Source organism: Tinamus guttatus, unplaced genomic scaffold (assembly GCF_059628265.1).
Source record: "Tinamus guttatus ecotype Peru unplaced genomic scaffold, ASM5962826v1 Tinamus_guttatus_pri_ptg000705l, whole genome shotgun sequence".
Lineage (NCBI taxonomy): Eukaryota > Metazoa > Chordata > Aves > Tinamiformes > Tinamidae > Tinamus > Tinamus guttatus.
Genome location: NW_028289239.1, coordinates 1 through 255,177, shown reverse-complemented (window position 1 = coordinate 255,177; position 255,177 = coordinate 1). Strand labels below are relative to the sequence as shown.

Genomic DNA, 255,177 nt, shown 5'->3' with positions numbered 1-255,177 from the left:
CCTGAACAAATAACATAATCCCTGGCACACTGGAACACATGGTTTGCTTCAAACATGTTTCATTTTGTCATCGCATTGAGTGTACAGTATTTCTCTTTGGGTGCAAGAGTGATTGATATCTTTGGAAGAATTGTTTGTAAGAACATGAAAGTTGCCAAAGCAAACACGTTGGAGGAAAGTGTGCAGAAGGGGGAGCAGAAGTATTTGGAGTAGATCTGGGTTTGGGGAGTTCACGCAGAGGTGAGACAGCTAGATGTAGAACAAATAAAAACATTCTGCACACTTCATCTAAATAAATTATGCACAGAAATCGCCCTTTTGCAGGCGGCAGCAGGGCCATCACCGCGCTTGCCTCATGCCCCCATAGAATGCGGGCTGGAAGCCAACTTTCTCCAGCTAATGATTTGTAACTTTTGCTCCACTTGAATGAATCTATTAATATTTAGATCTCTCCAATTCTACGCCGTAAGAGCTGTCAGCATTGTCAAGCAAAATAATCTATTTACCTTGCGCTGTACGTGTCCGGCAGCGGCTTACATAGCTTGATGATGTACGCTAATGGGTTTCTCTCCACCACGGCAGCCAAGGACAAAACTTCGTGTATTTTGATATTTCTTTTTTTTTCTTTCTTCTTTTTTGTTTTTTTAATGTTTGACAAAACTCATTAGCTCATGCAAACTTTGGGTGTTAATTTAATAACTTCCATTCCTGGAGGACAAATATTTATTCTAATTTCCCTTTTATCTCTCTCTGCTATCAACATCTGGCGCAAGTCGGAGAGTCGGTCAGGAAAGTAGCCAGATCGCATGGGTACTTTCACCGCATTTTCACAGAAGACGGGATTTTCAGAAAAAAAAAAATACCTTTGCTTCTCCTCTCTCTCTCCTCAACCACCAGCCCTCCAAAACACAAAACCGAAATCGAACACATTAAAATGCCCACAGTACCCCCGGAAGCCCCGACCCGGGCACAGCAGGGACACAGGTCCCGACTCATCCTTCGCCCCTTCGACCTTATGTTCGCGATACTTACTGGAATTTTTCGACATTGGTTAAAAACTAAAGTAATAATGATCCCCTGTAGCAGCAAGGGAGCTCGCCCCATCGCCCACGAGGGAGGCCACGTGAAGCGGGCAAACTGCACACACCGGCTGACCGCGGGGGCAGGGAGCGCCTCGCCGCTCGGGGGTCCAGAAACTCGGGGCAGGGCCCTGGGGGCTGCCCAGCACGCACCGACATTGAGCAAACTCTTGGAAATTGAGGCAAGTTGAGCGAACTCTCAGGCCGGGCTCCGCGGGCACCTGCAGCGCAGCGCGCCGCGGGACGGGACGGGCCACACCGGGACCACCTCTGCAATAACATATATTTATGTGTGTATATATGTGTGTATATGTGTATATATATATCCCACGCAGTGTCGGGGCGCCCCGCTAGCGCGTGCCGCGCTGCAGGCACTGCGGAGCGGCTCCGCGCCCTCCCGCGCCCCTGCGGAGCCCCGCGGGAGCCGCGCCCGGCGGAGCCGCCGCCGTCGCCGCCCGAGCGCCGCGGCTCCGGGCCATTGTTCCGCGTGACAATGGGGCTCGGGCCCCGGCGTTCGGGGCCGCCGCCTGCCAAGGCGTGAGCGCCAGCTCCTTTCAGGCACTTCGCTCATATCTGGCCTGTGAATTAAAGCATGTGTGTGCAGCAGACTGGTGTTAATGAAGAGAACATTTTCCTCCTCCCTCCCCCCCGTCAGCACCAATCTTTTATTCCTGTTTACGATGACAAAGTCTTTATATCATATGGGGAAGAAGCAGTGCCGCAGATTTATGGGGTGCGCAGTCGCCGCGGCGCTCCGGGCACCGGCAGCCGCCGAGCCGGCGCTGCGGCTCCACGCGAGTGGGGCGCCCCGGGAGCCCCGCGTATCTCCCGCGGGCCGCGCAGCGAGAAGCGCAGGTCTGAACCGCACCGAGGGGGATCCGGGCAGGACGCAAGACGAGGAGGCTAAGCGGAAGGTTGCAGGGGCTGTGGAGGCAGCGGCGCAAACGCGAGTGGGTGAGCGGGGCCCCAGCGCGGGCACAACGGGGCGCTCTTAACGTTGCTTGCCCGCGCCCACGCGGGAACCGCCGGGATTCCTTGTGCCGAGCGCTCCGGGGCCGCCCCGCTCCCAGCGCTGCTCCGCACCTGCGCAGGGGGCTCCGCGCGGGCCCCGCTGCCCCCGGACCCTTCGCGGAGCTGCCCGGAGCCCGGCCCGGGGTTGCACAGCCGGAGCTGGACACGGCGCGACCCTTGGGAGCAAAGACTTCAGCCTAGCGCCATTTCCTCTCCCCCGTTTTAAAGGCTGCGTTATCTCCTTCTCTCCCTCTCCTTTTCTGCTTTATTTCTCTTTTATTTTCTAGGTGGGGGCGGGGTGGGGGCGGAGGGAAGTAATTCCACTGAACAGAAAAGGCAGACCCTGGAAGGAGTTTCTTTTGACTGATCAGGGCGATCTATCCAGGCCCTCTAATTAGAGGGGGATCCAGGGTGGCATTAGTTTCCAAACATTTTAATCGAGCTTTAAGCGGGGCCCTTTTCAATGGCAGGAGATAAATGTAGCAACTGTTACCGTGGCCCTGAATGGCCACCTCCCATGGCGGGCATTCAGCCGTCCTTTCACAAGCCCTAAGCAGTTTAGTCTATGGGCCCAGCAACACTCCACATATCTTCTAATTAGTCTAATTAGAAAGGTGGATTGATAGATGCAAGGAAGACGGAGTTAAGTTAGGAAGATGCTCAATGCTGCCAATCTACACTGGGGAGCTGCTTATTCTCTGTGAGGGGAAAAAGAAATAAAGGGGAAAATGAAGGAAAGAAAGAAAGAAAGGAGAAGAGAAAAGAAAGAAAATTCCGAGGCCGGACAGGAAGGAAAAGTCCTAAGGAACTGGGGTCCAGAAGCTGCTTTCTCTTAACTGGAAGGGGATGCAAAACTTGGAATGGGGATTGCCTTTTCCGCCCGGATTTACCCCTCGTCTCTGTCGGCCCGTGCGCCCGCCTGAGTTGTCGGGGCGCCTCGGGGCTCCGCAAAGCGCAGGCCAGCAGGGAAGGGCCAGGGGCGGCGGAGCCCGCTTTGCTCCCCAGGATTCCCGCCCGCTTCCCAAGACCGCCGCCCGCTTGCCGGGTCTCCACCTGCCGGGCCCGTGGCCGGAGCTCGGCGCCGAGGGCCGCCACGGAGCCCCGCGGGGCGGCCGCTCTCCGTCGCTGCCACTTGCCGACGCCCGGAGAGGACCACTCAGGATGCGGGGAGATTCCCCTTGCTCCCGGGCACGGCGCTGTGCAGTGAGAAGCCCCCGGGTCGGTGCGGGCCGGGAGGCCACATTCCTGCAGGCAGGAGAGTGCGCGGGGAGGCAGCGCGGGCTGCTCGGGAGCGCTGCAGCTTCAGACGGGCTATAAATCAAGGGCAGCAGCACGGGGCAGTGCGCACAGGTGTCAAAACAGAAGGAAGAGCCGCCGGACGGCACGACACGGCCACCCCAACCAACACCTCCCACCTCCTCCCCGGTGTCCTCTTTTCCCTCCTTGCCCACCTCGCGCTGGATTCGCAAAAAAAAAAAAAAAAAAAAAAATGTTGTTCGCGATTTCCAATTCAGTTCCTTAGTAAGGGGGTGCTATGGGACCCACCCTGTCAAAGTCCCTAATCCAGCTGCTGGCGAAAGGGGATCTTCAGACAAAAGGAAACAATGGAAGTCTAGTTAGATCATTTTTCTGGACATTGTTTATGGTCTGGAAGGGATCAATCGTTTCAAAATGTTACCAGTAAAAATGATCCCGTGTGGAATGCAGCTAATCCTTTTACGTTCCTGTCAACTGCTTCCACTCAAGGAATCCGATTTTTTTTTTCAAATCAAAGGTGCAAGAACTCAATTGGCGAGGGATTTTTAGCGCTGGGACTGGCCTAAGAGAGCGGCGGATCCCGTTAAGGTAAGGACTCCCTTGACAGCAGGATAGTCTGATGGTGCCCGCCACAGGCTGGAGTCTGTATTAGGAATAATCTTCCATGCTCCAAACTTTCCTATCCCTTCTGCTACGGGAGCAAGCCAGTCCCTGCCATTCCTGACCTCCCTTGCTGATCGATTGACTTTCTTTTCTTTTTTTTTAATTACTTTTTTTTTTTTTTGGCTTAGCATTCCAGCGCACACAGATGCGCACGTTCCTTCTACAAGAGGAGCAGCCCTCGGTGCAGGCGGCGGGGACAGCCCTGTCCCCGAGTCTCCTCAGATGATCACAGCTGCTCCTGCATTTCCACACGCGTTTCCAGGCACACACAAGCGTTCCTGGGGGTCGGGAGGAGAAATACCTTGGGATTAACCGCGTGTAAGGCTTTCCCAGCCCCAGACAACGAATTAATGCAACAAATTATATCTCTATTTATCCTTTCGCTTCCAAAGTAAATTGTATAAAATTGTATAATTTATGATCTAAATATAGGGCCCCGCAGACTTCTGCACGCCCTCAGTCTATCAGCGAAAGGGGAAGTTTGAATCTATTCAACAGGTGTCTTGTGTTGCAGCAAGAGCAAGTTTAATTATCCTCATAAAAAATAGTGCCTTTATGAATTCAGCCCAATGATATCATTTTCGAAAATAGCGAGATACTGCATTAAAATAATAATAACAAAAATAAAGTCTTCTATGAAGTCCGGTCCAGAATTACTTCTGCTTCCTCCGTCCTGACGGAAAAGTGCCCCGAGCCGCCCGGTCCCGCATGGCCCGGCCCGGCCAGGCCCGGGACGCCAGGTCGCCGAGCCCCGCGCTGAGGGAGCTCCGAGGGCCTCCCTGAGGACCCTGCCCGCTCCCAGCTCGCCCGGCGCCGCCGCCGAGGAAAAAGGCAGGGCGGGGGTCCTGACGCCCCCTCCTTGCACCCCTCGGCCTCCGCTGCTTCTTCCCTGGGTCAGCCTTTCCTATCACCGAGGCGAGCAGGACCGAGCCCGGAGGAGGGGGCGATCTGGCGCGATTTTGCGGGAGAGCAAGAGAAACAAGCGCTCTGCAGCGCGGGGGCTCGCGCAGCCCCCAGCCCTGGCACGCGCTCCCTGGGGCAGCGTGGGTCTGGAGAGATGGAGCATCGCGAGTGCCAGTTACGGGCACCAGCGCACATAAACATGTGCAGATAATGTTTTGGGCCATACCCGCATAACCTCTGCTGCGTCGCTCCGTGCAGCGGGCAAAGGTCTGAGGTGAAAGGCGCGAAGGGCCCGAATCGTCCGCGGCGAGGCCCGCACGGGCGGGCGCTGAGCGGCTCCGGGCCGCGGGCGGACACGCGCGGGCGGGCGCCTGGCCGTGGCGGCTGCAGTTCGGCCGAGATGTGGGGAAAGGAGCCGCAGATGGGATTTGCTTCGCGCGGTGAGCCGCAGCGCGGGAGCATTTGGCCACCATCACGATTTCCATTACTTCTGTCAGATGCAATATTCGCAGCGACTGCTGCAGTGCTCACTGTAACCTACGGAAGGAAAGTGCGACACGCGGAGCAGAGTCTTGGCCCGTGCCAAGGGGCCATTAAAGCAGGACCCGCTTTCCAAGGAATCCCTCCGCACAGGCCGCGGCTCCGAGCTGCGCGGCAGGTGAAGCCGCCTGGCCCCGTGGCTGCCCCCGGAGGACGCGATACCCCTTGCAGCCCCACAGAAACGCCCGGTACCGGAGCCGGGGCGGACGGCCTGGCGGGGCGGTGCTGCCGCGGTCCCGGAGCGGCGGACCCCGCAGCGGGGAGCGCGCAGCGTGCGGGCGTGCGGACCAAGCCGCTCTGAAATGGGGATGGGAAAGGGAAATGGCTGTTACAAGGGATGTGGGAAGGGACCTAACGCGGTTCCACTCGAGACCAATGTTCTACACGATGATTGAGAAGATGTAATTAAAAAAATGATTAAAATATATAAATAACCCATCAGAAACAAAGAAGTTATGTGGAAGGAAACGTTTCTGGATAGAGACACTGTGTGTGGCATTAAAAAAAAACGCGATTGAATACATAAGGGCTTCATTAAATTCCCAATAGATAACATTTGGCTAAATCTATCCGTAGATTAAAACGCTGCATAATAGCACCATAAACTAAAAAGTTTCTTTTTGTGTGGTCCTTCTGGAGGGACTGATGGAAGCATTAGCCCCCATATAGAGCAATCCCCTCCCAACCCAGCCCCAGTAATTCGTCTCTCAGCCCTACGAGGATATAATGAGAAAAGGCGACGGGTTAATGAAACCACACTTTGTAGCTGGGAGGAGGAGGAGGCGACACCGTCGTGTTTGTCCCACCAGTTTGTTTATTAGGGCCCAGCCTATTTTGAGGAATCACCCCCGCGACGACCGCGCATCCCTCTTGTCCCCCCCGCCCCAGAGCCAGAGGGGCACCGCGGGAATTTGCATGGGAAAGGAACGGGGGCCGCGGGGCCTGGGGGAGTCCCGGGGCCACCGCCTTTTGTGTCAGCACCTGCTCGGGGGGTGCCCGACCCACAGGAAAGCGGGATCGGTGACCCCCCCTGCCCCACGGCGCCACAGCTTCCTTCCCTGGTCTCTTCCCCTCGGCGCGATGCGAATAAAAATATGGGACATTTTCCAACGCCTGCTGCTGGGACTTGCCTGGTAGTGCCCAGAGGAAGGCCCTGTCCAGACCAGATGCAGCCTGCCACATGAAATACGGAAGGGACAAGTGCCCTAGCACTTTCCTCGCCACAGACCCTTAAACGAGGTTCACCATAAGAAACGCGTGGGGAAGCTCCCGGGGGGGGGACCGCCATCCGCCACCCTCTCGGGCACACGTCGCGAGCGGGACGTCGCTGCAGCCCCGAGAAAGCCAAGAGGGAGAAACCACGGGCTGTCTCAACCTGCTCTGCACGGGGACAGCACAAGGATCCACGCGGTCCCTCAGTCCAGCTCGGTGCGTGAGCAGGCAGAAATCACCGATCAGGGGCAGCATCCCGGGAGACCCGCGCCGCCTTTCCCTGCCCAGCCTTTCCCTAAAGCTGGGCCCGGGCCTGGGAAACGCAAGAGACGGCGAAAAGCAGCCAAAGGGCCTCTGGGTCGGGCTCCTCCGCTCTCAGCGCTGAGCGGGCTGGAGGTGCTTCCCAAGGAGCCTCCAGCCTCGAGCCGAACTCGGCCACCCCGCACACGGACGCCAGGATTTTCACTCTGCATCGCCGCAAAGACAACAGAAACCATCGCTTTTCCAGCCACGGGAATGCTTAAAATTAAAGAAGTAAAGCTCTTCGACATGGAAGAACATGTAGCCACTAAACCTGGCCCTCCCCCACCCAAAGAACAGTAGAAGACATTCCCCTTTTTCCAAAGAAATCCACATAATTTATCTCCTAAACTACGAAAATGTGTTTTAAATACAGTCCTATTTGTAAAGTACCCTCCTGATTCGAAATACGAGTGTTTCTACTTCACAACACGCAACCTTACACGCCTACTTTTAAAAGGTACGAATCGCTCTTTACATGAAAGCTCTGAATATTTGAGATTTTTTTTTCTCTTTTTGGTCAAAAAACGATCATTTTAACCTCTAAAATACATATCTGTCAATGGCCTGCGTGTTAAAATGTCAGTCTGAAATGAGGATAGTTGCTTACACAGTTTCCTAGTTATATATTCTTACTTCGATTGCTTGTGCGTTTAATCAGCTCATCACACAAGGATATTCCAACATACATTTTATACTATGTGTAATGAAAAGCAGAAACACATGTCCGTATTATCCTCACAGAGATATAAGAGGCTAGGACAGATCTCCCTGAAGAACTGTACGTGCCACTTATTATCATTTCCTTCGGGCCTCTTGGAAACCAAACTGTGATGCGGTTGTGAATTAGAACTCACCCAGAAGGATAAAAATAGTCTAAAACTGGCTTTTTAATCAATGCACTGATTGATGCTTCACACAGCTGGTTTTACTCCCTCGAGAGAGACCTATTTCTATTTACTCTCTCTTTTGTCCTTGGTCTTTTTTTTTCCCCACTCTTTGCTCTAACAACAGTTTGACTGCGAAGACCATATTCTGATCATCTTCTTCGCGTCAAATTCGGTCATAATATATTTCAAACTGCAAATACTTTGACTACTGTTCTATTCTTAATCCGCCCCCCCCACAAAAAGTATCCATGTCCCAAAGAAGGGAGAAGTACTATGGACGGAAGAGTTCCAAGCCAACAGTTTGACTACGCTTCCTGTTTTTTTTTCTTTTTTTTTTGAACTGATTTTTTTTGAAAATTAAAAATTTTATTTTTGAAAATGTGTAAAAATTTTACATTAAAATGGTACAATAATACTTGCCAGTAATTTTTAACAATATTCCTTGTAAAGAATACGCATAAAGTACAAAATAAAAACTCCGTAGGTCTAATATAATACAAAACACAGGTTAAAATAAGAAATGATAATCTTGACTTCCTTCTGTGTAAACATGTTAATCTTTTCTTTTCTTTTATAAAAGTACATGAGACAAGTGTACTAAAATGAAAAAGTATTGCTTCACTATCCTCCCTCAAGTCTTTTTTTTTCCTGTACATTACTGTGTAGAAGCTCCTAGACCTGAGAATCTCTGAACTTTATGGGTTTAGAGATGTTATTCACGCTTTTTGTTTTCCTTTTTTTTTTTTCTCTCTCTCTCTCTCTCTTTTCTTTCTGTCTTTTAGGAGACAGAGAGTGGCTCTCCGCTGTCAAGCCCGCCCGCCCCCGCCGCGCGCAGCCCCGGCTTCGCACAAGCCGCGGTGGCGACGGCCCGAGCGCGCGGCCCCGCCGCTCGCCGCCTCCGCGGCGCTCCGGAAGCCAAGGGGACAGCCCCGATCCTACCTTCGGCCTCACTCCGGAGCCCTTAACAGTTAGGGATGCGCGCAGGCAGGCCGGGCGCGGCGGGCAGCGCGGCCGCGGGGGGCAGGCGGCCGCCGCCGCTGCCCAGCGCTCGGGCCAGAGCCGGCGCCGCGACCGACTGCGCCGCGCAGCTGCCGCCCGCGCCGGGAGCGGCGCTGGCGCCGGGGCCGGCGGCAGCGCCGATGATGCTCTCGATGGAGAAAGGCGAGCGGGCGAGCGCCGCGCCGGGGCCGGGCTTGGCCGCGTGCAGCGAGGCCGCCAGCGCCGGGCCCAGCGGGTGCGCGTAGCCGAAGGGCGTCCGTGCCAGCTCGGCGGGCGGCAGCAAGGGGCCCGGCGCGGCGGCGGCGGCGGCGGGGGGCAGCGCGGCGCCCGGAGCGCTGCCGGTGGCGGCGGGGGGCTGCCGGCCCGGCGGGGAGTGGTGGTGGAAGGCGAAGAGGGCGGAGTGCGGGTGGTAGGGCTGGAGCTGGAGGCCGTAGCCGCAGCCGTAGGGTCCGTAGGCGAAGGGCGGCTGCTGCGGGGGCTGCGGCTGCGGCTGCGGCAGGAAGGCGGCGGGGTCCACGGCGCGCAGCAGCAGCTCGGGCGCCGGCAGCTGCTGCCGCTTGAAGCGCTTGCGGCGGCGCAGGAAGCTCCCGTTGTCGAACATGTCGGCGGACTCGGGGTCCAGCGTCCAGTAGTTGCCCTTGCCCGGGTTGCCCGGCTCGCGGGGGATCTTCACGAAGCAGTCGTTGAGCGAGAGGTTGTGGCGGATGCTGTTCTGCCAGGCGGGGAACTTCTCCCGGTAGTAGGGGAAACGGCCGCTGATGAACTCGCAGATCTCGCTCAGCGTCAGCCGCTTCTTGGGGCTCTGCAGGATGGCCATGGTGATGAGCGCGATATACGAGTAGGGCGGCTTCACGAGACTGTTTTTGCCGCCGCCGCCACCGCCGCCGCCCGCGCCGCCCGCCGCCGCCGCCGCTTTCTGCGGGCCGCCCCGCGAGGGGGGCCGCGAGCCGCCGGGCCCGTCCCCGCCGCCCGCCCCACCGCCGCTCACGGGGGACGGCGGCAGCAGCGGGTCGTCGTGCAGGTCGCCACCGTCCTCGTCGTCGTCTTCCTCCTCTTCCTCCTCGTCCTCGGCGTAGGAGCGGCGGCGGCGGCAGCGGCGCCGGGGCTGCGGCTCCTCGTCGTCCTCCTCATCGTCCTCCTCGCCCACCACGTCGATGTCGGTCTCCTCAGCAAGCGCCGACGCCTCGGACATCTCCGCGCTGAGGGTCATGGCGCGGCGGGGCAGCGCATGGGCGGCGGGCGGGCGGCCGGGCGGGCGCGCTGCCCTCCGCGCGGCTCCCGCGCCGCTCCACGCGCGGCCGCCCCGCTGCCGCCGCGGGCCCCAGCGCTGCCGCGAGCGCTCCCGCGGCGGCCGCCGCTTTGGATTTGTTTCGGGGTGGTTTTCCCTGCCTTTTTTTCTTTTCTTTCTTTTTTTTAATGGATTTCTCTCTCGTGCTAGCTCCTTTTCCCTGTCCTTCCCCCCCTCCTCTGCTTTTTGTTGTTGTTGTTTTTGTTGGTCTGTGGTTTTTGTTTGGGGTCTGGGTTTGGGGGGGAGGGGGCCGGGCGTTGCGCCGGAAAGCCGCTTTCCCCCCTTCTTTCTCCTCACCTCAGCCCCCAGACATTAATGGATGCGGGGCAGAGGGAGCGCGCCTAGTCCTGCAGGAGCAGAGGGCGGAGGGGGCGGGCGCTGGCGGGGCGGGCCCGGGGGCGGCTCGCGGAGAGCACGGAGCGGAGGCCGGCGCCGAGGCCCGCGGAGGGCAGCCCCCTCCCCGCCTTATAGCGGGAGGGCCTCACATGGCCCCGCGCCCCCCCGCGCAGCGCAGCCGCCACCAGGGGCTGTGCGGAACCGCCGCGTGCCCGGCGGGGTTTGCTGCGGAAAAGAGGGGAACCAGAGGTCCCTCCCCAGCCGAAACAACAACAAAAAAGTGCAAGTCAGCCTCAAAGTAGTGAAGCATCTTCCGCGGAGCGGCCAGGGGCGGGGGGGCTGGGAGATGCTGCGCGGCTTCCTGTGCTGGGGCGGCCGGGAAGCGGGCGCGGAGCTGGCGGCGGGTAGCGCGAGAGCGCCCGGCCTGGGCCCGAGCAGCGGCCTGGGCTCGGAGCCTCGCGAAAAGAAAGAACCTCCCCACACACACACTAAAAATCGTCCGGGGAAGGAGGGTGATGGGCTAACAAATTTCAGATGAAGGCTTCTCCGTGCAGGGTGGTTTAGACGGATTTCACCTCCCTCTCAGCCCCCGTCCAGTGTTTAATTCATTTAAGAATGGAATCATATATCTCTCTACATGTCAGCCCTCTCCAATAGCCGCCTCCAAAGCACACCGCTAATCCCAACGTCTGTTTGCGGGGCGATTGTGTTTTTAACGGGGAAGAAACAGCTCCTTCCATTAGGGGGAACACTAACAGAGGGTTAGTTTTATGTCTTTCTTATGCAAAAGGCAACTCTGCAGCGCCCTTTAAGATGCCCAATCTGCTCTGAGAGGGGCAGCGACCGCCTCGGGGACGCAGCACAACAGGCCGCTTCCTAATTAGGTGCCGTGGAGTCCCGGTTCAGGTGACACCCTCGGGGACAAGAGCAAAGCAGAGGTGTCCTTTATGCAAGGGCTCGCACGCCTGTGAGGAAAAATGTCTTGGACGTAACGGGAATCACCGTGTTACTAAAAAGAAGCGCCCTGAAAGTTCACAGTGGTCCTGATTCTGGTGAAATAGCCCCATCACTCGCATCCGTTTTGAACCGGAGCAGTAAAAAAAATGTGTCTTGCTCCTCTGAAAATCATCGTGACAAGAGTGCACTGCTGTTTAGCGTGCTCACTTCTCAAGCCACTGAAACACTTTATTGAAATGCATTTCCAATATACTGTACTAATCCAAAGCTTCAAGCCACCTCATTTCAAACCCAGTTCCATGGATTTACAACATAATCCTTTCCACTATTTCCAAATAATCCTATTTACATTTTGTTCACTACTAAGACGCCTGCAGGAGAATACCACAAAAAGTTACGAAAGCACGCGCACGCACACACAAAAGAAGAACAGAAACTTCAAACCCAGTAATTAAGAATCGAGGAATATTTTTCCTCATAGAAATATTGGTAAAGTTACTCGAGATTTACTAAATAACAGGAATTGAAGTGCCCTTAATTTCTGAATTACTTTTTAAGTCCTCTTTTAAAATCACAAAAAAAAAAGGAGAAAATGAGAGAAGGAGAGCAGGAGAGAAGAGAAGAGAAGAGAAGAGAAGAGAAGAGAAGAGAAGAGAAGAGAAGAGAAGAGAAGAGAAGAGAAGAGAAGAGAAGAGAAGAGAAGAGAAGAGAAGAGGAGAAAAGGAGGAAGGAAGGAAGGAAGGAAGGAAGGAAGGAAGGAAGGAAGGGAGGGAGGGAGGGAGGGAGGGAGGGAGAGAGGAGCCTCTCCTAGGACCCATGGTGGAGTTTAAAAACTTTGTGGACGAGCCGCTGGGCGAGGCCCAGGCCCTTGCGGAGCCGCAGCCCCAGTGCAGGGCTGCACATGGGGCCCCAGGGCCTCCCTGCACATGCCCGGGACGCTCGGGCCGCCCTGCAGATGAGGCCGATGTCCCGGCATATGGACGCGCCGCCCTCCCCGCAGAAGCGAGAGCGGGCTGCGGGACGGGGGCTGCGGAGCGTGGGCAGAGGAGCGTGTGTAGCGGATCACGGGTAGCGGAGCCGCGGGCTGCGCGCAACGGGGCGCGGGTAGCGGACCATGGGCAGCAGAGCGCGGCCCGGCCGCTCCGGGCGCAGCCTGCGCAGGTGCCGCCGCGGCGGGGAAGGCGCCGAGGGCCGCGGGCGGAGGCGCCGCTCGGCAGCGCCTCTGTGCGCGGCCGCGGGGCGCCCCCTGCGGGCGAGCGGCGCCCCCGGCCTCACGGGGCTGCGCGCGGGGCGGCAGAGACGGCCCTGCAGGAGGCCCGCGGCACGGGGTTCAGGACTGAGGCGCTTAGGGCCCGGGCACGGCCCGAGGAGCTTTGGTGCAGCCGCCCTGGGAGCCACCGAGCTCCGCTGCTCACCACCATAGCGACCGCTGCAGCGTGCACACGGTCCGGCGTGCACACTGTGGGGGCTTTGCGCTGCTCTTCCCTTGCTGGGTCACCGCGGTGGGGTTCTGGGGTAAGGCAGCGCTTCGCTTAAGCCTCCCGCGGAGGCTGAGGTTACTGGCACAGTTTGTGACCAGACCAAAAAGCGATGTGTTGGTGAGGGGCTGCAGCTGCCACCTGTCACCTCGTCCTCCAGAGCAGCATAAGATGACAACATTTTTTTTTCCTAATTTTAATTTCAAACTTTTGCTTCTGCTAAGACCATGTCTATCCCCAATACTAATAGGGGCGTCCTTATTTTCAAGCTGGAGCACTGACCAGCACAGCTGATACAGTAGCATACCAATCACGTGAATAAATCAGGTATGTCTAGGTTATATTTGACTGTGTATTTCTGCTGACCATTGAAATATTTTCAAGCATTCTCCACATAATCCCTGAATTCTTCCTTATAGGCAAGCACACCATTAAGCTATGGCAAATTACTAAGGAGATCCCGTATTTCATGGCTCAGATATTTCAGGTATTTGGTTGTGGAGGGATGCAAGTGAGCCCAGGAGTACAGAAGTGGCGAATATTAATGGGTGTGCTCTTCTTCTGCTCACAAGCCCTAGGGATCAGCAGTGCTCTGATCACAGATAAAGGACATTGAATTCCCATTTAAAGTTAAAGGGACAGCGGCTTCCTGTCAGGACTTGATCGGAATCAGCAGCTGGCTGCTGCTGAAGGAGGAGGGCCCTGGCCTCCTAGTCCCCATCCAGTCTCCTTCCTCTTGGCCACCTGCTCCCAGCGCCAAGCTGAAGCAGGAGACCCGTAAAGAGTGAGGTAAAACCCAGAATGAATCTCACCCTCACAGCTGCCAAGAGATTAGCAAGCCAAGCATGTGGAAGGCAGCATGTCGAGAACTACATATCCGAAAGGGATAAAAATGTAGTCCTGATTCATCCTGGGGTAAGGTTGCCATCGTTGGTTTGGACTATGCTGCTTTGGGGTTGCATGTGAACAGCTTGCCTGACATGTAGCAACCTGTCTTGCAAAGTGTTAAATCATTTATATGATAATGGTTTAAGTGACCAAGTGTTCTTGAGCTGTGGGGATAGGATATCTACAGGAATAATGTTTTTTTTTTTTGGTTGATTCTCAGAATTATACACATAAATACAAGCTAATATTTTATTTCACATGCAATCAGTAGGTAACATGGTGTTTTCTGACTTTCAGCTATCCTCTAGAAGAATCTTCAGCGTGACACGAGCCCATGAGAACAGTACAAAAGCTTTTCTGGGCAAGTCTTTGCCATTGACTAATGGCAATTTTTAAGTATTTGGAAAAGCCTGTTTGAACCACATTTGAACCTGAAGACAGGGCAATCTTCATGCAGCATTTCTCTGATTACCCTTGAGACTTCTTCTGCAGGGTGTTATAAACATAGAGAGACATCTCCATAGCTCATGAAAGGCTTCCGATTCCACTTGAAGCGCTGGCACTTTGGGTTCCCGAGTTTCAGAAATGCAAGTGTGCTGAAAAAAGGACATTGTTTCTTTGTAGAGGTGCTCTAAGTCTTTCCTAGACATTGAAGCCTATTATGAATTACTCCATTTTCTTATGACGCACCAGCATGTGTGAGTAAAATATTTTATAATATGAGATTAAAACAGCACTGTACTTAAGCTCCACCTTTCTAGGCTCCCATTCATTGCTTATATATTTAGTGTTTCCTCAATATTTAAGAATTCTTTAGTCATTCTTACACTACATTTTAGGAGATGGTCTCTTTTCTATTTATCTCTCTCAGCACTTTCACTTCTTGCTCTCAGAATGTTGTTACTTTCCACCATTAAAATACTAATGTTTATGCATTTTTTTTTCCAGATAACCCCACAACTTTTCCCAATGTCCCAGAGCATTGACATTAGGTGTGATAACTTTATTATTGTTGGTGTGACATATGCTTTTTTTCTCAAGTGCCAAACATGACATTCTTTTGAACAAGCATTTCCTGAAAAGGCTTTGAGTATCAGCTAGATCGCTTTCACTGCTTGAAAATACATTGAATATGTGCCCCTTTTGTTCACTGTCAAGCAGGACAGATATTACTCCACTTTAGCATGATCGTTTATGCGTATGACCTATGATTGTTTCCTGAATAGGTAACTAACTAAATACCCTTTGCTCCTTGTATTCTATTATCGCTTGTGTAGCCCTGACTGTATCCTTGAGGGGTTTTTACACTGGCACTTTGACAGCACCTTTGGCCATTCTTCAGTATTAATGTTTCACATAATTTAGGAGACACATTTTTTTTTGTTTCACAGGCAGCCAATCTAGCTGTAAGTTGTCAGATTGTTTTCTATCTCTATGCTTCTTTTGTGTAGCTAATGAGCTTTGCTGCAGGACTCTACATTCTTTGATGTCTTTGAGTTCCTCCTTTCCACTCCTTTTCTTTTCTTCTTTTTTTTTTTTTTTTTCAAAACAGATAAGATGCTCCCAGAGCTCATGCTAGCACAAGCACTGAAACAGAGGCATTAGATCCACTCCATTTCTCAACAGAAGTTCATCAGCTACAAGTAAGTCCAGGTTCAGGTTTATGTTTCTCATTATGCTACACCACAAAAAGGACTGAGGAAAAAGAGCCAATACTATTTTAGCATTCTAAAATACTTTTTCTCTGATGCAAAGTTTATTTCTTGAAGGTCTGCTGTTTGTTCCAGGAAATGTAACCTAATCTAACAGAATCTCTTGAACTGCAGTTCTTGAACTGCTTCAGTTGACTCTTGATACAACTCAGTGATGTGGTTTTCAGCATAATTTGTCTTTAAAATCTCACACGAGGGAATATGAGATCATACCTCCAGCCTAGTTAATCCTAGGCTGACAGCTGGGACTGCACTTTCTACAGCTTCTATCTTGGAATAATCTCTCTGTGATTCATTTTCACTTCAATATTCCAGCCTATTAAAACATTTTGCATGTTTGTAATCATCAATTGGCCTTGTAATTCTGAAGACTTTCTTATGTATTGATGGCAGATGTGATAAATCTGGAGCTGAAGTATTTATTGCTTTTACTTTCAATGACCTGCAGTGACTCAGTTTTTTTTTTTTTTTTTTTCTTCCATCTTGGCTCTGTTTCCTTTTGCTGCAGGTACACAGCCACTTCTATCTTTTAATAAATTAGCAAACTTTCTTTTCGGAATGAACTGTCTCTCCTCCTGAAGCCTTCCTCCCTGCCTCCGTATTTGGATTTAGTTTGTGCCTTCCCTCTGAAATGGATACTGCATTTGGTTATTCAGACAGAGGCATTTTTTTTTCCAAGAAAACGGTTTCACTGTCCATTTTTTCCCCAAATTTGCTGAACCAGATATCTGCAATTTTTCCCTCTTATAGTTGTTTCATTCCTCCCTGTAATTTTCAGCTGTCAGAAGTTTCAGTTCTGCTGAAACACATAGATTGCCCTTCAACAGCACCTTACCCTCCTGTGACCTTTTACAACCACTAGATGGAGATACTTTAGGCCTATCGTATATTCTCAGTAACTATAAAAGTCCATAGAAATGTCTATGACGAGCAACTCAATTACAAGTTAACATTTTTCTCTGAGGTAGTGAAGAGATCATAGCAAATCAAATATATAGGGGGAAAAAGAAAAGCCCTGGCCTTACTACCGTCTCCTTTATTAACACTGCAACCTTAGCTTATCCTCCTGTATTGATTAATATACTTAGTATGAAACTTTTATTTAATATGTTTTATAGCAACAAAACCAAGGGAACTCTCTGTTCGGGATATTCCAAGAGACAATTTCAAAGGCATGGAGAGCAGGACGAGTGAGGCAGGCCAGTAATGTTTCTGTTTCTGTTTCTGCAGGACTGCAGAGGCCCAGGGCTTCCCCTCGGCCAGTGCTGTTGAGCGTGGGCAGTGCTGTCCGGATCCGCAGGCTGCTGTTGGCTTCCGGAGCGGCTCCGCTGCGGAAGCTGCTGTCGAGCACTGCTGTCCCGGCCGGCACATGAGGAGGCTCCTCGTCCCCATGGTGAGATTGCCCCCCGCAGCCACCGTGTGCCACGTGTGCTCCCGGGGATCAGGGAATCAGTCTCCGCAGAGTGTGCAGCGTTAAATGCCCTAACGAACATTGGGAGGATTGAGCTTTTCAGCCATCTCTGCCCATCTGAGCACAGTATGAGCAAATGCCTTCAGAAATGCTCAGAATCGGGAATCAGTGTGAGCATGAGGAGAGTGCTGGAGCTGCGCGTTCAGTTCTCTCAGAACAAGATCCTGGTACTGCAAGAACAGATATATGTATATATGTGTATATATATATGTATATATGTATGTATAGGTATGAAATGTGCATGCTACAAGCTCAGTGGTGCAAGCTACTGCTGTAGGAAAGAAAAACCTTGAAGACAACCAACAACGGTGCAGAAGGCATGTGGTCAGCAACAGGCAGAAAGCACCTGATTGAGTGGAGCTGAACACAGAAGGGGATACAAAGCCAAAGCAAAGAAACTGAGGATGAGACCAAAAGGACAAATTTATAAATATGTATATATAATACAGATGAATATATATATGTAGTCAGGACTGGTTACACGCACACTTGAAAAGCAAAGCCTGAATTTTCACTGAGGTATCGAGAACCCTGCAAAGAGGCGTTTTAAGCCATGTCTTCGTGGTGCTGCCCGGCCGAATGACGGACAGGGCGAGGGCAGCACCAGGATCGAGGGGAGGAGACGCCGGGGAGCGGCGGGCGGGAAGGAGGGCGCCGCGGCAGGCGTTGTCCGCAGCGCGCGGCGCGGCCGTTGGGGATAACGGGAGGCGGCGGCAGGTGCCGAGGCCGGGGGGGGGGGAGGGCGCCCCCTGCCGGCGCGGCGGCCGCGGCACCCGGGGCCGTGCGCGCGCGCGTACGTGCTTGCGTCACGCGTCCGGCGCGCCGCTGCCCACCGCCCTCTCTTCCGGCCGCCATCTCGCTCGGCTACGCGTGCTGCGCTCTGCGCCGCGCCCCTGCCCGCGGCTCCTGCTCTCCTGCGCTCCAGCTGCGCCGCCGCCGCACGGGAAGGTGTGAGGGGGCGGCGGGAGGGCTCAGGTCGCGCCCGGGAACTGCGGGACCGCGAGCGGCGGCGGTTGGGGGGGGGGGCGGGCAGGAGGCCTGTTGCCTGAGGGAGCCGCGTCCCGGCGGAGCGAGCAGGGGCTGGCCCGTCCGCTTCCCTTCCGCCGCCACCCGCTCGGGTGCCCTTCTCGGGGGAGAGTGGCCGCGGCCCCCTCGCCGCAGCGGTGCGCCCGGCCGGGGCGCCGCGGCTTGCGCCGCCTCACGGCGCCTCTCGGTCTTTCCGCAGATGAAAGAAACAATCATGAACCAGGAAAAACTCGCCAAGCTGCAGGCCCAAGTGCGCATCGGCGGCAAGGTAGGAGACTACCGCGCTGCTCGCGGCCCTCCCTGCAGCCGTGCTCCGCGCCAGGCGGGTGGCTGCGGCCCTGAGGGCAGCCTGTGTGCGGAAGCCTGCCGGGATGTTCCCCTGCCACACTCTAGGACGGCCAGAGAGCCTGCCGGGACATTCCCTCACCACTTCAGGAGAAGCAGGAGCCATGACAGAACCTCCTGCCCTTTCTATGCACGTTTACTGCCTCTGTCCCTTTACATGCTATGTTAGCTGGTCTGTATACTCCTAAGTAGAGCTTACAGTGAGTTCATTTGAGTAGAGTTGTATTATAAAAGCATTGAGAGTTGTGTTCCAGACTCTAATCATTTATCCTTAAGGTACCTGTGGGTGTGTTTTGCTGTTCAGGGCAAGCTTGGAACTTCTCTTCTTGCTCCAATCTTACTTTTGTGGAATTGGAAGGCATGACATGTTTGGATGATCATTTTATTTTGTTGTGACACCCAGACTTATGTGTGTGATAATGCAGAAGTGGCAAGTATTGCAAATGTGGCTAGTCTTGTGCAGCTAAATGCTTAAATTTCAGTTTGAGGTTTTTACAGCAAGAACTTGCTTATAGGGATGAAATGAAGAGATACTTTTTAGAATGAAACTACTGAACATATTTTTTACTGATGGAGTTTCCAATAACTTTTGTCCATGAGTTGTGGGTTTTGCCTGTAGGTAAGAGACTTGGGCAGCCTTAAGTCAGGTGTTATGCCAATATGCAGGATATGGGGACTTGCTGAATAGAACACTGCAGCACCACATTATTGATTGCATGTGTGCTACCTGTGTTGCCTACAGAACTTTTTAACATTAGTCATTTGAAATTACATGAAACTCAGATTACCCCTTTTAAAAGCTGAAACTAAGCAAACTGCTCTCGTGAGCACTTACAGGTCTTCTAAAGACATTAAGTGAAGTTTAAAATATGCCGGCAATGCCATCATTCAGTTTTAAAAATAGTTCACAAAACTGTTTGAATGCTTGAGCTTGAGTTTTGTTGGGTTTGTAACTGGAAGTTGCTTCAAGGGTAGTGTTGCTCGGTCAGCTGAGGCAGGTGTTTTGCTTTGGGAATGGAGCAGGAGAAGGGAAAGATTCTCTTTATTGTGAGAAAAGACTAGTTTTCTTTTTGCTGAAAGATTTTCATGATGTTGCAGGGCTGTAGGCCTTGAGAATACACTATATACTTGTATAGAGTATTGTAATATTTTGTTATGTGAAACTTGAGGGTTTTTTTTGTAGGATATTGCTACAGCTAAATATCATGGTTTTCCTTCCAAATTTTTTAGAGGGAGCTTAGATGCCTCTGTGTGGATGGTGTTGAATTTGTAGCCTGTCTGTACCTGCTCTTCTTTAATACAGAGCTGTGTAAATAGCATGCCTCAGCATGATCAGCATAGGGTTTGCTTACTAGAGATGGAAACAGTAGCTATTAATTCCAATTAGATTCACATTATTTGAAGTATGATACTTGTTCTTAAACTAATGTAAAGTGGGTACATTGCAATTGACTTGCATTGTGATGAAATGGTATATTGCAGTTGACTTATGGAAAACACCTATGAAGTCCTCCTTTTTTTTTTTTTTTGTCCTGTAGTGTTTATCTGCCTCAGATCGTATGTAGCGCAGGCACTTAAGGGATTTTTCTAGTTTTAGTAGTATTGCTTGTGTGATCGCCTGATGGTAAAGGGAATGAACATCAAGCTCTCCTTTAGTCTTTTAATTAGGATTAAAGTCCTAATCTTGGAGTTGTGCTCATCCAAGTGCTAGTTTCACATAAATTTGTCTACTAACGTTTCTTCTTGTAATTGGACTGTGTTAGGGGTATTGAGGTCTGACTGGCTTTTTAATTTCTGTCAGTTCACTCAGGGTATTGTAGCCATTCAGAGTGTTGGGCATTAATGTTTGCTCGTTGCTAGCATGTAGCAGACCAGAAACTGAAGTACGTGAACTTAGATTAGCAGTGATAGTGTATCCGAAAGGAACTTAATAGTTCCTTAACTCGCTTCTGGTTGTTTTATGTCATGTTTTATGGAAGGCTTGTGATTGTGCAAGGAAATGGTGGTACTTTTTTGTAGATACAAATATCTTTTAATATAGGTCAACTATATCCTTGGAGAAATCTAGGGCTTTGTTTCTCCAGAGGAGCTTTCCCTTTGTGTATGTTTCTGTTTCTAAGCAGAGCTGGTCTAGAATACTACTTAGAAGTACCTTTAAAATATTGTTTTTGCAAAGCTTTTCAGAGGTATGTGTGTAAGTCCATTAGATGCAGGTTGTATTTGAAATAAAAATGCAGTGTTTAGATCTTACTTGTGTTTCTTGGTTTATGGTGTGTTGGTAACTTTGCAGTCTTTGCTCTCCTATATCAAAACTTGGCTAGAACAAGGAAGGACAAGCTTACATTTTCTTTCGAAGTGGAGTGCTGCAGGGTCCTGATGAGAATTCTGTGATGCATTTGTTCCTAAAATCTTCTGCTACTTCTAACAAAGAATCAGGCAAAGCTTTTCCAGTAGCAAGGGAAAGAGACTGCTGCCCTGCAATGGGAAGGGTGGAGTTGAATGTGCTGTGACACAGAAATGGAACTTTATTAACTTGATTTATAGATAACTATTGTTATGTGACCCTGTGAGTTAGAGTTTGTGAAGAACTAATTCATAGTTAATTTAAAACTTTTTTTCTCCCCTCCAAAGGGTACTGCTCGCAGAAAGAAGAAGGTTGTCCATAGAACTGCTACAGCAGATGACAAGAAGCTTCAGTTCTCTTTGAAGAAACTGGGAGTCAACAATATTTCTGGTATTGAAGAGGTAATTGCTTCTGAGGAGGGAAAAAAAGAAGATGCTTAATATAAAAACGTAAAATGTATCAAAATTTCCTGGCATTCAGGAAAATATTCCAACATCTTAAGCTTGTCTGTAAACTGCCAGTAAATCTTTGCGGGTTCAACTAGTTTATTGCTAAATTAAAATTTACATTTTTTTTTCTTGTAGGTGAATATGTTTACCAACCAAGGAACAGTCATTCACTTCAATAACCCTAAAGTTCAGGCTTCTCTGGCTGCTAATACTTTCACTATCACCGGCCATGCTGAGACAAAGCAGCTGACAGAAATGCTTCCTAGCATCTTAAATCAGCTCGGAGCTGACAGTCTGACCAGCCTGAGGAGATTGGCAGAAGCTCTACCCAAGCAACGTAAGTTGAACCTTAAATACATTTTATGATGGCAGCTGACATATGTAGCTTACTTGTATAGCTGCAGTTGGTCTAGGACTATGAAATTGTATCTGGACTTGTTTTCATGCCAATTAACATGTTGGTGTGGCTACCATAGTTTGATCTAATGTAGTTCTTTAATATTAGGTAGATCAGTTACTCTAGCGGAGCTAGATCTTTTAAAAAAAAAAAAAAAAGGAGCTTGTTTGTTTTGATAGCTTGAATGGAAGTAAGTGGAGTTGGGCTCTAGGTAGCAGCAAGGTAGTAGTGAGACTTAGCAGATGTGTAGATATTTCTTCCAGCACAGGGTTTTTTGATAGGCATGTGTGTTTTGATAGCCAACATGGAGTCTGTTAGGAAAGATGTGATAATAGCATTGTGTATAAAACTGTAGAGAACAAGCTTGCCATGAGCCTTAAGTGAGGTACACCAACTTCCGTGTCCTGGTCCCGTTCTCAATAAAAACTGCAGGAGGGAAAACTAGGGGAGGCCCTCGGGCATGGGATATTCGGAAAAGGTGCTGCTGCTACAAAGTGAGAATTGGGAGTGAAAATTGTACCGGCACTGAGTGCATTCTTCCTTCCCTACATGTAGTGTTTTCCTAATTTCTAGAGTCTATTCCCTGCAAGGCACTTAATATCCTAAACAGAACAAGTGGGAGAGGCTTATAAAGATGTTCACTTCGTGCTAGTAACTGGCTTGATGTTAGCACACCTTTTTGTGCTTTGTTGCCAGCAAAGATGTGCTTTTGTAGAAACTAGTTTTTATTCTTGATTTTCTCACTTTTTCTGAGAATACTTGGGGCCCGATTTTTCTTCTTATAATAGATTTGATCTCCGTTTCCATTCCTGAAATCTTATGATACTTGCTTCCAATCCATATCCCCCTCTTAAAAGAAATCCTGCCAGAATAGGACTCCTTTTAGGTAGGAGGTGGGTACAGGGCTTCTCTCCACATGGAATTCCCTTCTCTCTGTCCTGATGCTACCTGAATGACTTCCTTGTGGGCAGGAATAGGACAGAGAAAACTTGGGTTTAAAATGATTTCTTAAAATGGTAAGACTCCAGCTTTCTTTTAGTAACAAGGTAAGTATATCTAAGGCAAAATTGTATGGCTCGGTATTAAGGAAGCTTGCTTAAAGTGCTTGTCTGTTAAATAGCTGTCACTTTCCGCTTTGGATGGGTGGAGGTCAAACAGTTGCACAAAACTCCACAAAGCATTGTTTACTAAATTTGGAAGTCTGACATCAAAGAGTTAACTATGTGTGATGATAGCTTTTGCAAGTACTAAAATAGACCTAGTTTGGGCTGGTGGATGAGAGACAATACAGATGGTTTAGGATATTGGCTTCTAAGCCAATTAAAGCTTTTACTATTAAGTACATCCTGTGAATTTTATGGAGGAAATAACATTGTTCAGTTTTAAAGCTGTTACAGCTTTAATGTATCTAAGTGTGGAGTGCTACATTTTCTCCTCTTAAAAACCAGAGGAGAGGTTTTCAATGACCCTGCCCCAAGCTCTTTCAGGCTCAAGATTATGAACTAACGTATTTTAGTTCTTCAAAAGGCGGGGTACGCTGACTTGTAGAGATCTGGTGTGAATCCATTTCTAGCCTTGTGTTTTTGAAAATTGAGAAGGATTACTTTGGATAAACTGGGATAGTAGAGAGTTTGAGACAGCTCAGCCTAAGTAGTACAGCTAAAAATAGCAGTAAAAGTTGTGGCACTGGCACCTAAGACCCTGAGGTATCTCTTCTTAGCACTGTAGTGCAGCAGTTGCACAGATAATTCATTGATCTGCTAGAATGGGCATAATTGAGGCTAGTTAGTTCTAGCAAACATAATTGGGTTAGTTAAGTTACTGTGTCAGCAGAGCTGTGGACCAGGACATGTGATTGCCTCTTCCAGCTAAATGTAGAATTGCACATCCAGTTCCACGGACTTTGCCAGGGAAAACTATCCCCTTTAACTGCCTCTAGTTACCTGTATCTACCTGCAGCTTAACGATTACAGGTTGTTTTTTTCTTGAAAGTCTAGGCTTATAAGAAAAACTCATCTCTTGTTGATATTATAAAATAGACAGATGCTGAGAACCAGTGAGTAGTCAGTAAAACAAACTACTGTAAAAGGAAAGGATAAAACACAAGTCTTCACACTTGTAGCTAAAAATTTATTACCCTGCAAGTGACTCAACATGTAGTTGCAAGATGCTGACTACCATGCATAATCTCATTTCCCTGTTGGGCTGTCTTTGAGCATATACTTAGCAAGTTAACTTTTTTTTTTATGTTACTGATGACTCTAAATTGATACTAAGTGGAGAAATAATACAGAGCATTGTGATATAGCTCAGTCTGTTCCATCAAGTTTGCTTAAAAACAAAACCACCAAAAACCTTTGTAACCAAGATGTCTATGTTGAGCTTGAATGATACTTTGGAACTGCTTGCTGTTGCAGCTGTGGATGGAAAAGCACCACTTGCTACTGGTGAAGATGATGATGATGAAGTTCCAGGTAAGAACAGACATGAAACAGAGGAAAAAGTTGTGAATATTGCTGAAGGATGATGCTGTCGCAGATACAAGAATATTAAAACATTTCTATTGATAAATTATCCTGCCATTACTGATGTGGAAGTTTTACAGATTAGAGCATCTAGTACTGGCAGTTTTCAGATACCATGGAAGACTGGATGAATTATTCTGAGACAGCATTTTAGTCATAACTATTATTCCTATAAAGAGCTATTGCATAACAGTTACCTTAATGTTCAGCAAACAAGGATGTGAAGAAACTATTTTTTCCCTATACTAGCATTCTGTTGAGTGGTGAGAATAGTGAAACTAAAAATACGTAGAGTTGTGGTTTAAAATGAAGCACCTGCAGTTTCTTTCTTTAAGTAAAAATGAAACATGCAGTTCAGTCCGTATTTTATGAGATGAAAGCTTGCTTTTTTCTTTTGCTAACATCATAAGTGGTCTATACAAACAAACTTTGGAAGAAACAGTTGGCAAAGCAGAAGTTGATAAGGCTAATTTCACTTTTTTTTTTCTTTTTCTAGATCTTGTTGAAAACTTCGATGAGGCTTCAAAGAATGAGGCAAACTGAACTAAGTCTCACTTTCTGAATAAAGTTAAAACTTGAAAAAGCTACATGGAGCTGCTATTTTATATTGTGACTGCTTCTATTTGATTTTTTCTTACGTTCTGTTGTGATCACAAGATCTGTAATATTTGGAAACTCCTTGAACCTTGCAGCTCATTTTAGTTATTGCTTGTACACGATACTATTTTTGTGGCCTGGTTGAACTTAAACATACGCTTTCAAATAGGTCAGATTGCTAATAATCTCTGCCTAAATACATTTTTTTGAATACAAGCAAACCCCCATCTTCAGTGAACTTTGGCATACAATAAAAATATAAAACAAACTTTTCAGTGTGGCTTCTCAATAGAAAACTTTTTTTCAGTAAAGATTGACCTTAAATATTAAAAAATCTTAATCAGTCATCTCACTTTTCTGAAAAGTGTCTTTCTTTTGCTATATTAGGAAAAAAAATTATACATAATTGAGCTTTGTAGACTTAATGTGTAAACATCGGGAACTTACTGATTTACTAAGTCTCCTTGCGACTGAATTTGGGAAGTACACCTGCATCCTAGAATTAATTTATGGTGTTCTAATACATTGTAAAATATGCATATTGGAATAGAATTGTCTTTGACAGCAAGCTACTGTCATCTTGGAGGACTAGATATTAACATTAAATTTTGTGTTCAGGGAGAATTCAATAGGTATCAAAGATAAAACTAATGGGAGTAAAATAATGCTGTCTCATTACTTTATCTGAAAGAAAAATGATGGGATAGAAGTATAGGAAGAAAAAACGTTTAACAGAATTGATGATGCATCTAAGTCTATATTTAGCATCTTTAGGTGTATTAACTATTATATATGATTGATCAGGAATATTTTTTTTTTCTATTAAAGCTGTTCCTGAGAAGGAGGGATTTTTTATTTTTTATTTTTTTCTGGGAAAGAAGTCTCTAATTTTCATTCTGATCTTTGCATAGACGAAGTTCCTGTCTTGAGAACAAAACTTTAGATCTGGGAGTCTTTGCTGTTAATAATAGATCAGATTACTAACACAATCAAAACAGAGCATGCTAGGCTGGTAGTAGAGTCCTGTTCTAAGGTTTTCTTTTTGGAACAAAGACTTTAGAAAGTGGAAGTTCATTCTCTTCTAGATAGGATGAAATTCAGGGTGAAGCTTGGGAAACTCTTGTAACATAAAGCTTCTCATTACATCAGGAAAGGGTGGGTCTGTGTTTGACTGGCTCAACATGTCTGTCATGATGAAAATGTTTGTTGCTTTTGGGAAAGGCTAAAGACTGGAGGAACTTGTTTGAGCTGCTTAGCTCCTGCAGTTGAAGGCAAGGCAGTAGCCTGATCCGAGTGTGATGTGGCTGAGGTTGGGCGCAAGAACTTACAGGAGTGATTTTTGTTTACTTTCTGTTTCAGTGTACAAGCACTCTTGTCAATAAGCTACATTTCTTGTTCTTAATTCAAGGAGGAAAAAAGCATTTGTTGAATTGCTGTGACAATAAGGGAGAGAAAAACTATGCAAAGTTGAGCTTTGAAATAGATGTGGTGACCTTAAGTCAATTGCCCCATAAAAGCTGAAAACCAAATTCTAAACACTTGTCTCCTGCGCCTCCTATGCATTGTCAGCTAAACAATTGTGTGCTGACTTGGAGAAATCAATAACCATTACCCATTTTGTGAGTCAAATAGATAAGTTTTTGAGAATACTTGCTCTCTTGTCCAAGCCACTGTAGCATTGCTTATGAAATGCTTCATCTTGGTTTCTTTCTCATGAAATGATTTAATATCTTGTATGATGTATACTAGATAGTGGAGGTTAACACTGTCTAATTGCTTTAAAAATGCTGAAAAAATATATTTGAAATGCAGAGCTAATGCTAATTTAATAAGAAGGCAGATGACATCTGTGGAAGTCAGCTTGCAAAGTGCACTTGCAGTCAGGAATTGCTGACATATTTCAATATAAACAAGCTGTGACTGAGGATCAAGAAATAATCAAAGTGTTTGTGGTTATAGCAGGTTCTAAATGAAAGTAATTGTCCTGTTGAAGATAGTAATCTTCATGTCTAACAAAATACTCAGTCTTGGCTTCTGTGATATTTTTGCTTAAGAAATGTGGTTATCTTCCTGGTCTATCATTAAGTATTTTCTCTTTCTACCAGTTGTGTGTTGATGTTTCTCATTAGCTTGAACTTCTCTATAACCATACTACAATCATACCATTAGGAGCTCACATCTATAGTCTTGGTCAAAGAAAATGGTTTCATATATCCAACTGAAATATCTTGGACAACGGAGAACTAAAATGGATGACTGGATTTCAATTGAAACAAAGGTCTATCTGAGGCTTTATTTTAGAAAAGCTAAAGCAATGCTTTGGTTCTGTGCATAAAATGTCACAATATGCTTTGTAACAGCTTCGTTCTAATGCGGTAATAAGTACTAATGAAACTTCATCAATTTTGTAACAGATTTTTAGAAATATTTTCATAATTCTTAAGCTTCTCAGGCTTTAAGTACTTTGCTCTTGCTTAAAAATAGTGTCTTTAATAAAGCAGTTAAAACCCTTTCATAAAATTATGAAACTCTATGTTTTGTTGTAGTCCTGTCTGTATAAATATAAACATTCTGTGCAGTGATTTTTTTTTAAGCATTGTTTCTACATAAAGCTCTAGAAGAAGTCTTGAGTTACTATAGAAAAGAGAAACAAGTTGGATTCTTTTTACTTCTTAAGAGACACATCAAACTCTTAAGACTTTTCTTGACCATGGTGGGGTAAAAAAAACCACAATGTACTGCTTGAGAAGCCAGCTCATGCAACCTGGTTGATCATGCTGTTTGTGAGCACAGATGAGAACATATGTAAGTAGAGTTAATATTTAGCGTGGATGGGAGAGCCTGTGGGTTGGTCTGCAGAGAAGATGGTACCTAGATGACAGCTTTAAGTGACTGATGAGGTAGATGTACCACTATCTACAGTAGATGTCAAGAGGAGTGTGGAGTTCTTTTGTTTTTGTTTGTTTTTTTTTTTAAGCTAGGTAGTTTGAAACTCTGTCAAGTATTTCACATTTCTTTGACTTAAATACATGGATGTGGCTCCTGGTTTTATTAAGCCTTTTTTATTATTTCTCCTGTAGCTTCAGCCACATCCAGTAATTTGTTAGAATTGCTGAGTTTCCTTTCCATGTAGTAGTTAAAAGATTGGCATGAAGCCTTTGCAGAAAAGGAGCAGACAGTGCAGCTGAGGTGAAGTTAAGCTTACTTGACTGAATGGTTTATAGCATAATAAAATTCAAAAATTAGTTTGACCGTAGGTCAGGCAGGGTAACTTAAAGATATGCACGAATCTTGAAGCTTTGAGAATCATATGTATAACTGTCTCTGTGTATTTTAAGCTATGGTTTGGGATTGTGTGTGTATACATATGTATATATCTGTGTGTGCTTTCACCATGAACATCTTGTATTGTTCTGTTAACATTCCTGCCTTGTCACTTGCTGCCTGCATAACTTTTGGATGAATTATGTTATGTAAGAGAGGATAAGAGTCTGCAATCCTGTTATGTGCTTTTTTAGCTAGAATCTGTTTCTGTGGAAAATGGATTTTACAGGTGCAATTTATACATTGGCTTTACATAGCACTAAAACTAGATTGATGATGAAAAGAAAAAGCCATCTAGCGAGTTTCTATGTTGTGCAGGGATTCATGTTTTTACAGATGAGTTAACAGCCCAGCCTTTTGCATTTACTAGTGAATCTGAACAAATCTTGGTGTTACAAAGACACATACAATAATTGTTATTGCGTATATCTGTATTCTAACACAGGCCGTGCCAGCTATAAATTCTGAGACATCTTATTACTATTCCGATCTTGGGCCAGTATGACCGTGGTATAACCAATGCTTTTGCTTTTTTGCTTTCTATATCAAATAACCAATTTATGCAACACTTCTCTTGCTCTGATTCAGTCAGGGTTTTGGTGTGTTATGCAGGGTATTGGCAGCTATTGGTACCAATAGCTGTTCCACTTAAAATACTGATTCTCCATTCTACTTGAATGGAGCAGAAGTAGCCATTTATTCCAGGTGTTTGAAAAATGTTGATATGGATAGTGTCCTACTGTCCCAGTTTTCCGAAGATACCCAAAGGTGAGTTTAAGTCTTATTTTCTTCAGTTACAGACCAATATAACTGCTCCTGGGCTAATGATCTGTAATGGTCTTGAGCTGGATATTAAAGCTTTTAGCCTTGGAAGACTGAGCAGTCTTCTACCAAACAACCTCCATGTGTTGCTTGCTAATCCAAGGCTGTCATTCGTTCTGTTGTGCCAAACGCTTGTGACCATTACTCAATGGAATTGAAAAAAGGATTTTTTTTAAATAGACTTTTACAAATCCGCTATGAAGGTGTTTGAAGCATCTGTTGAAGCAGAAGGAACTCAGGTTTTAAGCCATAGCCTCCAGAACTGTGCCTAGTCCTGCTGTGCTGCTTTCTTCTTATTGCATTAGGTGACTGCAGAGATAACCACAGACAGCCTGAGGGTCAGAGCGCCTCTCAGCTGTAGCACTTTCTGCATTGCCGTTTTGCAATGAGGCTTTAACTCTGCTCTGCATAAGATTGCCACCCTTAGGGACCAAACTGATATCTGAGAGGGCTTCTTGCACTCCTAACAGCTTCTGAACGTGCGAGGTAAAGACAATGTGAGGGTGCTTTTGTGGGCCAAAGCAGGCCCCTGCAACGGCTGTGAAATTCATGTTTCATTGCCACATTCTGTGGAGATGCACACCTGTGTGGTGGTCACAGGAAGAGTGGTGTTGGTAGTATATGTTACAGTTAAAAATCTTCCTTGCTTTTCCAGTGGTGTTGAATCTGTGGGAGTTAAAAGCATTAATGCTTCATTAAAGCCACTTCCCTGAGCAGCATGTCTGTGATGTATAAAGGGAGCGATTTAAGTGAATAGGGACTGTTACTAAGTATTTATCAAGAACAACTGCATTTAAAATACTTCTGCTCTTGTGCTGATTTCTAATGTTGTTTGGCTTCATCTTTACGGATCAGTTAACTTGCATTTTGTTGAGTTGCTCTTGTGGGTTTGAGCTGCCCCCAGAAGCCTTGAGTCATGTAAACATATGGTGAAAGACAGTTACTGCCTCAAGGCTCTGATCCTGCAAAATTAATGTGAATACAATTGTTTGTAGGATTCATACCTAGAATAAAAATGAGATGAAGTGAAAAATTGCACGCTTGTGGCAGCTAAGTGGCAGGCACATTGTTTTGAGGTATTTGTTACAGATTTTTGTCCCTGAGGCAGGTTGCATCCAAAGCAGCAGAGAGGAAATAATGTGAAAATTCATTTACTCACCTTCTCGCTGCTTTGCACCACTTAGTGTTAGAAATCAGGAGATGCTGCATCTCTTCCTAGTGCTAGGAAGCTCCTAAACAGAGTGAAATCAGCATAGCCAGCTCAGGCAGCCAGAGTTTGCCCCTAGCAGAGCTAGAGTAGCACTTGGATAGACAATCCCTGTGCACATTTGCAGTATTTTATGCTCCAGTTAAGTACTACCTAGGGGTGATGTTCTTTAAGATTTTTATTTCTACTCTTAATAAAAGTTATATCAACCTAAAGGTTTCAGTTTCCTTTCAGGCATTTCTTTCTTACCAGCATAAGAAATGCAGACTTGCATGGATGTGACCTTGTGCCCACCTGTGCTGGTGTCTAGGCTGACCTGTGTGAGGAGATGTAGACTGGTATCTACAGGTGTGGCAGGTCTCAGTTGTAAAATTGCCCATATTGTTTCTCGTATTTTAGCTTTATCTTATTTTAATGATTCATACCTTGAAAATAAAGTACTGCTTGTTTCAAACTGTAAAACTGTTTTTATCTTTGCTTTTTGAAGTAAGTCCCTTCTGTGTTTCTCTAGTCTCACTAGGAAATGCAGTAGATTTGAGAGACAAATTATGCTGGCGGGCTGTTAGCTGAATTCTAAGGGGACTTGAGTCTTCAAACAATATTTATTAATGGAGATAAGTGTACCAGCATATGTTCTGGAGGCTGTGAGTCTTCATACCTACTCGCTTTATTTGAGCAGAGAAGCTTAGTGTTTCTGAACAAAACTCTCTTTGGAGACAATGGCAATGCCGTGTGCCTATGATCCCAAATATTTGCAATAGGGTTCATACCAGAGAACCAGAATAGCCAGAGAAAGCTGCTTTTGTCATACATGCTTGGAAGCAACTGGTTTTTGAGTGCTTCATATAAAGATGAGTGAGACCTAATGGCACTAAATACCAGGGATTTACAGGGTTTAGCCAGGACATGCCCATTTTTGTGCTGTGCCAGTTCTGGCATATCAGACTTGCCCATGGATTGCACATCATCCAGCATCCTCTAGCTGGCAATGATTTAGGAAGGGAGAGTGAAGCTGTCCTGTGGTATGATATGTGCTTCTGAGATGCTTCAAAGAAAATAAGTGTGGTTCCTGTGAAAATGTTGCAGGCCCTTGAGTCACTTTCTAGAAAAAGTTACGGGCTTTGAAAAGCCTACTATCTGGCTATATGTAGCATATTTTGGTTTTTCGTGCTAAAAATGAGTTTTGTACAGTTGATCTATATAATGAATCAAAGCAAATTTCTTCAGAACAAAAGTCAGAGACTCATCCAGGGATTACTTAGGTTGCTTCTTGTAGGAAAAGGCTGAGCTATACAGAGGCATAACCCACCCTGTTTCATGTAAACGTTTACATTTCCCTTTCTGCTGGGCTCTGCAACCTTCCCTGATCCCCTCATTCTTGCGTGCATGGCTGGCTTCATCAGCGTGCATCTGCTGAAGACTGACTGACGTGCCCTGCAGTCCTGTATGTGTAAAGAATTGCCAGCTTAATTTGGTAACAAATCAACCTCAACAGAAAGATCTATTCAGACGTCATTCCTAGGCATAAACCCTAACAATATCCTTGATCTTTAAAGTTCCAAGTGACTGGATTCCCAATTCAGCCAGCTCCACGTTGGCTGCTGGCGAGAGCTGCACGCATCCTGAGTGCGTACGTGCAGCGCAGCGGGAGGCTCCAGCAGCACTAATGATGAGCAGCCTAGTGATGGGCCCTGTCTGCACTCCACTGATTTACACCATTGTTGGGAAGAAAAAAACTGTGGTCCACAATGGTCAGGCAAATCTGTGCTGGAATGCCCGTAATAATCAGCTTCCCAGTGAAAAATGTCTGTCACAGTAAATATAGTCTCTCTTTTTCTTTTTTTTCTCTCTCTCTCTGTATCCCTTATCCTTCTCAGCATTATGAGAAAATTGAATTACATCTGGTTCATTCTAGGGATTATCCAGAGCAGTGAATGTGAGCTACCTAGGAAGGACAAGTTACTTAAAATCAGTATAACCTTTTTTGGTTTCTTCCACTTCTGACATTTTTGTTCCAAGAATTCATAAAACAGGAGAATAAAGTACTTCTGGTTCTAGTTTATAGCTGTCTGTTAAGGCTGTGCATTAAGTAGCCTCATTAGACCATGAAGGATTGTGCTTCAAAATTACTTAAAGGTTAAGGGAAGAAGGTAGGACTAAGGCACTATAAAACAGGTATCTTTGGAAATCCAAAAGCAGTAGAAGTTTCTGTTGTTTCTCAGCCAAATATGTATAAGGTTGAATGGCCGACCTCCATCTGTTTGGAGATGGCTAACTGTATTTGCTCCCCACAGGATACAGGCAACTAGAAAGCAACCCGTGAATTGAGAAACACGCGATCGGGGCAATCCTTCCACCGGCTCCAGGACTCAGGTTGGCCTCTGGTGCCACAGGGAGGAGCTGCCATTACCTATCATGGACCTTGGAAAATGTGGAGAGCAGAACCCCTATTCTGCGTCCTGCCCTACATTCCCTGGCTCCCCAGTGTGGGCACCTGCTCCCTATGTGGCCCGGAAAAGCAGTGCCGGGTGCAGTTAAACCAAGGGAAAAGCCCCAGGAGGCTGGAAGGAGATGAGGCTGTTCCCTGGGAAGGTCTAGCAGGAGGTTGCTGCTTTCTGTAGCTATCTCGGAAATTCAAGTGTTCATTCAAAGTACGAGACCAGATGAACAAAGAAGGCAACAGAGTGGAACAAGTAACAGGTCCCAGAGAAAACCAGAACAGACAGGGAAGAGCATTACAAAGACCTCATCCAACTTTACATGCAAATACTAATGCTAACACTGTCCATAATTAACCCTTTTCAATAGACTGACTCCTGCCTGGATGGAAATGTATAGATTTAAATGTATGTGCTCCTTAATTTCTTTAAACATAACATGTTAGCTTCTAATCAGTTATTAACAATCTATTTATGGCTGTTCTCTCTATCTTTGTTGGTTCAATCTCTCGGTCACTGCTTAGGTATGTGAAAGCAGGAATTATTTGAGCAATTAAAGCAGATGGGTGATGCTTCATTTTCTGTATGGTAGATGCAGTTCCCATCTATATTGCTGCCCTCTATGAATAGAGCTGCCTTTTTCTTCTTTTTTCTCTCACCTCCCTGGCAGCAGATAAAGGCTGCCTGTAAAGGCACTGTAAGGCTTCCAAGCTACTGCAGCCCCGGTAGCTATAAATGAATGTTACTTCTGATAAACATCCTACCTGCTGTACTGCAGACGGCTGTTTCCTTACTGCATGTTTGCTGCCAAATAGCCCAGAATGCTCCATAGCATCAAACAGGAATGGATGAGACAAAGACTTTGTGCAATTCAGAAGCATTTTCTATTATTAGTACATCAAACTGCTAGGCAATCTGTTTTGTGAGGCAGAGTTCATGACATCTATGATTACACGCTGCACACTGAAATTTGGCAAAAATAACTTAGTTAATGAGAAACCGCAACTTATGCTAAGCAATGCTCTGGAATACAGAATGCTGTCACTCAATGAAAGTGTAAACTATCCTTTTAATGATCCTTTAAGAAATTACAGCAGCAAGTGCTTTCATGAAAATGTGCAAGGAGGATAAACTTGGAGTTAGATTTAGGGCTCTCAGTTTTCAAATTCCTCTGGTCCTGGGGCACGCCAGCATGAGAAAACATTGACACTCTCAGAAGTTGCCCTTGATGCTGCATCCAGCTCCATGGACAAGACTCAAAGGTGACTTTCATTGTCCCTTCCGGTCCAGGGGGAGGCCACACAGCAGTTAACTCAAAATGCGTAAGCTGCTCTTTCAAAAGCTGTGCCAACCCTGGATCAGGGGCTTTTAAACTTTATCGCTGTAACAAATAAAGCTGTCATGGGGTTGGGGTTCCTCATGTCGTACTTCCATGCTGTTAATACTGTGGTAATCAGCAGTTGTCTGTGCTGTTTTTACGCTTTTTTTCAGTGAAGGTAACACTTTTTCTTCACATAAGAGTTTATTCTCCCAGTCTGCTGGCTCTGACTGAGTTTCCCTTGGGTTACCTGAGTTAAAGCCTATGGAAAACTGGCTGTTTGGCACCGTAGGGGCCTTGCTGTGGCCACTGACACCTCCTATTCAAGTGTGTTGCTTTAGCAGCTTAGGTGATGCAAGGGCTCTTGCTGCAGCAAACAGCTTCTGAAAGATGACTGCCTTTGCTTTCAGATTTATATTTCACATTTGTGGGCTGCACAGAGATTATTGTTAATAGCTTGAAGTTATAAAGCAAAAGAGGGACTAAGACACTAGAATGTAAAATTTCTTTCATGCCCTGCCCTTTTCATGTAATCAGAAACATGTAATGTAAGCTGTAAATATAAGCTGTATGTTAAAGAGATTTAGTTAAATGTACCAAGAATTTCACCAGTACCTGCAAGATCAGTTACCTTTCCTCATTTCTAAGTGCTTCTCTTAAGGTTCATTCTATGTAAGGTATCAGCTTCCTAAAAGGAAGGGACTGGTTCTCACAGCAACCGTATTTCAAAGACTTATTCTGCTCCAATTTGTGCTTTTTATATACCACCAAAGTTTTGATACAGAATCGGAGAGAAATTTGTCTATGAATTCAGGCTTAATGTACATAGGCTTCTTGCCCCGGCCCCTACATTTTCCCTGCTGAATAATCACTGACTCTGAAATAACAGAGCTAGCAGTTTGAATCCATTAGTGCTCTGGCCCAGGAAGCTCAGCTGGATTATCCCAGGCTTTCCCTAGCCCCTGTTCCGGGATTCCACTGCATGTGCTTTACACTTTACACTACAGCGTTTAACTTTGTACTGACTTCGACTGAGTGATTTGCTTTGGGTTTGGAACAATTTTCAGTGAGCAAAACTGAAGATAGGGGAGACACAGGCCTAGTAATGCAGTTAGTAATTTACTAGCTTGTTTGTCCTATATGTGTGTATTCCCCTCCTGCTGTTTCAGCTCTAGGGAAGAGAGCAAATTGAACAGGAGACTGGGATCATGTCCCATGGATGGGGTAAGAGGGAGCATTTGGGGTGCATACCTGTGAACACACAGGACCTCTAGTGGGCACAACAGCTAAACGCTTCTATAAATGCATATGGAAGGGCAGGGAAAAAGTTCTGAAAGGTCTTTTTTAAACCCTCATCTCTTTTTTTGTACACAAACATCACCTAGTTCATCAGTCACTGGAGTTGTGATGCAGTGCAGGTGTTCACGTCTTAATGTTCCCTGATTTTTCACTGTATTTCAAAGTCCTGTCCTAGCTGCTCAGACCTAAGAGCATTTACACAGGGACATCCAAAGGACCATGTTCTGGCTGAGAAAGCTGGAGGGCAGCACATTCTGCCTTCTCCTACCACACTGCTGTGTTCAGCCCGAGGAGGCCCTTTGGGAAGGAGGCACTCTGTGCTTACCCGTGATAGGGATTTCCTAATACCACCTCCCCTGTTCTAGAACCAGAATGGGAAGGCAGAAGGATGCAGAAAGACTTCCAAGAGAAATTAAACCACTAGTATGCAAGTCCTCCACTTTATTATCAACTTTTTAAAAATCAAAGACAACTGCTGACACAGTACTTTCAACTGAAGATATCAAAAGCAAATCACAGGTGATGCACGTTGGGTCTATTAACAGTAAAGACATTTACCACCTATGGTGATATACCTAAAACTAAATTTCTTCCTGTGAATCTATTATCAAGCACATGAACCTGGACTCTTGGCACAATGCTGCCTATTGCACTTGGTGTGAACATTTAAGACAATCAAAACTGCTTTTATTCACAAAGGTTCATGCATCACAACTGACACTTTTTAGTTAAAGGATGACATCACATATTTCTATAAATAGAAACAAAAGAATGGGAAGCACATTAAAAAGCTTACTAAAGTCAGTTAAATATTTAAACTGAGGTAAAGGTACAAAATCAACAACCCCTATCACTGGTTACAGGGCTAAAAAGCAGTCCACATCTTCGAGCCAAAAGCTGAAAGCCACAGAAGAGCCATATGTTATTCCTTGATATTTTGAAGTAACTTCAATAAATGAGACTCAATAACCTGTTGAACTAAAGCAAAGAAGTGATCTGGTTAATCAGTGTTCAATGTATTTTTAAGTCTTTAAGGTAACAGCATTTTCTGGCAGATGCTGGCTTGCTCTATGCAAACACTTTATAAAAACAGACAGGATTAAATTCACTGTGTTTGCTGCAGACCTACAGAAAGACTCACATAATATGCAAAGAATACACACTATTAAGGGAGATGGTTCTTTGAGGTTCTCTGATTGGAATAGGCAGAGAGCAAACCACAAGTGAATTTTTAAGGTTATAAATGGAGAGTAGACAAAAATGCTTAGTATAAACTACTACTGTTGAACTTCAAAGAGTCCTATAGTTAGATATCTACGAAGCTACCCAGCAACCCCAAAAGCACAGGGTTCTGCTTAGAGAAGCTACACACGCAATGACAGTCTTATGTTTGAATTCAGTTTGTTTCTATAACTGCAGAGATTTCACAGCTTTCAAAAAGGTAGCAGTGTGATGGAAAAAAAATGCAAAGACCCTTTGCCTCTTTCTTTTCTATTGGGAAGAACCAAGTTAGTAAGGTATCCCAGTTCACTGATCCTTGCACTATCATTGTCTGCATCCAAAATTAACCTTCCTCTGCCAGAGCTTGTCTAACAGGGGAATGAAGTTTTGCAAAATAAATCACCTCATGCCAGTCAAACAGAGCACAGGAGCGAGGGGTGAATGTCAATGGGGCTGCAGGCTGTGATCATGGCCTGCTGCAACATGCACTCCTCACATGCAGGAGCGGAGCAGCTCCGCTCGCTGTATGATGCAGCAAAGCTCATGGCAGTTGCATCGAGGTGACATCTTCCTATAAGGCACCTTGGTTTCTGAACCAGGGAGGAAAATCACCTTATCCATTCATCCTTAATACACTTAGCAGTATAAAGACTTTTAGGACAGGGATCTTCTTAAATTTGGAAAACCTCTACTGGCTCATTATAGCAGCTACATGAACAAGGAGCAATAAAGATAAAAATTGAAGAATTAAGTATTTGTAATACTCACCACTCCGATAGCCCAAGGCTACAGCCAAGTCCATGGAATTATAGCCAGCATCTGTTTCAATAGTTGGATCAGCACCGCTTTCTGTGTAAAACGAGAAAAGAATCAAACTCAGATTTCTGACAATAAGAACTGATAGCACCTCATTACTGATGGTTTAATTTGGATAGCTTGCTTACCAAGAAGAATTTTTACACATTTCACATGGTTCCCATGCACTGCGTAGAGTAGAGGTGTGCCTCCATTCTGCAAAAGCGTGGAAAAGCCTTAGACATTTAATGGTTGAGGTGTCTGCAACTGTAATTTCTTGACGTAGCGGTACGTACGTGTATCAGTAACAGAATTCATAGGCTTTATATAAATTTAAAAAACAACACAACAACAACAAAAAAAACAGGTTTTAAGTTCTGGTTCTTCAACATCTTCCATCTTTTTTTTTGGTGAATTCTTTAAGCTGTATGATCATCATCTACAAGGGTATCAATCTCATTGCTCTTTTCACCAAAAATATCACAACCAACACTCTTATTTTGAAGAACATTCTACATAAGTTTTGAAAGCCTCAGATATCTCAGAAGATTTACAGCAATTTTCAAACCGAAGCCAGGGCTGTGCCTTGTTTCCAGTTTCTGATCAAAGTACACTGATTTTGTAAATTCCAGACAGAGACTTACCCAGTCATATTCATTGACATCAACTCCACAGTCGAGCAGCATTTTCACAATATCTGTGTATCCTTTGCTGCAAGCCAGTGAGAGGGCACTTTCTCGCCCTTTCCCCAAGATTTGAGGATCTGCACCCTGAAATAACAATTGAAAAAAAACCCAGCATAGTAAAAGTGAGGTTTCCCAAGGAACTTAGCTTTAATACTTTAAATATATAGCAGTATTGACAAGCCTAGAAATGCAAAATGAGCTAAAAAGTCAACCAAGAAATTTAAAATGATTTGTTTTTTTTTCCTTACATTCTGGAGGAGAAATTCCACTACTGCTATCTGCCCATGAGCAGCAGCCCACATCAGAGGGGTAAATCCTTCTTCATCCTTATGGTTGATTACATTTTCTGTTTATAGAAGAAAATACATTTCAGCAATCCTTTTCACTGAAGCACTGTACGAGCTGGTAGAATAAATGTGTTGACATACCCATTGTCAATGGATCAATGCACAGATGTGCCGTAACAGTCATTCTCAAGTGAACTTACAAACAAAATTTTAATCCCAGTGGCGATGCAAATATCCCTATACTGGGGCGGGGGGAGGAATCCAACAAGCCATGTTAAAATTTATTTTTTAAATTCTATAAATGAAGCTCTATTTTCACTCAAGAATGTTTAAAGTTGTTTGTAATCTGAGCTATTTCTCTGGAGAGATGGTCTGCATCAGAAAGAAATACATTCTGTATTATACTGTATAAAGTACTTTTTTCAATACTGTGAAAGACACAAGATCTTTTAAATAATCAACTTGTAAAGCAATATAGGTATTATAACCCCATCCGCTTGAAAGATCAAGTTATCAGTAGGATGTTTTGTGGAAACAGGTAAGATCTACTTCTAGAAGAGTGGGAGGTAAGTGAAAACAAGTGACCGACTGAAGGGTTGATTTGAACCCATCTTTTATAGCTAAACGTAAACAGACAAACAAAACACCATGCCACTTCATGTATTTTGTATATAAATAATTAACAAGCTGTATATCCTCAATTGCTCATTACTACTTTCCATAAACATTGCAATAGATATTTACTGAAAGCAAGGCTGATTACTTATAGTTCAATCAGAATATCTTATTTTATCTGTTCATTAATTAGAGTTAAGACAGAATGAGTAGCATTGCTGCACTGCCAATGTGATCCATGTCTTGAATTACCACCATATAGCTCTATGATAACTGATTGAATACAACTGGAAAGCTACCATTAACAGGAATGTGTTTAAAATTATAAGCTAAACTGGGAGGAGGTGTAAAATTCCCCTGACATAACTGACAAATTATCCTCTCTTAGTTCTCATATTTTACCCCTAATACCTGGGGAGTAGAGGGAAGGGATTGACCCACAACTCCCACTAATGATAATGTTTCATTAAAAACAAACAAACAAAGGCAGCAAAGACACATAAAACAACAATCCACATTTGCAAAGAAGAGACACCTCAAATATCCTTCAATTTGTAGTACATCTGAAAATTTTCTACACAGGTTTGGGGGACAAGTTCAAGCATAATAGGGTATAAATTCCTCAAAGGAAAACAAAACATACAAAAAAATGTACTTAACCTCTCCTAGTCTTACCTTGTTCAATACGTGTAGCCAGGTGCAGCATTTCCCCCTGAGCAGCTAGCTGGTGAACTGATAAAGCTGCAAAAAAGGAAGCAAAAACATGTAGTATGCACACAATTTTTCATTCTGCTCCATTTGGAATTAGACCTAACATGTCCATTGGCTTGTGCAGTACAGAATTTAAGATTTGAGAGCAGATTTCACCTTATTTCACCTTACTTTAAGACAGTAATTGGAATTAACCACTTTAAGAATTAAAGTTTCTTTATCAAGCATGCAAAAATAAAGCTTTAGAAGAACTAGAAAAAAAAAATCAGGTTTTCAAATAAAGAATTGGATCCCCTTTGGAAAACATGCTTCCGTCATGAATTCAGTATGGCAGGCAGATAATCATTTTAAGGTTTGAACCACATGAAATTAGACAAGATTATCTCAGTATTTTCTTCCTACATTATAGTTCATTAAAAAGACCAAAGAAAAATGGAAAAAAAATCACGCAAGTAGCTAACTTGCAGAAAGATACTTACAATTTACAAGCAGAGGTGTTGTAGAGACTTCATTTCCCCTATGTTTGTTAGTTAGAGTAGTTGACTGTTTTATCGGAGAGAAATGCTTAGTTGTTGATGGAGTGTAAACATGTCTTACTTGGATGCCGGGGGAAGGAGAAGTATGGATGTTGCATTCAGCTACATTGATCAGAAAAAATAAATATGGTTTTAGTGCTATTAAAAGCATTAAAAAAAATGCACAGGATCCAAGTCAAATTAGAAAGCTCCAGTGTCACCAGATCTTTAAAGCCTGCATTAAGTAACCTTTGTAGGCTAAAGTAGTTACCTTTGTGGGTTCATCAGGTAGGACAGCAATACAGGGCATGCATTATCTTTATGAACACTTTCCATCTTAATGAACATAATGCAATTATGATCACATAACTGCTCAACTCATCCTTTTGCCTCCGGTCTAACTATTACACAGCATGATTGGACCCAACCTTCACAAAATTCCTCCATTAGGACTTTTCCCACTCCTGCTTGACAAACCTGTGACTGTATTATGAATGTCTTCTGAATATTTATCCAATAGGAATAAAGATTTTCCATACTACCTTGTAGAAAATGCAACAGCAAGATACTAATTAGAACTCAGAAAGTCACTCAGTGTTTCTGTGGGGGTTTTTTTTTTGTACTTTTTTAGTTATCAGTAACAGTATTTTATTACAGACTTTATGCATTGTTTTGACTCCTAATTCACAGAATAGTTTTTGGTTCTGAGAAGTAGCTGAGAAGCCAACAGTTTTTAAGAGATGAACAATTAAATACTAGAAACACAGTGAAAACTGAAACTCCATTACTGGCCAAGTTCATTTTATGCTACTGTGCACTAGTAATTAATGATTTGAAGTTAATTAACATGTGCACCAAATTCATGCTATAAAGAACTTCATGATTACAAAGCCAAGTGCAACTTTGGGAAGGGAACTGATTAAAAGAACTAAAAATGACCCTGGACAATAGCATGAAAACGCTAGTAATTAGATGCACAAGATGCGCTACTAACAGCCTGAAATATTAAAGCAACCCTGATCAACGCTATTGGTCAAAAGAAACAGATTTAAGTCATAATTCTTCTCTTTGTAGATAAGCCCAGCCATGATAAAACCCTGATAACTCTGATGTGGCTGCAGAGCAGCGAGTGGAGACTGGCTGCAGGGAAGAGCTTGCAGTACTGTAGCAATATTCACTTTCAAAGAGCGTGAAACCAAATCAGCAATCACTTCAATGACTGCAGGCTTTGTGCAGCCATATCGATAAAACAAGATCAACTGTATAAACTGTATTACCATGGACTAGTGAAAGGCTAAAGCACAACCCACAAAGCTACTGAAGTTAAGATATAACCCACAAAATTAATAGCCCATTATTGACTACATATAATAAGAATTCTAAGGGAACAAATTACAGGTAAAAAAAAATCAGATTAACACACACATAACAAAAGGGTTTTTTTTTTTAACGTCTCAGGACAACAGGATGGGACAACCCATACACAACAATTTGTACCATGAAGTTCAACCTTTAAATAAGACAGATGCCACTTCAAGGTCAGAGTTAACTTGGTCTTGAATGTTTTTACTGTCCTCTTCGTTCAAAGATTTCACAAACCGTGAGCAGACATTCATGTCAAATCTATTGGGCAGAATGAACTTCATTCCCATGGCGACGCTCTGCGCCGGCCCTTCGTCCGCGCCGGGCTCCAGCTGATGCTCCACCTTGATGTCGGCCATGGCTGGGAGGCCGTAGCCGCCGGCGCACTCCTCCACCATCAGCTGACCTCCAGCGTCAGCGTTCCCTGCGGACGCCATGGCTTCCATCGTGCAGCACGTCTACGTAAAACGGCTCTTCATGTCTTCTGGCCACCAGCAATCCCAGCCAGCCAAGCCGTCTCCAGTGCGTTAAAGTAATCTGTAATTAAACACAAATATTCTTCACTTAGGGTATTATATAATAACATTACACAATGCATAAGAACACATCAAATTTCCTTCATTTATGCTTATGGCATTTTAGGTAGCCCAAAACACAATGAAATAACTATGTAACTACTGACACAACCCATCAGCCAAATCTTCTGATTATTCCCCCCTCCTTTTTATTTTTCCCTCTCCTTCCCACGGGTCTGTTCAAGCCAATCTCCATAATGAAGCAAACTGGAGTTTCATTTAACTGTCTATCAGTCTGGTTTTAACAAAACTATACCTGTATGTACATACATACATACACATGTACACACACGTACATACACGCATATATTTATGCCAAATACTGAACAAGACATAAGACCTCAGCGCCCGGGAAACACCTGCCTCGGCGCGAGAGCCAGAGCTAGACTCCGCATCCCTCCATGACCCTAGTGCTGCCCAGGCAGGTGAGCCCGAGGGCCAGGCCTTGCCCTACCACAGGGGCGGGAGGACGACGCCCGCCCCAGGCCGCGATAACGGTGGCGGCCGGAGCGCGGCGGCGGCTCCCACAATGCGTGCGGCTGGCAGCCGCTTCCGGCGCGCCGCGGCCGCCATTGGGCAGCGGTGGCGCGCGGGGATGACGCGGCTCTCGCGAGCGCGCCGGCGTCCGTCTCGCGCGCGGGGCATGGCGGCGGCCGGGGCGCGCGGCGTGGCCATCGCGACCGTTGCCGCTCCCGCTCCCTGAGGCGGCACCGGCCTCCCCTGAGCACCCGGCTCAGCTCAGCTCAGCTCGGCTCGGCCGGCGCAGGCGCAGGCGGGCCCGTTCCGTGAGCGCGCGGCGGGGTCGGCAGAGGCGGCGCCATGGCGAGCTACAAGCCGGTGGCGGTCCTGGCGCACCCGCGGCTCGGCGAGAAGGTCACGCAGGACACACTCTACTGGCGCGGCTATAAGGTGCGAGGAGCGGCGCCGTCGGGCGGCTCTGCCGTCCCGGGGGGTGCCCCGGGCGCCGCCGGCCGGGCCGGGCCGGGGAGCAGTAACTTGTGGTTAGTTGATCGTTCATAGCGCATGAAAAAGAGACACTAAACGTGCTTCTGTAGGCTGCAAAACAGTAAAAAGTTAGCAAGAAAGAAACTCCATAGGATTGTATTTTAAGAGTAAATAGGTTCCGGCCTGAATTTGAAGTACTATGTAGGAAGAATAATAGATTTAGTTTTACTGCTTTCATTTTTGGTAGTGCTTTTGTATATTTGATAACTATTGCAATTTTTTTAGACACCAGTTCAGATAAAGGAGTTTGGTGCGATAAACAAGATTGATTTCTCTCCAGTTTCTCCATATAACTACGCTGTCACAGCCTCCTCACGGGTAAGTGTTTTTCTAGGAAGGTTTTTGCCTTCTTAGGTTCTATAAATGGTCTTATTTTGTTTGCCAGCTGGCGTTGTGTAACTAAACTTAATGCCTTCTTGTTTTGCTAGATCCACATTTACGGTCGTTACTCTCAGGAACCGATCAAAACTTTTTCTCGCTTCAAAGATGCTGCCTACTGTGCCACATACAGAGATGATGGCAAGCTGCTTATTGCTGGCAGTGAAGAAGGAAGCATCCGACTGTTTGATATCAGTGGAAGAGCACCGCTGAGGCAGTTTGATGGTCATACTAAGTAAGATGATATTGTTTTCTACCTTGTGTGTATATGCTTCCTCATGTGCTTTTATATGTCTATATTGCTGAAAATCTTTAAAATTTAATCTGTGTTATATCTAGCTGTCTCACATTTTTGTTGAAAATTAGGTTGTTAACATCAGAATATATTCGGTATATATTTTTCTAATTCAAAAAAAATTAAGTAGATGGAAGAATGAATACACTTTCTAATTCAAGCAGGTGTACTTAATATTTGTGTGTTTATAATTTTGTAGTTGCAATATATAGGGATATGATTTCTGTTTGATGCTCGGAGAAACTGAGCTCTAAAAATGAGTTTAAAATGGTGGAAAAAAATGCCAGGTAGAGCAAAAATCACTTTAAAAAAGGGGGCTGGGTGGGACAGGGAATGGGTGGGAGGGTTCATATGTTTCAGTGAGAAAAAGTGTTTGAAATTAGTTTTGCAGAGAACACACCCTAGGAATATTAAGATTGCATAGATTGCTGTGTTGTGGAAAACTATGTGTTTTATTTGTCAACAGCAAAACCCCCTTAATGCTCAAAAGGTGCACAGGCAGAACTCTGAAAGTGTGTGATGTAGCATTATCTTATGTCTTGACCACTGGTTTAACTATAAATAAATTTTAGAGTATACATGTTTTCTGTCAAAGTTAATCTTTGTTGGGATGTTGCAGTGGTAATGTAGATTTGAATAGTGATTTTTGAAGGGCAGGACGAGTTTCTAAATCAGTGTTAAAATGTAATACTTACAAATTTAGAGGAAAATACCTCAGTAAGAAATAAATAACTTATACTTTTCAAAAAGGCATCGAGTAGCCTTGTAAAATCCTTAAAGCAGATCTTGTTGGTGCTTAGATCAGTATCTGTCAGCATGAGCTTTTTTTCTGTCTGAAAACACAAAATCTAAAGTATTTTTAACTTCTAAAACAGATGGAATATTTTCCTTTAATAAATTCTACAGTCAAAAATAAATGCTCTGGAAACAAGTATGTATTTTAACTTTTGGATATTGTGGATTCTGTTTTCTAGAGCTGTTCATGTAGTGGGCTTCCTGTCTGATAAATACAGAATATTTTCTGGTGGTGATGATTATTCATCAAATTTGTGGGATATTCCAAGTGCTGCAGAAATTGTGTCATACAATGAACATTTGGATTATGTACGATGTGGTTGTGCCAGTAAATTGAATGCAGATGTCTTTGTAACAGGTTAGTGTTTTTTAAATGTGTCTTTGGATCCAACAGAAAAAAAATGCAGAAAGGTGGTTTCTGTTTGATAATTTATTTTAAATTTTGTGCATGGGTTAAATCTGATACTCGTGAGGAGACTGGAGCAACCTTGCTTTTAACATGCACTTTCATTGTGCTTTAGCCTGTTAAGGCTACTTGCCTTTGAAAGCTTAAGAAAGTTCTGTGAGTAGATCTTTTAGCTGGCATTGACAGAAATGTTTTGTCACATTTTGGAAGAAGGAATCATATTAAACTGTACTCTGTGCGCCAAGTTTGTGATCTCAAAACTGAGTCATGAGGTGCTGTGAGGTATTGTTTGAAAGCAGTTGCTTTTGGTTTTCTTACCAATTGCTATGAAAAGTCTAGTACGCTCTATTCTTTATTTTTAGATGCAGAAGATCCAGGTTTTATCAGATTTTCTGATTTCTGTTACTTTTACCCTGGAGTAATCTAAGGAAAATTAAGTTTGAAGCCTTTCATGTTGATAGGCCTGGAAATGAAAACTATATACTTTGTGAAGACTGTAAATTAGCTCAGGCAAAACATTAGGTTTTACGTGTATAGTTTAAAATTGTTTCTATTTGTCAAGAGCTCTTTTAGCTGGTAGCATGTGCCCATTTCAGGTTTTGAAATAATTTCACTTTTACAATTTTGGTGTTGATTACAGGTTCATACGACCACACTGTGAAAGTATTCGATGCGCGAATAAAAAAAAGCGTCATGACGATAGAACACGGGCAGCCCGTGGAGAGTGTGCTTCTCTTCCCCTCTGGGGGCCTTCTAGTGTCTGCAGGTATCTAGATAGGACCCTCATTTGAGAAACATTTCAGCTACTTAGTTTCTGTGTGAAGTTTTTATTTGGTAATGAAAGGGTGACTTACTGGGTGGATTTCTTCAAGGCCTTCTTGGGAATCTGTAGATGCAGAGGGCAAAAGTAGAGGGTTTTTTTTCTCCAATTTGTTCATTCTCGTAGTGGATCAAAAATGGACTTTTTAAATGTCTAAATAAAAATTTTAAGAGTACATAGACAGGGCTATATCTTTCTCTTAATGATGATATTTAGCAAGGCTTTTTAGTCTCTTCATTTTATTGCATCAGAAATCCTGTGACTCAGTACAGAGGCTCAATTTTTTTTGTAAGAAGAATATTGAGACATTCAGCAGTGCCTGCAGCTCCCTGAAAAAGGGAGCAGACTTGTCATCTGCCTTATCCTTTGTTTATAATGGGTGATGAGTAGGTACAGAAAGCTCCATGTTGAAAGAGGGAGGCAGGGTATGCTCTCACTCTGAAAACATCTTCAGAAAAGCAGAATTTTGTATGCATCAAAAACTGTTCTGTGTGCTTCTTTCTCATAGGAGGTCGATATGTCAAAGTTTGGGATATACTAAAAGGTGGACAATTACTAGTTTCACTTAAAAATCACCATAAAACTGTTACTTGTTTATGCTTGAACAGTTCTGGACAAAGGTTGCTGTCAGGATCTCTGGACAGGTTAGTAAATTTTATGACCTCAAAGTGACTTAAATTCCTCAGGGTTTCTTTTGTTGTCCTTAAAGATAAAATTTGAGGATGAAAATGTACAGGTGATTTGAGCTGAGCTGTTTTTAACAGGTAGGGATATAATTTATCTGGAAACATGTCTTGGGCCTGGGTCCATGTTGCAACATACACATACCTTTTCCCCTTATTAGCCTGAATATCAGTGGGGATTGCAGGTTTGTGGCACTTAGTCAGTATTTGTTTTCCTGCATCTACAAATAGACCCTTGCAGTCTCAGTAAAGTGAAAGACCTTATTTTTATATATCTGCTTAGTTGCTCCCTGTCACCCAAACTGACTCTAGTGGAAGGGATGTATCCAAGGTGCACAATTCAAAAATGGCCTTGTTACAGGATATTCCTCAGCTCCTCCACTCACCCCCTTTTGCTGACTACAGTTACTCAGCTTGTTTCCAGGACATAAGAAATACCTGAAATGACTGGTTTATTCTCTGCGTTCCTTCCTCCAGTACTTTCTAGGCTTGCTCAAACATTATGTTCAGAAAGTGTAAGCTGAGGATCACTAGCTTTGTACCTATTTATCATTCAATGCTTGTAATGCTAATAAGTTCATACTTTTTGTAAAGTGCTGTTTTATTTTTCTGTTTATTTCTCACCTTCAGCCAAATCATTAAAGAGCAACAGAAGGCAAGAATATTTTTGATTCCAGAAGTTGTAGCTAGTTCTTCCATTTAAAAAAAAAAAAAAAAAAAAAAGAAATCCCTCTAATCCTCCCCACACTGCCCAAATGTTTCCTAATAAATTTTGCTAAATTCAGATGGTCACTACATCATCATCCTTTTTTTTCTTATCCTTCCCCATTGGGAAGTGAGGGTATTCCTTTCTTTCCTTTGTGCTTTACTAGAATCTTTCTGTTGTCACAGAGACAGTAGTGAGTAGTAAGTTTAGTCATAGTCTGAAAAAAATGTTTAGCAGTTCAGTTTCATTAAATTGATCTAACAAAACTTTAGAAGGATGAAATTCTTCTAAATTGTCTTCAGTAAGGTATTCCTAACATTTTTAATAATGACTTTTCTGTACAGGCATGTGAAGATTTATAGTACAACTTCCTACAAAGTAGTTCACAGTTTTAACTATGCAACATCAATCCTCAGTCTTGCATTGTCGGTAAGTTCATTTGAAACCTCCCTAGGCAAGCTAATGATTGGTAACTTTTAAGTAACTTCAGTGATTCTTTTTGTTTTTCTTGTTTCAGAGGCAAATAGATAATTAGATGCTTCAGAAGAATGCATACAAAATAGGATCACTGAATGTATTTCTCCTTAGTAAATATATAGTAAATATTAATAAGGCACCAGTTATTACCTTGTTAGATCAATAAAAAGTTGTGTGTGTGTGTGTGTATTGATCACTATATTTATCTTGAGGAAAGTAGGGAGCTGACAAGGGAATAGCTATACCTTTGGACTTTAAGAAGGTTGTACTGGTCTTTTGCTTTTTAGGAACCTTATGAGTTTCCTTTTACAGCAGTTATAAAGAGATCAAGTAATTCATTTGTGATTGAAAAATCTGGAATGGGATGAAGCTTTTTTAGAAGCAGTTAGTGTTAGGTTGGTCTGAGGAAGAAAAGAGTACATAGGGAATCATCAGAGACAAACTTGTCTGCCAAGCAGGTGTCTCATTGCCTCGGAAACAGAAAGCAGGCACTCATTCCTCCAAGCCATTTGAGTTCCGGTGGATAAATGACCTTCTGGAAGGAAACTTGGAGGCCAGCCCCACTTCTTGTAAACACTGCTGTTGTGCTGTAGTTGCCCTCCTGTCTAGCCTCAGAAATGGAGAGCCAGGGATGGCAGCCCTCTTACACTACTATTGTCCTTGTCCTTAATGGAACCCTGGGGAAAGCAGGAGTTCTTTCTGAAGAGTTCTGCCTACTTTAGTTGTACCTCAAATCAAACTAATCTTGCATTCTATTATTGTTATTATATTCTGAGTCTGCTGCTGTCATCTGAGAATAGTATCCTCCTAGAATTTAGGAGGGCAAAACTGATTTATTCAGTGACATAATGAACTCTGTTTTATTTTTTCTGTAGTTACCTCTAATGGTTTATTTGCTTTTTCTTAACAGCTGTTGAGCATGAAGCTGATGATTTTTGTATAATTATCTACTAGTTGTAATAGGTCAGAAAATACTATTTTATACATGAAATTACTATTTTACCCCTGTGGATCACTTATTTATTAATGCTAAAGATTATAACGATATTAGCTTGCTATACAGATAGAACCTATACCAGTGGGTGATGTTTTGAACAATTTTCAGTTTGTTCTCAAAATTGCTATAAAAATGCTAGCTTTCTTATAAATGATGTTCGTATTTGCTGTATAGCATATAATAGCTGAAGGGAACTGAACACCGTTTAAAGAACTGTCATAAACTCTAGACATTTGCAACCTGAAACAGAATGATGATATTTGAACCTTAACATTAGAGATCTATTAGATCAGGTTGCTTAGGACCACATCTTTGAGGTTGGCTGTACTTTGAACAGGAAATTAGATGTAGGAACTCCAGAAGTGTGTTCTGACTTATATGGTTCTGTGATCCTGTGATTGGAGCTTTATTATGAAGCGAAAAATAATTGAAAAATAAAGCTTCATGGTATAGCATGTGTCAAATAACGACATTAGGTAACTAACTGTAATTTTAAAAAATTACTTATTTTCTATTTATTTATTTATTTATTTATTGCTCCATTTTAGCCTGAAGATGAAACCATTGTTGTAGGTATGACCAATGGGGTACTAAATGTTAAACACAGAAAACCTGAAGAAAGTAAAGCGAAGCCTCAAAATAAAAGGCCAGCATATAGAACTTATATAAAAGGAAGAAATTACATGCCAAAACAGGTATGGCAGGTTGAGAAAATGTATCCTGAAGCTCTTCTCAAGACTGGGTGTGCGTCTGCCTTGCTCTGAACTTCTCTCTTAATTCTAGGAGGATTTCTATGTCAGTAAACCCAGAAAATGTGTTTTGAGGAAGTATGACAAGCTGCTGAAGAGCTTTCAATCATCCAAGGCCCTCGATGCGGTACTAGAGGTAAGGTGCTGTTGTGTTTCTAACTGAAATTGAGTTCTGTCATCTTAAATGGAATTTTACTACCTCAGACAAACTTTATTCTAATGCAGAACTATAAAGGAATCAAACCTATTTGAGTTCCTTGTGCATTATTATGTATTTGCAAACTTGTATCAGTTCTGTTTTGTATGAAGATGGTGGTTGATACTAAACTTTTCTTTAATATGTCCAGCCCCAAATTAGGCTGTGTACTCCTGAAGTTACAGTTGCAGTCATGCAGGAACTAAATCGCAGAGGGACACTAAGGAGTGCACTTGCAGGCCGAGATGAGAAGCAAATTAGTCTCCTCCTTACCTTTGTGACAAGGTATTTTTTTTTTCCTAAAATATTTCTCTAAGTAGTTATTTTGGTTGTATTTCTTGTTAGTTTTTGCCGTGTAGCCTTAAGAGGTCATGGGTTGAAACACTTGGTGCTCTTGAAATCCCTGTGCCTTTTGCTTTTGGATACCAGCGTATCCGAAATAACTTATATGTTAGCACAAAGCACATTCGCTGATAATGAGAGCCACAAAAAATGTTCATCTTGTCATTTTGCTTTATATTTTACATTTATTACTGCAGTTTTCTTTATTTTGATGAAAGTCATTCCTGCATGTGCAGATACTTTTGCTTGTCCTCCAAACCTTGTTGCCCTCTCAACAGAAGGAGGGCAAATACTGCATGTAAATTTTAGACTTGCAGCACTGAGTCTCCTGCTTTGTGAGGCTTCTTTAACAAAACAAAACAAAAAAAATCTCTGTTTGTGTATGAGAAAGCTCCTTGCAGCTAGTTAGTGGAAGGAGGAGGGCAGTTGGCAAAAATAGTAAAACTAGGATGTGTTCTTGTTTCGCAGACGTGTGATTGAACCCAGATTTACTCCTATACTCGTAACTGTTGCAGATATGATCACTGGTAAGTACAATAAAAAGAAGGCTCTCAAAGCTGTAAGGCTTAGCTTGGAAATACAGTGCATGACTACTATCTTTTTAAGAAATCACACTTGTGTGGATTATAAGTACGAATTTATCCAGATCATTCTTTCACTGCTTACTCTGAGCACACTCGATATCTGAGTCTGACTTGTGATGACTGCAGAAAGCTTTTCATCAATACTAAACATATCTGATGCTTTGTATTATTGTACTTATGTGGTACAAGTGACTAGAGCTTCTCCATGGACATGGTAAGAAGATTATTTGACTATTTTATATTACTCTATTTTCTGTTTCTATTGGTTTAGCATTGTTACTGTGAGAATATACCAGTGATTAACACTTTTTAGAACACCATTAAAGTTGTCTTGTTTATCGACTGCATGTGACTATTGCCAGACTCCTTAAATGTATATCTAACTAACCAGTATAATATTCATGTCTTTATGGATATCTGGACTATTAAGTGCCTGTTTCTTTGCAGACATTTATCAGCCTGTGGTTGGCCAGTCAGCACTTGTTGATAAACAGTTCTTGAGACTCCAGGAAGCCATAGGAAAAGAGATTGACTATCAAGAGGAACTACTAGAAGTTTTGGGAATGATGGATGCGCTATTTGCTACTTTGACAAAGAAAAAGGCTTCTTCCCTAGAAGAGAACAAAAGTAATGGTCTTACAAAGACTCTAGAACAAGATATGAGTCACTGACTGACAACGATCACAACTAATTGTCACAAAATCTTTATGGATCTGAAATACATGACCTCATCTCCCAGTAACTTTTTATAATAGTGGCTTTCAAAATACCCCCTTTCTGCAGAAGTTCTCTTGCAAAGTGTGTTTTTGAATAGGCTGAATTATTGAAGACAGAGAAAAAAGGGGACTCTTTCAAGATTTTTCCATGTAATATTTTTTAAATAACTGAATTTTAAAGTTTTATTCCAAAGGTATTTAACTTTTAAAGTGTTTTGTGCATCCAGTACTAAGTCATTATTTGATTTAGAGAAACAGTCAAAAAGTTTCACTTTTTATTCATGAGGAAATAATTGAGGCTTGTCTGATTTTATTGTCATGGGCCTTTATGTAGGAACTGGTTAATATCCAAACTCAGGTACTTGGACACAGGAATAAAACCAAGTGCAAGTTTGATGTAACTTGACTGCATTGTGTTTTCTCCATGCTTAGTCTCCATTTCACTATCACGAGTTTATAGCAAACAACAAGATGATGCAAGATGATGAGTGCACGTGGATTTTTTTAATTTTATTTTTAGTGCTACAGAAGAAATATGTCCATGTTTATTGAAAAACTTACCAGTTTTATTTTTTTAAAAGATGCACATATCTTGATATGGACTTAGTTCTCTACGAAGTAGGTAATTATTTGAGGGAAATGAATTCAAATTCACTTAGTGAATAAACAAAATCCTCATCAGTTAGGAAATCATCAGTTAAGTAGAATTACTTTTTTATGGAGTCCTATCACTTTTGTTATATGGTAGATGTAATACAAGCCTGCCTTGTTTGCAGTATGTATTTGAATGCTGGGATGATTATGTACTAAATGTCAAGCGACACTGGAGTAAGATAGTCTACTTTGGAAAGGTAGGTTAGGTGGTCCGGGGTGTACCTGTGTGTGAAAACAGTAAGGTTAAAATTTGTTCTTAACCTGCTTCTGTGCTTTGTATTTCCCTAGGGCTGAAATATGGTTGACATAAAATATGATCTTCCTGCAAAAGGAACTTGCTTAGGTGTGGCAGTGAAAGATCGTAGAAATAACCTGAACAATTCCTGCAAGATCTGCATAAAATCTTAGCCATCTCTGACTAAAGGCTGTGGAGCAGTATCTGGTCAGCTCTTAAATTTATTAGTGATCTATAAATTCCTGATTACTGGGTTTTGTGGGCTATATTTTGATGTCTTAGAGGGTTTGTACATGACAGTAAGGAGCATATTCATAAAAAATTACCTCAGTATTTGTTTGATTATTCTGAATGCATTTCTGTTAATATACTTGAACTCTCTGATGTCTTTTAGCAAATCAGTATGTTACTTCTAAGTATGTAACTTAATCAGGCAAAGTATCTTAGAACTGACTTCAAAATGAAGCTTCAGGGATAGATCGTGCTGCCTTGCTGGATTCCTTGTATTTCACTACCTTTCAGTACTTTTTGCTACTGAAGGGGATATTTATGTTGGTAGCCTGGTGTTCCACTGCCTGACGACTGTTCTTCTTGACATCAAGTGTATGAATATCACTAGTAAAAATTCAGGCTATCTTTAGAAAGTCACACAGTATATATCCATTGTAGTGCCTTGGAATTTGATGTGTTATCAGTAGAACCAGAGAATGAAATTAAGATTAAAATAACAATTAGCTTATGATCTTAGACTGGCTTAATTGATTACAAGATTTTCATTCATGTTGTTATGCACACTGAGTTTGCCAAGGTAGAACTGGCAGCAGATGTGATTTTTATCATACAAATGCAAATTTGATGTAAAAGGTGGAAAACTAGAAGCTATTTAAGACCTCAGTTTCTGAGAAGACTGTTGAACCTGTATTCTGGAGATTCTTATCTAGAATATCTGATTTTCTGGTATTTGAGTTGAAGAAGTCAGGTATATCGTGAGTTCTACTGGTTCAGTGTCTCTGAGTTGAGTACTTGTATTTGTTCAAGTGACACCTAATCTGTTTGTCAGACTTGTCTGTCTTTTCTGTTGTGTTCCTGCTCTTGTCTCTTATGAAAATTATTTTTGATCCTCCCCCTTCCCCTTGTTTACTAAGATTTATTTTTATTATACTTTTTTCAATACTTATATAGCTAAGTTATAGAGAAGTAAGCATTTATTTAGAAGGGAAAAAAAATCCCTTTATTCCCTGTTTCAGGGTATCATTGTCCATTTAAAGCGTTGCTAGCATGGAGGCTCCTACAGTCTGATGCAATCAGAAATAGACTGTGTTTCTAAAAGAAAAGTAAATTTAGGACTTTTCTTTCCTGTTCTTCAGCAAGCTGAGTTCCATGAGAGGAAGACAGAGGAGTTGGTTGCTTTTGGCAAGCCTTTAAGTGAGCTTTCTCAGGAAAGCTGCCGATCTCTTTTTGTTCGATGACTTCTGATAATGACCTCTGATAACAAGCAAAACTTGTGTTGCTGAGTTACTTAGGCGTTTAAAATTCATGAAGGTTAATACCTTTGTATTGCAATAGATGTGTGCTTTGAAGACCATGCCACTAGAATTTCTTAAGTCTTATCAGCTGAGTTCAAAGCTGAGAGGCTAAATCATGAGAAAGCAGAACATACCAACAATATATATGCTGTAACATTATCACTTAGTGATATAAAGGACTTCAAAAATAACAGACAACCGAAACAAGCTTTAAAAAAATCTCATAAAAGAAAGTATTTTGAGAGGTACAGGGCTGTCTTAACTGATGTTATCCCTACCGCTTTGCTAGAGCTTGCCTTGCTATAATGCAGATTTCCATCATAAAATGGAACACTTCTCTGATTGTTTACCATCCAGTGGTGTGGGCTTGCAATTAGCATCTTAGAAATGAGTGTCATTTTAAACAAGCTGTTTAAGTCTGTAGCATATGAGTGCGAACACTCTCTGCTGGCAGTACTGTGAGAATCTAGGCTATAAACCGTGGTAGCTCACTACTGCTTTATGAGCCACCTATACAGAAGTGCTATAACATTTGAGTGATAGAATCATCTCCGCATGTTCCTCTAGGAGGAGGCTTCAGAACTCAGTTTTTATGTGGGCCTTGTAAAGCAAGAACTGCTGAACCACTTTACTAGTGCTGGAGGATAGCAATTTAAGACATTGTTTTAAATAATTGCAAACTTTGGTCTTGGATTTAAAGATCTTAAAATACTGCAATTCTTTTGTATGAAACTGCTTAGGCAGTTCTAATAAAATAGTTTCTGAAAGTGGCGTACTCCCTTTGCACTTATCAGTTTGAATATAGGTTATATTATCTGAACATTTTTTATAATGTAATGTCGTAAAGTACATTTATGTGCTATCAGATACTGCAAGAATCTCGAGTGACACAGCTCTGTCCTTCTCCTTTTTATAAAATACTAGATCTTTGCTATCCTGATGCAGTAAGTTTTGACACTTGAATGCTGAAAGATTAAAGGGATGGAGAATGGAGGGTTCTTTTGTCTAGTATTTGCCTGTTTTTTTTTGATAAGTCATTCAGAATTTTGGTGATGAAGTTGGAGGTAGCAACTCCTTGGTGACTTTTTGTTTATAGATAATGTACCTTTTATGACATAATTGTGTATGTTCATTTTCTTAGGCAATTGAAAGACTAACTTCCAGGTGATTGAGGACATAACTCATTGCAAATGGAGCTTTTCAGTCACTACCTAACTGAAGCCCATGGCATCAAGTGAAGCTTCTGGGTGCTAATAGCATATAAAATAAGTCAGTGCGGTTAGATTTTTTTTTTTAAGCTTAGTTGATACAACTTATTTTAAAATAAACTTGCTCCCCCAAATAAGATGAGACTAGGATGTTTGGATGCAACAGTTTGTACTTGTCTTTTTTTTTTTTTTTTTCTTGCAGGGAATGTTTACGTTCTGAAGCGGTTTTGTCATTGTGCAGAACCAACTTGTATACTGACCCCTTCTGCAAATAGAAGGCTATTGAGTGATACTCAAAGGCATGTTAGTCGTGAGGATACTTTGGCTATGATGGTAGTTAGAGGGTATTTTACAAAGCACAGCATTTGACATAGAAAACAGTAAAATATGAAGAGTAAAGCTGTGCAAGTGTAATACTGTAATATTGAAGTGGCTGATCAAGCAATTTCTGATTACTTAGTTTGGCAGGAAGCACTGGAGGGTGGATGGATGAAAGCCAAGATAGGACTTTGCATCTTCATACACACCGAGCAAACCTCTTGGCTGGAGTCTTACATGATTTAGTACATAGGCTTTTACAAGAAACTTGCTTTAATTCTGTTACTTTCTACTGTTTACTATCTACCACTCTTGAATGAAATATGTTACTGTTTACAGAGTTACAGTGTGACCACATTTATTTAATCATGGAGTTCTGGAATTGGGAGAAATCAAATCTGTTCTTGTAGTTGCAACAGTAGATAGAAAAAAACACACATCTCCAATCTTAAGTTTTGATGCAGAATACTTTTTTCCTACACTTTCTGATCATTTAACTTTCTGCCAAAGATCCTTTAGTTTAGGTTTGAAATCTCGTGAGTTCACTGACAGTGTGAAAGCCTGGGCTTGCGTTAGGAAAATCTCAAGTGCATTAGAACTGGCTCAAGACATCCCTTAAAATATAAGATTGCCCTTTCATAGACTCCGGAATCTCTTCTGATCCTGCTCAGAAGCATCAGAAATCTATATAGACGGGAGATTTGTGGTTGCTTTTGCCAGCAATCACAATTAGTCTTCAAAATCTGACATGTCTCTGCATTTAAAACAGGACTTTTTAATGACTCTTAACTTGTGCAACACAGGCCAAGCTCCCTCTGGCAGATCTTGCCAAATGCTTAACTTTGATCTGCATATGTTCCTGAGCTCTCAGTTTGTGTGAGGGTTCTGGCAGCAGTACTGAGCTGAGACAGTTCTGCACTGTACCAAGTAATCGTAGGCTGCGTTTCAGTGATGTATGGTAGGATGCTGTGTCCTAATATACTTAAATATTATATGATAAAGACTTCTTTAATGGAAAAAATGTATTTTTTATAGCATACTATAATTTGCGATATAGCAAAAAACAGGAAAAGACAGGTTTGTTTGCTGATCCCCTGTTGTGAAGTAGAGCATAGCTTCAAAACACTTGCTGTGAGAATTGTAGATAGTAATACCCTTTTATTTCCACCTTTGTCATTCAAGAAAAAAACATGCCATGCAGCACACCACAAATAAATTTAATTAATTATGTGTAACTCCTAGGCAGCTGCTGTTTGGCCAATGCTTGGATACTTTACACCACCTAAAGGCAGTTTCTGAAGTGCCAAATGTGGCAATACTTGAATGTGCTCTAGGAAGGCTTCTGTATATTGCATACATGTATGTAGTTCTTGTTTTCCTGATGGAAATCCTATAGAGGATTTTTCTCTGTAATAAAAGTCTAGAGTATCTTAACGTACTACTACTAACGTGGGGAATTACACATTTTGCAGCCATTAACTGCTACTTTTTGTAACTTTGCAGTGAAGGAAATTTGGTGTTGAAATCATGAGGATCTACAACTGCCTCAGATACATTTATGCTTTTGTAATGTAGTTGAGTAACATGCAATTGGATGCCTTGCAGGTAAGACATGGTGAAGAGAAGCAACTCTTGGGCATGATTGCAGTGAAGTGTGCTGGGGTTAGATGCAGAGAAAAGGTGCTGTGAACTGTGTTCTCGTTGTAAGCCGTCACTAGCCTGGCTAAGCCAAGGCAAACTTTGTTCCTTGTTCCTTCTCCTGGCAAAAATAGTCCTGATCCCATTGTAGCCAATGGGTGTCCTACCTCTGAGGCCTCACAGAGCTGTGGGCCACATCCTTAAGAGTAAAGCAGGCAAAGGCCCTGCTTTCTTGAAATCTGCACATGCTTGCCAGGTATACAGAGTGAACAAGTGAAGTGTCTCAAATTTAGAAGATAATCACACATCACATAAAAGCCATGAGGCTCTTTTAAATAAAATAAAAAAAAAAAAAGTGTGTGGGGGGAAGAGAGAAACGGGGAGGGTATTTTGTTTTTTACCTCTGCTGCAAGGAGGTGCTTTCATGACCTGTGCTCTGTGGCAGCAATCCAATATATTTACTTTTTTTTAAAAAAAGGCTATTACACATTCAGATGTGCAGAGGTAAGTGAATTACAGGGCTTTAATTGCCTTAAGGGCATCTGGTAAGAAGATCAATCGCTAATGAGTTTGAATTTTTCACTATGAAGCTTGAGCCTGGTGGTGAGACCACACCAGTGTTGTGCTCTTTAACTCCAGGAGATTTGAATGTATTGAAATGTAGCTTGGATGCAGCTTTTCTGTTGATTTGAGGAGCAACATACGGACCTTCTAATATCTGATATAAGGGAAATGTTGACCAGAACTTACTGGCTATTTCTTATTTTCTTATCCTATCTGTGGGATTTTTCGTTTGTTGGTTTTTCTTTGTATCAACACAGTCTATCAACAAAATACTAGCATTTAATGTGACCACTGTTTTTGTCATGCATGGTTGACAGCTTAAAGGGCAAACAAAAATCCTAGAATTAACAGAAATGCCAGTCGGAGAGAGACTCCTAAGGGAGTCCCTGCTTCATTCTCTGCACTCAGGTAGGGAGTAGGTCTGCATACAACTGATCTCGCGTTGTCCTCTTAAACCCCTAGCAAGGAGGACTTTTTGATCTCTTTATCTCCTGACTGTTAGGGAAGAGATAATCTTTTATTGTTGTTTTTTCCCACCTAACCTAATCTTTGAAATGTCAGCTGACTTTATTTGTTTCTCTCCGATATCTGTAGAACAACAGATCATGACTGTGTTTGTTGGGTTTCTAGCTGTTGGATTTTCTTTGCTTTTAATAGTGCTTATGTTGTCTTAGTGTCATAGTGCTCACTGACTAAGGATAGAGTTCAGAATTTGGGACCTGCGAGTATCCGACTGGGAAAGAGGAAAAGGCATAGGATGGAAGAGAGGAATGGCAGTAGATCATGATTTGATCTCAAAACTTACTTCCTGAGGACTTAATATTTTAACAGTTTGCTTATTTAATTTTAAAGTGGTGGTATATTTTCTCAATAAATCAGTAATTGTAGGATGGTTGGGCAGTAATTTTGGATTGAACAGCCCCGGCTCCTGCATGTTCCCTCTCCCTGCTTCTCCTCTTCCCCAGGCCCTCTGGGCTACGCGGGAACGCGCGGCCAGCAGCGCTGCTGCAGCTGCCGCCTCAGCTGCACCCCCGGCCGGCGGCAGCGGGCGAAGCCCCTCGTCCCGCCTCGGCGCTGCCCCGGGCGCAGGCCCGCAACGACCGGCGGCCGGGAGGGGGCAGCGCGACCCGCCGAAAGCCCCGCGGCCCTCGGCGCCCTCCAGCCCGCGGCGGGGCCGCCGACACGGGGCCCCGCGCACCCTCCCGCCCGTCCCGCCCCGCGCGGCCATCGCGGCGCTGCCTGGGGGTCCCCGCGGCGCGGCCTGGGGCCCCGGCGGGGCCGGGCGCCCCCGCGGCCTCCTCCGCCCCGGCCCCGCGCTCCGCCCCCGGCCGCGCGGGCGGCGCCGGCCCGGCCCCGCCGCAGGTAGCGCGGCCGCCGTGCGGGGCGGCACCTGCTGCCCGCGGCGCCGGTACGTGCGGGTGCGGGGACGGGGACGGGCGGGGGGCGCCTCGCGTGGGCCCGCTGCCGCGGGGGCTTCGTGGCTGTGCTGCTGGCCGCCTCTCACCGCGAGCCACGGCGGCTTCCTGCTCCCCCGCCTTTATCCTGCGCGTAAGTGGTGCGGGGTTGAATTTTAATCGCAGCGCTGGCGTCTCCGAGCCGTACGAAGCGGGACTTTAACTGTTCCACTGAAAGCAGCTGCAAAGGAAAGTGTCCGCGCGGTGCTGCTCTGAAAAGCAGAGCTGGCGCGCAGGGCTTCGCAGTCGTTCATTGCATTGACTCTGGGACTGGAAACTTAGAACTAGCTAACTTTTCAGCCAGGATTTTTTTTTCCTTTTTTCCTTTTTTCTTTTTTTTTTTTTTTTTTTGATTCTTACGCAAAAGGGTTTAAAACGCTTCTTATTTTTTATTGACTTATTCCCGGCTCTGTTTTTGATATTACACAAAAATGTAAGTGGCTGTTCTTGTAAGTCATTATGAAAATGTATGAATGTGTTAAAAAGCTTAACAGGGGACTTGAGTGTTTCGTTTTTCTTTTATTGGGATAATTCAGTCTCTCTTTGCAGAAATGGGATTTCGGGAATCATTTGAGCAAGCAGAATTTTTCCACATAGGTAAAAAAGGAACTCTGTTTTGACGATTCAGTATAAAAAACAACACATCATAATGTGATGATAAGACTGAACACTGAACTGTGTTTTTTTTTTTTTTTTCTCCTTCTAGGGCAGGTTTTAATATTAAAAATATTAAATACAGTAATTACAGTGTTCATGTAGACCTGTCGTAATAATCTATCTTGAAATTTATCTGGCCTTCTGAGCCAATTCAAAAATCAGACACTTGTGCCAGTGCTTTGTAAATGTCGTGTAACACATTAGTAGTCATCTGTTTTTCTCAATTCGAAATTGCTGCTGTTATTCAGGAGCAAGTTCCTATAGTCTCCCCTGGGCATATTTCCTTACGTTTCAGAAGGATATGGAGTGCAAAATGGCTCCATGTTCTTTTATTCTGAATAACGTGTTCAGCAAGAATTTGTACTAGGATATAAGAAGGATGGCTTATGACTAAGGTAGTGACTCATAAGATCCAGTTTTCAGCTTTGCTACCAGATCTCTGCATGACCTCGTGCCTGTCGGTCGACATCTGTGTGTCTTGGTTCCTGCTTTACAGAAGGTGGGACGCTGTCATCTTTGGGCAGGTAGATGTTTTTTCTGTGCCTACTACAAGTAAGTCTTTTAGGTGGTAACGTATTATTGGGCATATTGTTTGCACTCAAGAACTAAATCCACTAAAGTCTTCACTTGCACCAGCGGTTTTCATGCTCTTTTGACTGAAGTCTTCCTTTTTTTTTTTTTCTCTCCTGTTCTGTATTAGCCCAGATATTATTGCATCTGTGGTTTCTTGTCATCTTTAAGGAATGCTTTTCAGAATTTTTGTCAGTGTTGCTGGTTTAAAATCTTTAAAAATTATACACAGATTTTTTAGGAATAGCTTACCAAATGAGTTGACTCTGAATTATTCTACAGGTTCAACGTTGTTCAGTAGATACTGGAAACTGTCAATGCACAGTCCCAGTAATCTACCTTACTGAACAGAGGAGGGCTCTGAGTAGGAACAGTCTTCTTTAGTGAAAGCTCCTTCTGTGAATAACAGAATCATATCTAGTGACTTCGATATCAAAAGCTTATTCATTATTCTTAGTGGTAGTAGAGTTCCTTATGTCTTGCACCTTAACATATAATTATGTGACCAAATTTTATCACTTAATTTTATCACTTACATACTAGTTAACTACTAATCAACTAAAAAGGAAAACCTTTTCCCTTGTTTCTGGGATTTAAGACTGAATTAACAGACATGGCAACTCCAGTTGAACAAAATATATCTGTTATTTATATGCAGCATAAATTTGGTGTGAAAATGGTGACTGGTCAGTAAACACGTACCTGTGCTGGGACAGTTTGCTGCCACTTTTTAGTGTGCTGCTGTGTTCTGGGGTTGAATCTTGTAAGATTGAAACACTGAAATTGTGGGGTTGGTTTGAGGGCGGTTAATGTTGGGAGAGGAGTGGAGCTTATTCCATCTCCTTGTTTGGGCCTAAGTTCTTCACTTATACACTTGGCAGGAGGAAAGCCTTTTTTTTGGTACACAGGTGAATTTTATAGGAGAAAAAATATCCTGATAATTTGTGAATTTGAAAAATCTGGTAAATTTCCAGATGATAATCCCTTTCTCCTTTCTCTCTGTTGTGAAGAAAGTTAATTCTAGCTCTCTGTGAAGATGGACAGCAGTGTTTTACAGCAGTGTTGTTAGATGAACAGTGCATCCCTGAACTCTGTTAGTTACAGCACTTCCACTATGGGCAAGACTAAGTGATGACAAAGGGTCACTGATCATGTCAGAGCATGTATTTAAATGCATATATTAAATCAAAAATCTCTGGATCCACTTCTTTGCTATTCTTTCAGGTAAATGTTCAGGTATATGCTCCTTCTGGTGAATGAGAAGTATGTGGACGCTGTGAAGTGTTTGTGGGGAATGGAAAAGAAAGAGAAACTGGGATAAGGAGTGCATGAGTTTTACTCTGGCTTCACTGTATATGAAATATGAAGTAATAATTTCTAAAAACTGTTACAAAAATTCTTCATTAAAAATCAAAAAACCTCAAAACTGGCGTTGAAGGAATATTGGAGGCAAGACAGAGGTCTGATGATGGTATCAAACTTAAGCTTGTTTTAGGCATTTTAGACTAGTATTTTTTCTTTTTTGTCTTTCAGTAATATAACATTGACTGAGTTTTACATTTTGGAGTTTTCTAAATCTGGAGATTCATTTTATTTTTATTTGAAATGAAAATGCTTCTCCAGGAATGTTAATACTGGAATGCATGAAGAATCTATTTTGCCAACTTAGGAAACAGCCTTTTTTTCTAAGTCATTTTTTCTAGAGTTGTTTTAGTATGGTAAGCCTGAAATCTATTAAAAAAAAAAATTAAAATGTAATCATTTTTGGAGACTCTTTATTTTCTCTGCAAAGGAGCACAAAATGGCTGTGACTTCAACAGACTTGAGAAATATAGCCATGAGCGGAGTGATATTTTTTGGAAGAAGATTTAAGCTTCTTTATGTCTCAGATTGTTGAAATGGAGGCTATATTAAGAGGTGTTTGGCTACGTTTCTCCCCTTCACTTGTTACAAGAACAACTAACATGTGGTAAAGTAATCAAGACTAATGCAAGCTGCTTCATTATATATTTAATAGATAATGGTTTATTTACCTCTTGCTCTGAATACTGTTAGGAGGAAGTATATATATGTTCTTGCAAGTTGCTAAGTGAGAGTCTTTGTTTGCTCCGCATGCTATAGATTTTTATTATAACTAAGTATAAAAATATAAGATCTTGTCTAAAACTTAGCTGTGAAGTTGCAAGTCTTCGTAATTTGGAAAGTAGTAGTTCCATGCATATTTTCAGCCTGCTTCTTTTTTTTTTTTTTTAACCAAAATTAGACCTGATCTCTCTACAGCATGGCTTCTGTTGCTTTAGAAGCCATGACTGAACTTTTCATAACATAAGTAAGTTTGATGAATCTGTAAATTGCAAAATACAGTTTGGTTTTGTTGCCATGTTTGTTGAAGTGCAGCAGTCTGAACATTGTTGATGGAAACTTGTTGGAATAAGCTGATGAGTATTGTGCTGGAATCTTGTCTTTTGAAGGGTATTAAGAGAAGTATAAAATGGGTGCAATGTACTGTAGTTCATATCTATCTGAGGTGCTTTTATTTGGGCTGATAAAGCACTTCGCTATTGTGTGACAAACGAGAGAGCTGTGATAATAGTGGTGTGTAACCCAGTCATCGAGCAGAAGGGAGCTAGGTAGAGGCTATCTTAACATGCGTATGCTACTAGATTTTTGTAATGGACAACATGCAGCAAACAGAGCAGGGTGAAAGCACAAGTCCTGTTGTCATGTGCTGTGCTCTCTTCTCCTCCAGTTATATTCTTTATTTACATGAAACAAGAGAAAGTCAAATTCTGAGCAGGAAGCCAGGTTGCTCTAGTATCCAGCAATACCCTTTTCAGTGTCTATGGAAAATACTGATGATGCACAGTAGATTCCAGGCCAGCCAAATAGCAGTCACTGTGGACTTGGAGGGAGAGTATTTTGGTTGCTGAAAGGTCACCTTGTCAACCAGTAAAAATGCCTTTATGCTGAGACTTATGTAATGCTTTCCCTTATCTAATTTTTTCATTGTGTACAGAGTGGAAAAGTTTTATAGCTGACAAATTTTCCATTAAGATGCAGTTAGGTCATTCTCTAATGCTGTTATTTTCCAGTTGTTTCTTTCTTTTTTCTGATCTTTCTAACATTTACATGTCTTGATACTTGGGGAAGCCATTCTAAAAATGCTAAGAAAATGGTTACGTAAGATTCCCACAATTGACAGCCAATAAATAAAATACTGGGAGAAGGAGAGAGAGGTTTTGGAAGGATTATTCAGTTATGTTGCATCTCTTCATAAAATGCAGCTACACATGTGAATGTTTATGTTGATAAACTGGAGCTGGACAGGAGACCAGCAACAGCACTTGACCTAGGGTCAAATGGGAGACTAGAGATTTTAAAAGTTGCTAGATAAATTATATTGCTCTTAAGACTGTGTATTTTTTTGTTGTATATTTACCTCTGCTTGCCTGAAACCTATGCCACGAGCATCTCCAGTTTACTGCACATCAGAGCAAATGTTTCCATTATGTTTCCTGCTAAATTGAATCAAACTAGAAGCTGAACAGGATTTTTTTTTTTCCTGTATGTAGACGAATCGTGCTTCCGCTGAAATTGTGTGGGCAGTGCCTGAAATTGGACCTGTGTGTCTGTCAGATGCCAGGCCTGCCGGTTTCTGTGTCACAGGTGCAGCTGCTGGAGGAACAGATCAAGTTCTGCCCTGTGAAACGAGGTGTATCCACAATGTCTGGGACCCAACCTGGAGCCTGTGCCCACGGTGCAGGGAACTGCTCCTTAGTGGGTCAGAGCACTTGCCTGTGTTACATCCATCGGAACCTGGAAATGGGCTGCTCTGTAAATCCAGCAGTTCTCCTGTACGGAGGAAGTGAGTGGCGGGGTAGTAGGCCATGATACCTCTTTGAGTCCCTTAGTCTGAAACAGATTGCAGAGTAGCTGCTCAGTGGCCCCAGCCAAGTATTTCCTCTCGCTGTGCATCGTTTTCTTCCTCTTGCCCCTCCCAGTCACTGCCAGCAGCAAGTCCTGGATGGAGGGCAGAGGGAACTGCTTGTGTAAAACCTTTTCTAAACAACTGACACTCTAAGAGTGACAGAGGAACAGAAGAGTTTGCTTTGTGCGGTACATTGACGTTCGTACATCCTGCAGGAAGCAAAAGGAGGGATCAGCTGGTTACCCGTTTACATCCAGGAAATAACATTATAAAGGGATGGTCAGAGGAGCATGTTTTCATGAAGAAAATACATGAGCATATTTCAAAATGATGGTAGTTGAGATTCAGCATCTAATGTCTTCTGAGTGCTATGTGAAAAACATCAATCACTTCAGATAACCTAAATGCTCATTTCATTTGTCTGTTCAGCATCAACACTGAACTAAGTGCTTAATATTTCAGAATGGAGAGACAACTCCCTGGAAGAGCCACCGTGCAGCCTGAGTGAAGGGTGAGGGAACTGAAATTAGGATGGCATGATATCTCCAGGAATTTTGATTTGATTGTCTCATATAGAAGATTTTATTGGCCTACTCGTACAGTGATGACCCTCAGAGGAAGGGCTCTCTTTTGTTTTCTTACGTGCGCTTGCAGTAGAATAGGAAGGCTAGAGGGATGCCCAACTTCTTCATCCTTTCTTTGAGGGGGAGAAAGGATTTCTAAGAGCAAACTAAGAGCAATAGTGTAAAACATCTATTTGGCCTGTAGCAGTAAAAGAGCAGTTTTGCTGTGCATCTCCTTTCAACCTACCATCAAATGATGCCCATGCCTTTTGTGTATGTTATCTGTGTATGGCGGTAATTGTGAGCTGGTGACAGGTTGAGGGTGGAAGTTCATGTGCTTTATTCCTTCTGTAATGGTATGCCTCTGAAAAGGTCCACCTTGCAATCTTCCTTGTGGAATTAATGTTCCAGCTTTTTAGTTTCTCTTGTAGCCATGTTTCCTTCTGCACAAGCAGGAGGGAGCTGCAGATGCTGCTGCTGTCAAGGTTATCTGTGTGATTCTGTTGCTGAACAACTACAGAGCTTTTGTCTCTGCCTATCAAAGCGAGACACCTTGGGCTCGGCCGCAGGGTTCATCCTCCATGCGCTGAAAATAAGAAACTGCTCTGTCTGAGTCCAGCTGCTGGCTAGACTGACTGGATTAGTGCTCGCCTGATACCCTTTTCTTACAATGTGAAATATCATTTTTGGCCCTATTTTTGTGGCCAGTGATTTTGTAAAGGTTTTTTTTTTTTTTGTGTGTTAAAATTGTACTGAAGTCAAACCACAAGAATGTCGCTACTTGTGAATGCCGATGAGTTGACAGGCACCACGAGACACTTATTAACAAACTCTGTTCTTTAATAGGAGTGTGTGTTGGGGTCTTGATTTTTGTTTTTGATGGAAGCCGTGCATTTGATTTTTCCCAGGTCGTAGGAAGGGAATGTTTCAAATCCTCTCTGACTCATATGCTGTCCATACCTATGCATTAACAAGCTGTGTGCTGCACAGCCGTATTGTTCTTGGAAACTTTTCAACTGTAAAAACAAGGCTGCGTCTGAGCTGAGACGGCCTCTACTCTGCGGCCTGTTTCAGTAAGTGAAGGGGGATCTGTGCATAGATGTTGAACCCAGCTCACTGCCTTGCTAAAGATGTGTAGTTACTTCTGGTGTAAAGTTGCTTCTGGTGTGCTTTCTCTCGTTTGTCAGACATGTTTTACTCAGGGTATGAGTTCTGAGGATGTAACAAGCTTGAAATAGAGTATTAGAAACCAGTGTTGCTATGATAAATGTTATGGTTGTAATTCCACTGATTTCTTCTAGCACCAGTTTGCTGCTTAGATGTCTAAGGCAACTTGCCTTGAGGGTATCTTCTATGAAATTACTAAAATGCTGAAACAGATGCCTGGTGTGATGGTGTGGAGTACCAGGTTGCTACAACTACATTTGTAGGTCAAATCTAAAATTCTTTCATTTGCTTCAGAGATAAGAAGGGCTATATACAACTCACAGTACATTGATCTGCCACAACTGCAAATGTCTCTGTAGCTGGGGCTCAGCTGTCTGCTGACTTGTTTTGTTTACTGTGCCTATTGTGTGAAAAGCACACAGCATGTTAACTAAAACCATCCACCCCTCCTCCAGCATTATACAGGCATCATTATACCATCATTTCCGCATTCCGGGGAAATTTAGGCCAACTGGACATAAGATAAGTTGAGTATCCTTTATTTCCTTAATCCTGGAAGATGTTAGCTTAGTTTATAGACTTGAATGGAATATAATAATATTAATACCTCCTGATTCAGTGTGTAATAACTCCACTTGTTTGTTCTGTTTCTAGATGCCGTGACAATGGAGTTGAGCTGCACTGAAGTACCTCTTTATGTAAGTTCTACAACATCAGGCTTTTGCCCTGAGAGTCGCTTTCTTTTGGATAACAGCTCATTCAAAAGCAGAATGAATGAAACCAAAAACCATTCTCTGGTTGTCTGAGACCTTAGACTGTTGAATGTGGCAGTGTAATGCAGGCATGCGTGGGGATGATGTTTTCAGTACTGTGATTCACGTCTCCGAAGTAAGTTCAAAACTAGTTTCCCTTTATGATAATTATTTTCTCTTCCTCAATACTCTCATTTTCCGCTTTTCAAAAATACAGTCTGTGAAAAGGCAACATTTACTCCCTACTTTCTCACAGTTTACAGTTGTGCTTTTTTCCCTATAAGTTTCAAGATTACCATACTTTCTGCTTTCTTAAAGCAGAGGGTTGTTTCTAATACCAAAACTGAGTAGGTTAAAATTTCTTAATCAAATGGATTTTTTTTTCTGTGAAACTTGCAGTGATTGGATAAAATGGGTAAACATAGAAGACTTCAGAAGCTGTTGTTAATACAAGTCAAAATGTGCATTGGTAAAATTTAATTTACTGGGCCCTCTAATTGGGATGTGGGTATGAGGATTGAAGCTTTGGCACTCCAATTATTATTGTTATTAAAGCATGGTTGTCTTTCCTGCCCTGGTTTTCAGTTAGAATGGTAATAGCAGGCGTGTGTGAATGTTCCTGTCTATGAGGGTAGAGGGAGGCTATTGAATGGGGACCAAAAGGGTAGTGAAAGGTGAAAGGCAACAAACAAAGCTATTAACTGCTTATTGTGATTAAATGGGGATGGAGAGGGAGGAGTGCAAATCATCTGTACCCTGGAGAGTTGAAAGAACATAGAATTAGTAACCCATCAGCACGTACTTTTTATTGTGTTTGCCATTTTGGCAGCAAGAACCTCGAACTGCAGAAAGTATCTCTGTTTATATTAGGTGCAGTATCTTTAATGACAAAACAGACAAAGGGGGATTAGTGAGGCCTGGTCATGTGATGTCAGTCACATGTGAGGTCTTAAAAGCAAGTTTTGAAGGAAAGAATAATCAAGGACATGGTAGTAATGGATAAAATACAGCATGTTTTTATCATAGGTGGTTTTATTCATCTAACCCAATACTTTGCCATGAGAGTTAACTGACCAGTTAGACAAGGGCAATGCAGTGGGAATAATCTAACTAGGTACAAGTGAAACATTTGATCCTGTGTCTCACAGGAAATGCATATGTAACACGAAGAAGGTGGAGATTAATATTGTAACTGTAAGACAGATAAGGAGCTAGATAAGTGGATAACACTATGGGTTATATTGCAAAAAAAAGTTATTAAGAGTAGAGAGGGAGATTACAAGTGATACTCCTGAAGGATAAGACTTGAGGCCAGTTCTGTTTAGTATTTTGATTATAATCCTGATGTGAGAGCCAGATGTACTGTCATGAAGTATGTGTGAATTTGGGGATATCATAATATTGGGAAATGCTGGTTAGTACTGAGCAGAATTCAGTTACCACATGGGCAGACTGAATTTTCCTACATTTTATTTATTCCAATTAATAAGATCACAATACAAAGCTGTGCATTTGGGGACTAATAGTGATAATAAACATTCTATAAACTAGGCACTCATTGATGGAAAAGTGCACTCGGAGTGTGTCAGACAGCGGACTGAGATAAACATGAGATTTTAGCTGGGAACATGGACCCTAAGTTTTGCACCAGTGCAAGTGTGTATCAGAACTGAGCTGTGTTAAGTTGATGGTTGTTGTCCATAGCTTCACACCAGCCACAGCGGGCAGGTCTCTTAGCTTGACAGAAAGAGTTTTGAATTGCAGTTTCACAGTTGTCAACTTGTTTCCTTGCGAGGGAATGTGGTGAGGACGTGGCTCTTTGGGAGGCCTGCAGAGATTCTCCCAAGCCTGAGGGTAATGGTGAAATATAAACTTTCAAACATGCAGCAGGAACATCTGCTGTGGCTGGCACTCTGGGTAAGCCCAGAAACTGAAACTCAAGTGATTTCTGAACAGTCTTGTACTGCTCACATAGGAAAATGTGAGGGAAATGTGCGCCTGTGGGAAGGAAGATTTGTCTTTCAGGACTTCAGCAGTGCTTGAGAAAGGGCTAATAATAACACTTTCAAGTGACTGAGGAAGATCAAAAGTTCCTTCCAGCAGCTTCTCCTTTATTTACATGACTTCGCTAGAGAACACAATGAAGTTGATATTTAAATTAGAGGGGAAGGACCATTCTGATTGTAAACTACCCAAAGAATTTCACATTAGGCAATTCTTTAGCAAGTTGCCTCATCTAAAATTTAATGAATGTTCATTGCTAAGAAAGGATAGAGAAAACATCTCTTGGAAGGCTATGAAAGAATATGGCAAATATTTGCATTTGAATACGGTCAGGTATTTCTCTGTATTCCAGTCCCTTTAAAAGTGGATAGTGGAGCTGCAGAACACGATCTAATGACAATTGTATACTGCTCACATGCAGCTTGACAAATGTCAGCATCAAACTGTAACATGCTAATTTCCACAGCAATAACATGGGCATTAGTCCTAAGTCTTTTATATTCAGTCTGTCAGAATAATCTTTCAGTGAAAATGGTCAAAAGATAGAAAATAGTCCTTCCTTCCAGACTCTGCCAAAGCATAGGTTTATGTGCATTCAAGAGAAAGATCTACCACATTTAATCCAAAAATAGGATGCTTTTCATACTGTTTTCAAGCATTCTTTTCACCTCTATCAATTGGATTTCTGACCCCTCATTATTCCAAGAATATCTATATGACAGTTGAATATTTTGTGTAAGTTATTTGACGATATCTGCAGCTCTGTGTTTTTGTAATGCACTTGCTAATATTTTTAAAGATGATAAGCCAGATATATTTTTAACGTGGTATTTGTGAGCAACTATTACAAAGTTTTGAAGCATTCATACAGCACTGTTCTTTCAAACTGTTCTATTGTGAATTTCTGTAGAGAATTCTGTAGAATTTCTGTGTAGTGAATTTCTTTGCAAATCAGTCTGGTGAACTGACTGATGACTGTTTATTTTTTGTTCCATAAAAGCAAATATATTCAGAAAGGTTAAGGTCTTTGTCCAGATAATATGATTTTTGTGAAATGTAATTAAAAATACTTATGAAATTACTTAATTTCAAAAATGCATGATTTTGATACACTTTTCCTCATATGTAAATTTAGTGGCAGCAATACGATTAAAATTTAGTTACAACACATATAAATGTCATGCTTTAAAAAAAATGGTAACGAATCAGAAAATTAAATATTTCAAGCATATGTTTTTCAGTTAATTTGAGGAGCCTGTTTCCGGCCCCTAGACAGGAAAATACTGGTAATCACATTGAAAATTACTCTTTACAAGACAGTCTAATTAACAGGACTGACTAGCCATGGAGAAACTGATAAATAAATACACAAATATCACTTGTTCTTTCAGTACTAATGATATGTTGCTTAAGTGAGTAGAACTTGAATTTAAACAGCTGTCTGCCTCTTCAATTATATTTAGGTTCTTAAGCCATAAAAGTGAATTTATATTTGTCATCTTTTTTTCCTGAAAGGAAAGCAGCAAGCTGAGTCTTCTAATCTTGCAGTGTAATAACAGAGCGTTTGGAATGGACCACACGGTCTTTAGGCAGCTGCCAGTATCAATGTAGATAGAGAGAAAGAAAAGAAAAGTTATGAGAAAAAGGCTTTGTGAAAGATAAAAAGCAAAGTATTTCACAAAGCACTTTGAGGATACGAAAAAGTTGAAGTATGGCAGTTTTTCCTCCTGTTGAAAAAACTGCTGGTGTGGAAAAGCAAATATCTCTCATAGAAAAGTCCCTCCTTATTTAATGATAGGTGACATTTTTAGAAATGTTAGTGATCATCAACGTTGATCTTTGACACTGGCAAATAAATATCCTGCTGCCATGGGGCAAGCAGACCGTGGGAGCAGGCAGCTTTCAGGAGGAGGAGATGAGAGACCTTGGAGGAGTCTGCAGAGGATTCTTTGCTGAGAGCCTGCTAAATGTTTCCCTGGGGAAGAGTGAGAGAAATAGAGATGCTGAATCGAAGAGGATATCCACAACATTTCCCTGTGGGCATGGGAAGGCCCATTCTTCCAAGGACGAGTGGGAGGTTACTTGTCTCTTCTGTCTCTCCAAAGGAATATTTAGATGTTGGTTCCCCGAGAGGATGCAGGGACGTGGACTCTAATTTTGGAGAATCAAGATGTGCTGGAAAAGAAAACTTCCACTTGGCTTTTCCCTCCTTATGATGTAAATAACCCTTTCCTGTACATTGCTTGCTAGTTTTCAAAATGCCTTTTGCCAAGATATCAAATTGTTCTTCCTGCAGCCATCTCTTTCATTGGAGTCAGCTAAAAATGCTTGATAGCAAAACTCTTAATTTCTCTTCTGTTCTGGTATACCCAATCTTTCTCCTTAAAACCAACTCTCTGAGGTGTTCATGTGCGTTTGCTCTTGTTTGGGGTTGGGGTTGTTTTCTCACGCCACTACAGCTGCTTTAGTGAAGCGTAGGCCCCAAGGAGGTCAGAGTGCTGCTGTATTCACTGTTTAGTACTCATGTATGGAGGTATTCCTGTGAGCTGTGGCAGTGCCATGAGATTCCCTCTTGCTGGATCGCTGAGGGCTGAACTTAGCTCTCACCTCAGGGGGGCAGAACGCAGCACCAAGGTGTCTGCATCTGGAGAAGGTCTGTGGGCCTTGAAACTCTCCCACCTTGCAGTGAATCAGTGCTCCTCTTTGGCAGGAGCAGCCTACAGTTCCAGCTTAGCTTGAGCAAAATGAATTTTCCTTACTCGCATCAACTCCTGTTAGGACAACAGCCACTGAACTATAATTTAAAAAATGGACTTAGCAGTTTCAGGAGTCACCTTTACCCCTTAATTCTCTTGTGAATTTTCATGAATTTACATCAGTCCATTTTAAGTCTTCCCTATTGCCTTTTGCTGAGTAATAGTTCCTCATTACCAATTGAACAGTCTTGGCAAATAATGTTTTATTGAAAAACAAAGAAACAACTCCTTGCAGAGGAGCCAAAATTTTCATGACCCAAATTTTCTTGTAGAAAAGTTGATTTAGTTGTGAAAAAGGATCATGTACCAAAAAGAATGATACTAATGGGAAAATTGTAAATGCAAAAGTATGAATTACCATTTCAGAAGTAGACTAGTATTTCTGTGATTTAACTTCATTTGGACCTTTCTGGAGACAAACTAATAATTTGGTTATTCATCTTTGTCTCTTTCCTTTTTGTTTTAACTTCAGATTGTTTTGTTCGTTGGATATGTGTGTTAGAAGGAGGCAAGCATATTTACTCTGGTTTGTAAAAACAGAATGTATTTTACAATGATATTCTAAATTATAGCAAAGGCATATGTACTGTGCCAAAAGTGTTAAGTTTCTAAGGAATTCTTTTTTCCCACTTTTTTTTTCTTTTCAGTACCTCTGCTCCTCGGTCTTTGCAGAGTTCAGGTGCCCGTGCTGTTCTTGGCTTGTCCTGCTGTTTGTTTGAGTCTGTGATTTGTTTGTGACAATGACATATAGGCTGTGTCCTCTTTATTTTATGAACCCCTGCTTTCCATTCCTGTAGTAATTTCATTTGCTAATGATCTTTCCAATGCAGTGTTCCTCGTAGTGCTCTTTTGTAGTCATGAAATGCTAACTTCATTTACCAAGGTCTTGGGTGTTCCAAGAGCAGCAGCAAGTCTAAAATGTAACAAACATATGATGAAGCAGGACCTTCAAGTTACTCAAATCCTAATCTGCTTTAAATGGCAGAGCATCCCTCTTCCGAAGCTCGTTTGGGTGTTAAGAATGTTTGAAGAATGTCTTTGCGTGTGGCAGTTTGTTTTGCTTGAGGATACATGAAAACCGCTGCTGCTGTGTGACGTGTGTGTGGCTCGGGTGCAGCCCATCCCCGTCCCGCCGCCGCCGCCGTGCAGGGAGAGCGTGTCCGGGGGCCATGCGGGCGCTGGGCAGGCAGAGCGCGCGCTCAGCGCCCTGAGGGAGCCGTGGGGTCTGGGCCTCGCTCAGCCCTGCGGGGCAGCGGCGGAATCGAGTCCGGAGGCTTCTCCTGTGAGCACTGGAGCACCTGGAGCAGTAGGCCCTGAATTCAGCCATCAGTTGCCTGCACGTGCATATGCCTTGTCTATGCTAGCAAATTTCCTTTGCTGTTGCCCTTGGAAGCCTGGCCATGATAGCAGTGACGGAGGAGTAGTGTGTGCCCTGGCTGCCTTAGCTGACCCTCTGGAGGAACTTGCTCTTGGCACATGAGATGATAACGTGGTTTCCCTGCTGCTGGTCATTGGCAGCCCCTCTGTGCTATTTTAAACATCACTGCTAGTCCAAAAGCTTGATATTCTTTGAGAGGAGTGCAAAATTAAAAATTATGCTAGTGTAAGCAAGATGGAATCTGGTTGCTTTTTTCTTTTTTTCTCTTGCATGCAGTATGCATGCAGCCTATCCCTATGCAGGCATGTCTGTGTTGCAGGCTGTCTCAGATAATTATCCATTGGACCCATGTCTTATTTCCTTCTGTCATTAAGAAACAGTTTCAAAGTTCTTTTGATCCTTTGTTACCTTTCAAAGGATATACCCTCGCTCCAAGGGTGTTCGCACAAACAGCTGGGCCACAGCCAGGTTCATTAGCATCTTCATTGTTTTCTTATTCTGAGATATTTTGGTTCCTCAGAGATGGGCTGGCATAATTCTCTGGGACACAGATGAAAACACTGTGACTGCATATGCAGCAATAGCTTGACAATAGAAGGTATTTGAGGGAGATTCACATAAGATTAGTCATTTGTTATATCTTTTTTCCTAAAAACAACAGGAGAAGGGAGGAGAAGGTGAAATAAGGGACAAACTTCAAACCCACAGGACACAGAGAAGAGCAATTCAGAGCCGTGAATTTCTGGGCTCAATTTTAAGGTTCTTAAAAGCTAAGGCTGATATAAGTGTGAAGAGTTTAGCCACCTGGGTTTCTATGTGTCCATTTCTGGACCATACTGGAAATGTAGCAAAACAAAAATTACTCTAAAAGGCTTTAGTTTGCAGCGAAACTCATTTCATTATCGAGTAAGTGAGGATACAAATCAGCAGGCACTGCCCAAGGAAAGCAGCAGGGGAGCTCCATGCAGCTCCCCATGATCATCCTGCCGTCCCCACTGCTGGGCTTCATCCATCCCTGCTACTGTCGCCCCAGCTGCACACAGCAACTGCAGCAACACTGTGGGGAAAAAGTAATTACATGGTTTCATAGTGTATATTTGCACCAACTGCTTCCAGACCAGTTTTTGAATATTAATGGCTGTTCTATAGCTGAGTAAATTAAAGGCATTTAGACTTTTAATTTCATACTAAAGTATAATTGGGTATAGATTAGGTATTCTTGGAAAAGTCTCAGAAAGCAAAGGATGGTAAAGTGTTCTTTTTGAAAGCGGATTTCAGTGTATATCCAGTAAGAGGATTAATTTAGTACTTTGTCAGCAACTCCTGTTTGTGCTGTTTTCACCTTTGTGGTGAGATTTTCCAGAGTGTTCAGGGTTGATTAAAGTTTTACCAAGTGAAGGCAGTGGTAACTTGCATTAGGATGTTCATGCAAGCCTGAACTCTTCTGATAAATTTCAATTTTGCACTGACATCTATGCAAACAGCGATTAAATAAACAGGGTTTTATTTGTGCTTGAGCAATATAGCCAGGAGTAATTTGAGCATATCTTTCCTTCTGCTGGAAAATGTTTAGAGGCCTGTAGGCAAAGGGACATTGAAAAACACTCTGTGAGACAGTTAAAAAGTTATGAGTCATCCTGTTTGGCAGATAGAAATTCCAAATGACTTTCTGAAGTACATTGGTTGTGTATGTAGTTAGAGCTAGAGGGAAAAATGAGATTTAATTCTTAGCCTTCTTTACAAATGCTTAGGCTTCAAGTACCTGAGAACTGGAAAACAGAATTAATAGAAATAATTCAATGTATACTACTTATGAATGTGATTGTTGTTCAAGTGTGCCACTCTCAAAGTGAGTAGCTGGTCATCTGCTTGGCAAAGTTGTGGTCCTTGCTAGTTTTTCCATGCTGCACTAAGGGATGAAAAAATGGGTAGATTTGCACAGGATTTGCCACTTCTTTTTTTTTTTTTTTTTTTTTGGTCACTGGCACCAGCACTTTTGGGAACAAAACTTGCTTCTATCCTGTCTTGCCCATCCCTTACTTTTATGCTCTTTATTACGGGAACTGGAGAGGCCTTCTGTTGCATTACCACTGGCCACATCGTGGGCCAAAGTCTGTGCTCTTACTATCTTAACAGATCAGGATTTTGAAACAGGAAAAAAAAGCAAAATGTGACTGAAACCTGAAAATGTGTGAGGCTTCCAACACAGATTTGCTGCTGCACATAGCTCTGTTTGCAGTGGTCGCTGTGTTTGGACACACATCTGCTGGTGGAGTGAGACGCTGACGAAATGCATCTCAAAACAATGAGGTCTATTTTAAAAGATGCAAAGGAAAAGAGTACGTTCTGCGGGTCATGTCCTTTAGCAACCGTATCATTCTTGTTCTAGTGTATTTTTCCCCTCTCCTTTTTTATTTTCCTGCTTAATTCTCTAGATTATCATATTTCTGGGCAGAGACTATGCACTTGCATTTGTACAGTGTCTGCAACTGTGGAGCCCTGCTGTCACCCAGGACTCTTAGCAGTGTTCTGGGAAGAGTAAGTAACCCAATTTATCGATTTTTAGTCAAATTGTTTGAAAAAGGTAACTGTTCTTTTGTTTCAGTTAATAATGTCAGAATAGATGTACATTTTCTATTAATATGCTTTTTGGTGGAGGCTTTCTGACCTACGTTTGTAAAAAGCATACTCCCAAGTTGCTTAATTCTTCTGTATGCTTATGTGAGTTTATACACCAGGATAAATTGTGTGTTACTGTTGGCAGCAAAATACTGAACAATGTTTTAATGGCAAACCAACAAAAATGTTAATACATGTCTTGGTACATATTTTGCTTGATTTTTGTTGTTACTGTTCTGATAGATGTATTCAGACTATTATTTCTATCAAGCAGTTCCAGAATTAGAAAGTACTTAATTCTCTGTAAGTATTGATTGCTTTGCCCCTTGTGAGACTGAAAAATTTTTCTGACTTCCTTGTTGTCATAGTATGATGCTGCGCTAAACTCAGCTTTAGGACTTGTAGTGACAGATTTAAAAAAAAGAAGTTATGGCTGTGTGATGCGAAGTGCGGATTTGTTATGAACTCGCTCTTCAGGTTCAGACTGTTTAAGAGCACTGGTAGCTTAAGGCTGTTCTAGCAGCCAGACCAGGTAATGCCCCTCTTCCTGCTGCAGACATACAGCAGGCATAAAAAGCGTAAAGCCGGCATAAGCTCTTGGTATCGTGTGTGGGAGGTTGTGCCCTGAGTCAGATTAATATGACCGGCTGCAGCTCATGTAAATTTCTATCTGCCAGCTGTACCTTTAAAGGAGAGATTAGTGTCACTTCAGGCTTGTTTTTAAATAGATTAAAAGGAGCATCTTAGTATTTATCAGCTTATGTTGAGGAAGAAATTAATGGATGCACTGGCTGCTTTGTTTGTTTGTTTGTTTTTGTTTTGTTTTTTGTTTTTTTCAATTATTCTGTTAATCTCTAAAGTTTGCAGAATCTTTTGGAGATTTTGTCCCTTTGGCTGAAATTTGAGTTTGTGCAGTCAGGTCCTAGTAGGGGAAACAGCAACTCGTGATCATATGAAGTGTGTAAGTTGCCGAATTTGACACTGAAATATGTTCCTGAAATGTGTGATAGTTCATACTATACTTTCTGTGGCTTTTGATCTTCCATTCTGAATTAATCCCTTCAGTGGGCTGGTAATGTTTGTTCCCGTGCTCTGAGTTCACCCCAGGTAGCAGCACAGCCATGCAGGTGAGAGACAGGCGATACCCACGCCACAGCGTGTGGTTATGCTTTTTTGTTTAATGCTTTTTTATTTATGCTTTTCGTTTAGGTCCTTACAGCAAGGCATCATGTGTGCTTGTAGCCTCTAATTGTGCCAACCTGATGTATTTTTCCTATTAGTGTGGGTAATGCCAAATGCAATTTAGTTGTACAGTGTCATAGTGACCCGCAGACATATTTGCTGTTACCTGTTACTGGATTTCCCCTTTTTAGAGGAACTTGCTGTAAATTAGCAGTATTTTTGACTTCTGTTGATTTTTATTCTGACGAATTCTAGATCCTTTTCTCAGAGGCCAAACCTTGCAGTCCTCACAAGAAACTTACTTCTGTCTCTATGAAAAGAGTGAACCTCTGTCTCCTTCTCTAGCCTAGTGAGGAAACTAAGTTTATTTTGAAGCATCAACCATGCAGTGTGTTAGATTGTAGATTAGATGTACTACATCTTGTCACTGAGGGCATTATTAAAAAAGCTTGACTAAAAACTCAGGGAATTTACGGCTTGTTCTTTTATTAAAATAAAAAAGCCATATTCTTCTCTTCCTATAAAAAATAATGGAAGGATTAGTCTCCAGAATTGTCAGCAGGCTGGAGTTGAACTTGTGCATGAAAGCAGTCGTATAGAAACTTAGGCCACTCTGAATTATTTAGTGCAACCTCCTGGCGTATCGCCGGCCATTACATTTCCCCCAGTTATCATGTGTCAGGGTCACAGACTTGTTAGGCCAAATGTTTTGTCTCTTAAGAAAAGTTAAAACATGTGCCTGTTGCACAAGGCAGGGAGGCCAAAGGGAGTTGTTGAAGTGAGAGAAGTTCCCAGCCATGCGTGCTGGGTGACTGCGTAGACCTGAACAGATTAGATGAAGACTATCTTGAAGGAATGACTTACACAGAGCTGATCCTGCCTTGGGGCAGAGGAGTCATTTAGTTGACCTTTCAGGATCCCTTCCAGCCATCTTTTTGCTTGAACAAGCATATTTTGGTCATCTGTTTACACATACATGAATGCTTTATATTTTTTTTTCCAGCAAGTATTTATTTGGGCACATAATCCCTGGCTATTAAATATCAGTAAAAATGGCAACAGCTACTGCAAAGACTTATTTTCCCTTTTAAAGGGCATTGAATTTAACCTGAAATGGTGACCTTGATGAAATTTCATATCAAAATAAGACAGTTTATAAGTCCTCACTAAACTATTTCTGTTGAGTTTTTCTCCTCAAGGTCATACTGAGACCTTGTTAGAAGCTTCCTTCAGTTTATATCCAGAGACGCAAGTGGCTACTGAACTTCTTTTTCTCACTGTTTGACCAGAACCCCAAGCTGCCTCGGTTGCTGGTCACTGGGTTTCCCCAGACTGTCTCACCCTGAGCAAAGGTAGAGGAAGCGTTTCTTACTCGTGCCAAGAGGTTTCTGTACGAATGCTTTCTGTTTGCATTCATATGGAAAAAAGCACCTAAAAACACTTGGTGTGTAAAGCTCTTGTGGTTTGGAGTCACACACTAGGTATTGCCTGTGAACTGGAAGAGCAACTCATGCATACACACAGACACAGAGGACCCAGTTTTATCCGCTATGAATGTGTGAGGTTCCCTTGATATTGGTATTTTGACAGTGTAAGTCAGCAGAGGATTTGGCTTTTCCCAAACCCACCATTATGTCCAGATCTGTTTTTTATAAAAAATGATGTGTAGACTTTGAGCAGTGGGTAATACTGTTTTGAATATACCTTATCTGTATGTGGAATTATGCTTGTTCTGTTATTGCAGATATAAAAGGACTGTTGTTATGCTCTGTCGCCGCTTCGTTTGACTAGTTGAACTGAGGGGGAAAAAGCCAGCTGCTTTCATATGAGATGTTTTGACCTTTACAGTTCATAAGTTAATGCCTATGCTAAATATTTAGCTCTGATCTCTTGTTCTGTCTATTTGCTATTCCTTTTTCCCTTCCTTGTGTGTAATTGCTGTTTCACTGCTTGTTCAGCCTTGAATCCAGTTGCATTCCTTTCAAATAGGTAGGCATATGCTTTATTAAGCAGTTTGTGACAATGTTTACTACAGTCTGGTTGCAAGAATTGTTATTTGCAACTCACCTGCTGCTTCTCTTGCAGATTATTTGTCATCTTTTGTGCAAGACTGTAGATGGTTGGAACTAAGTTTGATTACAAAGGATATGAAAACTATATGGCTTCTCAGGAAAAATATCTTGCCGCTGTTCTTATTTAAAATCTATCTAAAATATCTTCCAACAATTCACCTTGAAATATCAAGTTTTATTCTGAAATGAGTCTTTTGATCATTAAAGAAATGTTTTAATGCACTTGTCTTGTTCTGAGGGAAAAGCCAGTCTTTGCACCGTAGCACGGACTACATAAAGATGAGGAAATTAGTAATTAAAATTATCCTGCCTCTTTCATGTTGTAGTGTCATGAATTAAATAATCATGATGCTATCTTTTGTCCTTAAATTTTGGGCATCTGTGCATAGCAGTTTTTGAGGACTTGTCTTAGACAGAATTGTTAAGAGAAAGTTGTAATGCAAATATTTTAATTATTTAAGGTAAATACAATTCTGAAATTAAGCTGCCTACGTGCCTACTGTATACTGGAATGTACTGTTTAACTTGCATATCTGTGTTAAATTGCAATGGAAGATGACAGCTTACATGGAGGATAAAAGCCTTATTATTGCCAGCAATACTTGGAGATTCTCATTTACTCTCATTTCAAATTCTAAGATTTGCATTTTTGTAAGAAAGAAGCCATGATTTACCCTTGCAGATATAATTTCTGTAGAGCATGTGATTATAGATATATTATCTGTTCATACCATTGCATGTATAGATTATATCCTTGCAAACCCTGAGTTCATACATTATTTCTTAAGATATTATATTGCTTGTATAGTTTGGTAAAGAGGTTTTTAGAGTATGTTAGGATGCATACTAACAATATCTAAAATTGTGAGTAATTATTTTCATGGTAAAAGGTTGCTGGGAAAATGCATTTATTTAAGACTAGAATAGGAACAAAACGTTAAGTTTTCCGCAATAGGCAGTGTGGTGGACTGAAATTTGTCAATCTGCTAGTGGTCTTTTTCTGCAGGTTGTTGGTGAGGAAGATATTGTGTAATGAATTAAAAACACAAGAATTTCAGTTCAAGAAAAGGTGGAAATTCACAGACGTTTATTTATGTGGACAAAATATGACTTGTGACAAAATAGGGATCAGATATTTTAGAAGTTTGATGTTTGCTGCCTAGGCCCATCCTGCCTGCCTTGTAGTCCCTGCGCCTTGTCCATGAGGGCTCTCTTGCCCTCCTGCTTCTTCCCTCCATGCAGGGAGCAAGCCCGTGGTCTCTCTCTGGCGTGGCCAAGCTGTCCCTTGGCACAGCCTTCACGGAAGGAAGCGGGTGTGCAGTTTGGAGGTAGAAGCTGTTTCCCAAGGCTGTCAGCGCAGGTCTTGAGACATGGAGACTCCTCCTGGCTCGGGGCTTGGGACGTGGTGCCCTGGGGACCCTGCTTTCTGCTGCTGCTTGCCTGTCCCTGTCATCTACTGAGCTCTCTACAGAAACCAAATGAAAATACGTATCTGAGAAACCTGTTCGGTTACACTGAAAGAGTGCTTGACCTATAATACATCCCGTTCAAAGCACAAGCCTTCCTAATCTCCTTGGCTCCTGTGCCAGGGCAGCATTTTCACTGGTAATGAATGATACGCTTTTCTTTCTAAATCCCAGAGAGCTGCCAAACAGTTGCTCAGGCAGAGATTTAATGTGATTAGAATCCGATCAGCATCTTTCTCAATGCCCCTTGGCACAGCACCTGCACCCCTCTGATCCTGCCCTGTGCTGGGGTTGGCGTTCTTGGACACAAATTCCCACAGGGATGGGGCTGTCTGGTGCACAAGCACCTGCCTGGACTGGGCTGCTCCTCTTAGGGTAATGGTTTGAAAGAGCAGACTTTGTTCCCCTGATGGAATTTATTCTCCTAGACACTGTTATTACTTCTGTAATGGGGGCCTTGAAACTTGAGTGCCTCCACATATATAGTTTTTTAAAAAACAAAGCCCCTGAAATAAGACATTCTGCTATATTGCATCATGACGGTGTTTGTCATCAGGGCAAGTGAGGAAGCCACCTTGAATTTTTGGTGCTTTTGGTTTATTTCTCTTTAAGGTAGGGGTGTGTGTGTGTGTATGTGTGTGTATATATAATATAAAATAAAAAAATATATACTTTGAACAACAACAACAAATATATTTTTTAAAAACAAAAAATAAAAGTCCATGCAGCAATTGCTGTGATTGACAAAAAAATTGTCTGGTCTTTAGCATATTCCTTAGTGCCTTTATTTATTTATTTATTTTTCCAATCAAAAGTGCTAGTGACTGTCTGAAATTCTCTTCAGCTACAGTCTAGTTGCTTGCTCCAGTTCCCATGTGTTCCTGAGATGACTGGTCGGAGTGGAGGTACTTGTTCTGAGCCACCCAGATGTAAATCTAGGGAAGGTGATGACAGGCAGGTCTCAGTAAATAGCCCTTGTCTAACTGTCGTCTTCTCCATGCCTGCCAGAACCAACATTGTTAGAACCTCAGGGCACGGCACCTTTCCTAGTGTTTATCTGAGGAGCTAACTGTAGTTAGGGATGGTGTTTTGAAGTGGGGCATCCTTTCTTTTGCTGTAATTAAAAGGAGATTAAATTATCTTGTGTCCGTGTGGACCCTGAGAAGCATGCTTAATCATAATTAGGTAGGAAAATAAACCTCTAACAATCTGGTGTTTTCTTCCAAGTTCTCCTGGGAATAAACACGCTTCTTAGAGTGAGAAAAGAGTGGGAGAAAGGTTAAACTGTCACAATGAACTTGTTAAACGGTACCAAAGGCAAGGCTTACCTAACAACTGATGGTAAATTCATAGGAATATGGCTCAAAAATCCTGTGCTGTCCACGCTACTACAGCTTCCATGTTGAGGGAGCCGGTGCAGCTTGCCTGAGTTGAATTTCAGTGCCCAAAGAGCTGCTAGGTCTAGATCAGTTCTGTATTTAGAAATGAACACTGTTTTGTAGCTCCAGTGTCTGGAACAGGCACAGAGAAATGTCACTTTTTAGGAGTACAACATCTTAATTTCATGTAATATATGTATTGTCTTTTTGTTTTCCTGTTTTCGCTCTTTTATAATTATATGTGAATCAAGAGTTAACTACCTGCTTTAAAATGTTGCTAATCCTAACTTTAATCTCTTTATATTTTGGGGAGAGGTTAGTGTCAGAGGTTTCTGTGGATTTGAGAAAGGGCGATGTTCATGCCTCACGGTATAGGCTGGGAAGCAATGGAGCAAGTGGTTTGACCTGAATGCAAGGTCGGTGCATAATCAAGTGCAACTTTTTATATATATATATATATATATACATGTGAATTTCTGTGGAACTCCTGGTGTTGTATTTCACCATTGTTTACTCACTCTCTTTAATTGGTATAATAGTCTAGTGGATCTATGTTTTGATTGAGAGCCTAGGATTAGGCATTTGGGCCCTGCCAAGAGGAAGTGTGTTACAAAGAGGTAGAAAAGCTGTGGGAAAGGCTTGTGAAGCAGACACACATGGCTTTGGTGGAGGGATAGGGTACTGAATCTCATTTTGAGATCCACCCTACTTCCCTCCTTCCTGTGTACCTCGTTAGGACAGAGGCAGGAAGATGGAGCTGGAATTGTTGCTGTGTCTGTTGCTCCAAAATCTGTAGGAAAGAAATAGTGCAAGTAGCTCATGCTCTTTCATGGCAGCTGGTTCCTTTAGCTGAGCTGTCCATGCTCAGGCTGGTGAGGAAGTAGGGGAGGGAGGCGAGGAAGTAAATGCCTCTGCAGGGATAGGTGTAATGGAAAGATACAAACATCTCTTAAGTTTACTCCAATAAAATAAGCCTTTTTCTTAAAGGCCTAAAGTAAGGGTTTCTGCCTAGCTGATCACTTCATGTGTGCAGAAGTTAATGGAAATCTAGTTTCCATCTGTCTCTGAAGATGTTTGCATCTTTCTAATACCAACCTTTAATAATCACTTCAATAAATAAGATTTCAAAGTCGTTGTGGCATTGAAAATGTGTATTTTCTGGCCCAGGGCTATTCTGTGACCAAAATTCTGTAAGAAACTTATGGTTGTTGCTAGTAAGGTTGGCAGCTCATAAAAATGGCAGGCTGGCTGTGTGCAGAACTGATTGCGCTGTAAAGTCAACTCCTTTGAATGATCTACACTTAAATACAGCTGGTAGAAAGGTTGTACATCCAGAAACTATAAAGAACTAAATTAGCTGACAGATTTTTCTCGCAGTTCACCCCCTCTGTTTCCATCCCTGAAAGACTATAGCCTGCTCTGTCTTAAGAGCTGGATGAATCCTTTCAGCCTTTCCAGTTGCAGCGTCTGGAAGAGGCTCAAAGATCACTTTGTTAAAGTAGATCTACCTGGATATTTTGTAGAGTTGACTGCAGGGGACCTTTGCTTGAAGTTTGAGGCAAGAAATCGTAGTAACAGACGTGATTTGTTGTTCAAAGTATATATTTTTTTTATTTTATATTATATATACACACACATACATACACACACCCCTACCTTAAAGAGAAAGAAACCAAAAGCACCAAAAATTCAAGGTGTCAGGGTAATGAGCTGCATGGTAACTGTGGCATCATCTTGCTGCAGCTTGTTTTCCAGTTGCGGAAGGGATGGGGAAGGACACACTTGATGTGTGTGTATATGCACTGGGACAGCTCTCCTAGCAGCAGTAAAAGCATCCTCAGTGTTCCATGCTATTTGTGTTTTTGTGTGTGTAATAAAGAAACCTCTGTCAGCAATGTTTGGAAGAAACTGCAAGTGGTCATAAGAGTGGGAAAGACTGGTCTGCCAAATAAACGCATTTTTGCCAGGCGTGCAGATGGATCATGGGTACAATCTGTCTCCCTTAGTCACATCTGTTTGTAATATTGCCTGGCTGCATTGCAGCATTTTTTTTTCAATCTATATTTATTTATTTGAGTGTAGAATATGTGCATGCTGTATGTGCAAAATACTATCTAATTATTACATTAAGTGTATAATAAAATGTAAAAAGGATTTTGCTAGTGTAGGAAAGGAATTGATCTAATGCAATGAGAGGTTCTTCCTGGTAGTTCCCCTCACCTGTAAACTCCATTCTGTTTCCAGCACATCATTATAGATCTCTGATCTTTTAATGGAAATACATTGAAAACAGGTGTTAAATAACTACAACTCTGCAACAAATGAAGGTTGTGTTAAATGGAGACCTACCTAAATTCTCAGGTTACACTGTGGTGTTATGAAATAACAGCTTTTCATCCCATACCCATTAGCTGCCCTCTCCCTGTATTTTATCCTCTTATTTTTCCCTCCCCTACTTTATAAGCCAAGAACTTTGGAAATTCCCTCTCTTACCTGCACATCAAGCAGTGTGTTTGGTGTTTCTTAACAGCGGTCCTACGTCTTCACTGCAAATACATTATTTTAGAAAAAGGAGAGATACAAGCCAATGGCTACAATTTTTATTTATTTATTAAGCGTAGGCTTATAAAAACAGAAATGCTGCTGCAAAATGTCGTCTTTGTTTCATGCAGCTGGTGCAAAGTGTAAAAACTGGCTGGCTCGGCACTCGTGCAGCATTAGGAATCCAACAGGTTCAGCGCTAGTTTGTGAGCTGTAGCCAGAAGTGCAAGTGGGGACAAAATTTTGCTTTGCTTTCCTGCACTCAACTGCTCTCAACTAAGTGCAAATCAGAGCAGCCCATGGATTGGTTTGAATTATTTTAGGGACTGACCATATTTCTGTCTCTCCTCAAATGGCATTTGCAGTTGTCACTTAACTGATAGAATGGCATATCCACGTCTAACATAAAAAAGAGCACAAAAGCAAATAATAGTAGAAACAATAGCAATTCTGTTCTATATGTAAATAATAATGTACAAACCAAGGAGAAGCTGGAGAAAATTCTTAGCAGTTAGAACAGTTCAGGCTGATAAACGGAGATACCTGTTTATTTCTGTGGTGGTGACAGGCATGTTTGCTCTAAATGCTCGCCTCCTCATGTTACATCTATCCTTGCAAGAGCAGTCCTGTTTGAGGTAGACGCTGTGTGTCTCAAGCTAGCTTTAACCGCTTTAGTCTTAGATCAGTAGACCTGCTTGTACTTAAAAGGCAGGATTCATAGGCAGGATTCACGTGTTTGAGCGATGGAGCAGGCTGTTGAAGGCATGAGACTGTGAGGGGCCTGCAAGACCCTCAGTGCTGTTGAGAGGACATGTGGCCTAGGAACATGGGTGCCGGTGGGGACTGGGGTGCTGGTGCTCCGGGCTGGGGAAGCTCTGAAGCGGGTTTTGTTTTTTCAAGTACAGTGACAAATTCTGCAGCATCTTTGCACAAAGACTCGTGGTGTTTAATGGATGCAGGGAGGAGCTGGACGCTTGTCAGAGCAGTCGTGGCTTAACTGCATTTTTTCAGTCGTGGAAATTTCTGTGATACCGTCTTGTGCTTTGATGACCGTTTAATTTTTAGTTCTTTATTTATTTTAACCAAACTTATTTTTGGATCCAGCAGGGTCAGGGCTCTGAGAGCTGTTTTAAAGCTTCCAGAGGCAGGCTAGGCATCCTTTCGAAGTGTGGCAATCTGAAGTGTTTTCCAGAAAACACCTATTCGGTCACATGTTGGGAGACAATTTAGGATAACCATGGTAACCAGGAGCCCCGGTGGAGCAAGCTGTCCTTCTCCTGGAGGAAATGCAACTTCATCTAAATTTCCTTCTGCAGACATGTCAGACGATTGTTATTGTTTGCTACTTCTCAGATCCCTTTCCTGTTCTTTTTTGAAGCTATTGTACAATAGATTTTTCTTGGCCTGTTGCTTTCTATTTATTTTAAAAAGCATGGACAGATATTTGGGAACTACTGTTTTTTGAAATGAGCACAGTCAATTTTAGAATGATATCTGTGTTTTAGTTTGGTAAACCAAACCTAAGATCATTTCAAGGACTTTTAATTTTTTTTTCCACACAAACAAAATTCTCATGTTTTTAAAGCAAGAAGTGCTTTTGTGGAAAAATAAAATTCTCATATTCATTCATTTATTCATTTTGATACGCTTTTAATTAGAGCTCAGATGTTTTTACATGATTGGGATGGAAGAAATAGGTAAAAGCCGTGCTATTTAAAGTAAATATTTTAAATGATCCTTACTTGTGCAGTCAATAAAAAGTGTTGTTTTCTGAACGGAAGTAGAAAATAGCAGGTATGTTGTTAAGTCTCTGGTTCTGCTTAATATGGAGTTGGAAAGGTTATAATAAACTTACATTTGAAATATATGTTAATAGGCTTGTTGGAGATGAGAAGATTACTCAATGTTTATGAAGGTACATTCGTTTTTCAGGGGCAAGTGGCTATAAATGCAACATTCGGCAAAGACATTTACCTCCCCGAAGACGCTGAGTTTTACTTTGTTTACAATGGATCTGTGCAGAGACACGTAACGTTTGCTGAGCGAGTTACTGATAATGCTCTTCAGTCCTTTGTTCCAGGTGAGACTTGTTTTTGTTTACACTTTCCATCTCTTTGCTATACGCTGCCCTGGTTTTGAAGCTGGGCAAAACTGGGTAATTTGATATAACGCTGCTTTGTGGATTGATCATAGAAGAAATAAAGGAACGGAAAGATGACCTTTGGTATCAGTTTTACTGACCAGAGTTGACCCTGCCTCTTGCAGCAAACTACATCATTTACCAGAGCGGTTTAGGCCTCTGCAGTGCAGGCAGGGCTGTCCTGCGCTTGCATAGCTGGGTGTGCACTAACACGCAATCTTTAGGCATGGCATCATTTTTAATCTGAATGAATACTATTCAGCCAAGCCAGCCTTTGCCACCCCGTCTTGCCTCCAGGCATCCTCACACCTGCAAAACTCATGTCTTTGGCTGGACCACCCCTGCATGCGCCAATGAGCTGGGTTTGCAGGGAGGGCATGAGGTGCTTGGAGCTCTGCCGAAGCTATCCATGCTGAGGAGGCCTGGGGGAAGAGCTGTATTGGGGTGCCTTTCTCTGTGGAGAATTTGTGTTGTCTAATGGCCCTCTCTCTGCCTTGACAATTTTCTGTTTCTTGAGGAAATACAAGACCTGGTTGTCTTCTCTATCATGTGCCTTGTGACCTTTTTATTTGTGTGAGTAGCTGGTATAAATATGATGTACCTATGCAGTAGGTTCTGCTTGTTATTTGTTCTTGTTTTCTAAAGGAGGCTGAGTCTGAAAATAACTGCTGAACATGCAAAGGGAAAATTCTGTGCCGTTCTGTGGTTGTTCCTTTAATTCTTTACATAGTAAAAGATTTTTATAGAATACAATTACAGAAAATGTAATGTGAGGTTTATTCCAGGATAGCAAGGTCATTTCTTTGAAAAGTCCTGCAATGACACTGTTGAACAATTATATATGGACTAGGAATAAAAACAGTAGGCTACAGGCAACATGCAACCAGTGTAAGCCAGTGCTCAACAGAACCATTAAGAGATGAAAATAGAGATTGAAGTTAAAATATGTCCTTGTGGGGTTACTGTTGTTTTGTAGTGGCCAAATGAAACATAAAGGTATGCAGAGCACTTTAAAAACCACTGTAGATCTGGCAAGTGAATACTTGCTTCTGTAATGATTAAATTGCATATATATACTTGTAATTATTTGAAGCTTTTGAGGGAATTTAGATTTGTACTCTTAAGACTTCATGTTTAGCTCTCCAGTGAGATTTGTGAGCACAGCTTGCACCTCTTTAGATGTATCATATCCATCCTTATTTAGATGGTGGAGGAGGAGAAGGGATGCTACAGCAGCTTTGAGAGATTTTGTTGGCAAACTGCCTTGAACTTTTTTGAAGATCCTAGCCGAAAGTTAGACAGTTGATACGATATATAATCCAGTCTGCCAAAAGCATGAAATTTTCTGAATTCTGGCCCACAAGGAGACATTGGAAAATAAAACATGGGTTTCAATAAAGAAATGCATTCCTTTGAGTTCCTTCCCAGGCCACTCTGCCAGTTCTTTCTTGGATGTCTCATTTTTCTTGATTCTTACCCAAGAACCTCTTGTGATGGAGAATGTCAGAAACTGTGTACTGATCCCACTAAAGTGGAGGAGGGGGCTGGACTATTCGCTGTGTGTGCTTTACACTCACTAATTTGTTTTCAAATGACACAAAACATGGCACTGGCATACCATGAATATCCTGGTTCCGACACCCACTAATGTGTAGGGAGATGCACAGTGGTTGTGCATGGCTCTGAACATCATGGGCTGGAATCATTTCAGTGTTGGTTGGTCAGAGGTGGTTGCTCAGTGAGCAGCTTAGTCCTTTTCTCTCCTCGGTCCAACAGTAGGTTTGTAGTGCTTGAAAGGGATGGGGGAGGTTTCCATCTCTTTAGATAGAAATTACTGTGGATGCTAAAATACTCTGATGTGCTTTGTGTTTTTGTTTTGTGGCATTTCATCCTGATGTGGTTAAAGAACCTTGATCTAGGAAGGCTGGTTTTAAAATCAGTTATGTTAGTATAATTGAGAGGTCTGGCAGTTCAGAGTCTAGTCAAATCCAAGTTCATTACCGGAAATACCTGGTGCATACCCTACAAGCGGTAGCTTTTATTAGAGGAGAGAATAAATAATTATGTGTGCGTATTCCTTTCTTAAAAGGGGAATAATGAGGAAAAATGAACACAGTTTCTGAACATAGCTAATTTTACTGATTAACTTGCATTATTGTTTCAGGCCATGGATGCCAAGAAGCGGTTTCTGTCTCTGTGTTAATGTACACAAAGGGATACTCACCTGTGGTCCTCGGCACCTGTCCTGTCACCTACAGAGAGAATCTGTCTTGCAAGTTATCTAGGTTTCTGGTTAATCACAGAGGATGTGTCACTGCTGCTAGTCACAAGATGTTACTCGATAAGTTTCAACTAGGGATCAAAGATCTGCAGTCCCTGGATAATGACGTGATGATGGCCATTGCTCATGAAGAATTGCCATCAACGTGGAACATCCTTGGAAACTACTCAGAAAGTGGTAAGATTTTATTTTAAATTGGAGAAATTTTAGTGGTGATTTGCTCTACAGAGCAGAAGAGAGTATCTCACTGTTATTGAAGTTTCTGAATCCTTATGCTTTGTGCTGAGATTACGATGAAAAATCGTTGAAGAATGAAGGGAAATCAGAGATTCATTTTGTGCCCAGAGGTTGAGCAAGGATTAATAACTGTTATTGTAATTCAATCCCTTCAGAAGCTTTTTGTGCTTTGACTCACTGTGAATTTGCTTTCTTTTTATAGATAGGCCCCGCCTTTAAAGGATTGAAGGACTATCTGTTTTTACAAAAAAAAAAAAAAGAAAAAAAAAGGCAGGATTTTAGTAGTGAAGTGTCTCCACCGTGATTTCAGTCAAGTGAAATATTTAAAAAGTTAAGCAAACAAAAAAGAGACAAAATATGCTGTCGTAAAATACAAAGATATATCACTGTAGGCCTTCTAATGTACAGAATAAATATATTGCTTATCACACTGTTTATACTTTATTTAGTTTTTTTAAATCATCTTTAGGCAAAAGTATTATTAAACAAGCTTTGTAGCTTTTTTTTAAGAGGAATTGGAATGAAAAAATATATATGATACTTTACGTTACAATTTGTTATTAAAGCATTTATAATAAAATCAGGTGAAACTTGCCTGGTTTCAGATTTCATTGCAAACACAAAACTATAGTTAGGTTTTGCTGAAGAGTAGAATATTTTTGCAGACCCAGCTGATTTATAGCTGAGGTTGGAAACACTGTTAAATTTGATGGCTTCACATGTTTTTCATTGAAAATTTGGTACTTTTGGCTGTTTTCCTTTCAGTACTTTAAATTGCTAAAAATGAGAGGGTGGGCAGTTGCTGTATGAACCAAACTAGAAGAGAGAGCAAATGGTAGGGAACTAAAAAAATAACACTTAGCCCATTTCTTTGAGTGAGTTTTTTTCTCCTCTTCTTAAATCTTTCTAATTCTTAATGATAGATAGTTTGGAGAAGCTATCAGGAGGATTTTCCTTTTTTTTTTTTTTTTTAAGTTCTTCTTGTAAACAGCTCTTTCAAGAGCTGGAAAAAAAACCCTCACCAAGTTGCGCTCAAATATTGGTTGGGTACTGAAAAAAAATAGAGTCTTGTTTCATTTTGGTGCATAGTAAATATTTGTTGGCATTACTCAACTGCTGGAACAACTGTTGGATTTTAGCAGTGAGGAGTTTGTTTCAAAGGCCAAAGAAATCGGTAGTATTTTTTTCACAGACTTTGCTAAGCTTTTCATCAAAACCCGCGGTAGCCTAACTCAGAAATATCTGCTGAATATCAGAGGTACTGAGAGGTGCTTGGGCAAAGCTGGCTACCTGGTTGCATGAAACCTGGAAGTTCTTGCTGGGTGTATTCTGGCTCCAGAGCAGCAGGAGAGTGGCCTGCCATATCAGGCAGAGCTCTGCTGGGGCAGCTACTACCCACATAAAAAGATTCTCTAATTTTTAATTATGCTACTAGTTAATTTTGAAACATACTGTAGTGCTCCTGATGAAAAAGAGTATGTTTTCCTCATGAGACATGTAGAGTGCAGCAGAGAAGCAGGGGTCTGTGCTCCAGTGAGTGCAAGGGAAGTGTGACTCCAGCATGCTGCATTCCCAGTTGCTTGTAGGAGCACAGTTACCTTGTGGATTTCCTATGTAATTCCCTGATGCTGTTTTAGTCAGTTGTTGATAGCTTTTTGATCATCCTGAAAGGTTAAGTGGGAATGCTATCATGTGCAGATGAGCTCCCTCATCGGGAAGGAAGACCTCCTATGTGATACAGCAGCGTGCAGTGCTCGTGTGCCTCCCTGCTTGCAGCTCAGGTGTCCGGCAGTCTTCAGCAGGGCACTTGTCCACACATGAGGTCACGTCTTGGTTTATATATCAGTGGTTGCTCTTAGTTTAAGTTGGCATAATTTCTCTTATTTCTAGATAAAGCAAAACAACCCAAAACCTAAAATAAATTCCTTGAGCCTGGTAGCAATGCTTTTGCTTAACGAAGAGCTTTTGGTGGTCAGGCGGCCAATTAGGCCTGCCCATGTTGCCTGTGTTATGGACAGGGTGCTCGACTCCATCCTTTCCCTGGTGCGGGTAGGCCTGTTAATAGCATGACGATGTACTTGGTAAGTCGGGTGTCCCCATCAGGCAGGAAACCAGTTTGTTGAGTCGGTGGTCCCTGAAGCTTTGTGGGCAGCTTCTTCTGTGGCACAAGAAGCTGTGCCCTCTCTCCAAGGCTCAGCACAGTGCTGGGAGGTTTGAAGTTGCAGGCTTTGCCTCTGAGTCTGCTTATATGCAGCACAGTAAGAGCTTCAGTGCACAGTGCTGCACTGTGCTGCAGAGGAGACTGAGATTGAACCAGGACAAAACAGATCCTGGCCTTGAGGGGAGTTTGCTCTATCTCTATTAATGTAACTCTGCCAGTATAAACCTTCCAGATCCAGAGAAGTCTTAAATCTTGGCCTTTTGGGGCATTTGTCTGTACTTTTAGTGTTATCTGCTGCGAAAGAGCCTGGATAGTTCTAACACAGGGTCGTAGTCTTACGTATCCATTCAGAAATAAGGAAAGGCTTCTGTCTCAAAGAGCATACAGTTGGATTGGCAGGAGAGCTGCCTCAGCAACTGAATATTTGGTGTTTGAGTTCACAAATCCCCAAATGGTTCTTTTTTCCCGCGCCACCCCTGCAGCCCCTGATCTGTTTCGGTCACCTCTACCTTGTTTGTATAGCTTCTCTTTACCTCCTGTATCCTGCTCACTTGGAGAGCTGTAGTCTGAAACTACAACTTCTGATCTCTTTTATAGCCATTTCGTCCTTTTACCTGAGCCTGCAAAACATTGACTCATCCTCTTCCCTTCTCCATCCTCACCAGTGTTTTTTATTCCCTGAGCAAAGCTACAAGTTGCATGTGGTTGAGGAAGCTCTGATCATGATAGGAATGAAAGGGAACAAGACTGGGACAACTGCGGTAGGAGGGCTATAGGTCCCAGAACAAAAGAGAAGAGGAGGAGGCTCTTTATCTTTCATCCCTGAGGTGATCTAGGGCTGTCCCAGCACCACGGCTCCTCCTCATGAAAGATTAAACTGAATGAGAAGTAGATTTGCGAGGAGCTAGGAAGGCAGGGGGAACCCTCTTTCCCTGCTTGCTGTCCCTGTAACTCCTTGCCCAAAAGGTCTGATAGTGTCTTGGTGCTCAGGAAGATCAGGATGTTCTTTTATCAGTATTGCAAAAGATTTGGGTGCTAACAGCCCTCCCTAGCTAGGACCTCAAACTTGTGAGACTGAAGAGCTGTTAATTCTGTCAGCTTTCAGAGCTCTTGGGCTATTTTTATGAGAAAAAAAAATCTTACTTTTGAATGACATTGCTGAAGAAAATTATTAGACCATCTGGTGTATTTGGACTTAATTCATTTTTATGAGGATTTAGAGACACATGGCTAGATGGAAAGATAGAAGAATAATTTATTCATAGGAGTTGTGGTATTTGGAAAAAGTGTTTGTGCTCCCTTTATGAGGTATAAAAAGGATTGGGTAAAGAGAGAGGCTGGATTGTCTAGAGAACATTGCAAATAATTCAAGAATTTAGTGGAGTTGCACAGGTTGGGACTTGCTAGACACATTATTTAAGTTCAACAAAGGAAGCAAGAAAGCACGAACCTTTCGGTAATCCTCAGTTATGCTAAGTTTGACAAGCATGTCGTAAGCTGCCCACTCACAAGAACTGACTGGATGTTCTGCTCACCTGGCCTGCGACCAATTTCCTGCCAGAGCGAAAGGTAGCTGCGTAGGGACCTGACAGATATGTTATGCTCAGGGATTTAGTTGGTGGTGGATTTGAGGACAGAAAAAGTGTAGAAAGGAGCCAGATGGAGAAGCTGCTTGTTTGCTAATTGTATCTTTATAAAGGATATTTTTATTCTGTAAATGAGATCATTCAATTTAGGAGGCTAATCATAAGCAAATATTATATTGTATAGCTTGCTAGAGCTGGTTGGAAAAAAAAAGAATTTTCCCACACTTTTCTGCTTACCAAAAATAAAATAAAATAAAATAAAAAAATTACTTCCTGTGGTAGGATTCTTTTAACCCCTTCTTTTTCCTGAACACAATGTAGACTAAATTTCTTTGTAGAAACAAATGTAGTAATCTCTCCAGCTGTGATACCTTATCCTACTTGTGAAATGAAAGATGGCGTGATCTAATTTGGATGAGAAAAATGCCTAAAGGTAACTTTAAAAAATGTATCCTTTCCTCTTTCAACAGGATCAGTCTAGGGCGATCTTTCAACATGGGCAATTTTCAAGGCTGCTGTGCCAACGTGGGCTTTTCTTGTCCAAGTTAGTGGTGAACATGGGAGTAGGAGCTCAGCATGTGCTGGGAAGTGCCTGCCTTTGACAGAGGCCATGAGGGAAGCCACTTCCTGGGGCTCCTGCTACTCCTCAAGACCTGGGGCGGCTGCTCCTCTTTGCAGGTGCTTTTCCCAAGGCGCCCTGAAGCGCCTCCCTCCTTCCTGAAGGCGCTCCCAGCACCTTCACCATCTGATATCTGTTTGTGCTTTTGACCATAAGCTCTGGTGCTTTAGAAACAGGGCTTTGGGAGAACGTCGTGAGATCTACCTGTATATTTTTGTTGTCCAAAAAGATAGATTAATCATCTTCACTGGAACTTACGTTTGTGACATGCGCTGAAGCTTAACTCCCCTGGCTGCTGGAGGAGGAGAGCAGTCTCAGTGAGGACCCTGTGCTACGTACACACAACTGAGGTTGCCTCAGTTCCTGGTTGTTATAAGGGCATTGCTGTGAGGCAGAGTTCAGGTTGTCTGAGTGACTTAACTGTGCTGTTAATTAAACAAGAACATTTGCTGCTGGCTTTGTCAGCATGTACAGTTATTTTCCAGAGGAAGAGAGCTCTTTCAGATTTAGTGCTATTAGTAGCAATAAAATTACGTCCTGGATTATGAGAATTGATTGTGGATCATAGAAAAGGGAGCAGTGTCCACACTTAATTCTCTTTCATGAAGACTTCTTTTTTTTCCCCGTAAAATGCTTCATAATTATTTTCTAGGAATGGCTCTTGCAAAATGAACTGAAGAATTCCAACTCATTGGCTTCTGATCTGCTTTTTTTTGGAATATTCTTCCATTTTCTGTGACATTTTAGATTTGATTTCCCTTGCCCTGCCTTTTTCAATGTAAATCTTGTTATTGTTCCTGCTTATTGCTAAACAAATTACTGATAAGCTTCATCCACTCAAACATGACCGAGGCACATCATATTTTTGGTCTAAATTAAATTATGTCTCGGTTGTGTTTTCAACTTTTTGAAGGAAAAGAAGAGAAGACCAAAGTGCCTTTGTTTTCCTTCTGGAAACAGCAGATAAATATTTATAGGTATGGTGAGGACTGTGAGGAGAGGTAGACATTTTCCTTCAGGAAACAGGTTACAAGATTAGAGAACCAGACTGCTCCTATAGGAGCTTCAGAAACTGCATGGGGTAGATGAGGAAAGATGCAAGCACAAGCATCAGAGGTTAAAGGAGTATCTTTCAGTGCCTTTTGGTAACCAAGAGAACTGTGACATGAAGCAAGATATTAGCAAGCATGCTTGAACCTCGACTTCGCCAGGGAACACACTGCCTTCATCTTCTGGTATGTAGTAGAAACAGCAATGAAGAGATGTTTGAGACCCCGTGTGTTGGGACCTTTTGGGAAAAAAGATTGAGGGCTTGGAGGTGGTCATTGTAAACCACGTTATGGTAGTGAGTAGAGGAAGTGTTGTAAGTGACACTAGAGACAAATATTTAAGCCTGTATCTAGACAATGACTTAGGAGAATTTTCGTACCTTTCTTTTGTATTGGGTACTGTTAAACATGTGGTACTGAAGGTGGTTGTGGCTTTCTCTGCACCTGGCTTTGATATAACTGTTGCCTTGTGTTAAGCGCACCAGTAGCGCTTGAGAAACAAACATAAAATAAACAGTCTGAGGGAGAGCTGCCGCACAAATGGAAGAGAAGTATCCCTCTGCTAATTGCAATGATTTTGTGTGTAGTTTCATGTCTTTGCTGTGTTCGCCCAAGTAGTAAGCGCAGCTGAAATGTCATTAGTTGAGTAGTTGAGATGTGCGGCTGTTACCATGATCGATGGTGTTGCTGGTAAAACTGCAGTGACAAGACTTCTTAAGGCTTCTTAAGACTACCTTTAAAATGGACGTTTTAGCTTCCCCCCTTGCCTCCTTCACGTCTGCCTTGGTGCTTTATTCACTTTTTCACCTCAGTTTACATCAGTCCCATGGCAACTCATGGTCCAGGATGATCAAGCGAATGGCTGATTTGAGAGTGGCAACCCATCTTCTCTGAGCCTGGAAATGATCTTCTCCTGGAAGTCATCTGCCTGTGCTTGGCTCTGTATCCATCTCCTCCATTTCCAGGCTCAGCAGGCTCGGAGCTGGGCGTGTACACATGTGAGACTGTCTCCCACTTCACAACCTTTGTGTTGGGGTTCACAAAACCACTTGCGCTGCAAATTAAGCACGTATGTATGTTTTTGTAGTGGTGGGTTGCACTGAAGTCCACTTTATAAACAACCTCTTTCTTAATGGCAAATAAAAAAATGGTAATACATAAAATAAAGAAGCTAGAAAAAAGTGGAATTTGTCAGCCTGTTGTAATGGCTCCCTCCTCTCTTCAAGCTGCAAGTCTTGAGGTTTTTAGTCTCCTTCCAGGAAATGAATAAGATCCATAGCCCAGAAGCTTAGTCATTTCTGTCAGAAAGAAATATTTGTTTTTGTTTTATTGTTTTGGATATAGGAAGGAGTTCAGGTGCAAGGAAGAACAAAAGGATTTATTTAATGTTTAAAACAGACTCTATTTGGCTTAGCATGTTGTAACTCAGAGTGTTTTGGCTGTGTAATCAGGATACAATGCAAAATAACGTTCCAATAGTGCATCTCTTTCATAGCACCACCTGCCTTGCAATATCCAACCCTGTGTTAATCAGCCAGCTGAGCATCTGTCAAATCTTAGGAATTTTTATTGTTGTGTCTGGATGGAAAATTGTGTTTTATCCATTTAAATATGAAAATGTTGCGGGAGTTTTATATTCTTATTATTTTTTCTGATTTTCCTCCTTTTTGAACTACTATTGAACTACTACTACTACTACTATTGAACTACTGCTATTGAACAAATTATGTTCCTTATTTTTTATCAATATCTTTTTGTCTTTCTTGATTTAAGTCCCCTTCCCCCCCTTTTTTTTTGCATTTGAAATTCTTTTTCACAGGAAGGGAAAATAGAGATTAAAAAGGTGAAAAATGCCATTTGTTATGTCACATTGATGAGCTAGAAGGGGAGGAAGGGAAAGTAAGAAGAACTGAAACAGAAGGCATCTCTTAAAATTGTTTAGAAAATTGTTCAAGTTGTTTCAGAATTTCACTACTTTAGTGCAAACCTTTTCTGTTTAGGCAGGCCTACTTAAAAGACTGGTTAGCTATCTTCATGTTGTGGTACTTTTTGCTTTGATATTGTTAATCATAGGATAGAGTCATAAAATAACGGTGGGACAGCAGCAAGGTTGGAAGAAAGGATCCCTGAGGTGACTGGCCCTGCTCACTGTGCAGAACAGGGACTACATCAAAATTGGGTTAGGTTGCTCAGGATCTGGTTTTGAGTATCTCCAAGGAGGGAGACTCTGCAACCTCCCTGTCCTTGTATGCAACCATCCTTGTGGTGAAAAATGTTTTTCTTGGGTTGAAGAGTAAATTGATCTGTCCAGAGATCTTTTAAATTTCTGAATTTGTTTTTCAGTTTTTAATGCAAAACAAGGTACTAGAGGTGGTGGCTTTCTACATCATCAGCTTCTGATCCTCTTCTGAGAAGACGACCGTCACCCCGCAAATACTTAGTTTGGAGAAATCAAGGCTGAGAGGGGATCTGAACACTCTTTCTAACTTAAGTACATGAAGAGAGCTGGTTGAGCTGCCAGCATAGCCCTGTTGACATATATGCTTAAACTGGCCATCAGCAAATTCAGGCTGGAGTGAGAGGAAGATTGCTAGGTTGGAATGCTGTGATTCTGCTGTAACCTTTCCATTCCAGTCCCAGCAGTGAAAATATCTGGGTAATTTTCAACTTGATAATCTCATAAAGGAGTTTCCCTCCTCTGATACCTATAGAAGCCACGATTTTGACAGCACCCAGAAAATTGCTTTTCAGTTTTGTGTCCACAGTGCAGGCTTTAAAGGCAATGGTATATGTATATGTCTTATTAAGAGGAAAAAAAATAGTTGACAGAATTTTGTGGAGAGTTAGCAGAAGATATTACTGTATCTTGTGTTTTAAGACAATAGAGTATTAATCTAGTGTTCTTTTGAGTTATTTTTAAAACCAGATTCTTTTGTGGAAAACTCATTTGTGCTGTATTATGTTTAAGGTTTGGACCAGAAAATATCTTCAGATTAATTTATTTGTTTAAGGAAAAATGGCAGTATTTGTTATCCTGAAAACTCATTGGCAAAACTTTCATAACAATAAGTACAATTATTTTAATCAACATTTATAGTTTGGGCTACGAGACAGCAAAATATTGAATATTAACTTAACCATAAATATAGGAACAGTTGTATCGCTATTTAGTAAAGCAGTTCTGCATATGTTTGAGTTGGTTGCAGTAGACTTGGAGGTAGCATGCACTTGAAAACTGCAGTTACAGTATTCCCCTCTTATGTATTAGGTGAGATGCGTCATGTACATATGAGAGTACTGTAGTTTCTACTTTTAATGATTAGTGTTAGCAGCTAAAATACAGCAATTTTCAGTATTTCCAAAGACTGAATTTGGAATACTTTGTAGACTTTTGACAGAAAAATAGTAAGTACTTCCTCCCGTGGCCTCAGATCCTGCAGCAGATCCAGTGCTCAGCTGGACACACTCTTTTGGCTAGAGTTTGAAATGGGGAGACCAAGAACTAGTTTTATTTCCCACAGCCTGTGGAGCAAGAAGCATTGCATAGGCAAGCAAATGCACCAGCTTACATGCTAGCTAGCCACAAACAAGAGGCAAGGTTAGAGATTTTTTTTTTTCTTTCACTATAGTGAAATAGAAGTTTTGGACTACATACTTTTGTGTGTTTCAGCTGTTACAGTACTTGGTTCTGTGCCCTGACTCTCCCTTTTATGTATCTAATCCCTGGAATTTGTTTTATTATTTGAAAAAAAAAAAAAAAAAACTTAAGGTTCAAGAAATTTTATCCATATGTTATCCAGGAGGCCTGACCTTGCTTTCTGTGAATTGACTGTATCTGCAAGTTTTGATTGTACTTAGAGGTAAAAAATCGATGTGTCACCATCCAACAGTCAGGGCAAAAGCTGGTCCTCAACAGAGATCGCTCAATAACTTTCTCCATGGAGAGGTAAAGCAAGTTTCTTGGGTTTGTTGTGGCATTCCTTGCCATTTTGGCATCTTACGAGATACAGAAATACAGAGTTTTTTATTATAATACTTCAAATCCAACATTAGCAAAAGATGCTAATGATTTTGGACCTGAGAAGATACTCTAGAAGTCCAGCTTTTCTGAAAGTGACTCTCCCATGTAGATGGGAGAAGCAGCAGGCTCATATTGAGAAAAGGTGACCTAGGTTACACTTTTCAAATCTTCATGTGAGTAAATTCACATTACAGATTGTCTGTAGACAGTATGAAAACCTTTTGTAATTGAAAAGTTTTATAGAACAGGTTGGACAAACTTTTGTTGGGAATAATTTAAGTTGAGCTGATCCTGCCTTAAGACCTCTTGAGGCCTCTTCAAAATATTTTTGAAGTATATTTTTGCCACAGACTGAGTGGCACTTGAGCTTAGTTTCCTCTGTTGCCATTAAACTACAGGGGCTTTGTGTCTGAAAAAAAATAGGTAGGCAAGCCTTTCTTTGAATAAAGCGTGGAGAAGACCTTCATCAGTATCACTGTCTCATGCCTTAGTCTATGGTACCAGCAGCTTTTTTTTTTTTAAGTTTCAGCCCTGTTGAGCTTGATGATAATGTGTTAAAAAGCAGAGAGGATAAGTTGGTAGGTGAGAACACCTTTCTGAAAAGAGAAACATACGAATCATCCTGTGCATTTTACACTTGTTAGATTGTAGCTTATCACTAAGGATTTTGTGCTGTTAAGCAGCCTTCCTTGGTAAATCACACATCTTAAACAAACAAAACCCCACAAATACCTCAACCTGATGACAGATGTGCAGCGCAAAGCAGCTGGATGACTATTTCTTGCTGATCTTTTGTCGCATATTGGGACATCCCTTATGGTGGTGCTGTACAGAGAAATATACATACATACAGAAAAACACTGAAATTATCTATTTCAAAGTGTTTAACTCACGAAATTAGATAGTATTTGGATCCCAGTTTAGCTGCGCATATGCCATTAAGGGTGTAATTCATTCAGTGAAAGAAGAATTCTGCCTACTGTCTTTGTCAAATGGAGCCTGAGTTGTGGTATTTCTGCAGAGACGTTTCATTTGATGCTTCCTAGCAAACCAGTGGGAAGGTGCTGGGTTTTGTTTCTGTGTTTTTGTTTGTTATATTTTTCAGAACCTGAACACAAAGAAACTCTTCTTCACCTTGCAATGAAATTGGGATTGGTTAAACTTTCCCAGTTCTTAGTAGCCCAGCCTGGTGGGTCATTGGCATTAGCATTACCTAATGAAGATGGAGCAACACCGTTAGATCTGGCTTTACAAAATGGGTACTCCGAGCTCGTTGAGAACTTCACAAAGTGAGTATATTGCTCTTCTCCCTCTGAAAAACTGTTGCCTGTTAAGGAATATGCGGCTTTTCTTTGAGAAAGCCGATTTTCTCTTGGTTTCTGTTGCTTCTTATTATCATTTAATTATTGTATTTTTCCCTTCAAAATGAATAATAAATGGTGTCTAAAATTATTTTGTAATTTAAGATACTGTATTTTAATATTTCATAATTTTAGATTTGTGAGTCTGCTAAAAGGGAATTATTAAATAACAATAGTCATATTCCTGGAATTGTTAATGAACACACTTGTCTAAAGAGACTGCCATCTGTCTTTGAGTAACACCCTTTGCGTGTTTAGAGTTATTAATGACAGTGCAAAATCAATAAAATGGGGCAAGATGCATGACATTATTCTTAAAAATGTGCTTTTTATTAAATCTGAATTATAAGAAGTGTATCCTAAAATAGCATTTTTTTTTTAGTGTAGCTGGCCTTCTCAAATCACTTTAAATGTCATCCCTTATGCATGTCTTAGTGCTGTGACATTGCCTAAGCTTGTACAAGGAGATGAGAAAACAAAGCACCCATCTTTCAAAAGGGAAATCAAGTAATCTCTCTATATTTATTGCCCTAGCGTTGAAAATGTAAATAAAAACTTACAAATAATGCAAAGTTTAATAAATGGTTTGAGTGATGAAAAGCTGAAGGGTTTATGGTAGTGCTCTAAGCTGTTAATAACCAGAGATCACTTAGTGGCAGGAGAGGGCCCCAGAGCCTCTGTTACCCAACACAACTTGCTCTGCATTGAGGAGTTTAGGGATCAGCCGTGCCATCGGGTACCTCTCACAAAGGCACTATTGCAGCTAGACCCAGACCTATTGCTAACAAGTACATACATCCCTTAAAATATATCTCCCTCTGTGTATAAGTATAAACAGAAAGATGGGACTTGGGTTTCACAAAGATCTCAGGTGGCTCTGTGACCTCTGTAAAAGGTTTGAATGAGTAAGTTAAAGTCGGTAGCAAACCCAGCCCTGGTGCTCTGACCTGTTTTTGCCAGAGCTGCCACAAATGCCTGAAAGGCCCACTGCCTTCTGGCACGTGCCAGCTGTCTGAAGTCTCATCCTCACGGACCTGAGGGGCTGCATCGCCCGTGTGTGTCTTGTGGTACCACGTGCCACGTGTTCAGCATCAGAAGCCTCTCCTCACTGTTGGCTTTTCCTTGCAAAGAGAGAAAAATATGTAACAATTCTGTTACATTTTTTATTTTGGAATGTGACTCCTTGAGTTTTGGCTTTGCATGGCTTATCGCTTATGCGGGAATTACTAGAACTTTGGTTTGTCTGAGAAAATTACTGGGAGTGCTGGTACAGTACATTATGTTATGAATGTCTCATTTGTTTGTAACATCCAAACAATGCCCTATTCCCTTGAGATAGTTTCTGCTTTTCACTGAAGTGGGATAATAAACCTGCTCACTTGCTGCTGGTTGCGTCTCACTGCTATATATGGCAACATTAACAGGAAAAGGTACTATTGCTAATTTACAGCAATACAGAGAAATAGGTATTGTTATGCCTTGTTGTTACTGGCATATTTTACTAGCCAGTAACCATCGTTTCTAGTGCAGTTATTGTTTCTTTGCTGCTGACACGTACAAGTAGCTGAATTTTCTTAGGCCTGAATGGAGCCATTGGTGAGTATTTGTTTGCCCAGCTGTGCCCTGGGTGGATGTTTCAGATTTTCTGCCCCTGGTTTGTGTAGCGAGTGTGTTATCCTGCTGCTGGTCTGCACCGACGGCGAGCAGGAAGCGTGCTGTATTTATATTTTCATTCTACCTGTGAGCTGAGCATCTGTTTTGGCTTAAAGAGCGTGTTGTTTCAGTTCCCAGGGCAGTCGTTCAGTTGACGTTTCTAGAGCTGAGCTCAGTGAGGGTGCGTGTGCACGGTTCGTTCATTCATCAGGAACTCTGACACTGACGTTTAACCACACCGCGGAGCACTTCTTGGAGTCGGACATTAAACTCTTCAGAAAATACTTCTGGGACAGACCTCTCCTTCACAAGGTAGGTGCCCGTCTAGCTCAGCACACTGTCACGGGGCTTTTTTTTTTTGCTAGTTTTCAGCTAGGAACTCTTCAAGTTGGATATGTTTTTCTTAAACAGTCTTTTAGTTTAAACTGCGCCCGTTTCAGTAGTGGTTACTGTCATGAAGGATTATCATTGTGGGCTTCATCTTTGGCTTAATGTAGCTGATTGTATGCCTGAAGCTGGAGGATAAAATATGTTGAGCACTTAACCAAATTCTCCTTCACCTCCCAATTTGCTTGTGAATCGCTGTGGACTACACTAAATATTTTCCCCTGGTTATCTCTGCATCTATGATTCAGTGGTCAGTTGTAGTCATGTTCATTGTTTCAAATATTTAATTCAGTTCAATTCCGCTTTGTGTTAGTGCAATTCTTGAGAGCTTCTGTCATGAACCTGAGCTACCCAGTGTATTACATGTAGCAGAAATGGAGGCTTGAAAGACTTTTTACCGTAGAGGAATTTAGTTGTGGTGTATTAGGTTCTATTGTGCTGTAAGGTATCTGGAAAACTGCTTTGATATCCTTCAGGACATGCCTAAACTTAAGTAAAGAGGATAATAATAGAAAACTAAAGATTTTCTAAAAGCTATACGGATACTCAGTTTTGTTTCTGGATTGAGACTAGTGGATTACATAAAACTAGTGAGGTAAAAATATAGAAAAAATGCTTTGGCTTTTCTCTTTTCTAGTCTTAAATTCTAGCTTTCATTTTTCATGATTTATTTCAGGATTCCTTATTTGCTTATTAATATTCATTGAGTTATCTTAAATCCATGATTTTAAAACTTAAAATATAATCTATGCGTTATGCTGTGTTTAATAGAAAAAGAAGTGTGATTTCTCATGTAAGTGCATATAATCATGTACAGTCATCCACAAGATTTTTAGTTCTTCCAACATAAAAAAGTTATTTATTTGTAGCTTGTAGAATACCTCCAATTTGTGTGCAGCTTTTCCATGAATGTGATAGTAAATCCAATAGAAAATCAAGACTAAAATGAAGAATGCATTTTATTTATATAATTTGCTTTTTTTTTGTACTCATCCAATCCTTGTTCTTCTTCCAGCCTTTGAAATTGGGGGGGGAAAAAAGGTGGTATGTTAGATGTTTGTATGGTTTAAGGGGACAAGTATTTTTAAAGGTTGCAAAACCAGCCTTTAGTTGTGAGTTTCTCTTCTTCTCGATGATAGGTTTCTCTTCTGCTCAACTGTAAGTTTCTCTTCTGCTCATTCCTGTAGTTGCTGCAGTCTAGATCCTCCTTTGTGTGCACCCTTCTCAGTTATCAGTGTTGCACTACTTTTGAGTATTAGCACTTAGTAGAAATAAGTCGGAGTAATAAAGATCACATGGTTTACATAATTTTCTATTAAGTAACCAGAAGTCATCCTGGGGCAGAGGATGACCAAACTGCTATATTTAGATGGTGTGTTATAAGGAAATGGTAAGGTAAAATTCCTTTTCTTCCTGTTGCAAACAAGGACTTGCAGCCCTTAGTTGGATCTAAAGCATAAGGTGGGCATTACAGATTTCAAAATATGTAGTCTGTTAAAAATAGAATTTGTTGCTATGCAGGAATATTCAACTTATCTACAGCAAATTAAGATTGTACATCTACTGTATTATATTTTGATACCACATAAATGACCACATTGCTATTTTAGGATGGGTCAGAAGATGACATGGACTAAAAAGAAAGAACTTGCTTCAGGTATGATAGGAGGCGGTGGATTTTTGTCTATGAATAGCTTAGGCAACAGCACAAACTATTCACTTGGGAAAATGCTAGTCTTTCTAATGCACATTTTTCAGGGTCTGGTCCATGGATTCGTATCAGTCCCTGAACTATTCCTTAAAAGCCTAAAAAGGTAACCAAAAAGTTATAACAAGGAATGGTGTCAGGAAGCTTGAGTTAGACCCCCTTTAGGGGACCCTGCAAGTCCAAAAAGTTGAAACCCATAGGTTTTGATGAGCTTGCTAGGCAGTATGTAGAAGAGATTTCTGAAGACAGAGAAAGAACTTGGAATTATTCCATCCTAATGACCTGCCAGCATCAGCTTGCGAAGGGGACTCGTTTGACCGTGGTGTTTGCTGGAGGTAGCACAGCCAGTGCAGGGGAAAGGTACTCTGTGAAAGAAGAAATACAGAGACCAAAGGCCAAATGTGAAATGTTGGCAGCGAAAAAACAAACCTAGACCAAACAATGGGGCAAACTGTTCATGAGGCAATCATCTAAAATGATTACAACCATGGTTGTGTTTAGTGTGTTTTTTTAGTGTGTTTTTTTCCCCTGATATAGACAAATTTGATAATTTCCTAAGGAGGTGAATTCAGCTTGATGACTGTGAAGCTTTCCAAATAGTTTCAAACAGTTTGTCCACAGAATTCGAACCATTTTTTTTCCCTAGCTTTGTTCTTTCATATTCATATTAACTCTTCTCTGTTTGCTGCTTTGTTAGATAAACAGGAAAACTAGCTGTAGAAGGAAAATAATAATAATAAAATATCAATTAGCTGGAGGCATTCTGTCTGCCGTCTTGTTTTCTTTTGTCTTTTGAGTGTAGTTGCTAAGGACCAGCTTTGTCCTTCGCATCATGTTGTTATTGGGTGCAATGTCATGGAGAGGCAGCAGAGCAGGAGGTGGAGGAGCCAGCCCAGCCTGGGTGCAGGCGCTGTGGTGGCCGTGCTCCTGCCTTCCAGCCAGCCCTGACCATCGAGTCAGGGCTCAGTCCTTGTGGAGGCTCCTTTCCATTTCCTTGTCTCTAAAACATACTAACTTCAGAGGGATGCTTTCAAGGTTAATTAGAAGAGTTTTGAACAACCTGTTCTTCATAACTCCCATGTTTCTTTTCTCACGGAGAAGAAAGTTATAAACAGTGCTAAACAGTACAAGTACTAAATCTGATTATTTAGATGCCCTTATGTATTGTAAGCAGAGGGTAATTTCTGTCTGTACTTGGAAATATTTTATTGTTTTTTCCTCTCAGGGTAAATTGATACTCTGAGGAATCCCTTTCAGTCCTTTTAATATTACTTATAACATATTTGTGTCCTAGTCTTTATGTGATAACTCAAAAATGAAGTTAAATGTCATGGGTATCCAATACAGTTACTGTTGTTTTGATTTTTTTATAGAGTATTAATTCAAACCAAGTTGAGACAGTGGAAAGTCCAAAAATGCCCTGCAGTACAACATGCTCTATAGAAGGTACAGTTTTTTATTCCATAATGTTACAGTCTTTAAAAGGTCTGGAAAGTTGGCACAAATTCTTAAACCATTTATTTATTCAGGAAGATCACATAGTTCATATGACACTAGAGACCTGACAGTGGAATACTCAAGTCAAATGCTGTAAGAGTTGTGTAAATCATGATGTTTCCCGCAGAGCATCAGTTTTCCGATGTCAAATTGGAATTGCTCAGAAAACATTAAGGCATTTACAGTGACTGGAAAAAAAGAAAGTACTAATTTTATTGTAGGAACTAGAAGAATGTCAGTAAGTTCCAGGAGAGGGCAGTGTTTAGCTGACCTGACACTCCAACCAGCAAATTCCAGTAAAACCAAGCAAATCAACTTAATAAAGATAAGAGCAGATTAAATAGAATAACGTCTTGTATGAACAGGTTTGTGATCTAGCCCAGCCTACTTTATTGTGGTGAAATTCTCATGTATTTCAAGTAGACATTGACTATTTTGGTGAGTAGTTTGTAAGGACTGGGGGACTGTGCTTTCTGATGGGACTATCATGCTTTTTCTCTATCAAGATACAGCCTTATGAACTGTAGAACAACGATCTCTTCTAATTGAAAGAAAATCACAAAAAGAGAAACCCCTAAGCATCAAAAGTGTGGTGCTTTGGGCATGCTCTATGGTGCCTGTAAAAGTACTGTGTCCTTTGAGTTGATTTTTTGGTGGGTGACCATGTCGCTACAGAGTGTGTGTGTGCCTCTTGGAAGCAAATGTTCAGCCTCACTGCTGGCAGGACCAGGGAAAAGAGAACTGAAATAGTCTCCTATCTGGCAGACCAGGAAAGAGTGGTGAAACATTGGAACAGGCTGCCCCGGGAAGTGGTGGAGTCACCGTCCCTGGCAGTGTCCAAGAAACGTGTAGACGAGGCACTTAGGGACAGGATATAACTGGCATGGTGGTCATGGGTTTGCAGTTGGACTTGATGATGTTAAAGGTGTTTTCCAACCATGGTGATTCTATGATCTACATATGTTTGTCAGGAATTAATTATTATTATTATTTTTAATCAGTCTGTCATTTGTTTATATGGCTAGTGCTGTATATTTGGATGAAGTGACTAGGTGAAAATAATTAATTCATTTTCAAAGTGCGAGGACGCCAATCCTGTAAAGTTGTTGTTCCTGTGCTGGAAGCAGTTCTATCAAAAGCAACATAAATGTGAGCACCCGCATAAGCTTTTTTTACAGAATTAAAACTAGAGAGAGAAAAAAAAGTATTGTACTACAATTCCAAGTGGCAGCAGCTAGTAACCTTAAGTGAGTGAATATACTTGGAAAACAGTGATTATGTTTAGTGTTAGATATTATCCAGCAGTGTACAGACAGCAAGTGTAATGCCAACAGAATGTAAATTTTCAGAGAGATGATGAAGAACTATTAGCAGTTGTAAACTATGAACCTATTATTGTAAGTTTACAAGCTATCTGATTGACATAATGTGTACATGTTGGTTCTGGATATTCCTCCGAGTGTTATACTCTGGCCAACATCATCTTCATGTGGCTCTTCACTGATGGTATGGTACAGGCTGGGAATACCATGTATGGACTGGTAACAATATGTGTGGCAGTAGCTTGGGCACTGAAAGTTCTAGGTGATAATTAGTCTGATGCCCTAGCCAGTTTTCATTTGGCCTGACTTGGGACAAGCAAATAATGGACATCAATGGATATTGATCCCCCAGGATTTGCAAGTTCAGTTTATCTCATCTCATTCTGAATTCTGAGTTTTGATGGTAAAGCTTTTGATCCACCTTTTCTTTTTTTTTTTTTTTTTTTTTCTCCAAGCTGAGATTCGCAAAGATGTTTGGGCACCTACCTCATAGTGTTGTCAGTGGAAAAATGCTGAACCTCACTGTTTTTGGTGTCTTGATGGAATAGAGTTGTTTTGTGCCTGATTTAAAGAAAAACGCATTCTCACTTCAAGTCAATGGCAAGAAGAGTATGCAACATTTTGGCAGGATCCAATATTTGAATGAGCAAGTTGCAATAATTAGACTTGCGTATGTTTCATTCTGTTATCTACCTGTGATCATGAGGAACACTGTTGTTTTTACAGTGATTAGCAGTAAATCTTTTTTTGATCTTTCCATGTTTTCATATTGCCTTTGGTGTCTCTATTGCTTCCATGTCCACTGAACATTTATTTTGCCTTTTTTAGTAACTGCCACCAAATCCAGATATTGAGAAATCATGAATATCACTGATGACCATTGATCTGTCTTATGCTCTCGTTAGTAATCATTCAATAGATTTAGTTGAAACTCCTGTTACTACAAGTAGAAATCATTTGAAATGATTAACAGAATACTTCATGTTCTTAGGTGCATTCAGTGAAACTCCATTACAAATGAGGTCCTAAGCTTGGGGCATTACTGTCATAACTGGATGCCTCTCAAATTTTAAAACAGCTGCTGATCTAATAAATAATACTTAGTTCTGGGTGGGCCTGAAGTCAAGGTCAACAGATCTTCAAAGCACACTGCTATCAGAAACTCTGAGGTATTACCTGGCACAGGTTGCTATAGCAGTGAGTTGCATGTTGTGAAATGCAATCGCACCAGAGCAGTGAGTCAGTGTAAGGTGATACTACAGCCTAGCTGTGGGTCTCCCCTAGGAACTTAATTAAATTCAAATACATGGAACGATGCTTTATCCAGTGAGGATATAGAACAAAGGTGAAAAAGAGCTCGGTTAATTTAGTAGTTTCTGCTCTTTTCTGTTATTCTGATCTTGAAATTCTATGTCTGTAATTTGGCTGAATACAGTTATCTGGAGCTATAAGCCTTTTGCTTCTATAAAATAACTGTTAGTTATAGATAAAACAGCTTTTAAGAATTATAAACGTGAGTAGCCATATTGTCAGCTGCATGTCAATACCACAAAAGAGGAATCTCGAAATTCATTTTCTTGAAATGAGCTGTCGGAAGTTCAGAAATCTCCCTCTGAGGTTCTGAACATCCTTTTCTTGGATAACAGTCACAGAGGAAGTCGGCTCTTCCCCCTCACTGAAGAGTGGTGCCTGGCGTGATTTATTTGATGGCAGCCGTGATGAGTATAAGTAATTTGGGCTTTGTGATTGTGCTTACTGTGTTTGAAAACAAAACAAAAAAGACAGCTTGATTTGCAGACTTACTGCCTGTCCAGGGCACCTTTTGGTCCTTAAGGCTGTTAGGCCCTGGAAGCCCCTTTGCAGCCATCCTGTAGGCCCCAGCTTTACGAACAGGTGTTATTTTCCCCGTGACACCTGCGTGTCTCCTGGCAGGCCTGGTCGCCTCGGCAGCGTGCTGGGCAGAGGGGGGCCCGCACATACCCGCGGGCCTGGTGGCCCGTGCGTGCCGCTTGCCCTCAGGCAACCCGCCTCAGGTACGAGGCGCAGTGGCTGCGTGAGGTGCCCACCGTTGGTCTGGCTCAGTGCTAGTGCGGGAGGTAGGGCTGCAGTGGTACCTTGTAGTTAGTTAAAGAAGGTGAATTAATTGAAAATGAACCAGATGTTCAGATATTGATTAGCATGGACCTATTCCTTTGCAGTCCTGTCTCTAGCCAGCACCCAGAGGTACTGTTGATGTCATGGTTGCTGGAACTTGTGTGATTTAGGGAAAAGACAGCTGTCTTTGAATTATTCCTCCAAAGATGTGTTGTTAAAGCATTTTCTTAGACTTCGTGTAATTTTAATAAAGGAGGGGCCCTCGAAGAGCTGCTGTTCCTCCAGGTAGATCCCCAAACGCGCGCCAACAGCTGCTGAGTCATGCTTGCTCCAGCTGAAGCGAGGAGAGGCATCTCTGTACCTGAGAATGGACCTTGAACTAAAATATTCAGTATAAAAAGGAACGTATTTACCAGCATAACTGTGGTTACATAATTATTATTATTTAAAATATATTTACTAAATAATAATGCCTCAGGAGCCCTGGGGACACTGGTGTTGATTTTCATTCCAGTAGCAGATTAGTCCCCTTTGCTGCTTTACAATAGTGCTAGAGGCTGGGTTTGGGTTAAACTTGCCAAGTGTGGTTGTTTTTGTGTCTACTCTGACCTTTCACATAGTCTGGAGAATAAGCCATAAAAGGGTGACATATATGTATATATATGTGTGTGTTTGTATATGCATTTTTTTTGGTATGAAATTCTTTGTGTGAAAATCCAAAGTCTAGATTAACAAAATGCACACAAACCTTTCAGGAAAAAACTGCCTAGTGGTGGGAGGCACAGATTCAGAACTGGGCGGGAAGGATCTTTTGATCACTTTGGGGTTAATCACTTGCTAGCTCACGACTCCCCACATTTTCCTAGCCTGTCTCTTTAATTTCAATAGCCTGTTCATAACTGGCCCGTGACAATACCATAGCACTCGTTGTGCATCCTGCGCGCGCTGTGCCCACGGGAATGCTGCTCCGGGGCGATGCAGGGGCTGCAAAGGGCCATTGTTCTGCCCTGGCTGCATGTTTGTTTGCGCACTGGAAAAGCAGAGACATTGGCGGCACAAACTGCATTTGTTTGTTATTTAAAGAAGGACTCTCTGCTTTTACAGGTCCTGTGAACTTGGCATCTGATGAATTGTCCCAGGATGATGTGAAGGTACAGATTTCTCCTAATACAAATAGTTTAAGTTTTGAAACGGCAACCTCTACTAGGCTATCCGAGCACCTCCTAGGGCTAACAAATAAATAAGGCGACAGATGCCTGCCAAAAGGCATTTTCTGCTCGTTCTTATCCTGCAGGGATAGTTAAGTGTGTAGGTTATTAATTGAAAGTACCTGTTATGTGGTTGTGGGCCGGAAAGCTAGGTCAAAAAGAAATCTGCTTTTAGCCAAGAAAGCTCCTGCATTTGTGGTCATCCTTAGTTCCTTCAGGGAGCACACACAGCTCAGCTTCAGGCATGGCAGGAGCAAAACCCATCTCCTGTATGTGCAGCTTTCATCCTTAAGATGACACAAGTTGGTCTTTGAGAGGGACCTTTTGGGTAATTGTGACTCCTTACCTGGCTCATTTCTCAGATCAGATGCAGGCCTGTCAAAAACTGCTTGGGACTGACTGGGAAAAATGCTGTGTGTAAAAAGTAGGCAGTTCCTGTTATCTTTCAGATACCCTTTGACATGGAGTTACCTAACAGCTTTTTGAGAGGAACAGTATTTGTGAAAATCCCGTTGTGGTTAGTCAGCTGTATATGTTTCCTACTTTTATATTCTGCTATTTATTTTTATTTATCTGGTTGTGTAATCAGAAAATCATTGCCTTAGTCTTATTTTTATTAAACTTTAAAAAAGGAGCTTCGTTATTAGTTCAACTGGTATGAAGTCAAAATAGTGATTTAGTTTCAGAGAAACAGCAGGCAAATCTGGTAAGGTAGTATCTTCTTCATAGGATATGCCTATCAATTTTCAGCAGCATTTGAATTTTGGAGAATTTTACTGTATTGACACTTGTTATGAAAGAATAACCTCTTAGTTTTTTTTTTTTTTTAATTGACAGCTATATGTAAGATCGATCAATTCTTTGAAATTCAGATGTTATAATCTGTGTCATCTCAAATTTTATTACAGCGTTGTGTGTTTCTATATGCTTTGTGGAGTCTGTGTTGAAAAATTATGTTGGAGCAGAGTGTGACAGCTCATAAATCCTGCTGGAGGGAAGAGGTGTAGTACCATATTGGCTGTCTCTATGTTAAGGAGGCAATAAAGGCCATATTTCTCTCCTTGAAAGGACAAACTGACATATGGTAATTCTATAGGTGTGAACAACTCGGTAACAGAGAAAAGCTCCCTTAAAAGTTCATTGCTTTATTTTGTCCAAAACACCGTGTAAACTGGTCAGAGCAGAGCTAAGCTTGTATGGGAAGAACAAATTGAGGGCTGAACTTCGCATGGAAAGTGGGATATAGTTTGGGTTGGACTTCTGTTCATTGGTTATGACTAGCATTCGAGCCTGTAGTGTCAGCATTATAATTCATATTTGTATCTTTCGTAGAGGCTGGGAGTGGTGCTATCTATTGTGTTTATTAAGATGACTTTTATTTTGTCATTTGTCTTCAAAGAGCTAACTCAACTGTTCTTTTTCTAGCCTTTCAGAGATTCTGTGGTTCCTTCCAAGGAGAACGAAGATCATGTGCTGTCGGGCATAGGTAAGAAATCATTAATCATTTTGACTTCCAAAAAGCTATTGATCTCTGCTGTAATACCAAATACACACAAGGCAGTTCCTTTAGCGGGGAGAAAAAAAAAAAAGAAGTGAAAGTCATTGATTTTTATGTCATAGTTTGGCAAAAGATCATGCCAGTTATAGTTAGGTCCAAGATGAGCCTCTTTTGATACACCTGTGGGTAGGTTGTGTGTCCAGTGCATTAACTGATGCTGGAATTTAACTCTTTAAGTTAATGATATAAGTAATGTATGTTACTAAAGATTAAAGCACAGAAAAATGCTTATATGCTGTAGCATTAAGTGCTATAGAAGTATAGCCAGTTACACTGGACACTACGTTTACAGAATGAAACCCTTAAGAAACAGACATAATTTCAAGTTTGGGAAAACCTCCAACAACAAAGTGCAAAATATCAGCTTTGCAAAGCTGAGCAAAGAGGAAAAAGACAACAAGTAGCTGAGTTCTGCCATGAGCAGATGCTGTACCAGAGCGTGCCAGGTTGGCTTAGTTTGCCTATGGTCCGATGTCATCTTTAGAGTGGAGGAGCTGAGATGGTGGCATTCAGAGAGCCCACATGCAAACTTTGGTGGCTGCAGAACTAAGAATTGCTCTGTGTGTGTGTGTGTGTGTGTGTGTGTGTGTGTGTGTGAAAAGGAAGGTGATATATATGTATGAATGTAGGTATTATCTGCTAAAGGTAAGAGGTGAAGTAAATTTAGAGACAAAGGTGTAAAATAAGAACCTGGCAAAGTATTCAAGTTCTCTCTCATTGTAATCATTGTCCTTCTAATCACTGTTGTGTCAGATGCTTCTACTTTGAAAATGTTTTCTTACTTGTTTTATCTTTCCATTTAAGAAATATGGGGTCTACACAAGGAAATCAGAAGTAGTAGCAAAAATAGATTGTTATCCTAGTAGGAGGAGTTACTCTAATAGTAATATTCTAGTAGCAGTAAGGTTATTTTGAGGTGTTTTGTGCATAGCGCAGAGAAGCAGTCCGATGTCTTGCACAAAAATACAGGACATGTACATGAGAATAAGTGTCCATATGATCAAATGTGTTTTGTAAAGAAAAAGCAAATTATTGGACTGCATCTCACCATAGGAGGATGTGAAGCCACTGGGGAGAGATTATGATTGCCTAATCTGAAGCCTCATGCTCCAGTCTTGTCTCCAGTTACATCAGCTGGAGGGAACATAAGGCACTTTAAGAAGTGTTAAGTTCTCCACTCTGAAATTATAGATGATATTTCTCTTTCTTACCCCTGAAATGCCTTTTCCTTCTAAGGCATCCTTTACACATTGCAGCTTGTGACAGCTGGAAGAGGAGCCAGGCTCTCTTGGCTTCAAACCAGCTCTGTCTCGTCTTTGATGTTTGAATGGGCAGCTGCAGGCAGATCCTGGGTCCTCCGCAGGGGCATGCGGGCGACTTCAGCTCTGATTCATACCCCAAGTTAGAAGTGGCAGAATGTAGGTTCTCGAAGGGAGAATGTAGATTCAAATGGAGTTTTAGGTTAAATATAGTGTATTTACATTCAATGCAGAACAAGATTTTAGTAGTTAGAAATTGATGTAGGTGAATTTTATTAGGCTTTTTATTTTTTTATACATGCATATATGTGTGTGTACATATAAAATTGCAAGTACCTATATGGGTGTGTGTTTACAGCCATATATGTCAAAATACGTTTGCACAGGTGTGAATATATATGTGTGCGTGTGTGTATGTGTGTATAGGTTTTGTCCTGAGTACAAGCTCAGCTTATCTTGTAACTAAGAAAGATTACCTGCTTTACCTTCTGTCTGAAAAACGCACTAATCTACCCTTTATCTCTTCATTAATTTAATTACATTGTAGTATGTTTAAAAGGTTGGCCTGTCTGTGAAGAAATTATAGTGAGGTCAGTTCTGCTTGTGTTGGCTGTTAAGTCTCTGTAACTGAAAAGGTGCTAACCCCTTGGTGTAAGCATGGGAGCATGGACTTGGTGCCCGCTGCACCTCAGACTTTCCTCATCCATCTCTTGAGCACTGAACTTTACTGAAATGCTCGTAATACAGACACATCCGATAGGATTTTGCCACTGACTTCAGCCGAGCCTGGAGGGCCTTGGGGCAGCCTTGTGTGGGAGGTGTCAGATGGAGTTAATGTGCAGGCTGGGGAATGGTTGGGCTGTTGGATGTGGTCTAAAAGGTGCAAGTGGGAAAGGCCTTAGAAGGATGGAAATGCAGTTTGGTGAATAGCTTACCAGTTGACTTTGGCTTGTTTTAATAGTTTAGTTGAATGTAAAAATCAGTATATGTTCTAACCTGATCCAAATAACCATACTGCTAAATGTCATGGTTTTATTATCCTGGATTGCTTTAAACTTTTTTAAAAAATGTTTGCTTGGCATTGTTAAATGGCAACATTTTTGGCAGGAAGAGCCCGCGGTGGGGAATAAGGAGAGAAATGGAAATGGTTGTTAGTGGTGGAGAGGAAGAGGGAGAACAGCTAAGGAGGGGGGTGAGTGAAGAAGAATGAATAGAAATGAGCAGAGTTTGGGATCTCACTAGGAAGTTGGATGCGTAAATCAAAGAGCACTTCTAAGAGGAGGAATATTAGTGCTTTTAAATGGGTGTCTTTGAATGGATATAAATTCTCCTGCTTCTCCTTTCTTTCCCATATGGTTCTAGCTTTTAGAAACCTCTACCGAAAGACAGTCTACGTAGGACAACTGAAAGACCTCCCCTATTCATGCCATTTCCTTCTCTACCCTACACTTAGAAGCATGTGCACAGTCCTAGCTCTCTCCCTGGCCTGACAGCCCTTGAGAGCTGGAGCTTTGGGACTATCTTTGCAGCGGCTGTTGGCAACGCACAGTAGGAAGCCCAAAGGATGCTCTCTCCTTGGCTTGTTATCTTCATTTTTGATTGAGACCTGGCTGTCTCAAGCACCCCTTGAGTCTTCTAGTTTAAATTTTAGGAATGTTGCCCTTAGCTGGAGAGCCCCTGTCACAGCTGAGGTCGGAGGCAGGCACCTACAGGAACCACTGTGAAACTGTACGAACTACCCAGGACATTTTCTGCAGCGAGCAGGGTCTGCCATATTCAAGAACTGATGGAATAAGAGTAAACTGATTGGTACAGTAGGAGTATGTGGAGACTTCTGAGGTGAATGCTGGTCACACCTGCCAGTCTTCTTTCCTGTCTCTCTCCGTCATATACATATATATGTCTGTGTTGAAAATTGTTAGAGATCTGTTTCATGTTTTTTTTAAAAAAAAAGACTTTTTTTTTTTGCAGTGAAAGAAACAGACTGGAAGGATTGAAAGAGGAAAATAATATCCAGTTGGGCAGAATGAATGAAAGAAACAAAAAGGGAAGCACCAAAAAAACAAAGATTTTTTTCTTTCAGTATTAAACATATGTATTATTGCCAAGCATTGTCATCCTCAGAGTCAGCAGCCCTGCTCGTTTTGGGTGGGTGACTGGGAGTGACAGCTGAATGCTGTTACTGTTGGGCATGTGATGGTGTTAGTGGGGCATATGTTTTTAAAGTTATAATTCCTTCCTGTTTTGCATAGCTGGTTTGGAAAGAGGATGTTCACAAGGCCATTTATAAAGCTGCAAAAGTTTCTTTTTTTCCAGTAAGAAAAATCTAACCTTGTTTTTCTTCCAAGGAAATATAGCTTTTTTTCCCCCTCACCTTCAGGAAGGCAGGATGCTCATAACTTTTAAAAATATTTTCCTTGCTTGTCCTAGTTACAGTGCCAGTGACCTAGTGGTGGATTTTGTGTCTGTCTCCTCTATTCTGTTTGCTCTGCTGGCAGCAAAAAAATCATCGAGCCACATTTTGCACTTAGATTAAAAAAAAATTACAAAAACATTGATGCCAATTTTTGGCAGTTCTCTGTAAATGACCAGGCAGCTACAAAACATTTTAGTTGAATCTGTCCTTTGATTTTCATGGTTCTCCAGAAATTGCAGTTTAACCACAGATCAGTTTAAAGAACAGAACATAATGATCTTTTTCTCTGTGCAAACGAGTAGGGCTGAACTGTAATCTGCAGAAAATCTGTTTTCAATGTTGCTGTTTTGTTCTTTTTTAATTAGATTTCCTTACCGTGGTTGGTAAGACTTAAAACATGCTTTTTTTTTTTTTCCCTTTTTTTTTGTTGTTGAAAAAAAGCATTGTCCCGCTGTCTGGATTCCCACCTTTACATGGCTTTGGTAGGTCTGTAAAATGCTTAGAATTAGTGTGCCTACTGAGTTTGGTTGGATTTTTCTCTTGGCTTGTTTGTTTGTTTGTTTTTGTTGTTGTTATTGATGGGCAGAATATTTGCATTTGAATCTGTTTTGAGTCAAGTATGCCTGTTTTTACATTAGGACTATAGGAAATAATATTATGGCTATTGAGGGATAGTAGTGAGAGTTGTGTATTAAACGGTGCCTATTGAGACAGTTATGAGGAGTTCTGGGATAGAAGTGGGGCAGATCTTCTGTGTTTGTGGTTGTCTTTGTTTTTTCCTAGAAGGTTTCAATCCTGTGTTTCCCTTATGCCTGCTGAGAGAGAGGTCGGGTGATCCAGCTGTTTTATATCTAGTGCAGGAGCTGCAGACCCTTCAGTTTCTCTCTGTTACAGTTTTACTGTAGACCTTGGGTCTGTCACTTGTCTCTCCCTTGTGTCTCAGTTATTTTTCTGTGAAGTGAGAAACACCATAGCGAGTGAGATGAGGAAGGGGCACTGCAACCCTTAAACATTTGGAGGGATGCAAAGACGCCAACTGCTTATACTGAAGTACTTCTGGAAGATCAGTTTGCTATAGAGAGAAGCTTTCTGAAAACCCATTTTTATTTGTAGGGGTGGATGATTTGAAAGTCGCTGAGGAACATAATAGCTGGAGAAAACTGTGGAGCTATTACTGCAGCTATGTAACTGGCTGTGGCAGTTACAGTTGCTGTTTTTCGCTGTGCTTCTCGGAGATCTTTCACGCTGCTTTTTCTTCTTTTGTAAAGCCATTGTGCAGTTTTATACTCCTTGCAGAGAAGAGGCTTAACCTGTGGCTTATCAGTCAGAGTCCTGCCAGAAACAACCTCTGAACAACAGATGGTTGGTTCTAATTTATTTCAGCAAGTAAAACATTCTAATTTGTTTGGATGGTCTATAGTCAAATGAGTATTGAAGACTGCTGAATAGCTGAAAGCTACAGAAGATGTGGGAAGTAAAATCTTCCAGGGATGTGAGCCTGCACTGAGCTTAATTAAAAAGCTGTGGAGTAATCTGGAAGAAGAAGCATTAAGCACTAAAACAAGCTTGTTCTTGTTTCTTGGAGTTTCCTCCACTCATGATTTTCTGCGACGTTATAATTCAAGTTAACCTCAAAAGGAAGACAGAAAGAAAAATGAGCAAGTTAGCAAACATGTGCTGTCTAGCTTCCCAGAACTTGTCCTCCTCTGCTTAGAATCCAAAACAAATTTGCTCAACAAAATAATCGTTCAAAAAGAGTCTCCTTTTTTTCCTGATGTTTAAATAGACTCATTTGCCTGTCTTTTGTCCGGTCTCATTTCACACTAATGTAAATATATAACTAGGATATGTCTTACGTCAAGTTATTCTTGAAATGTGAACTATAGTTCAAAAATAAATTGTAAAGAGTAGTTGTAGTCTCAGAAGTGTGCATATGAATGCTTTTCTCAACTTTCTTCCTTCTTGAGAGGCTTCCCTTCCCTTGAAATCTTCTCTGAAACTTGGAAACTTGGATTTTTAACGAAATCAGCCTTTGGTGAGCTTTCTGGCAGCGCAGACTGCCAGAATACGGGTAGACTCAACAACCAAGTCATTGGCGAAACTTCAGAAAGAACCAGGTCCAATTCAAACTTCAGTTTGCTTTCATGTAAGGCCATGTGAATCCTCGGTGTTACTAGGGCTTGCACAGGCCACAGGCCTCTGTGGAGCAGAAACTAGGAAGAGATTTTTGTTGACTTTCACCCTTATTTCTCAAGCTTTTGCAAATAAACTCAAGGGACCTTTTCATTAGGGTAGGAGACAAACAGCAATGGGCTTTCCATCCACAGTTGTACTGCGTATCCCAGCTACTCTTTTGATGTGAAGAGATACTGGACAAGGAGAGTATTTAGGCAAATTATCTCTCTATGCACTTTGTTGGAACTGTTTTGTAGTTGTTTCCAGAGTCAGGGCATACTGACCGCAATCACATGAAAGTAATATTAATGAGTTTGCTGTCCTAACCCGCATCAGGTGAATGGTGTTGTTAAAAAAAAAAAAAAGAAAAAAAAAATCACCAGTCAATCGTAAATTGGACTTCAGAGAAGATCTGGATCTTCTTCACAGGAATCCCAGTCCTGGGACAATAAACTGGATGACCTGTGAAATCTGGGACAAAGCTTCAGTTAATGCATACAGTTGCACAGCTTCTATGTAGCTAAACTGTCTCAGGACTGAGCAGAGATGGTGGAGATGTGCTTATTGCCTCAGCTTTGTAAACTCTGAGGCCATCCATCTTCATCCCAGCCTCTCACTTGGTCTCCAAGGATTTTGCATTACTAATATCATTACTTTATGCAAAGCTATTTGTGAAGAATTCTTAAAGGCAAAGTGCTCTTTTAATTACCAGAAAAATAAGGCTTTAGTACCAGCACTTGCAAATAATTGCCTTTCAAAGGAAGGATGCCTGTTGCTAATAGGTCTTTGCAGGGTAATGCATCATTCATCAAGTATGACAAATACAATATTTTTAAAATGAAAATGTTGTTCTCATTATTCTGACTGTAGTTGTCATCCTAGTTACAAAGGAAACTAAGAAACCCGTTTCCTAATTTCAAATGAAACATGAAAAGTACAGTTTTAATAATTTCACATTCACATTGTAATTAGAAATATACCTGCAAGGGAATAATTAGTATTTGATATAAATGTAAATTATATGGTTTGTCAATCTTGATAGTTTACAGCAGTGTAATTCCATGTGCAGGTTGTAGGATATATCCATAGAAGTAAATGGAGTGGAGTATAAAAATACTTGGTCTGACTTTTAATAGGCCTTCTCATTTAAAGCAGTCCAGAACACAGTTCATATAAATTGACACTGCTTCCTCTGCATCCTGCCTTGACTTTGGAGTGTTTCCATAAATTTGGATGTCTGCATAGAACAGTTTTTACAGGAAGAGGCAGGGTAGCTTGCTGCTGTCACGGAGGTGTCTGCGATGACAACAGCCATTCTGTATTCCTTTTCAGGATAATGTCCAAGAAAATGCACAAATTAGTCAATGAAAAAATGACTCAAATTTATAATATTGTATATTGTTCATTGTTATTCCTAGTGCCTGTCTATGCATCCTCAGGAGATGCTTATTACACAAAAGGCATCTCTAATGTGAGTGTATTTTGTTTTCAGCTCTTCAAATGGAAAGACTGGAAAAGATCTTCAAGAAGGGAAGTCTTAAGTAGGTGACTAGGGGTCGGAGGGCTCAAGGCTATTTATTCTTACATCAGAATGAGCCGAGATTTGAGATCTTCATTTACCGAGGTCTGTGCAGAACCATGCTGCATGAAGCGTGACACTTGCTGACAGCTGTCTGCACAATCCATATGTGATTGCTATGGGCAGTTGGGACAAGCATTGGAGTTGGAATGTGTTCAGTGTGTGAACCTGGATTCTGGCACTTCAGTTTTGGTCACCTTTGATTCACATTTGCTGATTTTTTTTTTTTAAACAATTCTTAAATCTAATGCAAAGCAACGCAGATGTTTCACCTGAAGAGTGAAGACAGAAGGAAAGCCTCATACACCTCTAGGTTGCAGAGGTCAGTGGAGAAGGGCACCAAGCCTTTTCTACACCTTCTTTTCATGTCAGAGTGATATTTCCCTTTGAAAGTGAACAATTTTGGGGAAGATTGCAGGCTATCACGTTCTCAGGCTGAATCATGCTAGGAGGAAGCATGACTAATGCTCATCCCTAATGCTGCGGGAGACACTGCCCAGAGCAAACTGCGTAGGACATCTGGGCCATCATTCTCATCACCCATCCAGTAGTGTCCTGTTTCTAGCCCTGCTCTTCAGGTTGTCAGCTCTAGCTCCTTTTTCTGTTTTGTGTGCATCTATTCCCTGTTTGGAGAGATCCCAAAAATCCAAAAACACAAAATCCCTTGACTCAAAGGGATTTTGACTTTCTGGTCTTCCAGGGAGAGTCATGAGCTAGAATTTTCTTTTACAGGGTTTCAGGAAAGAGAATCCCCCTTCTTGCCCAGTGCCCCACCATGGGGCTGTCCTCTGTCTGCTTCTAGGGGATAGAAGTGCCATTCCAGGGAAACCGAAAATACTGGTTGCATTCCTGTACTTCCTCCCGTCTTACCACAAGCTGAGGGAACAGTCAGACAATAGACAATAGACTGTAATATCGCAGAAAAACATTTATATCAAGCGGATGTGTTTTGGCAAGTGCTGGGTGAAAGAATTTAAAACATTACATTAGCATTTATTAAAAGCGTTAGCCTAAGGTAATGCACACAAAAAAACATTTGTTCTTTATCTTCACATCTATACCTTGGTATGTATAATTGAAAACATTTTTAGTGGAAATTAAGGTTAATATTTTCCAGCTAGAAAGCACCTTTTATCTTGTAAGATGCCAGATCTCTGTGCCAGCTGCATACAAATGTCACCGGTGAAATACTGTCACTTTGGAAATGAAGGCTGGCAGGTCAGAAGTGGATTGGATCATGTCACAAAGTGCAAGAATGGGAAGAAAAATATTTTTAGCCAAAGACTGTAAGACAAAGTCCCTCTTCATGGCAAAAAGCATCACGAACCCTTTCATGGCTGCATAAAGGACTTTCACAAACAAGAAAAAAATAATTTTTCACGAGTCTCAAACTGAGCAAATAAAGTGAGTGATACTGAATTAACCCTTCAGAAATAGGGTATTGATAATTTATCTGTAGTTTCAGAATGTCATTGACAAATCCCTGTACAAGTTTTTATTCAGAGGAGATTGCAGCAAGTGGCTGAAAGCCTAAGACTTGTCCAGGAAATAGAGGATAAACACCAGGAACAAATAGTCAGGTTTTTATCATAGCAGAGGTTTAATAGATGGATTCTTTACATGTTGTGTAATAGGATTGCAATTAAAAAAAATAATAATCTTAACTTACTTGTTTGTATTAGAAAGTTCTAAAATAACTCTAGTAGCTTCAGAGAAAGAGCAGACAAAAACTGAACAGTCAGTGAAAATATTCAGTGTACAGAGGTAATTCAGAAAAGCAAATGTCTCAGCATGTAAAATACTTTAATGCTGTGGCATCCATCAGCGTTATGCCTCGTTACGAGTTCTTTGCTCAGTGTCATCCTATTGTGGACTAAATAGAAGTCCAGGAAGAACACAGAAGGGACAAAATTTCTGGATTGAAGGACAGGTGGAAAAAGTCCCAAATGGTTAATTTAGAGAAGGGATGTGCAAATGGAGATATCACAGAAGTAAGCAAAGCTTATGATTTTGCATAGAAAAGGGGGAGAGAGAAAAAGCAGTAAGGAGTGAAATAGAAAGGCGAGAGATTTTAAAGCCAGCGTAGGAAATACTGTGTTCTTTAGATGTAACCTCCACTTCACCCGTGGAGCTTTGCCTTCTCGTGTGCCTGTGACTAGGACTGGGAGTAGGAGTTGGTAGCGAGAGCACACTTGATTACAGGAGGGAATACTGCTGCGTTCAGGGGAAGTCTTTTGTGTCTGGACAGTTGGGAAGACATTTCCGAAGTGAGCAAATTCTCCAACAAATATGCACTGTCTTTTCCTTTTCTCTTCAACTGTGACCGCAGTTGGAGGTAAGCAAATGCTCTGAATGGAATGCAGGTGTGAAAGGACACGTCAGCTCCTGCATTCCAGTATATTCAGGGGATTTATCAGTGCAATTTGAATGTGACATTCCAGGGAGTGGAGGTATTTTGAAGTGGATGCTTAAACCATGGTTTTATATCCTCTCTGTATTTTCAGTCGTCCATTGTCTGTTGTAATTCCCTGGGGTTGTTAATTATATATATAAATCAAACAAAGTCTGTGGGAGTGTCTAATATTTAAAGTGAAAGTCTGAAGCTTCTAGCGTCTGGGGCAAATTATTGTTTTCAGGCCTAACAAAGCTGGCAGGACTTCAGTTAAGGCAGAGGCAGAACAATGATCTGTTTCAACTGTGTTTTATGTAATGTGTGCACTTTGTGAAGTACTTGTATAATAATTATTTTATCCCTAAAAAACTGATAGATATCTGTATAATGGGCTTTGAATTAAATTTGCATTTGAATTGTCTTATTTTCTTTCAACAAGTACATTGTTATCTCTCACTGAAAGGCGGACTGAGGAATCACTTGAAACATAATACAAAAGTAGCACTGCAGACCTCAGCAGCCTGAAAAATAATTGAAGTGAAGTAAGGAATGTTAACAAGCTCAAATATCATCATCTTCCAAAACCTGACATTTAAGCTGATCCATGTTCCCTCTTCTCCTTATGTGGAAAACAGAGGCGCATATATTTTGGGGTAACTAAAACCAAGCTTTGCTGCAGCTGGTTAAGACACCCTGGACATGTTATTTTTGCATTAGCTCTTGTATAGCCACATTTGAGCCTATTTAAAAAATTGTAGTTTGTGCAGCGTGGGGGGAAGGGATAATGAGTTTCTACTGAATACTAATTGCCTACGAGTTGTTCAGGGAGACTGTATAAGAATGGAGGATTTGTTGTAAATTAGTCACTAGCTGTATTGTGCATTGCTATGAGGTTAGACCAGTGCTGTAAAGGTGCCAACTCTACAAAATTCGTATGATTCACTGTCTAACTTGGTGACTGTGTGAGGGGGAAAGTACTATTCAGACTAAATATTATTGGAAAGAGAGCTCTTCTAGTGACAGCATAATCTGTCCTTATAATGCTTAAGCTTTAAGCTCATTTGAGCTAGAAAGACCTGAGCTGCAGACTTTTCAGTGGGTTATCACTGCATTTACAGCTACAACATCCCAGAGTGTGCCAAAGTTACAAACACGGAGAGGGAAAGTGTTGCTTTGCAGTAATACCGGATCCAGCTGATTGATGAGTGTTCCTTGCTTACTGTTTGTTAATCTTTGACTTCTCTAACTTCAGCGTTTTGCCTAGCTTCGATTTGAGAGCCGTAGTATATCACAGTTCTAACGTGTAAACAAAGCCTTGAAAAAGCCTGCAATAACTTGTTTACCTTTGAGACATATTTTCTCATTCCCCGCTCAGTTCCTATTGTTTTCATTTACATCAAAATGGAAAGGTGAGTTAATGATTCATTGGCACACAGTGACCTTTCAAATAGCTCTGGACCACGATGCAACAGCTACGCTTGAAGCTCTCAGACTTCAGCTGCCTTGCTTTGCCTTAATATTTGCAGCCTGATCTGTCCACATGCCTGGACGCCTGAAGAGAGCAAACATTTGGAGCTTCTCCCTCCCCTGTGTTTAGTGGGCAATTCGATCCTTCTTTGTCCATTCCTTTATTTTACATCACTCTTAGACTTGCTGTTTAGAACAGCCAAGTGCAACTTTGAGAATCTGCTCTCTTAGCGAAAAAAAATGGACTCAGACTCTGATTCACCTTTTAATTACTCTTGGCCTTCCTTACCTAAAATGAGGATTCGAAGAAGGGTACCCAGACAAGGTAGAGAAAGTTGTCTTCTTTTAAATCACTCTTGCTTAATAGCTCTGCCTCCTTTTCAGTGTCTGGTTGTGTGCAGGTGGCTATACACAACTCTAAACTAGAGGTAGATTTTCTTCCTTTCTATCAAAAGTCTACCTCACTGTTAGTTATTCTCTTGTAAATAATGGGTTTGGGACTCATAAAGTATGAAGAAAGTATTTTCTCTAAATATATGTAATTCTTTACCACTGCTTTTATATCTTTATTCTCTCAGGGATTTTTTCTTTTGGTTGTGTGTGTTACTTTCACTGTAGTGAAAGCAGTTTGGACACCTGAGGAGCTTACAGAACAGTACTGCAGCTGCTACAGGAACTTTTGCTAGTTAGTTGTTTTCATTCTAGGGCAAAATTGTAACTTAATTATGGCTCAATAGCAATAATTAAGAAAATTTTTAGTTACCCACAAAAATCTTAGCAGAATGAAGAGGAAGATCTTTCTCTTTCTTTAAAAGATAGCAATGAGATGTCAGTTGCTCTCTTTGCATAGATCCTTGTGCAAAGATATAGTCCTCCTTTGTGGAGAAGCCTTTGGGAAGTTATAAATATTGTCAGTATGATAAAGTGTGTTTTAAGGAGGTTTAAAAGCACTGACCAACAAGTTTATGTTAGGAAGAGTTATCATTGAAAGCTTTAATGGGGACATAATTTTTACTGCATTCAGACAGAAGCAAAGAAATGAATACATAGAATGGAAAAGTGTGATTCTTTATTCCTTTCCTAAAATTGCTTTTGTGTTTTAGAAGAAGATAATTAAACAAGAGAAATAAGATGCATCAGTGTCATTGAATTCAGTGAGCCAGGGAGATTTTGCTGATTACACAGACTGAGATTTTGACCTTATATTTTAAAATGAAAATGTGTACAAAATGCACATCTTAACCCGCAAGAGTGTCTTCTGAGGTTTTATTCATGGGATTTAGTCGTTTATCCATTATTTCCCAAGAGCATAGCAATTTCTACAATGTGTGTGGTTGCATATACAATATGTAAAGAAGATGAAATGTGTTGCAAGTTGTGTGTGTTGTTTGTGTATTTCACAATAATTTGTTTTATTTGTAAATGGCTTAACGGTGCACCCATTCTCCATGGCACTTTTGTTGTTTTTTATTTTACCTTAAGACAGTATTGCCTTTTTTTTTTTTTTTTTAAATATTTCACCTACGCTGTAGCAAAGTATACACATCTGGTGTTTTATATGTTACTATTGCATCTTATTTCCCACAACTGTTAATTGTATACCAACATCTGCTGCTTTTATGCACAGATGACCATTTATATGGGGCTGTTGGAGCAAGAACATGCTGGGTGCATGTGCACCCAGAATTTATCAGTGGATAAATGCCAAGGGTTCACTTGTGCTTGGAACACTGAAATCCTGGCTGCTTGTAGGGTGGAGAAGTGGCTCTGCAAGAGACCCACAGAGCTGCAAGGTGCTCCCTGCCTCGCTCGGGGAGCGCTGCCCTGTGCCTTCCTCCCCAAGCAGAAGACGTCCTGTGTTTTTGCAGTCGTTGCTGGTGCATGATGCACACCTCAGGAGAGCAGTCCAAAGCAGAAATTCTCAGATCCTGTCTTGGGCCGCGTGTGCCTGCGTTTTCAAATTTTAAATTTCCTTGTGCCCGAAGTTGGGCTTGGTCCAGGCTCAGGGACCTCTGAGTCTTCAGTGAACGGGGCGATTGAGCACTGCCTTGCTAGGGAAGCGCTGTGGGGCGAGGGCAGCGAAAGCAGGCGCGGGCCGCGTGCTCCAGCATCAGCCTCCACGCGCTGTGAGCAGCAAGCCCCCTTCCTCCTCCTCCCCTTGAAGCAAGCGTGCGTGCTCACAGCATAATTAAAGATTAATTGGGCTTAACAGTATGTGAGCATGACTCTCAGTGACTGGACCGGAGAGAACTGTAAGTGTTAATCTGTACTGCAGAAGCCCTAAGGGTATGCATTTTGTTTCTAATGCAAAATGGCCAGAAGACATCGTTCTTCTCCTCTCCCCTCAGAGGTATTCGTAGTCCTTGGCTCAAAGTCTTTCTTTCTCAAAACCAACAACTCTTAGAGACTTTTCTGGAGGCCATAACAACCTCATGGCTTCTGAAAGCCTCTTTCTGGCAAGTCTGTTGTGCTCTCCTGGTAGGTGAGACTTGTGCTCTGAGGCCTCTCAGGCAGAGGTGGAAATTGAAATCAAGCCTCCCATATCCTGGGAAAGTGTTTTTTCTCTTGTGTTTAGTGTAAAAAGAGACACTGACTTATTTTTGTTTGTATATTCGCTTATTTTTTTGGAAACTGCTAAGCCATCTGCTTCAGGGATTGAGCTAAGAGTTACAAATCCCATGTTGGAAGGGGACACTTCTTTGCAGAGTAGGTTTAAGTGACAAAGACCAAAGGTGATGTTTAAGAACTGCTCTTCTCCTTAGTGTTTCTTAATGGCTGCTTTAGGAGCACATTTTGAACACTGTGGATATGATTTCCAGCATCTAAATGCCTGATTCTCTCTCTAGTAGGAAAGTTGGTGATTTGGTTTCCACTCCAGAGACTGGGGACGGTGAAGTGTTGGACTTTATAACAACAGCCCTTTAAGGCTTCCCTCACAGCGTAGCAATGTTCTTATGTATTTGCGTACATAAATTTGCACAAAATAAATTTATAATTTTAATCTTATGAGTAGTTGCAGTGAATGATTGGAGGGCAAGGCTCATGAAATGGCAGCACAGATGTGCAGTTGAAACTGGTCATGCTGTCACATCTACAGAAGTGTATGACACTTTGGTCAGTGCCTTGCCAGGAAATTGTGGAATTCTTCCCCAAATAGAGATGACCATCTGTGGGTTTAGGAGAGCATTTCAGTGCTGCTGTGTGACCCATGTGTTTAGCTGTCTGCATTTCTTCTCTCACTTCATAGCTTGATGCTTACTTCCAGTTATACATTAACCCCTGTTCAGATTGCTGGGAATAATTGTGATGAGCTGTCTGAAAACTATTCATTGTAGCTAGACAAAGGAATTTATAATTTATTTCTGGGCTCTCAGTTGGTCACACTGATGTATTTTTCACTTCCTTTTTACTCTGTGCCCTCTCATAAAATGATACAAGTTTTGATTTTTGTGGAAAAAAAAATCAGTTCTTATGCTCTTGTTGTTTTCCAGAATGGGTCATTCAAGGCTGTACATTTTCTTATGCCAACATAAAGCATGTTTTAAATTACTGTTAAGATCATCTTGTGTTTTTTAAAGTATTATTATAAGCTTTTGTGTTTGGTAAGATGAGCAACTTTTGCTGTGTAGCTTTCATGACAGAAGATGAAGAGAGTTTGTGCCTAGTATTCAGCGGTCAAGGTCTTTTATCCATGTTTGGAGATTCTTCTTCCCAGCACTGTGGCTTTTTTTTTTCCATATACATCTTTTCTGCCTGTTTATCAGGCAGAGGCCAGAGATTCACACACTCTACTAAAGGCAACATGCCTTTATTTTGCTTTTTCTGTAGCCCTGGCACAGCGTAGAGGCTGAAAGCCTTCAGCTTGGGCAGTTGGGAGCAGGTGGGTGAGCTGTGTTTGCTGTGTATTTCAGCACCAGAAAGCCGAGCGGACAGTTCTGTGTTGTATCTACATCAATATTTTTCCCAGTAAACACTGTACAGTTTGGTACCAACACCTTTCAGGCAGGTGAAATGGTTCAGGATGTTTTCACTGTCACAGGAGATGCCAGTTTGCCTTGCTGGGTGTTGATGGGGAGGAAGAGGCTGCCCAGGCTCTGCCTGGGTGCCCTGGGCCCAAAAGAAGATGGTGTGACCTATAAGTAGAAAAGTCTTGTTGAATATTAGTAGTGGCACCTGATGCAGAGAGCCACTCTCTGCTTCCATTTTAGACTGGGAGAAGTGCAGTCCTGGCTGGATCCGCTTGCCCGGGAGGCATGGATTGGGCCGCAGGCGTTTAGGGCATAACGTGTACGTCTGTTCCAGTTTTGTCACTTTTTAAACTCTGCTGGCCTTTGCAGTAGAAATAAGTTACTAGCACAGTCAATGTGTAATTAATAATGCTCTCCCCTACATTCAGCAAAGTCTTGAAATACTTTTTTTATTACAAAATTCAATGCAGCTTGGCCCTTCACGCATGTGTGAAACCTGTGACAGGGAGGGAAGCAGCCCTGTATCTGGGGGCGGCCCATGGCATCGCTCAGCCCTGAGGAACCTCCTGGCTTTTCTCTTCTTGTACAAAGCCCTCACAAAAATCTAGTCATTTTGGTTGTAACAACAAACTGACCAGAACACTGCAAAAAGAGGGTACTTACCAGTAATAGAGATTATGAATAAATATCCTGCTTCAGTCAGGAAACTGGATCAACAGGAATCAGCTCCGATTTGCACTGTTATTCACAGGCCCTGTTTCTCAGGGGTACATGTTAAACCTTGCTCAGCCCAGCTGTGGAGGAGAATATTGTCCGTGCTGGTTATACCCAGCATGTTTGTGTACTGAAAGGAGAGCATGCTAGTAAGGTAGTAAGTATATGAGGAGCAATGTAGAGCCGGTATTTATTTTCTTCCTGGCTGTTGGTGGAAGACCAGCATTCATAAAACTTTGCTTTCTGCAAAAAGCACCGCCTGTTTTGCCAGATCACTTTTCCTATATGATTTTAGTTGCCAGTGACTAATGAACTGCTGTAGAAAACAATGGCTTATACTATTTTTATAAATAAAGACTTCAAGATCTTGGCAAGCATAAAGAAATGGTTTGTAGCTTTAGCATTGCGCAAGATGGCCCACTCACTGAAATCATGTTAAAAGCCATGCAGGAGGGAAAGACAAAATAGGATGTGTTAGGAAGTTTTTAAAGGTTTGGGAGCCCACAAGGCATGTCAGGATTAGAAATGGAATAATTCATCGTGTATCATTTCTAAATGGAAATTTCCACTTTGCTCTGGTTATATAGCTTTCTTTTCTTGGGCTTTATAAGATAGCATCATAAAATTAAATCAAAACTATAGTATAACATTGAAATTTTGGCAGTGATCCAGGAGTTTTTTAGAGAAATGAATTCACCAGATCTTGGCAGGTGTAATTGCTATTCAGCACAGTTTCTTCGCTGTATCATTTCTTGCAATCTGATGGCCATGGGCACCTTCCAACTGCACTTCTCTTGTCTTATGAATATGGCCTGGGGAGTGAAAGTCTTTAGTGGTATCTTTTGCTTTCCAACATTGCAGAAAATAAATTGTGTGTGGTATAAACAAAGAAAGAATTATTGCATATTTTTTAATAACAGACTAGCTGGAATTCAGGTTACTGAACATTTTGAACTGGCTGTTTTACTGGATCTGGTATTCTTCTGTTCTTCTGTATTGCTGTTTTTTTTTTTTTTTTTTTTTTTTTTACACTAGTGTATCTCAGTTCACTTCCAGTGGAAATACTTGACTTAGAGCACTTGAAAATCAAGAAAAATACACTCATTACTTTTTTTTTTTTTAATATATACAGCTGCCTATTTTCACATAGTCTAGAACTGGATTGGTTTCCAATTTATGAAATTTTGCTCCTTCACAGCTTTTTAGTTCTACCCACCTTAACTACCTTGGGCCTTAACTACCAACCCAACTGATGGATTGGGGCGCACGCTTCGTGCTCATAAGCAACTTTGAGCAATGTGCCTACAGGACAGACCAACAGTGTTTCACTTGGCTGGGTTTTCTGCCATTCAAAGCCATCAAGTGCAGTCAGCCCCTGGGATTCTTCATGATACCTGGAGTCAGGAACACACTATTGAAAAATAACTCTGAAACTTTTGTAGTGGTTATTGTTCAAACATGTAATTTATCATTTCAGAAGAAAAAGCAGGTCAGATGTAGCCTTCATCCATAGCAATCTGGTCACAGGTCAAATCTTAACGGATTTTTGCAACCCTGCCATGGCACTATCTGACATTATTTATATGGCAGTAGCATTTTATTTCTCTACCTTCCAGTTTTTGCTGTTTCTTGTTTTGTTTTAGAAGAATTTTCTACTTTGCTAGTAGCAGTGTAGTAAAAAAGTAATATAGAAAAGTGTTTTTAAAACAAAAAACAGCAACAAATAATGATGAAATTAATATTTTATTGTATTTCTGCCAGGTGACGTAATGTCTTAGGAAGCTGATTGCTTGACTGCAGTTGAATTGTAATCTGTTCACAAAATGTATTATAAATTAAATATTTATGGCTTACAGATCATAATCATAATTAGTTCATCCCAGGCTCTAAGTCTTAATCCTGTTTAGTACAGCTGTGCTTCAGCAACTACAGATCTTTACAAAGTTCTAGCACAGAGAGGAAATGGAAGATATTCCTAGCCAAGCTAAAGGAACACTTTTTACGTTGTTCACATTGTGATGTACCTTTTGGAGGCTTGTCACCTCCAGATAGGGAATATTAGGCAATTAGGAAATTTCTAGGTTTCTGAGTGGCCAGATATCACCCAATTGTAATCTTAAATTTTGATACTTAATGGTTAAACTTTATTATTTTTATTATGCTATGTGTGTGTGTTTTTATATAGGTGTGTATGTATATTTTATGTATGTGTGTCTGTCTATCTCTAGATCATATACCTATGTATAAATAAGAATACTTTGAAAAATAATTGCATGTTTTCCACTTTTTTTTTTCCCCTAGAACAACGTCATTCTACCCTTGATGTTCTCAAGAAATTCAAAACTCCACCTACATTCTTTTCAGCAGCCAGACTTTCTACCATGCTGAACGGAAGTGATGAAGTATATGCAAACTGCATGGTCGTAGACCAAGTAAATTTATGTTTGAATATTTGAAATATATTTTTTCATCGTCTTTTGTTAAAATAACTTAAATGATAGTAGAATCATCTGGCTCTGTCAGCAATGGTGTATAGGCCATTATTAAAGTTCTGAAGCAAAAACAGCCATACCTTATGCTTTCTGCTGTGCTTTGTAACTGGTCTGTGAAATCCCATTCAATAGATTCAAAAAATGATATAGGTTACTCTCCCTAGCCTGTAGGAAGAACTCCAAGGAACCTACAGTCTTTTTTTTGTTTTTCTCTTCTGTGAACTAATGGTATTTTCTTCTCTAAGAAATATTAACCCAATGTAGCTTTGGTCATATGCACTTCAGCGTTTCTAAATTTGGCATACATTTACAAAAGAGCCAAGTTTCCTGATACTGGATAATTAGGAAGTTAATTATTATTTACTTTTTTTAAGCTTAACAAAAATGAGAATTTGGGCAAAAAGGTACAACCAGTGTTGTTTTGTTGTTGCTTTGTTGTCCTACAATTGGTAGAGAGCTCTCTGACAAGAGATCCTTAGTATTCATGTTCCCAATTTATTTGCCACCAGCACTGGAGATTAGACAAACCATCCAAATTATGCTGAAGCACTCGTGCTATATCTGAAATCCCATCCCTTTCCAGATTTTTGCACTCTGTGCAAATGTGGACTGTGGTAAAAATATCAGCAGTTCTTTGTGTCTTTTATTACAAGGAACATCTTTACAATGAAGATGCAAACGCATCCTGACGGGGCTGCAGAGGGGGAAGGCAGCAGTGTGAAATAGCAGGGTGTTGGAAACACTTGCAGTGTTGCCCTTTTTCTTACAGAGGTGCTTTCTTGAGGTTGAGTGTTTCTAGACTTTCCCCGTGCTATTTACCTAATATTATTAGTATCTAATTAGATAACAGTAGCTTCTAACTAGAAGACTGACAATACACTATACATTCATATATTTTTTTGCAGAGCTGACAGGATAGTTTAACCTCATTTTAACAAAGAATTACCAACCAGGATCCCCATGCCAAATATGGGTAAACATAATTGCTAATGCCATGCCCTTATTTGTGTAAAAGACTTGCTTAAAGGCAAAAAAGAATTCCTTTCCCTTCCTCCCCTAGAGACCTTCTGTTATATACAGCAAAAATATGCATGATGTGTAGACTGTCTCTTCGAAATTAAATTATGCAACATTTTAACTTCCCCCTATTTATGCTCTCACTAATGTATTGTGCGCATTGTTTGCTTTATTCAAAGGGGGGATTTTTTTAATATGAGCTATAAATGTACGAGTTGATGTATTTAATGAAAAGGCACAAACATGAGAGAGAACCCATTAAGTCTATATACCAACCAATTACTACTGTAATTCTGGAGAAAAAAGAGAGCAAGAATGTCTTAGCTGTATAACTTGTCTCCAGTTTACAATCTGTAAAAAGTAGTAGGATTAAAAAAATGTTGAAAAAGTATGACTATAAAAGGTGGCAAATTACAGTCTTTGAAAGGGTCCTTGTTCTCTGACACTACATGTTTTTACTATCATATACCACTGTTCACTTTTTTACTTTCCCCCTGCAGGCTGAAGATTTAAAGACCAGCTATGTTCATGGAGATAGTGTCTGCAGTGAAAAGTGTCTGAATGCCACCAGCTCAACGTCGATGGCTAAGAGCTCTTCATCTCCCTCCCTTGAGGAAAATGACCAATGTATATGTGATGCAAATGAAGGAAGTCCAGTGTCAGTGAAAAATGGAGATAATGCAGGTCTGAAACACACAGCAGATTCATACCTTCCAATCAAAACTCATGGATTTATTAAGGAACGGGGCCAACTTCATGCTGATGTGAAGATAAGAAGGTATGCAATTTATTTGATCATGTGACCAGGATTAAGATTATTTATAATGATCTTTTGTTTCAAAAAATAAGGCAGAATCTGAATAATGATTTTTACAGAGGTAAAATCAGTGGTTTCAATCACTGACATTAAAATTTTGTCAATCTAATGATTTATTTTTATAAAGTGCTTGTAAAGACCTTTCTTCACATATGTCCTTCAAATAACAGTGCATTTTTAAACCAAATTTATGTATATTTTTTTTTTACCTCTTTTCTTCTATGTATTTTTGGAAAATAAGACTCAGACAGCTTTTCGATGTGCTCTTCCTTATGGCATTTTTGTCAGAAACCACAATTTTTCTTCTAGCTGGTTTCTCAGTTGTATTTCCCATTAAAGGAGTGGTCCAGAATTTGATGAAGTCAATGGGAATCTTTCCATCCTTGGCACTGGCTGTGGAAGGAGGAACCTATTCCTGATTGCTTATGGTTTTATTGTTATTTTTTTTCTTTTAACTTCAAAAGACAGCAGTATACAGTACAGTTCACATTTCTGATAGACTAGGTGGTTTATACATGGGCAGTTGTCTGGGGATTCTCCTTCAGATAGCTTTAGGTTATGCTAGGAACTAGGTGGATTCACTGATGTAGATAGGATTTGAAGTGGAAACTTTGTTTTTAACTAACACCTGAAAAAATGGAGTTTTATTGCTTCTCTGGACAAGAGAGACCTGAAATCATGGGTGTCTCATCTACACAAGAAAATTTGAATCTGAGGAAATTGAATCTCCTACGTCTCAGGAGCATCTGGACTAGCTGGAGCTAGGGCACTGTTTGTAAAAACACATAGCAAGGGAGCATTAGTGGCTGCTGTCATTGTCAATTACTATGGTTAGTATTTTTTTTTTATAATTTTCTAGACAAATGTATAATCCTCATAGGAGGAATGTCTTACCACAGATAGGACAACAACTGCCACATTGGCAATGAGTTATTCTTTTCTACACCTTATTGTTTTTGCTAGTTACGTTGCTATTGTATGTGAGCTATTATAAATAATGCTCTTCTCTTTATAAATATTTTTATCCTGTGTATGTTTGGATATTCCCACAATTTTTAAGACGTAGGTTAAGTACTTGTAGCTTATGTGAGTTTTCAGTTAACTGATTGGCCTAAATATTTCAACTATAAATGATTCAAATATTACATATTATACATCAAATAAGACTATACTGTGGCACTTTCCCTCAAGGATCTGAGGGTATGAAGCAAGTTAATTAGCAAGTCTTTATACCATTTTTATACATGAAGGAAATTCCAATGCTTACCCACAGTAAATAATGATGGAGATTTTCTGTGCATATGACATTGTTTATACTTACTTTCTATTAAAGAAAAAGACACATACTACTTTTCCAGTTTTAAAATATGATATTAACTGGTATTTTTGAGAAGTCATATGGGATATTAGTAGAAAACATTGCAAAACTGTAATAAGGAAGTCATTTTGGACAGTGCTGATTTTATTCTTTAACAAAGTGAGTTTTAGTGCTGTGTAAAGGAGTTATTGTGCTAATATTCCTGGTGGACTCTTTGGCTATTTAGAAATACCACACATAATTTGAAGTTTTATGGTCCAAGGTTGGATACTACTGTAGGCAGTCAGCTGTTCATTCCAGTTAGGCTAATAAAAAGACCATGAACTTGCACACAGAGCTAACCGGATGTGTTGTGGAAAACCCCCTATAGTGTGGTAATGCTGGGAAACTTGATTGCACTTTTCTGCTCAAGAACCCATGAATGTCAGTAGTCTCTAAACGTTTGAAGTACTGGTTTAGCCAGAGATTTTTCAATCCTGTTATATTCCCATATGTTTTAAAATTCAGATGTTTTGAAATTAATATCATAAGCTGGCTCAGGCAGTCCCCCATCTCACTGTGTTAATGTTTTTTCTTCCATCTTCCATCAGTTCACAGATGTTGAAAAAAGCTATCAGTGAATTGCCACATTATATCCTTAAAATACGCATGCACATACACATCTCTGCATATATTCTATATTCTGTTTATCAAAATATGAGCTCGTTATCTCACTTCTCCTTACAGTCCATGTAGAGAGTACTTATGCAAGTACTTGTGTGAAACAAAATATCTCATTTTAAGGTAGATATCTAACATCAGTCTTATCATCATCGTTCCAAGTGGCTCTTTACTGGGAATCTGCATGATTATGGAGAGCGCAAACATCTGCACTGTAGATACTTGGTGGATTTCATTGTCGTATTTCGAAGCATATATAATTATCTTTGTTTGTTGCATTAAGATTGATAGCAATTCTATGGGAAATAAATAATTTGTTATCTGCTTCAGTTCAAGTCTGGATGACCTTGAAGTAGAGAGCGGAACAAAAAATGTTTCAGACAGATCCCTCGTTCACTACCTTCCCCTCAGCTCTTCAGAGGCGACGGCTTCTAACAGAGATGAAACAGTTTCTTCTGAGACAAGCCCTGATTTTAACATCAGCCAGGCAGAATCCCTTTCCTTATCCACAAGTCTGCAGCCCAAGGTATTTAATATTATTTTGGATTGAGTTGTTTTCTTCTTAAGTAAATTACTAGAAATGTATGAGACATTGCATTTGGATCTGAAGAGTTAAAATCAGTTCGCAACTGGGAGTCCTAGATGTTAGTCAGTTCTGAGATGAGGATATACAGGAGCTCCCTGGATGTAGCTGCTTGGCAGTAGAACAGGAAGTCTCCTTCAGAATTTCACTTTGTCTTTGAAAAAAACATAACTAGTCAGAAGCATTTCAAAGTTCAGAACAGGTTTGGTGAATAAGCTTTTTTCCAGCCAAAATGTATTTAGTTAGGAAATGTTTAACCAGCTGCAGTTATGTGAAAGAACAACAGTTTTGTAAGAATAAAACTGATCTGTTGTCTTTTGAAAAAAAAAATGGCCAGATGCAGGAAGACTCGCTTGGATTTGCGGAATGACTGGTGCAAATCTCTGCTCCTAAAGTATCCTGGCTGTATTCATTTTTATCAAATCATGGTGCTGTTTCTGGGAAATTTGAACATATGCACACATCTGTTTTTTATTGATAGGGATTGTTTCTATTTTATTAAGCAGACTTCTTGGTTCTGTAGGGTTTCATCTGACTTTCAGCATATGGGAGGGAGAAAGAGAGTCCAGCAGAAACAGTGATCCTGTTAGGCTGTTTTTACAAATAATATTGTAAACAGTTTAGAACTTTACATTTCACTCTGTGCAAATGTAAAAGATCTATCAAAAACAAGGTTTCTTTTCCAGCCATATCTGTAACATATTTGGAAAGCTGATAAGCTTTTCAAACATAATCCGAAATATGCAGAAGGAAAAGAAAAAAAATTACTTTGTATGGTAAATATTACTGTAAAGTAAAAGTTACTTGTACAAAGTAAAAGTTTGTAAACCTTTTAAAAAAGATTTATAAAGTAAGGAGTTTACAAAACTTGCTTTGTAAACTCTGGTATCTGTAATTAGTGAGATAAGGTGTTAGTCTACACAAAATGTTCATCTCAAGTACTGAAGCACTAAGATTAATGGCTTCTATTGTAAAAGCAGGGCAGATAGCCTGGCCATCAGATAAAATGGCAAACAACACTGCTTGGATGGTTCCTACCAGCAAACTGGCGAAATCTTTCTAACCCCCAAGCCCCAGGTTCTTTTCTTTAACATACAAAGATTTCTCATGCTGGAAATATCACAGGTTTTCTAAGAATTCAAAGTGAAATGAAGTGTTTAAATACCTTAATTAATTTTAAAACCTTTATGGAGCCAAGAAAAACGTGTGGTTAGTGCTTTGTCATTCAGTAATTCTGTCACTGATTAGTTTTGGTGCTCTTACTGCTGGATTTCAAGAAGGGTCAAGTTTTTGTTTGCCACATTTTTTTCTAGGAATGCTTACTGTCTGGAATTCGGTCACGCTCCTATTCCTGCTCCTCACCCAAAGGCTTGCTGGGAAGACCTTGCATTCCCCGAGACTTTGCTGTTGGCGATTCAAACGAAGGTCAGTGCCTCTGGTGCTCTGGCTGGCATCTGCATTGTTTCATCCCCTGTTTGCCTGCTTGAGATGTAATGATAATGTCGTTACTCAGGCCTGTTCTGTGCACCGAGATGTGGGCACACAAGGTCCCTGTGTGCATAGGCCCTGCCAAGCCACATGGAAGAAGCATTTGCTTGCCTTCAGTTATCCTTCCCTTTTTTCCCTATGTACTGCCTCCATCATGGCTTCCACTGACACTGTGTTTGACCCATGCCAGCATGTGGGAATTGCATCAGGGAGAGCTTTAGTTAGAAAAAGTAATGTGGTCCAGGGCAGTGATCTTTTTCTTGCAGAGAGCCCTGCTTCACCTCCAGTTGGAAGAGCTGCTGGAGGCTAAAGATGACACAAAAGCGAAGGCCTCATGGGCTGAAGGGTCTAGCTTCCCTTGGATCCTGGGGAATATGAGGAACTGGTGTTGGGGAGATTGGGCTCATCTTGCAGTCTGGGGAGCATAACCTACCCTTAGCACTAAGCCAGTCGCAGGTTTCTCTGCAGGGATTCTGGCGCACAGTGTCCACGTGCTATTCTCTAGCAGAGTTGATCTAAGCCCATTCTGGATCACTGCAAGATGTTACATTTATAACAAGTAAACAGGTGTTTGTCCAAAGAAAATTCCATAAGAACCTCACGTTTTATTACTGGATTGTATAAAATTACTGTCCTCCTTAACAGGAAGCCTGTGATTTTCTACAGATTGCTTCTAACATCCTTTATTTGTAAACATGTGGCTTCCTATTTAACAGACAACCAAAACTTTCTTCAGTGAAGGTATGGGTTATATTTGAAAACTGTGCTAAATTGTAAAATATGCACACGTTCTTTCATGTGGATCACATCACTTAAAAACAGGCTTTTCAGTAAATGAAATGGTTCACTGTGCTCTCAAAAAGTTTGCTATGTGTTGAGAAAGCATCTGACAACTTCAGCAAAAGAATATTTTTTGAATTCTAAATAACAAAAAATATGGGTTTGAAAGACAGATAAATGGCTTGACTCACTGTAATTGGCTTTTGGCTTGCTGCCGTTGCCCTCATGCAATGTGCAGTTAAAATCCAAGAGACTATCTAGTTATAAGGATGAAAAAGCTGTAGCAGGCCAATACAACCCCCAAATACAAACCTCACAACACACAGATTCTTTAGCAGAAGTCACTGAAAATGTATTTTCCCTAAAACGACTGACATCATTTAATAACTTTTCTTTATTCACCAAAGTGTTTGTATAAAACTGCTAGCAGTAACTCAACAAGTACTCTCCTGATGACCAAACATCTTTAATGTTGATGTGGCTTGATTTTTTGAGTTATTACTGAGTCCAAATTAATACATGTAAAGTCTTTGCAGAGTTGTGGAATGGTCTGGTAATGCACAATTACAGAGCTCAAAAAGTTGTTCCATGAGCAGTGCAATTAATGAAGCCTGGTTTTCTTTAAGCTAGTGTTTTCTGTCATGATAACCCTGTCTGTTGTAATTGCAGCCTGTCTCTGTGTGCTGTATTGTCAGTTTCCTCCCTTGTTCAGTGCAAGACAGGCCCTGTGATGGCTGGTTGTAAATTACAGTGAACCAGGTGGAAGGGAGAACTGCTGAGTGGGCACTGCAGCTTTTCTGTCAGTTGAAGCATTAGTTAGGGTGTCTCTCAGCTATCCAGCAGCCTGTTATCACAAAAGTTGTAAAAATGTGGTATTAACTTTGAAGAGAGGAACATTCAAAAGTTGTTGTGAAGGTAAGATGGTGACAGTTAATGGAAGACAGATACAGTGATGGCAGAAATCTTTTTTTTCCTTAGGAAACTGTATTAAAAACTGCAACAAGCAGGTTGGTGGTTGTTGCTCAAAATTCACTGTAAGATTTTAGGACCCTTTGTAAGATTTTAGCATGCAGCATGTAGTTATGTTATATTTTTCCATGTTACTTAATTTGTTTGTAACCATTTGTATCCTACAGATTTGGTGAAAATCTTTAAAAACAGGGCAGAAAAAAAATTGCACAGCAGGTTACAGAAGCAGAGAATGACAGATAAGCAAACCCTTTTAGTATGTGCTTAAAGCTGAAAAAGAATTCCTTTAAATTCCTAACTAAAGAGACCATTGGTGTCATAGACTATTAAGTTTCATCCAGATACCATTACCTGCTTTGACCTGATCCATTCTCTCTTCCCTTCTCCCCAGATATAAGTAATATTTGGCATCTAGCTCTGTTATGCAAAAAGTGAAATCCTCACCCTTCCCAAGCTGTGCAAATTGGTCATCCTGCTGGCCACGCTGCAAATCCAGTGTGTGCTGCATCTACCCACTGCCAGGAAAAAGGCCAGGGTCTGCTCAAGGTCTGCTGGCATTTCCTTGCTCCCTGCCCCATCTCTCCCTTGCCAGCATTCTGCATGAACAGAACTGCTAACAGCAGCGTTTGGCAGCTGGTGCTGGGAGTTACTGTCTAACCCAGGCACCTGTGCTAGATCTTAGCCACCTCCTCTGCTTACTGGAAGCAGCCTGGGCCCACGGCCTGGTCCAAGAAGCAAAGTCAGATAGTTCGCCCTGATGTCTGCGGCCCCAGCTGCACTGTGTCTAGGTCCGTTCAGATGTCTGCGCGCTGAAAAACCTGCTGTTTTCCTTGTGCCCAGATGGTGAGCTCCACCACTTTGGACATCTTGCTGAAGTTTAGCTGTGTAGGAGAGAAGAGCAGCTGAACTAGTAGGCTGTGGTGAGATGTATGCTTGCTGATGCTAGCCAAAGCAGGCAAGTACATGATAGCAAGAGTAACATGAAGTGCAAGAAGAAAGTGAGAAATCATCATCTGTGATTTTTCAATATGCTCGACACTAAAACAACCGCCTGTTTTTATTCAAGAAGGCATTACCAGTCTGTAACAGTAAAGGATTTGTCCCTGCTCTGTAGATGGTGTGTTCATGAACAGTGGTCGACCCCTTCTTCAGGCTCTTTCACTCTCTAAGTCAGTGTCTCTGCTGCACCCCTGTAGTAAGTACCACAGTGAAAACACAGCAGCGCTGTTTTGCATGAGACTGTCTCCATCTCCCACGGGTACATGGTCCTTTTTCCTGGGAAAGCATCCTCTTGCGCCGTTTTTGTCTGGCAACTAACTGAAATGCCATTCTAGTCTCGCTACTTCTGTGATAAATGTACTAGCTCTTGCTAACCCGAAAGATATATTTGCCTGAGGGCACACTTGCTCAGTAAGTGTGCTTAAATTTGTATCTAGCTTTAAGTATGGCATATCTGATGCTCACAAGTTAGGCAGGTGCCTAAGTACCTTTCTGAACCAATGGTCATGGTAGCTTTGCAAATAAACTGCAAAACTAAATGACTTCTAATTTGGAAATAGTAGGTGGTATTCTCTTTTTTATTTTTCTAGACAACTCAGATTCTTCTTTTAATCTGCTTTTTATACAGTTTATTGAAAACTGTCTCTTTGAGTTCTCCCTACTGTTTCTAGGGCATGAATGTAACATGTTACATGTTCTGTACAGTGCATAGACTTTTTATGGAGGGGTATTTAAAATTTTCTAATACTGTAGCCAAAGCCAAATAAAGCAGATAATTGCAAATATTAGATAAGCATCCTTAAGATATTTTACAACAAATTATATAAGAAGGAAAAAGAAAGATGAATCATTTAGGTCTGTGTTGTTCAGAAAAATAAAACAAGCTATTTTGTCATGCCCTTAAACACCGACTCTCTGCTTGCAGAGACTGGCATTCGCTGATAATAGTCTTGGTTCTGGCAGACTCTGTCAACTTTACAATGTTTAGTAGGCAATGGTATTGTCCTGGGAGAACCTGCTTCTAATATAGATATTTTTTGCTTTTCTAATTTTCAAACGACTTTGCAAGTGCTTAATGATGAGCTTATGGCCTGGTGGAGGTCGTGTACTTCCAGTGCATTTGCCAGCGTAACGCCCTGAGGGTTCCCTAACTGCTTTGTGTCTTGCAGAACGAGCGTACAGTTTGCCTGAGCAGTCACGAGAGAAAAGGTATCAGTACTGGTCACCCAGGAGCTTTCGGGCCGGCATGCTTCTCCGGGGCCCTGGAGCAGGTCTGGGCAAGAATGCCATCTAGGGAGCGGAGCGGGAAGAGGCGGCCCGCACGGCCTTGCCTGGCTGCGCTCGGAGCGGCCGCACGGCCTGCACGCTGCGGGGGTGCAGGAGGTGCTCCCTGACCGGCGAGCTCGGAGCGAGCGCCACTGTGGCTCAGAGAGCAGCTTGTACCGTGGTGCATCTCCAAGTGGGGTTTGCTGCGCAGCAGGGGCATCCTAAGCACTGGGATAAACACAGGGAGGCATTTGGGAATGGCTGCAATCACAGCAAAACTGTCGCACGCTGCACATTCTGTGTGCTCCCTAGGCTGCTGAGTTTCCTTTCTAGAGAGAGAGATTTCAGCATTTTTAATAACTGTGGTTAAAACCAGAATAAAACAGGGAATTGTGACTGTTAGATGGAACACATGTCGTCCAGATTCTGTTTCCTTTTAAGACACTATTCCCACTGGAGTGAGTGGGAATGGTCACAGCAATTTTCATGGATCTGTGTTTTAGGATTCAGGAAGAGGAATGGGATAAATATATGGTACCCTCAAAAACTGAGTCTGAAAAATGTAAAGTGAGTCGAACTTTCAGCTTCCTGATGAACAGGATGACTAGTACACGGAATAAGTGCAAGGTAATTTTAGATTTATGTCTATATTATTATTTGTAATTACATCACTGAAATTAAATGAATTATAGATCAGAATAAATTTTGATGTAAAGATAAACTTGTTTATTGCAAATACATGTAAGTACTAGGAAGAAGCTTTTATCTTCATTTTTTAATTTTAAAACAATTGCAGTATACTCTCATATGGTCCTTCATATTAATTAAAAGAAAATCCTTTTAAAGAGTAGCCTTAGCCTAACTAATCATATATTTCTTTGGACATTTTTAATGCTAGCAATAATCTCACTTGACTATTTAGGTAAAGTAAGAGTTTCTGAATTGCCTTTAAATCCCTGCCTTTTACATTTGCACACTATCCACTGAATTTGCCTTATTTGAAGTTAGTGGGATTCCTTGAATAAGTACTTCTTACTGTAAAAGTGTTGCAGATTCATGGCTTACGTACTCAAGCAGATTTAGAACATTTATGGTTTGTTTTTGAGCCAGCTGACGTTTAGAGTAAGGCCATCGATTAGCAGCTTGAGGAATGCGTTTGGCCTTTCGGGAGCTTTCTAGGCTCTTTAATGCACCCTGCTATATACCCCATAAAATTCCCAAATAAACCTGCATCAAAATGGTTAGCAAAGTGCTGCCGAGGTGATTCTGCAGTAGAACAGGCTGTATATTGAATCATGCAGCCAAACATATGTGAGTATCTGTGCGGTATCCTAAAACATATCTACTTGAACTGCTTGGGGGAATGTGTACTCATGCCAACAGAAGTACTGTAAAAATAATTAAAAATTTTAAAATTCATTAACATTCATTAAAACTAGATTTTTTTTTCTGTGTATTTTAAGATCTAAAGGCAAGTTGTATACATTTATGTGAGTGTACTCTGAATTGCGTAAGCATGAGATTGCATGTGTGCCTCAGGGAGAAGTAGACATTGACACCTGTGCATGCAGCAGTCAGTTATCTCCTTCATTTTTTTTTTTCTCCTGCTCCTTTCCTTTTTGCATGTTTATAAAGTTATTTCTGCCAGTATTCCTTGATTAAAGATCGCTGGCTTAGCTGACAATAAAAGCAAAACCTTCATCACTTTATAACTTAAAAAACGTTGGATTTAATAATACAGTATTCTGTTATGAGTCTTCTAGGACAGACAGGACAGAGGTTAAATATTTTTGAATCATTTACTCTTAAAAGAAGATGCTTTAGTTTTCTTAAAGATTGAATCAGTTTATCGTCTTTTATAATGTCCTTTTTTTCTTTCTTTCTATTTTTTTTTCCTGCCTCTGCTGTTGGGGATAAAGACAAAAAATAAAGATGCCAAAGATAAAGAGAAACTGAACAGACACAGTTTTATAAATGGAACCTTCTCAGGAGTTATCCCATGCACAGCCTGTGAAAAGGCCCTCCTAGGAAAGGAGTCACTGCAATGCTCTTGTAAGTAGCTACTGACTTATGTGTGAGTTTACAGTCTTCTGAAGCCTGCCATAAGATGATTATTCAGTGCTTTTTTTTCAGAAAGAAACCTTGCCTAGGCTTGGAAATACCTGCTGTGTGTACAGTGCTGAGGCTGGTAAGGGGCAGGGGGGAAAAGGGACATCTTCAGAAGGAACCAGGGCCATTGCCTCACTCAAACACATTAGGCAGAAGCTGCTTCTTAGCTAAGGAGTATAGCATCAGAGCAGCCCAGAGACTACTTAGTAAGTGGATCTGAAGCAGATATGATGGTGAAGCCAAAGAGTACAATTTTTTGCAGGTTGAGGACTGTGCTCAACTTCAGGCTTTGACATGTGCCTTCTGTTTCAGATTGCAATGTGATTGTGCATAAGAACTGTAAGGAGTGTGCTCCTGTGTGCACCAAGGTAACCTCCTCTACCTCACTGTTCTTACTAGAGAATATTTGCTTTTCAAAAGGCATTGAAATGAGATGAAGAAATAAAGCACACACAGGCCATCCAGACCTAGTGTCTGTGCAGAGAGTGCTACAGTAGTGTGTCAAACTTCTAATGTGAGCAATAGAGAAAGCAGTGGAGTTGAACAAGTATTTTTAGAAAAGAGATATATTCCCAAACAGTTATAAGGTCTAATTATGAAATAATTGTTTGCAAGAAATGATCCTCAAAATCACCGATGTCTCCCTGTGGAAAGGAACATTCTCTGTATTGGGAGAAATTGGAGACAGTGGTAAAAGGGTCTTTGGGAGGTTACCTGGTCCAACTCCTTGCCCTTGCCCAGGTTCACTTCTCTAATGTTTTTGGCAGATATTTGTCTAGTTTGCTCTGAAAAATCTCTGGAGAAAGAGCATCCCTAGGCAATCTTTCCCTGTGCTGAACTGCCACTGCAGACAGGGCAAAATTAGTGCTGGGCTGATGGAAAACGTGTTCCTTTAGGTAGGAATGCAGACATGGTGCGGTTATCATGACAAAGGTTGCGGATTTCAAAAGCCAACATGTAGGGCTTTTGCTTTCATGGGATGGAAAGGGGCTTGCAAAGGAGTAGCCACAGACATACAAGTCATTTTTCACATGAGTACAGTGTGCCTTTATGGTGTGTTTGGGTTTTGCATCGTGGTGGTTAGCAGGGAGAGCATTCATATGGCATCTTCAGCGTAAAGAAATCTTTACTTGCTCCTGAAACAGGCAGTGTTTATTTTGTCTGGAGCTGCCATGTGGTAGTTCTGCACAAATTTCTGAGCAATTTTAGGACATTAGGACTGCAACTAGTGGATATATTTTAAGAGAAGACAAGACTGACTCATTTCAATAAGAATGAATGACTACAAGATGATCACTGACTTACCTCAAGTGAAATACATGTCCAAGTGCAACAGACTTCTGTAAAGTCCTTCTTGCCACAGATCCTTCAAATTTATTTGAAAATGAAGCCTTGGATATGAACGCCTTTTCTTGCAGCCCCCACAAGCAATATTCTGTATAAAAAATATAATTGCAACTGTAGTGACTCAGATTGAAATAAATAGATTTAGTTTCCTGTCGTAGTAAAAGTATGATTCTACTTTGGCTTTGGTGTTTTAGTTATTATTAGAAATTAGAACCATGATTTAGGACAGTTTTCTAGAAGCACCTTTATGTGATATATGAAAGTTAATTACTGTTCAATATGTTGTCATTTATTATTTATTTCGTTGTAATTTCATAAAATTATTCTCTTTCAGAAATCACAGGAGAGGTACCATAATAAAAACAAACCACAAGCTGGTTTAACAAGTGAGTACTGTAGTAAGTGAGCTAGAAGGTATAAACCTAGCACTTTAAAGTTGAGTCTACGTTGAAAAGCAATAGAAATGGCAAAACAAGTATTTCCTTCATTATTTGTGTGTTTCTTTTGGTAATATCAACATGTGCAGGGAAGTAGGTGTTTCTCTAATACTTGATATAGATGATTTTAATTTTCCGAGGAAATTACCATTTAACTAACTCTTCTACTAAAATGACTGGGAGTTTTCTGATGATTGATTTTCAGTGAAAATTGAAATAATCAGGAGCAAGTTCTGTGTTGTGTTTTTGTATATGTCATTATTCATCATGTGCATGAATATTTGGGTGACCTGCATTTAAACTGCAATTTAAGAGCATAAATGATTTGAAATTGTTTTTGTTTGACCTCCATGTTAGAGCTTCTCAGCTTTGCCTACAAGTTTATTTTTCTATTCTGGGAGAGTGTATCAGGGTCTTACGCCATGAGGGGGCATTCCCGATAACCTTCTATGGGTCTGTGTGAACACAAGATAGCATTTCATAGTATAACTGTGCAATTGTTTTGCCTCACAGACTCCTCGCTTGGAGACGTTTCCCAGCCTGTGTTCTCCTTAGTGCATCCTTCTTCCTCTCTGCCTATTGGACTGTCTGCTGCAAGGAGGGAAGCCTCACAGCAATCCCAGTCCTTATCCAAAAGCGTCCCCAGTGCCAGTTTTGAAAGGTAGAGTGCAGTTGCTAGAGCAGTATCCTAAATATGTCATTCAGCATTTCCTGAAGAACTGTGATTGTTAAATCAATGCTTCTCTTCCACTGTAGAAGATCTATGCCCTTTCCTGAACCAGACTCTGAGACTAGTGCCTGGAGATCCAAGTCACGGTCTGAAGAGATGTTACAGGCCTTAGGGACCTTTTCATCAATGGATTCTTTTGTGATCGAAGGTGAGAAATACTGCACAAATCTTAAATTTCATAGACTACCTTGTACATACAGAATAAAGCAAAATTGTGTTTAATAAGGAAGATGCTTCATTTACTAAAAAGCAACAGCTGTCTTCTGTTAATTATAATGGTGTATTTCACTGAAATGACATAATCAGACATGTTAATTTTAAAATACCACTATTTATTTCTTTCCCATAATTAACTTCTTGATGACATTCAGAACTTTCTTTTATTTGGTGTTACTATTGGAAAAGAATGGGTAAAACTTACTGGCATATTTTCAAAACCATAACAACAGCATATTTTTTTCCAGTGCTCCCATAATCACTTGAATTGACAGCATACGTTGCAGTAAATAAAGCTATATCAGTGGTGGCCCGAAAACTTTACTTTCCACTGGCAAACTGCTCTCCTAAAACAGTCGTCGATGACCGTGAAGTGAATAGGAATAGCCGTTTTCTGTAGTTAGGTATGAGGTGAGATTTCAAAGCTGAAGGGCATTCATTCGCAAAGGACCATGCAGATATCTCACGTTGGACAGCTGCAAAACTGCAAATGCCCTTCCAATTTCACAAGATACTTCTGAAAATGTTACATTTTATTTTCAAACTGTAAAAAAAAAAAATCTTCAAGCAAAGAAAGATGGGAAGGATTTGATCTGAGACAAGATGGGCTGCTAACTGTATTCCTCTCCACTGTTGAATTTGCATTTCAAGCCTTGGCTTTCAAGCCTCACATTTGACAGACTTTTCTTGTGTAAAACCATTGTTGGCCTGGGCAGAAGTCTTGTCTGATAGTCATTCCTGTGATATGTTCCTGTTATTTTATTGAAGAGGTGTGCATGTACAAAGAAACTTCCCTTATTGTTAATATGGCTGGTGACTTTGAAGCTTATGCTTTATTACAGATGATGTGGATTCCTCTCAGTGGACAGACCTCAGCACAGAGGCCCAAGAATTTGAAGCAGAGTCCTGGAGCCTTGTTGTGGATCCAGCATTCTGCAGCAAGCAAGAAAAGGATGTTATCAAAAGACAGGATGTGATTTTTGGTCAGTATACCAAAGTTTTATGCAAGTTTGAAAACAATTTGGCATAGAAACTCGAAAGAGAACCGGCATATTTTGTAACTGGGAGAACGTAAGGATAGACTTCTGTAAGCACAATAAGATTCAAGGAACATTTTTCACAGTTTATTATGTTTTCTGGAGATAAGGAGGTGTTGGACATATTGGACTACCAAAGACATGTCTACCCTGTTCGGGGGGTACAGTTCAGATAACTATGCCAGAGGAGGATAAATCATGTCTGTTACTGATGTAATTTATTAAAACTAACATAGAATTTATGACCATATATTTGAGTATTACTAATATATATCATAGAATGTGTGCAAAATGTTCAAGTGGTTACTATATTATGCTCTCTTTTTTCGTATTGCAGAGCTGATGCAAACAGAAGTGCATCACATCTATACCCTGTTCATTATGTCTGAAATATTCAGGAAAGGGATGAAGGAAGAACTGCAGCTGGACCACAGCACAGTCGATAAAATATTTCCCTGCTTAGATGAACTACTGGAGATTCACAGGCAATTCTTCTGCAGAATGAAGGAGAGACGTCAGGAATCATGTGAGGAGGGGAGTGAACGTAATTTTGTGATCAGCAGAATTGGAGACATCCTTGTGCAGCAGGTAGAGACTTCAGATCTGTTAAATCATTATGTATTTGGAGTTCTCAATTCAAGCAGTTTACTGAGTTTAAAAGTTTTGTGGGCAGAAAGAAAGCTAAGGTTGCCTCATAAAATTTAATGATCAACTCTTCCAAGTTATTACAGAGTGAAATAGTAATGAGAGAAAATCACTGCTGACAGAGAACTGTGAATACTGGTGAACTTGACCATGTTTATAGCTGCTCCCATCATTAAATTAATTGCATACCTCAAGCTGTTGCTCGGTAGAGGAGGGACATTTGTACAGAGCTGTTAGCTATAGAGCAGCTTGCTACCTTTGCTTGCTGGCAACAGCTCAGTTTCTGCGGTCAACTGCAGTTTTTCACCTTTATCTCATTTGTTTTTGCTCTACTCATCTAAAGAAACCAAATTGTTGTTATCCTATCTAGAAGTGAGATAGAGGTCAGATAAAGCTTATTTTGGGGCAAATAAGCCTCAAAAGGGATTGTGTTTCCAAGGAGGAGAGGAAATACTGTTATAACACAATTGTTCCAGGCATTATTGGAAAGTCTGTGATGGAAGTAGCTTGTGTTTGTCCAGCCTACATTCCTGTTTTTTCTCTTAAGGATGAATAGCCTGTGTTTATTCAGTTGTGATAGACCCTACCAGTGAAATTCAAAAAATCTGAGGAACAAGTAACTTAAATGTTACAAGAATGTTACAAGTTCTGTACCTCCGCATGTGTGCAGAATATAATAATCCTCAGGCACATGCCTTCCTGTGACATGCAATGCTGAGCACAATTCGGTTATTTATTTCTTCAGTTTTCAGAGGAAAATGCAAGTAAAATGAAGAAAATATATGGAGAGTTTTGCAGCCATCAAAAAGAAGCTGTTAATCTCTTCAAAGAATTGCAACAAAACAAGAAGTTTCAGAATTTTATTAAAGTAAGTTTTTCGCAGAAGTATATTACTATTGACAAAATGCGCAGAAAATAGATATCGAGCTTGTAGTTTTTGTTCAAATTTAGGTTCAAATTGCTTTCAGTAACTCTCTTTTCATAGCTACTAAGAATATCCAATCACTTCCTTTTAATCAGTGATCTGATAAATTACATTTTAATTTCAAATTTGCAAAAGTTTTTGCTGCCATTGTACATCACATACATGTTCCTCTTAAAGGACCTCATCGCTCAGGATGGCAACTGTTCCTTGGGGGTGTTTCACATTAACCCAGTGTTTTGTTTTAATTCATTCTGACACATGTAGATCACATTTCCCATTAATGACTTGTCATTTTAATGCGTATGGAGTAACTAAGGTACATATATTTGTCTCTGCAGTTGAGAAATAGTAACCTGCTGGCTCGACGACGAGGAATCCCTGAATGCATTCTGCTTGTCACCCAGCGAATCACCAAATACCCTGTTCTGGTTGAAAGGATATTGCAGTATTCAAAAGGTGAGGAAAAGCTTAAGTAATGCTTCATATGTGAAATCTAAAGGCATTTTTAGGTAAGAATGTGCACAATTACAGAATAACAAAGGAAGAATTCCATTACTCTGCAGAGAATCAAAGCAGTATGATTATCTACTGTGAAGCAATTATTGCCTGGAAAGTGTGTGAGGTATATATTTTTGACAAAGTTAGATTGTGAAAATTTCCAAGGTTTGAGCCAGGTGAGTCATGGAAGTCCAGAAGAGCCTAGTTGTTTTAGCAAAAGATCTTGAATACAGGATGCGGACTAAATGCACATTCTCTTAAACAAATTCCATTCTCTTAAATGAATTCCAGTGGAGTGCCTAATAAATTAGTGTTCTTACTTTCAAAGCAAGTTTGAATGACCACTAAGTTTTCCTGCAGCATTTAAAAAAATGTTAATAGCTCTACAGGTATATTGCAAAAAAAAAGTAAGCAATAAACAAGTATTGCCAAATACTGCGTGTCCAGAAGCAAACCCTTCATGTTTAAAATTACATTTCAAGTTTTTTTTATTTAATCAAAATTATAATGCACAACATGATTTATATAGCCAGTAAAATATTTTTAAATGCTAAGAGCTCATAAATATATCAGAAGCTATTTGACATGTAGTTTTGACTACTGAATAAATCTGACATACATGTCTTCTTTTAATACTCGAGACAAACTCTGGCAAAAGCGGATGTCTTGAGTATTTCCATAATATTGATTGCCAGGTTCTACTTAAAATGATGGGCGTATTGATTTAAGCCTTGCATCATAGCGACTGGTTCACATAAAGTACAGAATGTCTTTTATGATGACTTTACTTATTTTTATTTTTATTTTTATTTTATTTTATTTTATTTTATTTTATTTTATTTTATTTTATTTTATTTTATTTTATTTTATTTTATTTTATTTTATTTTATTTTATTTTATTTTATTTTATTTTATTTTTGCTACAGAAGGAACAGAAGAACACAAAGACTTATGCAGAGCCCTTCGACTAATTAAGGATATGATTGCAGCAGTAGATTTGAAAGTTAATGAATATGAGAAAAGGCAAAAGTTCCTGGAAATTCTTAATAGAACTGAAAACAAAACATATACAAAGTTGAAAAATGGCCATGTTTTCAGGAAGCAGGACTTGATGAGGAAAGAGAGGATACTTCTTCATGAAGGTTTAGTGTACTGGAAAACAGCTACTGGACGTTTCAAAGGTATTCCATCCTAGCTGTAAAGTATTTTAATTTTTTACTTGCAAATAACATATAAAAATTAAGTAGTCTGAGAGATAAGTTTGAAAGAAAATACTTTGTTACAGTATGCTACAAACACAAATTTGTGAGGTAATGGTAATGAGAATGTGTCACGAATTGCTGGACCTGTGATGCTAGAAGCTGCCACTGCTATACTGTGGCTGGTATTCTGTATGTCTAGGTAAGAAAGGCCCTCATCCAAAGCCTGGGATGAGATGAGCTTTTAGCGTTCAACGCTTGTATTTTCCACCCAGCTCCTTCCTTTTAGTTCCTGCAGTTTGCAGGTTCATTCCATAACGTAGATTCTTGACTTGTATGTTTGCAGTACTGCAACTATCAGTAACGTAGATTCTTGACTACTGTTTGCAGTACTGGCTATTAACATTATTATATAAAAAATCATGTACTGTTCTTTAGTACTACTGTGATGTCTTCAGAGGAAAACAAAATCTGAAGGCAAATATGACTGTAGCCTGGTTCATGGCCAGAATTTGATTTTCAGTGTATAATCACATGTTGCTGTTGAGTTAATTGTTTGTTTGTTTGCTTAAGCTTGTTTGTTTGTTTGTTTGCTTGAGCTTATTTGTATTTGCTGTACAGCTTTATGATACGTATCTTCACTCCTGTGAGGGTGACAGAGCCCTGTAACAGGCTGCCCAGACAGGATGTGGAGTCTCCTCTGGAGATCTTCCAAACCCACCTGGATGCCACCCTGTGCCATGTGTTCTGGGTGTCCCTGCTGGAGCAGGAGAGTTGAACTAGGTGATCTCTAGAGGTCCCTTCCAACCTCAAGTGGTCTGTGATTCTGTGATTTATCTGCTCATTCCAGAAGTGTTGCATTGTGCTATATGTTACACAAGCACAGGCAAAATAAAATTTATTTGGGGTAGTTTTTGACAAACTGCCTGCATGCAGCTTGTGGAAGTTGTGCTGACATTTGAGGGTGTGTTTCTTCTTTCTCTGGGCCAGTGTGGATTGAAAACTCCAGTCCTGCTGCTGGAGGGTGGGTAGCAGGAAGTGTTGTCTTTCCCAGGAAATACAAAGTGAGGGCTTGCAGTTGCTTTGTGCAGGCCATCGTGTCATGCAGATATTTCCTGTTTAGTTTACTGTAGAATTCTATGGGATATTTACAGATCAGTCCTTCTCCCTCTTCAAATATAAAAGACTACATATATACTACCAAAACTACAACTGTAATACCTTTTGTTAAAAAACACTCTCTTCTTTCTCTCCTTTGAAGACATCTTAGCTCTGCTTCTAACTGATGTGCTGCTGTTTTTACAAGAAAAAGACCAAAAATATGTCTTTGCAGCTGTTGTAAGTATATTATCAGCCTTTTAAATATATACATTAGATATTTATTTGTGTATTTCTCAAAAAATAGATAATTTTTCAGGTTATTTTCACACAGTGTTTATTCTCTTAATTTTGGTAATGCGTTCAAAACAGGAATATGCCAGTCTATGGAAAATAAAGTTTATTTTCAAAATTAAATAACATTTTGAAGCAGAGGGATGAAAATAGCAGAATGATTAGGGTTTTTTTTTTTAGGCTCATGTCTCATCTAATTATGAAGATAGGAAGCAGAGCCAATTCTTTCAATTATATAAAATAAATTTTAACTTCCAGTTCTGTAAAACAAAACTGAAGTTTTATTTTAACTGAAAATGTAGTGATAAACATGTATAAAATACATGAAAGGTCTTGGATGGAAATTTCCAAACCAGTTTTATAAATACAGAAGTTCAGCGCCATTGAGCCTCAGGAATTCATTATTTAGCATGTAGTGCATGCTTTACTCATTTTGAACACCGTAAAGTATCATTCAAAATATATTTTTAAAAAAGCCCGAATTCTCAAATTTGTAGCTTTACGCTTGGTGAGAACACGCATAGGCTCACTATAAGTCGCAAGAGTACAATTACTTCAATTAATTGACAAATGATGCTCTTCTAAGATTATGGTCCTTTCAAAGAGATTTTATGAAGTCTTTTTTAATTCTTTTTCTGTATATGCTGTGACTGTTTCCACTAGGACCAGAAGCCTTCAGTTATCTCCCTTCAGAAGCTCATAGTAAGAGAAGTAGCCAACGAAGAAAGGGGAATGTTTCTGATTAGCGCTTCATCTGCAGGGCCTGAGATGTATGAGGTTCACACCAACTCCAAAGAGGAACGCAACAGCTGGATGAGGCATATTCAAGATGCAGTGGAAAGGTAGAGGAAAAGCCTTCTGGTTTTCATTCTGCTAGTCGAAAGCAAGCGCAAGGTCTGATAGCTTCAAGGTAGGATTTGGATATTCCTGGCAGTGTGCTCTGTGCAGTGGATCCATTCTGTGAGGCTGGACTTTTCTCTGAGCTCAGGATTCTCAAACCCCAAAACCTTAGAATCAGTTCTGTCAAATTTTCAGTGTTAGCACTGTTTTCCCACTGGATCAATAGACCTGTCTCTCTCCCTATTAGATGTCTTTATCAGCCATTTTTAAGTTTCCTTCACCCTTGCTTTTGCACTGGAGGCTTTTTTCTGAGTTCTGCAGATCTCCATGAGCCCCTTTTGGGGAAATTCCCTGTCACTTCAGAAAATGGCCTGTTACTTTGGCATCAATTCCAGGAATGACGGGAAGAGCTTTGGTCAACACAGTACGCTTGTAGGAGAGCCAGCCATCAATTCCCTGCATAATGCAATCTTAGTGTAATTAAAAGGAATCCTTCAGTCTGATATTTATGTCCTGTTACTGTTTTTAAAGAAGCAGACGAATGGCTTGTTTTTTATTTACTATGAATGCAGTACTTAAGATTAATATATGATGTGCAGATTTTGCCTTGTCAATCTTTGTCTGTCTTTTATCTCTAAAGTTGTCCCCAAGAAGAAGAAGGAAAAATGAGTGAATCTGATGAGGACCGACGTATTGCTGAGGCCAAAGCATCCAAAATTCAGAAGTGTCAAGGTAAGTACCTTTGCTTCTGCTCTGAGAGCTCTCATGTCCAGAGAGTTCAGAAGGAACGAATAACACCACACATACTGGCTGGTGAGTTCAGAATCATAAGCAGAATTCACAGGGTAGATGATGCATGATTTGAGTTTCCTTGAAGAGAATATTTGTCCAAGTGCTGTATGTTTTTCCTAAGTAACAGAGAGTGTAAAAGGAAAAAATGGATACCTTTAAAACAAAATCTGGATTTGCAAGATTAACATTAAGCAGGTGTCATTTCCTGTTTGCAGAAATAACTCAGATCATTGCTAACTGAATAACTTAGTGATAGTTTTGACACTGGCATCTTGCGCTACTTGATTTTAATCGGAAAATGAAACTAATGGGGATAACTGTAGCTTCCTTGGCTCCCCTACACTCAGTTTGCAAATCTTTCTACTGCCTAGAGGAGAGAAATGCAAGTGTTGTCCTTCCTACAAGCAGCCACAGGAGGGACATCCTCAACTGTGAGCTGGTGTTTTTTCCCCCCCCGCCCCCAATGCTGGTGCACTGAATCAGCATTTCTTCCTGCTGCCTGAGCCAGGTTCTTTTCTAGCACGGCTGATTCTCAGTGCAACAGGAGGTGGCCCCAGAGTGCAGCCAAGGCTCCCTCATCAGGGTAGGGCACTGTCCTGGCTCTCTGCCAGGGTCTGTGCCAGCTTTCCGCAGGTCTAACTGTGGGATGAATTTGGTTCTTGGCTACTTGTAAAAGGCATTGTGCAACTCAGTTACTCTGTTGCCTAACTTGAGTTAGCAGTGTCTATGTGGCGTAAGGATTAGAAAGATGAGTGGGAAATGTGCTTTGCCTGCAGGATGGGAAATGTTAACAGTGTTCCGTTTCTGTTTACAGAATCATTGAGTAACCAGGACCAACAGATCTGCAGTTACTTGGAAGACAAGTTGCATATCTATGCAGAACTGGGAAGTATGAGTGGCTTTGAGGATGTTCGTGTTGAACCTCACCTCCTTATCAAACCTGATTCTGGAGAAACTCCACAGGCTGCTTCACTGCTGGCAGCAGCACTCAGGGAAGGTAAGTTTGCGTAGGAAAACTGAAATGGTCGCTCCCTGAGTGGGTAGATAATTCAAGATATCAAGTACAGCTATATATTATGATTCTGTCAAGTCTCAAGAGCTTGGCACTGTCAAAATGTGCCACCAAGACATTCAAGGGAAGTTTCTCAAGTTTATACTTCTCAGATGCATGAGATGAGGCCTATCAGGTTATAAGATAAGGAGAATGTTTGATGTATAATGTAATGTGTAAACAGGGCTGGCTGCGGTGTCAGATTGGATCTCAGGAGCATTTCATTAGCTAGCCTCCTTGCAGTACAGCCTTGTGAAGTACGTTAAAGGATGTAATACATTATTGTATCTGGTTCCTGACCCCACCTACTTTGGTTGGTTGGTGGCATGTCAGAATGATGTAGGGTCACATACAGACCAAAACTGCAGGTGAACCTGCCACATCTGCCATAAAGACCTGCCACAGTTGCTGCAGGAGTTGTGTATTTTTGGAATACCTTCTATCAAGAAGCATTGTCCTGTCTGCAGTGCAGGAGGAATGAGGGAAATTACATTTGCAGCATCCCTGAGAGTGAAAACAGGAATGGAAATCCTGAGATGAAGTAACACCATATATTAGTACAGATTGGACACTTACTGGATAGAAAACAGCTTTGCAGAAGTGGACTTAGAAGTCTTGGTGGACAGATAGTTGAACACGAGCCAGCAATATACCCTAGTGGCAAAGAAATCGAAACAGCATCATGGGCTACATTAAGAGGAGCATCAACAGCCGGTGAAGGGAGGTGATCCTTCCCCTCTGTCAGCCCTTGAAACCACCTTGGGAGTGCTGAAACTGGTCGCAGTGCTGGACTCCACAGTGCTAGAAACAGGAATATACTGGAGTGAGTCTAGCTATTCCATTTGGAATGAATCAAAATGATTAGGGGGCTGGAGCACACGATGCATTGAGAGTGGCCGAGAGAGATGGCTCTGTCCAGCCTTTAGAGGAGCTGGCTTGGTGGGATCTTTTTTCTGTCCTCAACTGCCTAATACAGAGAAGACTAAGTCAGACCTTTCACGGAGGTACGTGGTGGTAGGAAAAGAGGCACAAGGTAGAATATGGGGAATTCCAATTAAATAAAAAGAAAAATTATTTACCACGAGGGTGATCAAATACTGGAACAGGTTGCCAGAGGGGCTGTGGAGTCTCTCTCCTTTAGTGCTTTAGTGGAGATACTATAAATCTGTCTGGACAAAGCCCTGAATGACAATCTTGTTGGACAAGCTTTGGACAGGGGGTTGGGCTAGACAATTTCCGAAAGTCCCTTCCAACATAAATTAATCTGTTATTTTATGTCATTCGTCAGCTACTTAAAGCTTCTCTAATTCTTCATGTTTTCCTCTCTAGTTGAAAGTCTCCAAGCTGCTGTAATATTGTCATCACAAGTGAGTGAAACAGAAAGATTATCAGAGGAAAGTACTGAAGAATCAAGCTTGGAACATAGACTTAGTGCAAATGAAATCTTGGAAACTTTTCCTGATGGTAATACTTAATTCTTTTATGTATTCATATTGTCAAACTAATTCATACAGGAATTCTTTTTCACTTTGTGGTAGAATCAGTACGAAACAATATAAAAAAAAATGTCTTTCGCCAAATGTTGAAATAGTGTCAGCTGTAGGTGTCCCTGCTGGAGCAGGGGGGTTGGACTGGATGATCTCTAGAGGTCCCTTCTAACCTTACCCATTCTGTGAGTCTGTGAGTCATGTGGCTTCACTGAAATAAATAGATAACTGAATAGATACTTGAAATAAATAGATATTTGCATCCACTACAGCTTTTTTGTAGCACATGTCTGCAGTCAGCAATACTGACTCCATACACAATACTCAGATGCTCTCTAGTCACTTTTGCTCAATTCCATAGCAAATTTGTGCTGCAATGTAGGCAGTTTCCTGAGTCAGACAGTTTTAATCAGAAGCCTGAAAATCTGTTGATTACTAGGATTGACATTCCAATCGCTTCAGCTATAAAAAAAAATATATATATAGATTGCAGTGAATATGCAAATAAAGTCCTGTAGAAAGCATTGCTGCAGTACATTTTCAGTGATTTGGCTGCATTATCACTTACATTTTTTAAGACAGGAAAAACAGTCCTGTCTGTGCCATTCTTTATTCCATATGGATATGTTTCATTTCTAGAATATATTAACTAGCTCCAAATTATATCACCCTCTAACTTCAGGTTCCTGTTGGTAGCTATAAGAAAGTGTGTCATTTGTTTCTGTGGTCAGAACATGTTTTAATAGCTTCTTCATGCATTCCACTGGGTTTTTATTTGCTAGATGCAGAAATGAAAGGAGATGAAGAATCATCTGAAGTCTGTCTCAGTGCTAGTCCTGTTGAAAAGGAAATGGCGGTTGCCAGCCTTGAAGATAAGGTATCGTAAATACTTTCTCTTGCTATGGGCCACTCTGGGCACTGGGAGGATAACTGCTGTTCAGGTTCCTACAGGGTATCTAAAGACAGTTCCAAAACCCGAAGCACGGAATAGACACATTTCATCTAAGTCCAAATACTACAGTTTAATAAATGTCACTGTAATTAATCATTTTAGAAAAAGTAAACATAGAACCAGAACAATTTTCCTGCCAGGCTTATGGATCCAGTACCACTTGTTTGAGCTGCCGAAGGGCCTGGTTCTCTGCTGTCATTCCATATGTCCATCTTTGTGGGGCTGATAATCCCTCTGCTACCTCTCCCTTCTCTCAGTATGATGAAAGCACAGTGACCTCAGCTAATGCAGATATAGGTGCTGGAAAATTTCCTGCTGAGAACAAGCATATATAAAATGGGATAGACTCTTAAAAATACGTTTTATTCTTAAACAAATCTGTGTAAAGAAAAAAAAAGGCAGAGGCAGAATTATGAATGACAAATTTCAGGTAAGAGCAGAAAGTATTAGTGCAAGAGCAGTATGAACTGTTGTGTGGAAATAAACTGCATTATAGTATTGGAGTCCTTAGATGGAGAAGCAGGACCATGGAAAGGAATAAAGCGGAGAAAGAAATTAAAAATAGAAAATACATGACTGGAAATAGAAAGCAAAGTTTGCTTGAAAACGTTTGCTAGATATTTTAGCATCAGGGGTACGTAGTCTGAATCAAATATGACCAAGTGCCTGGTTTGGCCTAGCTATTTCTGTAAGACTCCTACTAATAATGTAAGCTTGCCTCATGTTTAGCTCTGGGATGTCACCTGCCAGACTGCTATGCTAGTGGAGGGTGGGAAGAAGAAAAGAAAAGAAACAAAGAAGGTCCACGTGAGGGAGTGCAGAAGCTGAAATGGAGTAACCTGGCGGATCATGGAGGGGCTCAGATCTACCCCATTAAATGTTTTCAGTGGCTCCACACCAAAACATGGCCATTAGGGTTATAGAAAAGGTAGAACTGGGCCTTTCTCGGAGATACACAGTGAAAAGACTGAAATCAGTGGTTACGAGTTGCACGTGGGGAAATTCTGACTGTATGCAAGTGAAAAAATTCACCATGAAGGATGCTTCAGTACTGGAATAGGTTGCTGAGGGGTGTTGTAGGACCTCCATCTGTAAAGGTTACCAGAGAAATTGCATCTTACCTTGAAGCTAGTCCCACTTTGAGCAGTGGGCTGGAACAAGTGACCTCCAGAAAACACTTCCAAACTTCCTTGTTACCCTGCTCTAGCATATCGTTAGGGCAGCCCTGGTGTCACACGGTGCTCTGTAATGCTGCGGCGTACCAGGAGATGGCAGAAGGAAGACGCGGACATGGCGCGGGAGCTGCCTGGGCTGAGGTGCTCTGCAGCCTCTCTGGGCTGCTGAGGAGGCTGCTGGGGGCTGAGAGCCGGCCCTGCAGGGCCAGGCTCAGCCTAGCTGGCGTGCAAAGCAGTAGTCAGGACACCAAATGGAAAGCCACGGCTCCTGGGGTGGGATGCGGACCACACAGCAGATAGAAGAAAGTTGCCTGTGTACCACAGCGGATCTGAAGTGGGCAGTTCTGGGACATGGTCCTTGTTTTGGCCTTCCCCCTCTTCCGTCCCTGCTTTTGTACCAGATGCTGGTGGAGAGAGAGGAGGATGTGATGGTGGCTGCAATGCCCTTGTCACCCCTGCTAGCTGGGCTCAAGATGCCTCAGTTGCACCTACAGCCCCGAAGTCCCACTGCCTGGCTGCTGTGAGGAGCCTTGGCTGCTTGGTGTGTAGGTGCTTGGGGTGGCTGCTTGTTAGCCTTTGCAACATCAAAACCTGCCAAGCTTTTAATCTCACTGTACATCTCCTCTTTGAAATTAAATAGGGTTTCAAAGAATAAAAGAAATGGAATAGATGACCCTGCCACGTTGTTGAGTGTGTGGGCTCTCTTTTGTACCCTAGCTACTCCTCATGCGGCCTGCGTGTTCTTCCTGTCTCCCTCCCTCCCTTCATTTTCCTGCTCTTCCTCCTTGCACACAACTCGCGCGAGGAAGGCAGAGGTCCCTTGACTCAGTCCTCATGCTGTGCAGGGCCAAACATAGGAAATCTGCTTCTTGCGGCAGAGTGGAGCAGGCTGGATCATGGTGCAGTGGGAAGAGGGGGTGCAGGTAGGGGAAATGAAAGAAAATATCAAAAGGAGATAATAAGAGAAAAGGAGAGGGGGTGAAGGAAGTGCAGACAGATTAAGGGGAAAGTGAGCACCAGCTGCTGCATTTTGAGGTGTATTTGGGGACTTGCCTTTTTTGATCCTCATTTTCAATTATTATAGCTAACTAAAGCAGCTGCTTTGTTCTCTGTAACGGAAAATGAGACTTGGTAGAGAACTCAGGAGAATTTGAGAAACAGCAAATATTCCCACAACCCTCCTCCACTCCTCTGTAAAAAAGCTAACAGAAATCATACAGGAAGTCTTTTCAATGTAGCCTCAGAAGGGATTGTGTTTTATTTCTCCACTTTTTCACCTTATCTCTCTCAGAGGAGCTGTTTTTCAAGCTGAAAGGATTATGGGTGGCTTCACCCCATAAATTCAAAAAGGTCCTTAGGAAAGGGGAATTTGGGTGGAAAATATAAAATGTCTGAGTCTGCTGGGAGAGCAGCGAGCGTGGCTGTGATGTGCAGTGGTAAGCATACTGGTTTCAGAGACAACAGTCTTGGCTTAATGTCTCACAGCACATTTGAGGTATTCACTATAACCTACTAACATGCTTCTGTTAGCTTCTTGGTATGTTAGTACCTTGATTTTGAAGAATCTTGAGCTGATTCATCTGACTATAAGTAATCTAAACTCACTCTGCTGTATATACAGAAGTCTGGTTACTGTATTTCGAAACTGTCAAATAAACAAGCCATGAATAGAAATATCTTTTCTGTGTAGCAGTAGTCACAAGAGGATTAAAATTGTGGATGAAATATTTTTGTTTTTACAGTTGTGCTTAGATTCTCTAGTGATTTGCACGGAAACTCTGGTGTTGAAGAATTACTAGTCTTCGTAGGTTGCTGCTTCTGTCTTTTTTCACATACACAGAAAAAGGTTTGACTCAGCATTGCATATATTAGCAATATGAATGTCTCCAGTACTGAAAAAAATTACCTAGAAGATACAAATGTAAAGTTAACAACTACTTTTTAAAGCAACATGTGTTTATTTTAGGGTGGAAGTATGATTTTCCCAGGATATACAGGGACAGAGGTGAGTTTATTTAAACCTCAGACAGAATGTACTAACATTTATTAGTATTTAGTTAACAGTGGTTAAAGCTTTGAAAATCTTTGTCTTTTGTTTTCTAGATTGTACAAGCAATCCAGAATTTAACCCGTCTCTTGTACAGCATACAGGTGACTACTCCACTGTTAACTTTGCAGAGTAATAGTTTAGCTATTTTTTTTTTTATCTTGCCCTACTTTTAGACATTGTCAGCGATACTCAGCTCTTCTGAATATTATGTAATTTGTCATATAATATATTATTATTGTACATCAGAGGTGTGTTTCATTTAAGGACTCAATAATGCTTACTTGAAGCAAACACTTTGCCCCCAGAAGAATGTGTGTACAGCCCAAGAATCTAGGGAGAAAGTTAAATTTAGAGTTGATGCTATTTCATGTAGAGATTTTTGAAATCAGAATTCAAAATGTTCAAAACTAAATATTGCTGGCTATTTTGAACACTACCTGCTGCATAGTAGCAAATCAATCCGCTGTTGGTATTTCAATTTAATTTATTACTATGTGTGTTCTCTAGGACCTTAGTCTGAAGTTTTTGTCTCTTTCATGGCAAGTTGGAACAGTCTTATTTATTTGTCGTATTCAAGTGCAATTTTAAGAGTTTATTTCAAAATTTTTCATTTCAATATGTTCGATTTTAAAAAAAATCTTCTTGACATTAGAATATGTCATAATAATCCTGAAAGTCTTGGGTTTAGAAGTTATGTGGATTGAAACAATGCAAAAACTTGTAGTTTAGTCGAAATTTTCAAAAAACAGACAAATAATGCCAAAGGCATTATTTGGACCATGAAAATTTGCATAAGCTGGCAGTGTAGGTGCAGAGAAATAGTCTTTCCCTGTTTACAAATCACTGGAGCTGACCCAATACTGGGGGAAGAGCCAAGAAATGTGGGAACTGCACATTGCATAAAGCCAGAGAGTCTTTCTGGAGTGGAAGGCATCGGGTAACTGGGTTGTGGGAATTTTCTGGGAATGCCTACTGAAGTGGATTCCCATACCAGCTTTCAATAATAGGCTGTGAATTAAATGCCTCAGTAGATCTAGGGCTTTCTTTTTTTTTTTCCCCCTCTTAATCACAGCCATCTTTTTTTTTTCGGTATTATTGGACGGTGTTACAATCTTTATTGCAAACAACATCCCAACGTCCTTGTGAAGGATGGAACATACCTATCTCTGTTGTAAAATAAGCCATTGAAACAGCAAAACTAAAATTGTGATTACACTCCAGGTTTCTGCAGGCATAGATACCTCGGATATGTGTAGGAGTCCTGATGACATGGCTATGTGGGCAGGTAGTACTGATATTAGTAAGACTACAGTGGTGTAGGTGAGCAAGGAAAATCCTAGGGTTGGAGCAAGCTTGAAAACTGTACTTGAAACTGTGCAGTTGTCCCTATAGTTTTCCTCATTCTTGGCATAGATCTGACCTCTGCCACTCATCTAATGTCATGCAGGAAAGCCGTAGCAGAGAAAGGTTTAAGCCCAGAATTCCCATCTACTAGACCATTGCCTTAATGTTCTCTTTAACTATAAAAGGTGCTGTATTCTTGCATGACTGAACAGCATCTGATAGAATAGGAGCCCAACTGTAACTGAAGTGTGTAGGCACTGCTGTAGCATGAGCATTACATAAAGTACTAAGTGCAAACCAGAAGCACTGTTAAAAGTGCTTGAAATGGTTGAGTGCTTTTAGAAGCATCTCTTAATATAGGCGTGAACACAGAAATCTCTACTTGCGTGATGGAGGAACTCCAAAAAAAGTATCAAGCATGGATATTAGGGGAGAATAAAATGTTTTTATTTGGTGTTTGTATGGAAAAATGCAAAACCAGATAAAGGCTAGTATTAAACGTTTACAATTGGTTTTATTGTAACTAGGCAGCATTAACTATCCAGGACAGCCACAGAGAGCTCCATAAGTTACTCCTGCAGGAGAGCGAGAAGACCGGTCGGGGTCACAGTTCCCGGGCAAACCTCCTCCAGGAACAAGAAAAATACCGGAATATGGAAAAACAAAGGGAGGAGCTGGCAAACATACACAAGCTTAAGCAGCAGTTTCAGCAAGAGCAGCAGCGCTGGTCCCGGGAATGCGAGCAGCGGCAGCGGGAGCAGGAGGCCAGGGAGAGCCGACTGGGGCAGCGGGAGAGGGAGTGCGGCTGTCAAGAGGAGCTGCTCGAGCGGAGCCGCGAGGGACTGGAGCTGCAGCTGCAGGAGTACCAGCAGAGCCTGGAAAGGCTCCAGGAGGGCCAGCAAATGGTGGAGAAAGAAAAAAACAGTGTGAAAATGCAGCAGAAGCTCCTCTGGCACTGGAAGCACAGTCGTCAAAGCGGCCTATTTTCATCCTCAGGGAACCATGAGGTATATATGCCCCCACCATAACTGTATCCTGAAATCCAGAGCTGTAGAAGCTTACGCTGAAGAAGAGACTAGTGTGTCTGGGTGTTTGAGAGCAATCTTCTTTGTTGGTAACTTAATGAGCTAGTGTGTAGGAAGTTGAGGTTCAGCTATATCCATGGGAAGAAATCATACTCAGACCTATGGTATTAAATTTAGGACATGGAAATTGTAACTGTGTTTTATCTGCTTTACCACCAAGTAATAGGGGTAAACATTTGCTTCCCTCTGGCAAGAGACACCCTACTCTCACTTTTTAGAGGAAAGCTTTGTTATTAAAACACTGTGATATTTTTGCTGCTTATGTCTTTATGAAGAGTCTTCTGCCACTGTCCTTATTTCTGGATGATAGCGCTCTTTCTAGTGAGGGACAGAGGTTTCTCCAGGAGTGGGAAATTCCTGGCTGCTGTAAAGCTTACGGATCAGCCCCTTTGCCTGCTGTCTTCTTACCCTGCAACAGCCAGCCTCTTGGAGGAAGAGGGTGGAGTGTGGCTGTCCAACACCCTTAGGAATAGAATTGCCAAAGCATGATCATTAGTAGCTGATGTAATTTAGATCAGCTGTGAGGCTGCTTAAAGATTTAATAGTAAAAATGATCAAGTTTTTATTGGAGCTGAGGCTGAAGAAGAGAGGCTGACTGAACTCACTGGTTGGGCTGGTAGGGTGTTTACCTGCCCAGGTGAGCCCTGGGCTCCAGTCGCTGCACTGGCAAATACTGTCTTGATTTCCATTACTGTTCTTCAAAATACCTGATAATCAAAATATTTTTGCTTGGATTTTCCATGTGTTGAGAGATCTGTGATCCAAACTTGTGAAATTTTGGGGGGAGAGTTGTTCGGAAGCATGGTAGCCTCGTTCAGGGATGCCCAGTATTTTACAGATCAAGAACCAAAATAATGAATTGTTTAAAAAGCCACAAACATTAAGTGATTCTCAATCTGGTATTCCATTTGTAAGACTACTTAGATTTTTATTTCAAGTAAATGTTATGGCATTTAATGCATGCCAGCTCTTGGGATCTTCTTTGTCTTGCATTTTCCACTGTGATAGTCTTTGCAGCAGCAGAGAGCTGGCAGTCCAGTCATAGCTCAGTGTAACTGCAAACATATAGGCCTGGGAGTACTGACTAAGTTCACTAGCTAGTACTGGCTGGCCAGGTATTACAGCCACTGATGGCTTCTGCTCCTGCTTTTTCATGATAAATGTCTGTATGTGGGGAGTCTTTGCGGGGGTTGCATTTTCAGCCCCCAGGGGCTACGTGCAAGTTGCAGAATGATGTTTACCATCCCTCATTTGACTGATGAAGTCCTATTGCTTATATTCTCATATCTGTATGAGGTGCAGTATTATCATTGAATGGCAGTATGCACAAACTTACATATGTGAAATGGTCCCTAAGGCAAAACATCAACCCTCTAAAAGGAATAAGAGCATTACCATGCCAGTATCAGCCCTTTGTTTTTTGCTATCTGGCCGTTTTTACTGTGTTTTCCTGTGTTTTGAGAGAGGCTAAGGCAAAATATTCTAGATTATGGCTGTTTTATTCCTGAACATACAACCAATTTAACATATTTCAGTCTTAATGCCTTGGAATGTAGGTGGCAATCTATTATGAATCCTCATTCTTTTTGGCATTTTAACTTACAGTATCCTGGTAGGAGGATTCTTCTGGACCTGGACAAAGTTGAAAATGCTGTTTTCTTGCATTTTTTTCTTCTGCAGATAATGGGACGTAATTCTTCAGACAGCTTACATGGTGAAAATTCATTCTACTTAAATGAAGCTGTAGTACATATGTCTCTAAGCAGTCTCAACAGATCAGATTCTTCTCTAGTTTATGAGGATGGTGTGTATGGGCTGAACATCTCAAATTCTGATACAGCAAGGACTAGTGAAAATCAGGTGCACCTCAAAATGGACACTTCCTGTCAGCCAGCACTGACCAATGAACTCTGGAAATCCTCTGGTCCTTACCAGCAGGTGTCTATCTCCTGCAAAAGCAACAAGGATGCATTTAATAATGGTAATTAATGCTTTATTATTTAACAGGTAGTATGGGCAGTGTGCCACCTCTCAGAATAATTAGTTCTAGGAACCAAGGCAACCTGGCAGCAATGGAAGCAGGAGATTTTTCTGAAACAATTGTATGCCCCTTTTCTTGTGCTTGTCAAGGATAGAAGAGAACAAAAATACAGTAAGCTTTTGCCAACAATACATCACATCTCTGTCTGCCTAAAGATTTTCAGAATGTCACTTTCTTCAGATGCTTTCCCAGTGGCTCATGGATTTGGGTGTGTGTGTGTGTGTTGTTGTTGTTGTTGTTGTGGTTTTGCATTAACACTTGCATTTTACTGACTGCTCTAAAACAAGTTTGTTACTTCACAGTTCAAAGTTAGAAGAACTTCTCATTTACTACTTACATGGATATTCTGTGCTTCTCTTCTTTCCTTCATTGAGAATGAACTGAGAGTACCTTTAAAGCGTCTGTTGTTGTGAAAATTACATCACTTCTAAAGGATAGTATTTTTAACAATAAGTAGCCATTTGCCAAGAATAGCTTTTACTACCTTACCCTTTTTTGTTTGTTTGTTTTTATATCTTGCCAGAATCTCAAACGCTTTGTGGATTCTATTGTAGTTTTTGATTGTGGCTACCAAACAGAGTAGAAGGCAGCTTGTGTCTCCCTGCACAGTGCACTGGAAAATCCCTCACAAACATGCTAAGAAAAGAATTTACAAAAATGCTAACACTAAACTCTGAAGGATCTAGCTTTTGTTTCTCGTGTTGCATAATGCTAGTTTTGATCTTACTTGGTATCTTCATTCTTGTATTGTGGTCAGAGCTATAGAGCAGCATGTAAATACACAACATCAGAAAGCCATCGGGGACTATCATGCATTTTTGGTCTAATACACTAAGTGATCTGGCCAGGTTGTCCCATGCTTTGGGACTCTTGTGACACAAGGAAAGTCAGCACTCCAGGGCCTAAGCTCCTGTCTTTTTAGTAGCTATTGAAGTTGTAGTTCGAAAAAAAAATATCCTTGATTAAAGAACTAGTTTCTTAATACTCTTTGTAATATGCTAAATAGGCATTCACTACAGTCTTACTAGAGCAACATAATTCCCAGCATACAGATTGCCAAAATAGCATTTTATAATCAAAGGCAGGGCAGGCTAGTCTCATCCACAATCAGCAAACCAAGCTGATTAGTAAAAGAGATTAATATTTCTAAAAATGCCTAAATAATCAGCCTGGTGAAACCTGTTCAGGTTTGACTGAAGCTGCCACTTTAGTAATAGGTTAGCTAAGCTAGTGCAAATTTGAAAAGGAAACACATACGTGGGTTTCAACCTCTCCAAAGTGGATTAGCTTGCACTGGCAATGGTTCAGATACAAGCTAACCAGGATACTGTGTACTGAGCCCACATGAGAGAGCCTGGTTTAATTAAACTGGCTTGCATGGTTTAATTGTGCTGATTCTGAGATAAGGTGCTAGAGCTTGTGAACGTAGAGATGCCCCTCACCTACACTGGGCTGACAGGAGGCCAGTGCTGCGTTCAGCAGCTGTCGTGGCCTCTGGTACGGCCTTGCACTGGCACCAGGGCAGCAAGTCCCGGAGCAGCACTGGCTGCAAAACCTGCCCGGGGGTAGAGCAGCAGGCTGGTCGAAATCTCTCTGGTTAGGTTAATCTGTAAAAGCTGTAGCTGCTGCCTTGCCTGAGCCCTAAGACATCTTTGGCAACAGGTACTTGCTGCGTGCTGATGGTGCAGGTGGTGGTGTGAAGCCCCCAGCACCGCTAGAGCGGGCAGGGCTGTGAACCTGCCCTGGGATGGGTGTGCCATCACATTCCATAATTGTGTTTGTGACTTGGAGGATGACAAGTATTTAATGTTGTGATCGTTCTGTGCGTGAGTCTGCATGATTCATGCTTGCTGCTGTTGTGTCCTGTGAGGTGCTGTAAGGGAAGCAGGGAATGAGAACTCCAAACTTCCCCCAAAAGACAGATGGCATCTGAAGTGTCCCCTTTCCAGCAAATTGCTCCACATGTGGAAATGAAGCCCATCAGTTGTTCTTAAGCAGTGTGAATCAGGCAGGACAGTATGAACATTTCAGACAAAGAAGCAGATTCTCTTTGGGGGTGTTTTTATGGACATGCTTTTCCGCTAGAGACTAGCAGAAGCAAAGAAGATATCTGACTTTGTGCCTATATTTCCTGATTCCTCTGCAGAATAAAGACAGTTGTGGAGACTAAAGGAAAGCCATTAGGGATACAATGAAAGAAATACCAGGAGGAAGTTGAAAGCTATCTGAAGCTTTTCATATTTTTGCGCTAACAGAAGTTTCATGACATCTTTCTGTGTGTGAAGTTCCATAATGCAGTTTGTAAAATTACTCCTAAATAAGTCAAAATAGAATTACAAAACACGCAATGGAAATGGGCATATCTTGCACGTGACCAAATCTTGTATATACTAAATGTTGTATGGTATGCATACAGGAAATTTCTTGTCTTTTATTAATTTTCATTGAATTATTAGGCATGCTATAAGAAGTCAAATCTGTCTAACAACAACAACAACAAAAAAGCAAAAAAAAAAATTATTTAGCTAAAAACACTACCTGTTCTTGTTGGCAAGGAGTTCATCATGCTGCATTCTATTGTCTATTAAGTAGTATGCAATTTAAGTTCATAAATATACCCAAATGGAAATAGCTACATTCTTCCAGTGCTTAATTTTCCATTCATATTTTCTAAGTAAGACATATGTCTCTTCACACAGCTAGCATCATGATTATATATCATTGTTTTATGTGTATGGGAGGGAGCTTTCCTAAAGACCTTGGGGCGATTTCCCACAAAGCAGAAACTGGCACAAGTACACTCACTAGAGAAGGTGTGTCAGTCAACAGGAGGAAAATATGATTGAAAGAAAAACGTGTTAATGCTTTACACTAATGGTTATGAAATTATCTGCATGAAAGAAGACAACTACTTTAGCTAATTAGGAATCAGGGGAAATATAGGTTTTGTGTCAGACTAGACTGAGAATTGAATAAATTACATCTTGCATTTAATTGACATGTCAGGTTAACTAGCCAGAGTGATGCCTAAGGATTTACCTATGGATTCACCTCTTTGGTTTTAGGAATCCATGCAATTTTAATTCTTTTAAGCTTTGAAGTGAACAGAGTTGCAATGCCTGCTGCCTTTTGTTTTTGTTATTCAGACGTTGTAGCTATAGAAATAGTGATAGATCTGCAAAAACTTCACTGAAATGTCATTGAGTTGTAGTGTTAACATGAAGGATCTTTACATGTGGTTTAATGAAAAATGTAGTTTAAATTTGAATGGGGAACATATAAAAAAATCTGATCTCCATAGACAACTAAATGTGAAAGCAGAGAAAAAATAGGGCTCTATTTGATTTAGTCTTTTAAGAATGGAAATTTGTAAATATATGCATATTACCAAGCAAGATGGTTTGATTTTGGCAAAAGAATCCCTTTTGATAACATTTTCTGTTCCTGAAGGCAGATAAATGGTACTTGTTCTATTAACTTGTTCTTAAACCTGTAGGTCAGGTTTATTTGGTTTAGTTTCCTATTGATAATGTTTAATTGAAGGTCTAGAACAGTATATTATTTCTGAGCAGCCTTAACACTGGTTATGACCTAATGATACGATACGAAACTATCTGCATATGTTTGCATCAGGGAAGTTGAGAAGAGCAGTGTATGAGCCTGACTGTTTTCATGTTGCATTTGTGTAAGACAGTCTCTTGTAATCAGAAGAGCTATATAATATAAAGCGGAATATGCTTTGGACTATGGAATGTTAAAAGCCATCTGAAAATGCACAAGCTGGTTCCCCATGGTTCCAAGTCTGCAACGGGTTTTGGCAAGTGCTTAAGTCTCAGTAACTTAGAGCCTTATTCAAATAAGCACAGTTATTGCTGCCAGCGCTAGAGGTGGTTAATGGGATCCCAGGTTGAGGGCTTTGTTGAATAAAGTGTCTTTCATCACTTGGAACCTGTTATATAATGAGTAACAGGTACAAAAAGGTCATTGCAGCTCAGGATATTTGACCATTGTCAGTTTTTTTTTTTTTTAATATCAATGCTGTGTAAACTCCTTTTGAATACATCATTTGCTCGTCTCTGAGCAAAAGCAGTTATACTCAATACATGATACACTTAACCTGTGCCCTGTTTGAAACGGCATCCTTACATCCTTGTAGCCAGCTGCAGACCCCTTATCGCCTGCAGAACAGCGTGCAAAGATGCTTTTCCACATATTTTGAGTTTGTTTACCCAGTGTGTTTCACGGCACTTTCTAAAATAATGCCAGTATTACCATTTTTTACTGTTCATCTGCCACAGTAAGTGAATTCTCTCTGTTGCTCTTTAACTCGAGAAAGGAGAGAAATCGCTTAAAACCAGAGGATAACATAATGAAGATCCAGATTTGTAAGGGAGCCTCCTGAGCAGATGGGAAATTTTGAGCTGCCTTCACCTTGGTCTTTTTAATTGATTAGATGTCAAATTGAGAGCATCCATTTAATTCCAGCTTGGGGGGCTGTCCATTCTGTAACTAGTATCTTCTTTCTACTCTTAGTATGGGTGACTGTATAGGCATGTACACAGCTCATGCAGTGCTCAACACAGGTTGTAGTAAAAATAAAATGAGATGGAAACGTATTAGGCAGTGTAGTTCACTATAACCTGCACTCCTATCTTAAAGGTTCAAAATAACCTTGATTTAGTAGAACGAGTAGGATCTTACTTAGCCCTTCAACTGATAACAGCAAATTTGCCTGCCCTTCTTACCGCAGAATACGGAGTTTCATGCTCTGCCATAAGACATCAGTGTCTGTGGGACATTTGGTGGAAGTGAATCATAGGGGAGGTATTTTTTCCTCTTGGAAATAACACTGACATTTGTTTAAAGCAGATGGCAAAAGGGATTAAATCACATGGCAGAATGATAGCAAAGTGAAAAATATGTCGTTACGTGTCATCTGCAATTAGTATATTTCAAGTAACACTTGCTTTTCAGCTCTGTGGAGTGATAGGAGCTTATACTTCTACTACTCATTTTCGCATCTCCAGATACTTTTTCTCAGTTCTGAACATAACCACAGTGATGAAGTGGTATGATACAACTTCTTCATTAAGGCTGTTAATGATATTCTATTTTTATTTTGTGTACTAATATAAGTACAGAACTTCCTGTGGATTGTCTGCCTGATTTTATTCGCTCTGATACATTCGCATTTAGAATTCACTCAGTAGGAAGGAGTTTTTAAATAGGGTCATGTCTTAATGGTAATTAGTGGAGTGTAGAGGCTGTTCATCCCCTTTCTTTTGAGGTGCTGCTGGCCCTGGAGTAACGGCGCACGTTGTCTCTATTTACTCGTATATATGGTTCCAGTAACTTTGATGACTTCTGCAGTCAGGAGGATTACTAACATCAATGAGATCGCAGTGGTTTGGACTATCATCTCTTAGAATTATTCTTTAGGTAAGGTTACTTAAGTAAGGTTGTTCCAATAGGTCTGGGTTCCAGGGAGCAGAAGAAGGGAAAGGAGCACATTTCCAAGCAGAAGACCCTGCACAGGGAGTGCTTTGCCAGAGAGCTGCTCCTTCTGGTTTATGGTTGAGCAGCTGCTGCTCAGGAGTTGTGCTGAGTTGAGACTTTGGCAGCGTGTCCACAGGGAGAGAGGTGATCTCCCAGGGAAATAAGTCACAAAACAATAGCGTTTTGCTAATTGTTTGATGTCAGGAAGGTAGACTGGGAGGTCCGTGTTTTTCTTATGCAATATGATCTCTGGGTGGAGGCCTGCTTGGGAGTCCCACTTTGGTATTAAACATTAAAAATGTTTTGTATATATTTTTGTAATGCACTAAAGCCTGAAATAGATGCACAAGTATGAATAAATAATGCACCCTAATGGAAGGGAGAAGCTGTTTATGAGTGATCAAATTTTGCAAGATACTGAGTATGCAAACACACCCAGTAAAATCATGGAGCTGAATCACCAAGTGTATCTGTCTGGCTTATTTTGAAAAGTACAATCTCATTTTAATTATTTAGTTTTATACTTTACATATTCCAGGAAATGGCCTGTAGCATGTTGTATAAAAGTAATGAAGTCCTAGTAATATGAAACCTCCTCAGCAGCATCTGCTGTTAAATATTTATTGAGAAACCGGGGAAGATTGTCTGTCTGTTTTTTATTGGCATTCATCACTAGCACCCGATTGCCTTCCACATAAATTATACTGTCAGTAGCCAAATTGCTAGAGGAGATTACATGGAGTATCTTGCTCTGTCTCCTCAGATGCTCTGAAAGACTTTCCTTTGGGTGTGATTTTTTGGTGGGGTAACAGAAGGGAGGAGTCTTGGTGCTGTTATGGATGTTTGTAGTTTAACCAAGTTGGAAAGATTTCCAACAGGAACATGCCTAGGTTCATCTCGTGTCCCCTGTAGAGTTTAGGCATAAAATGCTATGAAATAAATTCAGTCTGACTATATTGGTTTAGTATGTGTCACATCAAAATTCCCCAAAAGCATGTGCCCTTAAAAGCTGTTGAATATAGTGTGCTTTAAAGAACACCGGACAGACACAGTAACAGTGTATTTGGCGAGGATGAAAAGAGATTTCACTTTTTAATTGAGGTTTGCAAATGGCTGGGGAGTCACTGGTGACTGCAAGTGCTGCTGAGGAGCCTTGTCCACGTGCCGGAACCCACAGCTACAGCAGACAGGCAAGGGAAGGGGCAAAGGTCCTATAAAAGGCTTTTGCACTGAACACTGGCAATTTCGAAAAGGAAACTTGGAAATAAGTGGAGGAAGATATCTAAAGTATGGAGAGGTAGCCTCACATCACATTTTCCTGCTCATGGGCTGGGACTGTAGCAGAGCTACAGTGTTCAGTCAAGGGGTGAGATGAATAAAACTTGTAGCAAAGGTGCGATGGAAGGAAGCGGTGATGAATTCATGCTTATGAGTGGATAGGTGGTACCCATAGCAGAGAGAAAGGGGAGCAAAAGGAAGGAAAGCGAATCCTAGGGCCATCCCCCTCACTGCAGAAAAGCACTTGGCTGAAGGGATAAAGACGCCTGCTTTTCTTCTGCCTTTGATGTGCAGCCTTCCCTTCAGCTTTTATGCAGAGTGTTTTCACAGCAGTTATTTGTTCACAGAGCGTTTAGCAAACAATTAAGACCAGCACCCATTTCAAAATATTGGATCACACCCTAAAGCTTCCTATGCTTACAGTGCAAAGCTTGTGGAATGTGCAACTGGCCCTTATTTATTTATTTATTTATTTATTTATTTATTTATATGACTGCAAGAAACAAACATTTTTGTATGTGTGTGTGCATGCGCTTCCTGCCAACATGATTAAAAACATGGGGAGACAAAAAATTGGCTATATTAATACACAAATTGTAGTAAAAAAATAGTGAATCTTTCTCTCTTTTGAGTTCAGTAGGGAAGTGTCTCTGTGACTATCAGAAAAGAGGCTTTTCTCAGGTGCAAGCTTATAGGTGCACCCTCCCCCCCATATTAATCAATAAGAAAACCTTGTATTAAAGGGTAAAAATAGCATGTAATGGATGTGAGGCAGGTGTTAGCATTATTTTTGCTGCTGCAGCAACTCTTCATATTGGCTCAGTTTTCCTCTGCTCTTTGGTTTTGATTTTGTCAGCATTTATGAGTGAAAAGGCCTGGATCTGGCCTACTGTTGGGAAACCACCATTTAAAACTTAGGAGGTACTTAGGAGTGTTTTTATAGGTGGCCTCCCCCTTGTGAAAGCTGTGCCCTTGTGTTATGTTAAGAAAATATTTGCCAAAGTGCCGAACATTTTACTTTGTGTTGCATCTGAAAGACTGCCCGAAAGCTGGGGACAAAACGGATGATTTTCCAAGATCTTTGGTTTAATTATCTTTTCTAAACAAAGTTTTGCAGTTGAGAAAAGAAAAAAGCCATAAAACATGAAGCAAGGTTAATAAGCACCGTAACGTCCATCTGTGGTAAGGGAGAGCTCAAAACAGAAGTTTTGATGTGTAAATGTGCCACTGTGTTTCAAAGGCAACAAATTTGTGGCCAGGGCTACTGTTTTTTTGGACTTAACGCTGGCTGCTCTGCTCTGTGAGGGAAGGGAGGAAGCTGTGCACAGTGTTTTACCTGTGGTGGGCCCAGGGGGTGAGCAAGGAACACGTGGGGATGTGCCGGCCCTTAGCAGCAGGCCGAGCTGGTTTCATCAGCTGCCAAAAATTCGGAAACACTGGTGAGGCTGGAACTTCATGGTTTTTTGTTTCTCCAGCAAGCATTAAACCTGGAGCTTTACCTTTGGACTGCAGTTTGCTTTAACTTGAGCCCTTGTCCAAATGTGGCCTGCGGATGGCACGGCAGGCCTGGGGGGGAACTGCACTTGCCTCAGGCGTCTGAGGCTCCAGGCACTTGCCCCTGTCCTCAGCGGTGTGGGCAGCTCTATAAGATGGATGCTCTTCCCTCCCTTGGAGCGCTGTGGTTTGCGGGATCCGCTGGTGTGAGAGGTCAGCACGCTGTGTGGAGCAGGGGCCGCTGGTAACACTCACCGTGGTCCTTTGTAGGAAGGGTGTTCTTGGGGTTTTATGATTTATTTTCTCTTGATCATTTGAGTGCAGCTGTGTTTAATGAGCTGTGAGAGAAGTAGGTCAATAAAACATGTGTTCATGGTTAGCAGAATACCTGTTAGACCATGTGTAGGTCTGTAATTGACCCTCTAAAGCTTCAAAGCTTAATGCAAAGACAACTTAATAGGGAATTCATACCTAAATAAATTAATATTAAGCAGTAGCAGACGGCTGGCAGGCAGTTTGCCCTGCCAATGTGAAGCTGTGGGTACTTAATTCACAGACAGTTTATGATTTTGAGTGAGGTCTCTTTTTAAGCCTCTCTTATAGATATGCATTAAAAAACAACATGCCAGAACTCTTTTAGAAGCTGTGTGCTTTAAAGGTAACACAACTGATAACAAAGCCATGTATGTAGGTTAAAATTTTAAACTATTTTAACCTAGGGGCATGTTATGAACTTGATGTTAAGGCACTGTCATTGACAGTGTCTGAACTTGAGATGTTTTTGAAATCATGTCTTTGATACCACCAGTGTTGGAAATAGGGTGTGTTTTCGCTTGATTTTAATAAAAGAAGAAAGGACTACAGCATCACACGATTCCAGAACAGGAGGCTTTAAGACAAGTGTCAAATAAATGAATTGGGCCTACTCTGAAGGTCCATGAAAAGGTAGCTTCAGTGGAATAAATGTATATTTCTCACTATCCAAGAACTTGGTGCAAATTTTCTGGACCAAGTCCCTCAAAGTATGAGGTGAAGCCAGAAAACAGCATCACGTGTTTTTCTATAAGCCAACAATTAAGCAAAGAACAGAAACATACAGAATAATGGCATTTCCAGTAATTTTACCATATTCGAAAATATTTTACCATGTTCAAAGCACAGACATGAAGAAGAGTTATGATGTAGACATTTATGATCATAGATTTTGAATTCTATCTGCTCCCTGTCTTGTAGCAAAAACATGCATGAAAATCTGAGAGGTCTAATTAACCTAGGATCTATTCTGATGTAATTGCTCATCTGCTTTTTGTGAAAAGACTTCTTATTCATGAAGATACTTGTTTGCTGAAGAAATGGAGCAGCTGCTTTCTCTTCTTTTGGGCTGGTTAAAAGTAAATAGCAGCATTAAAATTCTCAGATTCATTTCCTGTCTTAGTTGAGAAATGGTCAGGCTTTTTCCTTGATAGCTTCAGTAACAAATTCAGTTCAGTCCCTGCTGTAAAATCAGATCTTCTGATGTGCCGAGTCCCAGTTTCTTAAAGGTATTTGAGAACTCATGTCCCAGTGACTTTTTCCTCAGATCCTCAAATCTTAGAGAAGGCATTGCTATACAAAATGATCCTGATCCCTTCTTGGCAGCAGAAATGGCAGGTTCATGAACAACCGAACCTGTAGTATGGAAAATCTATTGCAAAGTAGGAGAGTTTCTAGTAGGCACTAAAAAAAATCACAAAAGCTCTCTCGGAGCCTTTTTCTGCAAGGAAAGGGAGGGAGACCAGGGTACCCAGAGCTCCCCAAGGGACTGACTCAAACTGTAGAAACCGTGAGGAGCATCATTAGAGACAAGGAGTCATGGCAGGATTGCTGGTGGGGACTTTTCAGGGGAGCTTGCAGAAGTTGGGCTGCCATTTGTTATTGAATTGCAGTGGCAAATGAGAGCTTGTTTCTGCTGATTTCCTCTGAATGTCCCAGACCCAGTGCTATTAAACTTAGCACTGTTTTTAGGTGTCTGCTTGTGCTTTGCATTATGCATGAGTGCCACTGGGGGGATTAAATGCAGCAGCTCTGCCATTTCAGATAGCTTTGGGCTGAAGTTGATGTGTCAGCTGTCAGTCCAGATGAACTTGATATAAAAACTGGCGAACGACTCCATGTATGTATATTTTTTTCGAATGGAATAATGGTTTTAAGAATCTTTAGCATATTCGATACTAGAAGTGGCATAAATCTCACTTCATTTAATGAAATTTTATTTTGTAAAGAAAGTTAAAGCATGATATAGAGCTGTGAAAGCCGCAGCAGCCTCATTCAGTGTATACTATGTTTCTGCAAAATCCATGTCATGACTTCACTTTCTTCCTGAAATAGCTGGGGGAAAAAAAAGCCCCTGGTACCCAGGCTGCGCTGACCTTGCAGCTGACCCAGCTCAGAGCAGGAGCTTGGACTAGATGCCTGCTGAAATCACTTCCAACCTGCCCACAGTACTGTCAAATTAGGGTCAGAGCTGGAGGAAAAAAAGCTGAGGGCTTTATATTCAATACATAGACACTTGAATGTGTTTTATTGCCCAGAGTATTTCCTATCCTTGCTGTAATCATCTCCAGGCTTACCTGAAGAGCTCAGATTCTTGAGGGAAGGGGATGAAGGAGAAAAGCTGTGGCATTTATTTGATGTGGAAATGCTTACATCCTCTGACAACAGACACAAGGAGGGAACCAGTGTGACTAATTAGTTGTTTACTCAACTTTTGGGCCCCACTTCCCCCTCCAGAAGCAAGGTTGTGTTTGCTTTGGGTGAGTATTGATCTTAGTTTTGTGCAAATTGCATTGCTTTGTTGACAGAGCCCTCTAACAGGCTGCCCAGAGAGGTTGTGGAGTCTCCTTCTCTGGAGATCTTCCAAACCCGCCTGGATGCCACCCGGTGCCAGGTGCTCTAGGTGACCCTGCTGGAGCAGGGGGGTTGGACTAGATGATCTCTAGAGGTCCCTTCCAACCTGAGCCATTCTGTGATTCTGTGATTCTCCCTTCTGCCGAGTTTATACTGTGCCACAAATCCTATCTCTTGGTACTGTGGAAAGGGGAGGGTAGGGTAGGAGGATGCATAATGCTACTTTTTGTTTCATTTACCAGCACTATATTAGCATGTTTTTAGTCAATAGCTAATAGATCTCTGAATCTGGACCAAGACACCACTTCGAGAGCTGAGGTTCTCTTAGAAACTCTTGTCTGCCTGCTTCAGGTGTACAGCTCACCTCTTACTATTACATATCCGTTGCTTAGAAATGCCATTTTTGGGATTAAAATGTTTCTGTGTCATTGTTTGTTAGCTATTCTTACAATGCTAGTTCTATGCTTATGGAAAACAAGGCAAAATTTTGATTCATTTTTAATGCTGGATTTGGCAGTATGTGTCCGTGTGCATGAAACAATTTGTGGGTTTTTTTGTTTTGTTTTTTCCAGAATTCTGTTGAAACGGCCTCTAATTCCTTTTGAGGTAATTGGGGGGGGGAACCCCAAACATCACAGATTTTTTATATAACCACTTATGACATGGCCTGAGCTGAGGAAATAAGGGAAAGCTGGAATTAAGTGACATTTGCCATGGTGTGGCACTGCTGGGCTGTACTGGCTACGTGTCCCCAGAACCTTCAGGTGCTATTCCGTGTCACCTCATACCTGGTCTCTGGCCTCAAGCACATCCTGCTGATGCGGACTTCGACCAGTCCAACAGCAAAAAAGCACACGTGTCTGCTATCCACTTTTGGCTAGTATATACTAGGAATGGAGCTTTTTTTAAGAAAGTCACCTGAGTGGCTAGGGGAGAATTAAATTTTGCATAATTGAGAAGCAGTTTGAATGTGTGCAAGCCCCAGGGTTACACTTTTATCGAGGGAAGCCTCCAGATTCCTCTTTAGAGCATCTAAACAGTGCATGTCACTGCTAGGCTTAGGTTCATGCCCCAGACACATGCAGGCTTACCTTTACCAGAGCTCCTTGAACAGTGATGCCGAGGAGCCTTGCTAGGGTCACTGCCTTGGCTTCTGCTGGCGCTGAGAAGAGCTGAGAGCCTGTGGAGGCTCCCAGAAGGCCTGGGCTTTACCTTAGCTTCCTTAAACCTTCAGTCAGACAGCAGTGCTGTCTGCACTTGTATGAACATGAATTAAAATCTGTGTAGCTTGGTTGTAAGGGTGGAATGGTGTGGGCAGGCCTGGTCACCCCCACTTGTCCTTGCTGTGTGTGAGCGCCGGAGGAGAGCGGGGCGGAGGGGCTGCGCGCGCCGCAGGCCGCGAGGGCCCAGGCGGCTCGGCGGGGCGTCCCGCGGGTTCGCGGCGCTGGGGCTGCCGCGCTGCTGGGCGCCCTGCGGAGCTGAGCGCGCGGGCGACCACGCGGCACAACCGGGGCAGCCACACAGGCAGCAGAGGGAAGGGAGAACTATGTGGCAAATGGGAAGGCTAGGAAAGAGAAGATTGCAAAACTCACTTGGTGGCCGGCGTTGGCAGCTGAGGGATGGTAAGAAAGGAGGCTCATAAATGGATTACAGGCCGTGTAAATAAGGATGAAGTTCTTGCTGTCTGTCAGTCATAATATTGCAGAAATCAGGCTTGCAAAGGAGCCTGCAGCTGAAGAGTTGCCCGTGTATTCCCTGTACCGCCCTCAGGCCACACTAGTTTCTGATGAATATTAGGCGCTTCCAGGCAGTCTCCTTTAGTAGAAGGCCCATCCACCAACTGTCCTCTGCCCTGCTAGTTGCATGGACTACTAAATAATTCTTTTCTGATGGGGGGGAGTTTGAGCATAGTCAGTTGTTGTTGCTTAGTAGGCAGCAGCTGATACTTTCCAGCCTGATGCTGAAGGTTTCCTCCCTGTTTTGGAAGAGTGTTTAACGAGGAGGGGTTCTCTCACCATCACGGAGGCCGTTGAGTTCCAAGGGCAGCCCGTGCCCCGTGCCGTGGGCAGCAACGTGCCAGCAAGCTCGGGGCGGCCTTCTTGGCAGCTGTCCCTGCTCTGCATTACAAGAGCCTGCACCGGTGTACCACTAACCGTACAGCAAGTTCCCTCTTCTCCTCTCTCCCTTCACCTGAGGATCTGATTACCAATTCCGGGCACTTTTCCATCCCTCTCAGAGCAGCTGCTCCCATCATGGCATTGCTGCCTGCTGCGATACCAGCTGCCCCCAGCGTGGCGTGCAGCATGAGGGAGCAGGCACCCTGCCCACCTCCAGGCAGCCTGTGGTGGCTGGGGGACACACTGGGCTTTTATTAGGCACAGCCTGGCTCCCGTACCACCCGGACGCGGCCAAAACCGGCACGTGCCCTCGTCTGTTGCGTGCAGCAGAATATTTCCAGCCCCAGAAGCCGTTTTCGCTTCAGTAGTAACAGGCTGTCACCTCGCAAGTGCTCTTCCACTGTTCAGGTTCTCTTAATGCAACAAAAAGGGAAGATAGAAAAGCAGCTAAGCTAGGTATAAATCATTCATTTCAATACTGACAGAATCTGATTCTTTTTCTCCAGATCTGTTGGTTTCCATTGCTTTGCTTCTCCAGCTGGTAAGAGTTGATGAAAAATGGTTTGGAAACAGCTACTGTTTTAATTGGTAGAGCAATTACTGTTTGGTTTTGGTGATAGAAAATAACTGCATGTGAGGTGTTTCTTTTCTGTTTTTCATTTTCTTTTTTTTTCCAAAATCATAAGGCTTCTCCAATTATGTACTTCATAAACTTTGGAAACAGATCTTTCAAGTAAGTGCTTACTGCCTGGTGTTCCTATGCACTTAACTTTGTTAAGGTGAATAGATTCATAGGACTTTAAAGGAATATTAATGTGGATAAAATTACCCTGAAATTTAAGTGCTTGGAGGATGAAGACCTTTTGCTGGTAAAGCTCTTTTTAATAAATAAATGAAAAACAACACATACATTGCCCATAAAGAAGAGCAGACATAGGATATTTCTGGTTTCTCAAGCCCATGTCTCCAAATTGTAATCTCCTTTCTAGTGTAACTGCCAAAAAGAAATAAATGCAAATGTCAGCTTTAACAAAGAAGGACTATTCAAGTATGTTCAGGAGTCAAAACCTGCAACTCCAGAGTAACTCACCTGCAGTTAAGACTTAGCTGGATTTTCAGTGAGAGCAAAACACGATTCTTTCATTGTAAAAGAAAGAAAGGGAATTTGTTTTTTTTTGTTTGTGGGTTTTTTTTTTTTTTTTGGATCCTGTATCACTCCATGATGATCAAGCACTACATATATATTTCTGCCATGCCACTGGCACAGATCCTGCAACCTCAGTGGCAGTCACAGCAAATATTCTTTTTATACTGGAAGCTAAACCCCCAAAGCCTGTTTTCTCCCCTCGGCTGTGTAGACGTCAGAGAGGAGAGTGCACTGGAAGCGGAGGCTGTGATATGATATGTTCTCATGCGCCCATCGTTCACTCATCTGCCACCACTCTGTGTGCCCAGTAGCAGGGAGGCTCTGGAGGGTGCCAGCAAACTAGTTTTCCTTAAACTGTTCCCTCAGTGAAAAAGACTTGGGAAAGATGCATGTGTCTGGGAAATGCTAAATGTGGATAGGTGTCATTTTAAATTGCTATTGTTTAGAGTGACACGATGCGTAAAAACAAGCGTCACCTTTATACTAGATTTTGCTTGTACGTACATCTGCGAGAAGGATTAGGAAGCAAGGCAGGCGCAGAATGCCTTTCTACCTCTCTGCATGAATGACAACGGACTCCAAGAGCCCCGCTGCTGTGTTTGGTGGTTTCTGACATTACCCCTGCTGACTGTGGGAGAGGTGCCCAGCTCTGCTTCTTCCTAGTTGGTCGTTTTTACAGAGTTAAGAGTGAAAATTTGACCCTCCTGAAGTAAGAGCAGAGGTAGGTCAGGCAGGGATTGTAGTCAGAAGAAAGGAGTAAGCACTGCAGCCCTGTGCTTTGCAGGCAGTCGTTATTCCCTGAGGAGGATGATACATGCTTCCTTCTTATGCAGCTTGTTATTCTGGTGAATGTTGCTTTGCAGAAATAAAGATGCAGAAATGCCAACTACAGAATAGTTCCTGAGGGCCTGAAGTGGTACAGAAAGCTGAGTAATAAAAGAACCCAACCACAGTTATTGTTCTTGAGCAACCCACAGATGATAGCCAAAACTTTCAAAGTAGTACTCTGAAAAAAGAAGTATGTGATTCTGCTTTCCCCATTTGAAGGAGAAAAATCAGAATATAACAGATGAAAATCCTTGTGAAATAATTTATTAGTGTTTGGGAGCAGATATTCACACATAAAGAACTGAAACAAGAAATAAAGTAGGTGATTTGCCTGAGCACAGATAGTCTTGGCAGAGAAAGCTGAATGATTATACAGCTATTACAGACTGTGAGTGCAAGTCAGGTAGACTTAACAGAGACTTACTCCCTTGATTCTTTTTCATCCATACATGCACACACACAAAAAAAGGTCTTGCAAGTAAAATTTAGGTACTGCTGGACACTGTATTAATTTTACAAATGAGTTATCTTACTAATAAAGGTTAATGATGTACTCTGTGTTGCCCTCCAGCATAACTTTCAGAGTATTTATGCCTTTCCATTAGTGTGTGTCTGTTTAATAAAGTATGATCATAAAACTCCTTTATAGATCATTTTACATATGCTTTTAGTACTATTGCAAATACGATGCTGATCCAGACAGTTAGATAACAGCAAAAAGACTGGAACAGGTTTTGCTAAATTTAGATAAGACACCCTTCCGTAGGCTTTAGTGTAATTCCTTATAACTGTTTTCCTTTCTATGTAGATGCTGTAAGCTAGGAAGTAATGCTTTAACACACTGGCAGTCAGTATTTGCTCTTTATGAGTGCAGAGGCATTGAACAAGGTGAATTTTGACATGGCTTTCTCTTGTGCATTGCAGATCTAAATGCATCACAAGCTCAAAAAGACAGTGCAGACCATGGATCCATCCAGCCCCTGCGGGTAGACGCGCTGTTGAACCACCAGCCGGAGAGCCAGCAGGATGCAGAAAGTGGAGACAGAGTAGAAGAAAATATTGTTTACCTTTGATGATTTATTTTCTAATTTCAGTAGCACTTCGAAATATAACTGTGTTTGCTTTTCTAAATGTATGTAGTTGCTCTCTGTATGATCAAATGGCTTTAAGGATAATATTTAATATTCAATGCAAAATTTGCCCCATGATAAATATAACAATTAAGTTATTTTGAAGCCTATTTTAATAATCTTTAATTTATGACATGATTTCAAATGCTTCTCAAGAAGCAATGGGAAGCAGGGGAAACATAACATTTTGGAATTGTAAAGATACCACCAAAAGCTGTGGCTGCTGGTGTTGATTTTCTCTTCAGTCCTCTTTTTCAAAGGGCAAACTTGGGGATATGCATTTGCTCTCAGATTTCAGAGTATGGATCACTAACCTTGTAACAATTGTGGTATTACACAAAAAGACAGCAAAAAAAGAATGATGGATATAATCTTTGTTAAAATGCACTATCTACCCTTAACCAGAGGGCTATAACAGGTTGTTTTCCTTGTCACTTTGCTCAGACACTGATTAGCAGGGGATTCTTTTTATGGTGTCAACATTAATTGCTAGCAAGTGTTTGTTCATGTCCCAGAGCTTATCATCCTTTTGATGCTATTACCAGTTTCTGTGCTGAGATGCTGTAAGTCGGTTCGTTATTGTATTATAGCTGCACCTTATTTGAGTAAGTGGCTGTACTTACATTTGCATTAAAATAGATGAAACCTTCTCACTGCTCAAAAGAAAAAAGAGGGGTAAAACTGCATTGTTTTAGTTTAACTGAAAACCATTGAAAGTCTGCTCTTTTTCCACATCTACTTTTTTGCTTTCAGGTTCATAAGATCATCAGTGTGGTAGGTAGTAAGAAACCAGGCTTTGTGCTTCTTGTCTTTCAGAAATCTTTGTATACTTATTTTGAACTGAATAAATATTCTGTGCCTCTCACTGGAACTTTGATGCAATGTCAGGTCCTCCAAAGAAGTTTGAAAGCAGGAGGAACAAGTTTCCTTCCCTCTTTCCACACCCAAGGCTGTGCTTGCTCTTTTCAAGGAGCAGAGGTTTAGATGGTTGGTGTTTGTCAGTGGGGATTTCCTCTGCGGAGCATTTGCTTCCGGGGACTGGTGTGACCAGCTACCAATGTGGACAGCTTTTTGGCAAGGTTCTGAATAGCAGAACGAGGTCCTGTAGTGTAACATGTCTCATGCAATGTGTGTTACCCACTGACCAGTGGCAAACTGGAAAAAAAAAATGGGCAGTTTGCTTCATACTTGTTCATTCTGCACTTTATTATGCCTGCCCTGAAACATTTGGTACTGTTTACTGTCAAAACCAAACTGCTGGATGGATGGCTGCTGTCCCAACCTGATATGGGAATTGTCATGTAAGTACCTTGCAACTAGGAGGGGAAAAGAGGATGCTGTGCTCTCATTAGTTTTAATTAAGGGGTTGGGAGTCAAAGGCTTCTGGGCTGTACTTCAGCTGTTGTGCAAATTCCTCTGTGATCAGACAGTATCTTATTTTGCTCACCTGTGTTTACAGTAAGACTTTAGGCACCAAATGAGGGCAAAGACAGGAAACAGGTGGCCTCTAGATTTAGGTATTTTAACTGTAGAAAATGTTTAAACTATGGGTCAGTATGGTTTCTACAGGTGCTCTTTATAACAAGATGTATTATGCACCCCTGAACTCTGTGCATTATTTAAGCATTTGTTAATACTAGCAGAATTTAAGTACAGCCCCAGTGAGACTTGGCTATGTCAGCAGGCTGCATTTCCAGTCACTGTCAAACATGTAGTAATGATTCCTGCTCTTATTTTTAAGTAGAAAAATACAGGCAAAATGCTTTGCCACCCTTTATTATAAGTGAAGTGGACATATTTTGCAAGGCCTGTTATATTTATTTATTTTTAATTTTAGTCCCATGCATTGTGTTTTCTTTTTTGACATGCTTCTCAAGGCATACGGTCTCTGAAAGCTCAGAACAGAATTTAGTTACTCATTTCAGCATTAGAATTAAAAAAAAAAAAAAAGCAGTTACCTTATGGCAAACTTCACCTGCACTGGAGTGGATGCTCTCATTGTTTTTCATTTTTCAACATTCTTCCATGATTTAAGAAAAGGGTTTTTTCACTGCAAAACTTAGAATTTGCCCAGCCAATCCTGTTAAATGTCCTTGCATAATAGTAAAGCCATCATATCTTACAGCTTTCATCGATTTTTAAGGGAAACTCTAATAATTTTTTGTTTTTCAGAAAATCTCCAAAAATAGTGAAGAAGGGCTAAGGCTTATAAGGGCTGAATCCAGAACTCTAGCACTGTGCATTCAACCATTTACAGGATGAGGCCAGAATAACAAAGTTTCTTCCCTTTGCTGTTTTTATAGTGCAAGATAAACAAAATATTTAGCTGTATTTTCTAGAGATTTTTCACAAAGCTTGTCCATGCATAGATGTAATTTTCAAACAACTAAAACACAGGTTAAGCCTCTAGTAAAACTCCTTGAAGATTATTTAGTAAGGTGATTTAAAAAAAATCTGTTAAGATTTGCCATGGGACGAACATGAGTCATTTAATTTATGGTGCCCCGCTGGCTGTATTAATTTATATGCCATGCATTTAGGTGGAAAAAGCAAGTAAGACTCTTTACTGCATCTCGCTCAATTCTGTAACAATGTGCTGTGACACCGGTAAGACTATGTTCATAGAGCTGTTCATTCAGGGAAGAACAAGTAGGCTCTGTGATAGTAAATAACATAATGTGCACTGGTTGCATTTTGCATGCATTGGAAGCTGCAGATGGGGCAGTTTTACATGCACTTTCATGAGAGATGGGGAAATACTAGGAGTTCCCAGATACCTGTTAAGGAATCTGCTTTTTGAAAAGAATTCAACACCTTCTCTGTGTCCTGTTTCTAGGCTATATGTAGAACAGCACAGGTTGTGGGGCATCAGCATACTATAGGAGTTTGGAGGTCTACTCTGTTATTGAATCATACCCCCTCATAGGACTTGTTTCCTGAGGTAAAGGGATGCATTTGTTGTTTGTCTCTTGCAGATATCTACATGTAAAAGCATTGCAAGAGTATCTGTTAAGATTCTCTGTAGTCTTAGTTGCATGGACATGGGCATGTTAACTGAATCTCCAAAAAGGTTTTCCTGTCTCACCTACTACCAGCTTCTGAGATGAGGCTGTGAGAATGGCTTGAAGGTCATTTTGCACAAAAACTTCCTTTGACAGCTCAATGTGAAAACCGAATTTTGCCTTCTTCCCTGCTAAAGGAACAAACCCCAGAGTTCTTGCTGGCAGTTATCTCAGGTGTTCTCTTTAACACAACTCTTTGCTCTGGAGAAGTTCATGGGGCAATTAGGTTTATACATATTTGGAGATCACCAAGGATTAACAGAATCATGTAAGAATGTGCAGATAACTTTTGGCCATGATGGTAAATTCTCCAGGCAATGTCATCTGGGAACTTCAACATGTTTTAAAGATGTTAAAGATATTAAAGCATAGTGTTCCTGAGAGTTCTGTCCAGGTCAGGCTCACAAATTCGTGGGGAGCTATGTTGCCCACCTTGGTCATGAACTGTGTGGGAGTTTCTTCCTCTTTTCACTGCTTGCTCAGACTCAGATCAGTTCATCAAGAAGCCTCGGGGAGATCTGAGGCCTCGATCCTTCTTCCTAAACCAGTTACTGAGCCATATGTCCTAGTGATGGCAGAGCAGACTAAGGTACACAACTCCTCATTCACTTCTATTGGAATCCGAGGGTTCATCTTGGAACTAGAGCTCTTTTTTCAAGCATTACCTCAGTTTTCTCATGGGTTTTAGGTGCTGTTTCACACTCCTACATACAAGCTGCTTACTGACCTTGACTCCCTGCCAGCCTCAGTGCACCTTCAAAGTTCTGAGGTTGAGACTCAAAATAGCCTTGGTGGAAATAGGAAGAGGAGAAAAGAAACATGAAAAAGGTATGCCATAGAGAATTCAAGAATACCCTGTGGGATGTTTCATAAGCACTGCATTGATCAAGCCGTTCTACTCAGACAAAATACCAGTTAATTATTGCATTTCTTATGGTTTGTGAGACTGTTAATCAGAGACCTGGCTAAATGCCATATTTGTGAAACCCACTTACAGATGCAGAGAGGATGAGATGTTTACAAAGATCACAGTGATGACAGCTAAAGCATACAAGTTCAAACAAAGAATTTCTCCTGAGTGTCTGTTTAACAGACCCAAGAAAGCTTTCCCATCCGCTTTCGGTTAAAACTGTCAAATCATGCCTAAAGGAGCTGTGCAGAGGCGTGAATCATTTGCTAACTCCAGCTACCACAGCTCACTGCAGAATCTGCATGGATAAACTATCCTATGAGTGAAGAGAGTTTGTCAAACAGGACATGTCCTCTGCCCTCATACATGAATGAAATGACAGTGCGCCTGGATTCCCAGGGTGTAGCCCTTCAAGGAGGTTCAGGTCAGCTTGTATGTTGACTTATACTGGTCTGAGTAGTACAAGACACATGAGACCTTGATGTTAATCCTGGCTGAAATAATTAATGTGTCCCTGGAAATAAACATTTTATTCCGTTCTGCAGGCAGACCATAGTTCAGGTGCTCAAGAACCAGTAGGATGGAAATAGCCTTAGTGGCAATGATTGAGCAGCTGGTAGTCATTCTCATCCTTTGAGACGTTTCTGCAAGTTTTGATGCTGTTGACTGATATCTCATATGGGTGAGGAACAAAGTTTCCGAGTGATGTGCTCAAATCATCCGTTCCAGGACATTAGTGGAAGTAACATTGCCCTTCCCCTGTTGTTGCTCTCCCTTACCACAGAGTCTCATGCTTTTACCAGTTGAACAGACAAGGTGGCATGGATTCTGATCCTTGAGCAGTGTCTAAATAGTTTGTATGTGAATAAAAACTGGACAGTGGCAATGCTGCAGGCGAAGGAAGGGCTTTGAGGATCTGAAGCTAAGGTGTGGCCTTTGAAGCTCACATCAAATCAGTCATTTACTTTGAGATCTGGGAGTGCTTCGAGCTGCCCTTTGGACAGAAAAAAAGGTTGCACATAGCTGTCTATGTGTGTAAGGTTCTCCTCTGTCTAGGTAGTTTGAAGACTTGGTACCACTCTGGAAATGGCTTCAGTTATCCTTCATTTGATATCCAGACTACATTCATGTAAAATGTCTGGATGGTGAGTCATGAGATTGTAGGAAACTCCTAGCTACTTTTGAATGCTGTGGCACATCTCTTGAGCAATGCAGGTTACTGGAAGCATGTCAAATCTACCTTTCAATAGGAGGGCTGATCAGGATCATTTTCTTTAATTTTGTTTAAGTCCTAGGAAGACATCTAAAGCTCCAGGATAGATATTAACTCTGGCACAGTTTTTTTTTTTTTTTTTTAATGGAAAAGTGAAGCCTGGTGGTATAGGAGGCAAAGCTTGCTTAAGGTCTATCTTTGGATATGAGGCGTGAAGTGCCAGATAAACTGATGGTGCTCCTTCACGCTCAAGAAGAATTAGGAGTCCTGGTTCTTCTGGCTGGCTCTAACAGGAACAGTGGATATGCAGCAAAAAGTTCCAGCTTTGGGGCTCTCAGAGCCATTTGGTGTTGCAGAATATGCCGTTTGGTGTTGCTGAGGCCAGTATGACCAGGTCATGCTGGGCCCCAACCGCAAACTCAACATTGCTTCACCTCCCAGCAGAGAGGAGAGGCCCTGAAGCAGCGTGAGTCACTCTGCCTCACCAGTCCTTCTGGCTCTCATTCCACAGGTATGGATCTTGGGGCTGAATGGTTGTGTGGTGGTTTTAAAAGATGGGAGACCACTCTTGGTAACTAAAACTGAGTGTGCTAAAGAGTATCTCACAATACAAGATAATTATTGAAAATGGTAGAAATCATCAGTTGTTTGACTGGAAGTCATAGTAGATACATCTCCATTTCCATTCTGATACCAGGTGCTGTTGTTCCAGTTATTATATTCTGAAAGATCAGGATAACAGTTTTAAAAGGCAGTGTGTCAGCATTGTCCAAAACCACTAAGAAAAGGGGGAGCAGTTTATTTGTAAGGTGTTAGTCACTTCTGCGCTTCTCATGGTCAGGTCTACACTGGAGTTTCACAAATTAAAGAAACTATGAGATTGTCAAAATACATCTAGAATAGCCTAAAAATGCCCAACAGCACATGGTTTTCAGACACTAACATCAAAATACTCTTATGGGAAATTTGGAGAACACAACATCTGAGCAGCTGAATTTCCTCAGAATGCAGGCCTTCTATCTATAATTTCAATTAAATGTAACTCAATTAGTGAGCACCATTTAATTTCGTGATTGCCTTCTGATAAGCAGAAACATTTCCCTAAACGTTGCTCAGATGTTTCCAACCTATTATTTCTGCTACGTCTGTCAGCGATTTTGGGGTAATTACAGAGATGGGCCTGAACATAAAAGAGATCTGAAGGCCTTCAAATATTTGGAACATGCAGACTTGAATCTAAACTGAAGACTCAAAGACAAAATGCTCTAGTTGAATGAAATGTTTTTCAAACATCGATATTAAACTGCCAGACAAAGTGGTTTAGACTCAGATAGTTGGGGGAAATCAGCATCACAAGAAACAGTGGCAGTAGCTTCTTCTGTACTGTGGTCAGAGGGTTACTGATGAAAAAAAGTACAAGAATTTGATGAAATTCCTTCATCATCACGACAATTTGTTATTATTTTGGGTTTTTTTTTCTTGATTTAGTATAGAATTAAGCTACTGTGTAGCTTTAGCCTATACTATTGCTGAAAGTGAAGTGGAATATGCTGGACTGGGTTTAATAAAGCCTGGGAATTCACACCCTGGTAGCAAGAAGGATCATTGCTTTCCATGGCAAGCCATTTCTGATGGGCAGGCGACTGAATGCTGGAGTGGACTGAGGGCCCAATCCCACTGCCCCATCTGGCCAGAGCCCCCTGATCGCTCTTGAGGGAGCCCAGGGAGCCCAGGCTCGTGCCCAGGCCCTTTGCAGTGCTGGGAACATTGCTGCTGTGCAAACCCCAAGCACGTGGACCTTTCCCATGGGAATCTTGCTTGCAGCTGGGCAGTGGGTGCTGCATGGCCACAGCAAGTCCTCGGTGCTGCTGGGGAGGTTTTTCCTGCAGCACAGAGTAGCTGTGCACTACACAGGTCACACAAACAAGTTTTCATGTATTTTTGGTGATAGATGTTGGGCTGTCATTTCACTACTGTTCCAAGACGTTTGACAAGGATATGCAGTAGTGAAACACCTTCAGATATGTAACATCTCCATGAAAGTTCAACATTTATTTCAATTTTTATAAAGCAACAGGGGTCAAGAATGGTTATAATAACTAACAACATGTGTGTTACTTAATCTTCAAAGAAAGTTTTACCTTTAAAGAGCCGTAATTTATTCAGTAAATATTGTTTCCCTTACTTCAAAAGGAAGCAATAATTAGATTATCCCTGGACTCAGATTAACATTTAATTCGTGCATACCTTCAGGGAAACATAGTTTTCTGAGTACAATAGCAAGATCATTCTTTCCAACACTGGGCACATGCTCTCAGTGTTTAACGATGTCTTTCCTCTGGGTGTTAAACTGCACAGTGGTTTAGGAGGCGTAAGTGCCCAGTGGCTCTCTGTGCCACCGTCCCTTCCATCCCCTTGTCCCTGGTGCGGAGGCTGGGTTGTGGTGGGTTGCTCTGGGCTCTCAGGGCCATGCACAGGGGTCAAGGATAAGGTTTTGTTGTTGTGAAGTAGCAGAGGGGACACAGATGAAAGCTGGTGAGGGGGCTTCTCTTGCCAAACCAACCACCAAACTGTGCAGCTTTCCTCTTAGACCTAACGGTCAGCGTTGCTCCAGCCAGTGTTAACACATAAATGATGGGGATTGCACCTTGCCCAAACACATGCCTGGAGACAATGCTGATAAAGAGGATACTAAGACCAGAAAGCGAGAGAAAATACACGAAGGAAAGGCCTTTCTTGCTATCGATATTTTCATACAGTAATTGCCTTTCTGATCCGAGTTGCAGGAATAGTATGGAAAAATATTCCTATTCATTCTGTGAAGCCCAAGCATTTCTTTTAAATGTACACAAATTGGGTGGGCATTTTTCACTGGCATTGAGAAAGCACGTGTCTGCTGTAGTGTGTCTTAGCTGAGCATCATTATACATGATAATGAGGGGAGGCAGAAGGAGGGTCAAGCAGAGCACGGGCTCGTTCTGTTCCCGTCGGCGCTGACATTACTGGGATAGCACAGAAGTGAGTCTATGGCTATAATTTGAATAAAATATGTAGTGTGAGATTAGCCATTGAATATGCCAAGTCAGCGGAGGCTGGTGAGCACCGTTGCCATGGTGATCGCGTGAAGGTTGGATTAATTAAGGCCCCAGCAGATGCTGTGAAGTGTGTGGTGTCATTTGCGCTCCCTGCTTGTAATTAACGTGTGTGCGCATGGGTGAGAAACAAAGAGAAATTACCCAGTGTATTTTTATGTTTGAAGAAAAGAACTAAAAAAGGATTATCAAAATCAGTGGCATCTGTCTTAGGTCATCCCATGTCCTATGACAAATGCCAGGGTTGGAGGCAACAGCTGACCTCCATGTCCCTACTGCATCTGGAAACTGAGAAGAGCTGGTTCACCAGTGAAGTAGAAGAAGATTAGAGTGGCATTTTCAGCCTATAAAGCTCAAGCATATCACATACATAAATGCGCATTTATATATACACTTGTGTGCATGTTAAAAGAGAGGGAGAAGCTTATACTTACGCATACACGTGTAAAGTTCATGGCTCCTTCCTGTTTCAGTGGAGCCTGGAGATCCTCCTGAGTTCAAAGGAAGCACCAGGAGACCCTGCAAAGTCCTTGTCCTCCCGCTACACACACAGGGCAGGGGCCTGCAGCTTCACCCCGCCGCCACAGTAGAGTTTGAGGATTTTAAGACAGCATTAAATGTCTCCTCTTTGCCTACCAGGTCCCTATATGCATTTTTGGTGTTTCTGGGAAGGTTATTTCAGAATAAGAAACATCTTAAAAGCAGCAGCCACCTCTGGAGAGGGCGGGTGGGCATGGTGGAGGTGTCTGTCATCCTGGCCAGAGAAGCATGCTCACACCTTGAGAGTTTCAAAGCCCCAGGCAAAAGTAAGTGAGAGGGGGGAAACGTCAAAAAACACTACCTGGAACTGGTCATTTGATCCTTTAGGAAGTGGGAACAGAGCACTTGAGAACATCCCTGGCTGTGAATACTTGGTTGTGTTGGGATTGCAGCTGCTGGAAAGAGTAATGCAAAAAATTGCTCACAGTGTTTCCTTATTTTTTTTAATGGCTACTCAAAATTGCACACATTTACTATAGAGAAAGAAAGCTTTTTGCAATGTTTCTGAGGGAAATTTTTCAAAAGACTAGCAGATCTGTGTGAGAAGGAACAAAGATCCAGGAGTTCAGGATAAGAAAATGTATTATTGCCACTCAGTTGTAAGACAAAATCAGGCACTTTAAAGAGGTAGAGGGTAATAGCAACGATATTAACAGTCTGAGAGCTATTAAATAAATTATTTTTATGGCATAATTCTCATCTTGGATCCTATTTAAAAAAGAAGATTTTCTAATCTGTTCTGGCAAAATTTCATACCCAAGTCTAGTCTACTGCTCATATAATAATCAGGTAATTGAAATATGTATTTTTAAAACAGAACTATTTGTAGCCTAAAACTGAATCATTTGTATGACTAAGGAATGAAAAGGGATGTATTTTTTTCCAGATTGTGAGAAATAACAGTTAGTGTAATAAATGCTGAAAAAAATCTCTTTTTCAGGTGCTCCATCCTCTTGTTCTCTCTCCAATTTGCCTGCTAAATCTGTTGCATTTTCCTCCCTTTTCTTAATATTCAAAGATTATCTCAGATACTCTTCTGGGAAATGTGCCTTCCTTAGGGTTATGGAAATAATTAGAAGAGATTGCAGCCTGCTTTTTGAATGAGTCTAGATTTATTTCTGTTTTTCTTGTTGCTAATGAGAGGATTGCTTTTTTTTTTTCCACAAAGAAAAGCAGAGTCTAATCCACAACTTGAAAAAATAAATCTTGAGAAAAGGTTCAAAAATTCACAGAAATGGCCAAATGGTTTTGATGAAATGAATATGCTAGAATTAAACGTACATCACCTTCTAAATAAAACAGGGTCTGAAATAATCCAGAGGAATTGATTCAGGTATCATGCCATGAGGAAAGGTCAAAAACAAAATGAGCCATCTAAGAGAAGTCTCCCCAGATCAGTGATGAAATTCCAGTGAGTTCAGCTTAACTAATATTACTCTTATTTCTGTTCCAATCCTGCACCTTTAGGTAAATGAGACCTATACCATTTATTTAAGTAATGTAGGTTTGATCACATGTGCTCTCTAAATACATGAAATGGTTTCCTCAAGAGCATACTCTCCTAATATATGTGAAGAGTATGAAGTGTTATAAGTAGTTTCAGAACATATGTGTTTAGTTACCAGCTACTTGATTTCAAAGGCAATCTAGATGTTTTCCTAGTTTTAGATAGGTGCCCAAAAGCCTTTGGGCCAAGGCACCTGCTTCTTCACTCTGCAGATTCCTGTCTTGTTGCCTGATCTTATTGTTATTTGCCACCTTTTTCTGTGAAGGATTTTTTGTTTGTTTGTTTCCCCTACTATCACACAGCAAAATGTCACTGTATTTTTGCATGATTCCCTTATTAGTCTTCCCATACTTCCTCACTAGATTGTCTTCACTTCATACCATTCTTCCATCCTGAATGGATGGAAGATCATATTCATCTCTATTTCTGTTTTTTGGAGGTCCTTAATTGTATGTTATCATTAGTGAGATCTCAGATAACTCCTGAAATGAACTTTTGCATCTAAAAATTATTGGAATATGCCTCCACTGACCAACACTGGACAAAAACAGTCAGCTAGGTATGAATAAGCTAGCTTGGACAGCAGGCAGAGTTTAGTTGTGACAGCCTCAAGCTCTGCATGTGCTAAACTCGGCAAGAAAAATGACTTGTAGCACGGTGTGCATCTGTCTCTAAACCCTTTCTGGTATTCAAGCTAACTTGCTGAATCTGAGCTTGCATACTGTTGGGCAGATTTGTATCTTCCATGTCAAAAAGCCCAAGAACTTTCTCAGGAGCTGTTTGGTGCTAAAACTTTATTGCATAGGCAGGAACAGGCATTTGTGTTCTGTGTTTATGCCTTAATTTCTTTTCTTAGTGACTTGTTAACAATATTACTTGACTTCAGCAAGATACAGTCTCTTGATCTCTTATCTCATCCTTATAACTAAATAGGGAGATAAGGTCTGGTTGAGCAAATTACAGATGTTTGCAGGTGAATTTAGGTGATAAAGTGGCTAGACCTTTATGCTTGAAGGGTAGTGCTCAGCAGTTCAAGAGTGCTCTTCCTTCAAGACTGGGGCTGGAGCTGATACTGGTCTATATCTTCAACACTGGCCTACATGATGTGGCATAATAAAGCTCACAAGTGGCATCAAACATGGGGAAATGGTAAGGATTGCTGGATTGCTCAGGGAGACTGCTACCAGCTAGAGGGAAGAGCCAGGGGAAACCTCAAGAGGGTTCAACAAAGACACATGCAAAGTCTTGCGCCTGGGTTGGAGTAACCCTATATAATGCTGCAGGGTAGGGTTAGCCCTGTTTTGAGAACAGGATGCGACAAGGCACCTCCTAAATGATTCTCTGATTTTGGGAGAAATGCTGTTACATTTATTCTGGCCCATCCTCTCAACTACCCTATAAAGGCTTTATTGTCTGCACTGTGCTACCAGTGCTTTGGCATTTCTTTTGGGTTTTATTGACTCCTTTTTCTTGATTCTGCCTTATAAAGCATACAGCATATTTATTTCTCTAAACTGTATCTAACAGACATATACTGCTGTGTAGGAAGGTTTTTCTTCTTACTTCAAATTCCATCCTACACAATTACATGGCATTATTTTCCATCGGCACAGTTCTAGTGGTCCCTGCTCTCTACCCTGCATTGTCTTATGCACTTGCTGTTCTCTGTAAAAGATCATGTGTAATTCTGTTATCTTAAAAAGAACATCAAAATGAGTTTTGCTTTTTGATTATTTGTTTTGTTTCATCTTCAGTTCAGCTAATATTCTGCAGGAGGTAGATTCAGAAGATGGGCTGGAATATTTTTTCTTAAAATATTCCTCCTGAACTGAAGAAAATAAGTTTTGGCTTCAAATGCTGTCTAGAAATGATACCTAAGGCAACTGAGGATATGACAAGCATCAGTCCACATTGTGTCATTTGTTTATCAAAGCTATAGAATAAAATCTGTAGATAGTCTAGAATTTGATGCTGAAAGCCTGTGATCTTAGTAGGTATTTTTACATGCAAATGTATGATACATACTCAAAGCAATTTGTATGTCTTTTCTGTCATATAAATCTTACTAATTACGCTTAAAATGTAGAGGATTGCATTTCAACTTCTTTCACTAGCACTGATGAGTAGTTTGAGTTTACTGGTTTGGGATTTTTTTTTAAGCCTGTTCAGAAGCCTATTGAAAGGAAAGGAAAGGCTTCTCCTGACTTCAATGGGCCCAGGACAAATCCCATTGCCAGCATTTGGGAAAGAGCCCAGCCAGACACACAGGTGCTCCTGTGTTTCTCCGGGACAGCAGGGCTCAACACAAAGCGCCATCGCCAGAGCACGTGGTGTGTGACCCGTGAGGCAACGAGGAGGAAGGGTGTCCTGCCCCTTCGCCCGCTGCCTTTGGTGCCTGGACAGAATGAACATCATGTTGAGTGGTGCGAAAACTCCTGGGGAGAAGTTTTGCAGATGCTTTCTGCTGTAATGTGCTCTGTGCACACGGGCATGAGAGAGGCTGCTAAGGACCTAATGCCATGGGGGAGGTAATGAGCTTTCTGACAGACTGAGAGCAATTAGCAAAATTTATTGGAAAATCCAGCTACCTCTGATACCCTCTGGTATGAAGAGCAGGACGTCAGGGCTGACGTGATTTCAGATCATATATTATTTGATATTTTCAATTTTTTTTCTCATTAATCATGAAAGTTGTTGATTTCAGCCTTGCTAAAGGAAAGAGCAAAGGCTGAGGGAGGCACGTCTGGCGTCTGTCACATCTGAGGATGATGTACCCATTTGTTCAGTTTCTTAAATGTCACTGCTTCCTTTGATATTCTGCTATCAGGATCTGAGTGACTTTCACTGTTGACAGCTGGGGAAAAAAATGATAGAAAACAAAAGCAAATGACGAACTGTGAAGATGGGAGTTTGGCCAACATAGTTTCTTGACTCTCTCCCTCCAAGTAGGCTAAAGATGTGATCATCAAGTGAGAAAAATGGGAAACTGCGTTAGCATTCTGATCTCTTAGGATGGTCTCATTCCCATCCTAGAGGGTTATCAGGGACCTCAGTTTTCTGTCTCTCTGCGGCCCTGACATGGGCCTTCAGGTTGTGCCCATTTGTGGTGCGACCATTCTCACCACCACTCCTTGCAGCCCACAGGAGTGGGAGCATCAGTCCCACCTCACATTGAAATATTGCCCAGATGTCTTGCTGCAGAGCCGAATGGATGAACCTGAAGGACAAAGAGGGGACAGTTTCCATTTTACAGATGGAAGCTGAGGAGATGACTGACAAAGCACTGACAAAGTTTTCAGCAGCACCCATGGCTGATGTCAGGTCGTATTCTCCGCAGGGCTGTCCAGACAACTCTTCCCACGCACCAAAGCAATGGATGCTGGATGCTAGAAAAGCAAGGGCCCAGCAAAGTTGTAATGGAGTAGACAAGGCCGCCATAGGGCTCATAGCCAGAAATGCTTCTGGGATTTGGTTGCTCTTCGGATTCCCTGTGTCCCTCCTATCTGCCTAATAACTGTCTGTATTTTTCTCTTGTCAGATTGTAGTAATTTTTCAGGCAGTCAAGAGAAAAGACATGCTCAGGAAAGCAGTGAATTCAAAGTCCCGGCTAAGGAAGCACAGCTGTATTCTTTCACAAAAGCAGGTGCATTTTACTTACGTAAAGGGAATACATGCAAACAAACAAATAAGAAACCCAGAAAAAAACAGTCTTGCAGCCAACATCAGGCCTTCACCAACTCTAAGGGATTTTATCCTGTAACTTGCAGAAGAGAGCTGACACTTCTGACTATCGTATGCACCTTTCTGCTAATTCACACCAGTATTGTAACGGCGACTGCTGGTCCTGCTGGCTGAGTGGGGACATAAGGCTTCATATGCATTGCACATTGTGTCTAGCCATTGCTAAACACATTTGTATTTGCTTGGCTAAACATATTTCACAGCTCTGGGACCAGAGCCTTGGGTGTGCTGCTGTCAACCTGATGTTGTATCTTTGCCCTCAAGGAATTAATGCTCATCTACATCTCTGGAGTTGAAAGCAAGATTTTTGTCCCACTAATTTGCCCCTTCTCAAACTACATCCTGCCACCTCATGTAAGAGGCATGAAATAGCAGACTGTATCTTTAGTCAGCCGTGCCGCCTTGCCTCAGCAGGATGGTGCATGGGGAATTTGTCTCAGGCTGGGGAAAAAATTTAATGATAATTGTTTCTGTTTCAGCAGTTCTTAGTTTTGTTGCCTTTGAACTGTGTCTGGAAACAAATACCTTTCTTCTTTATTTTCCTCTTGGGACTGTCAGTAGATCTACTTTCAGGTGGTTTAATGAGAAACAAGCCTCTGTCGACAATGTTTAAGGAACATGATTAATTGCTCGAGTTGAGGTCTGCAGTGTGACTCCATCTAATATCTGCAAAAGCAGAACTCAGAGGCAGGGCTGCGTCCTCTTCTCAGCAGCAGGACTATTCTAGAAGGCCAAAAAAAAAAAGATGAAAAAAAAAAGTTGGGGAGGGCAGAGACACCCAAACCACAGGGCACTGGGCTGTGTGGTCACGCTGCAAACAAGCAGTTACTGCCATGCTCTGTGCTGATCTGTGCAATCAAAAATTTAAAATTTTTGCCTGGGTGTTACTTTGCCTTGCTGACTTAGAACTGTAGCTTCATTTTTCTTTAATGTCTGGAGGAGGCCATGCCAAGTATGTGAAGGCTGCTGTGCGGCTCTCTAGCCACGAGGAAGTGCAAAGCAGCTTGGAAATCCTGCGTGAGCTGAGAGGATGGTGGCTCCTTGGCTCTGCCAGCTCAGCCAAAAGGAACAAGGGGAGGCTCACATCCAAAGGGGGATGTGGGAACAAGCTGGCTAAGGGAGAAAAAAATGTGAAAGAAAAACAGCTCTTGGTGCTCTTTATGGAGACCATGGGAGGAGAAGGATCGCTAGAAAGCAAACGTTGCCTTGTGAACAAGAAGGTGGCCTCAGAAACTGGCGGACGACTGCAGGGTTTCCTTTGTGTTGAATCTGGGGTGCAGCAGCAGCGGTGCCTGTGTCCGGCTGCCTCTGCAGCGGCTCTGCTGGAGCGACCTGGAGTGCAGGGGCTGACTCGTGCTGGGGCCAGGGAGAGGCTTTAGAGGCTGTATTTCTGGGTAGGCTGTAGGATTATTTATGTTCAGTAAAGCAGAGCTTGGCACAACCCCACAAACAAATGCAATTAGAGAGGGGGAAAAAAAAAAAGGCTCCAGTTTGCCCTCCACACTGCCTCACACATGACACAACTGAAAGAAAACAAATTGTAAAATACAAACTGCAACTTAATGAAGGATGTCTTTTCTGCTACTCTTGTTTTATTGATGCATTATTTTCTTGATATTCCTGTGATGGGGGAGATACTGGGAAGTCTGAAGAAGAATCCCTGATTCTTGCAGGAGGTCTCTCCACCATAAATCAGCCCTGCTAAAAACATAGCTAAGACTTCTTTCTCCCTGTACTAGAAGCTAAGACAAATATGCTGGGATGCATTGGCATGCTTGAACATTTTTCTGACCCATTTCCTTGCAACATGCCAGCCTGCCCAACACCTCTGCATTGCACCCTTTTCTTTCCACCTTTGGGCTCTTTAAATCTGTTTATCAGTTTGGGCTCTTTAAATCTGTTTATCATTTTTCCCCGCTTATGGCAATATGGCTTAGTACTGGTCTATAACTGCTGTTCTAGAAAGCTTCTAGTTGGTTATGATGTTCCTGGGCTGAAACTGTGGTCTGCAGATTGTCAGTGGTAGTTTTGCCGCTTATTTCCAAGGAGACAAATTCCAGGCTATCGCCTGAAAGGAAATGCTAAAGCCGTGAGCTGGGTCCGGCCAGCTCCTGGCAGCCCGGGGAGCAGAGTTCAGTGCTCGCCGGGTACCCAAGCGGGGATGCTGCAGGTGCCCTCGCTGTGTGGATGGGGAGCTGGGGCAGAGCTGCAGCAGCGCGTCCCGAACAGGAGGAACTCCCTAAAGAGGGAGTCAAAATGGGTAATGCCACTTGGGAAAATGAGAGATCTGTTTGGAATAAAACCTGTTTGTCCCCCACAGGCTGCAGTTGCTATGTGGCCAGCACGAGACATCTTGGCCAGTTTGAGTTATGCAAGAGTGCTCCAGAAGTGCTACTGAAGGCAACATTTTCTCTGTCCCTGTAGGTACTTGCATACGTAGAAAAGCAGGGACTGTTGGGGCAAGAGGCAAGGGCAAAGAGCTGATATGAAGTGAGTAGGGAGGAAAAAGGCTAGTAATCATTCTGAGGGAGAAACACAGCCAACCCACTAGGGGCCTCAGGACTTCCGGATTAACTGACCCTCATGTAACCATGCAATGTTATTTTTTTTTAATTAAAAGATATATTGCTAATGCTATCAAAACAGCCAGCAGGTTGTTTGGAATCAGCTATAGAGTTTGCTTCATCTACAGGATATTCATTAGGATTTAGGCTATCACTGGTCGTTTTTCTCCTCTATCATATAAAGTCATTTATGCTTTCAGGAAGAGTGAGCTCTGGCTGTAAAACATGTCAAATCACATCAGTGAGGCTTTACATTAATTCTCTTCTTTCTTTGCTTATGGGCTACACAAAGCCAAAAATATCAGATCCATGAATATATATGTTATTTCTGTATGAATTATATTCCCTGTAAATGCTACGGCTTGCTTGCGAAGCTTTGATTACTCATCCCACCCGAAGCTGAGAAACTGCTGATCCCTTCAGAAAAAAGGGGAAGACTTTGAAGTCTACCAACACTGGCATGTTGCAGAGTGAACAAACCCAAAGGAGAGGCACAAGGCTTCTCTCCTGATTGAGTGGAAGGCTGGCGTGTTCCTCTACATTGGCGTGTTCCTCTACATTCTTCCTTCCTCAGGTGACATCAGTTGCTCTTTAGCAGCTTGTTTGGCCCTACCAAGTAAACACAGCCCTGCCATGCACCCCTTGGACTGTCTCCGTCACTTCCCAGAGCCTCGTCCTGTCTTCACACACTTAGACCAGGAAATCAGCAAAATGCAGCACAGATGAGCTGCAAACCTGTAAGGGCAGATTTGCAACCAGTGGGAACTGGCATTTCTCCAATGCAGTGGAGACAGAAGTTACACTGATTTATACTGTTTGAGACTCTAGCCCAAGGTGATGGCATGTTCCCCTTCTGACTTCAATAGTAGCATGGGCCGGTGTTGGGAGAAAGGATTTCTTCCTCCAAAGGAATAACACAGCTGTACAGCACAGTCCAAGTGAGAGAAGACTCAAAAGCTGCTTCAACAACAGTGGTTAAATTTAAGCAATATGCACACCTTTAATGTTCCTAAGAGCTGGGTTTCAGATGCGTTAGTGCATTTTTTTTGTCTGATGCCAAGAAAACAGATGTGTGAGTCGTTTCCTAACAGCCATGGGCAGCATTACATGACTAATGCAGCATCTCCCAAAACTGTGTGCCTGCCTAGGCGTGTGATGGAGAGGGGTAGGAATTTGTCTGGGTACAGGCTCTCCTTGTGGTGAGGCAAACTGAGCTTAGTGAAGCCCATGAGTATCAATACCAAGCACTCAAGATCTCCAAATTATAAAATCACAGCACCTTGAAAAACAGTTGATAAGGTCTTAGAAAATTTTTCAAGTTTGAAAGAAAAAGGAGCATTACAGGCCTCAGAGAATTTCATGGTGCCAAATTAGGGATGTATTGTGGACTTTCTGTTTTAAGATTAAACCGCAGCTAAATCCCTTGTAGAGACAATCAGACTCAGCGTGTCTAGCAGTTCTAAGCAATCTAAGTAGCAATGCTAAAAATAAGCAACCAGTCTCTCTGCAGGTTTTTCTGTGTTTTGTAATTGCCATGAAAACGATGCGAGAGTATCTGATGGTGCTGCCTGCTGGCACAGAGCTGCCCAAAGAGAGTATGCACAGAACAAATAACCTTGCAGTCCATTAAACTATTTTTTTTTTCATTTTAAGAAAGCGTTTCAATGTTAATGATGGAACCAGAAGGTCTTTCCCTGTTTCCTATGTCATTTGTCATCCCCTAACTACTCAGTGAGTGAAAGATGAGTGCGTCTTTCAGGGGATGCCCTTGCAGCCTCATCCTCCTTCTGCAGGACCCTATAAAACGCTGCTGTCGACTGCCTTCTTGCTTCTCCCTGTGTGCTATCTCTGGGCAATCCTATCCACTCACATCACTCAATGCTGTCAGCTCTGTGGCTGTTTCAAGAGCTACAGCTGTGCTTTGCTACCTCCCTTTGTCCAAACTGCAGGTTCACCTTCTCCCTCCCTCCTTGGGAAGACTGTCCAGCTGCCAGCCTAGGAGGTCCTCCTGTCAGTAGTAAAAGTTATTATGTAAATGCCATTTAAAGACAAGTGACAAAGGCAGGCTAAGGAGCCCCCACTCCCTGCCCCCCATAGCTGAAGTAATGTTGTGGCCTTTTAGGCAAAGATGCTGCAGCAATTTGGGCAACCCCTTTGTACAGCTGATGGATGCAGGGAGATAACCTGAGATTTTTTGCCATGGATGAAATATTACCCACTCCTGGACAAAGAGATAGAGACTAAGAGAAACAAAGTGAAAAAAATGCCCTTGGGAGGGAACACATGAACTTACGGACACATGAAGGAGTGCAGCTGGTGAGCATTTGGCAGATTGGTATAGTTGTCACTCAAGGTGAGAAAAGTCAGAGTCCGGTGAACTCTCAGGGGTCTCTGTGCGGAGAGTAGCTGGGCTGAGGGTTTTTGCACTTTAAGAGTGTGTTGTTTTTTCCAATGACATCTCTGATCTGTCTTGCTTTATTCTGAAAGTACGTACAACAACATCTTTATCCAGTCTCTGCAAAGTCTATTTATGTGTTTGCTTTCTCCTCTTTGTCCCAGGCTTTGTGGAGGTACAGGTGAGAGCCTCAGGTGCCAGGACTGGATTGAGAAACAGGGAGCAAGAAGGGGCTGCTGGGCAGATTGTGCGTTGTGGTCATGTGCTGGAGACCCTGTAGCTAAAGGTCAGCAGGGACATTTGGGCAGATGCCACCACAGCTGCACCATTCCTCGCAAAGCTGATTCATTACCAAGCTCAGTTATGAAAGTGGCTGCTTCAAGTGGATGCCCTGCTTCTTCCCTGTCTAAATAAGCAAATTGGCATTTAAGAGCAATTGTAACAACTTGGGCTTATGTGCTGCCACACCATTGTGTGTCCAGCTGCAGATCAATGTGTTTGCGTTAAGTGGCCACTTGTTAAAAAACAGACTGTGCGACTGTGCAGCAGCTGTCATCGGTTAGTGGGATTTTGTACCAGAGGGAGACCAAAAAGCAACACTCATGGAAGGAGAGAGGGGGAAGTGGCAGCAGCAGCCTCTGTGCTTCAGTGTCAGGGCCTTCCTCGAAGGACTGTCTCCTCAGAGCTGCCACATCGGTGTGGGGGTTCTCCTGTGTTTTTCCCATCTGATAGTCCTGCAAATTCTTCTTAGAGCCCTGCACTGCCCTGTCCTGCTCTGGCTTTTCCACCCTGGCCCTCTTCCCTCTGCTCCTCCTCACGTCCCGCAGGCAAGTCTGAGCACCCCCAGTCCATCCCATCAAGGGCTCTCCTGCCCATAGGTTTTTTCCATCTTCTGTTTCTTCTTTCTTTTTACCCTGCACTGGGACCGTGCTGGGCCCAAGGTGTCATCACGAGCTAAGCCCAGACATCGGGTGATGGGCTGAGCAGCGCGGAGTCCATGGGTCAGGCAGCCGGCCTGGGGCAGCGCTTCTGCCCTGTGCAGATGCATCAGGGAAAATGGGGCTGCCTTGGAGGAAACTTTCCACTGAATAATAATTTTGATGAATCACAGAGATTACATCCCAATGGATTTTACCACTCAATTTTATTTCTGTAAAATAATAATTTAATTGGGAAGCCTGTAATAGTAATCAGAGATTTTTTCGGTGTCCTTTGCTAGATTTTCATCTGGAAACTTCTCATCTTTTCTAAGGAAGATGCCTTTGTTTTGGATCATAATTTACACGTATCTCTTAAAAGCACGGCCGAGCCCTTGTTTAGAGAGCAGGGGCTTATTTTTTCCAATGTGCTTCATCAACACATTTCTGTTCACATGTATCATTTTTCAAATCTTCTCTCATCAAATTACCACAGCTCTAGAGGTCCGGAAGAAATGAGAGCAATCACTCATTGTAATTAAATGTTTCATATTTTATTAGACACTGCATGCAATATGCAGTGTGGAGGGCTGATAGGAGCCCTCTGTATCATTAGATGTCTCTCATCCGCACATGATTCAATCAGTCAGGACAGAGATTGATTTCCCTCCCAACTTTTGTGTTGCAGTGACAGTATTTGGTGATCACGGCCTCCTGGCTTCATGGCCTGGACTAGCAGGAGCAGCCTCCCTGACGGCCGAGGTGAGGGACGATAGCACAAAGTCTTGTTTTGGCTACTAGAAGGGGTGTTTCTACCTCTTGCTGCCATGGTGGAGTCAATAAAAAAGGTGCCTTATGGGAGGCTCATCGGTGCACTGAGACCTTGGGTGCCGTCAGCTCCCTCCTTCAAACCTTTGAACTGCTCAGAGGGATTGTTTTTTCCTACTCCAGCCTGTGTAAGCCTCAATAAGTTGTCAATAAGTTAAGATATTGACTTTAAGTCATATCACTGGAAGGTCAATAGTCTGCAATTTTGTCCTCTCAGCTTTCAAAAGCCGAGGTGACTTTAGTAGATTTATGGGGTTACTTTGGATGGCATTTTTCATTTCTAGGACATAAATAATTGAGAGGTCTAAAAGAACTAGCTCCAAAATAAACTGAAAAAGTGACCACAAGCAGCAACTCGGAAAGGAAGGAGACTGAGCAACGCTAGCTATAAAGCAGCCATTGCCTCATCTCCTGTGTTTGTCTTGAAGGACTTGAACAGGAGTTGCCGGGAAGTGATGCTGTTGATCCAGAGGGAATGAGGCTCTTTCTCACATTTACTTATCTCCTTCAATGTGTTCTTTGATTTCCAGATGTATTTCTACTCATTCCCTAGGTAGAAAGTAAAAATGAAGTATTGCTGGAGCCATGTGAAATATATTTATTGAAACCCTGATCTCCAGAGAGAGATAGAGGAAACCATGTAAGTCATCCTGTAAAAAAAAAAAAAAAAATTAATAAGCTGCAACAGAGCAGGAAGTTCAACAATAACAAAAAAGGGAGCCACAACTATAAAACCCAAGACTAAAACAAAGAAACCACATGAAATATCTATACCAACACAGAATTAAAAAATAGAAAGAACAATCATAAAAGAGATATATTAAAAACAATCTGAACTATACTGTTGAATCTGTTTGACATTGTGCTACAGTAGGTTGCTTGGGACCTATACTTTGAGACATCAGCACATTAAACTCCGGATATTGTCTTGGAAACCTGAGCTAGCGCAGTGTACTAGGACACCCGTGTCCACGACATGGCTCCCACGGTTCTGCAGGCGCTAGCCAGGCTCTGAGCGCTTCTTCTTCCTGTGCAGCCAAAGATCCCAGTCCATCTTTGCAGCAGAGCAGAGAGACATCCTTTAATTGCAGCAGGCTGCTTGGGTGCAGTTGTTTGTATTCATGGAGAACCAAATAATATAGACAAATTGTTAATTTAAACCCAGTAGCTGTCTTGAGCTGTCTTGAGACATCTCATCAGGAGGCACCACCCAAGTCCTGGACATCTTTCCAAGCCAGGGCTTGGAAAGGTCTTTCCCACGTCAGAACGCCCATTTCTGAAGTCAATTCCATGGCAGACAGGGAAAAACAGGGTGTGTTGAAGCTGAGGGGTGCACATCACTTTGCCATTCCCGTGAAAGCACCTCCCATGGGGCTGGAGCCAGGGTTTGGAAAGCTGCTGCCTCAGTGGGTAGCGGCAAAATGTGAAATGTAGCAGTTCGTCCTTTTCCAAAGCACTAGAACGATGTGCTTTGGGCAGATGTCTCTTTTGTGAGAGGGTTTTAATAATGTTTACAGCTTTGCAGTGCTCCCGCCGTGCTTCGCTAAGACCTGCTCAGCATATGTTCCTTTCTGAGGGACTAGCACCTAACGCCAGGATATTGTACTGGAAACCTGAGCTGCCTCACGCAGCAGCCCGGATAATTCTTTCCAGAAGAATGGCCGGCCTGCAATGGCAAAGCAGCACAGAGGGTAAGATGAGTGTACGGATTCTTTTTCCACTTGTTTGTATCGCGTGGCACATGAACACACCAGAAACTGTGCTAACGCACATTATCAAGGCACAAAATCAAGTAATCCAAATGTAGGAAATGCCAGAATAAAGATCGCCTATACCTTCCCACCTGCATTGCTGCTCTAGCTATGCTGCACAACCCCTTTCTCAGAAGACTGCATACTAATTTTTCCCTAGACCTGAGTGCACGGGGCAGATGAGGCTCCTTAGTGTGCAATTATTCAGTGTTTTATTCAATCCTTACTACTTAATGCAAGGCTTTATATCCTATTTACTGCTCATCCTTGTAAATCGTGCTGCGAGGACAAAGTTATTAACTGCTTTATAGGCTTTTCTGCAGTACCTATCATTAGGAAGCCTGAATGTTTCATAAACAATAATGAATGTGTCCTTCCACTAGGTCTGTAACATGATGAGGAGAGTTATCTCCATCACAGAATAGGCAAGCTGAGGTACAGAGTAACTTGAATCAGAAGCATGTCCCAAGTTTATATATGCACTTAGTAACACATGGGTTAGTAGAGGTTTTATTGCCAGAGAGATCTTTCACATAGCAGACCATTTGCTTTCTCGTGTTTCTTCAAACAGTGCTGTTGGCCACAACACTCCCCTGCCTCATCCTTAAGGATGGCCTGTCCCATACACTGGATACTACTGCTTGTACCTGAAGTTTGTGTCATTTTGTAGCTGGTGCTCAGTTAGCTAGATCTGGCTTGCTGTATGTGTCTTACAGTCCACCCTTTTTCTTTCTTTGCAGGAAAGATGACATTTTTGAGTAGCTGGTATAGGATAAACATAAGCATTTCCTACTTAGAGCTTAGACAACATTGGCATGAGAATAAGTGGTTACAAACTTCTGACACTGACATTTCATCTGTAACTTAAAAGAAGACAATAAAACATCAGACCACAGGCAAAGAAGGGCACTTCTGCTCCCAGGGGTGAGCTCCTGGAGGAGGGTAGTACATGTGAAATGCCCCTGCTGCAGGGAGCCCTCTTGCTCCTGTAAGTGCTCACCCTTCCTTCCTTCGTCACTCAAACCACGTCTTTTCCCTTCAGCTCAAAACAGGATGAGAGGATGTGAGGAAATGTTAAGGTGCATGTGCACATGGGTACAGACTGGCGTTTGGTGCTGATGTTTAGTGGCCAGGGCTCTCTGAGCTTGAGTGTCCAGTAGGTACAGCAGGCAAAAGGGAGCGCTGACTTTGTACCCCTGAGCTATTGGCTGGCCTCTGAGTCATTCAAGGTGACGGGCTGGGAACCCAGGCCTCTCTTCAGCCTGGTGTGAAAGGCAGATTTTTGCTCAAATATCCTTCAGTATGTAATTTTGTAAAATCAAAGTCTCTGCTCAGTATAGCTGATTTTAAAAGCTTTGCAAGTTTGAGCATGTTTCCATGGCATGGCAGAAGGTATGCACATAAGGCGAAAGCAGTCTTAGTCAAATTGCTAAGTCTTTCCTAAAAGTGACAGGACACCCAAGATGCTCAGAGAAAAGAATAAAAATATTCTATTAACAGTGACAGAAGAAATATTTTTTCCTAGTTTTATATTTTTAAATGCAAGAACTTTTTTTTTCCCTACAACTGCAAAAAATACTGCAGAATCCTGATGAAAACATCTGGCACAGATACAAACATCAGTCCAAATGGCCAACATTTGGTGTATAAGAAAGTGAAAACAGGGTCTTGCAATGGAAAATGTCTGGTGACCTTGAGAATAGGTTCCTACCTGTAATATTTAATTTCACCATGAACCCTATGAAATGTTTTGAATGCTCTGTGTCCTTGCTGCATGTTCTGTCATGTTATCGTATACCAAGAAGCTTCCTCATTCCTTATGTGATCAAGTCACTGAAATGTGAATACTCACCTGTATTTCATTTTTCAAATGTGTTCTGGCTAATAGCGTTCACCAGCTGTTTATGGGAGCATACAGAGGAAAATGCATGTACGTGCATATTTACATCATGACTGATACTTCAAGCTATGCAGGTTTCCTGACGGTCGGTGATGCTCTTCCCTGTGAGCAAGGCTTGTCCCCCAAAATGCCAGCACCTGTGTGCAGCACCCCCCGTGCACCCCATGCCCTAGGTAGGGGTGTCTGGGGATGTTTCTAGCCCTCCTGCCCAGCCTCTGTGTGGACAGTGCAGAGAGGGGCCAGCCTGCTTGCCCTGCAAGAAGGGATGCTAGGGCCACCTTCACATGGGGTTTGACAAAAAAAAAAAAAAAAAACCCTGCATCAGAGATCCAGGGATATGGAAATCCCTGCCACAAGCTGCTGGAAAGGTGGTAGCAGGGTAGCAGCGTGACTAGAAGAGGCCCAGGAGTGCTGCTAAGGGTCTGCTTCTTTATTTCAATGACTATTTAATGTAAAATACAAGGATAATACAAATTTTGTTTAAGACCTACTGCACCCCTAACTGTTCCATTGAGTCTGGCTCTGAGTCATCGTGCAAATTCCGACCGAGTAGTGACTAGGAGTGATTTTGACAATATCCTCTAAATGTCTTTTTAAGATTTTTTTTTTCCCACAAGCAAGTAAATTACTGGGCTTTGTTCCTGGCATAGTGAATATAAAAATAGCCTGGCCATATTCTAAATCTATAAACCTATAGCAAATGAAAAAAAGAATTGCTTTAAAGTAGGTTTTTATAAGAATCTACTTGGGATGGCCTGAAATGAAAGGGAATTGTTTTATCTAATCTTGCCAGGAAAAGCATTTCAGCACAAACGATCATGGAAGTGAATGCTTGACCCTCCTTGGAGGCCAGTTTCCATATGGGGTCAGGCAGAAGGACAGCACCTGATGATGGCTGAGGATAAAGCCAGGATAAAACATACAGCCTGACTGAGAACTCAGGCTTTGTGGTTTATTCTTGAGCCTTATCGCTGCTGAAAGAAAATTGAAGTGATTATGTAGTACTTTGAACTTAATGGAAAGAAGAAAGAGAGCAAATGGCTGATTACATCTCTTCTAGAAGTCATTCAAGTACAGGCCATTGCCCATTAAACTGTTGCCAAGGCAGCGCTAGCTGGCAGCAAGATAGCCCGGGATCCTCTCCTCAGCCCGCACTGGTAAAGATTAACCATATCATTTCACTCACCTTCGTCCTGAGAGCAGGACAGAACAAAAGGCACCGTGGGCGGTTTCAGTGTTTCGCGTGTTGCCTTTGGCCTCCATCTGGACCAGAGGCTGAAACACAAAGTGCTTTTGTGGGACAAAAGGGTTTTCACTTTTTAGCTGTGTGTTAGTAAGAATTGTCAGCCGCAAGACTGCATCTTGATGTCCTCAGTTCGCTTCATCTTGCTTTGCCAGTCTGAAATGCTTCAAGCAGCGCCTCTGTTGGTGCCCAAGTCCTCACGGTGCTTTGTGGTGGCGGTGGTCAAGCCCAGCTGGCCACAAGCTCTCTGGCTGCGTTCACTGCCTCCATGCAGGACCGAAAATGAGCACAAGAGGCTGAATGGAAATGGCAGCAGTGCAGGCCTGGACAGCGACTGGTAACCTGCTTCCCAGGAATGTAGGAAAAAACCGCCTACATTTCTGGAAAAACATGTTGTGACCCACAACACCCCGGAAGTTCCAGAGAGCAAACTTACCCCAAATCACTGAATTACTGCTTTTTAAGGGGCTCTAATGAAGTGTTGAGGCCTCACTCATGAGTCTGAATGGTTGTGCTTGCATGTAAGGTAACTGCAAGAAATGGGTGTTAGGTGACATAAGGTGCCATAGGAATGAGTTTGCTTGAAAACGGAAGGGAGAAGTGACAGGAACAAGGATGGTGTCTTTCAGCCACTACTAAAATTAAAATTAAAATAAGCTGTGACACATTACAAAGGCATTATTAAATGAGATCAAACGGGCTACAAACGTACTTATGGTGGAGCTTTAAAAGGAATAATAAAATTGTAATAGAGCTGAGATATGGCAGAAAGCGAGACCTGTATTATTGTGACTTTGTGGCGTTGATTAAATCACTACTCTCAGATTCCCCCTGTACAGTGGATTTGATGCCTAACAGTGGCACTTTTTAACAGTGGCACTTTTTAACAGTGTTAATTACCTGTGTGTAGAAAATGCTGCAGCTGGCCACAAGAGGTCTCCTCATTGGCTCCATGGAAGGACTGTGTGTGTCTGCAGAAACACACCACCATGCAGGGAGGTGACAAATGAAAGCTTGCACTGTACCTCAGGTAACTAAAATCAAAAGTAAGCAGGAGCATGCTGACAAGGAATAGACTGACTTCCTGCAGAAACAGGCAGAGCATTGGTGTTCAGGGTGGTGCCTAGAAATGTAGCAGACCTTATCAGGGGCAGCAACAGTGAAGGTTTGCGCCTGTCAAATGGAAGAAATGTGAAGACAATTTCACACAAGGAGCTGAAAAATAATGTTGTTCTTGCTAAATCTGGGCTGTGTAATTTGTAAAAAAAAAAAAAAAAAAGCCTTAGAACTTAGATACCCATCAGCAACGTCCTCTTGCTGTCCATTTCGAAGGAAGGGTAGAAAAGACCCTTGCACTATGTTTCTTTTTAAAAATTAGCTAAAATTGAGGGAGTAGTGAGTAACCCATTGTTATTCTAATACAGGAATACATCAGAAAGACAGGTGAGGTATTACCAGCCTGTGTTAATTCCATGCTTAATAGATTAACTCCATGTTTAACTACAGAAATCAGGTACCTTTACATGATGAGTCCGACCTCATGTGTTTTTATGAACCTGAGATTTTACCCCATGTAATTCAACACCTGTGACTCCTTTCCTACAGTTGCCTCTCTGCTCTTACAGTCACACATGCTTTTCCCCAGATCTTGACTCCAAGAAACCAGTGCTTACCATCCTTTCTGGAAAAAAATTACATGTTTGTGAGACTCCAGCAGCCCTGGGTCCTCTGCAGTGAAGCAACGTGCTGTAAACCCCAGAGGTGTTTCAAGGACAGAAAGGACACTTCTGTGGAGCAACAGCTTCACCACAGGACAAGTCATAGGAGATGCAGGAACTCTGCTGGCTAAAACACACGCCAGTATTGCAGGGTGAAAAGTTTAAGGAGGAGAGATGAAAGCTGCTGCTTTGCTCTCTGGTAGCACCTTTGCAGCGCTGGATACATCGGCACTTGCACAGAAAGGCCTGTGACTGCTCCCTTCCCATTACGGACATTGGATCAGGCTCTCCTGGCAAGGCCAAAACTTTGAAGCTGGTACCAGAATTTCCACCTCAGGCACTGCTGAAATGTCTTGCTATTGCTTTTATCCCCTCCACCCCTAAAGTATCTTGAGGTGGGCCTTTTTCAGTCAGACTCTCTACTTAAGGCCATATGGTGCCTTGTAAAACGGTCTCCAGAGCAGCTCTGCTTCCCATCCCACCCCAACCCTCCAAAATGGCCCCAGGCAGCCGGCTCGTGGGCAGCTTGCGCCAGGTGAGTGCAGAGGGCCCATGCTCTGGGGATGATTCAGTCCAGGGGGTTGCTTGGAGCTCCCCTTTCTCTGGGCTCGCTGTGGGCGAGATCCTCGGGCAGCTGGGTCTGCCCTTGGGCACATAACCCTTCCTATTGCCCCACCTTCGTGCTTGCCCTGGTAGCATTCCCTTAACACCTTCCTCGGTAGCATTCTTCAGCTCCTTGTAAACCAGTGATGCATCCAGTGGGCTCAGAATCAGTTGGCACTGAGGAGCCATTTTGGCTTCCTTGCTTCTTTCTTCCTTTGACGTTTTCCCAGACCTGCAGGACTCATCCTTGTTTAGGTACAGATGCAGGGCCCTGTTACACAAATGCAAGCAGGAAAATGAGTAGGTGTATGGTAGGCAAACTCCTGCATCAACCTGCCATTTCTAATTACTGTTGTCAAGTCATTTCCCAATGTAAGGATAATGAAAAGTGAAGCATTAGAGTTAATGAAAACAATCCAGGTTGAGAAATGAACCCCTAGAATAGGCAAGATATTCCCAAGGTGAATGCTGAGAACTAAAGAATAATGATAATCTCTATGTTCTCGTTTAGTACTGATAATAAACACTTTACAGAAAAGATAGAAAAATAAGTGGGTCTGAATTACATTTGCAATAGATTCTCTAATTTGGAGGGGTTCAAATGACCTCTTTAAAAAAAATAAAAAAATCTTAATGGTAGTTGTTTACTTTTATTTGCCTGCTGTTTTAAAGAAAGAAAGAAGGAAAGCAACATCTGAAATATTTGGCATGCATATAATATATGTTCCATTGGCTTCATTTAATCACAGAGGTTACAAGCTGCACTGACTGCGTGAGGAGAGCTCGTAAATTTTCGAAGTTAAATAAAGAGATTAGGTTTGCTGAACATGCAAAAATGTATCATTTTTGCCAATGGAGCTCATAAATGCTTTGATCCACAGCTGTTTGGCCTGAAGTCTCTTAAAGGCAAGCTGATTGCTGATTCTCTGCGTTCTGCCAGGTACGATCTCAAAAACATCTGAACACCGAAGGAGCCCACGTCCTCAGGACTCTGATATTTGATTTTTTTTTCAACTTAGACACCTGCATTGAAGGGACTGAGCCGCAGTGATTGCACCGAAATGCTTGGTACCTGAGAGGTTGTAGGTACCAGAACTTTGGTGTCTAACAGCATGCCCAGAAAGCTCCCATCCTGGCTGAGCTGGACAGATGGGCATCCCTTGCACATGCCTGTGTGGGGCTGCTGTTGGGCTTTGCATGCAAGTCCCTTAAGGAATGTGATTCGGGCCTCATTTCACCATGATCTTATGCATAGGGATACATATATTGCCCTTCCAGGGCCTTTACAGAATTATTATCTCTTTATAGGAAAGATGACATTGCAAGTTTCATCCATGTTCCCAGGAAGGCCGAACCAGTTATTTCAATGTTTTTTTTTATCTCAGTTTCCTAAGGGAACAAGGCTTATGCTATCGCCTTCTCTCTGTCAAGGCCTCTTAATAAGCGGCTGCATCTTGCTTGCACTCTCCATAGTCCCACAAGTATCTCATTCCTCTCCATGTTCCCATGTTCAGATGTGTTATTTTTCCTGTGTTCAAAGCAATCCTCTCTCTTACCAAACCAAGGTGTTACTGTAGCTTAGTGCTCTCTAGCTGGCAAGCCCAGGCTGCTGTTGTTTTCTGATTTTGCATTAATCATGGTGTCATTAATGACGCCCTTCCTTTGGAATTTGTCCTCTTGCATACTATTATAATCAAGCGAACGTCTTTAAGTGTAAGTTCACTTTCTTAATTACTGCTACTCTATTTGCAGTGCTGAGGTCGTATGGATCCCTCTCTTTCATGGTTTGACAGAGCAGAGGCCGCTGCCAGCTCTCACAGGCCTGCGGTGAGCGATCTTTTCCCTGCTGCCTGAGCGTATGCAGACCCCAGAGCGCTGCTTCTCCTTCAAGGGAGTATTTTCTGTCTCCTTACACTCATCGCATATCTGACCTCCTTTTTCTGTATTTTAATGTTTTTACAGAAAACCCAAGTAGGGTTTCTTTTAGTATTTTCACACACCTACACCATCCCTAATCCTCTCAGTATAAAAACACCATTTCTTCTCCCCTTTAAAAACTTTATGTTTCAATAGCTAAATAACTTTTTATGATTTCCTTTTATTATTACCATTTAATTTCCTCTGCAAACTTCTAACTCAGTTGGAGTCTTGGCAATGTTTACTGCAGCCCTGTGATTCCTGGCCCCCAAAATGAAGTTTTCTTTATTGATTAACTCTTTCTTCCGTTCCAAATAGATATTCTGCGACACTAAGGTGGTTCTCCATCCAGTTCAGTCTGCAGCCCTTCCCTGCAAGTCTTCCTCCTTCCTCGTGATGCAAATTCCAGAGAGCTCCTTGCAGTTTTTATTGAAAAGAAATTCCAAGTCTCCTTCAGCGTAAGTAGTTTTAACTCCTTGACCTAATTGGCTTTACTGATCAGTTCTCTTAGCTTCTCACATCTGTCTTACTGCAATCTTGTTTTTGTATATGCCTCCATTTCATCTGAAATCTGAAATGGATCAACACAGTTTGGCTAATGGCTCAGTTTAGCTCTGAAATTAATGTTAGTCTTTCCAATGGATGTAGAAACTTGGATTTGGCCTGCTTAAATGTTCTCCAGGGCTGACGGTGTAAACACAGTATTAGGGGCCATGGTTTCAGCTGGTTTAAATTGCTAAAGCTCCACTGGACTCTGGCCAATCAAGTGGAGTCTCCCTTGCCTAAGAAGTTGAAGTTTTCATCAGAGTATTTTGGAAGCAACTACAGTCTCTTAAATTACTAAGAAAAGAAATATTTTTGCCATCTTTCCACAGAAGAAACTGCAATAAAATCTATGTTCTCACACTGTTTATAATAGCCTCCAAATTAATTTACTGTACCTGTCATAATATATTATCAATGCCTTCCATGTGCATTACCTCATTTGAGAGCCTCTTCTGTTGTATATAGTGAATGCCACAAAAAAAAATTAATGCAATACGAACAACCTTTGGATTGATTTAACTCTGTGTGTCCAGACGCTCCCCGTCCTCCTCCGCACAGCGATGGGAGTTGGCGCTCAGGCAGCGGCAGCAGTAACGAGGGAGGGAGGGAGCAGCAACAACCCTCTAAATCCCCAGCGAGTTGGGCAGAGCCGGCTGCGAAGCGGCCAGAGCCTAATGATCATATTGGAGTTTCATTAAGTGGTAGTGCAGCGAATTGCACAGGAAGATTGCACAGTTGGAGAGTGTTAGGTCCTCATCAGTTTTCCCCCTCCATTATACTGTATCACCAGACATGTCTAAAGACAATCCAGAGGAGAGCACGGAAGTTGAAAGCACTGTAGCGGCGCAAGCAAAATGCACTGGTTGCCTCTGAGGGCATGTCATGTCTTAAGGTGAAATAATATATTTCCACAAGGTAAAGGGTGAAGTTGTTCAATGCAAACTAATAACAACGAAGCTCATAATGGCTTCTGCCAACCACCAGCCAAGGTGAATATGGTCTGATATCATGTTATTACTCATTCAGTAATAACACCGTGCTAGCTAGCACTGAATAACTGATTCCACTTAGCATGTTTTGAAGTATTTGCATGGCCAGCTCCAGTGTAGTGGGATTTAAACAAACTTGGGTGCAAATTCCAGAGTTCAGCTCTTCCCTTCCTTCCTGCATCTTGTCACTTCAACCTGCCACGTTATCACAGACTGCTCTGTTCACTGTATCAGATAGACTGAGAGCAAACACAGATTTCGGTGATTACCTGCCCCATACAGGAACACAGGTCGACAAACATTAGCCCAGGCACAAGCCACTTTATTTCTGACAGATAATACAGACTGCTGAGGAAAGCACACCAACCCCCTTCCTATTTTTAAGTCTCTTTTGACACTTTAGACCACCTGCAAGCTGGACTGAAGTCAAGTCACTGGAGCAGATGAAGAGCAGTGACATGTTCTGGGTGGCCAGCGGAGCAGAAGGAAGAAGAATGAGGGTGCAGAGAGGGCAGGAAAATGGAGAAAAGGGTGATTTGGGCCTGGGCAGCAACACGCTGGCAGCATGTGCTGACTCATGGTATGATAACCGCGGCAGCCATCGAAGAACTGAGGCTGGGCTGAAGCCAAGTGTTAGTGTTAGGAAATACATCCGTTTCCTGCCCACTCTGCCAGTCTTTCGTCTAGAAAGGTACTTGAATCCAGTTCAGTGTTAGGGCAGTTCAAGTCAAACCACTGGGACCACCCCAATAGCGCACGCAAACTCTCAGCCCCCAGCGACCTGCCCATCTGCTAATCTCTTAGTCTGTCTCCTTCAGACACAGCTCACACATACTTTTCTAAATCTTGAAAACCCCCAAAATAATTCTTGTTCCTTTATAGTTCCTCCCTTTCTGAGAGCCAATGTAGATTATTGTTAGCCTTAAAGAGCAAACAATCTCACTCTTCTTTCTGATGAACAAAATACTGTTTCCTCTTCACTCATATGTGCATAAATCTCAGCTCTATAAACACTAAGAAAAAAAAAGTTATGGCACTTTATATTTGTAACAAGATGCCAGTTATTTACATTTTTTTTTCTCTTTTAGGGGCAGACACCTATACAGCAAATTTTAGCCTGCTCACATGGGCTTGCTTTTCTCAGTTACCTTCTGCAGACCCTGGAGAAGCAGCCAGCAGATGCCTCAGGGCCTGTGAGGCCCCCAGGGTGAAAAAACAGTGCACTGTGAACAGAACGGAGGTGCTGGCGCATTGTGCTTCTGGTCAGCACTTCTGTAGCCATGTCAGAAGGCTGGATTCTACACAGACTACCCATTTGGCCAGGATAAACCCTATTTAAAAGGTGAAAAGGCTATTGTAGTTCAAAGTTAATGTTTTCTTCTAACCAGGTGAGCCTGTGGGGAAACGCAGGAAGTGATACCATTAGTGTTTATTGAACCTAGATAATTCAGGAAAGCAGAAGAGTGACAAAGTCTCAGTGACCTGCTCAGTGTTTAGGGGGATGTTAGTGTGTGATAGGTGAAAGAGAGAATTTAAAAATCTTAGCAGCTGTCCCACACTAGAACCTGTCCCATACACCTTCCCTGTTATGCTGTGTAATTGGCATGTAGTATGTGCATCTATATAGGGAAGCATAATTGTAGCATATGTATAGTTTAATCCTATGATTTTCTACCATTTAGCTTGGGCTGGGGAAGGCCAGTAGAAGGCACTGGCTGTTCTGCACCAACTACCACGAGCTTGTGACAATTTTCAGCCATAAATTCTTCATTTTCCCACACAGGTGCCAGCTGTGGCACGAGACACACACAGTGCTCATGGATGAGCGGTGCAGCTCCCAGGCTGGGGGCTCACGAGGTGACAACAGTGCTACCAGAAGAGCCTTAGGATGAGGTGTCACACCCCCAGTGTTGGAGCCCATGGGGGTGCCAGGGCCTTCATGGGGCTGCTGGGGCTCCCCACTGAGGCTGGGCTGAGGGTTTGATAAGTTCTTGCTGGCCCATTCTGCTGTGAAGCAGCAGGACTTCCACAGTGCCATGGTCATCGCCTGCCTTTGAGCAACTCCCCAAACCTTTCTTCCCCTCAAACTCCTATGGGCTGCTTGTGGTTTGAAAGCTATGAAGATTTTGGAATGCTGCTCATGGGGTCAATAAACAGGCCTGTGTTGTTTTTACAGGCTATGCCCAGAAGCAGCGCTTGGAGCACAAACAAGTTCCTGCAGTGTGCGGCAGGGTGTGAGCCCGCGGTGCATCAGGCGTGCCCGGGAAGTGCCGGGCGCTCCTGCCTGGAGCTTCCCTGTGAAGAACGAGAGGTAGCTCCTCTCACGGGTGACAGGGGCACTTCTCGGCCTTTGGACTGGAAATCCAGGGCCTGAGAGCTCTCTGCAGGCTCACCTGGTTGCCTTGCAGTATGAAGCCTTGCCATCAGCCTCTGATTTCCTTTATTGCCCTTTTCCTGTAGTTTGCTGTGCTGGCAACATGCTGTTTTTGACATGAGTTGTACTTGTGTGAATTTAGTGGAAACTTGCAGTTATCAAGACAGATCTTGACTACTGTCTCAAACTGATATTCCCACACTTCCTTTAATCAGCATCTATTGCAGCATAGCTAGAAGGGCTTCCTTAAAAACAAATATTTAGATGCACTTGTAGAATAATTTATCTGATAAAAATTTGACTTGATATTTTAGATACTCCTTCCTCTCAAGAAACAGTATAATGTGTTCTGTAAAATTTGACATGTGCCTATTGTGTAGGAAACACAACATCTGTGTTGTGTTTTTACAAACCATCAGCAAACCTATTTTACCTGTATCTCCTTAATGGTTCCATCTTTATTTGTAGGTCTGAGATGCAATGACAAAAGATTAAAGTTTTGACTCTTTCAGACAAACAGTGTCTGTCAGCATCACAACCAATATAACTGGAAAGGAAGTTATGCATGCTTTGTATTTCTTTGCTACCATTCTTAATTCATTCCTCCTTTTTTCCTGCCCCCTGCAAGCACACGATAAGGCTTACATGGATCCATAGTTCCTGAACTGGAAACTGCAGTTAATGTCAGTAATAAACCCTGCTAAGACTGTGCCATTTGTTAGCACCCTACCCATCACCTGAAATGAACAGCACTGTGCTCGTGGTATTGAGGTCAGGTCGAACATCTGACATTGCTGCTGAGAGTGGCCCTGCCGGTTAATCCCACTGCTCCTAATGCCATGTCAGACTCTGATAAACAAAGGATTCATGTTTACTCACTGCTGTTAATAAGACATGAGTTCTCAGCCATGGCTGGGGTGGCAGAATTGAGCCTCAGAGTGCTTACTGCGCTGCCGGACAATTAGAGGACACGTGTGATCACCCAGGAGCAGTTGACACTCACAGTGCCATGTGAGGATCTCACTCCCGTGTAAATGATGCAGCCTTTGAAGCCAAGGCAATGCCAGGAGTGGGCAACAGGAGTGAGATGAGAATCAAACACCAAAGAGCTGTGATCTGCCTGTGAAGAGGCAAGCACAGGGCTTCCACTCTCCAAAGGCTGCTGCTGTAGGAGCTGGCACATTTGCTCTGCATAATTACACCTGGCTCCGGGAGCACCCAGGGAAGGGAGCGCTGGTGATCAGGGCAGGCACCCGTGCAGGAGCCCAGAGTCACATGGCTAAAAACAGCTATTTTAATGCCTGTTTTTTTTCCCTAGGCTTTGCTGGGAGGTTAGGATGGTGTTTTACACACAGTTACCTGCTTTTGCTGCACTCTCTCTGGCAATTAGCCGTGCTCTTTATTTCAATCCAGTAGCGTGATGCATGCTAAAAACAGTTTGTTTTCCTCTGAAGTATACTGTCAAGGTTCTACTATTTTCTCACTGAGGAACAAGATCATCCTGCTAATCTCCCAAGTTGTAACCAACCTTCACTAATGCCTCTGGAGCAGGTTTTGCCACGAAGAGGGATAGCTGGGACTGGCTGTCATTTTTGGTGCATTTTCTTGAAGGCTGCCACTGTGTAAATGATTCAATGAGAAGATACAGATTTATTCCAACTGTCTCCAGTCTGAAATATTAGGCCACTGAAAGGGCTTTGGCTGCACTTGCCCATCCCTCAAAAGGAGACCAGAAGGTGATTTCTAAAAACAAAAAGCAAATTAGGAAAGGGAAAGCTTTCTGCCAGTGAGGTGAGCAATCTCCTTGTACCCCATCTCCATCCTTACATTCAGACATATATCTTCCATGGCTCCTTGTGAAAGGTCATATTCATTTGCAGATTTCAGCTTTCATTATTTAGGATTCTTATAATACTTGTTTTTAATCTGGAAACTTATCTGGCCATGAGTCTGGTGACTGATGTGCTACTGACAGGAGTTTTGCCTTTAGCACAGCTGATTTAAGACTTTCTTTTTTGCCCAACCTGAAGGGGCTCTGAGGCAGCCCACTGTCAGCATTTTCACCAAAGTTATCTACTACCCTAGTCTGTAGAAGTAACAACCTTGTTTCTGGCACTAATGCCACATTTCACTTTGTCAAATATCTGTTCTTTTCCTATTTATTAGGAAAAGTATTCTTTGCCTATATTACTAGCAAATACACAGCAAATACCTGTGCTTAGGAGATCCCAGGAGAAACCATCACAGATCCGTGACAGAATGGCGCGAATAACCCCAATCACATTATTGCTTTGTGGCACTGGCAATGGGGCAACATTGCTTGTCTTCCCTCTAAACTCCTTCTGAATCAAATCAGATCCTTCTCACAAACATCACACTTAATTGTCCTCAGTACAAGGTATCGCATATTCCAGGACAGTGTCAAATTACTATATTGTTTGTATTTATTTTACTTGTTGGATTTTGGACTTGTTGGATTTTATGGACCAAGGACTAAGCTGGAACTTTTTTTTTTATCATTAAACTGCAAGAGCTACATCTCTGTGAACATGCGCACACCACATCATGGCTTTCCTGAGACTCATGTTTTGGAACCATTTTTGTTAAAGAAAGATCCTTGGTTTTACTTTGAAAAGAGGTCAATGTTTGACCACTCTGTGGTATATTTATTTAATGAGTGTTTTAAAGATTCATTCGTTTTTAAAGAATATAGCACTTTGGAAACTGAAGTGCTATTGCACATATGAAATACTTGGGTATAATCATTATTATTTGTTACACAGGAGAGATTCTGACGATACTTTTAACGATAGAGCTCAAAAATGTAGTACAATGCAACAGGTGAGCGAAGATTCATGGGTAACTATGCTACATTCTCCAAGGGTTCTCCAAGAGCCTCAAAACAGGAACTGTAAAAAACAACAAGGAGGAACAAGGAAAAGGGAATACAAATGGAGCAAGCGAGTATGGAGCAAATGTAATCTTTCTTTACGGATATTATGTGGAACACAGGAGGTATTGATTTCTGACCATTTTTTTGAGAAGCACAATTTGTGCTATTTTTTGAAGCACTGCTTTTACTATGGATTGTTTGGAGCAGCAAACATCCTTGTGCTCTACCTGAGAGTGCCAAAGAGCCCAGCTGCGTGCCTTCTCCTTGTATGGCTCCCTGTGAACCACAGTAAGCCAAATATATCAAATTAGGATAAGCATAATAGAATACAGCAAAAATAGCAAACTCAGTAAAATTCTTTCTATAAGGCAACTTTACTGGAACTCATTTTCTAAATCCGCTGTTTAGAGCTGAAGGGCATGAAATATCAATCTCTTTCCTTTAATTTGAAGATTTCAAAGGAAAAGTTATTGCAGTGACTCAAAGGCTGTAAATATCCCAGCATGAACTTTCCTAGAGGGGTTAAAACATGTAAGGGAGGCTTCATTCCAGAAGGCAACAAGGTATTTCTCTCTCCCAGATGGGATGCAGGGAAAGGTGGCTAATTGCTGTCTTAAAAGCAATAATCACAGTGAGACTGAGATATACAGATGTACCTTGTTTCTAGCTTTTCCCCACCATCACTAGGGTCAGGATTGGCTAACTTTTGTGTATGTGTGCAGGAGAAGGTAAACAAAAAAGAAAAAATTGTGCTTGCCACCCACAATGGCTGACCACAGTTGAATCTTTGGTATCCCCAAGGCTTGAACACTGCCCTTAGGATTCTCTAAGAAGTCCAGCCTTTTTGCATTGGCTATAGAATGTGGTTAGTGGAAATAGTGCTATCTAAAAGATTTTTCAAAGCTCATGTAATCCTGAATTAGCAATGTCATTTTCCAGTCTTGGGAGAGAGGTGCGGATTCTATGCAAGCTCATATTTCTATAAAAGGCCATGTCTGAATAATATAAATAAGGTTTGAAATATTAAGTTGTATTGCTAAGGTACCTGGAAATTTTTGTTTTAACTTTTCTTTCCCAACCCTGTATGGCTGTCTAAGTTGCCCAGTTTGAGAAACTGCTGTCAACCAGTAGCTCACAGGAATGAACGGCATAATCCATAGTGAGAAATCAATTGTAACCATCCAGCAGTGATGCCATGGGGAAGGTGCACAAGGATAAACTGTCCTAAGAGCTTTTCTGGGTCAGGCTCACATATGGTGATGTCCTCATGGTGCTAGAAATGACACACGTCACATTTGGTTTCAGGAGATAGGCTAGAGAGTCTCACTGGGATTTCTCCATCCCAGAAGTCAGGTGACTGATACTATTTACAGGCCAATTTACAGGTCAGCAATGCCATGCTAATGTGAGCTTCAGATACATGCAGAAGTGAGACATGGGTGTGCTTTCCTTTGTTCTATTAATAAACACTGAATAGCTTTGAATTAAACATTTCTTCACACTGTGCAGCAGCGTCAGGAGGAAGCTATGCTGTTGGCCAACCTTAAACATCAAAGTGAAGGTGTCTTCCCTTTAATTGGCAGGTAAAGCAGACAGAGGTGACATGCTGCCTGCTTTGAAGATAACAAAGAAAACCATAGCTCTTCATGTTAAGTCAACGCCTTCTACTTCACCTCCTCATAGCTGTTGGTTGAGAAGACAAACAGGAGAGAAGCCTTCTGCTCCAACAGCTAAATCTGAACCATCCCCGTCCTCCTGCCTGTGGAGCACATGGAAGATGCTGCCAAAGCACAGTTGGTGTTGGAACTACATGGAGGCAATTTCAGCTTGCCTGCCTTGGGCTTCAGGTTGCCGCAAAGGAATATGCTGTTTGTTTTCCCTAGGATGAGAAACACCAAGTACTTTATGTACTATGACAGCAAGTAATTCTGTGCATACATAAAAATACTGAGATTAATTGAGAGACAACTTTGATCAATCAAATCTAGACAGAATCTTTAAAAATGGCTAAACAAGCCATATATGCAATTTTCCTAAGAATTAACTACAAGTACCACATATGAAAAGTGAGTTGGCCATGGAGAACCTGTGCGTTTTATTTATATTAAATGTAATTTATCTCACCTCTAAAAAATGTAATCAAAATTCTTTCTACTATTTGGGTATTCATTTTGAGTGCTTTGCAAGACTGTTATGACCAGCGGGTAAATATTGCAGCTCCAAAGAAGGCTCACACACATCTGAACTATCATAATCCCCAAGGTTTCAAAGATTAGTAGAAGTTATTTTCAAAGGACAGACAAGGAAGAGCACTGTCCTGAGGCACTGAACAGCACTTTTGCTGGAGGAGCAATCTGCTATGGAAGACTGCTTTGAAAAACCCTTTTTAAATTCTAGTTATAATCTAGAGAATAATTCAAAATGAAGGTCTTTCTTAGATTTGATTTTCCAAGTACAGTTTGTTCCATAGCATGATGCACTTTCACTGCAGAATAGCAATAATTATTGAACAGAAATTTTAGTTGAACATTGCAATACTTTCCAGTTGTGTATGTACCTCATTAAGGATCTGTTCTTTTCTTGTGAACTCGGGTAAAAAAAACCTAAATTATTACAGCTCAGATGATGTAATAATTTAGATGTTGTTCAGTCTTCTGTTCTTTTGCTGTACAGACCTTCACAAGAACTAGGCCATCTTGTGAAAACATACTCTGGTACCTGGTTACACTGACAGGTAGCTATGCCTATTTTTAAAACAGATTTTAAAACCGATCCTGAGGTCAGCATATGGAGTACTTCTGAAAAATGTTCCTGGCTTTTCACTTTGCACAGGACCCTCAGATCCTGCACGCCTTTATCTCACATGTTAACGCAGTGCAGCTTAGGTGGAGATGTCAGATTGCAAAACCATGCAGATCATTTACTTGCAGTGTCTCTGCAGTGCAGTTAAACCTGCATCGGAGTCTGAAACGGTTGACATAAGTAATCACACTGTGCTAGACACTGCTGGGAACTTTAAATCAATATTTTCTAAACGGAAAAATGTAATTATTTTGCTTTTTTACTATAAATTTGCAATGAACTCCTCATAATCATTTATTTTAAGTGCTGGCTGGGTCCTTGAGACTGAAATATTCTTTGAAAGTCTACAATAATCATAGCAGGAGCATAAAGCCGAAATTTTACCAACGGCCAGTAGTTTATTTGATTTATAGGAGTTATGTGGTATTTACACACTTACAGTAGATCTATATGGTGAGATCAAAGGTTGTGCTATAGAAGTTATAGTGTAACTTGTACCAAAACAAGTTATAGTGTAACTCAAACTTCACATACAGAAGGAAAAGACATAGCTGATTAAGGAGATGTAATGACCATTTCATTATGATTCTTGCCAGACTGAGATGTCCTAAAATAGCATCCTTGGGTATTTATTCTCTGCGCACTTACTGGATTAACATAGATAAAAATGAAAGAAAGGAGAAAATAAACGAAGGTGTAGTGGTTATTTTTAGCAATTAGCACTGCACAATGGCTGGTGTTGTTTGGTAATTCCAGCCTACCTGGAAGTGAGAACACACGGCTGTGCATTTATACAGCAAGTTGGGTTTTCAGTTTCAGTGAGATGCCTCTTACGGCTTCTTACACAAAGCTGAACCCTGGGGACTACATATGCCTTGTCTACCTGATGGCAGGCCTCTGGGGAACCTTTTGCAATTAGATACATTTTCAAATTAACTCAAGCAAAGAAATAAAGCAATTTGCTGATATTCTGCAATGCCTTTCTTGAAATAAATGGAACAGATGCCACCTTAGGGGCTGACTTTTATTGATTGCTTTATAAAGGATGCTTTTCTTTTAAAAATACACTCTCTGCACTGGCCTGCTGACCCTGGGAATTTAAACCTTATTATTCCAGTTTAAACACTCACCAGTGCCTAGACAGTTAACAAAGCTAAGGCCTCTCCCAGCTGAACACCAGATTCCCTGGGGAATCCAATCAGGCTACTTTATTCTGGTCTTTTGAAAGTCAGGTCAAATAGCTGTGTGAATTGTAATGATCTCCATGTGAATTCTGGCTTTGATAGCAATCACCGATATCCTCTCAGCTTCCAGACAGACCCATTAATTGCACTTCTTCTGTCATATACAGTGCCATGCTGCTGAGGTTTCTGAGGATTTTTTTCTTCACTTCCGATCTCTTAATAAGTAGATAAAACAAACGTGATACCCTCTGTCAAATTGATAACTAGCCTCCCTCTCCACTTACCAGGAAGGCGAGACATTGTGACTGGACAGGTGGCTAAAAGATACTGTCTATATCCAGAAGACTGAAGTTGGGAGAGACCTGGAAGAGCTCTGGAGTCATTTCAGCTGCGTTTTCCACAGTTACGCTGTAAAGAGCAATGTCACAGCAGCACCTCAAGATGGTTAGAGCAACCCTAGAAATTTTCTCAAAGCCCTCTAAGGGTGAGAGAGACCCGTCCTTGCCTTTCAGACAGCCGGGCCAGTCATGGAGGATGAGTGGCAAGGGGACATTCAGACTCTGACACCCTTTGCACTTACTCGGTTCAATTTACAGCCTTAAAAAACAGCCTTAATCTATTTAAATCAACATGGTTATGCCTTCTCCCAGCAAAGTTAAATTTTGTTCATTTTTTCAAAATTACCTAGTCAATTCTTACAGTATTTTCTTTAGTAGATGTCACCATAGTACTGTTCATAGTACTGTGCCTAATCTTTTCCAAACAATTACAACAGATACATTTCTTTCCTTAAGAAATGCTGGAAAACAGCTATAATTGCAGAAAATCTTTTAAAGGGGTAAAAATGGATACACTTTTCCCTTTTTGTCTGTTCAGTGAGTTCCCAGGCCACTAAAATCACTTCTGAAATAACTATTCTGCTGTAGCTTCAAAGGAATATTTTTACTAGGCCTGTGTGACTGACTTCTACCACAACTCCTTAAGAACAATGCTAATACATACCTGTTTTAAACTAAGTAGTTTCTTATAAGCTTTACATAACCAGGGCTTCAGTAAGATTGAACATGATTAGAAATCTTACACTGGAGGAGAAGGGCAGTTGTGGGTTACTCAGGTAAATTTTGTAGGAGTTTGCAGCAATGAGTAGAGGCCAGTTGTTCATCGCACCAGGGCATTTCCTCCACCTCAGCTAGAAGCAGACCCTGAGGAGTCTGATCCTGACCCTACAAGGTTCCTGTACTGCTACTGGGACGTTTGCTGTATTTGTCTGCTTGAAAGGAAGGATCACAGAACATACAATAGGGACTTTAAACTGCTGTGCCTGGTACATACAAAGGTGTGGAAGGCATGAACTTCCCTGGCAGCGGGTCTCCGTTGAGGAGCAGCTGTGTTGTTTTCCTTGGTGCTCCGGAGAAAAATTCCAGACGAGGTTATAGAGAGTTACACTGAGATCACTGAGATGGTTGATAATAAATATATTAGGGTATGTATATGCTGAATGTGCTGTAATACCTTACTTGGAATTATTTTGGTGTAATTCAAGAAATGTGGACACAGAGGGCAGAACAGATTGCAGTACTTTGTTGTTTCATTTACAGCACCTTTTTGTTTATAATGTGCTGAAGGCCCAGGAGGGCAAAAGCCCCCCACGAAAACCTTCCTTGGAGGGCTGGCTAAGACCCATCCAGGGTCTGTGAAATGTCATTTGCGCCACCAGGACAGAGCAGCACCAGAGCTGCGAGGCCCTGAGTGCTGCAGTCGCTGGTCCCCGTGCAGAGTGGACATGTCCTGCAGTGACCAGCAGGCACTGCCCGGTGCCTGGAGCTGCTGCACCTCCCACGCCAGCCCAGGCTCTGGCCAAGCAGACCGGGCAGTCCAGATAGATAGCTTAGATGTCCCCAATTCCCTAAAACCCATGACCTAAATATAGACAGGATCGTAATTTCAGATTTTCTTCTGGGGCTCCTGAGTATTCTCGCTGTCCACAGCTCAGGATTCAAGGGTAGGAGGAGGGCAATGCATCCTGCCAGCCATCTGTGGTACAAGCTGTGCCTTGACTCTGCTGGGGTTTTACACAAGTGTTTTGCTTATGCTACTGTTAAAAAAAGAGAAGAGAGAGAGCGAGAAAGAGAAATAAATAGTCCTTTGTCTTTTTACAGTGTATAAATGAATTTTAGCTTCCAACTTAGTCAGCCTCAGAGCAACAGAATACCCTGGACATCTATTTTCTTAGTCATGGATTTCTGCCCTGAAGATTTTGTTCAAATCAAAGCAACTTCTCACCCAACCGTCTGTGCTGAATAACAGTGGCAGATGGAGAGACGAAAATCTGGATTTTTTTGCTTTCAAGGAACCACAAAAGCTAATGAGGTAATGTTAATTGTTGTGAGGCTGTAGTTGAAAGAGGTCTCTACACAGTAAGTGCCTTATTTCCTCTTTCTCTTGAGGGCGCAGAGAACAGAATATGAAAGCAATGCAGCTGAGTCATTATGTCAGGCAGATTATCCTTGTGCAAAATTATACACTGGGCTTGGGTTAAGGGATAATTTTACTTTTATTTATTCCTTTCAGAGCAGCTAATGCCACTATAAGTGGTGCCTGAGTTAATGGCTCACACTCCAAAAACAAAGAAGTTCTTTAAGATGAGATTAATACATTTAAGATATTTTAAAATATGATTAAGATGTCTCAGATCATCAATAGGATGAAACTTGTTTCTCTGCCCACTTGGAGCAATTTATCTCTGAGGCGCAGTATTCTAGCCACACACAGCAGCAAATGTTATTTCACTGATAAAAATCTCAATTTCAATAACCATTCTGCTGTCTCTGTGTTTTAGTGGGCTTTCCTAGGGGCATGTGATAAGCAAGCCTTTACCTTCTCCAAGGGTCAGACAACATTTGTGACATCTCTGTATGATATGGTAAATAATTAAGATTGGTAGACATAGTTAAGGTAGGATTTTCTTCGACATGCCATCATTTTCTGACCTCTTCAGACATGGTGCTTTGTAATGGATGAAGCTTTCACCATTAATAAGCATTTTCTCTGTTGTTTCCTAAAGAGTCATTCATTAGATTAACAAAACAACAGTCAGGAGCTAATAAAGGTCCTCTCAGCTCAGCTAGAGAGAAGGACACGTTAATGCCTCAAGGCAAAATGTCATTTAAACTGAAATGTCAGAACCGGTCACAAGGACTTTGACCTGTAATTGTGTCCGGAGAGTTCAAAAGCCTGAGAGTTTCCAAGGGAGCAGAGGGGAGCAGATTTGCCAGGGCATTCAGTGCCCCACAATGAGGATTTTCAAAAGAGTGGTAGGCACCCACTAGCACCCCATTGCTCCCACTGGGAGCAGAGCTCTGAACAGGCATTCAAGGGGAATTCTGGAGACCTGAAGGTTGGACCGTCCTTCTCACATGTGCCTGAAGTGGCCCCCAGGGAGCTCCAAGGGGAGCTGGGGAAACCAAATGAAGGATGAGAAAAGAGCAGATCCTTCCTCTGTGTGTGCCATTGCAAAGCCCAGTATGTTTCAATTTCCTGAATGTTAAAGGTTATATGACATCTCTTCTCATCAAGGGATTTAAACTCTGAGGGTTAAGGCCAACAGTTCCCATGAAATAAGCACTGAATGGAATTTGCATCCCAAATTCAAACCAAATTGAACATTAGTAATATTTTAGCATACATTAGGCTAATGAGCCTGAAGTCCTCCAATGTATAAAATAAACCTCATCATGAAAATCCATTTAGAGATTTAGAGAAACTGCTACTTAATTATAGTTTAACCTGAGCATTTGTACTTGTACTGCAGGTATCATGCAAAGTGACTAGAAGTAAATAAAACATTTACATTTTATGAAAGACATCATATCCAAAAGCTGTCTTCACTAGCCCCATGCAGAGATAATGGTCCAGCCTAAGTTGAAACAGGAGACAGCTCTCAAAACTGCTTCCTGCAGTAAGAAACAGAACCATCACAAAGTCTCCCAAACACCTATTTTTTTGCCACTTTCCTTAAACGTGACGCTTAATTCTCTAAGGCTCTGTCACTATACTTTAAATGACAGCTGGCATAGACACATTAAACTTCACCTCTCCTCTTTGTATTTTCTTTAACCTGCTAGTTGGGCTCCTGCTATTCTTGTTGAAAGAGATGTGAATTGTTAGAACTTTCTCTTGGGTAACTTGCAGCATGGAAGCAAGATCTGTTCACTGCTTCCTTTTCTGCTTCTTGCTCTCTCAGCTTGTCGTGGATAACTGTGGTCAGCCCCATGGCAGCCTGCTCTGGGCAAGACCCAGTCGTTGTCTGCTTTTGGGTGGCATGCAGGGCTGCAGCAATTAGAGCTCAGCCCAGCCGCAGGCTATTAAAGGAAGAGGCATCACAAATACAAATCACAGTTCATGTGCTTTCCCGTCTCTAATGTTTGCAAGATGTGCCTTGGAAAATTTCCTCATTCTCTCTTAGACTGACAGATATTGCACAAAGACCACAGGCGATTGCCTTCTAATAGGCTTTAAAGATTTCAGTCAATCCAGTGTGTGCTCTTTATTCCCAGTTTTGCTAATTAGAGTTGTGTCTCGGTAGCTGCAGTGGGTATTAAGAATTATGCTCTACATCTTAGCAACCTACCAAGAACATAGATGTGTGTATTAATATTAAAAAATACAACATGTCTGAGTGCAGCAGTTACAAAATTACAGCAGTGTCAGCTCAAGGATTTACATTTAACCAGATGCTCTTTAGTTTGTGGTTGTGAATCTCAAGGAAACAAATTGTTCATTCTTGGTGACGATATGCCCTGGAAAGCAAAGCCTAAATACAAAGAAGTCTCATTTTCCAGGTCTGGCTTTGGAAATAGTAAATGGTCATGTTTCAGAATGCTGCAGCTTAGTATGCATGCAGAAGTCTTGACAGTTAAAATGTTCATGTAAAACATCATAATCATAAATATTCTGAGTGGAAGACCAGGCTTGGATGCAGTTTTCACTTTCCTCTTAGATTCTTTCCACCTTGAAAGGCTTTGGAAGTTTTCACCCCCTTCCACTGTCCCTCTAGTCCCTGCCTCTAACATACACAATTTCCCTAGGATTTTTGCCTATAATGAGAATGGAGCATTTTTTCTGTGGTGCGACAGATGGTGCTTGTGAAGACTGGACATGCAGGAGGTCCCTAATTAAAGCTTTAAACTTGGGAATGAGAAGCGGCAGGCACAGTCTGGTTGGTGCTCGGATCGTGGACGCAGAGGCAGGCTGCAGAACGACCTTCCCAAGCACAAGGATCCTTAGGGAACTCCTAATGACAAGAGGCAGTTAATTCAAAGCTAATTGAGAAATCTCTTTGCAGCCTTCGCACAATAAAACAAGGTGTCAGACCTCAGCTGGCACTTGCACCCTGGCAGGAGGGAAATGGCCAGAATGGGGATGCAAAAGCTGCCTCCTCATTCTCACTCCAGACAAAGCGCCCGAAACCCTTCCACACTCATGTTTTCCACAGCACCTCAGTCCATGAATAAGACTTGCCAAGAGGCAGCGCCTGTAGCTATGAATAGAGATGAATCTTACAACTCAATAAAAGCTGCTGCTTTAACTAGAATAACAACCTTGCAGAGCCAGGGACACATGAGCGTGGTGCTCAGAGCAGGTCGATGGTGGCTGCAGCTCTTAACCTGCATCACTGACACGTTTTAGGACACTGAATAAGTTGGTCCTGCTCTTCTGCCCCACTGCACTGCAAAGCTTCAGGGGAGCCTGTGGTCTTCTTGGACAAGGGGTAATGGATATGAATTGAAACACAGGAAGTTTCATCTCCATGTGAGGAAGAACTTATTTCCTGTGAGGGTGACAGAGCCCTGGAACAGGCTGCCCAGAGAGGTTGTGGAGTCTCCTTCTCTGGAGATCTTCAAACCCACTTGGACGCAGTCCTGTGCCAGTGCTCTAGGTGACCCTGCATGTGCAGGGGGTTGGACTAGATGATCTCTAGAGGTCCCTTCCAACCTTAAGCATTCTATGATTCTGTGACTCAGTCTCCACCAAGGGATCAGCTCCTCTCCTCCGCTAGGCCTTCACTCATTTTCCCAAAGGCCTCCATTTTTGACTCCCAAACACACGCCCAAAATATGAGATCAAAGGGATTTTTGTGATAATTTTAGAAAAAAATGACAAAGTCTGAACTGTATCTCTCCTTCAATCTATAGAAATCACAACTGCCTTCCCTGTATGCATTTCAGCTGGAGTCAGCACACTTACACAGCAGAGAAATTGCTCAGTCTGAGTCCTCCTTCTCATGGCCTGAGACGTCCTGGTTTCAGGGAGTTGATGACCACCTTTTCTGGCACTTGGCCACCCCATGTGATCCCTATATAATGCCTGGTCACATTCTTTGTGGGACCAATGAAACTGTGAGACTTTGCTCCTCCAAAGAGGCTGAACCTTGAACCATTCTCTTTACTCGTTTGTTCTGGAAAACATAAATTGGAACAATACTTCTAGAGCAAGATTTTTCACTCTTTTTAAGGAAGACAAGTATTTTTAACTCGTGAACGAGTCTCAGCTACTGTATACAGATAAAAGGACTCTCTTTCCTTTTACTGGCTGCAGATCTGACCCTCTGCTTCCACCTAAGTTATGGTCTGGACACCAGGTGTTTTATAAACTGTGAAGAGTAATCTAAGTAGATGAACTCATATATCCTTATATTCTCCAGACTAATTCTCTGGCTAAATCTGCTAAGTTACAGAATTATATACATATTAACACAGGTATTCCTAAATAAGAACACTGTAAAATATGCTACGGCAAATTCTAATCTTTATGAAACTAAATGAGAGAAACTATTTTTTTTTTTGAAAGTTTGGAAATCCTTAAGAACATGATGAAGAGGATTTGCAATGCTGGTAGATTCATCAAATTCCTACTCTAACAGAGGAAAGCAAATTAGCCATGAAAGCAATATCACAGACCCGAAAAAAAGTCTATCTCATCAGAGGGCTGTGGAAATGAACAGAAAATTAATCTGTAGGGCACAGAAAGTGTGAGATTAGTTCAGCAGAAGAGGAAGATTTAATTAAAGACATATACAAACCAAATTGCAGAGCATGTAATGCTCTGCTTTTGAAGAGCTTGGGAAAGAGTGCCATTAGCAGAAGGTGGGAAAGAAAGCATGAAGCTGGGGAACAGTGAGGCCTGCCAGTCAGCTCACTGCAGCATTGAGGGCTGATTGCTCCCCCAGGGAAGGCTGAGGCAGGGTGGAGGCACTTTGGGGTGGAAAAGGGCAACTGAGGTGAAGGAGCTTGTTCTTACCTGAGCTTTAGGTTTATCACTGTCACCGTGAGGCCAGCTCAGCTCTCTCAAGGCTAAAGGAAAGCACTCGCAAAAGCAAGTAGCAGAATGTATCAGAACAGCATTTGGCTCTAACAGGAAAATACGATCAAGGGTCGTATTTCTTTCCTAGCTACAGTAGAGCAAGCTCATTGCTCTCAGCCCAGTCAAGAACAGGAACAGCACCAGGAACTACAGCACCAGGAACTGATTTGTGCATTTCAGAGCATGGAAATTAGATGTTAATCTTGCCTAGTCCTCTAGGATCTGGTTGTGCAGTGGTTTGCAGTGATGATTTTCCTGAGACTAATGTTATGACTGATGTGACAGCATTTCAGTGATGTCTGTAGGTGGAATATGCAAGTACACCAAGGCATCATTTTGCATGGTCTGCCGGTAATATTTTACAACGCTAAATTCCGCAGAATTCATTCATTCTTGGGAGCTCAACTACCTCTTAAAATGCACAGCAGCTTCAACCCCTTCAGCTGCAAGGCCCCAATCAAGCACATTCCTACAGGAGTCAAGCGGTTTTCCAAAGTTCCCAGGAGCGAAAGGGCAGCATGGGCCAGGTGAGCCGCATCTCGGGGTGCAGCCCCTCTTGCAGCAGCTGAGCTCTACTAGGTGCTGAGCAGCAGGAATGGCCCGTAGGTCATTGCAACCGTGTCCCTTCCAGAATGGTTTGCTCCGTGCCGACAGCATGTGAAGAGCTCGGGGAAGGAGGACACCCTTGCCAGTTCTGACACAGGAAGTGCTGTGTGGGGAGCCGGCTTGTGCAAATCCTGCCTTACTTTACAGTGAATCACTGAGCTCGTTAATTGAGCTCCAATAGTTCTTCAGATGACATTCTATTTCAGGCAGAAAAGAACTATGTAGCTGCTGTATGAGCGAGGACAGAAATTGCTTCATAATAGCCAAGATAGAAATCTTTCTGGAATGAAAAGGGATTTCTTTCTTTCTCATAGCTATTTGATGGAGCTGTGAAGACAAACTCACTCAGAACGGACAGCAGAGCATGTAAATGCAGTATCAAGGACACAATGGCTATATGAAGTGAAATGTTATATACCCAAGACAAAGAGCAGGCTGAATAGCTGACTACTGAGGAAATCAGCTGTTTGATTTTTTTTCCTTGGGAAAGCAAATTGGATTTCTGTACATTTCTATTTTCCAAGTTTTTTGGGCCCCAATAATCTTAACTTTCCCAATATGCGAAAGGTTTTGTTCCCAATGCACTGTGTTATCTTGCTGCCACTGCTTTTAGTTCAATAGATTCTACTCATTTAAGTCTGGCACATCAAAATGGGCTGTATTTTGTCTGGCTGCCAGAGTTCACCTTAAGTAGATGCTAATCATGGTTGTAAAATGGATGTGTCTGTGTCTATGTGCAAGAGTGTAAATGAGATCAAGAGGAATAGATATACAGCTAAATCAAAAAAAAAAAAAAAAAAAAGAGAGAAAAAAAAAGGATCCTTTTGAAAACAACTCAGAGGAAGCCAGAGGGAATTTATACTGATGATTAAAATTTGAGGAGATGGCACATCGTGTGTCAAGCAGAGGAAGTGTGCAAAAGGAATAAAATTACAATGTCAGATTCTGTAAGTATTTGGCACATGTTGGAGAGCAGGAGGAGAATTTGTGCCAGCCTTATGGGCACGGTCTGCCCAAAGGGCATCAGGAAATGCTGATTTCCTGCCCTGCAAGTCCCAGCTACTCCGCTCGGGCTGGCATCGCGCCCGGGGCAAACTGTGCCGTGCAGGAGGCGCAGGGGCGGCCGCCTGTGCCGGACCGGGCACGGGAACACCCACCAAACACTCCTTGGCAGAGCGTGTTTTGGTGCTCTGTTCATCCTCCTCCTTCCTCTGCCAGCTCCTGCTCCTTCATTCCGTTCGACATCGTCACCTCCCACCTCGGGCTCATCTCGCACACATCAAAACAAAATCCCCTCGCAAACAGGTTCAGTTTCAGCAGCTTCATTGTCTTCTACACTTGAACGTTTGAATTTCCTGTCAGTTTGGGTGCTGCCAGAAGTTTGCTCTGTTTTTTTTCCCCCCCAAACTTGTAATAAAGCCAGCATCGTGGCTCTCTGTAAAAAGGCTGCTTTAAAGATTCTCAGCAGATGAACAATAGAAATTGTGCAGATGGTGCCCTGCAGACTTCAGTTCTCCGAAGCTTCATCAAAACGTTGCAGGAATTCAAGCCTATGCACTATGTATGGCCCCCTTCTACTTCCAGATGCTCTTGTGACAAGTCACGGACAAACAACAAATTATAATCCTATGAAATACCACTAGAAGGCTCATATTTTGGTAAAACTTTTCCCAGTTCCCAGTTACAAAATTCTTTTTTTTTTTGCTTCTGCTGATGTTTTCATTTTTTCTCTGCACATTGCAGTCAAGAATGAATTCTTGCTAGTCAGAAGATTGCAACTCGAATATGCATTGTGTGTTACTTTTGCCTATTGTCAGGTAGAGATTATTAAGAAGACCAGCATGACACAAAAACACCATTAATAAAAGATTGCTGCTTCCTGTCACAAGTAAGATAAAAAAGCAATCAGTTGTGCCATCACTGTGATGGGAAAAAGAAAGCCAGTCACATTTTGCAATGGCTGAGAGAGATGGTTGCAGAGACAAAGATTTGTGCATTAATCAGTATCACAACAAAAGGCTGTAGGATGGGATGGAGTAATGTCATAATAATGTTCTAAATAAGTCTGGAAAACATTTCTGTTCCTCCTCAACATTAGGCAACATTTGGATGAGACTTTGCGCAATGTGCAGTTTAGACTTCAGATCTGAGGCTGGATTGAGATTAGAGTTTAGTCCTGGCAAAAATCCCAAATCTGTACTGTCAGATTTCATCCAAAAATAAAAACACCTGGAAAATCACTGATCTTGTGAGATTCCTGCCACCTTGACAAGCAGAAAATCTCCTATGCTTTCTTTTATTTTGATCTGTATCTAAATGAGAGTCAAGCAAAAAACTAAACTGAAGCCATAAAGCCAGGAACTTCTGACCCTGATCCAGACATATTCTTTGGGGGTGAATTGTATGGAAAGAGCATTTAAAACCTGGAATTTGTGATTTGCTTTGTAAAGAAAACTGTGACAGCTGTGTACTTCAGAATTGCAGCTGGATTTCCCCCAATTAAAGTTCTCTAATACACATCTATAGTTACGGATCGGAACATTTTTTGAGATTAAAAAATTGTTTCTTTTGAGTAAAAATGGCTTATAATAGTACAAAATGCTTCTGCATATAGAAGTGCACAGATTTATGCACATTTAAATCTATAAAAAATAATATAAACAGACATACAGACTTTAATAGCATTTCATAGGGAATACTACCTTCAGCCACAAATACTCCGTAAAATAAGTCTATTTATAGCACTTTTAAAATATTGACCTTCTTTTTACAGCATTTTTTTTAAATGCAGCTCTAAGACATAAGATTAGAGAGGAAGGTCTCAAAAAATTTCCACGAAGCTTCTGTTGGCTACACAAATACAATCAGCGCATTGTGGCACAGCCTGCATTGTTGCCTATAAACAACTCTGTCTCTTTCTACACATTATTTCCCACAACTTTTGATTCGGGTGGAACAATAACCTGCACACAGTAGATAACTGTTTTAGCCCAAAGCTCTGAAAGGGATGTAGTCTCTTAATGACACTCAAGTATTAGTTCAGAGATGTTATCATAAAATTAATTACATTCTCTACAAGACACCCTTAATGTTAATTTTGATGGTTGTCTCATTGATTGCCTTACTGCGCTGGTTTGCCTCAGTCTCTGCTGCGAGTCCTTGTGCCTTGGGCTAGCTGCCAATCTCCAAGCATCCACACATCAGGAAAGGTCGGGATTACCACAGAGGACAGGCAGCCTCCGCTGAACTGAAAGAGGGCTTCGTTAGGATAAAAATACTACGTTTGCTGAATTTCTTTTCATGAGGCAGTTATCTTGTTCAGGATGGGTAAATTCAGGAGACTGCCTTTCTGTTCTGACCTCTCATGGGGAATAGCACTAGAACCTCATGGCTTGACTGAGAAGAGAGACTGGCGAAGAGGAAAAGGTAGAAAACAGTAAAAGAGAATGGAGAGACTCCTTAGCTGGGCTTTGCCGTCCTCTTTGTGCCCTAAGCTCGCCCCTCTTCCCTGCCCTGGTGACCTCTCTGCCACGCGCTGGGTCCCGCTCACCGTTCTCCTGGCTCCCAGGACATCGGACGGCCGTCAGGACATCCACGGGGCATGGCATACTGCTGTCCCACATGATGGGGCACGGCAGAGCCCAGCCCATGGAGAGCACCGCCTCGCGCCCCTGCGGCTGCCGCGCTCCAGCTTTCCCAGTCTGGAATTAATCACAGGGTGGCCAGCCCGGATTTTCTGCTGGCATCGTTGACTCGGGCTGTGGCTCGGGCTCCTCGCCCCGGCTGCCAGCGCGGGTGTCTGCGGCCTCGGTACCCCACACCTGGCTGGGTACCCTGGGCTGGGGCTCTCCCTGCTGGGAAACACCGCTCTGGGGGCTGCCTCGTGGGACAGCACTTACCATTGTGACCCAGCGTTGCGCTGAACATCTATACAATAATCTGTGAGTGTTATGTCAAATTTTAGGGGGCTTCTGGACCACTCACTATCAGTGTTAAAGTGTCAGTTAAGAGACACCTTATGCTTTATGTCTCAGCCTTATGCCGTATCCAGTGCATGTTCTAGATTATAATTTCACACAGCTTCTTCAAAATTAATTCCCTTCTAGCCACAGAAGGATTGCAGTAGCATATCCAGCCCTTTGATCACTTCACAGAAAATTTATTTTGACCTTTACATGGTTAAAGGAGATGAAAATGCTTATTTCTTTGCACAAACTTCCTGCTTTTCCATCACTAGTATGGATTGGTTCCTGCAGTGCGGTGGAACTTTCTGAATGAGCTGGCAACCTGAAAGTTTTATTTAATTGCACAGGCTTCAGGACAAAGGTGAGTTAAAGAAGAACTGGCTGAGCAGTGGGTGACTGTCCAGGAGGATCCTCAGTAAACCTGCAGATAACCTCCTCTTTTCAAGCTGGAAACCAGGGTGGTGAGTTGTTCTTGTAGCTACCCAGGGGAAAGGGAGAAGGACAGCTCCTACTTTGTTGCCCTTCCCTAGTATGCAGTGGTCTTAATGAACAACACAGGTTTTCTATTCAGCCTTGTATGTTTAAACTTAATTTTTCTTTTCATTCTGTATGGAGAGTCCCTGCAGTTCATTTTTCTCTTTACTATTGTGGTAATTTTTCCAAAATACTAATTGAAATCTGAATTAGAATCTGATTGCAATCTAAATTGAATAGAGGAGCTGTGACATTCCAGTTTTCTGCAATCATAAAATTACATGGCTGACAAAGCTAAATCTAATTGTATATGTGTGTGGGTTTTTTTTTTTCATCTCTTCCTGCTTCTGCAGTTGGTTTTGTATTCTAACAAGCCCAAACTCAGGAGGCATTTCTAATCAAATAGCTACAATTTCATGTCCGATTATGGATGCATATTTGTAACAAGATATAATCTGAAAAACAACTGGAGGAGCATTTCTATGATATGTATCTAATTTCACCCAGCTGATAGCATTTTCAGCATTTCTTAGCTGTATTAGATTTGTATTTTGCACACAGCTTAAAACACTAGTGGCCTGAGAGAATGTGTTACTGTTTCTACAGACGAGCTATAAAAACATCAGCAATGGGCTGATATTCAGTACTATAAGCTGTACTTGGTGATGCAGCCCCAGCGCCACTGGGTTTGTTCCAGATTGTTCAGTGAATCACTTGGTCTCCTGCCTAATTTTAGGCATTCAAATTGTCCCACTAAAATTATGGAGAATGTACTAGAGAAAATACATAGAAAGACCTTCTACGAGGACTCATTTTTAAGCAGCTGCTGGATCTTGTAAGGTGCGAAAGGCAGTCATGTTGGAAAGGCTCCATTCTGCGTGGCTGCAGTTTTATGGCCTGATTCTGGACACAGCCTTGCTGGGGACACAGCTCCTCTTGATTTTATTGACAGAGGAGGAGAGGATGGCAATTTGAAAGAGATGTCCATTGTCCTTCTGGAAGGAGCTGTACATACTTTCTGCAGCAAGGTACAATGAGACAAGATGAATGGTTATTTGTATGCAAATTTGCTGCAGTCTTATCATGCCATGTTATAAGGAAAGAGCTATTAAAAATAAATCTGTATAAAAACATTATTGGGCCACTGTATCACTGCATCAGAGTCAAGCCTCACCTCATGGAAGTTACAAAGCCACGGAACTACCTGCCAGAGGATGTGGAAAGTACTGTCAGAGTCATCTCTTTCCTGAGCAAACTTGCTGGTGGTCACAGGCTTTGGCCAACCCCAATTGCTGTTCCATACGGCTCTGAATTGGCTGCTTTAGGCAAAGGTCATATTGTGGTATCAATTACTTGCTACTACCTGGAAAATTTAATTTCATGCCCCACAGTAGGTCTGCTTTCTTCTCTGTGATGATTGGCAACTGTTTCCCTGTTGGTAACTGGAATAGCTCATTTACTTGAAGCGATTAAAACCCAGAAGCTCACTGATTTGCAAGGGCAGCTTCAGCTTGCTAGCATAATGCAGACAGCTCTTGCACAACTGCATTCACAGGGAACAGAACAAAAAGTACTTCTTGCCCTTTACAAAGCCTTAAAGAAATCGTATTGCTTATGATTTGTGCCTTGTCAGTCTGCTCCTTGTCATCCAGCTGGTGTCTAGCTAACATACTGTGTTTGTTTCCTGCAGGTTAATAGCATAAAATGAAAACTGGGGGAAATCAGTGGTCTAAGAAAGTGTCCAATCAGTTGTCAAATCTTTTCTATAAGAAGCCTCGTAGGAGCTTGCTAAACAGCTGGTCTGTATTTTAAAATATCTTTTCCAGTGCCATTTCCAAGATCCAAAAGCAAGGCCTTCATTTATTCTCATCAATTTTTTCTTTCCCAAAGGACATTTACATCATTGATGTTGAAGTGGAACTACTAATCAAAGTAATGGGGGATTTCTGCTTAAAATTTGTTTATGCAATACAGGAAGTGACAAAGATTTTTAAAAAGGTGCACAGGAGTGAACGAAATCTTTTTCCATTGGAAGGGGTCTGAAGATTTGGGGTTATGTTTCTCCTGATGTATTTTCATGACATACAAGGAACTAAAATGTATTAGTTACTGAGTTCTCTAGGATCAGATGCTTCTTTACTAGCAGCCAGAAGGTTTAGCTGCTGTCCTTTAAATTCACTCCAAAGTGTCTAATCTAATTTTACAGGCACTGATACCAATGTGCTCCATGTTGTGTTACAGGTAGAGTTTACTAAGTAATGGGTATAGGCCTGACACAGGAAGTTTACACCATAGAGATCTGCTCTAAAGCTCCTGGAAGCCACTGAAACACCTATTACCCAGAATCAGAACCTGGGAGCCCCGACTAAATTTTCTTTTTGAAACTCCTTCAGTAAAAAGCGCCATAGAAAAAGCAATGAATAAAGAGCACAACTCTACACAGGTCCTTCCACTTCTGAAAAACGGACTGCTCCAAAGAGCAGTCAGCGTGCTAGGACAAGGTGCTGAAGATCTCTGGGAAGATAAATGTCTTTTGGAGATGAATGATGATCATCTTTCACTTCTTCAGACTGCATCCTCATTGTTGTCAGTCTCCAGAGGGACTAACAACAGCTAGGACCACGCTGTCCTTTCACAAGTCTGGATACTTGTTTTGCAGGCTACCTCTACGAAACGTAAGCCTGGGCTTTGCAGACATCCCAGGCATCACCATCACCAGCTGCAGCAATGTAGTAGCAGCTCCAAGGCACTTGATGAAGTAAGTAGATAAAGCTTTGTATTTCCTCCTCTGCCCAGGGGTTACATTGAACAGGCAGACTCAGTGGCCATGTCCTAGCAAGCCTGTGATCTGCCTTTGGCCTGTCCAGTCATGCTTCCAGATGGCCATAAAAGCCTGTGGACACCCTGGTCATCCTCAGATAGAAAGAGCTTGCTTTGGATTTAGCAGCTCTCCAGGATAGGAGATCCTTGGCCTGATAACCAAATACTTTTGTAACACTCAAGGCAAAAACAACTGTGAATAACGTGGTAAGTTAAATGCAAAGAGTTATGCTTGTCCTATTAAAAGTAATGAGGTATTTCACATATTTGAAAGTACATATGCATTAATATACTTTGTTGAATGTCAGCCTAAACTCATCTTTTGCCTATCCTTCCTCTTTAAAAAACAAAACAAAACAAAACGCATCTTAATGAGATGGGAAATGAGTCTGGCAATCATATATTACAAATAGTTTTACCTAAGTTAATACCTAAATATTGGCCACTGAAGCACTGAATTGCCAGAGCCAGACTTTGCTAGCAGGAATGTAATTAGTTGTTAGTGGTTTGGCACTGCAATATCAGAGACTGCCTGGAACAAATTTGCAGGTCTCAGAGAAATGCCATACTTCTGGCTCCAAAAATGCAAAGCAATTTTCCCTCCCCTCTCCTTTTGGTGAGGGATGGGTAGGCCACCTTCCTGGCACTACCTGGAGTTTTTCCCATCCAGTAATGTTTGCCATTACATGTTGCTCTGCAGTTACTGTGCTGACTTGCAAAGAATCAGCTCAGACAATGCTAGAGCACTATCACTCACAGGGCAATTTTGCAATTTTACCCCTCATGCTCAGTCACCTTCAAATTGTGAAGCACCCCTTACACTAACTAAACTTCCACTGCCAAAGTGCAGTGCCCAGTAACTCAGCTACACCATTTCAAAAAATAAGGGCATGAATAATGCTATAATTTAAGCACAATGTGCTAAACTACATTAATTAGCTGTAGATGGTCAAAGAACAGAGAGATGAAGCACAGAAAGCAGGTCCCAAAATACACTTGGATGCAAATATTTGTATCAAGTATTTGGTGCAGATGTGCCACATCTCATTAAAGATTTAAAGAAACAGACACCTTTCATTTTCTCTGCAGAACGACATCGCTCAGACGTCTTGCTCAGAGTAGGCTGATATTTTGGGATACTCAACTTCTCTAGCATTTCATAAATGTCACCAGTGCAAATTCCTGCAAACCTGCAGGCATCTGCTGATCATTCCTTCATGTTTCTAATCTTCCTAGCTTTTTATTAGTTATTAGGGAAACCTCCAACAAAACTCTAGTTAGTGAGTCCTTTTGAAAGAATCCAAACATGAACTATAAATTCAGCACTTCTTCACTGTTGAGAACTCCCAGCATCATAAATTCATAAATCCACATCTGGAAATGGGTTCTTCAGAGTTCACTGCTTATTCCTCTAAGGTTATTTCTCCTCTCTAAGCAGGGAAATTAGGCACTCAGTAGGAGCTAAGTGCCCAATTCCCTTTTTTCTCTTTGAAAAGTCTTCTCAAGGATGCCTCTTTGATGAAAAGAACTAATAGGCCTTATCACACACGCTCTGTTAGGATACTCTATATGCTCTCAGCATCTTTAACATCCTAAGAAAGATTTCAAGTAAAAAATGAATTCTGGAGTTTGACTCTGTGCATTTGAACTGTACCTCCTGAACATTCAGAGGAGAATAAGGATTGTGCTCGTTTCCAGTGGGAGGCAGTACTTTAATGATTTCTTTCAATTCTAGTCCTGTTCAGAGACTCCTAACTCAAGAGCAGGTATTGACAGGCATCCTGTGGTTTTATTTTTTCCAGTCCTCCTTTTGCTCTCTCTTTCTGCCCTCTCTTTCTAACTGAAAGTCAAGACCCACAGCTGGAGGAAATAAAATGCTATATTGCAGTGCTTTAAAATTAGCAAGGTTCAATTTCAGCTCAGAACTAACAGAGGTCTCTGCAGAAGGCATTGAAGCTCTCTCTCTGCGCGCCTGTCTCTCTTCTAATGGAAAGAACATAAGCAGCTGCTGTCTGAAAAAAAGTCAAGAAAATCCACCACCTACCTCTTCCCTGCACTCAGCAACTATGCTCGTCCTAGCACAGCAGTGAAAGATGATTCCATCCCATCAGCATCACATTATCAAGTAGTTTCAGGTTGTCCTTAATCACCTTATTATTTTTCTCTTTCAAAATTTAGATTAAATGATTTAACAATGCCCAGGCGATTTCCCCATAAAGAATGTGGAATTGGTGTCCATATGCTGTAAGTTAGGACACATGAGAATGGGAAAGTTGAATATACTTGTTCCACTACAGGAATAACAACCAACTCCCTTCCCCCACCTTCCCTTGCCCTTCGCCAAAGCCCCTTCTCCAAAACCACATAACCATATGGCCAGGGTAATAAAACATCAAGGCCTTAGTCACAATAGCAATCCCAATAAAAAAGCCAAGGTAGGAGCCTTCACAAGGCTTAACCTTCGTTTACAGCTGATCCCTGGAGTGTCTAGCTCTGCAGCTTTTAAACAGTGCTCACATCCCCCATAAAAAATGTTTCCTATTTAAATAATAAAAGATTTACTACATGAACATCCTTCTCCCACCCCCCTGGATTACACTTCTCCAGGGAAAAAAACACCAGTTGGACTGGGTAAAACACCTGCCTTATTAATACCATACATCATGAAACAACATTGCAGAACCTGATAGCAAGCAAACATGAGGCCCCTCTTTGTAGCTGACAGAGTCCCTGCTGGGCCAGGCGCCTTCATCTGGGAGAAACAGGTGCTTCTCCCCGCAAATGATGCCTTCTGCCCCAGGGTAGCACAAGAAAGTGGGGGAGCTGCGCTGCTCGGAGAGCTGGAGAGCCCCGACGCCTCCTTTCTGCCCATAGCATTAGCTTAAAGCACCGCCTGCTCCGAGGAGGCCCCCAGCTTGCTCTCCTAAGGCCAGACCGTGTGTCTGGCGTGCGCTACGTCTGGCTGAGCACGTGCTGTGTCTGCTCAGAGGGTGCCCAGGCCGGCGGGCGCTCCGCGTGGCCGCCAAAGCCCCCGCTCCTGCTGCGCGGAGCGAGCCCAGCGTTGCGGGCACCGAGACGCACGGACGGCTCGTGCTGCACAAACGTCCAGTCTCGCGCTGCCCGCAGCCGAAGGAGGACAACCAGACCCCTGGGGTGTGCTTGGTACCGAGGTAGGCTAGAAAGTGGCATTGTACTTTTAAAAATAATGAAAGCTAGAACTGTATGCTCATTCTGGAGCTGTGACCCTGAAAAGAGCATTTACAGTGCCTATATTTAACCTGGGTCTAAGCATAAAGAGAGACTTTCAAAAGCATCAGGAGAAAATTTATGTTTTTAGATGACAGTATAAAACTGGCTCTACTGAGGCTTACTCACCACTGCTTTAAAAGACTAGTAGTCCACTGAAAATACATTTTAATTACCCAACACCTTTTTCATTGTATCAGAGATTATATTGTTCAGTCTACAAAATCCTCTGGAAATCTAGACATGATTCAGTGAAAATTTAGCTCTAATTGCAGATTTATTTGAAAACCTCCAGAGATGAAGTTCACCAGCACAGCTATAATCTTTCCTCATTCCCTTTACTGTAGGCAGCTTCAGCTATTTCTGCACTACAGTAGCATTTGCTGACATTACCATGGGGATGTCATATATTAGGTAGCACTCCAGGCTTTGATTAGCAATACATGATACATCTTGAAGCAGTTAAATTCCTCATGCCATTTTGGAGTTAAAATCCTGTTTCATTTAAAAGCTGGACTCCTGGCTGGTAACTTGTCTGGGATAGTGGGTGGCAGGTCAATGCAATTTGAAATGGCCAAGATAGAATAGGAAACCATGAAAAATGGAGCAATTACACTGCAGGTCAAGGTTTGTTATGGGGTGGCATGGTTTCAATTTGGCACTGAAGCATGGCAACAAGGCCACTAGGCATGTTCATGTATTTTTGTTATCAGCCATTTCCAAGCAGTATTTGAGAAGGGGGAAGGGGAACATGCAGGAAGCCAATATAGTTAGCTTGAATGGTTAGCTGCTTACAATGCAATTTATTTATTTATTTATTTATTTATTTAGGAGATTATTGTTAACCTAACTGGAATAAAAACATCCATATAAAACTATAAGAACCGTGTGCTATTTGCCAAATTCTAGATCAAAAGTGCTTGAACTGTTTTATACATTTTTTTGAACAAAAAAAAAGCACATCTGGCCTGACAACAAGTATGCCAAGTTTTAGCGTAATGAACTTTGAAATGGCCCTCCTACTAGCAAGCCTTAAGACCCAGGTTTGTAATAGAGGTGCTGGACAGTCCTTTATAGCCAAAAGGCACTTGTATAATGACAATGCTCTGGGCTAGCACCTAATTGACACACTCCCGATACAGAGTGTTCCTTCGTGCTAATGAAACAGTTTTTAATTTGTCCCTCATTTATCATCATTTATCAGCTGGCACATGAAGTCTGGATGTTAAAATTTTATCACAGCAGAACAAGTTACTATAACCATTAAGGCCAGCTGTGGAACACACATCAACTACAATCTGTTTACACAGCGCAGCTCTTCACTTACTGTCCCATTCCTTTTGCTTTATGATGCAAACCCAAAGTTGGTTGAAAACCTTGAAAAAGCTTTTGCTGACGCTGGAGTTTGTTGGAAACACCCTTTTATTTTGCTGATTGCCAGATGGGAGGAATGATGATAGTCTAAAAGAAATAAAAGGTTTCTGCTATGCTCTGCCCAGACAGCCGAATGTTCATGAAGAAAGAAGCATTCTTGCTATGATTAAAAGTGCAGACTACAAACAAACCCATAAAAAATCCAACAACAACAACAAAAAAAAACTCATCATTTGAATCTCCTCTTGGAACTATGAAATGTAATGTGAATTATGACAAAAGGTGTTTGAAAAAAGTCGTCAACTGGCTGACGTTTGCAACCAGTAGAGAAAGCATTTGTGTCTACCAATTTTCTCTGCAGACAAGTTGGTGAAATGGTACACATCCAATCACGCACTTTTTGAATGTCCCTTTTGTGTACCAGCAAACTTGGAAATGTTTTTAAATCAAACCTACCTATCTGAATTCTGGCCAAATTCAAATGAGAAGGTATCTAGGCCTCAGTGTTACTTGATGTGGACCCAAAGGGATGAAGGCACACGTAGAATTGTTCTCATTAATTATTCTTACTGACATTCCACCATTACAAAGTCTGGAAATGTCTTCTTCCTGCACCATTTTATTACTAAAATTCTTTATACTCTTAGTTAATCATATCCTGCATATAGAGAAGTTAAATTATACTAATTCAATTCAGACACCTAGTTTAAGTGAAGATAATAAGGACTTTAGATTTGGCTGATCATATTCACTTGATTTCCACTGACTCTAAATGAATCCTCAGATCTCCCATGGGATCCTACCTCAGATGCAGATCTCTGCACTTAGAGGCCTCAATACAAAATGAACTGCATCTGGATGATGCAGAATATGTTTGACTGCTCTATTTGTGGAGCAGTGCATGGAGCACTTGTGTCCAGAGGCAGGGTCTGTCTGTGATAAACAGGCTCACTGGACACATCCATCCTTCTCAGTGCTCCAGCACTGCAGTAATCAACTCCCCAGAGGTTCCCACCTACCCTCTAACAGGCTCAGGATGTGAGTGCTCCCAGGGAGAACAGGATAACCACATACTTTCCCAAAAGCACTGTCTGCTGTCTGAAAACCACAGCAGTTTGCTCCTGCAAAATACCTAGAGCTTGTTAACAGCATAATGCAATGCTGAGTTTGAGTAAAAGAGAAGCCAAGATGAAGCTACTATAAAGGGAACTAGAACACTGCCTCCAACCAGCACGCCCTCTTGTCCTCAGAGAAAACAGAGAGCAAATATGCAGGCTGTGAAAAAATGCAGGTAGAAAAGAGCAGGGGGGCTCCCCTCATTCCCAACCTGTGTGACTTGTCAGAGAATGACTTCAGGGATGCTGCTGCTATCTTTTTTTAAACAACCAAGAAGGGGAAAGGAAGAGAAAAGAATGGAAAGCCTATTACAGTTACCCTGACTATATTAACACATTCTTGATAGTGATTTCAGATTTTAAAATTTTCAGTACAACTAATTCCATTAAGGAGGTAATGTAACTTAAACCACTGTGATTCCTATATGAATTCCTTTTGTTAATCCCTTTTGTTAATCCCTTTTGTTCTTCTCTAAAATACTGGGGGGGCAGAGGAGTATGGGAATATATTTTCCAAATCTTTGTATGGGAGCTAGGTGCACAAATCTTGTTTACGTGTTATGGGATTTCTCTTTTGCACAGAAGACTATGCCTGGTAAATTACAATTAGGTTTTGTTGAGGCTAAATAATTAAGTTTCCTCATCAGTTAAAGTGACATCAATGCAACAACAGGCTAAAATCAGAAGAATTCAAATTGCTCAGTTCTCTTTCCAGAGGATTTTATTAAAATTAAAACTTTCAGCTGCCTTTGTCAAAACTATAAAGCTGTGTGGACACTAGATTGCCAAATGTATGTGAAAAGAAAAAAAGAAAAAAGATGTCCTAGAGAGAGAAAGATTATATTCCTGCTGCAGGTTTTTCTAGCTAAATCGTTAATGTCACACAACAGCATTTCCTCCTACACACCCTGATCCTCATTGTGCTGAATGGCAATCTCAAAGGCACATCTCTGCTCTGAGTACTGCTAATTGCACACTGCTCCTGGGCATGGCATGGCAGTGGGTGCTAATGGGAAACATCCTGCCCTTGTGTCCCATACATAGGTTTCCTTGTTACTAATGATCTACAAGAGCGGAATACTTTTAGCACCAGTCACTCGTTTTTTTAATGTTTATTAGACTTTATGCTTATTGATTACAGGAATATTCATATAAATCTGTAATAGATTTTGTAGAAACTAGAAAGCCATATCTTGTTATATATTGTAGTGGCATCCTACAGTGTCAATTGAGGATGACCGCAGTGTGCTCCAGCGCTTACCAACATCTGTGATGCTTCCTGCAAGAATTTGGTATCAGCTGACTAACGCACAAGAGAGGCAGGTTTTGGCAAGGAGGAAGTGGAGCAATGACATTCTGAAAAACTGCCTGCAGAATTTTCTAAGCATCATGAAAGAAAAAGATAGAACAAAGCGGGCTGGTGACAGCAGAGACATTTTTGAAAACATTTACAACAGCTGCAGCAAGCAGCAATAACATATTCTTTAATGGAAAACTGCTCCTACCTTTCAACAAACATTATATCCAAATGCACTGATGCCAAGGATCTGCAACAACCATGACCATCTTCCAACTAGTGATGGACTAGTAATTTAGGGGCCCAGTTCATGCTCAGAGAACACTGATCTGCTTAAAGTCATCTCTGTTCAAAGTACCAGTCAAAATGTCTCCTCAAAATTGACACAACCGCCTTGCTAGGGAATTCTTATCCAGAAGGCTCTTGAGTGATCTCTCACTCTTTCAGTCCACCTTTCCAGCCCTCACTCACAACTCTGCTGAGTTACATCTGATTCAGACTGGAAGCCATCCACGGTTCAGACCTGCTCTTTTAAAATTATCTGCAAAGGAACATGCACACCTCCAGCTTTTTTTTTTATTTATTTTTATCAGCCACAATTAAACCATTGGATAAATGGACCATCTGGCATTTTAAAGAGCAGCAAGAGATTTAGAGCCGGACGTGTACCATTTGCTTCAAGGCAGTCTCCTGCCTGAACTGCTGCTGATATCAACCTCAAGATTTACAGTGACAGTATTTCAGAGCAGAAGGCAGTTATCGGCACTTTTCAGAGCTTTAGGTGGACTTGTGCCAGCCTGCCTTGAAGACTCACATCCTCCTTATGGAATATGCTATGGCTTAGGGCTCTATTGTCTCAGGATTATCTCTACAGACATTGTCCATCCCTTGCTAGCAAGGACCCCAGCATCTTCTGGTGCAGAGTTGCAGAAACTACTCTTCTGCCTCCTTTTTGCATCATTTCACCAGCTTATCTAACACAAGATGCGAGTGGTGAACGGGAATAAACTGTCGATGGGAATAGAGTAGAAGTCTTATCTTTATCCTCTCCCACCTACTGAGCATGGTGCCATACTGTTATGCTTCAAATATTCATGAAAAAACAAGTGAGGTGTAAGTGTTGACTACTCTGCAAGAACATACATGGCACTACAAATACCTGTCAGAGGAAATTCCACCCTGTGTCTATAAAATGAGCATCTCCCAAGATGAACTCTTCATAAATATCTGGAAAATGTCACCATCAACTTACAGTTAAGTCAAGACGTGAACCTTGGCTGACCTGCTTGTGTAGTTCACTGTAATCCCTCACTTCCTCACAAAGCTGGGTGAATGGTCTGAGAAACCAAGGGATCTCTCTGTAAATCATACATCTATTGGGTTGTTTGGGGGATTTGAGGAAAAGATTTCAGGAAGTAGGGAGGAATAATGATGCTCTGGGATGTTTCATCATTTTCCATCCACAAAAGAGTTTGCACATGTTGCATGTGACTTCCCCAGTGGATTTGAATTTCCTCCTTCGAAGGAAAATTCAATGTTTAACTTTTGAGTGATATTAATCAAAAGTATATTTTAAAAGATGATGCTCTGTAATGTGAGAATTATTATTTCTCCAATAAAGAAATATGCTGTTCATACAAATAACAGTCAGATTTATGTGAGAGAGAATCCAATAGATAAATATTCCTCTCTACAACATTCTTATATCCTTTCATTTTGTCATCTGGTGCACCTTCTCTACACTTGCAAGACGCAAATGGCTAGCCTGATTTTAAAGACGTGGGAAACACCGAAAGATATGCAGGCATATACATACTTTGGCTTCCTACACACAGTATTGTCAGAAATGTATGTATACATTCAAAACAGGTCACCTGCTGTTTGCAATCGTCCAGGACTCCAGGTATTCTAACTATCTGAGAAAACAACTGAAGTACCTTTGAGGGTTTGTAATACATGGGCCCAGATTGGATGCACCCAAGAGTGCTGAGGGAACTGGCAGGGGGGATTGCTCAGCCACTTTCCATCATCTTTGAGAAGTCATGGAGAGCAGGGGAGATGCTGGAGGACTGGAAGAAACCAGCCTCACTCCAGTCTTCAAAAAGGGCAAGAGGGAGGAGCTGGGAAACTACAGGCCGGTCAGCCTCACCTCCATCTCAGGTGATGGAACAGCTCATCCTAGAGACCGTCAAGAAAAAGAAGGTGATCAGGAGTAGTCAACATGGATTCACCAAGGGAAAGTCGTGTCTGATGAACCTGATAGCCTTCTACGATGAGGTGACCAGCTGGATGGACGATGAGAGAGCTGTGGATATTGTCTACTTCGATTTCAGCAAGGCTTTTGACAGTCTCCCATAACATCCTCATAAGAAGGCTCCGGAAGTGTGGACTGGATGAGCGGACAGTGAGGTGGATTGAGGACTGGCTGGATGGCAGAGTCCAGAGGGTGGTGCTAAATGGGGCCGAGTCTGGTTGGAGGCCTGTGGCCAGTGGTGTCCCACAGCGGTCAGTACTGGGCCTGACTTGTACTTGTTCATCACTGGGCCTGGCTTGTACTTGTTCATCACTGACTTGGACGGGGGTACAGAGTGCACCCTCAGCAAGTTTGCAGATGATACGAAACTCAGTGGAGTGGCCGACACTCCTGAGGGCTGTGCTGCCATTCAGAGAGACCTAGACAGGAGGGAGAATTGGGCAGAGAGGACCCTCATGAGGTTCAACATGGACAATTGCAGGGTCCCGCACCCTGGAGGAATAACCCCAGGCACCAGTAAGGATTAGGGGTTGACCTGCTGGAAAACAGTTCCACAGAGAAGGATTTGGGAGTCCTGGTTGACAACAAATTAACCATGAGTCATCAATGTGCCCTCATGGCCAAGAAGGCCAATGGGATCCTGGCCTGCATCAGGAGGAGCGTTGCCAGCAGGTTGAGGGAGGTGATCCTGCCCCTCTGCTCAGCTCTGGTGCGACCACTCCTGGAGTACTGTGTGCAGTTCTGGGCTCCCCAGTACAAGAGGGACATGGAGATTCTAGGGAGGGTCCAGTGGAGAGCCATGAAGACGATTAAAGGACTGGAGCATCTACCATATGAGGACAGACTAAACGAGCTGGGCCTGTTTAGTCTGGAGAAGAGAAAACTGAGAGGAGATTTGATCAACATGCTCAAGTGCCCGAGGGGTGATTGTAGGGAGGATGGGGCCAGGCTCTTCTCTGTGGTGGCCAGTGGCAGGACAAGGCAAAACAGGTGTAAGCTGAAACATAGAAAGTTTAATCTCCATGTGAGGAAGAACTTCTTTACTGTGAGGGTGACAGGGCACTGGAACAGGCTGCCCAGGGAGGTTGTGGAGTCTCCTTCTCTGGAGATCTTCAAAACCCACCTAGACGCCACCCCGTGCCACATGCTCACAGAATCACAGAATGGTTAAGGTTGGAAGAGACCTCTAGAGATCATCTAGTCCAATCCTCCTGCTCATCAGGGACACCTAGAGCACGTGGCAACCGTGTTCCAACCTTAATCATTCTGTTATTCTGTGATACTCATTTTAATGAAATACTTGATGTGGTATCTTCAGGCAAATATTTGATTAAAACCCAGACAGAGAGAGTGACATCTATACTGTCTAGCAGGAAGGGAGGGATAGTGTACAGAGACTGAACTAACTTTAAATTAATTAGTTGGCACCTGGTAATAGCCTTGTCATGGCAGCTCAGAGCTCAGTGCAGGCTAATTTACTGTGCTAAAGAGCAATCAAGATGCATAATAATCACTTGAAATTATATTTATGTTCCAAAAGGCTCTCCAAACGATTTACATCCGATTTAGCACCATTTTGACCAATGGAAGTTTTCCCAGCAACTTCCTCAAGAGCAGGACCTAGCAGTGTAACTGCAACACTGGGGAGGCACTTCTCCCTCAGCACTCATAGGTAATTAGAGAGGCTCCGCTACAGCAGTTCCGGCCCTACACTGAGGTGGGATTATTTCTGAGGAACAGCAACTGAGCGGTCCTGCCAAAATCACACATCTGCAACGCTAGAACTGTCTGGGGCCTCCTCTAGAATTCAGGAGAGAGTAACACATACAATAAATAATGTGGGAAATAACAGATAGTTGACAACTGACTACAGAAACATAAAGGGATGCGTTAAAGGAATATCTATCATGCTTCTCACTTAATGAGGTTATAACAAGAAGCAAAGGATTTAAGACACAGTTGGGAGAATCTGTCGTTATTACTGGCTAGCACTTACAAAGCTTGATGTCTAATAGAATGCTCCAAAATTTACCTCCAGGTATTTAGAGAAAAATTGTTAAGGTTTTCAGGGGTAGTGAAAAGTTGCCTTTTCTCATACTTTTTTTTTTTTTTTTTTAAATACATCAAGCACAACGAGCCTAGTCAGAAAAGTTTCAAAAAACTCAAAACTTTCATCCCCTACAGAAGTTTTCTCTCCGTAACACTGATAATAAGCCTCAAAATTCTGTCAACATCTGCTTATTAAAATAACTCAAGCCCTTTTTAAACACTTGGGCCAACTTTGTCCTTGGATGCAGTCTCATTGCTTCTGTAGTGTTCTCCTAAGCAGAAGCATCATCACTTCGTGACAAAACATGTTCTGCTCTAACATTAAATGATGAGATGAGATACTATAAAACTGTAGACTGTAAAATTCCCTAGCTTATAAAGCTGTATCCTATAACCATGTGTTTACAATTAGTGCATGCTGCCAGATCGTTAGGAACACTAAGCAAAAGAAGAGGAAAGTTGGATTTTGGACCCAGTTGGGAGATGAATAATATCCATGGATGTATAAATTAAAAAGACATTCTGAGGTTAAAAAAAAAAAAAAAACATGTGAACATAGACCCAGTGTTTTTGTCAAATGTAAACACTGCTGGGCGGCCTTGGCTCCAGATCATACTGAGCAGGACAGATCCTTATTTGAAGAGCTGCGTTTTTTATTATCATTATTTTGCAAAAGGTAGAAAAGCCTTTATCTTAAGCTGTGTTCTGCAGAGGTCAAACTGCAACCATGTTGGTAAGTGCTTGAGCATGAGGGAAAGAATACTTCGCCTGAAGGGAAGGGGTTCCTTCAGTCACATTGATATATGGGCTGAATCTAGATCATAACACATACAAAGCACCTGGTACCATTATCCATGTAAAACTAAGAAACCTATTCTTAACATAAGCTACTAGTTGCAGAATTTATACAAACAAGAGACTAGAAGGATTTACTTCACAGAGTCATATCCTAATACTGTGAAACTGCTCTGCTGCCCTAGTTGCTTCTACTCATGCCTGGAAAAGGAGCCACCATCACCTTCTGAGTGAAGAGGTGGCTATAGCCTGAGCACCTGTGCCCCTGTCTTATACTCAACTTTCCTTTTGTTTGCCTGGGTGCATGTGAGAGTCTTCAAAGTCTGTTACCCTTGTTTGATCCTTCCTCCTTTGTACAAGATTTCAGCAGAAAAAGAGGAAAAAAAGGGAGGGGGGGCGGGAAGAAGAAGCTGTTGAGAGTCTCAGTTAGAGGGTATGCACAATACTGGAAACTTATATTTGAACTCATCTGCAAAGGCCTCAAAAGGCATCCTTCTCCCACTCCCACTAGTCTTCTGCTTCCTACGCCTCTACAGAGCAAGCTGAACCTGTGCAGCAGCTTTCAGAGGATTTATGTAATGACTGTGCTGTAAGTGATCTGTGTGCAATTAGTTAAAGCGATGACAGTAGGAACAGCATTTGAAGGGCTCTCTGAGGCAGCCCCCTCCTGCTCCTGCCCCCCCAAAAGGCTGTCCCCCAGCCCAGACTGAACACGGCACCCTGACGGCCTGGCGTCCTGGCCTCCGGCCCATGGGGCCACCCGCTGCGGCAGGAGGAAACCTGCTCCACAGGAAGGCCGCAGCGTCTCCTCTGCAAGCGCGTGGGCACCGCCACACGTCAGCCTCTCTCGCCATAACTCACCGCAGCAGACGTCTCTCTGTGCTCTTTGGTGGGAGGCCAGTGAGGCAAAAAGCTGCTTGCGTGGGGAGGGTCCCAGCGCGTGCATCAAACGTTTTATAGGCCCTCAGTTTTCTCAGAAGGCAGCTTTTCTCTTCTGCAAGGCAGAGATTGGAAGCCAAGTTCAAATGTAAACAAAAACTTTCCTCTCTTCCCTACCCGGCATAACACAATTATTTTTATTTTTTTAAACGTCTCGTCCCCATGCTTTTCTTTCGTTCACCTCATGCATTCTCTCCCATTGCTTAAATCCCCCTGTATTGCTTAAGTGGGGCCTGTTCTCCACAGTCCCTGGGTTACTGGTTTTCAAGTTGCATTGAAGCAGATGCAGCAAGAACTGGATGTACTGGAGAGGCTGCGTTCCCACTCGTCCCTTTTTTACCTGAAAATACATCTCTGCTGATACCACTCATGCTTCTTCCCACAGGTATGCACAAGACCCTGCCTCCGCTCTCTCCTTGCAGAAGAGCTGCAAGGGAGCAAACCACATACCTGAAGCTGTACTTTGATGGTAGAAGGTTGTACCTGTAGGAGAAATACTGGATTTTGGGAATTGGGAGATTGGGGTTAAAGTCTTTGCTCTGCTACAGGCTTCCTGTGCGACTTTGAGCCAATTATCAAATGGCTTTTCTAAGGGGAAAGATACACATCGTCACTGAGAAAAATGCCTGGCTGGGGTCTTCTGGATAATCTCAACAGGAAACTATCAGTCACTTGTGGGGCTGAAATGCCTTTTTTAAAGGCCAGCCTTTAAGTCTCTGTGCTTTAGTTCCTTTTATGAGGACAAATGCAGGAATGGTTGTAAAACCCCAGAACCTGTAAGGAGAGCCATGTAAGTAGGAGTAGTTTAAGCTTTGTTTCCCCTACATTGCTGAGCGCGTGTCTGTGGAGAGGAGTGAGAAAGGTAGGAAGCTTGTTGTTGTTGTTGTATTTTTTTTGCTATGGACCATGTTGCATTTCATTGCTGTAAAAGGGCCGAACTGTGTAAAGGCCTGAGAGGTTATCCCAAACAGAACAGAGGCTAGTGCCCAGATCTCAAACTTGAGACTATCCAGCACCTTGGTCGAGCCCATTTCAAAACAAATGAACCACCTAACATGCAAGGTATGTTGTCTCCACCCGTGTGGCTGTACAACCCTGCTGCCAGAGCCAGGCACAACACCCGCGTACTGCGATACCTCAGCACCTGCACTTATTCCAGAATCCACTAACAAAAAGTGCATCGTCTTCCTCCCTGTCCACTCAGTACGTAACAGCCTCCTCTCCCAGCAGCCACTGACACAGGCAAACACTGATGACCAAGGAAATTAGCAGGAAGTCAAACACTGCATATTGACCTTGGAGAAATATGGTGTATGAACCAGATGGCTTGAATGATTCCTAGCCTTTACATAATTCACTTTGCAATTTTGATGTTTAGCTCCTACTAAATAGGTACAAGGAAATCTGAAGTATTTCAATAATTTTATGCAATTAAACATAAAAGCAGCTCTGTTTGTAGAATTAAACCAATTTTTATTATTTATAATTATACTTTTATTAAAGAAATGAGCACCTGGTTTTAGTATCCTGTTCAGTCTAGCCTTTCATTTTACCAGCCTCATTAACTGATTTGAGTCAAGGATCTCTACAAAGGAAAATTTTATTTATAGAGATGAGCATAGACACAGCAAAAGTTAAGAAAAAAAGTTAGTTTGGTCTTGAAATACAAAAATTTAACATCTAAAGTCAAAATGAACATATTTACTACAAGTGCAAGAAGGACAAGCAAATGTTTACTGCTTCCATCAGCACTGATGCTGAGTCTCTTTGGTTATTTCTTTAATCCAAACAGCTTCCTGGTAGATCCAAGATGTGAGGCCTTTCTGTAATGACTTGGCAAGAGAAAGGGTCCAGAACTTCTCTGCAAACACAATTAAGTTGTCAAAGACAAGTCCCGTATTTGAATTAAAACTATAAATCTTTCATCTGCACCTACTCTACATCAAATAGCAGGAAAAGAGGCCCTCCCATCTAATAGTCTTAATTACCAGAGCACTGCAGCCTTTGAGCATGACAGAGCCAGCGATAGCTGACCTTGTGCTCCAGTCCCACAGTGGGATCAACTTGATGAATGGGAATCCCTGCCTGAAATATCACAGCAAAAGCAACGGGTCGAGATGGCAAATTAAGTGCCTAACACACTGTTGGGCCTACACAAATATGTAATAATGTCCTTTACTTTGATCTGCTTATACTGGAATGATCAGTACGTTGAAGGTTTCAGTGTAAACAAGTCAAGCTTTCTCTGGCAATAACCAGCCCTTGCCACCTCCCTTCCCACACAAACACAGGAGAGAGCAGACAGAGGTGACGTTTCCTCACTTCAGGGCAATGCTGCCACAAGCGTTTTGAGGAGCAAAAATAGGCACAGCAGATTTAATAGGGCTTTTACTAATGCTCCCACCTATTTTCTCCATGGCCCTCTGTATGCAAGAAAATCGCACATTTCCTGTGAGAATGGGAATTAGGAAATTTTCCAGGCAAAATTTCCAGGATTATTATGATATTCTTCTTTGGAATATCTCTTTGGAAGAATATCATGCATTTGCAGACTTTGTATCATTAAGCTACAAAATATTCCTATTGAAGAGATCTGCAGCAAACAGTTGCCTGGTAGTGAATTCTTTAAATAATATTTTCATGAGTAAAGTCTAATGTGTGAACATAGAGATTTACTATCACTGACTATACTTATACAGTTAAATTAGCTACCTTTAAAAATTACAATCTTATCTTATTAGATATCTCTGATAAATAGACTCTACCCTCTTATAAATATGTTTTGGTCTCTCGTAATATATTATAAATACGTTTTGGTATGCATACGCATGTGGGTGTGTGTGTATACAGGTATATAGGTACTTGTCTTTCTACATTTATATTTATCCCATTTCACAAAGAAATAAACCTGCATTTAGTTTTATTCATGGCAGTGACTACGCTTGTGAAAAAAGCAATGCGGAATTAATTCCAAAGTACATTAGAACAACAATGAAAAAAAATATTAAAAGAGGAAAAGAAAAATGATTCACAGGCTACTTTGAATCTGCAAGGTTGCCAGATAGCACCTACTGGCATTACCCTCATGTCAAAGGTTGCTATTCAGCATAGGACAAAGGGGAAGGTAGTGGTGAAGCCTGTAGTGACAGATCTGTGTCCTTCACGCCTTCCTCAGTAGATGGTCTGTCCCTCTCCTACATGTTTATGCAGTGGTGGTGGGGGGCGCTGTTGGTTGCTTCAGAGCTCTCCTAGGAGGGGGGCATCTCCGGTTGGATTCTAGGTATCTACAGCCAGGGCTCAAAAATGCAGGAGCAACTGTGAGATTCAAAGGATAGATTCAGGAGAGATTCAGTGCCAGGCCTGCTTGCTCTGAGGAGAAATGATGTGACTGGTCTTTACGCCTATAGATAAACCAGCGCTTTCCTCTCCAGTGTAGTTAGTGGAGATGCTTCATTAGCTTGACAAGCAAAAGGGTGTGGTGGGAATGCCAAACCCTGATGGGAACCTGGCTTTACCGAACGCCTGCAAGGCTTGCCGCTGGCTTTAGCGGCGGCAGAATCCCGCCCTGAGTTTGTACTCTCTTGATACCCAATATAAATAATAAGGATGGGAATGGAGCATACATAACCACATATTGCTGCAGAAGGACACGATCCTATTAAGAGCAATCCACTTCTGGCAGGAAAACAGTTACTCCGGAATTTAAAACGGGAAGTTGTGTAATTAACTGCACGTTTCAGAGCAGTGCTACACTAAATATATTGAAAATCCAGCATGAATAAGTGGCCCAAATCCTCAGCCGATAGAAATTAATAGAAACATAGTTTTGTCTGATGCCCCAATTGAACAATGCAAGTTTACATGAGCTCAAGAGATTGCTGTGTGCCCTCCCCATACAGTACTACTACAACATAAAGCCTCCCCTGTGGAGCACAACTGTGCAGGGGGAACATCCCTAAAGCTGTGCACACCCAACCACGAGACACCATGGTCAGTCAGCCCCAGTGGTACCTCTGCACTGCGTATCTACTGAAAACTGCTTTGATGGCAGGTGCACTATGAATATTTCTAGCATATGAATATGCATCTGGCCATGTCTATAAGTATTTGGAGTTGTCATATACATAAACCGTCATGCATTATGCGCGTTTCACAAGGATGTAATGTTTCTCCAATGTAAAGGAAGTCTCTCTCTCTAGCTGCAGCTCTGAGCTGACTAATGTATTTCATACAGTATATAAAACACTTTCACACCAAATACCTCGGCTGGTAAATTGCCACCCTTGATTTCTGCTGGCCTCAGGGGAAAATGCTTATGCATCTCTAATTATTAAAGGTTATGATTGCTCTATAGGATATGAAAATCAGTAGTGGTGAGGCTTAGCACTGCAAAAGTACACAGAGGATGTGAGATGAAGAAATTTGAGGAAACTGTGCAAAAAGGAACTGGCACCAGTACAAGGGCAGTCTTCCTTCACTGCTGTTTTGACTACAGACTACATGCACTCTTCTTTAGTTTCCATTTGAAAAAAATACTATTAGGAAAGAAAATGGAGAAGGGCTAATTTGTTTGTTATTTAAACTCTCCCCTTACCTACACAAGCCCACACATGCTAAGTGTTTGCGCAGATGTCGATCCTCCAGCACGGGCACCCCTCCCAGCCGGGGCAGCACAGGAGACTGGGAGCACCGCAGCCACAGACGAGGCTGTCCCCACTTGTCCTCGCCACCTCCGGGCGGGCTGCAAGCAGGTGTCCTGCCTTGTGTGTTCCCATCACATGGACCTGCACAGCACAAGCAACAGGTTTGTGCCAGAGCCGCCTGTTTTGACTGAAATATTTGCAGGTGGCCTAATGCTATCAGCTCACTTGACAGGCACGAGGCCAGCAACTCTGAGCTGGTCTGGGAAAGAGTAGGAAGTAGCTCGAAATGGGAATCTGGTTGAGGCAACCCAGTTGCTGTGGAAAAAGACTGTGTGACCAGAGCCTGAGGTGAATTGCTCTCAGGAAATTAAACTCCTTTACTAGAATATTGTAAGAATATTTACTAAAATATTGTATCAGAAACCTGAAACACCAGCCAGCATGAAGGTACAATGAAGCCTCCAAAAGGCTGATAACGTATTCCAGGACCTTCCTATACAGCCAAGGTGCACTGTGGTGAGCCAGTCCTCAGCTGGATGCAGTCACGGTGCACTGAATGCCACAGAGCAAGAATGAGATCTATGCTGGAGTTCCCTATTCCCTGGAGATGGATGAAATGACTAGAATAAAATTAAAACATACAGAGACCTTCACAAATAATTAAAGCAAACCCTTTGGAGGCAGGGATTGGGAGGGAGAGGGGTTAAAACATAGACAAGTCTTAGTTATCTTTTCCTTCATACCAGCTACAACTGAAACTGGAAACCCAGACACACCACCATGAGATTTTTGCTGTGATTCCATTTCCAACAGAAGGTAAAAGCCTTATAGAAGTAGGACTGTATGCACAGAATTTCCAGCTCATTCTGGATGCTCAAGAGATACTTATAGTTTGGCTGGACATCAGAAAAGCAGTCAAGCTGAACAAGAAAAACCTTTTAAAGTTCTACTGAGCTGCATTCAGTGCCCAGGGTAGAGGTTTCACTAGAGTTACATACCCAGCAGAGCAAATCTCACCTCCTCTCCTCTCTTTCACCATGAGCAGGGTGATGCAGGTCAGCAGCAGCAGTTCTGTCTTCCTGTGCTCTCTTGGTGCTCTCCTCCTGGCTCCTGGAACAGGTCAAGCAGAGTCTGGGGCAAAGCTGTGAATTCAGCACTGAAAACCTTTTGACTCCAAGCCTTTCTTGGCTGGCTTTCTGCTTGATTTCTGATGGAGTTCAGGTGTTCAGACGATATTGCCTGTAAACAAGAAAAAGCACTAATGAGCAAAGCACAGCACTGGGTAAGGCTCCCTCAGTTACTTTTAGTCACTCTGACTTCTACAGCCACACCAGATAACCACATAAACCATGCTGGCCAGCAGAAAACTTAGTGAGCAAAGAGAAAATGAAAAGCTACGTGCCTCTGCATTCAGAAAGATGAGTTACACTAGCAGACTGCTTTGGCCTCTTTTCTTAGTGAGATCCATCTGTTGTGAGGAAGCTGAGAACATTTCAAGCAAAAGCATTTGTAATCTCAAATACTCCTTTACACATTCAGGGCAAAATGTCAGGTCATACTTTAACAGATCTCAGTCCCCAGAGTCAGAACTTGAGTCTACCTAAAGGACATTGGTCATCTCATACCAAATACCCATAACTCAGCAATTTCTATCCAAACAGTTGATTAGATGTAATTGGATCCAGGTTGAATGGGCAGATCACCTACGATTTCCCTTCTCCATTACTGCTTCTGGCTTATTGAAATTATTTTAGAAAATAAAATATTATTCAATACCTGAACAAACCTTCAGCTACAGGTGGTAGTCAGACTGGGAGTAGATGATAAAAATATGATATGGTCTCTCCTTCAGCAGGTGCTTAGAAACTGTTCCAAAGATAGAGCCTTGTATTCTGGTCTTTATGTTCTATGTTTATCTCCACTGCCATGTATTTAACAGCAATTGGATCTTGGATGCCATCTGAGCAATTCGATCTAATGAAAGCACTGTACTCTCAACACTCAACTCAGTATGCAAACTGTTCCAGCAGACGTACAGAGTAAGAAGAATTTTTCCATTTCTTCTTTAGGCAGTGCAGGCAGAAATTAATAGTGGAAATTAGAAAAGAGGGAAACTAAATACTTCTTTATAAAAATGGAAATCACCATTCCCATCTACTGGCTCTCCCCAGCAAGGTCTCATATATCATCTGGCCAGTTTTGGTGGAGCTTGCTCTGCGTTGACACTGCTGAGGGCTGCAGTAATGGAGTTCTACAGTAGCTAGGCATGGCTGATGTACAGCCAATGTATAGAAACAGCTTTTGCTGTTAGCAGGAATCCAAACACAGGAGCTAAAGCACTCAAATACTTCTTAAAAAAGCATGAGGTGTGGACACATGAATGACCCACTGCTGGACAAATTAGAAGGTGAACTTAGTGTATCTGCTGACCCACTGAAATTGCTTGTGTATCAGCTCTCACTCCAGGAAAAAAATGTGAGTGTATATCCTCTTTCAGTGACAGATAAAAACCCTGCAATTACCTGCTTCTTACCATGGGATAAAGGCTCCCACACTGGCAGTTAGGGCCGGATGTTCTGATGCACTGTTCACGCAGTGACTTCTTACCCTTCTCTCCTGGTCAAGGGACTGTAGCCACAATCCAGCCATATCCTTGTGCTGAGCCTTCAAGATAATCTTGTCTGTGTACATCAAAGATACAATTTCCAGGCTTTTTCCCTGCTCAGGTTCTTCTAAACTAATTAATCCAATAACTGGGTGTGGGAGAGTCATGGGGATACTAATTAAAGAAGTTATTTATACTGGGTACCCCCCCCCCCCCCCCCCCCCCTAATCTGGGAAATGCTCATCAGGCAAATTCATTTCAGCTGCCCAGAGGACAGAAACTAGGGCCCCTTGAACAATCTGAGAAACCTTCTTTCTCAGCAGGCTGAGGGTGTCCCTGGCCAGGTAGAGGGG

The 255,177-nt window shown here is 41.8% G+C and overlaps 5 protein-coding genes across 6 annotated transcripts; 3 read left to right on the top strand and 2 right to left on the bottom strand.

Annotated features, from left to right (window-relative positions):
* Positions 1-8,816: 8,816 nt before the first annotated feature.
* Positions 8,817-10,064, bottom strand: FOXD1 (forkhead box D1). The gene has a single exon (XM_088536738.1). The coding sequence runs from the start codon at positions 10,062-10,064 to the stop codon at positions 8,817-8,819; it is 1,248 nt and encodes a 415-aa protein (XP_088392864.1).
* A 7,735-nt stretch (positions 10,065-17,799) lies between these two features.
* Positions 17,800-24,657, top strand: BTF3 (basic transcription factor 3). The gene is made up of 6 exons (XM_088536737.1): positions 17,800-17,932; positions 18,210-18,278; positions 20,987-21,100; positions 21,284-21,485; positions 23,963-24,019; positions 24,567-24,657. The coding sequence occupies exons 2-6, from the start codon at positions 18,210-18,212 to the stop codon at positions 24,611-24,613; spliced, it is 489 nt and encodes a 162-aa protein (XP_088392863.1). The 5' UTR covers positions 17,800-17,932; the 3' UTR covers positions 24,614-24,657.
* An 11,156-nt stretch (positions 24,658-35,813) lies between these two features.
* Positions 35,814-41,704, bottom strand: ANKRA2 (ankyrin repeat family A member 2). Of its 2 annotated transcripts, XM_088536740.1 has the most exons (8): positions 41,416-41,704; positions 39,870-40,028; positions 39,355-39,420; positions 38,026-38,123; positions 37,736-37,861; positions 37,241-37,307; positions 37,065-37,145; positions 35,814-36,053 (listed from the first exon to the last, which is right to left on the bottom strand). In XM_088536740.1, exons 1-8 carry the CDS (start codon positions 41,702-41,704, stop codon positions 35,998-36,000), a joined length of 942 nt encoding a protein of 313 aa, XP_088392866.1. In that variant the 3' UTR covers positions 35,814-35,997. The 2 variants fall into 2 exon arrangements, with proteins under 2 accessions (XP_088392866.1, XP_088392867.1); XM_088536741.1 differs by lacking the exon at positions 37,241-37,307.
* A 957-nt stretch (positions 41,705-42,661) lies between these two features.
* UTP15 (UTP15 small subunit processome component) lies at positions 42,662-51,392 on the top strand. The gene is made up of 12 exons (XM_010223497.2): positions 42,662-42,751; positions 43,073-43,165; positions 43,276-43,460; positions 44,495-44,673; positions 45,362-45,487; positions 46,050-46,185; positions 47,275-47,359; positions 48,953-49,099; positions 49,188-49,289; positions 49,501-49,634; positions 50,160-50,218; positions 50,723-51,392. The coding sequence occupies exons 1-12, from the start codon at positions 42,662-42,664 to the stop codon at positions 50,944-50,946; spliced, it is 1,560 nt and encodes a 519-aa protein (XP_010221799.2). The 3' UTR covers positions 50,947-51,392.
* A 7,127-nt stretch (positions 51,393-58,519) lies between these two features.
* On the top strand, positions 58,520-179,216 carry ARHGEF28 (Rho guanine nucleotide exchange factor 28). The gene is made up of 37 exons (XM_088536739.1): positions 58,520-58,542; positions 66,128-66,171; positions 85,555-85,702; positions 87,927-88,220; positions 98,822-99,005; positions 100,847-101,042; positions 104,199-104,271; positions 108,843-108,889; positions 110,372-110,432; positions 128,776-128,906; positions 130,484-130,761; positions 133,109-133,304; positions 134,675-134,786; positions 137,713-137,793; positions 138,767-138,806; positions 139,367-139,490; positions 140,783-140,915; positions 141,285-141,340; positions 142,654-142,705; positions 143,270-143,417; positions 143,513-143,634; positions 144,545-144,685; positions 145,077-145,327; positions 146,130-146,252; positions 146,648-146,765; positions 147,734-147,988; positions 149,268-149,344; positions 150,062-150,240; positions 150,879-150,970; positions 151,845-152,027; positions 153,411-153,545; positions 154,351-154,445; positions 157,662-157,700; positions 157,799-157,846; positions 159,617-160,096; positions 161,855-162,155; positions 178,386-179,216. The coding sequence occupies exons 2-37, from the start codon at positions 66,139-66,141 to the stop codon at positions 178,532-178,534; spliced, it is 5,175 nt and encodes a 1,724-aa protein (XP_088392865.1). The 5' UTR covers positions 58,520-58,542; positions 66,128-66,138; the 3' UTR covers positions 178,535-179,216.
* The last annotated feature ends 75,961 nt before the right edge of the window (positions 179,217-255,177 follow it).

Bases quoted from the DNA above. Each gene is read 5' to 3' on its own strand.
- FOXD1 (XM_088536738.1), bottom strand. From the start codon at position 10,064: ATGACCCTCAGCGCGGAGATGTCCGAGGCGTCGGCGCTTGCTGAGGAG.
- UTP15 (XM_010223497.2), top strand. From the start codon at position 42,662: ATGGCGAGCTACAAGCCGGTGGCGGTCCTGGCGCACCCGCGGCTCGGC. The intron at 49,100-49,187 runs GTATGGCAGGTT...TCTTAATTCTAG, and splicing joins GAAATTACATGCCAAAACAG to GAGGATTTCTATGTCAGTAA. The intron at 49,290-49,500 runs GTAAGGTGCTGT...TAATATGTCCAG, and splicing joins CCCTCGATGCGGTACTAGAG to CCCCAAATTAGGCTGTGTAC.
- BTF3 (XM_088536737.1), top strand. From the start codon at position 18,210: ATGAAAGAAACAATCATGAACCAGGAAAAACTCGCCAAGCTGCAGGCC. The intron at 18,279-20,986 runs GTAGGAGACTAC...TCCCCTCCAAAG, and splicing joins AAGTGCGCATCGGCGGCAAG to GGTACTGCTCGCAGAAAGAA. The intron at 24,020-24,566 runs GTAAGAACAGAC...TTCTTTTTCTAG, and splicing joins TGATGATGATGAAGTTCCAG to ATCTTGTTGAAAACTTCGAT.
- ANKRA2 (XM_088536740.1), bottom strand. From the start codon at position 41,704: ATGGCGTCCGCAGGGAACGCTGACGCTGGAGGTCAGCTGATGGTGGAG. The intron at 40,029-41,415 runs GTTGAACTTCAT...TGATCAATGTAG, and splicing joins GGCATCTGTCTTATTTAAAG to CTGAATGCAACATCCATACT. The intron at 37,146-37,240 runs GTAAGCAAGCTA...CGTTTTACACAG, and splicing joins ATGTGTAAAAATTCTTCTTG to AAAGCGGTGCTGATCCAACT.
- ARHGEF28 (XM_088536739.1), top strand. From the start codon at position 66,139: ATGGAGTTGAGCTGCACTGAAGTACCTCTTTAT. The intron at 99,006-100,846 runs GTGAGTATATTG...TTTGGCTTAAAG, and splicing joins CTCGTTGAGAACTTCACAAA to AGCGTGTTGTTTCAGTTCCC. The intron at 150,241-150,878 runs GTAGAGGAAAAG...TTATCTCTAAAG, and splicing joins ATTCAAGATGCAGTGGAAAG to TTGTCCCCAAGAAGAAGAAG.